Source organism: Nomascus leucogenys, chromosome 2 (assembly GCF_006542625.1).
Source record: "Nomascus leucogenys isolate Asia chromosome 2, Asia_NLE_v1, whole genome shotgun sequence".
NCBI lineage: Eukaryota > Metazoa > Chordata > Mammalia > Primates > Hylobatidae > Nomascus > Nomascus leucogenys.
In genome coordinates, this window is record NC_044382.1 from 95,868,005 (window position 1) to 96,156,362 (window position 288,358).

Consider the following 288,358-nt stretch of genomic DNA (forward strand, 5'->3'; position numbering starts at 1 on the left):
TGCTTAAACTGTCTGTCCCTAAAGACCTCCAGTTTCGTACCACTTCTATTATCGGTCTTGATATTAGAAAACTTGTCTCTCTGAGAAAGATGTTTGTTCTGTGTTCAGATAGCAAACTCACACATAAACTTTTGAACTGTAAACTGTGGTTAAATTGGGAGCTCATCATATTAATTTCTGCCAAACAAATTTTTTTCACTCAGGATAACGATAGACTATCAGGTGACGTCACAGTTTTAAAAAACTGACTTCCTATCCTGAAGGAGTTGACTACAATAGACTACCAATAAATCCAAATTCCAAGACAGTGCTGTGTAGATTAGAACAGTCCCACCATTTTCTAATGTAAACGATGAGAAATAGTGTCAGTGCCCATGACAGTTATTTTGTAGTTTGGGTAGTGTGGAGAAACATAACCCCCAACTTCTTATATGTGTGCATACATGATACACAGAAGACACACACACACACACACACAACCCTTGCCAAATTTGAAAAAAATAGATTTTTTTTTTCCTCCAGAGTAGTAGCTAATTTTTTTTTTTTTTTGACAGTCTGACTCTGTTGCCCAGACAGGAGTGCAGTGGTACAATCTTGGCCCACTGCAACCTCCACCTCCTGGGTTCAGGTGATTCTCCTCCATCAGCCTCCCAAGTAGCTGGGATTGCAGGCACCCGCTGTCACTCCTGGCTAATTTTTTTATTTTAGTAGAGATGAGTTTTCGTCATGTTGGCCAGGCTGGTTTCAAACCCTTGACCTCAGGTGATTCCCCGGCCTCAGCCTCCCAAAGTCCAGGGATTACAGGTGTGAGCCACCACATCTGGATTTTTTTAATTCTATGAAAGGGAGAGAGAGCAAGGTAAAGAGAACTGATTATAACATAATCTTCCTCTGTTTTCCATAATTTTTTACTCTTACTGTAGGTTTAAGAAAACTGCAATTCTCTCGCTTCAGCAGCTGACAATCTGAGCAATGCTACATTTAGAAAACAATTTCCTTAACCTAGAGTTACAAAGAACATTAAAAGCATAGTTTTATTTAGATCTAAAATGTATAACATTTAAAGTTGCAGGGCCCCATCCCAAAAAAGAAAAGATAATAATTAATTCTGTCATTTGCTTTAATCCAACTAGACACATTAAAAACAGCTTGAATGTCTTTACTTGCTCTACCTAAGCTTTCAAGGACTCTAGAATGTGATTGCTGTAACAAAATATTCAGATAAAAAGAACCTAAATTTCTTCCCTGGTGTTGGAATAAAATAATAGGAGTATTTTCACTCATAAGGTAGTGAAAATAAAAATAAATAATAAAACAATAAAATAAATAATAAAACTAAAAATAGAATGTATGAGCAATTAAATTCTGCTCTTAAGTTATATTCAGTGGTTTAAAATGAAGAGATTCTTACCGGCTTTTAAAATTAACACAGTTAATATGTTTTTTATTTACGCATTTTATCCTTAAAAATAAACTTATGAATTCACACTCTAGGTCCTAGAGGCTAAAAAAGTCTAGTGATTTAAACAATTTGGTTAATATAATGTATCCTGTGTTTCAGAATATTCAGTTTTACTTGTAAAATTATTTGATTTACTCTGTATTCCAAATACACTAAGAAATTCATATGTATTATAAATAGATGTATTAAGAACAGAATGCATACACACATATAGGAGAACATTTTATTAAGTCAGATACATTTAGTAAATAAATATTCATTAAGCACCTACCACATACCAGGCACAATGATAAATTACTTCAAATAAATGCGTATTTAGAGAGTATCTTCACACCATGAAGTAGCTGGCTAATATGCATAGCTATTTAATATGTATGTGTATATAAGAACAGATGTACATACATATATACATATCTATGTGTAGATACATATCATATATTGTATATTCTCCATATACACATTACACAAATACATACTACTTATACATGTATATTTTATATATATATATATATATATATATACATACAGAGAGAGAGAGAGAGCATATGCCAAAATAAATTTAAATTGAATACTTTAAAATTACTTATATTTTATTATTTCTTGGGAGAAAGTCTATGCTGCTATAATTAATTTCAGGTAGATAAAGTCATACTTTTAAAAAATGCTTTTTTATCACAATGGTTCACAATGGTGCATTTTTTTTTACTTTTTAATTTTCATTTCTTTTTTTTTTTTTTTGAGACGGAGTCTCGCTCTGTCGCCTAGGCTGGAGTGCAGTGGCACAATCTCGGCTCACTGTAAGCTCCGCCTCCTGGGTTCACGCCATTCTCCTGCCTCACCCTCTCCGAGTAGCTGGGACTACAGGCGCCCGCCACCACGCCCGGCTAATTTTTTTGTATTTTTAGTAGAGACGGGGTTTCACCGTGGTCTCGATCTCCTGACCTCGTGATCCGCCCGCCTCGGCCTCCCAAAGTGCTGGGATTACAAGCGTGAGCCACCGTGCCCGGCCTTATTTTCATTTCAATAGTTTTTGGGGTACAGGTGGTTTTTAGTTAGAAGGATAAATTCTACACTTGATCTCAGCTAAAAGGCTGTGAAGTGATGGGTGGATAAGCTCTTTAGTAGTGATTTCTGAGATTTTAGGGCACCTGTCACCTGAGCAGTATACAATGTACCCAGTAGGTAGACTTTTGTCCCTCACCCCCCTCTCAAGATCCACCCCTCCAAATCCCCAAAGCCTATTGTATCATTCCTATGCCTTTGCATCCTTATTGCTTAGCTCCCACTTATAAGTGACAATATATGATATTTGGGTTTCCATTCCTGAATTACTTCACTTAGAATAATGGCATCCAGCTCCATCCATCTTGCTGCAAAAGACATTATTTTATTCCTTCGTATGGCTGAAGTATTCCATGGTGTATATATACCACATTTTCTTTATCCACTCATTGGTTGATGAGCACTTACGTTGGTTTCATATCTTTGCAATTGCCTATTGTGCTGCTATAAATATGCAGGTGCATCTGTTTTTTTCATATAATTACTTCTTTTCCTTAGGTAGATACCCAGTAATGGGACTGCTGGATCCAACGGTAGTTCTACATTTAGTTCTTTAAGGAATCTCCATATTTTTTCCATAGCGGTTGTACTAATTTACATTCCTACCAGCAATGTAAAACTGTTCCCTTTTCACCACATCCATGCCAACATCTATTGCCTTTTGATTTTTAAATTATGACCATTCTTGCAGCAGTAAGGTAGTATCTCATTGTGTTTTAAGTTGCATTTCCCTACTATTGAACATTTTTCCATATACTTGTTGGCCATTTGTATATCTTCTTTTGAGTATCATCTATTCATATCCTCTGCTCACTTTTTGTTGGGATTATGTTTTCTTGCTGATTTGAGTTCCTTGTAGATTCTGGATATTAGTCCTTTGCCAGTTGCATAGTTTGTGAATATATACTCCCACTCTGTGGGTTGTCTTTTTACTCTGCTGATTATTTCTTTTGCTGTGCAGAAGTTTTTGAGTTTAATTAGGTTCCATTTATTTATTTTTGTTTTTGTTGTATTTTCTTTTGGGGTCTTAGTCATGAATTCTTTGCCTAAGCCAATGTCTAGAAGAGTTTTTTTGATGTCATCCTCTAGAATTTTTGTGGTTTCAGGACTTAGCTTTTAGTCTTTGATCCATTTTGAGTTGATTTTTGTATAAGGTGAGAGATGGGGATCCAGTTTCATTCTTCTATATGTGGCTTGCCGGTTTTCCAGCACCATTTATTGAATAGGATGTCCTTTCCCCAATTTATGTTTTTTATGCTTTGTTGAAGATCAGTTGGCTGTACATATATGGCTCTATTTCTGGGTTCGCTATTCTGTTCCATTGGTCTACATGCCTATTTTCATGCCAGTACCAGGCTGTTTTGGTAACTTGTAGTATAATTTGAAGTTGGGTAATGTGATGCCTCCAGATTTGTTCTTTTTGCTTGGTATTGCTTTGGTTATGCGGGCTCTTTTCGGGTTCCATATAAATTTTAGAATTGTTTTTCTGGTTCTGTGAAGAATGATGATGGTATTTTGATGGGAATTGCACTGAATGTATAGATTACTTTGGGGCAGCATGGTCATTTTCACAGTATTGATTCTTCCCGTCCATGAGCATGAGATGTGTTTCCATTTGTTTGGGTCATCTTTGATTTCTTTCAGCAGTGTTTTGTAGTTTTCCTTGTAGAGAGATATTTCACCTCCTTAGTTAAGTATATTCCTAGGTATTTTATTGTATGCTTTTGCAGCTGTTGTAAAAGGGATTGAGTTTTTGACTTGAATCTCAGCTTGGTCATTGTTGGTGTAAAGCAGTGCTACTGATTTGTGCACATTGATTTTCTATCCTGAGACTTTACCGAATTCATTCATCAGATCTAGGAGTTTTTTGAATTAGTCACAAAGGTGCATTTTTATTCAATGATTCTTTAAGTAATAACATCAAATTCATATATTATCTGGTGTGGCTTTCAGACACAAAACTTAAACATAAACTATTTATTTAAAGAAACCCTGCTTCTTGATATGATAAATAGTCTAGCTCAGTTATTCAACAAATATTTATTCAATGCTTATTCCATGCCAGTAATTGTTTTAAGCCCTGGGAGTACAGAAGTTAACAAAACAGAGATCCCTACCTTTGTGGAGCTTTCATGGTAGCATTATGCAATGCAGTGGAATCAGTCTTGCAGTTTCCTTTATTATCTTTATCATAAGATCTTAGGACTGTGATTATGACATCTTGCAATTAAACTATATATTGTACTCTATGGACTGTTAATAATTATGAATCAAGGAGACTAATACGTCCTAAGAAGAGAAAGCTTTCTCTTCTATTTATTAACTATTCCTGGTAATGCAAATCAAAAACTGTGAATCAAATGCATTATTAGAAGTTGTTAGCTGGTTTTCATAGAGCTGAAATTATATTAGGAGCCTTAAAAGTAATTAGGTCCCAGTGTAAGAAAATGGATAATGAAGGTATTCCTATGTGGTTGATTTATTTTATAAGTAGATTTGTAATCTTCACAAAGCCATTACTAATTGTTCCACCTGCATAACATATAATTAAAAGGAAGGTTTATGGTTCCGACACTATTACAGTAGCAGAGAAAAATGTCCTACCATAAGGCTAAGAACTAGGAATTGGCTTTGATTTGAACAATGATAATTATTACAGCCAACATCTACAAATAATACAGGCTAAACTTATAGCTTACTCTTACTTAATATGAATTATTACAACGAACATTTTTTAAACATTGACATTGCCAAGCATCATGCATTTCATATAAATCAACTTTAATCTTTACACTAAGCACCCCGTACAAGGAAGTATTATTTTCCTATTTTACTAACGAGAAAACTGAGACTAAGGGAGGTGAAGTGACCTGACCAAGACAGTATTTAGGATGTGAATTTTGAATCTCTGTATGATTTGTCCCCAAAAACGCCAAACTTACTAATCTCTATTCAGCCTCCCAGGCTCACAGAATCAAGCCCAGAAGTCAGAGTATAAGGTCTGTAGCACAGTATATAATTCAGCTAACTGGAGCAAATAAATGACTTGAATTTAAAAAAAATATATATTAGGATCTGAGCTAGATAGAGGTTAGCTCTTTTCTTGGCTTTCTACTTTAACTTTGCTTCACATTCATCTCAAAGAGGAATGAGACTGGAAGCACAGATAATCGTAACTAAGCCCTTAGTCATTGTTATTTTATTATTAATGTACTTAGAGGAAATTAACCTTCCTAACCTTCTCTTGAATTCTCTGAGTTAGCCAAACAATCCCAGATAATCCTTTTCTATGACCAATGGGCTAAAATTTAAAAAAAAGAAAATAATTATAATAACAACTATAAACCAGATTTAAACCCATTGTAACTGAGTATAACAACAGTCTCCCAAATTCCACTTTTCCTCATACCTACCTTAGCACACTTGCTTTGCTAGTCCAGCTATAATTGAAGAACAATTAACATTAGCATCACATAATATATAAAAGGGAAAGAGACTACTTTTTCCACAGCCAGTGCCTTTTGGAGGTGATCCTCATACAAACTGTGTATTTTGGGTGATTTATACTTGCAATATTTTTCTTAAATATAAATAAAAGCACTCATATAGACAAATAAGCAGAAATAGTTCTCATTGAATTTTTATATTCTAGATTTTTTTAATTAAATGGTGATGAAAGGCTGGCATTTAGATTTGGCAAAGGAAATTTTAAAATTTGGCAGCAGACTGCCATGGTATTCATTTATGATAGTAATTTTGAAATTGACAGGCCTTATTCTGTAAGCAGCCTTTGATAGAGCTGTTTCAAAATGAGTGAGATTTATTTAAATCATTTCCTCCACCTAAAGAATTTGAGCTTGACAGACATGGACTAAACTAATCTAACCTGTTTTTCAATATCTGGATCTACTGGGGAGCCAGCCAACCAAGAAGAAATAAAAACTCTCCAATGTGGTAGAAACAAAATCACATATAGCATAGCTAGATGAAAAAAAAATGTAGTTCTGGAAACCCACATTGATCTCAGTCGAAAGTGGACTGAATTTGTACAAATACCTGTACCAAAAATCAATCTTTGACTAAAAATGTAGAAGAGAAAAGTACAGTTAAATATGCGAATGGAAAATGGGCTTACTTTACACTGTATAGTGAGTCTTTCAGAGGCACAGCCTGACTGAATGCCAAAAGTATCGGGGAATTTCTGGCAAATATTTTGCCATCCCATACCTGGAGGCTGTGATGGGACTGCATCAGGGTTAGCCTTGGAACATAGAGGATTCCTTTGAAAACAAAACTAAACTAAACAAAAAAAACATGGAGGTATAGGGGCAGAAATAGTCCCAATAGTGCCAGTTGACCAATATAGGTGCACTCTGATTAGAAAGAACAGTAAGAAAGACAGAAGTTAGACCCACCCTAGAAACCTCAGATTGGGCTGACTGTTGGGGCCTCAGGGTTCTCTGGGTAGACTGGAGAATCAGGGAGAAATTGGCTACTTAGAAGAGACCAAGGAGAAGGAAAAGTCATAAAAAGAGAGAGGGAATACACAAATAATAAATTTAGCTGACTTGATCACTGTGCCTCTGGAGTGACTCACCCGAAAATCAAAGGCACAAAATCTAATTGGCCCGAAGACGTATTTCCAGCCAATAAAATTTATCTTAATCTTACCCTCACCTTCATCTTTATTAACATTATTATTATATTCTGGAGTTTATTCCTAAAAAAATCTTAGAGATTATCTAGCTCAAACTGTTCAATTAGAGGATATGAAAACTGAAACTAGAATCATTTAGTGATGGGCCCAAGGTTAGCTAATAAGTTAGTTGTCAGAATCTCCTTCAGACAACTAGGTCAAGTTTCTTATTATTCTATGCCAATGTTTGCCAATCCTCAGTCATTTCTGTTTCCTCTTCACTTTTTGCCTCGTCTTAGTATCACCAATACTATCATTTTTTTCTGAAATTGATTCAGTTTTTACTTAATACATTTACATAAAGAAAAATAATTTTTATTATACTTTAAGTTCTGGGATACATGTGCAGAACATGCAGGTTTGTTACATAGGTATACATGTGCCATGATGGTTTGCTGCACCTGTCAACCATCTACATTAGGTATTTCTCTGAATGCCATCCCTCCCTTTGCCCCCACCCAGCAACAGGCCCTGCTGTGTGATCTTCCCCTCCCTGTGTCCATGTGTTCTCATTGTTCAACTCCCACTTATGAGTGAGAACATGCAGCGTTTGGTTTTCTGTTCCTGTATTAGTTTGCTGAGAGTGATGGTTTCCAACTTCATCCATGTCCCTGCAAAGGACAAGAACTCATCCTTTTTTATGGCTGCATAGTAGTCCATGGTGTATATGTGCCACATTTTCTTTGGTTTCAAGTCTTTGTTACTGCAAATAGTGCTGCAAAAAACATACGTGTGCATGTGTCTTTATAGTAGAATTATTTATAATCCTTTGGGTATATACCCAGTAATGGGATTGCTGGATCAAATGGTATTTCTGGTTCTAGACCTTTGAGGAATCACCACACTGCCTTCCACAATGGTTGAACTAATTTATACTCCCACCAACAGAGTAAAAGCATTCCTGTTTCTCCACATCCTCTCCAGCATCTGTTGTTTCCTGACTTTTTAATGATCGCCATCTAACTGGCGTGAGATGGTATCTCATTGTGGTTTTTGATTTGCATTTCTCTAATAACCAGTGTTGATAAGGTGTTTTTTCATATATTTGTTGGCCACATAAATGTCTTCTTTTGAGAAGTGTCTGTTCATATCCTTCACTCACGTTTTGATGGGGTTGTTTTTCTTCTTATAAATGTGTTTAAGTTCCTTGTAGATTCTGGATATTAGCCCTTTGTCAGCTGGATAGAAAATTTTCTTCCATTCTGTAGGTTTCCTGTTCACTCTGATGGTAGTTTCTTTTGCTGTGCAGAAGCTCTTTAGTTTAATTAGATCCCATTTGTCAATACTGGCTTTTGTTGTCATTGCTTTTGGCATTTTAGTCATGAAGTCTTTGCCCATGCCTATGTCCTGAATGGCATTGCCTAGGTTTTCTTCTAGGGTTTTTATAGTTTTAGGTCTTAAATTTAAGTCTTTAATCCATCTTGAGTTAATTTTTGTATAAGTTGTAAGGAAGGGGTCCAGTTTCAGTTTTCTACATATGGCTAGCCAGTTTTCCCAATACCATTTATTAAATAGGGAATCCTTTCCCCATTTCTTGTTTTTGTCAGATTTATCAAGGATCAGATGGTTGTGGATGTGCAGCATTATTTCTGAGGCCTCTGTTCTGTTCCATTGGTCTATATATCTGTTTTGGTACCAGTACCATGCTGTTTTGGTTACTGTAGCCTTGTAGTATAGTTTGAAGTCAGGTAGTGTGATGCCTCCAGTTTTGTTCCTTTTGCTTAGGATTGTCTTGGCTATTTGGACTCCTTTTTGGTTCCATATGAAATTTAAAGTAGTTTTTTCTAATTCTGTGAGGAAAGTCAATCATGGCTTGATGGGGATAGCACTGAATCTATAAATAACTTTGGGCAGTATGGCCATTTTCATGATATTGATTTTTCCTATCCATGAGCATGGAATGTTTTTCCATTTGCATCCTCTCTCATTTCCTTGAGCAGTTGTTTGTAGTTCTCCTTCACATCCCTTGTGGGTTGTATTCCTGGGTCTTTTATTATCTTTGTAGCAATTGTGAATGGGAGTTCACTCGTGATTTGGCTCTCTGCTTGTCTATTCTTGGTGTATAGGAATGCTTGTGATTTTTGCACATTGACTTTGTATCCTGAGACTTTGCTGAAGTTGCTAATCAGCTTAAGGAGATTTTGGGCTGAGATGATGGGGTTTTCTAAATATACAATCATGTCATCTGCAAACAGGAACAATTTGACTTCCTCTCTTCCTATTTGAATACTCTTTCTTTCTTTCTCTTGCCTGATTGCCCTGGCCAGAACGTCCAATACTATGTTGAATAGGAGTGGTGACAGAGGGCATCCTTGTCTTGTGTCGGTTTTCAAAGGGAATGCTTCCAGTTTTTGCCCATTCCGTATGATATTGGCTGTGGGTTTGTCATAAATAGCTCTTATTATTTTGAGATACGTTCCATCAACACCTGGTTTATTGAGAGTTTTTAGCATGAAGGGGTGTTGAATTTTATCGAAGGCCTTTTCTGCATGTGGTTTTTGTCATTGGTTCTGTTTATGTGATGGATTATGTTTATTATTTTGCATATGTTGAACCAGCCTTGCATCCCAGGGAGGAAGTCAACTTGATCGTGGTGGATAAGCTTTTTGATGTGCTGCTGGATTCTGTTTGCCAGTATTTTAATGAAGATTTTTGCATCGATCTTCATCAGGGATATTGGCCTGAAATTTTATTTTTTTGTGCCTCAATTTCAGAACTTATTATTGGTATATTCAGGGATTCGACTTCTTCCTGGTTTAGCCTTGGAAGGGTGTATGTGTCCAGGAATTTATCCATTTCTTCTAGATTTTCTAGTTTATTTGCATAGAGGTGTTTATAGTATTCTCTGATGGTAGGTTATTTTTCTGTGGGATCAATGGTGATATCCTCTTTATCATTTTTTATTGTGTCTATTTGATTCTTCTCTCTTTTCTTTTTTATTATTCTGGCTAGTGATCTATCTATTTTGTTAATCTCTTCAAAAAGCCAGGTCCTGGATTCATTGATTTTTTTGAAGGGTTTTTCATGTCTCTATCTCCTTCATTTCTGCTCTGATCTTAGTTATTTCTTGTCTTCTGCTAGCTTTTGAATTTGTTTGCTCTTGCTTCTCTAGTTCTTTTAATTGTGATGTTAGGGTGTTGACTTTAGATCTTTCCTGCTTTCTCTTGTGGGCATTTAGTGCTATACATTTCTCTCCAAACATTGCTTTAGCTGTGTCCCAGAGATTCTGGTACATTGCATCTTTGTTCTCATTAGTTTCAAAGAACTTATTTATTTCTGCCTTAATTTCATTATTTACCCAGTTCAGGTTGTTCAGTTTCCATGTAGTTGTGCGGTTTTGAGTAAGTTTCTTAATCCTGAGTTCTAATTTGATTGCACTGTGGTCTGACAGACTGTTGTGATTTCCGTTCTTTTGCATTTGGTGTGGAGTGTTTTACTTCCAATTATGTGGTCAATTTTAGAATAAGTGTGATGTGGTGCTGCTAAGAATGTATATTCTGATTTGAGGTGGAGAGTTGTGTAGATGTCTGCTTGGTCCAGAGCTGAGTTCAAGTTCTGAGTTCTGTAGGTCTGCTTGGTCCAGAGCTGAGTTTAAGTCCTGAATATCCTTGTTAATTTTCTGTCTCATTGTTCCATCTAATATTGATAGTGGAGTGTCAAAGTCTCCCATCATTATTGTGTGAGAGTCTAAGTCTCTTTGTAGTCTCTAAGAACTGGCTTTATGAATCTGGGTGCTACTGTATTGGGTGCATATATATGTAGAATAGCTAGCTCTTCTTGTTGCATCAATCCCTTTACCATTATGTGATGCCCTTCTTTGTCTTTTTTTATCTTTATTGGTTTAAAGTCTGTTTTATAAGAGACTAGGATTGCAACCCAATTTGCCAGTCTGTGTCTTTTAATTGTGGCATTTAGCCCGTTTACATTTAAGGTTAATATTGTTATGTGTTAATCTGGTCCTGTCATTATGATGCTAGTTGGTTATTTTGCCTGTTAGTTGATGCAGTTTCTTCATAGTGTCGGTGGTCTTTACAGTTTGGTATGTTTTTGCAGTGGCTGGTACTGGTTTTTCCTTTATGTGTTTAGTGCTGCCTTCTGGAGCTCTTGTAAGGCAGGCCTGGTGGTGACAAAATCGCTCAGCATTTGCTTGTCTCTCAGGATTTTATTTCTCCTTTGCTTATGAAGCTTAGTTTGGCTGGATATGAAATTCTGGGCTGAAAATTCTTTTCTTTAAGAATGTTAAATATTGGCCCCCACTCTATTCTGGCTTGTAGGGTTTCAGCAGAGAAATCTGCTATTAGTTTGATGGGCTTCCCTTTGTGAGTAAGCCAACCCTTCTCTCTGGCTGCCCTTAACAATTTTTTCTTCATTTCATCCTTGGTGAATCTGATGATTATGTGTCTTGGGGTTGCTCTTCTCGAGGGGTGTCTTTGTGGTGTTCTCCGTATTTACTGATTTGAATATTGGCCTGTCTTGCTAGGTTGGGGAAGTTCTCCTGGGTAATATCCTAAGAGTGTTTTCAAACTTGGCTCCATTCTCCCCAGCACTTTCAGGTACACCAATTAAACATACGTTTGGTCTTTTCACATAGTCCCGTATTTCTTGGAGGCTTTGTTCATTCCTTTTCATTCTTTTTTTCTCTAATCTTGACTTCACACTTTATGACATTAAGTTGATCTTCAATCTCTGATATCCTTTCTTCTGCTTGATCGATTCAGCTATTGATACTTCTGTATGCTTCACAAAGTTCTTGTACTGTGTTTTTCAGCTCCATCAGATCATTTATGTTCTTCTCTAAAGTGGTTATTCTAGTTAGCAATTCCTCCAGCCTTTTTTCTTTTTTAGCTTCCTTGCATTGGGTTAGAACATGCTCCTTTAGCTCAGAGGAGTTTGTTATTACCCACCTTCTGAAGCCTACTTCTGTCAATTCGTCAAACTCATTCTCCATCCAGTTTTGTTCTCTTGCTGGCAAGGAGTTGTGATCCTTTGCAGGAGAAAAGGTGTTCTGATTTTTGGAATTTTCAGCCTTTTTGTGCTAGTTTTTCCTCATCTTCGTGGATTTATCTACCTTTGATCACCCACTGTCTAACCAGTCCCAATGAGATGAGCTGGGTACCTTAGTTGGAAATGCAGAGATTATCTCCTTCTGCGTTGATCTCACTGGGAGCTGCAGAGCAGAGCTACTCCTATTCAGCCATCTTTCCAGATACCTCAAGAAAAATTTTATATCACTACCACAAATAGAAAAACCAAATTATTTGCCATGAATGGAAAGTAACCGTAAATATAAACATGACAGAGTAAAAGTAATAAAACATGGTAATATATTCTAGCTAGTATATTACCTGATGATACTACTCTACCTTGGCAAAATGAAAAATTAGAGAACTTTAGAGACAATACCAAACTGAGACGTCCTCCTTGAGATAATCACAAAGATTAAATGTTGTTTAGGAGGAAATAACTTTGTCGTTATGTGATTCAATGCTAATTAATGCCATATCCATGAACATGAAATCATGTCTCATGCTTCCTAATGTTATCTCAGGTATTACCAGTGGTGATACATTTCTGGAAACACTGCTCAGTGGTATCATATGGAGTAGTAAACTGAGTCATACAACATTTTACTGGTAGTTATATTTAAATTTCTATTAAAAATGTTTTTGGCCAGGCACGGTGGCTCACGCCTTGTAATCCCAGCACTTTGGATGGCCCAGGCAGGCAGATCACGAGGTCAGGAGATCGAGACCACCCTGGCTAACACAGTGAAACCCCGTCTCTACTAAAAATACAAAAAAAAAAAAAAATTAGCCAGGCGTGGTGGTGAGCGCCTTGTACTCCCAGCTGCTTGGGAGGCTGAGGCAGAAGAATGGCGTGAACCCAGGAGGCGGAGCATGCAGTGAGCTGAGATCACGCCACTGCACTCCAACCTGGGTGACAGAGTGAGACTCTGCCTCAAAAAAAAATGTTTTTAATTTTAAATTTCATAGGAAATGCTGATTGAATTTCAAGTCTAAAAAACCAGATTACTTGATTTGAATAATTTAGTGCTAATTTAAAAGTCTTTTAATTACAACCCGAGATGAATTTAGGAATCAAAGCCAACTGACTTGTGATTATCCATATCTTTTGTTCGGAGTTAGATCTTATATTAATTGATTTTTGTCTTTCAAAGCATCTAGCATTGGTGGCCCATGTCCAGGGGCCTCATTGTGGTGAGGTGATGATTACTGACCAGGCTATGATCTGGTATAGAAAAATATTCACACTCTATGCTCTCAGGGTCTGGCCTCTGCTTGCCTCCATGTTGTACAGCTGAGAGTAGTGCAAGCTGTTCAATGATGAGATAGAATAAAAATATGTCTCAACAACTGAAATATCTGATTACCCAAAATGATTTCATATGGAAAAATAATTACTACATATAGAGGACATTTTAGTTCAGTGACTTGAAGGATACTGAATTATTTGAAATTATGGACTAGACGCCCTGCTATGGTCTGAATACGTCCCCCCTAAATTCATGTCCCCGCAATCTAGCAGTATTAGGAGGTAGGGCTTTGGGGGAAGTATTTATGTCATAAGGGTTTCACCGTTATGAATGGATGAATGCCATTTTAAAGGGGTTTGATGGAGGAAATTCATCCTTCTTATGCCCTTAAGCCTTCTACAATGTTAAGATACAGAAAGAAGACCCTCACCAGATGCCAGTGCCTTAATCATGAACTTCCTGGCCTCCAGAACAGTGAGAATTAAATCTCTATTCTTTGTAAATTATCGTTTCCAATATTATGTTATAGTAACACAAAACAAAGACACTCTAATACTGACTCTTGACTGATTACTAAATTCCAGAAATCAGCTCTTTGGTTCAACATGTAATCAAGCCAACCCTGGAAGACATCGCCTTCTACCTCCAGGGCCAACACTGGCCAACCTTTCCCCACCTCATGCCTGCCTTCTACCCTTGTGGGTTAGTGAGTGTTTCCCTACCAAAAAAAAATAATAATAATAAACCTAATGAGTTAAGCATATAGAAGCCTGATTATACTATGAAGAGCATTTACCTTGGAGTCAGAGACTCAAGTTTGAATAGTTACTTAACTTCACTGCTTAACAGCTATGAAGGCTGGGCGAAATCACTCAACATAGCCTGTTTCCTCTCTAAGAAATAAGGGATAATTATAGTTTACTCATGAATTGTAATGAGAGTTCAATTGAGTTAACATTTCAGGTTAGTTGGATTTGACTAAATATTGGTTTAATTCATTTGTTCATTGATTAAAATTTTAATCATTCTCTAAAGTTCTTCTCTATTCTCTCACAATAATACTGTAAATAGCTCTGCTAAACTTGAGCTCTAAAAAGTACTTTTAAAAAATAAAGCATATAATTAGGTTTAAATATTTTATGATTTAAAGAACAGGGGGAACTAAACTGATGAAACCCATTTTTCAATTTTTTTTTTTTTGAGGTGGAGTCTTACCCTGTCACCCAGGTTGGAGTGCAGTGGTGCAATTTCGGCTCACTGCAACCTCCACCTCCCGGGTTCAAGCGATTCTCCTGCCTCAGCCTCCCAAGTAGCTGGGATTACAGGTGCCCACCACAATGCCTGGCTAATTTGTGTTTTTTCTTTTTGTTTTTTTTGAGACAGAGTCTTGCTCTGTCGTTCAGGCTAGAATGCAGTGGTGTGATCTCGGCTCACTGCAACCTCTGCCTCCGGGGTTCAAGCGATTCTCCTTCCTCAGTCTCCCTGTAGGTGGGATTATAGGTGCCCACCATCGTGCCTGGATAATTTTTGTATGTTTAGTAGAGATGGGGTTTCACCTTCTTGGCCAGGCTGGTCTCAAACTCCTGACCTCATGATCCACCCACCTCGGCCTCCCAAAGTGCTGGGATTACAGGTGTGAGCCACCATTCCTGGCCTAATTGTTGTATTTTTAGTAGAGACGGAGTTTCACCATGTTGGCCAAGCTGGTCTCGAACTCCTGACCTCAAGTGATCCGCCAGCCTTGGCCTCCCAAAGTGCTGGGATTACAGGCATGAGCCACCATGCCCAGCATCCAGATTTTTTAAAGTAATTTTTCTTGAGCTTTGAGAGAATATGATTTATGAGCAATAAACCAATAAAAAGGCTATGCAGAGTAGATGATGTTTCAAAATACTATTAAGCTAGACTAAAGTACTTAATAAAATAGCTGAATTTATTCTTATATATAATATAAATCTCAGCAAACTGAATCTTTTCAATGAGATATGTAAAGGAACTATAGACCATTCCTAGCATAGTTCAGCTTAGTTGCTGGTTTGGAGAGATAGAAAAGAGTGCTTTAGGCCAGGTCGGGTGGCTCACGCCTGTAATCCCAGAACTTTGGGAGGCTGAGGCGGGTGGATCATGCAGTCAGGAGTTTGAGACCAGCCTGGCCAACATGGCGAAACCCCATCTCTACTAAAAATACAAAAATTAGCTGGGTGTGGTAGCAGGTACCTGTAATCCCAGCCACTCAGGAGGCTGAGGCAGGAGAATAGCTTGAACCCGGGAGGCGGAGGTTGCAGTGAACCGAGATCAAGCCACTGCACTACAGCCTGGGACAGGGCGAGACTCCATCTCAAAAAAAAAAAAAAAAAAAGGAAAAAGAAAGAAAAGAGTGCTTTAGGATTAGGATGTTGTTTGAATGTTATATATATATATATATTTATATATATATATAGTGTGTGTGTGTGTATTTTAATACAATAAAAATTAATATATTTTTTTTTTTTTTTTTGAGTGTTGTGTGGTGGTGTGGTGGTCTGTGTGTGGTTAAATGGCCCAGCCTATAAGAACATTTAGCCAAGTATACTCTTAAAAACCAGTAAAATTTAATGTCATAACTTAAGTTATATTATAGGTGTTGTTCCTAATATTTGGTTTTCAGGCTGTAAAATGTTTCTTTACATTGTAAAACTATGTTACCACTCTGCAACACCTCAGAATAAAACACGGAAAGATCAAGAAATCTGCCAATGTCTCTTCTTCCTGTGTAAACAGCCCTTTCTAGATAACTGCATTTATCAGAGTCTGATTTTACTTTTCTCTTTGTACTAAATCTTCTGTTTAAATTAAGTCTTAAACCACCTCTGTGTTTGAATTCCAAAGTTGAATAAATATAGCTGTTATGCATAAATAACCAAAGGAGTGTTTCTCAAATTGTGTCATCCTGATTGTTTTCATTAGAATCAGCTGGAATGATTGTTAAAAGGGTAATTTACTGGGCTCCACCACCCCAGTGCTACTGTAATAGAAGAATGACCCTCAAATATGTCCACATCCTAATCCCCAAAACCACAGCCTATGTTGTGTTACCTGGCAAAGGAGAATTAAAGTTGTGGATGGAATAAAGGTTGCTAATCAGCAGGCCTTAAAATAGGGAGATTAAAGCTGGGCACAGTGGCTCACACCTGTAATCCCAACACTTTGGGAGGCCAAGGCAGGAAGATCACTGGAGCCTAGGAGTTAGAGACCAGCATGGGCAACATTGTGAGACCCCTCTGCAAAAAATAACTAAATAAATTAAGGAGATTCACCTGGGTTATCCAGATGGCTCTAATGTAATCAGAAGGGTCCTTAAAGTAGAATAGGAGGCAGAAGAGGAGAAACAGTCAGAGGAAAGTGTGGCTACAGAAGAAAGGCACAGAGATGCCGTGAGGTGGCTTTCAAGGAGAACAAGACCCATAAGCCGAAGAATGTGGGTGCCTTCTGGAAGCAAGAAAAGCGGTCTCCTCTAGAGCCTTCAGAAAGGAACACAGCATTCCTGACATCGTGATTTTAACCCAGTGAGACCCGTTCGAACTTCTAACTACAGAAATGTAAGGTAATAAATTTGTGTTATTTAAGCCACTAAGTTTGTGGTAATTCATTAAAACGGCAATAAGAAACTAAAAATATGCACCAATCAAAGTCTCTGAATATAAGATCAAGGAATGTGCCTTCTTATCAATTTCCCAGGTGAATCTTTTGTACTCTAACGTTGGAAAACAACTGGTCTTGAGGGGTTTAAAAAACAAATTGAAGATATTTTAAAGGAAAGATAAATTTCTTACCTTTATAATTGTAGGCAAAAAAAAAAAGAAAGAGGGACAAGATAGTCAGGCTTCTGTTTGGAAGACCTACAAAGCTGGGAAAGTTAAGAAATAGTTAAATAAGTTAACTTGTTCGGTGATGTATACTGAACACTGAACACTCCTTACAATGATTATTAAATTTTTCAGTATAAGATATAGATTCTTTATTCAAGTACTATAGGATCTAAAAGAGAGAAAAATTAATGTTGGCTGGAATACATTAATGATAGTTGGAATAAGTGGATTTTCAATGGTAAGTGGAATTGAACACAAATGAAGTATTAATGAAGAAATATTTACAAAAGCAAAGATACCATGTAAAACCTAAAATGGTGCATTTGTGAAGGACCATGAAGCTAAACTGATTAACATGAGAAGCCATGAGGAGCTATGAGGAGTCAGTGGCTATCCTAGGAAATTCTGGAAAGTAAAGTTGGGTGGTTAGTATGGACACTGATTACAGAAAGCTTTATAAGGCAAAGATTTTTGCCTAAACTATGGACAAATTGTTATTGAATAGAATACTGTTGGGTGTTTTTAAACATGGTTACCTGATAAAAAAGCAGTCTTTAAGAAAAATTGATCTTGTGGTACTGTGTACAATAAATAAAAGAATGAACTAAGGTGACCACTTAGGATGCTTTAGGGTAACTTATGCTTACAGTGCCTAGGGCTAGATTTTTTTTTTTTTTTTTTTTTAGACGGAGTCTTGCTTGTCACCCTGGCTGGAGTGCAGTGGCATGAACTCAGCTCACTGCCACCTCTGCCATCCAGGCTCACATGATTGTCCTCTCTCAGCCTCCCAAGTAGCTGGGATTACAGGCGCATGCCACCACTCCTGGTTAATTTTTTGTATTTTTAGTAGAGACAGGGTTTCACCATGTTGGCCAGGCTGGTGTCGACTCCTGACCTCAGGTGATCCACCTGTCTCAGCCTCCCAAAGTCCTGGGATTACAGGCATGAGCCACTTCACCTGCCCTACATTTTTTTTTTTTAATGACAGACACTATATTAGAGGTGAAGATATCAATATGAACTCATATTTAGCTTAATATAAATACAAATGTATATATCTAGAAATAGGGATTTCTATATGTATCCATGGAATAGTGTACATATATATGTTTCCTTTTTCGGTTGAGAGGGCCTAAAAGAAACTATACCCCAATACCAATGGGCACACCCAGTGCCCAAATCTTGATTGCAGAGACATTTCTCCAATAAAAGGAAACAGCAATCCTTGTAGAAATAATTGAGTCAAAACTGTGGCAATATGGTAGAATAATGTCCTTCCTCATCAAGAGATCCACATTCTAATCCCCAGAAACTCTGAATATGTCATGTTAAATGGCAAAGAGAAATTAAGATAGCAGATAGATTATTATTTTTATTTATTTATTTAGAGAAAGGGTCTCACTTTGATGCTCAGGCTTGTCTCAAATTCCTGGCTTCATATAATCCTCCTGCCTTGGCCTCCCAAAGTGTTAGAATTACAGGTGTGAGCCAACACACCCAGCTCTAGAAGATGGATTGTAAGTTGCTAATCGGCTAGCTCTAACAGAGGGAAATTATTGTGGATTTTTTTTGATGGGTCAGTATAACCACAAGAATCCTTAAGTGTAGATGAGGGAGGCAGAAAAGGAGAACCAGAGAGATGGCAGCATGAGAAAGAATCAACTTGATATTGCTGGCTTTGAAACTGGAAGAATGGAGGCCAGGTTAGGTGGCTCACACCTGTAATCCCAGCACTTTGGGAAGTCAAAGTGGGAGGATTGCTTGAGCCCAGGAGTTCAAGATCAATCTAGGCAACATGGTGAGATCAAAAAAACAAAACAGAACAAAAAACTAGCTAGGCATAGTGGCATGCACCTGTATTCCCAGCTACTCGGGAGGCTGAGGTGGGAGGATAGTTTGAGCCCAGGAAGTCATGGCTGCAGTGAGCTGAGATTGCACCACTGCACTCCAGTCTGGGTGACAGAGCAAGACTCTGGAAAAAAAAAAAAAAAAGAAAGGAAAGGAAAGGAGAAAGAAAGGAAAATGGAGGAATGAGACTGTGATCCAAGGATGTTAGAAGCGTCTAGAAGATGGAAAAGGTAAAAAACAAAATTTCCCTTTCAGCATCCAGAAAGAATGCAGCCCTTCATATACCTCAATTTTAGCCCAATGAGACCCATTTTGGAATTCTTACCATCAGAATAACAAGATAATGAATTTGTGTTGTTTTAATCTACTAAGTTTATGGTAACTTGTTACAATAACAATAGGAAACCAATACAGACAAGAAATATAAAATTTGACCCTAGAGCATCTTATAGTGCCAGGATGTAAGGAAATGTTTAAAAGAAAAAAAAATGAGGTATGTCAAAGGAACATAGGAGCTGAGTGAAAGAGCTTCCAATGGCTAGAGCTGGAACAATTTGAGGAATGAAGTAAATAACAGCATTGTATTATAACTCAAAGTATGATATAAATATCCCTGAGTTCACACTGATATAAATAAATAATTGAATAAATAGGCAAGAATAGACCAATTTCTATGTAGAAATTCAAGTAATTCCTGAAGAAACTCTGTTCTCAAAGAGGGGAGCATAACTACCTACTTCTTAAGTGTGGGCTGCATATAATAGCTTCTTTCCAGAGAATACAGTACAGAAAGGGAGAAAGAGAATAACTTTACAATGGAGAAATCTAACAAACACCACCTCAGCCAGGTGATCAAGGTTAACATTAGCAACAATAATCATGTTGACAGCATGCACTCCTGATACATGATGAGAATGGCACTTTATCTCTGTAGTCTTTCTCCCAAAAACTTATAACCCCAGTATAGTTGTAAGAAAAACTACATACAAACCAACTGAGAGACATTCTAAAAAATACCTAACCAGTACTCCTTAAAACTCTAAAGGTCATCTATAACAAAGAAAATCTGGGAAACTATCACAGCCAAAAGAAGCTTAAGAAGACATTACAACTAAATGCAATGTAATATCCTGGGTAAGATTATGAAATAGAAAAGAAATTAGGTAAAAACCAAGGAGGTATGAATGAAGTATGAACTTTAGTTAATAATAATGCATCAGTGTTATTTGATTAGTTCTGCCAGATATACCATACTAATGTTAAGATGCTAATAATAGGAACAACTGCATGAAGGATAAAAGAGATTTCTCTATTCTCTTTGCAATTTTCTGTAAACATAAATCCCTTAAATAAAAAAGTTTATTTTTAAAATGACAGAAAGATTGTAGAGGAAGAAAGATTTTATGCAAGATTTTAAAGGAAATAATAACTGGGTTAGCGATTAATTAGATAAAGTAGATGAAAACTAATGAATGAGTCACAGATTATGCCAAAGTTTTAGGCCTCTATTGTCAGGAGAATGTAATGCAGTGACAAAGAGAAAGCTTGCTGGTGGTTGAGCAAATAAGTTTGGGACACAACAAATTTGAGACAAAAATGGATAATCCAAGTGTAAACATAATCAGCAGTTGGTGATAAAGAATTGGATGTTGGGTGAACGTTTGTAAATGGAAATGTGGATGTAGATTTAGTCAATCAGTAAATATATATGGAACCACTACTTAAAGAACTCTCTGTGGAGTAGGGAAAGGAAATGTATACTAAAATGCAAACCAAGGCATATGTCTATATAAAAATAATAAAAAAACGCGGATGTGCTTAAATAAGAACTAGCTAAGAGTTCAGTAGACAGAGGCTTCTCCATGCACACTTTGTCAGTGTGAATGAAATCAGTAATGAAAAGACGATGATGTGTTCCCCCGAAATTCATATGCTGAGGCCTTAATTCCCAATATGGCTGTATCTGGAGATGGGGCCTCTAAGGAATTAATTAAAGTTAGATGAGGTAAGGAGTATGGAGTCGTAATCTTCTAAGATTAGTGTCTTCATAAGAAGAGACACCAGAAACCCCCCTTCCCCTTCCCTCACTGCAAGGTGCACACACCAAGAAAAAAGGCCGTGAAGGTATATGGAGAATGTAGCCAGGAAGGGAGACCTCCCCAGAAAATGGGCCAGAACCTTAATCTTGGAATTTCCAGCCTCCAGACTGAGAGAAAATTAATTTATGTTGCTTAAGCCACCCAGCCTGTGGTATTTTGTTTTTGCATCCTGACTGCCTAATACAGATGGTTACCAGAGGGTAAACTGAAAAAAGTGAATAGTGAGAGCATAAAGTAAGACAAGGAAAAAGAAGCCTTCTTTTGTTTGTTCATAAATATTATTGAAAATTTATCTTGTGCCAGACATTGTACTAGATCCCAAGGTTAGGATAATGAACATGATACAATCTCTACCTGCATAGAACTTACATTTTTTGGCATGTCACAAACAAGAAATAATAGAAAAGCCAAATATAGATCATGAGAAGTGGTATGAAGGAAGATGAAAGAAGGAAGATGAAATAAAGAATAATTATATTCAGTGCAGGTGTGTCTTGAGCAGTCAACTAAGAACTCTGAGGAGATAGCATTTAGGCTAAGACCTGAAGGATGAAAATGAGCTAGTTATGCAAAAATGCTGAGGTAAGAGCTTTGCAGACAAAGAGAACAGGAAGTGCAAATGCCTTGGCATCAGAAAGCACCTTGGGAATTTGAAAAACAGAAGAGAGGCCAATTGGATTGCCATAAAATAATTAAGGGAGAATATAAAGGGTAGAAGGTAATATTGTATAGGTATACAGGAGCCACATCATCCAGACAGGCCACTGTAAGAAGAATGGACATATTCTAAGGACAATGAGAAACCACTGAATTAATCTAAGAAAAAAATGATTCCTGATTTGTGTTTCTAAGTGATTACTGATTGCTATGCGAAGACAAATTTTTTTTGGAGAAGGGCAAGAGAAGAAGCAAAGAAATCTATTTCACATAGTACAGAAAGAAATTGTGGTGACTTAATTTTGAATGGTGGTATGTAGATAGAGGCAAGTGGTAAAACCTGAGATATTATTTGATGGTAGAAAAAAATGAACTAGATGATGAATTGGATGTAGGGAATTGCAGAAAGAGAAAAATTAAAGCTGATACCTGAGTGTTATTTTAGAAAATGGATGAATAATGGTGCCATATACTGAGATGAGAGAGAGTTGCAAATAACTAGGTTTGTGAAGAAAGTCAAAAGCTCGGTTTGGGTCATTGGGCTAGAAATTAACTTTGAAAACCATGAGTGTATACAGTACAAGTTACTTAAATCCATGAGATTAAATAAGATCACTTAGGGAGAAAGCTCTGGTAGAATTGAAGAGACTAGCTCTGAGCCTTGGCAAAGAGAGAAGTAGTAACAGTGAGGTAAGAGGAAAACCAGGATGATGATGTCACAGAGCCAAGGAAAGAAACGCTTTAGGGAGAGTGTTTTGCTGAGTCTAATGCTGCCAAGGCATCAAATGAGGTAAGAAGAGAGGAGTTGGGTTTGGCAATGCAGAGACTGTGGGAGACCTTGACAAAGGCAGTTTCACTGCAGAGGTGGAAACAGAAGCTAGATTAGAATGGGGTGAATAATTAATTGGAAGAAAGAAAGTGGTGATAGTGAGCATTGATAACATGTTTAAGATGTTAAATAGAAGAATTAAAAGTAATAAGGCAGTATCCAGAAAATAAGATGGAATCAGAAGAAGCGTGTTTACTTTTTTTTTTTTTTTTAACATGGGGCATGTCAGATATGTTAATAGGTATGATCTACCAGAAAGGATGAGAGTGATGCTGCTAGATAGAGGAGCAGAGGAGCAAATACTCCTAGTCCATGACAAAGCAAGAGGGGATTAAATCTAGAGAAAAGTAGGAAGATTTGCATTTGATAATGGCAGGGATATTTCCTTCACTGTAACAAAGAGGGCAAAGTTTCCATTTGGTTAGATTTCGTGTGGGAAGATGAGGGAGTTTACCTTCAATGTTTTCTATTTTCTTTTCCCTTTTCTTTCTTTTTCTTCTTCTTCTTTTTTTTTTTTTTTTTTTTTTTTTTGAGACAAGATATCACTTTGCTGCACAGGCTGAAGTGCAGTGGTACAGTCATGGCTCACTGCAGCCTTCACAAACCTAGTCATTTGAACTCCCGGGTTCAGGCAATCCTCCTGCCTCAGCTTCCAGAGTAGCTGGGACTATAGGCATGCTTCACCATTCCTGGCTAATTTTTTTTTTAATAGGGACATGATCATGCTATGTTGACCAGGCAGGTCTGGAACTCCTAGGCTCAAGCAATCTTCCCACCTTAGCCTCCCAAAGTGCTGGGATCTCAGGCTTGAGCCACTGTGCCCAGCAGATACCTTCTATTTTCTCAGTTAAGCAGGGAAGGTGTGCGAAGAACCGGTGAAGTGCAGGTTTTCAACTGTCACCTGAGAAAGTCAAAAGCAAATTTGTCAGAAAAACATACAAGAATGGTAGGCAGTATTGAATGGCTAGCTGAAGTTTTTGTGATGAATTTCAAGTGGTATCAGCCACCCTAGTATTTTCTACCAATGTTCAGCTACTGAAGTTCAAACAAGGAAAACAGTAGTTTGGAGATTACAATAGGGCTGAAGAACTGCAGCAATGGAAGGCTCAGGTAAATGAATTAGAAGAACAGGAGGTGATGGTCATAAAGTAGGATGCTTCAAATAAAGAATTAGCAGGTGGTTTCATTAGTGGTGATAAGTTCCAGTGGTCTTGTGATAGGTGGCAAAGGTGGGGTAGAGGAAAACATTGAAAGAGGAGAGGTCAAGGAACAGAGAAGCTAAAGTTCAGAGTGTTTCTTCTACATGGTTCTTGGAATCACTAAGAACAATGACAGGAATGAAGATGTACAGGAAGGCAGTGAGTCAGTAGTTGAAGTATTAAGGGAATGAAGAGAAATGATTAGGAATGTAGATAGGAATTACCGCCAAGAAGTCATGGGTAGTAAAACTGGATAGGAAAACACAGAGTACTTGATCAGCTAAGATTGGAAGGATATTGTCCTAAAGACAATGTAGCATGGCTCTTTTATATATATATATTTTATATATATTTATTTATATTACATATATCTTGTATATATTCATAGTTACATATTTACATAGTTACATATATGTAACTATGAATAACTCTACAATAAGTGTTTTCATTTTTTAATCATATGCTCTTATCAAGGATTCTGAACATATAATATTTATAAATCACAAATATGCTACTCTGCAGATGCAGTTACTACAAAAGAAATTTTATAGGATTAAATATATACATCAAATAAGCTAAGCCTAATATTTCATTTTATTTATTAATAATACAAACATCTTTACTCTCACTAGAAAATTATTAATCATTTTATAATAGAAAATACTTTATTTTTAAAAACCTTGATTTAAACTTTGGAATCAAGTGATTTGAAAGTCTAATACTAAGTTTGGTTTATATCGGTACATGATTTTAATGATTCTCCTAACTGAAAAAGAAACCTCACAAAAACATTTGTGTCCAAATGAAATATATCTCTGGCTATATTTACCAAATTCTGATACTCATTTTTTAATCCTACGTAGCAACTATACAAAAGTTTTCATAACTTTAATATAATAAATATCAATTTATCCTGATGTCACTAAACTTTCCTATAAACTAATAAAAAGTTATAATATTCTTATGTAATAAATGAATTTAAAGCTCACTGAATTTTTTATGTGAAAGATGTAGAATAAATTAGAAAAATCTTTTTAGCCATGCTGATAAGGGGATTTTATAGAAGCTGTAATAATTTTTAGCTGTATCACTTAAAAATGGAACATTTTTCAGTTTATATTCAAAATGCCCTTTTCATAACACAAATTTCTTTCAAAAACAAGATACTTTTTAATAATTGCTAAAATACTATTTTTTTTTTATCTGTAAGAGATTAAATATAAGGACTGTTTTTGTTGTTTGAGACAGGATCTGGCTCTGTTGCCCAGGCAACAGTTGTACAGTGATACAATCTTGGCTCACTGAAACCTCTACCTCTTGGGCTCAGGCAATCCTCCCACCTCAGTTTCCTAAGTAGCTGGGACTACAGGCGTGCACCGCCACACCCGGCTAGTTTTTATATTTTTGGTAGAGATGAGGTTTCGCCACATTGCCCAGGCTGATCTCAAACTCCCAAGCTCAATGGATCCACCCGCCTGCATCTCCCAAAATGCTGGGATTACAGGTGTAAGCCACTGTGCCTGGCCAAGGTTTTTGTTTGTTTGTTTTTTGGTTTGTTTGTTTGTTTTTCTTTCTATAAAGCTGCTTGGTAAAATACATACTTAGAACAATTGGGGTTTTTTGTGTGTGATGGAAAATGACTCACACATCCTGGCCTCACTAGTCTTTGGGGACTGTGTGTGCTTATTCCAGCAGCCATTGCAGCAACATACAGGTATGTGTGACCTGTGTGACTTCACAAGGTACAAACTACCAGCACCTGTCCTCCCATCCTGGGATTCTCTTTTGATGCTAAGGCATAAGATGCCACCACATGATTCCTTGACAGTTACATATGTACGAGTCCAAAATGTGGGAGAATCAAAGCTCCATGGGGTGAAACTTTGTATTAGTTAGGGTTTTCCAGAGAAACAGGACTATTAGGTTGGTGCAAAAGTAATTGCGGTTTTTGCCATTACTTTTAGTGGTAAAACCACAATTACTTTTGCACCAGCCTATAATAGGGGTGTGTGTGTGTGTGTACACATAAAGAGAGATGTATTATAAGAAATCAGTAAGAAATTAGCTCATGAGATTATGCTAAGATGTCCTATGTTCTGCCATTTACCTGAAGACCCAGGAAAGCCATTGTGGTATTGTGAAATATATATCTGGTCTTCTTCCCTGTTTCTCGGCATACAGATACTAAAACCCTTAAAATTTCAGAAATGATGGATTATCTTTTGTATGTTAATGAGATAACCAGTAGGTGTTGAACCCTAGATAGCTTCAGGATGGGAGCTGGTTTCCAGAAAGACCAAGACATAATTAGAGGGTCGAGATTTTCAGCCCTAACCTATGGAGAAGGGAGAGGGGCTGAAGATTGAGTTGGCCATCAACAATGGCCAATGATATAATCAATCATGCCTATGCAATGAAGCCACCATAAAAACTCAAAAAGACAGAGTTTGGAACAGCTTCTGGATAGCTGAACATGTGAAAGTTTCTGGAAAGTAATGTGCCAGTGAGAGCACAAAAGCTCCATGTCCCTTCTTCCATACTTTAATCTATGCACTTTTCCATCTGGTTATTCATCTGTATTTTTTATAATGTCCTTCATAATAAGCGGGTAAATGTAAGTGTCTCACTGAGTTATGTGAGAACCTCTAGTAAATTAATAGAAACTGAGAAGGGGGGTCATGGGAACCCTGATTTATGGCTGCTCTGTCTGAAGCACAGGCCACAACCTGGGGCCTGCAGTTGGCATCTGAAGTGGAGGACACTCTTGGGGGACTGAGCACTCAACCTGTGGGGTCTGATGTTATCTCCAGGTAGACAGTGTCAGGATTGAGTTGAACTACGGGACACCCAGCTTGTGTCTGCTGGAGGAGTGCTTGCTTGGTGTGTGGAGAGATAACCTCACACATCTGGCCTCTGAAGTGTTGTATTGAGTATGTTAGTAGAGAGTCTGAAAAACATTTGGGTTTGTTTTTCCCATGTATTATAGCCAGAAATGTAGTTCTGGAAAGCTGATGGTGCTGATTTCAGTGTAGGTCTGAAGACCTGAGAACCAGGAGTACTCAGGGAAAAGATTGATGCCTCAGCTCAAGCAGTCACACAGAGAGCAAATTCAACCTTCCTCTACCTTTTTGTTCTATTCATGCCCTCAACAGACTGCATGATGCCCATCCACATTGAGGAGAACAATCTGCTTTACTTGATCTACTGATTTAAATGCTAATCTCTTCTAGAAATAACTTCACAGACACCTCTAATAATGTTTTACCATACATCTGGACATCCAGTATCCCAGTTAGGTTGACACATAAAATTAATAATCACAAGCTTTGGCCAAAAGAAGAAGGCCAGAAGATTATTACTTCCCCATTTCTCCTCCCAAGGGACTCTCTTGGGAAGATGAAGTCATTTATAAAGCCTCTAAGAAGATGGCCACATGAGACTGAGCCATGGCATTTGACACTAGTAGTGGCATGCTGGTTAATGCAGCTTTGTATTGGCTCTCTCTCTCATTTCTTGCCACATTCTTGTTTTGCTTCATCCTGGGCCTAAGGATTGCATTACAGATGAGGATATAATGTATAATCCTTCCCCTCAGTCTCTAAACCCAAGTTAATAGAAATACTTTTTCGTGAGGTAAAGAATGAACCCCTAATTGTATAAAATATGCTCATGGTAACACCTCCTCAAATTACAAAGTATTTCAGGTAACATAGGAGATATACAGCAGGTCCTCCTGGTATATGATTCAATGTCATTTTGTTACAATGTTGATGAGAAAAAAAATGTATTCCTGGCTGAGGTCACTAACTGTGTAGAGTCTGCCTGCGTGTTCTCTCCATGTCGGTGTGGGTTTTCTCTGGGTACTCTGGTTTCTTCCCACATCCCAGTGATGTGCACATTAGTTTAATTGGCACATCTAAATTGTCCTGGTCTGAGTGAGCATGGATGTGAATGTGCTCTGCGATGGGATGGTGTCCTCTCCAGGGCTGGTTCCTGCCTTGAGCCCTGAGCTGCCAGGAAATGCTCCAGCTACCGGCAACCATGAACTGGAATAAGCAGGTAAATAATTATCTTACTTGTTTTATTAATCGTTAAATGTATGTGTAGCTCACATTTATTTCAATGTTCATTATTAGAAGTGTTTTGGTCTTTATTTAGAAGTTTGATGGGTTTTGTGACCAGAAATATGCTATAGAAACTTAACTTTGGTTTATATTATTTATCCTATGGTAAAATTGGTTTTGTTGTACACTGTTTTGGTTCAAGTCAGTTTCCAAGAACCTACTGATGACGTTAGTGAGGACGTACTATAATCATCTGATCCATTTAACCAAGTACATTTAATTGCAATATGTGGTAACATAATTTTACATAAATGTGGTGCCAGTGTAAAACCTTCCGGTGTAAATCCTGTGTGGGATTCGTTTCTTAGGCATACCTTACATATTGTATATAAAATGGGACCATCAGACAAAAAAGCCTGATTTTGTCAGTATCAATTAATATATTAAACACAAGTAAAGCTTAATATCTCTGTCTTTCTACCTAGCTATATTTAGAATTGACTTGCATGCCTTCTTGGAAGTATACATCCCCATTTTGGAGACAAGTGTTCTAGAAGCTTCACAGTCAATGCCTATATGGCAACAATTCCCTCCGTAGTAGTGGTGAAGTCATGAGACATCAATGTCCTACATGAAGGAGATAGTTATAGCCCAATAGATGGGGAAAATAATATAAATTTAGAGAACTAATTTTAGTCACCTCCTAGGAAGATAGAGTGCAAAGCTTTTTGAAGCAAAGACCCCTCTCTCACAGTATGTGTTAATTTCTTATTCAGCATTTAGGTATAAATTGTTCATTTTGAAATAAATTGTTCTATCAAATGACCTGGGTGTCATCTACCACTGATTTTATCTTTTAAGTATAGATATTAATCATAAGCTTTAATTCAAAATATTTAGCACTATACGTGTTTTTATCAGAGATCTATTTAAATTACACTTACTCTATGCAAAGGTGTAAGAATGATACAACGGAATTTGGGGACTCAGGGGAAAGGGTGGGAGGGGAGTGAGGAGACTACACATTGGATACAGTGTACACTGCTCAGGTGATGGGTGCACCAAAATCTCAGAAATCACCACTAAAGAACTTGTTCATGTAACCAAACACCACCTGTTCCCCCAAAACCTATTGAGATAAAATTTAAAAATTATACTTCCTGCAACAGATATGAGTTATCTCCAGCCTAAATCATTTCCATTTTAGCATTTAAACTGAAGTTTTCTATTTTACAAAAAGTAGGACTGTTATTGCACAAATTTTAATTTCCTTAATTATGTATAAAATATATTTTTAAAACAGTAGAATTAATATGTCTTTAATTCATAATACTTTTCACAGATGTTTGGGGAAGTTTCTTTCAGGAAACAGCCAAAATTCTAACCGCTACATATTGGCTAATAGTCAAAAATCATAGTTTAAGTAAATACTGTTGTTGGAGGTTATAATTTAAATGCCAGTTATAAATAAGTGTATTAAAAACTTCAATGTCTAATTTGAAACAATTGTATATGAAAAGATCACATTTCAACCACAATCTCCAATTAGAAGATGTATTGTGTAGATCTTTTTTTATAATTCTACACAAAAATACAACAAATAAAGAAAACTACAGGCTAATATCCCTGATGAACATAGATGCAAAAAATCTCAACAATATAGTAGAAAGCTGAATCTACCAACATATCAAAAAGATTATACGTGATCAAGTTGGATTTTTATTGTCATTTTTTTTAGATGGGGTCTTAATATGTTCCCCAAGCTGGTCTCTTACTATGTTCCCTAAGTTGGTCTCAAACTCCTGGGCTCAAGCAATCCTCCCACCCCAGGAATGGGGGGATTGTTGCAACCACACATATTGAATCTACAGGCATGTGCCACTGAGCCTGGCTTCAAGTTCAAGTGGGATTTATCCCAAGGATGCAAGGATGGTTCAAAACATGCAAGTCAAAAATCGTGATATATCACATCAATAGAATGAAGAATAAAAAAAAAGATCATTTCAATAGATGCAGAAAAAGCATTTCATAATATTCAATATCACTTAATGATAAAAACTTTCAACAAATTAGGCACAGAAGGAAAGCACCTCAACACAATAAAAGCCATATATGACAAACCCACAGCTAACATACTGAATGGGGAAAAGATGGAAGCTTTTCCTCTAAAAACTGGAATGAGACAAGGATGCTCACTTTCACTACTCTTATTCAACACAGTATTGGAAGTCCTAATTAGATCAGTTAGGCAAGAGAAAGAAATAAAAGCCATTCAGATTGGAAAGGAAGAAGTCAAACTGTCCCTGTTTGCAGATGACATGATATGATATATAGATAATGCTAAAGATTACCAAAAAACTCTTAGAGCTGATAAACAAATTCGGTAAAGCTGCAAGATACAAAATCAGCATACAAAAATCAGTAGTATTTCCATTTATAATTATACCTACCCAAAGAAGTCTAGGAATAAATTTAATAAAGGGGGTGAAATATCTCTAAAATGAAAACTACAAAACACTGATGAAAAAAATTAAGAGGACACAAAAAAATGAAAAGTCATCCTATATTTATGGATTGCCAGAATTAATATTTTTAAAATTACCATGCCATCCAAGGTAATCTACATATTCAATCCAATCCCTATCAAAATACCAATAACATTCTTCACAAAAATAGAAAAGAAACCCTAAAATCCAAACAGCCAAAGCAATCCTAAGCAAAAACAAAAACAAAACAAAACAAAAACAAAAACAAAAACAAAACAAAACAAAAACAAAAACAAAGCTGGCAGCATCACACTACCTGACTTCAAAATATACAACAAAGCTATAGTAACTACATGGCATAATATTGCATAAAAATAGACGCATAGACATAGAGAACCTAGAAATCACATACTTATAAAATTGTGCTTCTGCTCTTTAGAAAGAAAGGTGGATAGATATGTTATGGGCAACCAATAGTGACTGCCACCGTGGCTGTATAAATTCCTGCTCATGTAGAAGTGTGTGTGTTTGTGTGTGTATGTGTTTTACTTGCTAATATAAGGTTTTTTTTTTCAGTCATTTTGGAAGTTTGTTGTATGTTATAGGTAAACTCTGGTTCACATTCACATTTTCATGATAAATGGTTAAGCATTTTTTCCATATATTTATGGCCATCTGAGTCTCCTCTTCTGTGAACTATGTTTATGTTTTTGTTCTCTTTTGATATTTCTTATCTACTTGGGGAGCTCTTTGTAGTCTAGATATGAATTATTTTGTATGATGTATGCATCAAGATATTTTCTCCCGGTCTGTGTGCTATGGACTGAATGTGTCCCCCAGAAACTCCTATGTTGAAATCCAACCCTCCCACCCCTGTCCTGCCTTCCAATGTGATAGTATTTGGATCTGAGGCCATTGGAAAGTGATTATATCATGAGGGTGAATCCCTCATAAATAGGCTCTTGTAAAAAGTACTCCAGAGAGCCATCTTGTTTTTCTGCCATGTGAAGACATAGTGAGAAGACGGTGGTCTATAAACTAGAAAGTGGGCTCACTTTGACTTGGACTGCTCAGCCTCCAGAAACTATGAGAAATAAATGTTGTTTAAGCCACTCAGTCTATGGTATTTTTTTGTACAGCCAGAATGGACTAAGACACTGTAGCTTATCTTTTAATTGTATTTTGGTGTCTTTTACGGAACACATGTTTTATTTAATGTTATTAAAAAAAAAGATCAATGGATTTTATAGTTTATGCCATTGCATCTAGCTTAAGAAAGATTTCCTTACTGGAAGTCATAAATTCTCCTATCTTTTTCTAAAAGTCTTAAAGTTTTGCTCTTTATATTTAAGTTTGTTTCATCTGAAGTATATTCCATGTAAATAGAGTGAGGCAGAGATCTTTCTGACTTTTTCCCATGTGACTAACCAATTTTCCTGGCATTATTTGTTATTTTTTTATTTTACTCCTGGATTTTAATGTCACACTTGTCATATACCAAGTTAACAAATATGTGAATCTGTTCTGAGTTTTGTTTTTTTGGTCTATTAATTTTATTTCTGACACAATACAGTCATATAATTACAACTTTAGAAAATCAATATCTGGTAGAGTAATATCAGTGAAACTGATTTATGAATTGCAAGTAAAAATTTTAAGGCCACCATGTCAATGTAATTAGCACTGGCCTACAGATAACCTATTGATTTGACTACTTTGCTCTTGTATGTAGAAACTTTGCTTAACTCTCCTATTCTAGTTATTCAGCTGTACAACTATTGGATTTTCTATAAAAAAGAATATTCAAATAATCAATATTTGATCTTCCCTAATCCATATAACTGGTTATTTCTTTCTTATTTCATTGGTTAGGAACTTCAGAGCAATGATGATTATTGGTGGAGATAATAAGTATTAATGCTTGTTCCTAATGTTAATGGGAATTTTATAACTCTCATACATTATTTCTAGGATAAATCATATTTGATCATTATTCATTTTTTAAAATGCTTGATTCAATTTGTCAACATCTTATGATACTTGCATGTACTCATAAGGAAGATTAACCTATAATTTTTCTTTCTCTTATTTTTCTAGTTCAGGTAACTAGAATATATTAACTTCATGAGAGAAACTACAGAATTTTCCTCTTTTTCTATATTTTGTAGCATTTTGTGAAAAAGAGATTTTTCTGTGCTTTGAATGTTTGTCGGTAATACCTGTGTAAAATTTTCTAGACTTACTGTTATTTATTTTGGGTAGGTTTTTGCTTACTAATTCAATTTTTCCGAAGGCTTTCTCCTCAGACATAGGTTTAATCTTGAGTCAATTTTGGTAATTTAAATTTTTAGTGATGCTCACCTGCAAAGGGCCAGGTCTGGCATACAGTTTGAAATTTGCTGCCAGAGTCCCATTTTGCAATCCCGAACTTCTGGTGGAGACTGGGGTGTCCATGGCCCACTACCCAGTGGCGAGTAGACTCTGCTCCCAGACTGTTGCAAGAAGCTTAAAGGATGGCCTCCAGATCTGGAACAATTATGTTCTCATATTAATAAAAAGATTAACAATATTTTAAAAAATCTGTCATTGAGAAACTGGCCAAGAACCTACCTTGAAGAATATCTTAGTAGGAGATGAGATCACTGTAAGAAATGAACTTCTAAATAAATTTGAATAGGAAATTCAGTATTAAGAACAAACCAACAATTCACTCAAGGAACTCTGTAAATCTCTTAAAGAATATTATAAAATATGGAATATCTCAAAGAAAACTTTCCTTCCCATGTGCCTCAAATAACAGGTCTCAAACTCCTAGCCTCAATCAATCCTCCCACCTCAGCCTCCCAAAGTGCTGGGATTACAGGTGTGAGCCACCGTCCCCAGCCATAATTTCTTTATATTTTGTTTCTTTAGCTTTTTCATCTTCTATCCTGTTTCATATAAAATTCAAACTCTTTTGGATAATTTTTTTAATCAAATGCTTCCATTTGAGTTAGTTTTAGAATTTGTTTTTATAAAATTTTAGCATGTAATTTTAAAATAATTTTTTATATTTTAAGATCATACCTGTCCATGTGACTCCAATTCAACTGTAAAAGATCTGAGAAATATTTGATCTGTTGTCCAGGAAGAAAAGGAAAGGAGGAACATTCTTCTATCATTTCACTCTTACCTGTATATGAAGAATATACTTATCTCCCCCTAAGGAGGGCAATCTGAAGTCCCTTCTAGTTAGTGCATTCAGCTCAAAGCCAAAGACATTCAAGAAATGTGTCATCTTCTCCAATACGTGAATGATCAAATTCTCCTGAAATAAAATCCCATGAACTGAAGAAATATCCTATCTGTCTTTACCACCACTCCCATATACACCTACATATGAGGGTGCATGCATGCACATGAACACACACACATCTAATATACAAAATGAATCAAGGACAGGAGTAGCTGTAATAGGAATCTGATTAGTAAGGGTAGGAATGGAAGGCAAGCGACAGTACCCAGTGCATATAGATCTTAAACAACAGATCGCCAAAGACACTGCAGAATGATAACAGAGTCTGAAATGTAATACATCAAGTGTTAATGTGCCAGACCTAGAAGTGGCAAATGTCACTTGGACATATTCCACTGGCTAAAACTCAATTACATAGGCCCAATAAAATTATAAAAAGCCTATGTAAGTTTTGGTTGTATGCCAAAAAAGAAGAGGACAAAATGGATATTGATGTGCACTAATAGTCTGTGTCATCATGGTGACATGATCCTTCTGTCATGAAGTAATCAACCTCTTTAGAGAAAAATCATTATTAGACTTAACGTTGTTTTCTAATATCAATATTACTGTCAGATCTATTTTGGTCAGATTTCTGGTGTACATTTTTTCAACCTATGACGGTAAGTTCTCAACGTTGTTGATAGAGTCTTGGAAACTTCAACTTCAAGTGAGATGCCATGTAACAAAACCAGTTTTACCATAGGCTAATTAATATAAACAAGAATTAGTTCCTATGGCATATTTGTATCACAAAAACATCACCAAATTTCTAAGTGAAGACTTGAAACACTTCTAACGTTAAATATTGATATAAATGTAAGCTATACATACATTTAAGAAAAATCAACAAAAATAAGTAAGCTATTTGTCCAATTTTTGGTGAATCAATGAGTGACAGTAGTCATCCTGGTGGTAGGTTAAATCAAGAAATAAATGTTTGCAAAGTGAAAATTGTCAGGAGTACCTCCTACCAACACACAGTTCAAAAACAAACAATATTCAATAAGGCAGACTCTCTAGGCACTTTCATACAACATTGCTTATTATTTTGCATTTGTATGATCATCAAATACTTTATATTTTATCTTATAATAATTTGTATTCATTTATTAATTCATTTTCTAACCCACTTATTCCAGTTTAGGTTACAGGAGGCCAAAGCCCATTCAGCAGCTCAGGATACAAAGTGGGAAGCAATCCTGGCCATGACACCATCCCATCACAGGGCACACTCATACATATACCCATACTCACCTTGACTGAGATCGCTGACACATGCCCACTCACCTAAAATACACATCTTCAGGATGTGGGAAGAAACTGGAGTACCTGAAGAAAATCCACACAGACATGGGGAAAAGGTGCAAATTTCACAAAGACATTAGCCTCAACCACGAATTAATTTTTTTTCCCATCAACATTATAACAAAGTAACATTATCTGAGCACCTGATATAATTTCAGTCTTTTGAGATTATTATTATTATGAGACAAAATCTCACTTTGTAGCCCTAGGTAGAATGCAGTGGTGCAACCTCAGCTCACGGCAACTTTCATCTCCAGGTTCAAGTGATTCTCATGCCTCAGCCTGCAGAGTAGCTGGGATTACAGGTGTGTGCCACCATGCTTGGCTAATTTTTGTATTTTTAGTAGAGATGAGGTTTCACCATGTTAGCCAGGCTGGTCTCGAACTATTGAGCTCAAGCTATTCACCCGCTTCAGCCTCCCAAACTGCTGCAATTACAGGCAAGAACCACTGCACCCGGCCTCTTGAGATTATTATATTTTGGGTGTGATTCTTTAAAAAAGCATATAGCCTAAACTTAGTTTTTTAAATCCAATCTGAGAATCTCTGTATTTTCAGGTGAATTTAATCCATTTTTAGTTCTACAAGTTCGATACTAGAAAACATATTTTCAAAGAGCAAAACTATCATTCAAGATGTATTGTGAAATAAACATTTCTCAGAATAAGACAGAATGTACCACTTGCAGACCCTCTTTAAAATAACTGCTGAAGTATGCAGAATGCAAAAAGCAATGTCTGTAAAAAATGATACTTGGTGAACATGTTGATAAATCTGATTAAATACTGTAAAAAGTGAATTTGGGGGTTCTTGACGACTTGAAATATGGTATGATTAAAGACAGGAGTGGGATGTTAAAATATTTCAGACTACTTGAGTTTGAAATGAACTGGATAGAAATATTGATGGGAGATGTGTGCTACAGAAACAGAGTTAGCAACTATCAATAAAGGAGAAGAAAATCACAGAAATGTTTTTGGATGAAGTGCTTTCCCCAGCAGGGAAGTGAATCTAACTAATCCTAAGTAATGTAATGAAGTAGGCAAATGACTCTTCTACAGGCTCTTGCCTGTAATCCCAGCACTTTGGGAAGCTGAAGCGGGTGAAAAGAACCAAAATGTACAATGTCTCAAACACAATAAAAGTTTATTTTTCTTATACATAAACAGACCAACATAACTGTAAGTTAGTGGGTGAAGCTGGAGGTGATTCTGCTCCACATAATCATTCAGGGACCCAATCTGAAGGAGATTTTATCTACCACAGGTAACTTCCAGGGTCACTCTAAACAAAAACATTCAGCCAATAAAAAGGAGAAGAGCATGTCTGAACATGTTGTGCCTTTTCTCAGTGAATAATATCAAGGGGCACATGATATCAATGTGTCTCAAGGGTAACATAATCAGTACTGAGATGTATCAATCATGTGTCTTCTACTATGACACACTGAGAAAGACAGAAAGACTGCTGTCCTAGTCTTGCAAAAAATGCCTAACCTGAATGTGATTATGAGGAAACATAAAACACATACTGAGGGACATTCTTCAAAATACCTGACCATCTGCTGTCGGTGAGTACAGGTAAAAACAAAAACAAACCTGACCAGTTAGCTTTAAAAGTATCAAAGTTATGGAAGACAGGGAACTGAAAGTCAAGGAAAGACTGAGGAACTCTCATAGATTGGAAGAGACGAAGGAGACATGACACCTAAATGCAATGTGTGGATCAGATAAAAACATTAGGGAAATAAATAATGAAATTTGAATAAGATCTATAAATTAGTTAATATTTTCTCAATATTTCCTGCTTGATACTTGCTATGTGGTAAGATGCTAACACTAGTTTGACGAAGTAAATATAGGAATTCTGTGTCATACTTAGTAACTTTTTTCTAATCTTGAACTTTTTTCAAAATGAAAAGTTTTTTAAAGAAATGAATAAGCAAATAAAGTCCCATCATGTTCCCATGTATATGAAAAGCTGTTACCAGAAATAAAAAAGATTGTGAAGTCCACTTAATAGGTGCCACTACCCTTCCTGTTCTTCATTCTGTACCTAAAGTATCATATTAGCCACATCTGAATGAATTTATTTATAACTAGGATGGCCCCTACCCATTTTGGAGTGTAATTAATACACTTCAGAGTGTAAGTGTTTAACCCACTTTCTGCTATGTCAGGCATCCAGATTACAAATCTAACTTCTTTCATAACAATTCCAGTTATGCTTCTAATATTCCCCTTAGATCCATTAGTGTCGGGAAAGACAGACAATTTCAGTCCAGCTTTGCTTTGACTACAGCAGAGTAACATTCACAGTGCTGGTGAGTCATAGCAAAACATGGAAGTTGGGTGATACCCTGGCCTCTCTGGTGCCTCAGGTTCAAATGTGGACCAACTGTGCCACTTAAGAATTATCAAATATTGACTGCTTCTCATCCAGGATTATATTGAATAAATGGAAATTTCAGCTGAACTGGCTAGGGTACTTCGACTTAACAGACATGAAACAGTTGAGATTAGGGCTAGAGTGGCTAGCACTTTTGAACACAAAATGATATGGTAACACATTGTTTTCTCCAGAAATGATACAACAAGCTCAGAGGTTAGGCAATAGTGAAGACTCTCAGGCAGAAAGACAAGGCCACAGGGAGGAAGTTGGCAACTGTTGTCAGTCACAAAGAAAGAAGGAAATCACAAGTGTATTCTCTCATGGGGCACTTTGTCTAGGGCATTTAACAAATTAGTTAAGGTAAGCTAACTGCCTAACAGCTATAAGAAGTTGACCCAAAATAATGATTCAAATATAATGAAAATTGATTTCTCTTATACATAAGCAGACCAAGGCAGCTGAAGGTTTTCATGTAGCATTGTTTGTTTGTTTTTTGGTCCACCACAGTCATCCAGGGACCAGGACTAAAGGAGACTGCTGACTTGCATACACATCTTCCAAGAACACACTGGGCATCAACATCCAACAAGTGAAAAAAGGAAGGAGCATGTAGGATGCCATGGACCTGGTCTCAAAATGACACACAGTACTTTCTCTAATATTCCACTGGCTGGATTTCATCTTACGGGTATGCCCAACTGCAAGGAATTCATACCTAACTGCAAGGTAATGTTTAGTGGTTCATCCAAGAATAAAAGGAAAAGGGTCTAGTAAACAGTGGTTAGCCTGTGCCAAAAACTTCCATTATATACATGCTTGTAAACAATAATATTTTTAGTGTTTCTGCCTATACTCAAGCAAAAATTTAAGAGTATATACAACAGTCTTTGCTCTCTAGAAGGCTACAGGTTACTATGGATTATAGATGTTGGGAGGAGGTGGAAGTAGTCTATTTACTCCTACTCTTCTTAAGGTATTATTTTTACTTTGTAATAGATAAGGGAGGGGAGCAGACTCATATAGAACAACTGTGTCTCTTAGGAGAGTGGTTCTCTTTTAAGAGAAGAGCAAATCACCAGAGAGTGTTTGTGCTTTCATCAGATTGCAGGCCCCTAAAAACCTGGTTCCTCTTCACTGCCTTTTTAAAATTCACCTTTCCTACCCTACTGCAATGAACTTGGATGTTTGTAGAAAGTATCTTTAGCACCATGAAATCAGTGTGAGGGATTCACCCCTGTCTGGCCCATCAGATTTTCCTTTGTGTGTGTGCGTGTGGTTGCTCTTTTTTATTTTTCTTTCTTTTTCTTTTTTTTTTTTTTTTTTTTTTTGAGACAGTCTTATTCTGTCACCCAGGCTGGAGTGCAGTGTTGCAATCTCGGCTCACTGCAACCTCTGCCTCCCAGGTTTAAGCGATCCTCTCACATTGGCCACCCGAGTAGCTGGGATTACAGGCATATGACACCATACCCAGCTAATTTTTTTGTATTTTTAGTAGAGATGGGGTCTCACCATGTTAACCAGGCTGGTCTTGAACTCCTGACCTCAAGTGATACACTCACCTCGGCCTCCCAAAGTGCTAGGATTACAGGCTTGAGCACTGCATCCAGCCACTCTCTTTGATTTCTTACAGTTCATATGAAGAGAAACAAATTTGTGCAATGAAACGTCCATGACACAATTCACACTCTTCACAAATTTAGAAAGAAACTAAGGAAAGGGATTTTTTTTATATAATGCTAACCCCAAAGCATTATCTTTATACACTAAATGCAGTATGCTATAGTAAGAATAAAGTCCAATATAGGCTATGTATATATTAAGACGCTAAGTGGAAAAAAGTTTGTTTCTTCAACTGATAGCCTCTCTGTCTCCTGATGATTCGATTCTTCAGTCCCAAGGTGCACTGAATTCAGAATTAGAAGACTCAGTTTTAGTTCTTGCTCTGCCACTCTGGCAACTATGAATTTTGGCAAACTAATTTTTCTATATGTATATCTTCATCTGTAAAATGGGAAAAAGAACTGCTTTGCCTCACCAGGGTTTTGTCAAGTAGAAATGAGAAGCAACATTCACCTGACAACTTTATAAGTCACTTTACACATTACATTTTTGCACAATCACTAATGATCTTAGGATCAGAGTGTCAAGGATCCAACCCAGGGTGTTTTCTTATTCCTGACATTACCTCATGCTCTTGGCCATGGTTGTTGACCTTCAGGGCATTGTGCCCGAGATACCTTTTTGTGTTTTTATTCCGTTCCTGGTTTCCTGCTAGGATGTTTTTTCACTTCTGTTTTTTACAAAAAAATGTTGTTCTTCGGCAAATGTATTTCAGTTTATTGTGATGTTTATATTTTGCACAAAATATAAATCTATTTTATTAAATTTAAAAATCAATTCATTTCAAAATGATTAAGAAATTTTAAAAGACCAATAGGTTTTAAAAAGTATTGCAAGAACTCAGAAGGTATAGCAAAAAAGGAAATCCATTACTGCATCTTAATTATGAAAAAGTTGTTTTTGACAAAATTTTGCTAATATGAAAACATTATAATGAAAGAAAAACTAAGTTTCATCATATAATCTGTGGTAATAGGTAAAAATGTGTATGTAAATCTAATGATTTTTATAAGGTAATGAAAAAATATGAAAAAAAAGATTTTTTTCATGCTCACTAATGTTCCTTTATTTTCAGATCCCTGTTGTAGAGCTATTGGTTTACTCAGACTTTCCCTATGAAATAGTCACCATCTGCCTGATTAGTCTGTTTCCTTGGTATCCTGCCCATTCTTGTTATTTGAGTTTCTGCTCTATTTCAAGAAATGCACTCATTAGGGACGGTCACATCTGTGATCATTTGAAAAGAAGTATACATATTCAAAAAACATCTAATAGCACCTTGGCATTTTATTAAATATAAACAAGAAAAGTCTCTTTTTGCCTGCCTTACTCTTAAATGCTAACAAAATACAGCATGATCGTTGAGGTCCCTTCCCCCATTTGGAAATTGCACGAGACTAAAATAAAAAAAAGCAGTGCTCAACACAACTCAGACATTTTCCTTATATACACATTTATAAGCACATACAGAGAAAAAATGCCATCTGTTAAAAATAGGTAACTGAATACTAGCTGAGGATAAAAAATGTAAAACAGGTATATTTGCTTATTCTGATGACTATTTATATCTGGCTATCTCCTAAAACTCCTGAAGTGATAAGACAATACAAATAAACAGTATAAACACTTTTCCCCTTAAACCCTCTTAGAATGTATGCTCCACGTGGACTAGAATTTTTATCTGTTTTTTCACTAATGGGTCCTAAGTAACAGGACACATAGTTAAATATCTGGCTGTTTTAGGTAGAATTCTAAGATGGCCCTCCAAGATTCCCAGCCTCTGATGTATTCTCCTACTTATTCAAACACTAATCTAAGAATTGCTGTGAAGACATTTTACGGGTATAATTAATGTTACAAATCATTGGCCTTAAGAAAGGGAGATCATCCTGGTGGGCCTGACCTAATCCCATGAGTCTTTAAAAACTCAGTTTTTCTCTGCTGATTTCAGAAGTCAGAGAGAAGCATATGACACGTTCAGAAGAAAGGAACTGCCATATTGTGGACAAGGTCACATGGCAGGGAATGGTGGGCAGCCTCTAGAAGCTAAGAGCAGCCCCCAGCTGACAGCCAGCAAGACATCAGAGACTTCAGTCCTACTATCCCAGAAACTGAATTCTGCCAACAACCTGGACGAGCCTGGACAGAAACCTGAGCCCAGAGTGAGAAGTGCAGCCCCAGCCAACACCTGGATTTCAGCCTGATGAGACCCTGAGAAGAGAATCCAGTCATGATGCATCTGGAATTCTGACCTAGAGAACTGTGAGTTTGTAAATTTGTGTTGTTTTAAGTTGCTAAGTTTGTGATAATTTGTGATGCAGCAATAGAAAACTGATATCCTGTGCCGGGCGCAGTAGGTCATGCCTGTAATCCCAGCACTTTGCGGGGCCGAGGCAGGCAGATCACAAGGTCAGACGTTCGAGACCAGCCTGGCCAATATGGTGAAACCCCACCTCTACTAAAAATACAAAAATCAGCCGGGCATGGTGGCACACACCTGTAATGCCAACTACTTGGGAGACTGAGGCAGGAGAATCAATTGAACCCAGGAGGCAGAGGTTGCAGTGAGCCGAGATTTCGCCACCATACTCCATCCTGGGTGACAGAGTGAGACTCCGTCTCAAAAAAAAACAAAAAAACTGATGTCCTGTCCTATAGTAGGCATTTAATAAATATATGTGGAATGAATGAATGAATGAATGAATGAAATTTTGATATGTTACATGGTAAAGGTAAGATAATTATAAGAAAGGCAAAATATGAAACTAGTGATTTTAGAACCAAGTTCTGGATAGTTTTAATAACCACGTATCTTGTATTATTTATATACATTCATGTGACATTAATATATCATCTTTAAATAAAAAATACTAAAATAAAAATAATAATACATGAAAACGGCATGTGTAATGTATATTATATATATTTGCATTAATATTTTACATTTAAATGAAAGAAGCTTAGAGTAAATTAGTCTACAAACCCACCTCAAATTTATTTTGAATGTAGGAAGAATATCATTTATACTTACATTTTTAGTTCATGAAACATAATTTACTTCACTTAGAATAGCTATACTATTAAATTTATGGTTGGACTTGCAATTAATACTTCGGAACTTTACCCTATCTTCCTTTTAAATATGGTGTATAAAATTGGAAAAGAGTCAAATAAATATACAATCAATGTTCTCAGAAATCAGTACATAAGTTTTCAGAAATTCACCAATTAAAGTCTGACTAAATGGTTAGGAAGAAAAATCAGCGTGATGTGTTTCTATGTAACATCTATGATGTTACATAGAAAGTAAGGTTATAGGATCCAGAAGGAACAGTAAAAAAAAAAATGTGTCATGCTTTTTAAATACTTTGGCTTCTGTAGTGTATAGAAGATGCTTGATGGTCTTAACAGTATTTATTTATACATCATTGCTTTTCAAAAAGGATTTGAGGTGACTTAACATAAATCATTCACAAAGTTGAATAAACACAAATAAAAAAATAAAATGATAAAAAGAAGAAGCCAAAATGTTAATTTTAATGTCTAAAATAGTTATTTAATTGAGCATTAAATTGGGCTTGGGCTACATATGCTGTCTGTAAGAAGATTACTATTTAAAGAATATTAAACAAAAATTATCAGTGGTCTTACAATTTCCGTTTGATCTGGCAACTCTCATGACCTCTTTTATTTTCAAAAAAAAAAAAAAAGGATTGCTTGAGCCCAGGAGTTTGAGACCAGCCTGAGCAACACAGCAAAACTCCAACTCTAAAAAAAAATTTAATAAAATAAATATAAGAGACAATGTCAAGTGCTGGAGAAGATGTGGAGAAACTGGAACTCATGTTTGTTGCTGAGCATGTAAATTGAAACAACACTTTAGAAAACTATTTGGCAATCTCTAGTAAAGCTGAATATGTATAACATAAATTCAAGCAATTTCTTAATTAAAAAAATTTTTTGAGACAGTCTCACTCTGTCACCCTGGGTGGAGTGCAGTACACAAACACAGCTCACTGCAGCCTTGACCTGCTGGGCTCAAGCAATTCTCCCACCTCAGCCTCCTGAGTAGCTGAGACCACAGGTGCATGCCACCACACCTGGCTAGATTCTTTTTTTTTTTTAGAGATGGGGTCTTGCCATGTTGCCCAGGCTGATCTCAAATTCTTGGGTTCAAGCAATCCTCCTGCCTTGGCTTCCCAAAGTGTTCAGATTACGAGTTTGAGCCACCGCACCCAGACCAAGAAATTTTAACCCTAACTAAATACCCAACAAAAATGTATATATATGTTCCACAAAGGCCATGGGTAAGAGTGTTTATAGCAGCAGTATTTGTAATAGCCAGAAACTGGAAACAAGCCAAACATCTATCTACAGCAGAAGAGACTATTGTTTATTTATATAATAAAGTACAATATAGCAATAAAATGAATGAGCTACAACAACAGAAATCAATTTCACAAACATAAACTGAGATAAAGAATACAGACACAAAAGTGAATATTTGGTATGAGTCCATTTATATGAAGTTCAGAAGTAAGCAAAGCTATTCTCTGGTGTTGGAAGTCAGGTTAGTGATTACCACTGGGGTAAGCAAGGTAGGAACTGCAAAGAAGTTTCTGAGATTCTGTCATTGTTTTATTTATTGACCTGGCGCCGATTTCTTGGGAGCACTTCTTTTATGAAAATCAATTGAGCAGTACATTATGATTTGTATACTTCTGTGCATATATCAACAAAATTGTATTCAAAAGTGAAACTAAAACACCATCCATCCCACAACCAAAAAAAACCACTTAATTAATTTGTCATTATCTTAATTTGTCATTATCTAAAATGTTGATTAACTGAAAATTAACATTTAAAAGGTTGTTAAACCTATTGCTAAAACTTCAGGAAAAAATAAGAGTATTAAATACCGATTTGAAATTTAAAAGCATGCAAATTATAACCTATAGATCTGTCTCACACATACATACACACACACACACACACACACGCCCACACACACCCATGGTTTCATACCTTTATGTGTAGTACCAAAGATGATTATTCATAATTAATATCCGAACATCAATTTGCATTTTCAGCATGTAACCAAAAGCATTCTCAACTGAATTATATGATTAGCTAAGATTGAGGAAAAGGTTATGGTCTGTCAGTGATAATTAATCTTCTAATAAGGTATTCTAAAAAATTAAAATGATAACCCAAATGCAATTTATCAACGAATCCATACCAGAGGCCATTAAACCTAAGACTTAGATAATTAAGGCCAAAAAACATATAAATTGAGGGTATCAGTGTCTAAAAATTCAAAAGTAGGATATGATACAAATATTTAATATATAAGATAAAGATTGCAGATTATAATAAAGTTATAGGTGCTGTGCTAATTTTCTTTTGCTACATAACAAACTGTCACAAATTTAACAAATTGAGGGCCTTCCTCAATTTGCTTTTCCCTCCTTTCCACTACTTCTTTTTACAAATTATCCCGTTTAGTTCAGCTTTTCTTTTATTATTATCATTATATTATATTATTTTTTTAAATTTTATTTTATTTTAGGTTCCGGGATATATGTGCAGCACATACAGGTTTGTTACATAGGTAAATGTGTGCCATGGCGGTTGGCTGCACCTATGAACCCATCACCTAGGTATTAAGCCCCATATGCATTAGTTATTTATCCTAATGGTCTCCTGCCACCCCCTCCCAACCCCCGCGTCACCCTCCGTCCCCCCACGCAGGCCCCAGTGTGGGTTCTTTCCCTTTTCAATACTTACTTTTACTACTTCTGTTACGGGAGCTTTGCGGTGTCACTTTTCTTGCCAGAAACCTCGGTGGTTGGTGGCACCTTTGCCTAAGTTCTTGTCCTGCCTCCAGGAAGAATGAGGTTCGCAGTCAGTGGGGTGAACAAGACCAAGAGGAGCTTTACTGAGTGTTAAAACAGCTCAGAGGAGGCCCTGGAGAGGGTAGTTCCCCTGCAGCTGGTCGTCTTTTCCTCTCTAAGGGCAGAGAGGGTAGGTCGTCTCTTTTTTTTTTTTTTTTTTTTCTCGAGACTGAGTCTCACTCTTTCACCCAGGCTGGAGTGCAGTGGCCCATCTCAGCTCACTGCAACCTCCACCTCCCGGGTTCAAGGGATTCTCAGTTCTCACACCTCAGCCTCCCGAGTAGCTAGGATTACAGGCGCCTGCCATCATGCCCAGCTAATTTTTGTATTTTTAGTAGAGGCAGGGTTTCCCCATATTAGCCAGGCTGGTCTCGAACTCCTGACGACCGTAGCTGCTCTCCACAGCTGGTCATCTGGTCCTCTGTCCTGCACTGACTGAGCCCAGGGCTTTTATAGGCCTCAGAGGGGGTAAGTGCATGCTGATTGGTCCATGGGCAGCCATGGGAGGGCCCAGGAAAAAGCACCATGAATCCCCCTCCCATCAGCAGGACTGGACTGGCCAACATGCCCCCAGGCTTGAGGCCTGTCCTGGCCTGAAGGTGGGGCTTCACGGGTCACCCACCCACTTCCGCCCAGGAGCATGTCTGCTTCCCCTGGCATCCACGGCTGGCACCAAGGGGAACCTGCAGTGCCCAGGTACCCTCAGCTCCTCCTCAGCTTCCCCTCCCACTTCTCCATGCCCAAAGTCTGGAGGGGGCTGAGTTAGCAGGGGGCTGACGTGTCACCGCTGACCCGTGCACACACCCGGAGGGGATATGACAGCACCCTAGCTCAGCCCCAACCCCGGTCGGAGATCTGATTGGCGCCGGGAGTGGGGAGAGGCCAGGCAGCTGGAGCAGGTACCTCTGAGCCTGCGAGGGCAAGCGGGGCCTTCCCAGACCTCCTAAGAGTTCAGGGATGCCCCGCCTCTTGGGCGGGGCTCCTGCCTACTCTGACTTCCCAAGAGCACCGGAGCCGGAATGCAGCTCGCTTGGGTGGCTGCAGTTGTACCTGGGGAGCTCCCGCCTGGCCAACTTGGAAAGAGCAGGGCTCCCAGTTGTCCCCAGCTCCTACTGGCGCAGTGGGCACCCAGCCGCACCTCCTGGCAGCCAGGGACAGGGGCTCCAGGTCATCCCTTGACCTGCACCGCCATCTGGTATGGGGGGGAGGTTGCTGTGAGCTACCCCTGTGTCCCAGCGCTCAGGGACGGGCTGGAGCGCCGCCCGTGAGCTCAGCGTAACCAGGTCGGGCCTTATCACTGCGGCCCCCAAGGTAGCGGGCTGCAGGGAGCGGGGAGGGTGGAAGGTGGGCTGTACACCTCCTCCCCTTGCCGTGCCCAGCGTGATGGCAGCAGCCACATCAGACGGCCAGCGGCTGCCATCACTTCCATGCCGGTGCCTTTTTTTTTTTTTTTTTTTAAATGGAATCTCGCTCTGTCGCCCAGGCCGTAGTGCGGTGGTGCGATCTCGGCTCACTGCAACCTCCGCCTCCCAGGTTCAAGCGATTTTCTTGTCTCAGCCTCCTGAGTAGCTGGGACTACATGCGCGTGCCACCACGCCCGGCTAATTTTTTCTATTTTTAGTAGAGACAGGGTTTCACCGTGTTAGCCAGGATGGTCTCGATTTCCTGACCTCGTGATCCGCCTGCCTCGGCCTCCCAAAGTGCTGGGATTACAGGTGTGAGCCACTGCGCCTGGCCTCTTTTTTTTTTTTTTTTTTTTTTTTGAGGTGGAGTCTTTCGCCCAGGCTGGAGTGCAGTGGCGCGATCTTGGCTCACTGCAACCTCCGCCTCTGGGGTTCAAGCAATTCTCCTGCCTCAGCCTCTTCAGTAGCTGGGATCACAGGCACGCACCACTACGCCCGGCTAATTTTTTTGTATTTTTAGTAGAGACGGGGTTCCACCATGTTGGCCAGGCTGATCTCGAACTCCTGACCTCGTGATCAGCTCGCCTCGACCTCCCAAAGTGCTGGGATTACAGGCGTGAGCCACCGTGTCCAGCCCTGTGCCTTTTTTACATCTCTTCTTCTGGCTACGTTTCTCCCCACTACCTAATTACTACTCAGCTACGGAGTAGTAATCTCCATCGGCTGTGAAGTCTTTCCTATTTCAACCCAAGATGCTTTTCCCATTTCTGACCTTTCACAGTACTTGTTATTTGTAACCTTTTTTTTTTTTTAAAAAAAGCAGATATTATCTGATAATATAGGCAGTTGATTTTTTTTGTAAGTACGTATGTGTCGAATAACATCTTGACCAGATCCCCAGCTCTTTTAGGAGCAGAAACTGTTTATTTTGTGTCTCAGTACCCACAACCCTGACTTTAACATACATGAATGAATTTTCTTTCTTTCAGAATCAATTTCCTGTCTAATAACTAATCCCTGTAGACAAGTCATTATCATATAGTTAAACCATTTTCTATACAAATTTTCTTTTGAAAAGTGAAAAGTAACTCGTAAAAAATTTACATTTGGTATTACTTAATACCCAAAGTAGCAAGTTCTTAAAAAAAAGATGTATTGATGAAAGTTCTACAGAAAGTCTACAAAAATAACCAGACCTCCATCCAGTGTATTTTTGTTTTCTCCAAAGTGCATTCTCTCCTGTTTTGTACCTCCAAAGCACTATGCCTTTGACACTGTAGTCACCCCATAATAACTATCCGTACTGAGCATTAACTTTGGCCCCGGCACTCTGCTCAGTGTTTTGTGAATATTATCTCCAAACCTTACCCTCATGTTACAGTAGCCACTTTTACTCCTACTTCACTTAGAGAAACACAGACTTCCATTACCAGCAAAGTGCAATCTATATCTGAAAAACTTCCAAAATGAAACAACAAAAAATTGCTGGATAAAAATAACAAACCTACTCTTAAATGCATAGCTGAGCTTGTAAGAGAGTAAGGAAATCCCCAGAGGTCAAACGTGAAGACAAAACTAAAAACTAGATCTCAAAATGTGAATTGGTGCTGGACTTGTCTTAGGGTAGGGCAAAGGATGTGTTTTATTCACATAGATATACAGGGAGGTGAAGCTCGGATGAGGCAAGGTAGAGGCTTAGAACTGAGGCCCTCTACAAAAAGATGGACTCACTGGAATCCAGTGAAAAAAAAAAAAAACGCATGACACCAGGGGGCAGGAAAGTTTGTCATCTTACTACATTCTGAGTCTGAAAACAGTCTCCTCTTAGAATTTACCTCAGAGCAGCATTCAGATTTGAGATTAGAATTTACACTCTCTATAGGGCCTGAAGACCTTTAAGCCAAGAAATTCCAGTCTCAGTGCCAAGTCTCTACCTCTTATTCTTAGGCTTACTCTCCTCTCTTTGTGTCCATGAATATGAAAGCTAATAATACCCACAGGGAGCCTTGTAGAAGCAAATACCAAATCATTCTAAGAAGTGACCCTCTTTTGCCCTGGTAATATTTTTGCTTTGAAACTCATTTTTCATCCTTATTTTGATTAGTATTGGCAGGGTATATCTTTTCCTATCCTTTTCTTTTTTAATTATGCCTTATTTAAAGTAGGTTTTTTATAGACAGAATAAAGTTGGATTTTGCTTTTTTGTCCAATCTGTTAATGTGTGCCTTGTCATTAGGGTGTTGACTTCAGGGGGACCTTCTAGAGATCTCTTGAATTCTCTTTTTACATAGTTTTCTCCTTCTTAATACTCTGATCTATAAACTCTGGTCTCCTTGGCCTTTACATATTTCCAGTTCCGTCTCCTCATCTCAGAAAACCTGGCAGTCTCTTTCTGTGCACCCTTTCCTTGGAAATCCTCATTTGTTTCCCATCTCTCCTTGGAGCTCTCTTTATGTTCCTATCTCTCAGGAATCATTGTCTTTTTTGCTCAATGTTGGCTGTCTTTAAAAACAGTTGTTTCATATATTCTGTCCAGATTTTTTGTTGTTTCAGGCAGAAGGGTAAATCCAGTCCCTGTTTTTTCATCTTGCTTAGATGTGGAAATACAAACTATTCTAGAAGGACACACCATGCAGGATTCAAACAGATTAACACTGTGGTTAAAATGTATTCACAATCCAAAGTTACAAAACATGTGAAATAGTCCGTTGTGAGGTAAAGTCAATAAATACAACAAACAACATGTTTAGACCCCCCCCCAAAAAGCTTTAGAAAATAGAATTATTAGATATTAACTACAAAGTGAGTATGTTTCAAATGATTCAAGATATGAAATAAAAAATGGAAAAAAGAACATTATATTTTCAAATGATACCAGGGAATATTGAAAAAATACCAAATAGAATTTCTATAACTAAAAAAAAGTCATTACAATTACATAGATAGAAATAAAAGTTCATTAAGTTTTATTTGCCTAAAATCACCCCACTGTGCATGCCAGATCTGAAACACAAGCTGTTCTAGGTAAAAACAATGTCTATGATCTTTTTATTACACTTTGTCTTGAATTTAGTGAAAAAAATAATGAGCAATGAGGGAATTTAATAATTTAATATATGTCTCCTGCCAATCATTCTATTTAACCTTAATATTTGAGTCATTAATAAAATAACATCTTTATAATGGTGACCTTAAGGAACAGCATTAATACCCATACTTTAGGTTAACTTATGTAAAGGTTATTTTATAGAACTAAAACTTGAATAAAACTGGGCTTACTTTATTTCAACCTCAGATCAGTATCAATTTAGAAACACATCCCAAATAAATACAAATATGACTGTAAAACCTAATCATATATATTCTAATTACCCTTCAGAACTTTGTAAAAATCATCTTTATAATCTTCTTTTTACCAGAGTTTGTTTTATGGTTTCTTTTCTTTACCAGAGTTGTCTTTTCTTTTCTCTCCTGCCTACCAAAATAAAACAACAATAAAAAGACACAACGCTGCTCTCCACCTTTAGCTTGTTTTTTCTTCTATTTCTTCCTTCGTTACCCTCTCTTTATTATATAAAGCAAGCCAGTCTTATTCAGTTTCTTTCATTTACATCTTTGCAAAGTGCTTGAAAACAATTTTTTTTGTAGAAGAATGGGATAAGAATAAACATGATTTAACTTTTGGCTTGAATTACCAACAAGAAGGATCTGGTTGGGAACAAAGCACATCACGTTCTCTGAAACCTTTCCTCTTGTTCATTTAATTATATTTTTTTAGAAGTGAATCCTGATGAAAATAAAGCTATATGACTGGAAAAATCTGAGTGAGAATTGAATACAAATACAGCTTTAATGAACATCAAGCTTTTTCAGTCTTAGCTCACTTCAAATAAGGAATATTTGAATCTTAGAGTTGAAATGGCAATCAGGTTTATTTATTTTGGTCCCTACTAATCTAAATGCCATACTGTTTTTAAAATCTAAATTTGCTTTAATAGCTCAAAACTATAGTGCAGAGAAAGATTCTTTGTTAACAAAAGAAAAATAGCTATGAAACTATGACATAATGTCCCAAAATTTGGGATGTAATATTGACTCAACAACTAGTCATCCACACTAATAGAGTGTTGTGATTCGACTTCTAACGGAAAGGCATTCTGTTTTCCCGAATATTTTGTAGATGTCTTCAGATCCATTTTGTACTATCCTTCATGCTTTTCCTTCTTTTCGGCTGGACATGAGCTATTTCCAAATACTTAAGAATTCGTAACTTTTTTTCACCAGTTGTTGGTTGATTTGAATGAATCTTTCTGAGGCGAGCCCTTTTCACCTCCCGCTGGAAACTTTGATTTGTCTAAGGATCTTTACACAAAGTCAGGTATAAATGACCAACAAAATTTTAAAGCATTTCTCTTTTTATTATGGGATTTTTTCAAACATACAGAAAGGGTAGAATGAATACCTTGTGTACCATCACCTAGCTTTAACAAGTATCAATATTTTGTCAGTTTTATAATAAATTATCTCTTCTCAAATGTATTTGATGAGGATACATATTATTTTAAGCAGATCTTCCTGTAACGCCATGTTCTTAACTTGGATCATACCTTTAAGTAGTTGTGTTCTATGTCTGTGGATAAAGAGAATCATCATCTACTCAGAGGAAAAGGAGATACATGAAGTATATCTCCTCCAGAGAAGTGATTCCTTCCTTCTTTAAATAATACAATGTTTAGGCTGGGCACGGCAGCTCACGCCTGTAATCCCAGCATCTTGGGAGGCCGAGGCGGGTGGCACCTGAGGTCAGGAGTTTGAGACCAGCCTGGCCAACATGACAAAAGCCTACCTCTACTACAAATACAAAAATTAGCCAGGCGTGGTGGTAGGCACCTATAATCCCAGCTACTCGGGAGGCTGAGGCAGGAGAATCGCTTGAACTCAGGAGGTGGAGGTTGTAGTGAGCTGAGATTGCACCACTGCACTCCAGTCTGGGAAACAGAGCAAGGCTCCGTCTCAAATATATATACATATAAAATATATAATTTATATAATATATATCATATATTTATATTATATATAATATATATTTACATATTATATATATTATATATTATATATTTATTAATATAAATATATATGAAGTTTATATATAATATATATGAAGTTTATATATATACATTTATATATATATTATATAAAGTTTAACTACAGAAGGCCTACGTTTAACTTTTCAAAAGTTGTGGAGCTAGAAATTACTTTGACGAGAAAAAAAGATTTTAATCAAATTTTGGATAGATCATTATATTTCTCATATATTTGTGGAGTTTTCTCTTTTCCACCTTGGTATTTTCACTCCAAAGTGGGTGTTTGTATGGGTTGGAGAAAGAGAGAGTAATTTCAAGCAGGTTGTTCTTGATCTGTCATTACCCAAACTTTTAAATATAACAAAAGCTTTTCCTGAATGCTAGAGATAATTAAAATATGAAAGTCCTAATGTTATTTCCTCCTTTTAATAATATCTCACTGCTGAAAGTGAAAAATTTGTTTAAAGTTGAATAACTGGGCAATGGGAGAAAAAGCAAAGACAATAACTAAGTGCATGAAAGGAGAAAGTTATATAAAGGGAGAAAAAGATAACTATACACCAAAATAAATTCCAGGTGAGTCAAATATTTAAGCAACATGAAAATTGAAAGTAAAAAAGCACCAGAAGATAACTTGAGAGAGTTTCTAAAAATAGTCTTGTAATGGAGATGTTTTTAACTATGACACAAGTCTAGAAGCAATGAAGGAACCCAACTGGATCACATGGCCCTGTTTAGTTGCAAGTGTAGCTGGGAAAAGTTCAGTTAGCAAGAAATGAGATAGGTCTCACTCTGTTGCTAGGCTGGAGTGCAGTGGCACCACCTCGGCTCACTGCAACCTCTGCATCCTGGATTCAAGCGATTCTCCTGCCTCAACCTCCTGAGTAGCTGGGACTACTCTTATAAGTGCATTGCCTGATTTTATCTTTCAATGTTTTAATTACTTCAGTAAAAATGAATGCTAATATATCAAAACAATCAGAAAATATGATATAAAATATTTGCTACTATAGAATATGACAGAAAAATTATATGTACTGTTGTTATGGAACGATGAATTCATATTAAACAGTTATAGAAAACATGTTTGTGTAGTCTATGTAAAATGAAAGAAAATGTTAATATATATTAACTTATTAAAAAAGAAAAATTCAATTTAAAAATAAAAATATTTGCCATAAGGGATAGAAAATTGTTTCAGATGAAAATGAATCACAGAGTTTTATTCCTTTAATAAAACTTTTACTTATATCTTTATTTATATCAAATGAATCAATGATATAATATAAAGACTTTATAGCTGCAAAATATAAAGAAATAATAAGTATAGGCTGGGTGCGGTGGGTCACACCTGTAATCCCACTACTTTGGGAGGCCGAGGCGGGCGGATCACCTGAGGTCAGGAGTTCAAGACCAGCCTGAGCAACATGGAGAAACCCCATCTCTACTAAAAATACAAAATTAGCCGGGCGTGGTTGTGCACGCCTGTTATCCCAGCTACTTGGGAAGCTGAGGCAGGAGAATCACTTGAACCTGGGAGGCGGAGTTTGCAGTAAGCCGAGATTGTGCCATTGCACTCCAGCCTGGGCAACGAGAGTGAAACTCCGTCTCAAAAGAAAAAAAAAAAAAAGGAAAGAAATAATAAGTATAACCACTTAATCGTTCAATAATTATTTAATTAGATGAATTTATTCCTGTGATGCTATGATGATTGGTTTTGTGGAACAAAACAGCTAAACAGGCTTATATTGTCTAAGAACCAAGATTATATAGGCAGCATATCATACATGACCTCTGTTGGAAGGCTCAGGAAATAAGAACACCAGTATATAATTCATTTAAGAAACTTCAGGCCAAAATAATCTCATGTTTTGATTCATACCAAGTCTTAAAAGACTGATTATTTTACTTGAGGAAAGTACAATTGTAAACCAGTCAGGCTATGTGCATAAGTCATACATTTTTAGGTGACTAGAAAAATAATATGTTGCTGTATTTTTTAACCTACTGTATTTGTTTTGATTTTCAAACCAAAAATTCTTAACATGCTTTTCTAGTTGATTCGAGCATCTCAATAAAGCATAGAAACTTAATGGATATCCTTTTTATTAACTAAGATATAAAAAATATACCAAATAAAGCACAAACTCAGAAACTCTCATCATCCTTAGGGTTTATCAATAAACACGGCAAATGGAGAAATGGTAAAAATGAAAATATAAAATCAATTCTAATATCTCGGTCCAAAAGAATAAAGAATCCTCATCCCCAAACAAAAACCTCATTCTCTATGCTATCACGTAGCTCAAAATCTGTAGATAAGTCAAAGATTTTTTACTTAACTGTGGCTATGTAAACGGTTATCTAAATAATGCAGATTCTAAAGCTGTCTTAGTTCAGGCTGCTGCAACAAATTACCACAGATTGGGTGGCTTACAAGCAATAAAAATGTATTTCTCACTTTTCTGGAGGTTGGATATCCATCAAGGTGCCAGCATGGTTAAGTTCTGGTGAGGGCCTTTTTCCAGGTAGCAGGCTGCCTACTTCTTATCATATCCTCACATAGTGGACAGCAAAGAAGGGAAGCAAGCTCTTATAAGGCTACTAAGCACATCCATGAGGCATCCATCCTCCTGAGCTCATCTAATCTCAGTTACCTCCCAAAGATGCTACCTCCTAGTACTGTCACATTGTAGGGTAATGTTTCAACACAGGAATTTTGGAGGGATACATACACTCAACCATAACAAAAGCTTTTACTTTCTTCAATAATTCTTCATATCTTATGGAAGATATTTTTGTTTATTTCCAAATGGTAGCAAAAGCTTTTTGATAATTCAGATTTTAGTCTATATTATCCAATCCATTAGCATAATCCTAAATTATCATATTTTTCAGTATATTTGATTCTATTTGTTATAGACCCATTGCCTTTATTAGTCAACTCTGCTTCAGCAACAAATGATCCTGGAATTCTGTTACCTAAAATAGCAATGGCTTATTCCTTTCTCATGTTACATGTTGGCTGCCAAGTTTGCCTGTGACTTGCTCCATGTATCTTCTGGGGCCCTAACTAAAGGAATAGTCTCTGTTTGGAATATGCTATTGTTATGGCAATGGATAAGAGCAAGATTGTTGGCAGAAATATCCATGAGAGCCAGGTGTGGTGGTCTATGCCTGTAATCTCAGCTACTCAGGAGGCTGAGATGGGAGGATTGTTTGAGCCCAGGAGTTTCAGGTTGCAGTGAACTATGATCCTGCCACTGTCCTCCAGCGTGGGCAAACAGAGAAGGAGAAAGAGAGAGAGGAGAGGGGGAGAGAGAGACAGAGAGATAGAGAAGAAAAGAAGGAAAGAGAAAGAAAGAAACATGAGGTTTGTTTCTCTAAATTGATTTCTAATCTGAAATTACTGGAAAACTCCTATTCCCATTTTTGCCAAATTCAATTTCTGGCTTTTGGTATATATACATTCTAGCTTAATGCCTCTAATTTTAATGCCAACAAAATTCATTGTAATCAAATTTTAAAATAATAATAATTTGTCCCCCCCACCTTAAAAAAAAGAAAGATGTGATGACATGTTACTTTCTGTATACATATCATTGAACAATGTGGTAGAAAAGTATACTCCACTGATGGGGTGGCACTGCAAGTTATATGGCAGTGGGTGGGGATATATAATACTCTTACAAATCAACGTGGAACAAGCTGATTGTGAATAAAGGATCTATTGGTTGTAACCTCATAGGCTTAGTATATTGGAGTCATTAAAAAAAAAAAAAGTGGGCGGATCACAAGGTCAGGAGTTTGAGACCAACTTGACCAACATAGTGAAACCCTGTCTCTACTAAAAAAGAAATACAAAAATTAGCCAGGCGTGGTGGTGGGTGCCTGTAATCCCAGCTACTCAGGAGGCTGAGGCAGGAGAATCACTTAAACCTGGGAGGCCAAGGTTGCAGTGAGCTGAGATCGCACCATTGCACTCCAGCCTGGATGACAGGGCGAGACTCCATCTCAAAAAAAAAGAAAATCTTTCTTTGCTTCTTACATCTAGTCAGTCACAATTTTCTACAATTTTTCCTCTGAGTATTGCTGGGTTGGAGATCAACCTAAAAAAGATCTGTGACTCAAAGTAGGTAAGAGAATCCTAAGAGGGAAGATGGCTGTGTTGAGTGGGCTACAAAAACTAGATTCATAAAAATTATATCTTAGGTTTAATTGAAACCGAAAGATTTACAGATGTAACAATGGATTTGCTGGTAAATTTTATGAGTGGTAATAATCACACGAGAAATCAAAAGATAGATATTGGACACATGTTCTGACTAGAAGAATACTGTTGTATAACATGACTTTGGCAAATATGTAGATTAAACTTGGGAGCATGTTTTCCCATTTACTGAATGAGAACATTACTATCTATTCCTTAAGGTCATTGATAGGATTAAATGAGATGACATATGACAATAGTAGAATTTTAAAATATTATTTCTTTCCTCTGTTAAAAATATTTCCCAAAATGTATAACATATGCCAATGTCTAACAAAACTTTAGAAAAGATTATTAGCCAATTTATTTTGAGGGTAGAATGGAAAAAAATAATTAGTTAGAAGTTGATACAAGACATACCAAGCACTGCTTAATTTTGTTTTGTTTTTTTGATAAGGATAATAAATTGATAAAAATGCTATAAACATTATTTTTGGAATTAGCAAGGTGCTTTTCAAAATCACTTATACATGGGAATAAAATAAAGGTAGGCTAACAGAATTATTGCTTATTGATCAAATATACCTAAGTAATATTGGATAATGGATAGTGGATGTACATCCACATGGACAGGTTGCTAACTTTGTATTTATTCTGTTTACTGTATTACTAAAGCCTTGTTTTTTTTTTTTTTTTTTAAGACAGAGTTTCACTCTGTCACCCAGACTGGAGTACAGTGGCACAATCACGACTCCCTGCAGCCTTGACCTCTTGGGCTCAAGTGAGCTTCCCACCTCAGCCTCCTGAGTAGCTGGGATCACAGTCATGTGCCACCACTCCTAGCTACCTTTTTAATTTTTTTGTAGAGACAGGGGTCTCCTTATGTTACCCAGGTTGGTCTCCAACTCTTGGGCTCAAGAGATCCTCCTATCTTGGCTCCCAAAGTGCTTAGATTATAGGAGTGAGTCACTGTGCTCAGCCTGAAGTCTTGAATTTAAGTGATAATATTGATGATTTGCTTTTCACATAATTGAGCACTGTATCAGTCAGAAATCTCCAGAGGAAACAGAACCAACAGGAGATTACACACACACGTGTATACATATATATCTCAAGCAAGATGTGTAGTATGAGCTCCAATAATCTGATTCATAAAAATGACACCTTGGGCTACTGAAAGAACTTACAGATGTGATGATCACTTTATGATTTTATATATATATATATATATATATATATATATATACACACTATATATTATATATAGTATTTAAATTTTACAAGCTTGAAATGTTAAATACGAACCAAAAGAATGCACCAAAATAAATATTACACACATATATATCCAAATATATATACAAAAGATATATATTTGGGTATATAATATATATTATATATAATATATAAATATATACATATAATATATTAATTATATAATATATAAATATATATACTATATAATATATATTATACATATCATATATCCATATATAAGTATATATCCATATATTTGGATATATAAGTAAATATATATAGTTATATATAAATATATACTTATATATTTATTTATATATTTATATATATAAATAAATATATAACTATATATTTATTTATATATATAAATATATAAATATAAGTATATATAAATATATAAGTAAATATATTTAGATATGTAAGAGTTTTTTTATTTTTAGGAATTCACTTACACAATTGTGTAGCTGGCAAATTCAAAATATGCAAGGCAGAATGGCAGGCTTAAACAGGCAGGAGTTGACACTGCTGTCGTGAGGCACAATTTCTTTCTCCAAGGATCATCAGTTTTTGTTCTTAAGGCAAACGGATTGGATGAGGCCCACCCACTTTATCAAGGGTAATGTTTACTTAAAGTTGATTGATTATAGATATTAACTGCATCGTGAATATACTTTCACAGAAACACCTAGATAGTATTTAAATCTTAGAAGCTTGAAATGTTAAATACAAACCAAAAGAATGCACCACATGAAATATTACGCATTACATAAATACAGCACTGGAAAAATGTGACTTGATGCACATTCACAGGGAAAATGTTTTAATAGTAATTGCTGTAAACTCAATGTTTTTCAACAGTGGGATATGAATTGCCAAGAATTCCAATTCCTTCCTTTCTTCCTTCTCTTCCTCATTCCCTCTTCCATCTTCCTTCCTTCCATAGAGATTTATAGGGCACTTACTCTATGGTGGGCATTGCCCTGGGCAAGAGGAATATAGTAGTTAATAATGAAGGCATAAATCCCTGCACTCATGAAACTTTCACACCGTTTGTTGAGGTAGATGATTGCTGTAGACTGAAAGTGTATGTTCTCCCCAAATTTATATATTGAAACCTAATCCCCAATGTGATGATATTTGGAAGTAAGGCCTTTGGGAGGTGATTAGGTCATAAGGATGGAGCCCTCACGAATGGGATTAGTGCCTTCACCCCTTCCACCATGTGAGGATACAGAAAACAGTCATCTATAAACCAGAATCGAGTTTCTCCAGATACCAAATATGCCAGTGTCTTGATCTTATTCTTCCCAGCCTCCCTAACAGTGAGAAATAAATGTTTATTGTTAAAAGCCACCCTATCTATTGTATTTTTGTTATAGCACTCTAATCAAATTAAGACAAATAAATATGTAAACAAATACATGGCATAACTTCAGGCACTGAAAAGCACTAAGAAGAAAAACCAAACAGTGTAGATGGAGGTCTTCTCGTGGTTTGAGTGGTCAGTGAAGAACTTAATGAGAATATAACATTGAATATAACATTTGAGAAGAAGTTAGCCAGGCAAAGCTCTGTTGAAGATTATGTTGCTTAGACGGTATAGCAAGTCTAAAGGCTATGAGGTAGTAGGATTCCTGGAACATTCAATAAATAGATATAAGTGTGACAGGAGGTGTCACACTCAGGAGGTATCAAAGGCAACTGAAAAGTGGAGATGTGTGGTAGAAGCTGAGGTTTAAGACAAAGACAGTAGCCATGTCATGGAGGGCCTTCTAGATCATAGGAAGAAGTTTGAATTTTATTATATGTCATGGGAGAATTCTTAAAAGGGATGGGAGGTGATTTGATTTACATTTTTAAAAGATTACTCGGGCTACTGTGTGTGGAATAGACAGTGGGAGTAAAAGTGGGAGCAGGAAGACTGCTAGAAGATTTTATTATAGAAGTTCAGGTAAGAGAGGATGGTGGCTTAGACGGAAGTGGCAGCAATCAAGATTGAAATGTGATCAAATACAGTGCTATGGTTTGAATGTTTGTCCTGGAATGCCCAAATTCATATGTTGAAATTCTAACCCCCAAGGTGATGGTATTAGGAGATGGGGCCATTGAGAGTTGATTAGATCATGAGAGTGAAGATCTAATGGGATTAGTATCCTTAAAAAAGAGGGCCCAGAGAGAGCTCATCCATTATACAATGTGAAGACTTAGGAGGCTTAGCTGGAAAGATCACTTAGCCCAAGAGTTGAAATCCAGCCTGGGCAACATAGTAAGACCCTGCTGAGACAGACAGAGAGAGAGAGAGAGAGAGAGTTGACAGAACATGTTGACAAATTAACTGTGTGTGAGAGAGAGAGAGAGAGAGTGTGTGTGTGTGAGTTGACAGAACATGCTGATAGAGAGAAAGAGTTGACAGAACATGCTGATAAATTAACTGTGGGAAGTGAGAGAGAGAATCAAAGGATGTCATCTAGATTTTTGGCTACTAAGTGAGTGGTGCTGTTTACTAAATAGGTAATACTGGGGATGCAGGTTTTATGTGTGGTAAATTCAAGTGTTATTTTGGACATGAAATATTTGAGTGGAGATTACAAGGGACAGTTTGAGCTAAGAGAAATGACTGGGGTTGGAGATATTAGTTTGTGAGTCATCTGCATATATATGATATTTAAATTCATGGATCTAGGTTAAATCATTTAGGAAGAACAGTTGATTCCAAAGAAAGTCCAGGATACTCTCAACATTAGAATTTTCAACATTTAGAAGAGGGAAAGCATCTGGCACAGGAATCTGAGGCCAGTGACTTAAAAGAATGTGATATTTTTGGAAGCCAAGTTAAAAAAGTTTCTGTTTAGAAGGGAGAAGGGATGAACTTTTAGATGCTGCTGAAGGTTATGACAAGGATATATGCAACCTTAGGCTTTATTAGTGAAAGCTCATGATGGGGGACATAATTTATATTCCTTACTAGGTTGGTCAAAATATATCTTTGCTGTTGTGTAGGGTATCATGACCAAATGACAGTGACAATAGGAGCATGTCAAGAGAATCAGGAGCAAGATGGTGAGGGGTCTATAGCTGGTCACTTGATATATGAGAAAAGGAACCAGAATTTTTCATGTGAGGAATTTTTTGGAGGTCTTACTAGTTAGCTTTGAGTATTTTAGGGGCTCTATATTTACTATAGATTTAGAAATATGCACTGGGACCAATGTGAGGAAGTCACCAAAACCACACTTCTAATCAATAAAGGAAACCACTTTCTAACATTCTGACATTTCTTATGAACACTGAATCACTGAAAATGTTCAAATTGTCACCAACTTACAGACTTTCTGGAAGAGTATTTTGTACGGGTAGGACTTATGCTAGGTCTCCTTTTCAAGATCTAAGACTTGATGCTGATCTTTAGATTTTCATTTTCATGACAGTCTTCCTTATTCAACAATCTTCAGCTGCTGCATATTTGCCTCAAGATAAAATCCTAATGCCTCTGACTAGCTTTAATAAACTTCCATAACCTTGTCCTAACTTACACGTCTGTATTTTTTTTCTGATTAAAGTTCTCTGTTCTAGTAAGGCTGGCTTCTTCACTCTCTACCACAAAAGAATGTTCATCTTGTCTCCTCACCTTTCTTTACGTCTTTGCCTGGGAGATCAGTCCTTCTTTCACTATTGAAGGAGTCAATAGTGAAAGTTAATAGAAGCCAAAGGAAAATGTTTGCCCTTTTACTCCAGGACACAAATTATCTGATTTTCTAAACTGCCACTTGCAGTAATCTATACTGCTCATGTTAACAATTATATATTGAATTTTACATTATAGTATATGATGTTACTATTTCATGAGTGCACAGTCCATTTCAATAAGACTTTTATCAATGGTTATATATAGATAGACAGATATAATAATAGATACAATTCATTTAGCTCTTACTTTGTTCCACTATTTCCTAATTTCAAATCCTCATAAAAATCTCCTAAAGGTAGGTATGATAGTTAATACTGAGTGTCAACTTCATTGGATTGAAGGATACAAAGTATTGATCCTGCGTGTGTACGTGAGGGTGTTGCCAAAAGAGATTAACATTTGAATCAGTGGGCTGGGGAAAGCAGGTCCACTCTTAATCTGGTGGCCACAGTCTAATCAGCTTCCAGCGAATATAAAGCAGGCAGAAAAACGTGAAAAGGCAAGACAGGCCTAGCCTCCCAGCCTACATCTTTCTCTTGTGCTGGATGCTTCCTGCCCTCAAACATCAGACTCCACGTTCTTCAGTTTTGGGACTCTGGCTCTCCTTGCTCCTCAGCTTGCAGACAACCTATTGTGGGACCTTGTGATCGTGTAAGTTGATACTTAATAAACTGCCCTTCATATAGATGTATATATGTTCTGTCTCTCTAAGAGAACCCTAATACAGTAGGTGTAGCAAGTATCAGTGCCCCACTCATATTCCTTTGTCACTCGCCATTCTAGTGCATGGCTACAGAATCTAACTGGTGACTACTCATCTTTCTCTCCACTGTGAGCATGAGACATCTTGGGAGTACAGGGAGTTAATGAATCACAAAGCAGCCTTCACCAAAGATGGAAGGGTGTTGGAGGTTAAATACCTCCAGCTACCTCACTCCTCAATGTGGGCTAACTCTGAGACATGTTTACATGGTCTCCCATAATTCCCCCATGGGACTGACCCCCTGCTCCCCTAACTTATTGCCCCAAGTGGTTGTTTGATGATACACCCTTCATTGGCTTCCTTCACTTTCCTATCTCACTTCTCCTCTCTGCAATGGAGCTTCTTGGAATCACTTCTCAAATACATAATTTACAACCCAATTCTAGTTTCAAATTCCTTCTGGGGGAACCCACCCTAAGCCAATAGGTGTTGCTTTCCATGCATATAACAAATGTGAAAACTGAGACTCAGAGAGGTTAATTAACTTGGCCAAGTTATGGAGTTAGTAGCAGCAGAGGTGCCAATCAAACATAATCTATCTCTGGCAGGATTCTAGGTTTGGGGCTAACTTACCATGTCTATATTAGGACACTGTAACACTCTGTGAACACCCAACAAAGACTGTCAAGTGACTACAAAATCCATAAAGATTTCAAGTTAGTTTAGTTTTTCTTTCCTTAACATAATCTGTCTTAGTGTTAAATGCTGCATTTATTTATGTGGTTACTTGATTTAATGTCTGCCTCTCTTCTCTCTAAACTGTATGCACCATGAGAGCAAAGACCGTACCTATTTTGGCATACTATTGTTTCCCTAGCACTTCAAAAATATTTGTAAGTGGAAGCAGAGAAGTAGTGGGAGCCACGAGTAAGCAAAAATCATGAGCTAGAGAGGTGTGGAAAGAGGGATAGCTGGTATTGGGGACAGATTCAGAATCAGTAGAAGCAGTGACTATGTTGGGGAAGCAGTGAGTGAAGCAGTGTCAGAGCACCTGAGTCATGGGAGTGGTGTAGCACCCGAAGGAGATAATAACATGGTCCTTATTCTTCAGACATAACACAGGCATGCCTATTCATTCTCTGCGGCAGCTTCTGAATCCTGAACAATAAATACTATTATGGTTCCCTATGACACTAGACATTTTGTTGTGGACCAGTTTTCTTGTCCTGCCTTACTCCCCCAAGAATCCTTATAATGAAACTTCGTCACTTGAGGTGAACTGGCCACACCTTTGGAACTTAAAAGCCTTTCAGATCTGTCAGTTGAAGATAATAATACTGTCATACTTTCTGGAGTTGTGAAAGAGTCAATGTACAAAGAAGCACTTTGAAAACTTTAAAATTTTCTACTAAGTCATGACCTTTGGACCATGCTTCTATTTTCTAGCTCAAAAAACACGTTAAATAAAAAGAGGAGACATGGAATATGTTTGGAAGCAAGCAATAATTCAATAGTCTTAGAAAACCACTTCTGGCAGGCCCTGATCTAGAGACAAAATGCATCACTGAGAAATTAGGAGCTCCTGTCTCAGTCACACCATTAACACTGATTTTTTTTTTTTTTTTAAGATATGGTCTTGCTCTGTCACCTAGGCTAGAAGTGCAGTGGCATGATCATGGCTCACTGCAACCTTGACCTTCCTGGCCTCAAGCTATTCTCTCACCTCAGCCTCCTGAGTAGCTGGGACTACAGGCAGAAGCCACTGTAACCTGGCTAATTTAAAAAAAATATTTGTAGGTTGGGTGTGGTGGCTCACACCTGTAATCCCAGCACTCTGGGAAGCTGAGGCGGGCAGATCACCTGAGGTCAGGAGTTCAAGACCAGCCTGGCCAACATGGTGAAACCCCATCTCTAAAAAAATACAAAAATTAGCCGGGGATGATGTCAGGTGCCTGTAATCCCAGCTACTTGGGAGGCTGAGGCAGGAGAATTGCTTGAACCCAGGAGGCAAAGGCTGCGGTGAGCCGCGATCATGCCACTACACTCCAGCCTGGGTGACAGAGTGAGACTGTCTCAAAAAATAGTAATATTTGTAGAGATGGGGTCTCCCTATGTTGCCTAGGTTTGTCTCAAACTCCTGGGCTCAAGGGATTCTCCTGCCTCAGCCTCCCAAAGTGCTGGGATTATAGGCATGAGCCACCACACCCAAGCTGAATAAGCTTCTTAACCATGTGTGCTAAATAGTCTTAGCACACTAAGGCTTTATAGAGTAAGATAAATATAAAATGGCTGAAATACAATGACATTCCAAAGTACCTAGACAGTTTCCAACTTACAATGGTTCCACTTAATGATTTTTGTACGTTATGATGGCATGAAAGTGATGGGCATTCAGTATGCTCCTCGATTTACAATGGGGTTTTGTCAGGACGTAACTCCATCTAAGTCAAGGAGCAACTGTACTTAACAGAAATAAGTTCTTCAATCCAGGGGTTCTGAAATCCTGGTACAGTAGTTACTGTCAGTGTCAAGTCCACACCCCCTTGGAGTCACATGTTCTGTGCATGCCAGTGGTGTCTTACTGCATGCACCAGTGGCTCTCTCCCTGAGGGCTTTCTCTAGCCATGAAGATGTTCAAATTGCACACAAGGCAGTCTGCAGAGGAGATGCTTCCAGGAGCAGCCCTCAACCAATGCCAAATGAGAACTGATAGATAAAACACAGTTTCTTTGTCCCTTAGGTGTAACAACTCTCAGGTGGATTCTGTGCTGTGTCCCAGAGTTTCACATGAATGGAGTGCCCTACTTATCCATAGCAGCAACCTGCTCATTTTAGCATTCCCTGTATTGGCCCCCTCCCCTTTCTTGCTCTTGAACTGAAGTATTCTGGAATCACTTCCTAAATAAAAAATTTAACACTCAAGTATTAGTCTCAAAATCTGCTTCTAGGGAAATCCAAACTAAGATATTTTGTCAAACTAATGCTATTTGTTTTTTGTTGTTGTTGTTGTTGTTTTGTTGTTGTTATTTTTGAGACAGGGTCTTGCTGTCACCCAGGCTGGTGTGCAGCGGCACAATCACAGCTCACTGCAGCCTCAACCTCTGGAGCTCAAGCTATCTGCCCACCTAAGCCTCCCAGTTAGCTGGGACTACAGGCATGTACCACCATGCCTGGCTAATTTTTTCTATTTCTCATAGAGACAGGGTCTCACTATGTTGCTCAGGCTGGTCTGGAACTCCTGGGCTCAAGTGATCCTCCTGCCTTGGCCTCCCAAAGTACTGGGATTATAGTCTTGAGCCACCATGCCTGGCCTTCAATGCCAATTTTTAATGTATCCAGCGAAAAAGACAAAATAAGAACATAATATATGATGAATATTTCATGAAGTTAAATTTATGTAATTCTAAGGACTTTTCCTTTTTTTTTCTAAAATTCTTTCCATCCTTTCTCTTTCCTCCTTCCCTTTTTCTCCCTGCCTTGAAATGTCCTTTCCTTTTATGAAATAAAGCAGCAGGAAATGGCAGTTTTGTTGTAACAACAAAATACTTCTCTCTTCACAACATTGGCAAACTCATAATTGGCAATTCTGTAGTCTCTCAATTTTTGTGGAAACTTTAGTAGTCCATAAAACCCAGAAGTCTGAAAATCACTGATGCATACCATTATATTTACATATCATATTTCACTGCTTTTTAAAAACAATTAGATAAACAATGAATAGGAAGTTGAAAAATAAGAGTTCTAGTAAGATAACAAGTGAAGTTGAAAAGTCTTCAAAAGAGCACGTGGATTGAGAAATAATTATAGTTAGAAACAGAAAGCTGTTTTTAGTTGAGTAAAGTTACACTACTTACAATGCATTTGCAGTAGTTAAAGCTCTCACCTTATTTATGATAATTATCTGACTCAAGGCTCCACTTAGCCCTTCCATTGTATAGTTACTTTAAAGAGCAGTGTGTATTGTCATACTAACTGAATTTGGAAGTGAAAGCGTTCCTGGAAGACTCTCAGGTAGACCAAGGAATGTAACTTGAATTAGAGACTATGCAGGATTCTTGAGGTGAAAAGACCAAAGCTTAGTTGGATTTCATGACTGTGCTTCAGGTGCTATTTAATTGTTGCTGGCATATTCAAAAAATATTATCTATGAAAAATGGGAGTGTAATAATGAGGGAAAGATGGCAAAGTCCTACCCACCCAACTCTCCCACATTCTTTGCCTTGAAACCATTCCATTCCCTTTTCTCCTTTACTTCTACCATGGGGTCCTATCATATATAGGAGCCAGGAAAAGAAAGGAAAATACATGGTCAGAGTAAAATAATAGGTAAAGAAAAAGAGACTAGAAATCATGAAGGAGGAAAGGTTCTGACAAAAAATAATGAAATACCTGCAATATAAAGACAAAATAGGAATAAAGTAAATAACAAAAAATAAATATATTTTTCTATTATTTTATATTTTAAGAGAAGAGATATTTAGATCTAACTGTTCTCATCTTCTTTACTCATATATTGGTTTGAATGTTTTGAGAGAGCTCTGGATAATTTACCTTGGAATTTATTTTACAGCCTCAGAGATCATCACACAGTTCTTCAATTTCTCTATGGTATTTATAATTTTCATAAATCTTAGTTATTGTGCCACATATTGTAATCTCTGCAGAGTTATTTACCTTTTCATCAAAGTATTTCCTTTAACCTGTTAACCTCAATGTTATTTTCTCAAAAGATCTTTCTAATAAAAAAATTTGTGCTCTGGAGGGTTTTAAGATAAAGTCAATAAATGCAGTGGGGACATTAGGGTTAGAAGTAAAGGCTTTCTTTCAAAATTATTGGGTCAATGAAACCTTTTGATACTATTTAGGTAAATTTGGAAGGCTATTCATGTAACTCAATATGTACTAGGGCATGGAACACAATTTGGCATTCTTCACACACAGCAGTAAGCTCTTTATTACTTCTTGGTTAGTCCTCCCATCAGAAACTATTCACACATATGCTCTAAGGTCCTCTAAAATTACAGTTATGTTACTGAGTAAGAATTACCTTTCCACATACTCAAGATATCAAAACTATAAAATATTTTAGAACATAGTACATTCATATTTCTTTTTTTTTTTTTTTTTTTTTTTTTGAGACAGAGTCTCTCTGTCACCCAGGCTGGAGTGTTAGCCAGGATTGTCTCAATCTCCTGACCTCATGATCCGCCCGCCTCGGCCTTCCAAAGTCCTAGGATTACGGGTGTGAGCCACCGCACTCGGCCACATTCATATTTCAGTTGCCAATGAAAACAGAATGAGCCAATTTCATTTCTTAAATTTTCAGTTTCTTTTCATACACAAGTTTTTGTCCAGCACTTTTTATTATTTAGTCTTCATTAAATACTATGTTTCAAAATCTCAAGTAACTTTTCTAAAATCACAGATATAATAGCTTATTTTACTAAAGGTAAAATGTATTTTGAATTTTCTTTCTTTTGTGTACTATTCTGTTTTTCAATACCTCCCTGTTTAATACCTGTGAATTTAATTAAGATAGTTTACTTCCCTTTGTTAACTGGGCAGAAAGTTAAGGTGGGTAGAAAAGAAAGGCAATGGACAAAAATAAAGGAAGTAGAAACATTAAATCCTTTTGGAAAAAATGAAATTAAAGATAGACAACGTATTTTCAGAAAGTACACAAGCAATAGTAAAGATTAGAGCCTGGATCTATCCAATAATAGGAATATATTAAATATCTGAAAATACCTCATAAAAATATGTGGCAATTTCTTTGGAGGAAAAGAACAGGGCTAATTCTGAGGCTAAACATAAACTAGGTAAGATATTGGTATAAGGCTGATTCACAAATAGACACAGCAGTTATTTCCTGATGGTTAAGAAATTGATTTCCAAAGATGGGAGCTGATCAAATTTGGTATTTGTTAAAAGGATGAAGATCTGTTCAAAGTAGCATACTGAGGTTGCCTAGGACTGGGCTAGGCAGTAGAACAGACCACAGGTTGTATTTGCAGTACAGTTTTGTAGGTACATACACCTAGAAGTCTAGAAAACATTTAATTGAGCATTTGATAGGTGTTAGACTGCATTAAATATTGACCTTTAAAAGTGCTAAAGAATTGTCAAATAAGGAGGAGGTGATTCTGCAGTAAGAGTAGTGAGCCTCACCTGGACTCCCAGGCAACATACAGAGGGTGTGTGAACATTTAGAGATCAGTGATAACCAAGAGCTGGTGATAACCTGCCAGTCCAATGTCCTGCATTCAAGGGCTGACGGTGATTGGGACAGGAATGTTGGAGGATTGGGATGCTAACACACTGGAGGTTTTCAAGCACAGGCTATATTAAGATTTGTTGGGAATGTTGCACTTGGCGTTCACACAGCAGACAGGAAGTAGAGTACGTATTTTGGTAGTCTTGTCTAACTGAGGGTATAAGTTTAAAAGAAAACTGTTCTCAGGCAGGCCACCATAAGTAGTACTGCATTAAGTATTACGGAACTACTTCATTCTCATTTCTAGAACAGCACAGATTTTAGCAACTCAAAAGCCACCTATTTTACCTACCCACCTAATGAATGACATCTATTATTTCTTTCAGAACCGTTTTTAGGTATTGCATACCTCCTTCTTGATTAGTACACTATACATTAATATAGTGGTTCTCAAGCTTAAGTGTGCAAACAATCACTGGGAGGGTTTGTTAAAACGGATTGCTGCACATTTTCTGATTCAGAAGGTCTGAGGTGGCATTTCTGAATTCCTAGGATGTTGCTGGCCTGAATTCACTCTGAGAACTCTAGCTCCTGTGACTGGTCCATCTTCCTTCTCCCAGGTAGCACATGGCCTAAGAGATAAGCATAATGGAGGCCCCAGGACTACTCCTAATCAAGTTGGACTGTTGTCATTGACTAGGTAAATAGGCCTATGCAAACTTACAAAGACAATGCATTGCCTGTATCTTGTCACCTCTTTTAGTGGTCTTTTCTCTTGTTCCTAGGTTTCTATCACAGCCACTTGCCATCCTGAGTGTTGGTTTGATCATCCTTAGCAGAGAAAATATTGATCTCAAAGATCAATATCCGAGGGTATTCAATGTGTGATCACTCCTGGGAGAATTTAACAATACTGTTAATTTCAAACCTTGGGAAGCTCCCTCTACATGAATGCATAGTTTGTATACATTTTAGTATAAAAGACAAAATAACACCCTTCTCCTTAATTGTATTAAAAATGAGTTTTTAGTTTATTGCTACTTTTGAAACGATATATAATTATAACTAGCATTCTGGGACATTCACGACATTTGACTTGTTGAAGGTGCTTGCATTTTGGATCACACCCTGCAGTCTTTTGCACACAAACGAGGACAAAAGTGCATTGATTAGTGTTTTCTGTAGCACCCCCTCCTCTTCATCAGTATCCAACAGACTTATAATGGCATAGGTAAGTATATGAGACAGTTGATAAAAACGTAAGCATATACTGGTAGAAATCTTACTTCATAACCACTATTTCTACCCAAATTCTCCACCCTTCTCAAATGGTGCCCTTTATTTCGTTTTGGAGTTTCAGAATCTATTTTATCTGTGTGTGTGTGTGAGATAGTCATAGTGATTTATAGCATGCAACGAAAAAGAAAACATTAATAGTACTGCCCCGATCTTCAAAGCTACCTGACCCGTGCCTGATTTCTGCGCTGCTGGTTAAGGCTGTTTTTTCCACCGGTCAGGAAGTACGGAACTAGTTTCTGGGCATTTTCCTTTCCCTTTCCCCCTCCTTCCTCTCCTTCGCCTCCTGGTCCCCCTCTGGTCTCTCCGGCTTTCACAGCGCCAAGCACCCGCGTACTCAGGTACCCTTCTCTCTTCTCCCGCCCATCAAACAAAGCCCCGGGAGACAGGCGCGCGCCGCCGGCCACGCCAACAGGAGATGCGGCCGCGCCGCCACACGCTTGGAACCCGAGGAGGACAGCCAGCGCGACCACGCACCGCGCGTCCCCGCCGCTTCCTTCCCTCTGGACTCTTCCTTTTCCTCCCGGCCCGGCCCCCCACCCCCGCTCCGGGAATGCGCCTGCGCACAAGCTGCCCTCTCCCTTCTCCGCCCTTCCTTCCCTCCGTCCCTCCTCCCCTGCCCCGCCTTCCTTTCTCTCTCTCCGGTTTCACTCACTGAGAGCTCCAGGTAGTGAGCAGTTCAGTGGATTTCCTCGTTACCCCGCCCCCCTTTCTCTTGCCCCCACCCCTCTCATCTGCCTGGTGGAGGATGAAGCGGCTGCAGTGGCCCCAGCCTCAGCAGCGGCACCGGCAGTGGCTGCGGTGTGGGTGGCCGGAACTGGGGTGGTGAAGAAGCGGTGGTGGCGGCTGAAGGAGCGGTAGCAGCCTCAGCCTCTTTCCCTGTGCTTCCTTTCCTCTATAGTGCAGCCAGGAAGTTTTCGCTTCTGTACATGTGTTTGTGTGCGTGAGTGTGGGTGTGTGCGGTGAGGTTTGGGTGGCGTTTGTGCAGGCGTTGGGTTTTTTGCCCACTTGGCTTCCCGTAACCCAGGCAGCTCCGGAGCCTGGGCTGTGGCCCTAGGAGGGGGCGCGGCGGCGGGCTCTCCTTTTGTTGTTGTTTCCTCAGCCTGGGGAGCTGAAGGGGAGACGCGTCTGGGTGGGGCGGCTCGGAGCCCGGGCCTGGTGGCCCCTGGGGCTCCCGGGCGGGCAGGGTAGGGCAGAGTAGAGCGGGCTTCAACATGATGGCGGCCGAGGCCGGCAGTGAGGAGGGCGGCCCGGTAACAGCCGGAGCTGGAGGAGGCGGCGCGGCAGCGGGCTCCAGTGCCTATCCCGCAGTGTGTCGGGTGAAGATACCCGCAGCCCTGCCTGTGGCAGCCGCCCCTTATCCTGGGCTGGTGGAGACCGGAGGGGCTGGAACTCTGGGTGGCGGAGCCGCTTTGGGGTCAGGGTTTCTAGGAGCCGGGTCTGTGGCAGGGGCACTGGGGGGAGCCGGACTGACAGGGGGAGGTACTGCTGCTGGCGTAGCTGGTGCTGCTGCTGGCGTGGCCGGTGCTGCTGTCGCTGGACCTAGTGGAGACATGGCTCTCACCAAACTGCCCACTTCGTTGCCTGCTGAGACTCTCGGGCCAGGCGGCGGTTTTCCCCCTCTGCCCCCTCCCCCTTACCTGCCCCCTTTGGGGGCGGGCCTGGGGACAGTGGACGAAGGTGACTCTCTGGATGGACCAGAATACGAGGAGGAAGAGGTGGCCATACCGTTGACCGCTCCTCCAACTAACCAGTAAGTTAAGACTGCTGTTCAGGAATTTGGGAAGCTGGCTCCAGAAAAGAAGTGGAAATGAAGGGGTAAATCATACTTTGTCCTTTTCATCTGTGGTTTGTTAGGAAAAGTTTTTGAAGTTTCAGGTTTCTTGCGTAGGAATTTAATTTGATCACTTATCTTCCTTACAGGCATACTACCTGGCGTCTTCCTACATTTATTGCTCCTCTGGGAAAGTGTAAAGTCTTTAAGATGGAAAGCATGAGAAAATGTGTATCTAATGAGAACCGGATATGGTCTGTCCCTTCCAAGTTGAGGTGGTGTCCCAGGATTTAGTCAAACTGCGGCTACCAAGGCAGTCATAGTGTATATTAACCTGTGTGTGTTACTTGATAAAGCTAGATGATTAGTGAGAAGCTTTGAATGCAAGTATTTAAACGAGTACTATATTAATAATTTGAAAAATGTATTGGTTAGAATGTTTTTATTTCAGTGCACATCCCAGCTTCTGATTAGAGAAAGCATAGTGATGCAGAAGAGTCTTTGGGTTACTTAATGAGAACTTGGGTCAGAGAGAAAGGAAAGGAATACTGTGAATTATAGGTGTGATTAAGAGGCTATATTCCAACAATGTGTCTTCTTCCATTGGCTTGCCCCTTAACGCACTGCTTTTATAGTCGAGACATTGGAAGTACAACAGGCAAAACAAAATTAATAGAGCTTCCCTTAAACATTTTTTGTTGGTGGCCAGTATAGTATTCTATTTGAAAATTAAGTTTTACAGTCTGTGGAATATACAGGACAATGACTTTTTTAAATGTTAAGTTAATACCTCCTCCTCACTTGTCTTAATTGAACTTAAGTGTTTATTCATAAAGGTGGACCTTGATGAAAATGTTGAGATGGGAAGTGGTATTAGGCAAAACTTGTTATAGATTTCTCATATAACTCTTAATTGACCCTTAGAATTTTAACAACCGGCCGGGCGCAGTGGCTCACGCCTGTAATCCCAGCACTTTGAGAGGCTGAGGTGGGCGGATCACCTGAGGTCAGGAGTTCGAGACCAGCCTGGCCAACCTGGTGAACCCCTGTCCCTACTAAAAATACAAAAATTAGCCGGACGCGGTGGCACGTGCCTATAATCCTAGCTACTCGGGAGGCTGAGGCAGAAGAATCGCTTGAACCCGGGAGGCGGAGGTTGCAGTGAGCCGAGATCGTGCCACTGCACTCCATCCAGCCTGGGTGACAGAGCGAGACTCTGTCTCAAAAAAAAAGAAAAAGAATTTTAACAACTTTGTTGAATATCAAGAAAAAAAGATTTGGTTCATATGTTGACAGTCACTCTGGACAATTCAGAGGTTTTTTTTTTTTTTTTTTTTTTCCTCCCCCGCACCCTAGAGACGGAGTCTCGCCCAGTTGCCCAGGCTGGAGTGCTGTGGCGTGACCTCGGCTCACTGCAACCTCCGCCTCACGGGTTCAAGAGATTCTCCTGCTTCAGCCTCCCTAGTAGCTGGGATTACAGGCGCATGCCACCATGCCTGGCTAATTTTTGTATTTTTAATAGAGACGAAATTTCACCATATGGCCAAACTGGTGTCGAACTCCTGACCTCAGGTAATCCACCAGCCTCAGCCTCCCAAAGTGCTGGGATTACAGGCGTGAGCCACCGTGCCCAGCCTTTTTTTGTTGGTTTGTTTTGGATAAGCTTCTTTGGAGCATTTAGAAAGTTCTGAAACTAATTAGGAAAAGATTCTGTTACCCTAATCCATTTTTGACTTAAGGCTACATCGTTTGATACTTAAGGTGGAAAAGTAAAGTTAGTCATATTTATGCCAGCCAACGGGATGTAGTATTCCACTTTTTATATGCCTCAGTAAAGGGTTCAAGTCTTTCGTCAGAGTTTTGTTGTTCAAATTTTAATGTCTTTGTAATGCAGAGTCCCTGGGAGTGTTCTGGGAGTGTTAATTCCAATTTTGCCAGGCGTGGTGGTTCACGCCTGTAATCCCAGCACTTCGGCAGGCTGAGGCGGGTGGATCACCTGAAGTCCGGAGTTTGAGACCAGCCTGACCAAGATGGAGAAACCTCGTTTCTACTAAAAATACGAAATTAGCCTGGCGTGGTCGCGGGCGCCTGTAATCCCAGCTTCTCAGGAGGCTGAGGCAGGAGAATCGCTTGAACCCGGGAGGCGGAGGTCGCAGTGAGCCGAGATGGCGCCATTGCACTCCAGCCTGGGCAGTAAGAGCTTAACTCCGTCTCAAAACAAACAAACAAAGAGAAACAATATTACAGTACTGCTTTTGAAAAAAATAGTTCAATTTTTATTAAATGCTAACAGCATGCTTGGTACAATGGTTATGAAAAACAATACAACTTTTCATACTGAAAGAATCTAGTCTTATGCTAGTTTATAACTAAATTAGGTATATTTAGGATATTGTAGTTGAAAAAAACTTATTTTAATAGACTTATTATTATTATTTTTTTTGAGATGGAGTTTCGCTGTTTTGCCCAGGCTGGAGTGAACTGGCGTGATTTCGGCTCACTGCAACCTCCGCCCCGCCCCTCCCCGCCTTCAGGTTCAAGCGATTCTCCTGCATCAGCCTCCTGAGTACCTAGGATTACAGGTGCCCGCCACCAGGCCTGGCTAATTTTTATATTTTTAGTAGAGACGGGGTTTTGCCATGTTGGCCAGGCTGGTCTCGAACTCTCACCTCAGATGATCCACCTGCCTCCCGAAGTGCTGGGATTATGGGTGTGAGCCACAACGCCTGGCCCAATAGACTGTTTTTTAGAGTAGTTTTAGGTTCACAGCAAAATTGAGGGGAAAATACAGGGTGTTCCCATTAAATTTTTAATAATAAACACGATTGGGCTGGGGGTGGTGCCTCACACCTGTAATTCCAGCAATTTGGGAGGCCAAGGCGAGTGGATCACCTGAGGTCAGAGTTTGAGACCAGCTTGGCCAACGCGGTGAAACCCCGTCTCTACTAAAAAAAAAAAAAAAAATTAGCCGGGCGTGTTGGCGGGCGCCTGTAATCCCAGCAACTTCTGGAGGTTGAGGCAGAATTGCTTGAACCAGGGAGGTGGCGGTTGCAGTGAGCCAAGATCTGCCGTTGCACTCTAGCCTGGGCAGCAAGAGTGAAACCCTGTTTAAAACAAAAAAAACACCATGATTGAGTACTTAATGAAAAATTGTGAGAAATTCGTTGTGTGGGATTTTCATCATTACTACATGTATTTGGAAATAAAAATTGTGTGACTATGTATATGAAACTTGTTCATGTTCTAAAAAATACCCTCCATTTCTAGTATGTTTTTAAAATTTGCCACCGAGAAGTACAAATTTCCATCTTATTTCATCTTAGATATCAACCCAGAGTCACTGGAGGCAATACAGTGTAGTGGTTAAGCGTGCAGATTCTGAAGTTAGACAAGATTTGGGTTGGAATCCCGACTCTGCCACTTACTAGCTGGGTATTCTTGGAAAGGTCAGTTTCCCCATCTGTAAAATGGGGATAGAAATGGTACCTTCCTCACATGATTTTTTTTTTTTTTTTTTAAGATTTAATGAATACCTTGATGTATTCAGCACAGTACTTGGGCATAGTAAGTGTTCGATAAATACATAATCCCCTGTGCCCTTAACCGTAATATTTTACTATCACTAAATTGTCTACTAATTCTTTTGGTTAGAGAGTCTCCCTTATTAAATGACTATTTTAGAGAATGTTTTGAACTCCAAATCAAGCCTACCATGATTAATTATATTAAAGAATTTTATTTTAACTTTATAAGGGCTTCTAGCAGTAGGTTAAGCAATTTTAGAGGTAAAATTCAAGTGTTCTCTATAAATTCCTATTCCTGAATGTAGATATTCATATTTTTAAGTGGGAGGAAAAACCTTAAAGACATTTTCAAATAATATTTATCTTTTGTAAAAGTATTGAAGAAATGTTGTTGGACTAAATACTGACTATGAGTAACTAGTCTCCTTAGTTATGGATAGCATGGTATTAAGGGGGTTTAGGTCACAGGATTGAGTCCACAAGTGGCTTGTTACTCGAGTGTTCCATGGTCAGGAAGTTATTTCAACTTTGTTCCCAGTTAGTTTTGTGCTATTGATCACAAAAGAGTCAAATGACAATATGTAGGTAGACCAGTGCAAATAAATTAACACTATTAATTAGTATTTTGTACGTTGTTTTTCTGCGTACGTGGTGAATCGTTAGTCTCATTTTTATTACTGAGCATTTTCATTAGTTTGGTTGAGGCTGGAAATGTTTATGTAATTTGTACTGTTTATTTGAATATTTTCTTTTTCAAAAGTTTTAAGAAAAAAATTATAAAAATAAAAAAAACTTCCTCTCTTTTTCTACTATAAAAGTTTCTATATCTAAAACTGTTAACAGAATTCTTTTTCGAGAGAGAAAAGGTTAAATTAAAGCAGTTTGTCACTAGTGCTCCATAATTTTTTGGAGTTTCTTTTCATGGTTCTCATTTTTTTTCTTCTGCGGGGTGAGGGGCAGTGGTGGTAAAGGCATATTGTTTGTGTAGTGCACCATCAGTTATATGTAGAGATTTTTAACTGTGAGTGTGCAGATATATACTGCTTGCTCTTAGGGTATTTGGAATATTTGGTAATTATCACCATTTAAGAATAGAGATTCCTTTTTTTCTCTCTTTTTTTTTTTTTTTTTTTTGAGATGGAGTCTTGCTCCGTTGCCCAGGGTGGTATGCAATGGTGTGATCTTGGCTCACTGCAACCTCTGCCTCCCAGATTTAGGCGATTCTCCTGCCTCTGCCTTCCCAGTAGCTGGGGTTACAGGTACACACCACCATGCCCGGCTAATTTTTGTATTTTTAGTAGAGATGGGATTTCACTCTGTTGGCCAGGCTGGTCTAGAACTCCTAACCTCAGGTGATCCGCCTGCCTTGGCCTTCCAAAGTGCTGGGATTACAGGTGTGAGCCACCTCGCGGCCGATAGGAAGATTTCATATTTAAGAAGTCTCAACTTCTAGCATCTCTAGATAACCCATAGGACTTGGCTATACCTGGTGGCCATTCCTGCTTGAGACTAGACTGCCAGAGCTGAGTAGCGGTTGACCCTTTTAGGTGGGTACTGAGGTCTCCATTTGCAGTCTCCACCAGGTCTGCTTTGCCTTTGCTGTTGCAGTATTTGCCTGGCATCTGGCCTGGATCTTACCCTGAACCTAATATTCAGACATCTCAAGCCTGAAACTTTAAGGAAAATGGGTGAGCCATTGTTTCTTAATAAAAATGGGGGTGAGACTTGCTAAGATTAGTTACGGACAATGATTGATGACCAGAACTCATATTTTTTACTGTATTTGTATAAGTAGTAGAGAAATACAGTAGGTGCTTCAAGGGTTACAAGAGTAAAATGCCCCTTTTCTCAGTGGGAGAAAAGGGAGTATTAGATCTAGTAGGAAATTAAGTAAACCAATTACTGTGATTCAGGCTAGGTTAAGATAAATATCACGAGTGAAGTATGAGCAAAGGTCACGAGGGTTAAAGGAAAAAGAAATTTATGTAATTAGGACCAGTAAATTCTTTGGGGAAAAACAGCAGGTATGTTTTTCCTGCTACTTAATTTATTTTCTGAGCAAGAGGTTATTGGTTCTGATGCGCTTCGCTTAATGATTCTATCAAGAAAACATAATTATGAATTAGATGAGTTTAAACTTTTCACCCTTAGCGAAGAGTCTGGTCTACAGAACTTTTAGTTACCTGTGGTCTGGAGGGAAGTTGGCGGTGATGTCTGTAGTGACCGAGGTACCGAGCACAGTTGAATGCTAGAATCGGTATGGATCATTGATTAGCCACTCTGGGGAAAACAGGCAACCATTATTGGCAAAGCTAAAAAAGACAGCCATAAGTTTGGAAGGGAAAAGGAAAAGTGAAGAGTAGACTTTCTGGTTGCTTTACTTCTCTCTCTTTACTGACCATTGGTGAAATGAACAGAGTTGCTTTAAGAACACTTAAATACCCAAAAAAGTACCTTTTGGGGAGAAGATTTTTTATAGTAATTATTAACTATAACAGTGGTTACCACTGACATTTTTTGTTGTTGTTGTTGTTGCTTACTGCCAAACAGGAACAGTTCTAATTGGCTTATTTGTATTGTTTTGGTTATCTATTGCTGCATAATAAAGCACTCCAAAACATAGTGGCTAAAACAATTGTGTATTTGCCCTTGATTCTAAAATTTGTGTATGGCTTTATGGTGACTTCTCCACATGTGATCTGTTGGCCATAATGTCCACTGTGGCTTCTTAACTCATAAATCTAGTGCCTCAACTGGGATGGCTGGAGCAGCTGGTAGATAGCTGGGCATTTCCCTCTCTCTTCCTACCCATGTCGCCTCTCCACTTGAAGAAGGTTGGCCTTCTTTTTTTTTTTTTTTTTCCCTGAGATGGAGTCTTGCCCTGTTGTCCAGGCTGGAGTGCAGTGGTACGGCTCACTGCAACCTCTGCCTTCCGAGTTCAAGCGTTTCTCCTGTCTCAGCCTCCCAAGTAGCTGGCATTACAGGTGTGTGCCACCATGTCCAGCTAATTTTTGTATTTTTCATGGAGATGGGGTTTCACCATGTTGGCCAGACTGGTCTGGAACTCCTGACCTCGTGATCTGCCACCTTGGCCTCCCAAAGTGCTATGATTACAGGCATGAGCCACTGTGCCCAGCCAGCTTGGCCTTCTTCATAGCATGGCAGCTATGGCAGTTCCATGAAAGACCTTTCCAAGCCCTAGTGTGCAGGTATTTATCAAGCTTCTGTGTTCCTCATGCTTGCTAATGTTCCAATGGCGAGTGCTGGTCACATAACCCAGTGTGCATTAAATATGGGAGGGGACTATAAAATGGCATGAATACAGCAAGTTGAACTTTCCTCAGGGCACCAAAGTAACAGTATACCATGTGTATATTACTTATTTTCATGTAATACCAGATAATAGAATACTAGTAGTGAGGGACAGGGTGGGAGACAGGGCAAATACTTATGAGTTCTTCAGGCCCAGCAAGCTAAGTTGTCTTTCATTAAATGAGTCAAATTTCTCCACAATAGATGTTGCCTTTTGGCTACCATTACCTTAATTTTAAACCAAAAATACTGAATATGGATGTTGGTTATTGTTTGAATATGCAGGTATTTCTGTGTTACCTTGAAATTACTGGCAGTACATATCAGTTTTGTGCTACGTTAAAAATTGTCGTTATTAGATACAACTTATTGATAACTATGTATGTCTTGTCACATCTCTACAGGATTTAGGGTATGATGATTTTAGGTGTTTTACTGGTTATGTGATTTAGTCAGTAAAATAATGAACAGCATGGAGGACAAAAAGAAATACACAATTCTACAGTCTAGTTGGAAGATGAGGCATTACTGATAGGGAAATAAGATGGTAAGAGTAGTCTACACATATGTTGTACAGGTAAATTTTTCAAATTCAGAGGATAGTTGCCAAAGAGTGAAAGAATGAAAGTAAGTGAAAGAATGATACTGAAATTTCATACCATAATTCTCTTGGAGGAAATTTCAGTACCATTCTTTCATTTAGGATTATTACAGTGAGAAAGTGTGATTAACTTTTGTAGCATTTGTGTTTCAAATTGTAGTCAAGTTGTTATGTGTAACATAAAGTTTTAGTTATAGAGGGAAGCTTCTCTGCTTAGATACAGAAGTAGCCTTAGGTAGAGTGACTTGCTTCACTCTACCCTACACCCTAGCTAAGTTCATATAACTAGGTAGTGGTAGAACTGGGACAGAATCCAATTCTCATAATATTTCACATATATTTAGATTTGGGTAATATTTATAATTCTTTTTTTTTAATTTTAGAGGGGACTAGAAGCAAAGGCCCAGTATTTGCTAATCATTTGCTGTATGTCATGTACTTTATATAGATTATTTTATTTAATTCTTAGAATGGGCATCATCCTCATTGTTGAGAAAACTGAGTGATAGAGTTGGAATTTTAATGTAAATACTATGCTTTTAATTTTATCTTGCCCCCTTCCATTACATAGAATGTACACACATATATGCACCCACATAAAACTTAACGTACTTCAGGGCTGGCAGTAACTGGCATTTTGGACTTAATAGTTCCCCCCTGTCCCCCAGAGTCATAGGTTGAAGCCTTAACCACCAGTGTAACCGTATTTGGAGATACAGCCTTTAAAAGAGGTAATTAAGGTTAAATGAGGTCATAAGGATGGCTGGTGAATCCGATAGGACGGGTACCTTTATAAGAAGAGGTACCAGGAGTATGAGTGCATCGAGAAAAGGTCATGTGAGGACATGGTGAGGAGGCCTTCATTTGTCAGCTGAGAGAGGCCTGACCAGAAACGAAGCTTGCCAGCACTTTGATAGTTCAATTTCCAGCATGCAGAACTGTGAAAAAATAATTTCTGTTGTTTAAGCCACCCAGACTGTGGTATTTCGTTATAGCAGCCCAAACTGACTAATACATGGGTAACTCTACATCTTTAAAAATGGATTTGGATTATTTTGGAGCAGATGAAATGCATATCTGCTGCTTGAGAAATAAGGTCCTCATTCTTTTAATTTCTTTCACTGTGGGAGGGAAAATCTTGCCTTTACCTCTTTCTTTGTTAGTCAGTGACCTTTATCTTTTTTGGCTGTACCTCTGTTGAAAGATGGAAAGCATATTTAAATGCCTGTCTGATTATTATAGTGTGGAAAGATCCTACACATGGCCATGGTAGCCATGGAATATCCTATGGATAAGCTGTTACTCCAGCAAATTTTCTGTATTCAATGTGTGTTCATTGTTGTAACATTTTACTTTAAAAATTTCCTTTCTCTAGTACATCTGTCTCAAGCTAAGGGAAAGACTTACTGATCTCCCTCACCTCTTTTAAGTGTTTTTTTGTAGGAATAACTCGCTAAACTGGGTTCATATTGGACACTTGTGTAACGATAGAACCATATCTCACCTATATTCTTTTCTATCTAAATATTGATTCATTTCTCTAATTTTTAAATCTTTTTACTTTGAGATAATTGTAGATTCATATGCAGTTTTAAGAAATAAGACAGATGGGCCGGGCGCAGTGGCTCACGCCTGTAATCCCAGCACTTTGGGAGGCCGAGGCGGGCGGATCACAGTGTCTCGAGATCGAGACCATCCTGGCTAACACGATGAAACCCCGTCTCTACTAAAAAAAAAAAAAAATTAGCCGGGCGTGGTAGTGGGCGCCTGCTACTCGGGAGGCTGAGGCAGGAGGATGGCGTGAACCCGGGAGGCGGAGCTTGCAGTGAGCCGAGATCATGCCACTGCACTCCAGCCTGGGCGACAGAGCGAGACTCTGTCTCAAAAAAAAAAAAAAAAAACAAAAGGAAAATAAGTTAGAGATGTACCCGTTCATCTGTTTTACCTCAGTGGTAACATCTTGCATAACTATAGTGCAGTATCAAAACCAGGACATTGACATTGCTGTAATCCACCTATTTTGTTCACATTTCACCAGTTTTACATATACTCATTTGTGTGTGTGCATGCATGGGTGTGTGATATATTTAGTGTTTAGTTCTATGCAGTATTATAACATGTAAATTTGTATAATCATTACCATACTAGAGATACAGAAGAGTTTCTTCACCACTAGGATCTCTTGTGCTGTGTTTTTATAACCAGAGTCTCCTTCGCCTTTCCTTATCCCCTGGTAACTGCTAATTTGTTCTTATATATATTTTTTTTTTTGATCATTTAAAGAAGATTATGCAGGCTGGGTGCAATGGCTCACTCCTGTAATCTCAGCACTTTGCGAGGCTGAGTTGGTTGGATTGCTTGAGCCCAGGAGTTCAAGACCAGCCTGGGCAACATGGTGAAACCTTGTCTCTACAAAAAAACAAAAATTAGCTGTTCGTGGTGTTGCACACCTGTAGTCCCAGCTACTCAGGAGGCTGGGGTGGGAGGATCACCTGAGCCTATGAGGTTGAGGCTGCAGTGAATTATGATTGTGTCACTGCACTCCAGCCTGGCTGACAGAATGAGACCCTGCCTCAAAATGGAATCAAATAGTATGTAACCTTTTGGGATTGGCATTTGTCACTCAGCATAATTTGTCAAGTTCATGTAAGTTGAAGTATCAATATTTTGCCTTTTTTTCATTGCTGAGTAGTAGTCCATGGTATAGATGTGCCACAGTTTGTTTAACCATTCAGCCATTGGGGAACATTTGGGTCATTTCCAGTTTTGGGTATTACAAAAAAAGCTGCTATAAACATTTGTATATATGTTTTTGTGTGAACATAAGTTTTCATTTCTGTCAGTTAAGTCCCCGAGAGTACAATTACTGGATTGTATCGTAGTTGCATGTTCACTTTTATAAGAAATTGCCAGTATTTTCTGTAATGGCTATATATTTTTACATTCTCACCAGCAATGTATGAGAGATCCAGTTTCTCTGTGTCTTAACCAGCATTTGATGATGTCATCATTTTTTATTTTAGCCTTTCTGTCTTTACTGATATCTCATTGTGGTTTTGATTAACATTTTTCTAATGTCTAATTATATTAGTCAGGGTTCTCCAGAGAGAATCAATAAGATATATGCATATATAAAAGGGAGTTTATTAGCGAGGATTGGCTCATGCCATTACAAAGTCAAAATCCCACAACAGGCCATCTGCAAGCTAGCAAATGAGAAAAGCTGGTACCACGTCCAAGTTGGAAAGCCTCAAAACCAGGAAAGCTGACAGTCTGAGGCCAAAGGCCTGAGACCCCCAGGGAGGCTGCCAGCCTGAGTCCTGGAGTCCAGAGACCAAAGAACCTGGAGTTTGATGCCTGAGGGCAAAAGCAAAGTATCCCTCACTAGAAGGGGGTGGGGAACTCAGCAAGTTGGCTCTTTTTCTCTTTCTGCCTACTTTGTTCTGGCAGCCGATTGGATTGGATGGTGCCCACCCAGAGTGGGTCTTACTCTCCTCATTCACTGACTCACATGCCAGTCTCTTCTGTAAACACCCTCACAGACTCACCCGGAAACTATGCTTCACCAGCCATCAGGGCATCCCTCAGTCCAGTCAAGCTGACACCTAATATTAACCATCACAGTAATGATGTTGGAAAATCTTTTTCTTTCTTTCTTTCTTTTTTTTTTTTTTTGACGTGTCTTGCTCTGTTGCCCAGGCTGGAATGCAGTGGCACGATAATGGCTCATTACAACTTCCACCTTCCAGGTTCAAGCGATTTTCCTGCCTCAGCCTCCCGAGTAACTAGAATTACAGGCACCTGCCACCATGCCTGGCTAATTCTTGTATTTTTAGTAGAGACAGGGTTTCACCATGTTGGCCAGGCTGGTCCTGAACTCCTGACCTCAGGTGATCCACCTGCCTTAGCCTCCCAAAATGCTGGGATTACAAGCGTGAGCCACCTCACCCAGCTTGAAAAATCTTTTCATGTGCTTTTTCCATCTGTATACCTTCTTTGATGAAATGTCTGTGTCTTTGGCCGATTTTCAAATTGGATTTTTAAAAATTGTTGAGTTTCAAGAGGTTCAACTCATATTGTAACATGTGTCAGAATTTTCTTTCTTTCTTTTTTTTTGAGACAAAGTCTCGCTCTGTCACCCAGGCTGGAGTGCGGTGGTACGATCTTGGCTCACTGCAAACTGCACCTCCCCGGTTCATGCCATTCTCCTGCCTCAGCCTCCCGAGTAGCTGGACTACAGGCGCCCGTTACCACGCCTGGCTAATTTCTCTTTTTTTTTTTTTTTGAGGCTGAATAATATTCCATTGCATGTATATATCACCTTTTGTTTACCCAGTTATCCATTGAACACTTGGGTTGCTTGCACCTTTTGGCTATGGTTCCCAGTGTGCACATGGTATATAAATATCTGTTCCAGTACCTGCTTTCATTTTGGGTGTATACCCAGGCGTGGAATTGCTGAATCATATGGTAATTCTGTTTTTAATTTTTTAAGGAATCATCATACTGTTTTCCATAGTGACCACACCATTTTATAGTCCCAGCAGCAATGCACAAGGGTTAGAATTTCTCTGCATCCTTGCCAACACTTTTTTTTTTATTTTCGAGAGGGAGTTTTGCTCTTGTTGCCCAGGCTGAAGTGCAATGGTGCGATCTCGGCTCACTGCAATCTCCGCCTCCTGAGTTCAAGTGATTCTCCTGCCTCAGCCTCCCCAGTGCCAACCTTTTTATTTTCTATTTTCTTAATAATAGCTATCCTAGGGGTGTGAAGTAGTAACTGGTTTTGATTTGCATTTTCCTAAGATGAGTGCTGTTGAGCATCTTTTCATGTGCTTATTGGCCATTTGTATATATATCTTTTTTTTGGAGAAATGCCTATTGCCCGTTTTTGTTTTTGTTTTTGTTTTTTTGAGATGGAGGCTTGCTCTTTTGCCCAGGCTGGAGTGCAGTCACACGATCTCGGCTCACTGTAACCTCCGCCTCCTGGGTTTAAGCGATTCTCCTGTTTCAACCTCCCAGCTAGCTGGGATTACAGGCGCATGCCACCACGCCCAGCTAATTTTTGTGTTTTTAGTAGAGATGGAGTTTCACCATGTTGGCCAGGATGGTCTCGAACTCCTGACCTCAAGTGATCCACCAGTCTCAGCCTCCCAAGGTGCTGGGATTACAGGTGTGAGCCACCGCCCCCAGCCTATTGCCTATTTTTGAGTTGAATTTTTTTGTTTTGGTAAGAGTTCTTTATATGTTCTTGATATTAATCCCCCATCAGCTATATGATTAGCAAATATTTTTGCCCATTCCACAGGCTACTTTTTAATTTTGTTGATAGTGTCTTTTGATGCATTTAATTTAATTTTGATGAATTCCAGCTTACTTGTTTTTTTCTTTTGTTGCCTATAATTTTTATTTCAGTCATCCACTATGATTTGAAAACCTCTGGAGTAGAAGGATAGTCTGTTGTTTTTATCTAAATTTCTGCTTTTCTCATTGTTTTTTCTTCTTTCTTGGTGTTTCAAGATTCCTTCTTTTATTGAAGAATTTCCTTATTCTTTAAAGGTATGTCTGCTAGTAACAATTTATTTGTTTTCCTTTTGCCTGTGAATGTCATTATTTCACCATTATTCCTGAAAGTTAGTTTCACCACAAATAAAATTTATGGTTGACAATTCTTTTCTTTCAGAAGTTGAAAAATTTTGTGCCACTTTTCTTCTGTCCTTTGTAGTTTCAGATGATAAATCTCTTGCCACTTGAATTGGTGTTCCCCTATAAGGTAATGTGTCTTTTCTCTGTAATTGCTTTCAAAATCTTTATCTTTGTTTTCAGAAGTTTAGTGATATGTCAGGGTTTCTGTGGGTTTACATTTGAGATTTGATCACTTCCTGGATCTGTAGGTTTATGTTTTTCTCCAAATATGGATGTTTTCAGCCATTATTTTTGAATACCCTTTCAATTCCATCCTCTTTTCTTTGGGACTCCAGTGATACGGAGTTAGATCTTACGTTACTGTCGTACAGGTCCTCAAGACTTTTAACTTCTTTTTAGTCATTTTTCTTCCTGTTGTTCAGATTGTGTAAATTCTATTGATCTGTTGGTCCTCAAGTTCACAGATTCTGTCTTCTGTCATCTGCTATTGAGCCCATTAAGTTGAAAAAAATAATTTTTAAATTGACAAAAATTGTGTACGTATGTTGTGTACAACAGATATTTTGATATATGTATACATTATGGAATGGCTAAACTGAGCTAATTAACCTGCGTTACCTTACTGAGCATTTTCTGTGTGTGCCGACAACACAATCATAGCAATTTAAAGTATGCAGTAAATTATTATTATAAACTATGGACACCATGTTTGTATCATAGATCTCTTGAACTTATTCCTCTTAACTGAAATTTATCTCCTTTGATCAGCATTTCCTCACCTATCCAGTAAGTTTTGTTTTTTGTGTGTGTGTTTTTTTTTTTTTTTGGTTGTTATTGTAGCTTGTTTTATCATCATTTGGTTGGTTTTACAACTTTTTTCTTTGCTGAAATTTTCTGTTTTTTAAATCTGTTTTAAAAGAATTTGTAATTGATTGTTGAAGTGTTTTTAATGATAGCTGATTGAAAATTAAAAACCTTTCCAACATCTAATACACATCAACATTAACATGTTTATTTTCTTTTTCTCATCCAAGTTGTGATTTTCTTGGTTCTTGGTATGATGGGTGAGTTTTGATTGTATGTTGGACATTTTGGCTTCTAGATAATTTTTAAATAATCACTGTTCCCCTAAATATGATTAATGTATGTTTACTATAGAAAATTTGGAGACTATTAGAAAATATGGGGAAAAACCAATCCTTACTTTTACTACCAAAGGTAATAATCACTAAGTTTTTGTATATTATATATAAAATACATCTGTATATATCCCTATCCCCCTAAATATAATTATAGCTAACATTTTCACATATGAGGACATTGAGATGTGGAGGGTTTTAGGTAACTTTCCCGAGTCACAGAGCCTACCAAGTGATACAAACCCAAGCTTTTGACCCCTAAGTCTATTTAACTACTATGCTACATTCCCGCTTCTGTTTTTCTTCCTTAATGCTTCAGAAAAATTGTTTCAGTAGGAGAATGAAGTTCTTTGAGGAGGAATTAGGGTGTTATAGCCATCTTAAGGGACTTAATACAGTGTTTATTTTGGGTAGTTCAGCATTTATGGATATTCATGTACTTGCATGCATTCTGGAGGTTATCTCAGGCAATAGAGAAATGAACTTTGATACTTCTGTGTATGCATTTATTTAGAAATATTTGTATCAACAAATACCTCCTTAAGGTTGAAGGCCTTTTTTTTTTTTGACAGATTTTTAAATCTTTCAAGACAAATGCAGAAATATGAAACAACATATAACGAAACCCAATTTTTTTCTTATCAGTGTTACAATGAAATGATATTATTTGAGGACCTATTGTATGTTGTTTTCTTAAGGCTGCAGTTTCTAAGAACCTATCAGTGATGAAGTGAGGATGTAATTATAGTGTTTTAATTAAACCATCGTTAGCTTTCTTATTTATTGAACAGCCACTGTATAGGAATTCTATCATACATTATGTCACTTAAGTGACTATAGGTTGCTTTCTCTCTATATACAGACAGCCAGGTAGGTAGGCAGATGATAAGCTTAGTTGTTCACTCACATCAGTTGGGTTTTAGGGTGGCTGCCAAAGCATGGATTTAGAAGAAATTATTAATCACTGCATTAAGTAGTGACCATATGAAAACTTAGGAATATTTTACTGTCTTTTAGTTCCTCCTTGATGAAGAAAGCTAATCCAGGTATCTGGAGTGGAACTGTTCTCTACTTAGACTTAGGGGACACTGCAATGCTTTATTGCTGGTGGTAGAAGAAATAAAGTTTCAGTTAGATTTAGTAGTTCTTTGGAATCATGTAGTAATTCTCCACATTTGTCATCGTTGGTAATTAAAAAGAATATTGTTTGTTTGTATTTGTTTGTGTTTGGTTAGCACATAAATCTGATTAATTTCTCATGAATTTGGAAAAAAAAGAACCCAAACCTCACACTAACAGGAGATCATATCCTCTAGTTAATATTAGGATTCCTGAATATCTTCCTTTTGTATGATCATTGGGATCAAAATCTTTTTATCATGAAGCCGTTTTTGAAATTATAACAGAAGTGAACAGGAAATAACCTAGTATTTTTGTTTTGACATTGTTTTTTAAGAACCTTATCTATGTGATAAAATAACATTTAACATTAAAGTTAGTGTCAGAAGTCATACAACTTTTAAAGTGCTGCGGAGATAATGGTACCATTTATTTATTTATTTATTTATTTTGAGATGGAGTCTTGTTCTGTCGCCAGGCTGTAGTGCAGTGGTGTGATCTCAGCTCACTGCAACCTCTGCTTCCCAGGTTCAAGCGATTCTTCTGCCTCAGCTTCCTGAGTAGCTGGGACTACAGGCGAGTGCCACCATGCCCAGCTAATTTTTATATTTTTTAGTAGAGATGCGGTTTCACTGTGTTGGCCAGGATGGTCTTGATTTCTTGACCTCGTGATCCTTCCTCCTCGGCCTCCCAAAATGCTGGGATTACAGGTGTGAGCCACCGCATCTGGCAATGGTACCTTTTAATTTTTGTGGAAATAGTATTATCTTCCTAGTGCACAGGGCCCTTGAGAGAGTACAGTGGAATAAAAGTTTAAATATAATAGGAGACAAATTGTGTTATGCTTTGAATGCTATGGTAATGGCTTGTGCATAGCATTGTAGTGTAGATATGTGGAATCGTAATGCAATTCTCTTCTCAACTTTTAAAAACAATTTTTTTAAGATTTCAGTCAGTCTCCCTTTTTTTTTTTTGAGACAAAGTCTCCCTCTGTCGCCTAGGCTGGAGTGCAGTGGCGCAATCTTGGCTCACTGTAACCTCCACCTCCCAGGTTCAAGTGATTCTTCTGTCTCAGCCTCCTGAGTAGCTAGGATCATAGGCGCACACCACCACGCCCAGCTAATTTTTGTATTTTTAGTAGAGATGGGAATTCGCCATGTTGGCCAGGCTGGTCTGGAACTCTTGACCCTAGGTAATCTGCCTGCTTCAGCCTCCCAGAGTGCTGGGATTACAGGTCTGAGCCACCACGCCCGGCCCGTCGGTCTCTTTTTCTCCTTTCCCACTATAACCAGTTATCTAGATTATTCTATTCTGCCTCCGAAATAGATCTAACATCTTTCTTTTACTATTATTATTTTTGTGTGTGATGGAGTTTTGCTCTGTAGCCCAGGCTGGAGTGCAGTGGCACGATCTTGGCTCACTGAACCTCCGCTTCCCGCTTCAAGCAGTTCTCGTGCTTCAGCCTCCGGAGTAGCTGGGATTACAGGTGCGTGCCACCACCCCTGGCTAATTTTTGTATTTTTAGTAGAGTCAAGGTCTCACCATGTTGGCAAGGCTGGTCTCGAGTGCCTGATCTCAAGTGATCCACTCGCATTTGGCCTCCCAAAAGGATCTAACATTTCTTTTTTATTTCCTTTACTTTGATTCACACCCTCATTTTCTCTTTCTTCTCCTATTAGAGTGGTCTGTTACTTTTTTCCCTTTTACTGATCTCTTCCTCAGCCAATTGATAACTCTTTATTATTGGCTTTCAAAATGTTTAACTTCAACCCAAGTAAAAATTAAGAAATTCCTGGTACATTATGATACAGAGCTTATGTGTATATTTAAATTAAAGAAAAAACTGCAAAGGTTTAATGAAAAATAACCTTTTAAATTACTACTTGTGATACAATTCTATTTTCATTTTAATTCTGTTATACTCTACTTAAAAATTACTGGTAGAAAGCAACTAAATTGAATTTGAAACTCCCAGCAGTTTGAAAAATTGCTTTATTTTACTTTCAGTGTAATCTTGTAAAGACAAATTTTATACTTTCTTAAAACCTTTTTGTGGATCTATTGTTTACAGAGTAGTGGCCTTCAGATATAATTTTGACCATGACTTACTAAAAGAAATAGATTTTACACCTGTGACCCAGCATACGCATATGCATAAATGTATACACACACACACACACACACACACACACACACACACACACACACATATATATATATATATATATATATATATATATATACCAGAAGCAATTTTATGCCTTTCCATTTACTATTTCTTCTGTTGGGACACGTTTCTCCCTACCTTGATTACATGACAGACTTTCATTTATTCTTCTGAATACAGCTGGGACATTCTTGAAGTCGATGTAATATGACAAAAAATAAAGATTTCTTCTTAAACGGTGGCAGCAACAATGTCATCAAACCAACTTGGAAAGAATTGTTTTCTCAGAGAATTAAACCACACGAAATCAATTAAATCAACGTGCAATGAATTACACAAGTTTTCTGGTTAGAAAGACCTGACTACCTGCTTGGTAATACTGGCTTATTTAAATAATAGGGATTGTAGCAAATGATGTGGTCATAATGGACTCATGTAAAATGGAGCCTTATTAAGGGTTAGCTTGTCAGGTGTCATCTAAGTTCAAGTGAGTGGGCTGTTTTTAGCCCAAGGATGGAATGTGTTTCTGGTGGAGTTATTCTTGTTATTATGTAAATGTTTTTATTAGATATATGCTTTTTCTTTTTGGTCCAGATTGCGTGCTCAACTTTACCCCAAGTATTTGCGTTGGAAAATTTGAAATTTGCAGAAAAGTTGCAGAAATACTGAGTAACTTTACATTTTGTCACATTTTAGTTTGTCCCTTTCTCTTTATACACACATGTATATATTATTTTTGCTGAACTGTTTAAAAGTTAGTTGCAGAGATCTTGTTCTTTTCCACTGAAATACTTTATCATGTATTTCCCAAGAATAAGGACAGTAGCCTACAAAGCCAAGTATAATGAATTTAACATTAATATATTATTCATATATCGTCAGTTGTTCCTATAGTATCGTTTATATTTGTCTGTTTTAATGAACTGCATTTGTTATGTCTTTTTTGTCTCCTTTAATCTAGAACAGTCCTTTTTGCTTTTTATTTCTTTTGTAACATTAACATTTTTGAAGAGTTTAGGATAGTTCTGCAGAATGTGTCTCAATTTGTATTTGATTGTTTTCTCATAGTTAGATTTAGATTAACCATTACTGGCAGAGATATGCCATAGGTCATGAGTTCTCAGTACATAGGGGCACATGATGTCAATTATCCTATTGATGATGTACCTAAGTTTGAACTTGGTTAAGGTGCGTTCCACCAGATTTTGCTATTATGAAAGATACCCTTCCCTTTATAATTAATAAATAATAAGTACCCATTGGTTTTAATAGCCATTGATTATTTTTACCTGAATCATTTATTTTCTTGTAATGATATTGTAAAATGGTGGGTTTTCCCTCTATTTGTAATTTTGTTGAAATTTATTAGTTGGCAGTCTTCATTAGAGAATCTTAGGATTACAGTTTGGCTTCCCACTTAGTAGGCTTGTAGGGGAGATTAGGCTGGACAGAGATACATACAGGCATGCATGTATTTTATTTTATTATTATTATTTTTTGAGACAAGGTCTTGCTTTGTTGCTCAGGTTGGAGTGCAGTGGTATAATCACTGTTCACTGCAGCCTCAACCTCCCAGGTTCAAGCGGTCTTCCCACCTCAGTCTTCCTATTAACTAGGACTACAGGTGCATGCCACCATGCCCAGCTAATGCTTTATTTTTTGTGTAGACAGGGTCTCACCAGTTTCCCAGGCTCGTCTTGAACTCTTGGACTTGAATGATCCTCCCTCCTTGGCCTCCCAAAGTGCTGGGATTACAGGCATGAACCACCGTGCCTGGCTTAATTTTGTTGTTGTTAATAGATAAATTGTCCTTGTGGTTTCTATATTAGTCACTTTTGAGCTTTGTTAGAATGGATCAACAACCTTATATCCCATCAACTCTTAATAGTTGACTCACTTGAGTTTAAGTTGTATATCCTGGAGCAGGCATCTTGACTTTTGGTATTTAATGATGTTTCTTGACAGTTAGCAAGTTATATAGCTTGTTCTGGGTGAAACCCTTCTGCCTTGCATCTTTACCCATTTGTATTCCATTTTTACAGTGATTTATTTCAAGGCAATGAGGACAAAGAGGATGCAAAATCAACAAAGGCATTGGATTTAATGGTTAAAGGTGGTATATAAGGGACAGGAATGCAGTTTGAATAAAATGGTGAATACTTCTAGGTAGGCACAAAAATTTTGTTTCCCCTAGTTCACTTTTTAAAAATTAATAAACTTTATTTTTTAGAGCAGTTTTAGCTTTATAGCAAAATTGAGGGGAAAGTAGAGTTCCCATATTCCACCCCTTCTTTTTCCCACTATTGACATCCAGCACACTGGCACATTTGTTTCCAGTGATGAACTTACATTAGCATATTATTGTCACCCAGTGTTCATAGTTTACTTTAGGGTTTATTCTTGGCATTGTACATTCTATAGGTTTTCACAAATGTTTAATGACGTGTCCCACATTGTAGTGTCATACAAAATAGTTTCATTCCCCAAAAATCCTGTATATTTTGTCTGTTCATTCTTCCTTCCCCCTTAGCCCCTGTCAGTCACTAATCTTTTTACTGTCTCCATAGTTTTACCTTCTCCAGGATGTTATATAGATGGAATTGTACAGTATGTAGCCTTTTCACATTGGCTGCTTTCACTTAATAACATGCATTTAGGATTCATTCTTTCTTTCCGTGGTTTGATAGCTAATTTCTTTTTTTGTCTGAATGTACCATAATTTATCCAGTCAGCTAGTGGGTGGTTGTGGATTTTGGCAATTATGAATAAAGGTGCTTATAAACATTTGTGTGCAGGTTTTTTTGTGGCCAGAAGTTTTCAATTTATTGGGATACATATCAAGAAGCCTGATTGCTGGATAGTATAGTAAAAGTATGTTTTGGAAGAAACTGCCAAACTGTCTTCCATAGTGGCTGCATCATTTTACATTCCCACCTGTAGTGAGTGACAGTTCCTGTTGCGCTATATTCTTGCCAGCATTTGAGATTGCCAGATTTTTGGATTTCGGCCATTGTAAAAGGTGTATAGTGATATCTTGTTTGAATATGCCATTTTCTAATCACATGTGATGATACATAATGGTTTGGATATGTGACTCCTCTAGATCTCTTGTTATGGCCAGGGTGGTGGCTCATACCTATAATCCTAGCACTTTGGGAGGCTAAGGTGGGAGGATTGCTTGAGGCCAGGAGTTTGAGACCAGCTTGGCCAACATGATGAGACTGAGACTCTGTCTCTACAAAAAAGAAAAAATTAGCCAGGTAGTGGTCAGCACACCTGTGGTCCCAGCTACTCAGGAGACCGAGTGAGGAGGATCACTTAAGCCTGAGAGGTCAAGGCTGCAGTGAGCTAAGATTGTGCCACGGCACTCCAACCTGGGCAACAGGGTGAGACCCTGTCTCCTAAATAAATAAATAAATAAATAAATCTCATGTTGAAATGTAATTCCTAATATTGGAGGTGGGACCTGGTGAGAGGGGTTTGGGTCATGGGGGAGGATCCCTCATGGCTTGCTGCCATCCTCCTGATAGTGAGTTTGTTTTCACGGGGTCTGGTTGTTGTAAAGTGTGGCACCTTGCCCGCTACTCACTCTTGCTCTGCTTTCACGAAACGTCATGTAATATGTTTGTTCCCGCTTTGCCTTCCACCATGAGTAAAAGCTTCCTGAGCCTACCCAGAAGCTGAGCAGATGCTGACACCATGCTTCCTACACAGCCTGCAGAACCATGAGCCAGTTAAACCACTTATAAATTACCCAGGCTCAGGTATTTCTTTATAGCCATGCAAGAATGGTCTACTACATATTATATTGAACATCTTTTCATGTGTTTATTTGCCATCTTTATATCTTCTTTGGTGACATGTCAGTTCAGGTCTTTTGCCCATTTTAAAATCAGATTTGTTTTCTTATTGTTGTGAAGAGTTCTTTGTATATTTTTGGGTAACAGTCCTTTAGCAGATGTGGCTTTTGAAAATGTTTTTCTCCCAGTCTGTGGTTTGTCTTTTCATTTTCTTGACAGTTGCTTTTTGTAGAGCAGAAGTTTTTAATTTTAATGAAATCCAGCTTATTCGTTTTTTTTTTTTCATGGATTGTGACTTTTGTGTCTGAGAAGTCATCACCATAGCCAAGGTCATTATATTTTCTTTTTTGTTATCATCTAGGAGTTTTATAGTTTTGCATTTTAATTTAGGTCTGTGATCCATTTTGAGTTAAATTTTGTGAAGGGTGTAAGGTGAGTGTTTACATTCTTTTGTCTTTTTTTTTTGTCATGTGGATGTCCAGTTATGCCAGCACTGTTTGTTAAAAAGTCTGTCTTTGCTCCATTATCTTACCTTTGCTCTTTTTTTCAAAGATCAATTGGTTATATTTATTTGGGTCTGTTTCTGGGTTTCCTGTTCTGTTCCATTGATTTATTTGTCCTTTTCCGAAATACCACACTATCTTGGTTACTATAGCATTATAATAAGTCTAGTAGTGTCAATCCCTCCGACTTTTTCTTTCAATGTTATGTTGGCTATTCTAGGTCTTTTACCTCTCCATAAAAACTTTAGAATCAGTTTGTTGATATCCACAAAATAATCGCTGGGATTTTGATTGGAATTGTGCCAAATCTGTACATCAAGTTGGGAAGAACAGACATGTTGATACTAAGTCTTATTCATGAACTTGGAGTATCTCTCCATTTATTTAGTTCTTTGTTATCTTCCATCATAGTTTTGTAGTTTTTCTCTTATAGACCCTGTACATATTTTGTTAGAATTATACCTAAGTATTTCATTTTTTGGTTGCTAATGTAAATGGTAATGTGTTTTAAATTTCTTTTGTACATACAGGAAAGCCACTGGCTTTCCTTGTATTCTGCAGCCTTGCTTCTTAGTTCCATGAGGTTTTTTGTCAGTTCTTTAGAATTTTCTACCTAGACAATCCTGTCATCTGAGAACAAAGACAGTATTATTTCTTCTTTTCCAATCAGTATACCTTTTTCCCTTTCCTGTTTTACTGCATTAGCTAGGACTTTGAGTATGATTTTGAAAAACAGTGGTAAGAGGAGGCATCCTTGCATTTTTCCTCATCTTGGTGGGAAAGCTTTGACATTCTCACCATTAAGTATGGTGTTAGCTGTAGATTTTTTTGGTAGGTTTTTTTTTTTTTTTTAATCAAGTTGAGGAAGTTCCCTTCTATTCCTAATTTGCTCAGCGTTTTAATCATGATTGGGTATTGGATACCATCAAATGGATTTTCTGCATCTATTAATATGATCATGTGATTTTTCTTCAGCCTGATGTGATTGATTACATTGATTTTTAAAAATGTTGAGCCAGTCTTGGTAAATACTGCTTGATCATGGTATGTAATTCTTTTTGTACGTTGTTGGATTTAATTTGCTAATATTTTGTTGAGGATGTTCGTATCTATGTTCATTAGAGATTGGTCTGTAGTTTTCTTGTAATGTCTTTGTCTGGTTTTGGTATTAGGTTAGTATTGTCCTCACAGAATGACTTAAGAAGTAACTGCTATGTCTCTGAAAGAGATTGTAGAGAATTGTTATTATTTCTTCTTTATATGTTTATTAGAATTCACCAGTGAACCCATCTGGATTTGGTTCCCTCTGTTTTTGAAAGTTATTGATACAATTTCTTTAATAGATATAGGTCTATTCAAGATTGTTTTTTTCTTCTTGTGTGAGTTTTGGCAGATTATGTTTTTTAAGGAATTGCTCCATTTCATTTAGCTTTGCAAATTTGTGGGCATAGATTTATTTACAATATTAGTTTATTATCTTTTTAATGATTTTGGGGTCAGTAGCAATTAGTAAAGATCTTCTCTTTCATTTCTGATATTAGTAATTTGTCTTCTGTCTTTTTTTGTAAGTCTGGCTAGAGGCTTATCAGTTTTATTGATCTTTTCAGAAAAGTTACTTTTGGGTTTGTTAATTTACTCTATTGATTTCCTGTTTTCAATTTCATTGATTTTTGCTGTAATTTTTATATTTCTCTTTATCTGCTTACTTTGAGTTAATTTGCTTTTCTTTCTTGCTTTCTATGATGAAGTTTAGATTATTATATACAAATTTTATTTAAGAGACAGGGTCTCGCTACGTGGCTCAAGCTGGAGTGCAGTGGCTGTTCCCAGGTGCAATCCCACTACTGATCTGTGTTTTGACCTGCTGTTTCCAACCTGGGCTGGTTCACCCCTCCTTAGGCAACCTGGTGGTATCCTGTTTCCAGGGGTGTTGATGCCAAACTAATCGTGGAGTTTTACTGGGCATAGTGTACTACAGTCCAGAACTTCTGGATTCTATCCATTTTTCTGCCTTCACCTCCCAGGTAACTGGGACTACAAGTGTGTGCCAGTGCTCCCAGCTGAAGCTCTGATTACTGATTTTTTATCTTTCTTACATGTGCATTCAAACTATAAGTTTTCCTCCAAGCACTGCTTTTGCTGCATCCCAGCAGTGTTAAATTGTATTTTCATTTTAATTTAAAGTATTTTAAAATTGCTCTTCACATTTCCTCTTTGATTAATGTGTTTATTTAGAAGTACTTTGGAATTTTCCTATGTTTTGTTCTTTATTTCTAGTTTAATTCTGTGGTCTGAGAATAGACATTATATGATTTCTATACTTATAAATTTGTTAAGGCATGTTATTACCCAGAATGTGGTCTATGTTGGTAAATATTTCATTCGAGCCTGGAGAGAATGCAGTCTGCTGTTGTTGGATAAAGTAGTCTGTAGATGTCAGTTATATCCAGTTGATTGAAAGTGTTGCTGAGTTGAACTATATCTTTACTGATTTATTGCTAGCTGGATCTGCCCATTCCTGATAGAGCTATGTTGAAATCTCAACTCTAATGGTGCATTTATGTATTTCCTCTTGAAGTTCTGTTTTTTTTTTTTTTCCATTTATTTTTACTCTCCATTGTTAGGCATATATATATATATATATATATATATATATATATATAAAGGATCATTGGGTTTTCTTGAGATATTGATCCCTTTATCATTACTTAATGCCTCTCTTTATCCCTGGTAACTTTCTGTGCTCTGAAGTTGGCTCTGTCTGAAATTAATATAGCTGCTCCCACTTTCTTCTGATTAGTGTTAGCATGGTGTATCTTTCTCCATCCCTTTGCTTTTAATCTGTATGTGTTTTTATATTTAAAATGAGTTTCTTGTTCATATAGTAGGATCTTGTTTTTTGGTCTACTCTGACAGTGTCTTTTAATTGGTATATTAGACTTGATGTTTAAAGTAGTTATTGATATAGTTAAATTAATATTTACCATATTTCTTACAATTTTCTATTTGTTGCCCTGTTTCTTTGTAACTTTTTGTTACACACTTTTTCTGCCTTTTGTGATTTGAGTATTTTATATGATTTCATTTTTCATTTTTGAGCACATCAGTTAGATATATATGTTTTATTTTATTTTATTTTATTTATTTATTTATTTATTTTTTTTGAGACACTGTGTCACCCAGGCTGGAGTACAGTGGTGTGATGTTGTCTCACTGCTCCACCTCCCCGGCTCAAGTGATCCTCCCACCTCAGCCTCTTGAGTAGCTGGGACGATAGATGCACGCCACCATGCCTGGCTAGTTACTGTTTGTGCTTTTTTTTGTAGAGATAGGGTTTTGCCATGTTGCCCAGGCCGGTCTCAAACTCCTGGGCTAAAGCAATCCACTCATCTTGGCCTCCCAAAGTGCTGGGATTATAGGCATGAGCCACCACGCCTGTCCTCTACTTTTTTTTTTGAGATGGAGTCTTGCTCTGTCATCCAGGCTGGAATGCACTGTCGCCATCTCGGCTCACAGCAACCTCCGTCTTCCATATTCAAGCGGTTCTCCTGCCTCAGCCTCCCAGGTAGCTGGGATTACAGGCGTGTGCCACCACGCCCAGCTAATTTTTGTGTTTTTAGTAGAGACGGGGTTTTGCCATGTTGGCCAGGCTGGTGTTGAATTCCTGACCTCAAGTGATCTGCCTGCCTTGGCCTCCCAAAATGTTGGGATTACAGGTGTGAGCCACTGCGCCTGGCCTTTTTTTTTATTTTTCTTTTTTTTTCCTAACTTAAGTGTTTGCCCTGGAGCTTGCAATATACATTTACAGTTTTTCCAAGCACATTGTCAAATAATACTGTATTGCTTCATGGGTTGTATAAGTACTTTATAATAACAAAATATTCCTGTTTCCTTGCTTCTGTCCTTTTCTATCTTGTCATTCATTTCACTTATACATAGGCATACGCAAGCAAATACATCATTGCTATTTTGAACTGTTACCTTTTAGCTGAATTAAAAATAAGAAAAATAAAAGTTTTTATTTTACCTTCACTTGTTCTCTCATGTTCTTCCTGAGTTTCTGACCTATATCATTATCTTTCTCTTTCATGAAATTATTTTAATATGTCTTGCAAGGCAGGTCTACTGGCAACACATCTCTTCAATTTTTGTTTGTCTGAGAATGTCTATGTTTCTTTCACTCTAGAAGGATATTTTCACATGGTATAAATTTTTAGGTTCATGTTTTTTTTTCTCTCAACACTTTAGTATTTCATTCTGCTCTCCTGTTTGCATTGTTTCTAAGGAGAAGCTGGTCTTCTGTAGGCAAGGTGTTTTTTGCCTTTGGTTTCTTTCAAGATTTTTTTCTTTGCTTTTGATTTTCTGAAGCTTGAATATTATATGCTTAGATTTTTAAAAATTATTTTTAGATTTTTAGGGGCCTCAGTCTTAATGTTATCTGAGTTTTATGGATCTGTGGTTTGGTGTCTGATATGAACTTGGAAATTCTTAGTCATTGTTGTTTCCTTGTGTTACCAGTGTAAGTTACACCTTTTTTAGTTTCCTACAGTTCTTGAATGTTCTACTCTTTCTTTTTCCTCTCTTTTTTTTCTTTGCTTTTCAGTTTTGGAAGTAGTTTCTGTTCTTAGACCCTTAAGCTCAGAGATGCTTTTCTTAGCTATGTTCAGTCTACTAATGAAGCCATTAAAGACATTCTTCATTTCTGTCACATTGCTTTTGATTTCTAACATTTCTTTTTATCCTTTCTTAGAATTTCCATTTCTCTGCTTACATTGTCTATGTATTTGCATATTGTCTACCTTTTTCATAAAGCACCTAGCATATTAATCATAGTTTTAAAAAATTCCCAGTCTGGTTACTCCAGAATTCCTGTCATGTCTGTTTTTGATGCTTGCTCTGTCTCTTCAAGCTGTTTTTTGCCTTTTATTATGTCTTGTAATTTTTTATTGAAAGGTATACATGATGTACTAGGTAAAAGGAACTGCTGCAGATAGGTCTTTAGTGATGTAGTTATAAGGGAGGCATTGTGTAGTCCTAGTATTAGGTCCCAGTTTTTTGGTGAACCTGTGCTCCTGGACTGTGAACATAACCATTGTTTCTCAGTCCCCCACCCTTATCCCTGTCACCTTTAGGTGGGACAGAATGGCTAGAAAGGGCTGGAATTTGGTATTTCCCTTCCCTCTTGTGAAAGGCTGAAGTGAACTGGAGTTGTTCACAGTACTTCTTTACCCACAGGTAGGTTAGGCTCTCGTAAATTAGTTTCTGTTCAAGGCAGGCCTTGTTAAGAACTGATTGCTCTGACGTATTTCAAAATTGTTCTTTTTTCCTTCCTCCTACGAGAAGCACAAAGGGATTTTTCTCTGATATTTACTGTAAGGGCCTAGTAGAGCTCCTGGAGGTAAAATTCACAAGAGTGTCAGGGCCTCACATGACTGGATCCTCCTGGAGTTTTTAATTGTTATTTGTTTGCACTGAGTCTCCAGCAATTTGTCATTATAGTTGAAGCTTTCTTACCCTGGCACTGGTTCCCAAGGAAGTTTCTGCTTGTGGGTTTCTGCTCTGATGACTTGAGATTTTTCTCTGTCTGCCTCCCTGTCTCTCAATTTTGGGGAACAGTGGTTTGCCCTGTGACCTCACTTCTCTGAAGGATCTAACTAGAGCTATTGGTTTTTCACTTTGCTCAGCTTTTTACTTGTTAGAATGGAGTGGTGACTTTTAATCTTCTTACATGTAAAGAAGGAACAGGAGGCTGGGAAAGTTGGCTCACCCCTGTAATCCCAGCACTTTGGGAGGCCGAGGCCGGGGGATCATGAGGTCAGGAGATCGAGACCATCCTGGCTAACATGGTGAAACCCCGTCTCTACTAAAAATACAAAAAATTAGCCGGGCATGGTGGCGGGCGCCTGTAGTCCCAGCTACTCGGGAGGCTGAGGCAGGAGAATGGTGTGAGCCCGGGAGACGGAGCTTGCAGTGAGCCTAGATCGTACGTGCCACTGCACTCCAGCCTGGGTGACAGAGCCAGACTCTGTCTCAAAAAAAAAAAAAAAAAAAAAAAAGGAACAGGAAGGAACAGGAAACTGACAGGGGCTTAAAGCCTGCTTAAAGGTTACAAGTTTTAAAGGGGTTAAAAAGAGATTGGTTTGTGGGAGTTTGGAGGCTACATCCTTTAAGAGAATGAGTAGTTTGAGGGAATAGCAAATTAAGGGGAGTAGTTTTTTCAGAATAGCAAAAGATAATATTTGATGATGTTTTTTATTCTTAATAGTAAATATTTAGCTATTTTATAAATCAATCATTGAGGTTGGATTTTTTGTTTTTACCCTAGTGTATTTGAAAGTAAATGATGCTTTATTTTCAATATTTGCTGATGTATTTAATCAAAACCAAGAGAATTGAGGTAGACATTGTGTCAGAAGAAAGCAGTTTTGAACAAAGAGAGCGAATTACTAGCCAGTTAACAAGTGTCAGCTGTTTTATAAGCATGGCATAACATTTCCTAAATTGTGTACTGCATTGTTCAGTTAAAGGAATTGGCGTTCTGTGACTTTTTGACAGTTAAATAATTTGAGAACTTCTGCATTTTGGGCCTGTGCTCTTGGAAATCCAGAATGTACATTAACTTATTTATGCCTAGTGTTCATTAATGGGATGCTAAGCATCTGGGAGTTCTTTATATCCTACTGCTCAAGGTCATCGCCAAGGTCTGATTTTTCACACTCAAAAAATTGCAACCTTAGACATAAATACAGGAGTCCTATGAGTCATTAATATACTAAACAAACTTTCTTGTTTAACTCTGCTTTTTCTAAACTTACGTGCTTAGTGATCATTCTTTGCAGGGCGTGTTTTGAGAAACATAGTAATAGCAAGTAGTTAAGTTTCTATCTACCTGGTGCTTACAGTGGGAGTAGTATAGAGGAAGAACCCAACCTTAGCCTTTGGAAAACCTGAGTTTGTGGTTTTTAATGCTTTTAGTGAATCACTGTGTTGGAAAAGTTAATTTAAGTTCCTCATGATTGTTTCCTTTTGTAAAATATAGTAACATTTCTTCATTTCTAATTCACAGTGATGCTGATGTTTTATAGTTACCAAAAAGGCTATAATAAAGTACTTACATATAAGGTTTGTATATGGTTCTTTTTTCTTTTTTATTGTCTATATGTAAGGTACACAACATAATGTTTTGATATGCATGTATGTAGTGAAGTAATTACTACAGTCAAGTAAATTAACATATCCCGCATCTCCCATAGTTAACCGTGTGTGTGTGTGTGTGTGTGTGTGTGTGTGTGTGTGTGTGTGGTAAGAGTGCCTAAAAAATATGGAATGCTTCACAAATTTGCATGTCATCCTTGAGCAGGGGTCATGTTGATCTTTTCTCTATTATCATTCCAATTTTTAGTATATGTGCTGCAGAAGTGAGTACTGTATATGGTTCTTACAAAGAAGGGGAACATTTGACACCTGCTTTCTGGTAGTAGGTGTGATGTTGATGTGAATTGTTTCAGGAGTCAGAAACCTATATAGATGTTGAAAGAATAAATCAGTATGCAAGGGAATGGTGTGTTAACATTATGTAGAGGCAACAGTGCTAAGGAGTTATACTGTTACAATTTTTTTCCTTTGGACACCATAATATGTGGCGAAGAGATGACCAATAAAGCAAGAATAATAGATACTTAGTGTTGCTTATTAAGAGTTAAGCAGGGGGCTGGGTGCAGTTGGCTCATGTCTGTAATCCCAGCACTTTGAGGGGCCAAAGGAGAGAGGATTGCATGAGCCCAGGGGTTAGAGACCAGACCGAGCAACATAGGGAGACCCTGTGTCTACAAAAAATAAAAATAAAAAGTTTAGCAGGGCATGGTGGTGGCACACCTGTGGTCCCAGCTACTTGGGAGGCTGGGGTACAAGTTCACTTGAGCCCAAGCGGTTGAGGTTGCAGTGAGTTCTGATCTTGCCACCGTACTCTCACCTGGGTAACAAAGTGAGAGCTGTCTTATAAGCTGGGCAGGATGGCCTCTGCGTGTAATCCCAGCTACTTGGGAGGCTGAGGTGGGAGGACTGCTTGAGGCCAGGAGTTTGAGACCACCCTTAACAACCTAGCAAGACCCTGTCTCAAAAAAATATTAAAATAAAAAGTTAGATGGATTATAAGAAAGCTTCCCTAGCTGGTAAGTTTATCCTACTTACTAATGACAGAAATATAGTTGAAACATGATAGAATAAAGTTTTGGATGAAATCTTTTGCAATTATTTGTAAGGTAATATCTACAATTCTAATTATTTTGTTGTAAGGATGTTAAAATGAGTTTTAGAATAATGCATACAATAGTTGGGGATAGAAGAGCTTTTTATATGAAAAGAAAATATTCAGTTTTTTTGTTATTGAAAAAGTTTAAAAGATGATTATATGATTAAAATTTATGTAGTTAATGAACAGACAAAATGAAAAATGGTGACAAAATCCTGAGAGGTATAAAACTACATATGCCAAAGAGGCAGATGCATGAATTTCTGTCCTGTTTCTGACCTTAGTGGGCATGAGACATTAGTCACGGAAAGGCAGAAAAGATGAGGCAGTGCTCAGTCCTGGCTCTGAGTCACCCATTGACTCAGCTGTTAGTACCAACCACTTAGTCTTAGGGTGCTGAACAGGACATAAGTGAATTTTCAAGTTACCACTGTTGTAGCCTCTACAAACATTTGGCAGTACTGGGGGTTAAGGGAGATTAAGTCCAAGATAATATAACAGATGAGGGAGAGGGTAACAGATGAGGGAGAGGGTAACAGATGGACAACGCATTGTTATAAGGTGTTTAGTGTAGATATGATTTTGACTGTCTAATGTTTTATTTATGTATCTGCGTAATTACATATAATATGTATGCACATACTAATTTTAAAGCATGCTCCCTTTAGTATTGAAATGAAAGTTTTAGTATAGAGTTTTTCTGTATTTAGAATTACTTTTTTTTCCTTGGGTATACTTTTTCTTGAAGTATAACACATATAAAGCATAGTATCTTAAGTGTTCAGCACAATGAATTTTAACAAGTGAATGTACCTGTGTAATCCATACTTAAAGAATCCCAGAATATTATCAGCATCTTAGATGTCTTTTTGTGCCTGCTTTCTGCCTAATACACACACCACCTCTTCCTGAAAAACAAAATTCTAACTTCTTGTATCCTAGATTATTTCTGACTTTTTGAGTTTTATATTATAAAATTGAATTATATACAGGTTGAGTTTCCTTTAATGCTTAGGACCAGAAGTGTTTCAGATTTCGTATTTTTGGGGGGCTTTATTTGCATTATACCAATTGAGCATCCCTAATCTGAAATCCAAATACTCCAATGAGCATTTCCTTTGTGTGTCATGGTGGTCCTCAAAGTTTCAGATTTTGGAGCATTTTGGATTTCAATTTTCAGATTAGGGATACTCAACCTTGAATATCTATTCTTTTGTGTGTTACTTTGTTAAGTTTATGAGATTTATTCATGTTGTTGCATGTGGCACTATTTCACTCATCTCCATTGCTTGTGTTACATTGTTACTATACCAACAGTATATTATCCTTTTCTACTAGTAATGGACATGACATTTAGGGTGTGTCTAGTTTGACTATTACAGATAGCATTGCTATGAATTTTCTGATAATGACTTTTGATGAACATGTATAGACATTTATGTCATACATCTAGGATTAGAATTGCTGGGTCATAGGATGTTCATATAATAAGCTTGGTAGGTATTGCTGAATAGTTGTGCAAAGTGTTTGTACCCATTCAAATTCTGAGTAGCAACGTGTGAGAATTTCAGTTGTTCTACATTCTTGTGAACACTTAGTATTGTTTACCCTTTTCATTGTAGTGATTTAGGTGGGTTGGTGGTGTAATAGCTCTTGTGGTTTTAATTTGTATTTTCTTGATGTGATGACTAATGGAAGTGCGTATCTTTTCATATGTTTATTGGTCATTTCTATAACCTCTTCTTTGAAGAGGTTATAGTTCAGGTCTTCAAGTCTTTTGTCCAGTTTTCTATTGGTTTGTCTTTTTTTGTATTTATTTCTAGTTATTCTCTGTCTTGGCTGTGAGTCTTTTGATGAGCATATATCTTATAGAAATCTTCAATTTTGAACTACTGTTTTTTTAACAGAAGTTAATTTTATCAGTTTTTTTTCTCTTTGTGGTCGAAGTGTAACACACATACAGCATAGTATTCTATACTATAATATACTACAGTATATACTATATTTAGTATACTATACTAAAGCATAGTATTCTAAGTGTTCAGCGCAATGAGTTTTAACAAGTGGATGTACCTATGTAATCCATACTTAAAGAACCCCAGAATATCATCAGCATCCTAGATATCTTTTTGGGCCTGCTTTCTGCCTAATACGCACACTACCTCTTCCTGAATAAACAGAATTCTAACTTCTCACATCCCAGATTATTTCTGACTTTTTCAGCTTTATATAATAAAATTGAATCATAAACAGGTTGAGGTTTTTTGAGTCATGTTTAAGAAATCTTTGCATGCTCCAAGGAGATGAACATATTTGCCTGTATTTTTTTCTAGATGCTTTATTATCTTTTTCTTTTAGACATACATATGGAATTGATTTTTGTGAATGGAGCAAGGAAGAGGTCAAGATTCATTTAAAAACAATGTCGATATCTAGTTGACCCATTTCCATCAAGTAAAAAGCTCATATTTTTCAGACTCATCATTGTCATGAATCAGTGGCAATACATGTGTGAGTTTGTTACATCTCACTTCTGTCCCATTAGTCTACTTGTCTGTCTTTACATTAATTCTTAATGTATAATAGCATGACTGATTGTTCTTCAGTAGGACCTGTCTCTTTTTCACTAGTGAAACTGATGCTTTGTGACCTTTTTCATTTGTTCAGTCTTCCTCCAGTCTACCAATTTTGTTAATCTTTCCAAGAACTAATTTTTCATTTTTTTTCCTGAAGTCTTATGTTGTACCTTTGCTTTTGATTTCATTAATTGTGTCCTATTTTTTTTTTCTGTCTTTTCAGGTTTAACTTTTTGTCTTTTCTAATTTCTTGAGGTAGATACTTAAATAATTCTTCTCAGTCTTCTTTTTTAATATAATCATTTAAGGTTACAGATTTCCCTCCAAGCATAACTTCAGCTACATGTCACAAATTGTTATATGACCTATCTACATTTGATTTCTTCACTAGCATATTGTGAAGACATATTTCCAAATAGTTGTCAACTTTTACAGTTTTTTAGGGGTTAGTAATTTTTTGATTAGTTCCCTTGAGAGAACATACTCTGAATGAATTCAGTCATTTGAAATGAGGCTTGCTTTTTGATTCAGCATATGGTTTTGGATGAATGTTCTATGTTCACTTGAAAGGTGTATATATATATATACACCTATTCTATATATATATATAATATATATAAATAATATATATAAAATTCATAATTCTAGATATGCATACACCAATTCCTAATGAATTGATTACTGTATTATTATGAAATGTCTCTTATCTTTGATACTTCTTGTCTTTTTTTTTTTTTTTTTTTTTTTTGAGGCAGAGTTTTGCTCTTGTCGCCCAGGCTGGAGGTACGATCTTGGCTCACTGCAAACCGCACCTCCTGGGTTCGAGCGATTCTCCTGCCTCAGCCTCCCAAGTAGCTGGGACCACAGGCGCCCGCCACCACACCTGGCTAATTTTGGTATTTTTAGTAGAGACAGAGTTTCACCATGTTGACCATAGCTGGTGTCAAACTCCTGACCTCAGGTGATCCTCCTGCCTCAGTCTCCCAAAGTGTTGGGATTACAGGTGTGAGCCACTGTGCCCAGCTGATACTTCTTGTCTTAAAATCTAGTTTGTCTGACATCAGTTTTCTTTTGATTAGTGCTAGTATGGTAAAGCATTTTGTATTCTTCTACTTTCAACATTTCTGTATTCTTATATTTAAGATACATCTCTTATAAGTGGGTTTTATTGTTTTATATAGCCTGACATCTTAGTCTTTTAGTGGTTGTCCTAAAGATTACAACATGTATCATTGACTTGTTACAGTCTACTGAAAATATTTACTTTTATCATTTCCCTAACAATGCTAGGAACTTAGAACATCTGAACTTCACTTATCCTTCTGCTTTTTACATTATTGCTCTGCATGTTTATGATACACTTTCTTTTTTTTTTTGACATGGAGTCTCACTCTGTTGCCCACGCTGGAGTACAGTGCCACAATCTCGGCTCACTGCAACCTCTGACTCCTGGGTTCATGCAGTTCTCCTGCCTCAGCCTCCCAAGTGGCTGGAATTACAGATGTGTGCCCCCATACCCAGCTAATTTTTGTGTTTTTAGTAGGATGGGGTTTTACCATGTTGGGGAGGCTGGTCTTGAACTCCTGACCTCAAGTGATCCACCCGCATCTGCCTCCCAAAGTGCTGGGATTGCAGGCATTAGCCATCGTGCCGGCCTATTATACACGTTTTAATATTCATTAGATATTACTGCTTTGTACAGTCAGTGTTTGTTTACACATATATTTACTCTTTATGATGCTCTTCACTCATTTCCATTCTTTCCTGTAGGTTAGGAACTTCTTAACTTTTTTTTTTTTTTGGCCTATGGAACTTCTTTTAGTACTTTTTTTTTTTTTTTGGGTTAACGTCAGTTGTCAAATATACTTTTTATTTATCTGAAAATGTACTTGTTTTTGTTTTTGAAGGATATTGTTTCTGTGCATTAGATTCTAGATTCACAGTTACTTTCTTTCAGAAATTTGAAGATATTCCATTCTCTCTGCTTTCCAGTATTTTTGTTGCAAAATTAGCAAAAATTTTTTATCTGTTTCTTTGAATATAATGTCTTTCTGTTTTGACTACTTTTAAGATTTAGTCTTGCCAAAGAACGAAACTGGAGGCATCACGCTACCCAACTTCAAGCTGTACCACAGAGCTCCTGTAACCAAAATAACATGGTACTGGTACAAGAACAGAGACATACACCGATGGAACAGAATAGAGAACCTAGAAATAAGACCTCACACCTACAACTATCTGATTTTTGACAAACTTGACAATAACAAGCAATGGGGAAAGGACCATTCAATAAATGGTGCTGGGATAACTGGCTAGCTATATGCAGAAGATTGAAACTGGACCCTTTCCTTAGACACCATATGCAAATATTAAGATGAAATAAAACTAAAATGTAACACCCCATACTGTAAAAACCCTGGAAGACAACGTAGGCAGTACCATTCAGGACATAGGCCTGGGCAAATTTTCATGAGGAAGATGCCAAAAGCAATTGCAACAAAAGCAAAAATTGGCAAATGGGATCCAATTAAATGAAAGAGCTTCTGCACAGCAAAAGTAACTATCAACAGAGTAAACAGACAACCCACAGAATGGGAGAAAATTTTTGCAGACTATGTATCTGACAGAGGTCTAATATTCCAGCATCTAGAAGAACTTAAACACATTTACGAGGAAAAGATCCATTAAAATGTGGGCAAAGGACATGAAGAGACATGTTTCAAAAGAAGACATACATGCGGGCAAGAATCAGATGAAATAAAGCTCAACATCACTGATCATTAGAGAAATGTAAATCAAAGCCACAATGACACTTAATAACATGGGTGTTATTAAGAAGTCAGAAAATCACAGATGCTGGCGAGGTTGTGGAGAAAAAGGAATGCTTATACGTGGTTGGTGGGAGTGTAAATTAGTTCAGCTGTTGTGGAAGACTGTGTGGAAATTCCTCAAAGACCTAAAGATAGAAATACCATTCAACCCATAAATCTCATTAGTGGGTATATAACCAAAGGAATATAAATCACTCTATTATAAAGACACATGCACATGTATGTTCATTGCTGCACTGTTCACGGTAGCAAAGACATGGAATCAGCCTAAATGCCTGTTAATAATAGACTGGATAAACAAAATGTGGTACATATATACCATGGAATACTATGCAGCCATTAAAAAGAACAAGATTATGTCCTTTGCAGGGACATGGATGAAGCTGGAAGCCATTATCCTCAGCAAACTAATGCAGGAAGAGAAAAGTCAAATACTGCATGCTCTCACTTACAAGTGGGAGCTGAATGATGAGAACACATGAACACATAGAGGGGAACAACACACACCGGGGCCTAACTGAGGGTGGAGGGTGGGAGGAGGGAGAGGATCAGGAAAAATAACTAATAGGTACCTGGGGGACGAAATGATCTATACAACAGACTCCCATGACACACATTTACTTACGTAACAATCCTGCACGTGTACCCCTGAACTTAAAAGTTGAAAAAAAATTCAGTCTTGCCTTTGGTTTTTAGCATCTTTACTATGATATGCCTAGATGTGGCCTTTTTTTTTTAAGAAAAAAAGAAAAAAACTTGCAGGGGTATATAGAATGCTTGAATCTTTGCCTTAATATTTTTCATTGAGTTTGGAAGATTCTTGACCATTTTTTCTTCATACTTTGCTTTTGTTCTATTCTCTATTGCCTCCTTTCTGGTACTGTCCATGTATGTCTACGTCCCCCCCGCCACCTGCCCTTTTTTTGAGACAGGGTCTCACTCTGTCACCCAGGCTGGAGTGCAATGGTACGATCATAGCTTACTGCATCTTTGAACTCCTGGGCTCAAGCAGTCCTCTTGCCTCAGCCTCCTGAGTAGCTGGGGACTATAGGTGTGCGCCACTGTGTGCAGCATATTTGTTTTAGAAAACCTTTTTTGTAGAATTGGGAGTCTTGCTTTGTTGTCCAGGCTGGTCTGGAACTCCTGGCTTCAAGGATCCTCCCTCGTCAGCCTCCTGAAGTGTTGGGATAACAGGTTTGAGCCACTTTGCCCAGCCTGTTAGCCACTTTTTAAAAAACGATGTCCCATTCATCTTTTGTTTTATTCTCTGTATTTTCTTTTTTTCTGCATTACCGTTTGACAGGTATAACTTTTCTGTATTTTCTGTCCTTGTTTTCTTTTTATGCTCTAGTAAGTGTATTTTCTATGAAACTTTTCAAATTATTAGCTTCTTAAAAATATGCCTAATCTGAGGCAGGAGAATGGCACGAACCCGGGAGGTGGAGCTTGCCGTGAGCCGAGATCGTGCCACTGCACTCCAGCCTGGGCAACAGAGCAAAACTCCGTCTCAAAAAAAAAGCAACAAAAAACTGCCTAATCTGCTGTTAATATTATATTTAGCTCTTATTTTTACAAATGTGATTACTTTTTAAATATTCAAATTTTATCATTAAATTCCATCTTTGTCTTTTCCTATATTTTCTTGAATAACTGTTAGAGCCTTCTGTCTGTAATTTTAAAATTTATTCCCCATTGCGTCTGAAATTGATAATTTGTGACTTTTTCTTCTTTGATCAGTCTTAACAAAATGTTGACTTTAATAGTCTCTCCAAGAACCAACTTTTGTTTTTTCCCTGAAGTTTTATATCTTTGTTTCACGTATTTACTTGTTTGTCTTCTTGTATACTCTCTCGGCATGTGTTACATTTTAATTAAATGCCAGACATTGTGTTTGACAATTTTATAGGTTATCTGAATGATCATTTGCTATAAAGGATGCATAGCTTAGCCACTGCTTTGTTAGGCAAATAGAATGAAGTTAGATCACCTTAATCACAAAACTTTTGAATGCTGCAGTTTGCTGTGCAGTCTTTACTTAGCTTCTTATCTGTGTAGCGTCACAATTCAGTAGATACCGCTGGAGGGAAATAGTTAAGCCTGTGGTTCAGTTCTCTGTGTCTTTTTCATGACCAGAATCCTGGCTCTTCAAGTTTCTTAATATTTGTCTCACCAGTTTTGTGAGACCGTTGAAAGTTCTGCTGGATTGTTTTCCTCCTGAGAATTCATGCAAAAGACCCAGACAGAAGACCTGGGTCTTTTGCATGAATTCTCAGCCTCTTGCTTTGTGGCCACAATATGCAAATAAATAGTTAGAGGGAAAAAGTGGCAGAGTGGCTGCTGAATGGCACCTTCTTTAGGATTCTACTTTTTTTGAAATGTTGGTTTCTTAAGTTCTGATTGCCTCCATATTGAGCTCTTGGATGATTTAAACAGACTGATCTTTTTATTTTTTACTTTTTGTATTTTATTTGTCTTTTCTAGCAGTTCTTGATTGGAGATTATTCTGCTGCAAGTAATGTGACAAGTATTACAACTATCATTAAAAAACAAAATAATGAACAATATAGGAAAAAGTCTTTACTCCCTCATACCTCCCTAATCTCACTGTTCTTGGTAGTAACCATTGCTGTTGTGTATGTATATGTATAACGTACATGCATTTGTATAACACATAAGTATACGTTTACCTATGTGTAACATACAGTAATGTTAGCATAATGACATTTTGGTCAGTCCTATAGGATTATAATGCCATATTTTTATTGTATCTTTTCTATATTTGGATATGTTTAGATACACAAATACCACTGTGTGAAAATTGCCTATAGTATTCAGTATAGCAATATGCTGTGCAGTTTGGTAGCCTAGAAACAATATGCTATACCATGTGTAGTTGGCCATGGCAGTTAGATTTGTGTATGTATACTTTATGATGTCTGCACAATGATGAAATTGCCTGAAGATAAATTTCTTAGAATGTACCCCTGTCATTAAGCAGTGCATAAGATTAAGTTTTCTAATAGGCAATGTATATTTTCACAGAGGGAAAAAATACAATGTATTACAAAAGGTACTCTTTAATTAAAAAGATCCCTTTCTGCGACTGGCTCTCAGTTTCCCAGTTAGACTTTCTAGGGTCAATACCAATTCTGTGTATATTGGTTTATTTAAGGGATGAAATTTTCAGAACCTGTCTTATCCCATGTGTTATTAGATGGTTAGGATACACGAATAAGCAGATTTAGATGACTGTTGCTCTGTAGGTTATATTTTGCAGAAAGGAGACATACAATAAATATGATACGTACATAAATAGTATAGAATTCTAGAAGGTAGTAAGTGCTATGGCAAAAAGAAAAAGGCAATCAGACAGGATAGTAGGGCACTGGCAATGCCAGAGAAGTTGCCATTTTAAATAGGGTTGTCAGTATAGGACTCATTGAGTGACATTTTTGTGCAAAGACTTGAAGATAAGTATATGGTAATACACAGAGTGTGTTTGTGTACTTCTGAATGTTTAAACTGCCTTACTCTTTTAAGTAACCACATAGTTTTCTATTGGATATGCATAATTTATTTACTGCTTATCTCTAGTGATTAAGTTTTATCTAGTCTTATGATACTGTAAACAGCCACAGTGATGATCCTTTCTTGTGTTGTGTGAGCACATGCACATCTTGTATTTTGCCTGCTTTCATACATTTTATACTGTCAAAGCTCAGTCTTTGTATATTTCTTTGGTTTTTGGTTTTTGTTTTGGCTTTTAAGCAAAGATTATCATATATCAGTATTTTATATATAAACCTATAGTTTTTATAGTATTTAAAAAAGTACTTCAACTTGTTTAACATTTAATTTGGCATGGTTTGGGATTCTAAGTTGATAACTTTCCAAGCATCTAACTGAATGTTGTATCAATATTTGTTGAATATTTTTTGTGATATGCTTTCTATTATACATTAAATTTTTATATGTGATAAGGTCCTTTTTTAGGATTTATGTGTATGTGCTAGTTGAAAGCTCTTCTACTTGTTGGGTGACTTGGAGGCAGGGCTTTACCACGAAAAAGAAGAAAGAGAGGTAATGTAATGTTTTGACTACAGGAAAGACTTCTGTTGTTGGTTGGGGCAAGTAATGTCAAGCAGTTTGTTGCTTTTGAAGATCAATTGACTGCTTTGAGGTTGATTTCTTTGAATAACTTTAAGTTATATGTAAGACATTCCTAAATTTCTGAAATTGTGTTAAAGATGAGGATCATAGCAAACTATCAAGAAGAAAAAAAGGAATTTAAAAAAAGAATTCCATAGATGTGTGATTCATCTAAAGAAAAATTACTAATCAAAAGAGACTGGAATTTATCGTCAAAATATTTGTAAGCAAAGGAAAGATGCAAAGCTAGTAAGTTAAATCTGAAATATGTCAATAGAATATGAGAGTTGAATTAAGAAATTATTTAGAAATAACTTATTTCCAGAGTTATTTTTTGTGATAGAGTTGATCTTATTTAAAAACAATGGCCACCAAAAATTTATAACTAATGGAGTCTGAGTAGGCTTTGCATAAAGAAGTAGGAAGGAATTAAAATTTTGGTTACAATATTCGTGATAGTCTTGTTTTTCATGTAAGCGCTGACAGACTTAGTTAAGATTGTTCAAGAAAGTGGTTGGAATGGCTTTCCTGGTATTGATAGTCTCTTCTAGTCTGCTTTCACTAGAGTTCCAAACCATGGGGTTCCCTGAGGCCCTTTCAAGAAGTATGTAAAGTCAAATAATTTTCATAATACTAATGCATTATTTGCCATTTTCAGTTTCTTGACATTTGCACCATGGTACAAAGCAAAAACTTCTGATGCCTTAGTATAAATTAATGTAGTAATTGCATTAATGTACCAAATAATTCATTATCAAGTAATTTATGCATCAAACTATACTAGTAATTATTGTATTCTTTGCTGCCACATAGCTGCAGAAAAAAAGCCAGTTCCAGTTAAGAATGTCTTTGATAGAACAGTAAAAATTATTAATTTTATTAAATTGCAGTCCTCGAGTATATGTCCTTTTAGTATTTTGTGGGCTGAAATGGAACGAACACATGATACTATATTCTGACGTGCAATGTATTGAGAAAAAATAGTTATGCAATTATTGAGTCGATACCTGAACTAGCCACTTCTTTTATGACACATTAGTTTTACTTTGAAAAATAACTGACAAACTGTGGGTATTCAGATTTCAGTATATGGCAGACATTTTCTTGAAAAAGAACTAAGTGAGCCTGTCACTTTGAGGAAAAAAAATGGCAGTATCTGGTGCTTTCAGGCGATATTTAAATTTTCAAGCAAAAATTAGAATTTTGGAGGCTTTGTATCTACAACTGTGACTTTGAGGCTTTCCCAAATACTTAATGACTTTTCTGATGAGATTGATGGTTGTCAGAAGTCTCTGAGACCACCGTCAGGTTCAGTGATTTGCTAGAAGGACTAACAGAACATGGCAAAACTGTTATACTCACAGTAATAATAGTTTATTAAAGCAAAAGGCTACAGGTTAAAATCAGCAATTGAGAGAGGTGCATAGGGCAGAGTCCAGCAGAGATTACATGCAAGCTTCCAGTTGCCCTCTCCCAGGGGAGTCATAGGGACAGTGCTTAATTACTGCTCACAGCAGTAGTATGTGACAACACGTGTCAAGTATTGCCAACCAGGAGAACACACCTGAGTCTTGGTGTCCAGGGATTTTTTGGGTATCTTTCATGAAGGTCTAAAGTGCCCACGTTGCTGACTTCAGTAATTCCATCTGTTTGACTCCAGAGGTCAGACTGATACTGCATGGACCAAGGCCCAAGGCCCCTACCATAAATTACATTGTTAGCATAATCTGTATGGTGTGGCTGAAGGCTTTCAGTAAACAAAGGCACTCTTATTAAGCAGGATATTTCAAGGGCCTTGGGTGGGCAAGGGCCAAACCTTCCTTTGGAATATCCAAGGTGTGGACAACCTAGCCCTACTGAGTTATTAATCCTTTACTGCATACTGGTGATATATAAGGAATGTAATGTTTTGATAATGTAAATGAAATGTGTTAATATCTGGAAGATCTGCATAGCTCAGTGAAGCAGTATTTTTCAGATGACCACTGCATGATGCAACTCATGATATGCATGAGTAAATGATAGACCAGTGGATTTTAATGGAATAGAATACAAATGTTATACATGTGGTCAGATTCTACATTTCATCTAACTTGTATGTAACTTTAGTAAGTAATAGTCTTCATATACTATGAACCAAGCAATATAGAGCAACATATTGAATGCAGAAACAGATAAGGAAATCTGTCTTCTGTTAAGTTAGATACTAAACATTTGTACAAAAATGTAAATTGGTGCTGCTCTTCTCATAAAATTTTTTTGGAGAACGTATTTTACGTGAATATGTTATCTGTATTAACAGTTACTCCATTATGTTATTTTTAAATTAATTTCTAAACATTTAAAATTTTCTCAGTTCTAATTTCTAATACAGTAAATATTGACAGCTATAACCTACAAAAACAGAAGTTCTTTAGGGGCCAGCAATTTTTTAAACATCTGAAGCGGCCCAGAGACCTTTTCGCTGGGTCTCTTCTTTCTGGGCTAGAGGTTATCAAAGGATGAGATGAACAACTAAACTAAGGGAAAGACTGTTTGCAACTGGAATCTCAGGGACATCTGGAACCGGAGATGTGAATGCTACCATGAATCTTCATTTCCATCTCTTCATCTGTTTGGCCCTCTCAGCTTCATTCTTATTATATGCAGGCTCCTCAGAATACTGGAAAATCTAGCAGACAAATAAACAAGAACTCTTTCTTTGATCTTGCATCGTAAATCTTTTGCTATCAGAGAAAAAAACAGATTTGTCAGTATGAGTGTGAAAAAAATACTTGAATACTTGGTTCAGATGTTTATCATGGAATGATCAACTATGAGTAGGCCAGATTATTGAAGGAAAATGATACTTTCCCTGTTGGAATTGAGGGAGAAAGAGTTCCCACAGAGAAACTGTGAGTGTTTTCCCTGAGTTGGATGGGTGCTGAACAGGCATCTTACAAATCATCTTTGAGTGTCAACAAGTTGTATAGACTGCAGATATTATGGGAGTTCAGAGTAGGGGAGGTTAGGGTGTTTAAGTGAGGAAACTCACATTTCTATCTCAGTTTTGATGTGATCAAATGGCATTTTATACTGGGTGAGTTTAGGTTTAAAATATCACTTTGGGCACAGGTGGTCTTTAGCTAATATCTTTGAGGTGGCTGAATTTTGGCTCTCCCTGGAGGTATAGGTATTCCTTGAAGGGAAGAGTGATAGATAACTACCACAGGGTGGGAGGACAATGCAAATAGTTTGGAGGCAGGACTTTACCAGGAAAAAGAGGAAGGAGAGGTGAGAAATAGCTTGAATGGGAGAGTGAAAGTCATTCTCCAGTTTGGCTAGATATGTGGATTTCAGTAAGGGATTATGACTTTGGAATTTCTGCATAGGCAGGACTTTTTGACAGATTTGTTTTCCTCATCTCCCACCTGCCAGTGCCTAGTGTGTTCAAGGCATTGTGCCATGTGCTACACTAGAGAATTGTGAAGATGACTTAAATGTCCCCCAGTATCCACAAGTAACTTTTTACTTTAATGGAGAAAACAGATATGAAAATGATTGATTATATTACAGATAAGATAAAATGCCAAAAAAAGTGTAAGAAATCAGCAGACATCATGGTAGACGATTAATTATGACCAAGGGATCAAGGAGATGACACTTAAGCTAGACACTAAAGAATGAGACAGATTTCTATAGACAAAGGGATGGCAATAAGGACATTGGAAATTAAAGGAGTAGTATGATCAAAGGGGTAGAGGTCTGAAAATGCATGTTTGGGCCAGGCGTGGTGGCTCATGCGTGCAATCCCAGCACTTTGGGAGGCAGAGGTGGGCGGATCACCTGAGGTCAGGAGTTTGAGACTACCCTGACCAACATGGAGAAACCCTGTCTCTACTAAAAATACAAAAAATGAGCCAGGCATGGTGGCACATGCCTGTAATCCCAGCTATTTGGGAGGCTGAGGCAGGCAGGAGAATCGCTTGAACCCGGGAGGTGGAGGTTGCAGTGAGTTGAGATCATGCCGTTGCACTCCAGCCTGGGCAACAAGAGCGAAACTCTGTCTCAAAAAAATAAAAAATAAAAAGAAAGAAAGTGCATGTTTGGTTTGTTTAAGAAACGACAGGTAGTCCAGTGGAGACTGGCCAAGTCATAAAGATTACTGAATGCTGTACCAGTTGTTTAGATTTAATTCTGTAAGCAATGGGACTTTTTCAGTTTTGATTTGTGTTTTGGGCATAGTTGTTTCTGGAGATAATATTATAGATGTATAAGAAGATGGAAGACCAGTAAAACTGAAAAATCTGTTGTAGGAATAGAGAACATAATGGGTGGGAAAGGAAATGACAGGATGGAAGAAGAGAGCATAGGAAGGTGGAATTGTTAAGGCTTTTTGACTGATTGGATATGAGGGAAACAGGTAGAGAAATAGGTCAGAGATACTGATGAGAAGTTTCCATCAAGTTGAATTGTATTTAATTTTTTGGTCTTAAAAAAACCAGCAATAGATGGTTCAGCTCATAGCTTGGGTATCTGGATTGATGTTAATGGCAAGTAAAGATGAGAAACAGGAGAGAGAGGAGAGGTAAAGAGAAAGGCTGTGGGAAGAATGATGATGGTCATTTAAAAAAAAAAGTGTTGAGTTTTAGTTGTTAGTTGAGATATCCAGATTGAAAGATCCAGTAGCTGGTGGAAATGCAATTCTGTCTTTAAGGTTGATGGGAGAGTTAGGAATTATTTACATTGTTAAATGCTCTTTATTGTGATACTGGATGAGTATGACAGATATGTGACCTAGATTATTATATAAGTGACACTCCCATCTTTAAGTTTGTTTCAAAGATCGTAAATAAAACATTTTTGAATATTACACCTTTTTGAGGGTATTATATTTGGGAGCTAGGCAGAATGTGGTTTCCAAATTACGTAAAGTATAAAGAGTTTTATATTAAAATGGACATATTATTCTTATTGTCATATTCCCTATGTTCGTAAAGAAGTACAGAATTACATCACAGCTTATATTAATGGCTAACAGGAAAAAACTTCAGTCTTAGTCCATTTTCTATTACTGCAGCAGAATACCTGAAACTGGTAATTTATTTTAAAAAACTATTTCTTACAATTTTGGATGCTGGGAAGTCCAAGACTGAGGAGGGGGGTTGACATCTAGCGAGGGCCATCTAGCTACATAATAACAAAGTGCAAGTAGTCACATGGTAAGAGGGCAGGAGGATGCCAGCTCAGGTCTCTCCTTCTCTTATAAAAACCACCAATCCCATCATGGGGGCCTGCCCCACCCTGATGACCTTATCTAATCCTAATTACCTCACAAAGGCCCTACCACCAAATACCATCAATTTATGAATTTGGGGATTAAGTTTCTAACACCGGAAATTGGGGGCACATTCAAATCATAGCAGCTTCCTTTTAAAAAATCTTGTGTTTTTAAAGAAGTGTGCTATCTTTTGGGTTTTTCAGGGGCCCTCTCAACCTAGAGTAAATATAGAATACTATTTAATAATCTCATATTAGAATGTTTAATATGGGAGAAGGTTGAACAACTGTCAAGATTATTTTATGTGCTATTAAATAAGTAGCACCTTGCGAATAATAGTCTGCTTCCATTATTTTTGTATATTAGTAATCAAGCAGATTAAATACTTCCCAGGAATTATGGTTATTTGTTTTACTTCAAAAACAATGTTGATTTAAAGTACACTGCAGGTTAAAAAAGTTTAATTTCAAAAAATAGATATATAGGCTGATTCTTTTTTTAATTATTTAAAGTCGTTTGGAATTGCAATAAAAAGTTTTCTGTGGTTTCTTCAGTAATTTGTAATTCAATTTATTAGTAATTTCATTAAAATTAAAAAATTATGGACACTATGTTAAAATAGTCTGTATACCAAGTAATACATTTTAAACTGACATTTTTGGATAATTTTCAGAACTATTAATGTTTAACTTTTTTGTGCTAGAATGCTCTGAGACCAGATCTGTTTGTTTGAAAAGGCAAATCACGAGTATAAATTTAAAGCAAATATGACGAATGATTAGCTTGTGCCTTGGCTTCTGTTGCCTGTAATAGATGTGCCCTCTAAGATGTTCTCGCTGTGGTACCTGGAAGATAATTCCTTCTTTGCCTGGTTACTATAGTTAGCTTATTGAGGGCCGGTTGGTTTCAGAATGCATTTTAAAAAATGGGAAAAATAGCTGTGGAAAAAATAATTAGCTTTTCAAAAGACAGTAATGGATGGCTTATTCCGATTCCCACGTTATCAGTAGATAAATGGTTAAATGGACAATCACAAAAATGCTTCAAAACCAAAGGTTCTTCTTCATTTTTCTCATCCTTAAATTTTCTACCTCTCTCCCTCAAATTTCATGGCATTTTATTTCATGTGTCAGGATTGCCACTATCTAAATATCTTTCTTCTCTGAAATTTCTAGACCTGTCCCACAGGGACTTGAGAATTGAAAACATGGAGAGTGGGAGTAAGGAAGTTGCATGGTCCTTCCTGTATCTGTTTTTAATACTCTGTGCCTCAGCATCCCTGTTTTGGGGAACTTCCTGCACATAAACTGTCAAAGCCTCTCACAATTATAGATACAAAGCTGTTTTCTGGTAACTTGTGGACTCACTGATTTCTTCTTCCATGTGAGAAAAAGAGCTTTGGAAATTAAAGTGGCTCTGAAGTGCCAAGAATCTGAGTTTATAGGAAAAGTCACCTGACTCTGCTACTTGGATACCACATTTTTTTTTTTTTTTTTGGAAAAAGAGTGTCGCTCTGTTGCCCAGGCCAGAGTGCAGTGGCAAAATCTCGGCTTACTGCAACCTCTACCTCCTGGATTCAAGCAGTTCTTATGCCTCAGACTCCCGAGTTGCTGGGATTACAGGCATGTGCTACCACACCCAGCTAATTTTTGTATTTTTAGTAGAGTTGGGGTTTCACCTTGTTGGCCAGGCTGTTCTTGAGCTCCCGGCCTCATATGATCTGCCTTCCTTAACCTCCCAAAGTGCTGGGATTACAGGTGTGAGCCACTGCGCCTGGTGGATACCACAAATTTGTGCTAACTTCATCTGTGCTTTTATTACATGGTGCTCTTATTGCAGTCCTTTTGTTCGTGCCTTCCAGACTTTTAATATATTCCCCTTAGCTGCTCTGCTTTGCCATTTTACCACACTGCTTAAGGCCTATCTTCTTCCTCATTAGATGGCCTCAGTTACTACTTTATAGGGAGAATCAAAATTACATATTTTCAAGTTCACTCATCACTTTGCTTATTTGTGACCTTAAGGAATTAGACTAGATATCTGAAAGCTTTTTCCATCCCAGATATTTCATCTTAAAATAATTTTCTCTACTTTTTACTGTGAGGCAACTGTATATTTGTTCTTTTGCCATTTCATGATTGTAGACATTGTGTTTCCACCTATCTTTTGTCTCTTCTGTTTTTAAGGAAAATATGACCTTCTTCCCTAATAAGACTGTTCTTCTCATGCTCTTTTTTTTTTTTTTTCTTTTGAGACAGAATCTTGCTCTGTTGCCCAGGCTGGAGTGCAGTGGCACGATCTCAGCTCAGTGCAGCCTCTGCCACCTGGGTTCAATTAATTCTCATGCCTCAGCCTCCTGAGTAGCTGTGATTACAGGCGCATACCACCACACTCAACTAATTTTTGTACATTTTGTAGAGACAGGGTTTCGCCATGTTGCCCAGGCTGGTCTTGAACTCATGAGCTCAAGCAATCCGACCACTTCAGCCTCCCAAATTTCTATAATTACAGGCTTGAGCCACTGCTCCCGGCTGTTTTTCTCACTCTTAAGCTCATTTTTTTTCCCATTTCTTTTAGAGCTTTGCTTTTTCAGATATCCCCCTTTTATAATAGATAGTTGTAATGAAACAGTTTTCTAAAGGATATTTAGAGTAATGGTACTACCATTAGGTTGAGATTCATTGCTGGGCTAATATGTTCTTGGCATTTTGAAGGGTGCTTTCATATATCATATAGAAATCCAGAGAACAGTTCTACCCGAGCTTTTATTATAACCCCTACAAATATTTGTGGATTCCCTACTGTATGCAAAGCACTGTATTGAGAATGCTATAGGGGATATAAAAATCAGCAAAATTTGGCCTGTTAGAGGAGGAGTTTATGGCCAATATAGGGGAACATGTAAAAAAGTACAATGAGATAGAGGAAGATTGCTATCTAAATGCAGAGGATTTTAAAGGAGCGTGTATTAGTTTGTCTTCACACTGCTATAAATAACTACCTGAGACTGGGTAGTTTATAAAGAAGCAATGTTTAATTGACTCACAATTCTGCAGGCTGTACGGGAAGCATGGCTGGGGAGGCCTCAGGAATCTTACAGTCATGGTAGAAGGCAAAGGGGAAGCAAGCACATCTTCACATGGTGACAGGAGAGACAGCATGTGAAGGGGAATGTGCCACACACTTTTAAACCATCAGGTCTTGTGAGAACTCACTATCACGAGAGCAGCAAGGGGAAATTTGCTCCCGTGATCCAGTCACCTCTTACCAGGTCCCCTCCCCAACACTGGGAATTACAATTCAACATGAGATTTGGGTGGGGGCACAGAGCCAAACCGTATCATTTTCCCCAGCCTCTCCCAAATCTCATATTATTCTCACATGTCAAGACACAATCATGCCTTCTCAACAGTCCCCCAAAGTCTTAACTCATTCCAGCATTAACTGAAAAGACCAAAGTCTTATCTGAGACAAGGCAAGTCCCTTCCACCTATGAGCCTGTAAAATAAAAAACAAGTTAGTTTCTTCCAAGGTACAATGAGAATTGGGTAAATGTTCCTGTTGCAAATGGAGAAACAGCCAAAACAAATGGGCTACAGGCCCCATGCAAGTCTGAAACCCAGCAGGGAAGTCATGAAATCTTCAAGCTCCCATATCCTTTGATTCCATGTCTCACATCCAGGGCACGCTGATGCAAGGGGTGGCCTCCTAAGGCCTTTGGTAGCTCTGCCCCATGGCTCTGCAGGATACAGCTCCCACAGCTGCTTTAATGGGCTGGCATTGAGTGCCTGCGACTTTTGTAGGCACACAGTGCAAGCTGTCAGTGGATCTACCCTTGTGGGGTCTGGATGATGATGGCCCTCTTCCCACAGCTCCATTAGGCAGTGCTCTAGTGGGGACTCTCTGTGAGGGTTCCAATCCCACATTTCCCCCTCTGCACTGCCTTAGTAGAGGTTCTCCATGAGGGCTCTGCCCCTGTAGCAGAGTCCTGCCTGTACATCCAGGCATTTCCATACATCCTCTGAAATCAAGGTGGAGGCTCCCAAACCTCTTCTCTTGCCTTTTGTGCATCCACAGACCCAACACCATGTGGAATCCACCAAGGCTTGTGGCTTGCACCCTCTGAAGCCATGGCCCGAGTTGTACATTGGCCCCTTTTAGCCACAGCCACAGCTGGAGTGGCTGGGACGCAGGGCACCAAGTCCCAAGGATGTACTTAGCAGCAGGGCTCTGGGACTGGCCCATGAAACCATTTTTCCCTCTTAGACCTCCAGGCCTGTACTGGTGGGGCAGCCATGAAGATCTCTGACATGCCCTGGGAGACATTTTCCCCATTGTCTTGGCTATTAGCATTTGGCTTTTTGTTATTTATGTAAATTTCTGCCACTAGCTTGAATTTCTCCCCCAAAAATGGGTTTATCTTTTCTATAGCATGGTGAGGCTGCAAAATTTCCAAACTTTTATGTTCTGCTTCCCTTTTAAACATAAGTTCCAATTTCACACCATCTCTTTCTTCAGACATATGAGCATATACTTTTAGAAAAAAACCAGGTCACATCTTGAATGCTTTGCTGCTTAGAAATTTCTTCTGCCAGATACCCTAAATCATCTCTCAAGTTCAAAGTTCCACACATCTCTAGGGCAGGGGCACAATGCTGCCAGTCTCTGCTAAATCATAGCAAGAATGACCGTTACTCTGGTTCCCAATAAGTTCCTCATCTCCATCTGAGATCACATCAGCCTGGATTTCACTGTCTATATCACTATCAGCATTTTGGTTACAATTATTGAGCAAGTCTCTAGGAAGTCTGAAACTTTCTCACATCTTCCTGTCTTTTTCTGATCCCTGCAAACTGTTTCAGCCTCTGCCTATTACCCAGTTCCAAAGTTGCTTCCACATTTTGAGGTATCTTTATAGCAGTGCCACACTTCTCTGGTACCAGTTTTCTGTATTATCTTGTTCTCATACTGCTATAAAGAACTACCTGAGACTGGGTAATTTATGAAGAAAAGGTTTAATTGACTCACAGTTCTGTAGGCTGTACAGGAGTCATGGCTGGAGAGGCCTTAGAAGACTTACAATCATGGCAGAAGGCAAAGGGGAAGCAAGAACGTCTTCAAATGGTGACAGGAGAGAGAGAGAGAGTAAAGGGGGGAAGTGCCACACACTTTTAAACCATCAGATCTTGTGGGAATTTACTATCACGAGAACAGTAAGGGGAAATTTGCCTTCATGATTCAATCACCTACCACCAGGTCCCTCCCCCAACACTGGGAGTAACAGTTCAACATGAGATTTGGGTAGGGATACAGAGCAGCCATATCAGAGGGAGGTAATGTATTCAGTGAAAGGGGATTAAAAATGGCTTTATGCAAGTATACTTTGCCCTGTAACTCAACATAGAATAGTGTTTTGACAAGCAAAAATCGAATGATGACTGTATTGTGAAAAGACATGGTGAAACAAGGTAGTAATTTGTAGAGTTACACATAGTCTGATTTGGCTAGAAGGGAGGCTGGAGCCTTTCATGGTGGCTTTTGAATGCCATGGTGAATAGTTTGTGCTTTATTTGTTATTGAATAGCCATTTGTACACTTCTGAGCTATTAGAGTGAAATGATTAAGCCTGTGGTTTATGAAGAAAGAGCCTATTAGGGAGATAAATCTTTCCCTAGTTGTAGGAAGGGTTGGAACAGTATAATATGGAGAGGGTAGTAATGAATGAAGGAATGGAAAACTGGAGAATAATTTGAATGATACTGGAGGTGCAGTATATGAGTTGGCAGTAGTTTTATGGCTAGGAAGATAAGAAGTGTTTAGGAAAAACTCTCAAATTGTTTTTCTTCTGCCCTTACACCACAGCAATCAACACAGAAGACTTCTGTGTCCAAATGCACGGTATTTCTCCCTGCCAAATAAGCAATCAGTTCTACAGTGAACACCAGCTAATTGGCCTTCAATTCATTTCTCGCACTACCAAGAGATAGTGTCAGATCCCAATGGCTAAGGGCTCAGTCTTGGGGTCTGGGCCCTCCTTCCCACTGGTTGTAAGTCTGGATCTCTGGAACTTCTACCAGATGGCTTCGAGTTGGGGTTTCCACAACCCCCTCTTTGGGTTGGATTAATTTGCTAGAGCTACTCACAGAACTCAAGGAAACACGTTTACTGGTTTATTATGAAGGATATGTTAAAGGATACCAGTAAACAGCCATATGGCAAGGTCTGGATGCCATAGGGCAAGGTCTGGAAGGGTCCCAAAGGTAGGAGCCTCTGTTTCTGTGGAGTTAGGGTATGCCACTCTCCCAGCAAGTGGATGAGTTCTTGCTCACCTTCTTGCCCACCTTCACATGTTCAGCTGTGAAGCCAGTCCTTTTGGTTTTTTCTGGAATTTTCATGACATCAGCACTTTCCCCAATAGGAAGGCCCCCCACAGGACCCTCTCTGAAATGAGGGCATTAATGACCTACAGTCAGAAAAGTGGAGGAAAATTAGAGTCCTGCCTTGGTGCAGATGAAAGGAGGGCAGAAGAAGGTCAGGGATATTGTTTCCTGAGGCCTAACACACCAAACATTGTAATAAAAGACTGTAACAAGGGTGATATAGCTTGAATGTGTGTCCCCTCCAAATCTCGTATTTAATGAGACCTCCATTGTTGGAAGTGGGGTCTGGTGGGTGTTTGGATAGTAAAGGTGGATCCCTCATGAGTGGTTTGCTGCCCTCCCCTGTGGTAATGAGTTCAGGCGAGTGCTGGTTGTTTAAAGCAGGGGTCCTCAACCCCTGCTCCATGGACCGGTACCTGTCTATGGCCTGTCAGGAGCTGGGCCACACAGCAGGAGGTGTGAGCCACAGGCAAGTGAGCATTACTGCCTGAGCTCCACCTTCTGATCAGCAGAACTTAGATCAGCAGCAGCATTAGATTTTCACAGGAGCGCAAACCCTATTGTGAGCTCCTCAAGTGAGGGATATAGGTTGTGCGCTCCTTATGAGAATCTAATGGTTGATGATCTGAGCTGAAACAGTTTCATCCTGAAATCATCTCCCCTGACCCCTCGTCTGTGGAAAAATTGTCTTCCACTAAATCAGTCAGTCCCTGGTGCCAGAGGTTGGGGACTACTTGTTTAAAGGAGCCTGGCTCCTCCCCCCTTCTCTTGCTCTCTCTGGTCATGTGATATGCTAGCTCTCCCTTTGCCTTCTGCCATGAGTAAAAGCTTCCTGAGGCCTCACTGAAAGCAGATTCCAGCACCATGCTTCCTCTGTAGTCCTGCAGAACCATGAGCCAAAATAAACCACTTTTCTTTACAAATTACCCAGTCTCAAGACAAACACAAAGGGCTATGGGAGTTATAAGCCAGGAACTGTGGATGAAAACCTATTTTTAAAAATATCGTATATAAACACAACCACATACGTAAATAAAAAACACCACAAGAAGGAATCAAAGTTGCCTTTGAAATTTCAGGTCTGGACACTAGGAAGGATGCTGGTGTTATTAACAGTAAAGAGGAAGAGAAGTGTGAGTGTGCGTGTGTGTCTGTGTTTGTGGAGATACTTGCTAATTTTTTAAGATTTTGATATATTCACCTTAAGGTGAAGATTCTTGGGAGGGCTTTGTTAATTTAAGCCTGGCGTTTAGGAAGGAAGTTAGATTTAGAGAGGGAAATTTGGGGATCGCTCTCATAGAGGTTATAATTTGAGCTGATGGATAACTGATATTTCCATGAGTGTGAATAAATACAGAAATGGAAAATTCCGAGGAAAAGGCATGTAGAAAATGCCTTAGTTTTAGGGTGACTTTTGAGTAAATTGTGTAATATTTCACCCTTATTGTTTTAAAAAAGTTATAGGAGAAACACTTTGAGAAAGCACAGAGGGAGAAAGTTAATGCCTTAAAACATTGCCTAATGCATAATAGGAGCTTAAAAAAATCTTTGTTGAATGAATAATTGTAACTTGTTTGGGATATAAGCCTATGTACAGTGGAAAAATGGGCATATTATGGAGAACTTTTGAGGGATGGAGTGGATAATGCCCATTCCCCTGCCCTGTGCTCATAGGGTTATTGCTGATACCAGATGAAAGGACAGATCTGAGAATATTTGAACTTTTAAAATGTTCTTTGAGGCATATTTCAGTTTGAGGAACTGAAAGACATTCCATAAGTAAGGTAGTATGTCTATATTCAGCAAGTAAGGTCACATGTCTGCATATAAGCTTATATTCTTTCCATTTTATTTGGTGGGAATTAGATTTGTAAAGTATATCCATAAAGAATGTTTAGGCTATTGTTATGGCTATATATCTTTTGATAAGTCGATTCTTTTTTTTTTTTTTTTTTTTTTTTTTGCCTGTCCTTTTTCCCATTGCCTGTTACATTTTTCTCACTTTCCTTCTCAGTCCCTCACTTTTTCCAAATCAGTTGCCATTCATCTTTTAGGTCTCAGTTTAGCCATCCATTCTTTCAGGAAATGTATGCTAAAATTCTAAGACTGAGACAGGTATTTTTTTGTATCCTTGTGTATCCTCCTACTTACTATACCAGATTACAGTTGCTTAATTTGTCTGTCTTCTCCACTAGATCCTAAACTTTCATGTCATGGTGTTCTGTCGTATTTACTGTTATATTCTACCATGTAGCACAATGCTTGGCACATAGTTTGCTGGAGATGAACTAAATCAAGAGACAGTGTTAGACTAAAGTTTACTTTTAACCTTCAGAGGTAGTGATTTCTTATCTTCATGTGCTGAATGGTGTGATACTGTAATTGTTGAAGTTCTAAGAAAAACTCAACTATAAGAATTGATACTGTTTTGAGGATTTAAAGAACACAGATACAAGAGATTGAAAATGTGCTGTAGGAACTGATACTAGCCTCCTGCTAGTAGGTATTGTGCTAGCCTTCCCTCCCTTTTCCTCCTCTGTTTCAACATTTTATTAGTGCATAACATTTCTTGGAGAGGTGTGGTTTTTTTTCTTCCCTTCGTTATCTGTTTACTAGGGTGATGGGAGTTAAAGGTAGTAAAAACTTCACAATCATAGTTGAGTGCATTTCAGTGTAAACTTTTGTATTCTCACCTTTTGTATGTTAGTCTTTTAGTGAATTTTGGGTAGACAGAATGTATGATAGTGCTGTTTCTTTAGAAATGCTCTCTCAAAACTAAAACCTCTTGGATTCTGTAAATATGTTACCTGTTGAAAAAGGAAACAGCATTTCTGCCCTTACTTTGAACTAACTTGATCTGAGATAAATACATACACACATGCACGCATGTGCACACACACATACATATGCACTCTAGTTATCTGGATGTATACAAATATACCCAAGAATAGCTAACATAAACACGCTCTCTTCTCCCCTTCCCCAAGTTTAAGTGATGTGTAGTTGGTCTAAGGGGTACTACACCTGTTTTGCTTAGCCTAGTGGTTGTTCAAGTGAATTTACCAGTGACCCAATTTTAGTCTCTATCATGGTGATTTGAAAAAAAGGCCAAGTAAAGTCACTTAGTATGAGATAAATTTTCTTTACTTTCCTCTTCACTTTAAGAATAATCAGTTGCTTTTTAAGTTTTTTTATTTTTTTTAACCTTTAGCAGACTGTATTAGTCCATTCTTATGATGCTAATGAAGACAAACCCGAGATGGGGTCATTTATAAAGGAAAGAGGCTTAATTGACTCATAGTTCCGCAGGGCTGGGGAGGCCTCAGGAAACTTACAATCATGGCGGAAGGGGAAGCAAACATGTCCTTCTTCACGTGGTGTCATCAAGGAGAAGTACTGAGCAAAAGGGAGAAAAGCCCTTTATAAAACCATTAGATCTCATGAGAACTCACTCACTATCACAATAACAGCAGCATGGGGGTAACTGCCCCCATAATTCAGTTACTTCCCACTGGGTCCCACCCACAACATGTGGGGATTATGGAAACTACAATTCAAGATGAGATTTGGGTGGAGACACAGCCAAACCATATCACAGACAGTAAGAATGTATTTGTTACAAATAAATATGGGAGCTTGAGAAGATTTTTATGTTTTATCAAATGTATACCAACTTGAAATCACCAATTTAGTTTTAGAAGACACAAGCATGTGTAACAAAGTCTGATCAGCATTTTGAGACTTGTAGAATAACTTCAGAAGTTTGTAGTATGATCAGGCACACAGAGTCCCAAGTGATTCAGATGCAAAAGATTTCTTGGTAATTGGATTTCTGCATGTATGTTTCTCTGTAACTACTTTGGTGCCTATCAGTAATATAACCAGAAGGAAAAACAAAGTGGAAAGTAAAAGTGATCTGCTGGTAACTTCAATTTAGTTTTCTTTTTATAAAAGGAAGTCTATTGATGTTAGCACTGTTTTAATGGTTTTCTGTTGTGTAGTAGACAGTTTTCATTTGGGATTGTCAAGTTAGTTGTAAATAATTGTATAGTTTCAATGAAATGCCTGTCTGTATTCACACTAGGATATTTTCTCATTGCATAAATTTCCGTATTTTTCTCTGATCAAGTGAGACAGATTATAAAACACAAAGGCCCCTCTAAGGCCCTTCAAATGTGTTCCAGCAATATGCAGCAGCCCCCACCCCCCTTTTTATTTCCCCCGTGACAGGGTCTCTCTCTGTTGCCCAGTCTGGAGTGCAGTGGCATGATCTTGTCTCACTGCAGCCTTGACTTCCCGGGCTCAAGCTATCCTCCCATCTCAGCCTCTCGAGTAGCTGGGATCATAGGCATGTGCCACCATGCCTGGCTAATTTTTGTATTTTTTGTAGAGGTGGGGTTTTGCCATATTGCCCAGGTTGGTCATGAACTCCTAGGTTCAAGCAGTCCCCTCCTCAGCCTCCCAAATTGCTGGTCTATAAAGGTGTGAGCCACTGCACCTGGCCACAGCACACATTTATAAAAAATGTTCATGTGATTCCAAATTTAAAATAGAGTGATTTCTCTGACTTTTTTTTAATTGTTCACTTTTTTAACATGCAGTTTCATCTTAGATGTATGATATTGTATATAAATTGATTTGTATTTCCAAAAAAATGAAATTAAGGGACTCCATATCTACCTGTAAGATTTCTCAACAAAAATTTACAAAGCTAGCTGGGAAGACATGTATGTACTTCTTGAATTTCCTCCTGCTGTTCCTTTTCCCCATCTTCCTTAGAGAGGCAAAGAAGAAGAGAGAGGGAAATTTACTTTTAAAATAGGAGAACATTATAAATGCTTTATTATTAATGTGTTATATTAAGCAGTTTTAAGTCATAGTATCTCAAGTACATACTATCCTTTATATTGCCCCCCAACACCCAAAATATACACACATTGGGAAAAGAATGGGGGCTCTTTGGGGGTGTCCTTCTAGAGTTGACAGGTGAAATAGAATTTCTAGTTTATTAATAGTATGGCACTTGCAGCCCCAATTAATTCGAATGCTCTGTAATGTTCAAAAAGAGTTTTGAGAAAATTTCCTCCTAAAATTAATGCCTTAGTAGAAAAAAAGATTGGTTTCTCCTGTTCTCTTCCCCAAATTAGATGGAAATTAAACAAGACTAGAAAATAGGTAATTGAGACTAAGATGATTCACAGATTGATCACCCATTATGCAACAGTCATAAAATTCGTTAGTTTTTTTGAAGAAGTTTATTAATCAGTCCCATATCCTTTGAGTATCCTCTACTCCCCTGTGATATTGGTTTGATATTAATTAAGCTAATATTTACTGGGTTCTTGGTATCCATTAGGTATTCTTCTAAGCAACTTTATATGTGTTAGCTCATTTAATAATAATATTAAGCCAACGTTCTCTGAGGTAGACACTATTATATTCCTTTTATAGATGAGGAAACTGAGGCTCGGAGATAAAGTAATCTGCCTACATTTGCGCAGCTAGGTGGCAGAGCTGGGATTCAAAGACAGTGACTCTAGAGTCTTTTAACCGTTCTACTATAAAGCCTATGTAGTATTTTTCATTTTTGTATTTTTCTTTAAAGGAATTTAGGACAAGTCATTAATTTTATTCCGAGGTTGAGATAGAAATTAATTTCCCTAATTTACAAGTGATGGTAATGACATAAAAAATGTAAAGACTTGGCCATAACTGTGGAGACAGTTTCTGACATGATTTGGTATGTTTAGGGTGGCATCTCCATAGATTGGAGGTTTCTTGGGTTTCTGTTAAGTCTTGGTCTTCTGTTAGTATGCATTGTCTCTTTTGAACAAGCTCAGGGAGTGTCAGCATAATCATCCTTCTTTGAGTTCTGTCAGCCTAAACTGTTTTCACATTCTTTTCACATGTCAGAATTTTTGGCTGGGTGCAGTGGCTCACACCTGTAATCTCAGCACCTTGGGAGGCCGAGGCAGGCAGATCACCTGAGGTCAGGAGCTTGGGACCAGCCTGGCCAACATGGTGAAACCCCGTCTCTACTAAAAATACAAAAATTAGCCGCATGTGGTGGCACGCACCTGTAATTCCAGCTACTTGGGAGGCAGAGACAGGAGAATCACTTGAACCCAGGAGGCGGAGGTTGCAGTGAGCTATAAGAGCATGGCACTGCACCCCAACCTGGGTAACAGAGCAAGACTCTGTTTCCAAAGAAAAAAAAAAAAAAGAGAACTTCCTATGTGGATGTTAAAAAAGAGGTTTTTGTTTTGTTTTTTACATTGGCAAGGTGGTTCAACTAGATGACTGATAAAGCATTTTTCAACATTGTTTTATGAGTCAACACTTCTTCTTTCATTGGGCAAATACTTTAAAACTTATTATTGCTGTGTGCCAGGTATACTCTGTTATAATTGCCACAAATGTGAGCAGATTTATAAACTTTAACTTAGGTGATGAGCTATTATTTAGTTATCTCATGTTATACTCAGAGTATTCTCATACCACCAGTATGACTCTTATGCTTATATTTCTTTGAGGTATTCTAGATTCCAGTTGAATTTTTTTTAAAACTTATTTGAAAACGGTCACCAGCAAATCTACGTTTAAAGAGATATAATAAGGCTTTGACTGTGAAGACTTAAGAGTAATAGTGGGGTTGATTAAATATGTTTTCATGTATTTCTTTGTAATTCTTTGCTGTGGCTATTTGTAGAGGCAGAAAGTTCAGCACTTTTAAAAACTGAGTATTTTAGACAACCGCTCGCAAAGTATTCACTCTTGGGAAATGTTATGTCTTTGTTACTGAGAGTATGTTTTGTAAAGCCATATCCCACCTGAAATAAAAAGAATTAGAGACTTCAGAAAGTTAAGGTAGACAGCATTTTCTTGGCTACTGGGGCTAATTAGAATATATGATTCTCTATTCAGGACAGCCACCTTAGGGACTCTGAATCTGTCAGTAGGGTAAAATTTTTATATTTATAAAAAAGATTGTGGGTTAAAAAAAGGTTGAGAAATACTGTTTTTGAGTAAACCCAAGGACTGGTGTTTAAAGGTTATATAGTATTTTACTTAGGTTCTAGAAATCTGTAAGGTGTCTGAATCAAATCTTATAACATTGGATTTATTGTGATTTATTTATAAAACATTTAAGAATCAAATCAACTACATAAATGTTTACAAGCTGATGGCTGGATAATTTAATTGCAGTTTATAGTCATAATCAAGAATTGACATGTTTTGCTTTATGTGTTTGAAGCTTATGACCTTTTGACATGAAAGGAAATTGCTAACATGTAGGAAATACTTATTTAGATTAATGTCTTTCTCCTGAACTGACTTATCCATTTTAATGCTCAGATCTTAGAAAGTACATAGATGTAAAAAATCAACTCGGTGTGGTGGCCCACACCTGTAATCCTAGCACTTTGGAAGGCTGAGGTGAGCAGATCACTTGAGTCCAGGAATTTGAGACCAGCCTGGGTGACATGGCAAAACTCTGTCTCTACAAAAAAACAAACAAACAAACAAACAAAAAAACCGCTGGATGTGGTAGCATGTGTCTGCAGTCTCAGCTACTTGGGAGGCTATGGTAGGAAGATGGGTTGAGCCCGGGAGGTGGGGGTTGCAGTGAGCTGAGATCGTACCAGTGCATTCCAGCCTGGGCGACAGAGTGAGACTCCTGTCTTGAAACAAACAAAACAAAACAAAAACAACTAAAAACCACAAACATAAATATCGCTTAAAATCGTAAGTTGGATATTTCTTGTAAAGTAGTTTGTGTAATGCCTCATGTATCTCTGTGTATCATTTCATGGTAAGTTCAAAAGATGAAGGAGATTAAATAAAAACCTTTTTCATCTTGACACTACCTAAGACATAACAGAAATTTGACAAATAACAAGTATACAAAAATAGAGATTTGCTTAAAATTGTCCTTAATTTTATCTTTGTTGGGTATATAAATCTGCTCTCTGGGATAGTTCTGCTTTAAGTAATGAGGAATGCACTGGTTTCATATTCTAAGGATAACCTAAGGATATCCCATATATTTTCACAACTAAATAAACTCATAGCCTGAAATTTCAAAATTTTATTCTCTTATGTCTTTAAATTATAGTTCCTCAGGGTTCGTTCATGATCTCTGGTGTAAACTTTCCATTTCAGATTTAAAAAGTCCCGGAGCTCTTGCAAATTAAACTTACTTGTCATTTGTCTCAAAGATAACGGCTGAACTAAGATTAGGATTTTAGAGGAATGCAGTATTGATTATTCTTTCCCTTCTTCCTCTAATACTAACAGGTTACAATTATATTTTGTTTGTTAAGTTGTAATGGAACGCTGTAAATAAGTTCATTATTTTCAGCCTTATGCATAGGGCTCTAAATAAATGGGTTGGTTTTAGAAGAAAACTAAAAGTAATTCTTTCCATAAGTTTTAAGTTTCTGTGTTTTTTTTTTTTTTTTTTTTTTTTTTTGAGACGGAGTCTCGCACTGTCGCCTGGCTGGAGTGCAGTGGCACAATCTCGGCTCACTGCAGCGCCACCTCCCGGGTTCCTGCCATTCTCCTGCCTCAGCCTCCGGAGTAGCTGGGATTACAGGCGCCTGCCACCGCACCCGGCTAATTTTTTGTATTTTTAGTAGAGACGGGGTTTCACCGTGTTCTCGATCTCGTGATCCGCCCGCCTCGGCCTCCCAAAGTGCTGGGATTACAGGCGTGAGCCACCGCGCCCGGCTGAGTTTCTGTGTTTTTGTTTTATTTTTAAAAATTAAGGAGTCAAAAATGATGAGCTTTTATTACAACAAGCTTACAAAAATAGTCATAGTAACATAATGCTTTTATCATTGGCTTATTATGTATTATATAAAATACATATATTATTACAAATACAAGATTACAAATAAACTTTGGTAAAGCTGAAGTACTATATTATGCTACATAATTGCATATATCAATGTAATATGAATGTTTATTGTTTTTCTCTGTTTCAAATTAGGCTGTAAGTATCTAAGGATGAGTTTGGCTAAACTATCAAATGTAAAAATATTTTATAGCAGTTACTTTGGAGATTTGTTACCATGCCTGTTTGATACTTCTAGTATATTTCTAAGCATGTTTCTGTTTATATCAGTTCATGAGGCTTTTATAGGCATACTTGGTATGCTAGAGTTACAGCCAGTTTCTTAAGTAAATCATTTGATAGTATATAGGTAGAATACAGTTAAACTGAGAGCAAGAAGGGTGAAGGGACAAAGGTGCTATTTATTCCCCCACGTGTTTGTTAAATAAATTTGGAAAGTTGAGTGCAAATGTAAAATGTATAGTCATGGAGTAGATTATCTTAGAGCCAAAGGGATTAATCAGCTTCACGTTCAAACAGGAAATTAAAATAGCATCCTTTAGACAGTGTAATTCTGTTTTCCTGTCGCAGGGCACAAACACTAAAATGGAATAGAACATTTTATATTCTCATAGGTTCCATGTGCCTTGTGAAGTCATGGTTCCTCAGTATAAGATTGAGGTAGTAAATTAATATTTCCATTTGTCTATCTTTTATTTTTCTAAGTAAGGATTTGGTTGCAGTAGTGTTTATATTTTGAATAGCAGGCAATCCTGGAAGTAGGGAGATGGGTAGAAATGGAAGAGATTTATATATGAGATGACTAGGACTGAGCTTTTAGAGCAAATTAAAGACCAAGTAAGTGAGTATTTTTTGAGAGACTGAGGTTAAATTGAGTTAAAATTGGATTAACTGGTTCAGAGTAAAATGTAAATGTTTAAGTTACATGTAGGCATTTAAAACCTCTAGTAGTTACGTTTTTCAAGTATCAATAGAAATTTTACACTTGCTATTTATATTGTAATATCTTCTCTCTTTTTCCCCTAGGTGGTATCACGGAAAACTTGACAGAACGATAGCAGAAGAACGCCTCAGGCAGGCAGGGAAGTCTGGCAGTTATCTTATAAGAGAGAGTGATCGGAGGCCAGGGTCCTTTGTACTTTCATTTCTTAGCCAGATGAATGTTGTCAACCATTTTAGGTAAGTATTCCTATTATGAAGCCAAATGGTGTAGCTATTTTGATATAATATTCATAAATATACCTGTATAATAAAGGTGAATGACTCAGTAACAAATAATAGAGAAGGAAGCTTGTTTTCAGTCAAATGATTTAATCAGTGATTTATAGAGATTCTTTTGAATGTTTACATTTTTTGTTTAAAAACAATATTGTTGGGCATTACTCTGCTGATCCTCAAATATATTTATAGCTTTTAAAGTATAAAGAATTACAAATAAACTTTGAGTGGTAAGGCTAAAATAAAGGAATTGTATACTTTTAGAATGCAGAATAACAAAAAGTGTAGGAAACCCTGTTTAAAACTCAAATTTTGTGTCCTTTATTTTAGCTTCACTATTCTAAAACTCTTTGCAGACATGCACTTCAGTGAAACAGGCATATACATTTTCAAGTACAAATATTCTGTATATATAAACATATTTACCCATATTGTATTCTATTTCATTTTTATAGAAGAAATTGAAAAATATCATCTAATGCATATAGTGTTAAATGATAAAATGTTTGTGTACCCTTGGTTTTTAGATTTTAAAATAAGGTTCAGTAGTACCATGATACCATATGTAGTATGTGAAATTATTACTGTACTTTGTGTAAATATTTCAAGAGGTCTGTGTGCTCCTTTTAGCCAGAGAAAACTTACTAAAATTGTTAATTCAGCCTTAAATATGGAAAGTGAGAAGAGGTATCTGAGGGTGAGTTTTCAAATATTTGATGGAATTCTGTAATTGAGGTTTATAAGCCTGATACATATTTCACATCAAATGCATGTATATATATGTAAGAGAAATAGCCCCAAGTAATTTGCTGTGATGAAGATACTAATAAGTGGTATTTTAGTATAAGGATATAGTTACAAGGAAAAGAGTATGGAAATTATGGATTTACAATTTCTTTATGAAACTTCATCTTTAAAATTGGCTGTAAAGATTTTTTTATACTGTATTTTTTCCTGTTCAAATAGGATTATTGCTATGTGTGGAGATTACTACATTGGTGGAAGACGTTTTTCTTCACTGTCAGACCTAATAGGTTATTACAGTCATGTTTCTTGTTTGCTTAAAGGAGAAAAATTACTTTACCCAGTTGCACCACCAGAGGCAAGTAAAATGAATAAAATCTTTCAAAACTTTATTTTTTCAGTACAATAATGGTTTTAGCTATTGCTCAGTTTCTTATGTTTATTATAATTCAAGAAATATTTGTTGTATTAAATTTTAATTCGGGTTATAATGTCAGAACAAAGTGGACAACTTCTTTGAAAAAAAGAAAATATTTTTCAATAATTTTGTATTTATATAATCAGATTAAAAAAATGCTGTATGGTGATAGCCTAACAAATATTTCTGAATGTATGAGAACAAATTACTGATTTCATAGTACTAACCCTGACTTTGCTGCAAGATTCTGAAATGCCTTGTGTATCATCAATGAAAGGTTAATGTATATGTTTCATGTAGTATATTTAAAATGAAATGATCTTTCATATTACATTATAAAAGCATACTGCTTATATTTAAAATATAATTTTCATAAAAACAAGAACAACAAAAAAGCCTTTCTAGGCACTGGGTATTTATAGTCCAAGTAAAAATTTATTTGAATGATCCCATGGAGTTTCTAATGTGAATTTTTATTGGCTTTATGTGGATATACCTCTTTTGACTTTAAGATAAAAAGACTATCTTTTTAAATCTTTTTTTTTTTTTATGGTTTCTAGCCAGTAGAAGATAGAAGGCGTGTACGAGCTATTCTACCTTACACAAAAGTACCAGACACTGATGAAATAAGGTATTTTATAATCTATTCCCATGTGTAGGCATTTGAAAGAGAGCTAGACTTCGAAGATTTATTACTCTTGGACTAGGAAGCTTTTGAAATTTGAAGAAATGGCATACAGCAAGGTGAAAGAGCTTTTGATACTGGGTCTGTTGGTCCTGTACCTCTCGGTTGGCTTATTTGTTCAGACTGTGGTTTTGGATCAGAGTGGCCTCAGTGAATATGATAGGAGAAATAATTAGGTTTTATTCCACTGTCTCTCACAAAGTAAGGAGAGTTCTGTTTCAATCTATATCCTATTTAAATTTTTGTTACCACGTGACATTTATGCCGCCGCTATAAAGGATAAGCTTCTACTTTATGTAATGGGTGAATAATTTTAAACCTTAGGAATGTTATAGAACTATGCAACATGTTAGTTTGTGGTTTTATTTCTATATAATATAATTCAATAATCAAATTATCTGTGTCTTTCTGTAAACTATTTAATTTTCTAGTGGAAACTGTTTCTTACCATTAATTCTCTCATTTGATTCTTATTGACACATTTTTATTTGTAAACTGGAAAGGCCTATAAATGACAAAGGAAAAAATGCATATATTAAAGAAGAACAGTGATGAATTACAAATTTATGAATTTAGGTAATTTTTAAAAATTTTTAGTGGGATCATTTAGGACAGCAGTTCTCAAAGTGTGTTTCATGTAACTGTGGGGATCTTTGAGATCGATTTAGAAGGTTCATGTATTAGTCGGTGTTCTCTAGAGGAGATTTTTTATGGAGAATTGGTTTACACAATGATAGATGGAGACAGTAAAGACCCACAATCGGCTGTCTGCAATCTGAAAACCCAAGAAAGCCAGTGGTATAATTCAGTCTACATCTGAAGACCTGAGAACCAGGGGAGCCTATGGTGTAAATCGTAGTCTGAGGGCAGGAGAAGACGAGATGAGATGTCCCAGCTCAACCAGTAAGGCAGCAAAAAGGGATGAATTTCTTCCTCCTCAATTTTTTGTTCTGTTCAGACCCTCAGTGAATTGGATGATGCCCACTCACATTGGGGATGGCAGGATACTGTCCTCTGATTCAAATTTTAATCTCATCCAGAAACACCCTCACAGAGAAACCCAGAAATATAATGTTTAATCTGGGAACCCTACAGCCCAGCCAAGTTGACACATAAAATTAGCCATCACAGTCCATGAGATCAGGTTATTTTCATAACATACTAAGACATAATTTGCCTTTTTCACTGTAAATTTTACAATGATGGTACAAAAGCAATGGATGGTAAAACTGCTGGTGCCTTAATAGAAATAAAGGCTGTAGCACAAAAGTGTACCGTATTCTTCACTGTTACACACTTGGAGTTAAAGACAGTTTCATTTAAGAGTGTTGATGAGGGAGTAAAAAATATTTATTAAATTTCAACCTGTGACCACACAACTTTAATCTGTATGATGAAATGGGAAGTATGTATAAAACACTTCTGCTGTGTACCAGAGATCAGTGTCATGAGGAAAAGCAGTGAGTTGAGAGCTGAACTAGTTTGTTCCTTTTTTTTTTATTTTTTGAAACAGTCTTTCTCTGTTACCCAGGCTGGAGTGCAGTGGCACGATCTTGCCTCACTGCAGTCTCCACCTCCTGGGTTCAAGGGATTCTATGCCTCGGTCTTCCGAGCAGCTGGAATTACAGGCGTGTGTCACCAAGTCCAGCTAATTTTTGTAATTTAGTAGAGATGGGGTTTTGCCATGTTGGCCAGGCCAGTCTCGAACTCCTGACCTCAAGTGATCTGCCCGCCTTGGCCTCCCAAAGTGATGGGATTGTAGGCCTGAGCCACTGCACCTGGCTTAGCAGTTACTTTTGTGCACACCATTTTCACTTGAGAGAATGTTTGACATTTTTTGAAGAAGAACAAAGTGAGTCTGTTATTTCAAGGAAAAAAACTGTTAGTGTTTGTTGCCAATGACAAAATTTGAGTTTTGAGTAAAAATTTGAATTTTAGACATTCTGTATTGGCCATCAAGAGTTTGACACTTTCTGAAATAATGACTTTTCTGATGAGATAGGTGGTGATAATAAAGAATGAGTTTTGTGTGTGTGTGTGTGTGTGTGTGTGTGACAGTTTCGCTCTTACCACCCAGGCTGGAGTGCAATGGTGCCATCTTGGGTCACTGCAACCTCCGCCACCTGGGTTCAAGCGATTCTCCTGCCTCAGCCTCCTGAGTAGCTGGAACTATGGGCGTCTGCCACCATACCTGGCTAATTTTGATATTTTTAGTAGAGATGGGGTTTCACCATGTTGGCCAGGGTAGTCTTGAACTACTGACCTCGAGTGATCTGCCTGCCTTGGCCTCCCAAAGTGCTGGGATTGCAGGCATGAGCCATCGTGGCTGGCCAAGAATGAGAGGTTTTGATAGTGTATAATGTGTTAACAACTAGAAGATATAGATAGCTTAGTGAACTAATATTTTCTAAAAGGTCAATGCAGGTTGTTAACAAAATTATGCATGGGTAAAAGATTCATTTAAAGTGCAAGATAGACCAATAGATGTTACTGGAATGCATACAGAAAGTTCACTGATAAATAGTTTTGGATTCCGTATTACAACTAACCTTCAAGAAAGTACCACTCGTTGAGTTTTTGGTGTACTTTCATAGAATATCTATAATTATCTGAAAAGGCTATTAAAATACTTATCCCTTTCACAACTACATTCTTAGGTGAAGCCAGATTTTCTTCATATACTTTAAGCAAAAAAATCATGTAGCAGCAAATTTAATGCAGAAACAGATATGGGACTCCAGCAGTTTTCAGTTAAGCCAGGCATTAAGAGATTCGCAAAATTATAAAACAGTGATATTCTCACTAAATTTGTAAAAGTATCTTTTTCATATTTTTAATGAGCTATTTTTAAAGGAATTAGTGAATATTTTAAAACATTTGTTTTAAATTTGAATATGGTAAATATCAGTAGATATCCATATAAATAAAAGCCATTTAGGATGTCATTTTTAAGAGTGTAAAGAGGTCCTGGGAGACCAGAAAGAAAAAAAAAATAGCTGATCTAGGAAGATGGAAATTTAAATAATATTTTGATGATATAAATTTGGATTTATGAGTCTCTTAAAAAGTTTATGCATACCTGTGAATTTTAAAATAAAAATACCTTAAAAATTAATGATTTAATAAAGCACTTTAGCCTGTTTTAGGGGGGATAACACAAAATAATACAGAATGAGTTATGATTAGATTGTGTAACTACTAACAAGCTTATTTAAAACATTTTTTTGGTTTTTGCACCATGAAAAGTTGGTATAGCAACAGCAATGAAACTTGAAATTAGAAATATCTCTTATGACTACTTTTAACTAAGAAATGAAATTTACCAGTTCATGTGCACCCTCCTTTTACTCATAATGATTTTCTTTAATGTGCTTATTTAGGTGGTTCTAGAAAGGAATAGTTTAATTGGTTAAGTGGTAATGTCTGCTGCCATTCAGCTAGTGAAATATTGGCCATCATTAAGAAGGATTGTAGAATCAAGATAGAATACAATATTCTATGATTATTCAAATATTGAGTTACATGTTGTATAATACAAGTTCTGTTGTCTGAAACATTGTCCAAGATACAATGAAGCTTGAGATAGCATAGAGAAAGCAGTTAAAGCTTTCAAGGATAGGAGAAGAGATTTACTTAAATTTACTTAATAGATTTTGGTTGTGAATATTAAGGTTGAAAGGAAAATTGCTGGAAAAAAAGACAAATACAGTTATAGATACAGGGTTAATGGTACCATCCGACAAATCCGGAAACTTTGTGTTCAGACGCATTCTTTTAAGCCTGAAAGGACAAATTCAAGAATTACTAATGGTTTTATGTTGATGAAATACATCAGCAACTTGTTTCCATAATTGTGTGGAGGTTGAAAACATCTAGGTTTCAGTAAAAGGAAACTAAGTTGTATATGCATCTCTGTACTCTTAAATTGGTAACAGAAAAAAAACATACATTCCTTTCTCATAATATATCCCTTGGTACCTACCACTTTCAGAGAAAAAATGCTGTACCCATTGGATGATGGGTATCTGGGTGAATTAAACAAGCCCTAGTTTTTTTATAAGAAAAATGTTAACTGACATAAGCATCTACATCATGCTTATCTAAAATAAACATTTTCTGAAGTAACTCTATATCTTATATTTATTTTGTGTTTTGATTTTATATCTACGCTACATCTGAAAGAGTAATAACATTGAAACATAAGTTTTTCAATGCAGTTTTCTTGTAGTTACACCCCAAAACCTTCAATATATGTATAATCAGTTTCTGTTAACAGAAGTTGTAATTTGAATCTAACAATAATTCAGTGATATAGTTAGTGCAGATACTATTATCAAACCCATTTTACTCATGAGGAAATTAAAATTCAGATTATTTATTATTTTCAGGAATTGACATGTAGATAATGCCAGAAATAGGATACAAATTTAGGGTGTTTGACTCTAATTCCTTGCATTTTTCAATATAATACTATCCCTATCCTATTTTGTGGTATGTGACTATTCTAATTTCTGTATTTAAAATTTTTAAATTTAATAACTTTAAAATTGCTATTTTCAGTTTCTTAAAAGGAGATATGTTCATTGTTCATAATGAATTAGAAGATGGATGGATGTGGGTTACAAATTTAAGAACAGATGAACAAGGCCTTATTGTTGAAGACCTAGTAGAAGAGGTGGTAAGTTTTGTTCTTCTCAATTCTAGATTCTAAATATTTTATAAATTTGGATCTTGTCCATAATTAGAGAAAGTAGCTATGAATACATTTCTTTTATAAAAGAACTTAATTGATAAGTACAAGAATTATAAGTGCTGTTTGTTAGTATGGAACATAATCAAGCTAGCATATTATAATACATAGCTGCCCAATATTCAGAAAGCTTGTATGAGTTTCTATGAATTAGAAATATATTAACATTTGTGCTTTCTTTTGGGACAGAGCCTTGGTCCGTTACCCAGGCTAGAGTGCAGTGGCGCGATCTCAGCTCACTGCAACCTCCACCTCCCAGGTTCAAGCATTTCTCGTGCCTCAGCCACCCAGGTAGCTGGGATTACAGACATGTGCCACCATGCCCAGCTAATTTATATATATATATATTTTTTTTTTTAAGTAGAGAAGGGGTTTTACCATGTGCTTATTTTTATTCTTTTTTTGCTGTCTTTTTCTTCCTCATAAGTGAAGTTATATCAGTCTGATCATGGAATCTCAACTGGTTTCAGTTGGTTTTAGATTCTTTGTCTTTCAAATATATGTATAATTTTCCAGTAAACTTGGAAGAATTCATTTATATTATACATATATTATCACATGGTACTACATTTTGAATCTCGTCCTTGTTTTTGTTTCCATCATATAATACGTTATCATATGGTATCAATTACCAGGTGCATTTTTAATAACAGGTCAGCATTTGAACGGCTTTTATATTTCAGAGACAATACTCAGTATCAAATATATTATACATTATAACTTTGGAATTCTCCCTTTCCTTTCGGATTTTTCTAGTGAGATGGAGTGGCTTTCTGTTGTCTTTTACAGCCTTCAAAGCTACTGTTTTTAAATTATGCCACAGACCTGATAATATTCTGAAGATTATTGCTCCTGGAAGACTGCAGTGGAGAATATTTTTTTTTTCCTATTAATTCTCTTACCTGCCTATTCTGGCAACCGAATCTTGATCCATAGAAGTAAAAGATACTGAGTAGAGGCGGAAAAAGTTGAGGAAATGGTGTGATACAGTCCATACTCATAGTCATATAGTTATTTAGTGAAAGAGCTAGGATTAGGACTCCTAATTCCTAGATTAGTATTCTGTATTCTACAGTAAAAGAGATATTTATTCCATATAGGCAAACAGTATTTGTACTGAAGCATCTTATTATCTATGATAGTTTTCCTATACAATTTGTTAGTTACAACTTTTAGTTTGGGTTTCCCTCTCCCTGCTGTACCACCATCTTCCCCATCCTGATTACTTAAAGGAATTGCACTATAGTTGAACTTTTCTTGAGCTCTTGGAATTCTGGATCATATATAACAAGATAAACTTTAAAGAAAAGTGAAAATTACTGAATGTATACAGAAAAAAAAAATAATAACAACCCAAACCAGAATAAGGGGACATGACCTCACATCAATACAAGGGATCAAGGAAAAAGTTAGCAACTCAGTATGAGTTAATAATGTGATGTGGTTGCTAAAAATGAATATAGTAACATTATAAATTAATAGTGGAATAATTCCACGTCAATTATAAACAATTTCCACTCCAATCAATATGTAGAATAACTTTCATGATGGGCTTTATTAGAGGGTAGTGAATTCCTTGTAGATTGAAAAACCATTTGGACATTGTCTAGTCTGTGAAGATGTTTCAGGCATTCAGTTAGTGGTTAGATTTAAGGAATTTCTCCTTCTAAAATTCCAATTACTGTTCCCCAAACACATTTATACTTTACGTATTAACTCTAGAATGTATGCTCTCTGAGGGGAGGGATTTTTGTCTCTGATTCACTGATGTATTACCATTGCCGAGAATAGTGTCTGGCATTAGTAGGCATTCAGTAAATATTTGTTGAGTAAATGAATATTTCTATGCTTATAGTTTTCCCTCTTCCTTGACATTCCTGCCCTGATAGATTGCCTTGTAAAATTTGATTCATCTTTATCAGCTCAGTTCATATGTCACCCCTGTTTCATAGAGGATTTATGCCTTTCTGGAGTCTCTTAGGCAAAATTGTTTCCTTCTGTATTTCCATAGCACTTTGTTAATTCTGCATTCTGTTACACTGTCTAAAATTAATTTATTGTGTAAACCTCTTCTACAAGAGATTAACTCCTTTTGGGCAGTGACACAATGATAATGCTATTCATTTTTATAGTTTTTTTTTTTTTTTTTTTTAGCCTACTCCGCTGGATATAGTAGCATTCAGTGAGTGTTTGATTTTAGTTTGATTAGGTATTTAATGAGTGAGGACCAAATTGTGAGAAGTAAATCCACATGTAGTTAGACCATTTTTCTCCATAATAGTGGAATGAGTAACACTATTGTATCTTAAATCAGAGGAATATAGAATAAAATAAAGTTCAAAACATGGTAAAAGGGGGATGTCTTTTATATTCAAAGAAGTTGATGTTCACTTTTTACGGGCTCAGAATGTCTTACTGAAGAGGTAGCATTTGAGATAGCTCCTTCCTAGATTGGTTAGGTATTTATCTAACAAGTAGAAAGCAAAAAGTGGAAAGTACATTCTAAGAACAAAAAGAACAAGCTACAGTGGTGAGAGATTGGCAAATAGGAAGTTATGTGTGACCATGGTATAGGAACCAAAAAACAGTTGGTAGTATGAGACAGGAAATGTAGACTTGAAGTCCTGTGGTAAAGGACTTCAGCTGCAGAACGAGAAATTTGTAGGCAGTAGAGAGGTGTTTTTTTGTCTGTTTGTTTTTTCTTAATGTAGGGCAAAGCTGCTGTTGAAACTGATTTATCCAGATTAGAGTGGTAGAGTAGGACATAATTATATTAGTTGGGCTGTTGTACTAGTTTAAGAAAAGTCGGTAAGAGGGCCTCAGTTAGGGTAATGCCAACAAGAAAAGATTAAGAGAGGTATGGAAAGATATTTACTGAACAGAAACATCTTTTTTTATATACACATAAATAAGGATAGTGTGGGGATATGTTTGAAGATATGATTTTCATGAATTTTAATAAAAGTAGATTAATAGTTAATTATATAAAATACTGTCTTAATGTCTTCCCTTTAGGGCCGGGAAGAAGATCCACATGAAGGAAAAATGTGAGTTTGTGTTAATTATTAAAATGAAAAAAAAATCTATATTGTAAATTTACTAATTGGAAAACTTTGGCCAAAAAAAATTTTTTTTTAATTTTTGGACTGACTTTTAAATTTGGCTTAGGGAACTGATTTCTAAATATTTTCTTAAGTATCTAGTGATAAAGTCTTATTTTTAAATAAAAGGTAGCTGATAACTAAATACAACTCTTTATCACCACACTGAAGACTTTCAATAAACACTACATTTATAACATTATGAATGTCACAATTTGGCACATTTTAAAGTTATTCATAATATTTCTTGGTTATTCATAGTATTTCTTGTTTTATAGCGACATCTTTTATCCCCCCAAAATAACGGTTCTTCACAATTTTAATAAGATTCGGCAAGTTCTTTTTTTTTTCATAATCTTCAGACTGATTTTATGTATGTGTAAGTTTTCTTTCGAAGATTTGAACCATTAATCCCAATTCTCTCTTACTCACATTTTAATAGACTATTCATCTCCTAATATCTTTTCAGTACAACATTTTTTTCTTATCTTTCAGCATGTAGGGATGGAACTTGAGGCTTGCCTCAAGTGTTTGCTTTTTCTGTTTTCTAACCATTAGAATATAAAAACATTCAACTGACTACTCCATTTGCAGTCACCTTGTTTAATGCTTCACCCTTCTGTAAGTGGAATATGTAAGATATATTCTGAGTTCATTTTTTATTGTTTCTTGTAGCTACAAAATAGACTCCATTAGTGAGACTGTACCCTGCTGTTTGTATTAGTTTGAAGTCTCCTCTCTACCTATATCAGGAGTTTCAAATTCTTTTTTGTTATTTTTTCTTTTCTTTTTTTTTTTTTTTGAGACAGAGTCTTGCTCTGTCGCCCAGGCTGGAGTGCAATGGCACGATCTCTGCTCACTGCAACCCCTGCCTCCTGGATTCAAACGATTCTCTGCCTCAGCCTCCTGAGTAGCTGGGACCATGGGTGCACACCACCACGCTAGGCTGATCATTGTACCTTTAGTAGAGATGGGGTTTTGCCATGTTGGCCAGGCTTGTCTTGAACTCCTGACCTCAAGTAATCTACCAGCCTCAGCCTCCCAAAGTGCTGGAATTACAGGCATGAGCCACTGTGCCCGGCTAGGAGTTGCAAATTCTAATTAATGCTTGGAAGAATCAGACAGACAATGTAAGCAAGTGAAGCGGGTCAAGTATATATATTCCCAGTTTTCTTTAGACACAATAATCTTGATCTTTCTCATTTTCCCTCTTTGCTAGAGATCAGGGTACATGGAACTATGCCCTACTATCCAAAAACAACACTGTACGTGTGGTAATAAATGGCAACTAATATTCACTCATGGTGTTAGGGAAAACTGTGGGAAGTAGAAAACTAGAAAGTGTTTGCCTGTTGTAAGGTAATCACTCTGTCTAGTTGTCTAGTTGATATGTGTAGGAATGTGAGTCTAGTGTTGTTAGATCCTTCTGATTTTCAAAAAAAGACCATAAATCTAGGTTTTTTTATTTTAGATAATAGCAATGGAATTTTAAATTTAAAAATGTAGGTTAAATGCCAGTAAACATTTAAAGCTACATCAATTTTCTTGTAGTATAAAATATAAATCCCACTTTCACTCGGAAGTCTTTTTTTATCTGATAGCATTGTCATTCTTCCATTTTTCTTAACTTTATGTAGTTTCTTAATTGGTATTTAGCATAACTTAAATTTGCACTGTTGGTTTATTTTATGTGTATGTTTGTTCCCTTTAATTTCCTAATATAGAGACTGTGGCAGTACTTTAAATTCTTTAAAGTGTCCTCAGTAACATCCACAAGTAACCTTTGAGATTAAATAGATGGTATAACTTTGGTTGAATTTCTTTCCAGCTCCCTATTTAGATGATATAGGCACCAAGTCCTGATGATTTTATTTCCTAAAGTATTTCTTAAATGTTTATCGCCTTCTCAAATCTTAAATAACTACATTCTAGTTCAGGCCTTTTTAAATCTCCTGCCAGGATTTGATATAGCAGTAGCCTCCAAGTTGATCTCCCTTGACTCTTTAGCCTCATCAAATCCTTTTATCCAGTAGCTGGAATAATCTACCTAGATTGAATCACATTTTCACTTAAAATCCTTAATTGCCAGCAGGTATATGAAAAAATGCTCACCATTCATTACTAATCATCAGATAAATGCAAATCAAAACTACAATGAGATTTCATTTCACCCCAGTTATAATGGCTTTTGTCCAAAAGATAGGCTATAATGAATGCTGGTGAGGATGTGGAGAAAAGGGAACCCTTGTACCCTGTTGGTGGGAATGTAAATGAGTGCAGTTACTATAGAGCATAGCATGGAAGTTCTTCAAAAAATTAAAAATAAAGCTGCCATATGATCTGGCAATCCCATTGCTGGGTATATATCCAAAAGAAAGGAAATCAGTATATCAAAGAGACAGCTGCACTCCTGTGTTTCAGCACCATTCACAATAGCTGAGATGTTTAATCAACCTAAGTGTTCATCAGTGGATGAATGCATAAAGAAAATATAGTACATACACACAATGGAATACTATTCAGCCAAAAACAAGAATGAAATCCTGTCATTCACAGCAACGTGAATGGAACTGGAAAATACTATGTTAAGTGAAATAAGCCAGGCACAGAAAGACAAATACCATGTGTTCTCACTCATATGGGTGCAAAATATTAGAAAATTGAACTCAGGGAGATAGATAGTAGAATGATGGTTACCAAAAGGTGGGAAGGGTAGCAGGGAAGGGGGGATACAATATGGCTGATTAATAGGTACAAAAATACACTAGATAGAATGAATAAGATCTAATTTACTGGATATTTAAAAATAACTAAAAGAGTGGAATTTGAATATGCCTAATACAAAGAAATGATTATATGTGCTTGAGGTGATGGATACCCCAGTTATCCTGACTTGATCATTAAACATTATATGCTCGTATCAAAACATCACTGGTACCCCATAAAAATATACAAAATAGTTGTATACATTACCCATAAAAACAGAAAAAATAAAAATTAAAAAATTGAATCTTATACGGATTCTCCACCTTTACCTTAGCAGAGCCTAAAAAAGAATCTGTTATCTGGTTATTTTGTCCCTTACTACTCCTAGCACTTATCATCTCTAGTTTCCTAATCTCCAGCATGTAGGTCTTCAAATGCATAATACTTTTTTCTTTATTGTTTTAGAGATAGGTTCTTGCCATTGCCCAAGCCGGAGTGCAGTAGTGCTATCATAGTTCACCTCAAACTCCTGGGCTCAAGTGATCCTCCTGCCTGGGCCTGCCGAGTAGCTGAGACTACAGGTGTGTACCACCACACCTGGCAAATGTAATTTTTTTTTTTTTTTTTTGTAAAGATGAGGTCTTACTATGCTGCCCAGACTGGTCTCAAACTCATGGCTTCAAGTGATCCTCCCACCCTGGCCTTCCAAAGTGTTGCGATTACAGGTGTGAGCCATTGCTACTAGCTATTTTTCTTTATACCTTTGCTCAAGCTGCTTCCTAGGCCAGAATTCTTCCATTCATACTTATCTCATTCATCACTTCCGCCTAGAAAATCTTCCTTTATTTTCTTCTCTACACACTCAACAGTATTGGTTGGTACCCTTCTCTGTTATTCCCAAAATGCCTTCAGCACTACCTATCACTGCGCTTATTATAGTTTCTATATTGTTTCTATAGTTAGATAGGGTCTCACTATGTTGCCCAGGCTGGTCTTGGACTCTTGGGCTCAAGAGATCCTCCTGCCTTGGCCTCCGAAAGTACTGGGATTACAGGTGTGAGCCACCATGCCTGGCCTAGGAGTGGGAACTTCATAAGAGCAGGGACTCATTTTTTTATCACTGTTGCAAACCATGTGGTTGAAATATATAAATTTTATATGGGAATAAATGTCTGAAAAATGAAACGCAAACCTTTAGAAAGAGATATTGCCACTTTGGCTTCAGACTGTGTGATTATGCTAAATAATCTTGTTCATCTGTAAACCCTATCATTTTTTTACCCTTCTTTTTTTGAATTTTTTTCAAACTGTAGAAGTAGAGGATTAGCCTTGGACGTCAGGTCATGTAGTTGACTCCTCCAGAATATAACAATCCTGCTCTAGCATTTGTAGTAAGTGGTCATTTAGCCTATACTTGAATGCAGTATAGAACCTCACTACTTGTAGTCTGAACTGTTTTAGTTGTTGTATTCTTGCTTTATATTATTCAAAATTTACACAGGGAGTACCAGGAGATCTGAATTAGTGAGTTAATGCTTGGAATGATGTTAAAGAAAAGTTTACCTTTTCATTCTTGTGAAAATTTAAAAATTCAGGTATATTTTCATACTTCACCAGTAATAATTGTATGGATCATTTAAAACAATGTGAATGACCTCTAAACCTGTCACACTGGACTTTCGAGCACTTAGACATTTTAGTCGTATGTTTACTTTCCAGCTTGCTCTTTATTATTAAAAATACTTGTAGACCCTAAGAAGATCCAACAAAGTAGTAGATAGGTGATCGGGAATTGTCAGCCTGGCATTAAGATGTGTTAATCAGCAAGATAGATAATAGGCCTTTAGGTAAATAAGAGGTGATTTTATGTACTTTGATGACTAGTAATTACTTTTTCAATCAGATATATCATTTTATTTGAAAGTAAAATTTACTTAGGTTATTGTATGCTCTATGTCTTGACTATGATGCCATTTATAATAATTTCTAAAGGCTTAATTTAAGAATACAGAATGTAAAATACATAGCAACCTAGTTTTGATAGGCTGTTAGCTCAAATAGAGTTGGGAACACTAAGTCCTTCTTTTCTTTCAGTTCTTGATGGTGGTATCCACTCATTCTTAAAACCCAATCTTATATTCTGACTTTCAGCAAAGTAAGAGTCAATATCTTGATTTTATTTGAAGAAAGAATTTATCAGATGTTATAGGAAAATTCAGAAATGAATTCATTAATTTTTTCAGGGAAGTTCTGGAGTAGGCTCTATCTGTACTACTCCTCCTTCCCCTTACCCCACAAAAAGAAAAAAAAGACCTATAACAGTCCATTATTATCAGGATTAAAAATTGTTGCCATTTTTGTATTGATAATGAAAATTGTAGTTTATATTTGATAGTTTCTAGTTTTACTACATTTTGTTGAAATTAAATATAATATGTATATAAAATTTATTAAAATGTAATAAGAATGAGATGATTTGATTAATTACATTTATTTTATCACTTTGAATTAAACTTACTATATTGGTTGTTTAATTTTGATCATATGATAACAGCAAAAAGGACTTTATTTATATATCTAATTTATTCTCTTTTCAAGATGGTTCCATGGGAAGATTTCCAAACAGGAAGCTTATAATTTACTAATGACAGGTACTTACTTATTTACTTGCTTTTCTAATTTCTATTTAAGGAGAATAAAAAAGTGAACAAACCATTTATCATGTGTTTTGCCTTTAGCATTCAGTTAGTGTTTATGCATGTTATAATTTTGTGTCCAGTGCTAAGAAGCTGGTGTTTTTATTTATATTTTAAACATACATGTGTTATAAAATTTAGTCAAGTGTGTTTTTCTTTTACCCCAGGCCCCTGTCCACTTCCTCAGAAGTAACACTAGGTGACAGTTTTTTTTTCCATATGTTTCTAGAAGTTTTCTGTGTCTCTGTGAATCTTTCTCATCCCTACACATACACAGACAGGAACATGCAACACACTTTTTTCATGTTAGATATATATTGGGAGATGATTCTGTATCTGCAGATAAAAATTTTCATTACTCTCTTTTATGGATTTAAACTTTTCATTATATAAATACCAGAATTAACTAGTCTTCAGTAGAAGGATATTGTATTGTTTTTATTCTTTTGCAGTTCAGCCATAGCAGACATTCTAGTATTTATCTTTGTATACTTATGGAATTATATGATTGAGCTTTATTTAATATGTATTAATTTTAACATTTCCCAAAACTCTTGTGCTTATAAATACAAAGTAAAAATTGACTTGTATTGTGGTTTTAACCATCCTGTCATTGTTTGTTCTTACTAAATATTTAAGGCTGAATTAATTTAAATACCAAGCATTTCTTCGGCAAACCACATCTTATAAAGATTTCAGACAAGTTTAAGCTTTAGTATTTAATTTAAAAGTTTCAGTTCTTCAAAAATGTTGACTATTCAATAGTTTCTGTATTTAGTGAAATAGATTCTTGTGGTGATGACCACTAGTTATTAAAGAGGTAATCTGAATTGTTTTAATCCATAAAGCATTGCATTTTAAATTAATACTTTATTCTTTTGAAAGATTTGAGATAGTTTTTGAAGTACTCAATTTTATTGTGAAGATGCAGGTTAAGTAGGTTCAAAAAATAAGTTAAAAAAGATTATGATAATGCTATATGATAGTAATAGAGAAGAAATTTTAAACCAAAATGACATTCTGTCAGCTATTTCAGTATGGAACCAAAAATATGTAGTTTAGTGAATTTATTGAATTTTGGATATGTTTCTTTTTTGGAACTTGTACCACCAAGTACTTGAGGTACTTTTGTTTTAAGGCATACAAGGTTGAAAAGGAGCTAAAGTTTATTTCCTTACATTAGTTTGCATTTTCTTTGTGTCATGTGTTCTTTTGAGGATCTGGTGGGATTTTCTCTCCTGAGAAGTACAAATATAAGCACTTGCATGCACAGGTTTGCATGAAATTCCTATCATATTCTAGAAGAAATTTAGAGAGTATCTTGGATTCTTGTCACTAAGATTTGTTGTATCAACTTAGAAACACTTTCATTTTGGCCCATATTATACAATCAATTTCTGTAATTATTATGTTTACTTATGTATTAAGCCTTGAAGATTCAGTTTAAGGAGATTTATTTTTTTCTTTTTACTGAACGTGAAGTTACTTGATAAGTGCCTTGATTGGATGATTGGAACTATTAGTAATTTACCCCCCAAATTATATCTTATAATCTAAGCATTCATTGTGCTTTCCTCAAAACAATCAAGTCTTGATCTTTTCTGGATCATTTGGACTTACATGGAGAAAAGGCAGAGCATCTAAGTATTATGAGTCACTGCCAATCAAAGATACCAGAAATACTTCTCTAAAATTAATATGACATATTTAATATATGATAATTTGCTTCTATAATTCCTTTCAGGAGCATACCTATTGAATAAAACATAGTGTATGTGTATTGATTTTGATAATGTATACACATATTTCAGTTGTTTTGAATCTACCTTTATAAAAAGCTTTTGGTACTATTTTATTACAGTCATTACTTTTTAATTTTTTTTTTAAGATGCAGGATCTTGCTGTGTTGTCCAGGCTGGTATCAAACTCCTGGGCTCAAGTGATCCTCCTGAATAGCTGGGATTATATGCATGTACCACTGTGCCTGGCACAGTCATTACTGTTTAATGATTAATAGAAAACATTGATCAAGCACAGAGTATTCTTAAGCAAACTGGTCTTCACTTTTTAGAATCTTCTTATTACGAAGATTTACATACAGAATTTAGCATTTTTAGCCAGTATTCCCTAACTGTGCTTAGGTTCCTTCCAAATTATGACAGGTGTAGATATTACTGACCAGAAGTTACTGCTGCAAAATTTCTGCTCTCTATTTTTATGTACTCCAGCTGGTAAGATACACCAGAGAGATAGCAGACAAGCAATGTGGATGGTTGTGAATCATAAACCAGAAAATTTGAAAGAAATTATCTTAAAAAAAACAAGTTCCTGGTGAAAATTTCCATATGTTTATGACTTTGAATGCACTTTGTAATAATACTACTTAACATCTTTTCTTTTTTATTTGATAATTAGGGAAAAACTAACAGCTTAATTTTTACAGTTGGTCAAGTCTGCAGTTTTCTTGTGAGGCCCTCAGATAATACTCCTGGTGATTATTCACTTTATTTCCGGACCAATGAAAATATTCAGCGATTTAAAATATGTCCAACGCCAAACAATCAGTTTATGATGGGAGGCCGGTATTATAACAGGTAAGTCATAATTTTTTAGCTATCTTTTACTTTTGGCAAAAATAGTTGAAATGTTGATAATACAGTATTCAGAGTCAAAATTATATAAAAATTTCTAACTTCTAAAAATTATAAGACCTTCAATATAATTTCATAATAGTCATGCCCAAGAATTCTTTAGACAGTGTCAAATATGAATACAAATTAGTAACTTACACTTTGTTTCCTTCCAAAACAATTTTTGTGATTTTAAAAATTAGACATAAGCTATTTGCAACAAATTTACTAAATCCATGTATTATCTGTAGGAGGAGCAAAATATCTAAGGAAAAGAAAATATATCAACATTATTTTATCAGTGAGATACTTTAGTAGGAAAAAAAAAGTTTCTAAAGATACCTGAGACTTACTATACAGATGCTATCATGTAACTGAGTTGTTCTCAAGTTGATATTTCTTATATGTGATTGTTGGTTTTTACTTCTCACCTTCAAGGTAAACTCATTGTTTGTCCCAAAACTCAGAATGAATTACAGTTACTTGATTAGGAAAGTAAGTTAATAGAAGAAACCATATGATAGAATGTCAGCAATTTTTCTGTCAAGTAGAAAATAATCTTCATTTGTGAATGTAAAGGTTTTCCTATACCTAATAACTTTATTTCCTATTTCAGAGGCAGGCATAATCTTGTTCTAAAATGCTTATATTTGCCTAGTTTAACCCCTCAGTACCACAGCAGCATTCTCTATCCGAATTAGAATTTGTCAAACTAGACATTTGAGTGAATAGAGATTCTGTAGCTTGTTTATCTGAAAAAAAGAAAAAACAAAAACAAGTTCTTCTAGTTGCTTGCTGGAAGCTCAGTTGACTGTTAAAAGACATCAAATGTAAGATGTGAGTCTAGGCAGCTGTACCCTTTTGCCTACCTCATACACAGGTTGCTTGAGTACTTTCTACATGACAATCTGAGTTCTAGATGTCCTCACTGAAAATACAGCTAGCTGCAATTTGAGCTCTTTAAGAATGTAATTTTTCCCAATTCCAGTTTTCTGGAGATTTAGAACATACAAAATAATGCATTGAAAACATACCATCTTCTTAACTAAATAAATGTCCATATTGAGATCCTTTTTAAAGATAAAATAATTTACATGAATTTATTTTTTTGAAGTTCGTTTTGTTACTAACTTAAACTTCCTTATGATACATCACACAAAACTGGAAATTCTTCCTACATACTGGAGGCAGTCGGTGAAACATGTAAAGGTAGTCGCTTTTTGTTGCTAAACACCATGATGGAACATGAAAAAAGAAGTATTTTAAGTAGATTTCTGTCCAAATTATTGCAATATTATGTTTTCAAAATGAGGATTTAAAAAAAAAAGTTAAATGTATGTTAATTTAGTGGCCTTGGCCCCCAGAACTTTGATTTTTATAATTTTTCTTCCCTGTGAATTTGTTTATAAATTCATCTTATTGTTTCTAGTTTTAACATTAAACTTTTTTAAAAAGCCCCAAATTATGTGAATCAGGTGCCATGAAAATGAAGGATTTTGTAATTGTTTTGGGAATATATACTTCATTTCAGCATTAATATTAGTAATGTCAGAAATAATTCCTAGGAAGATAAATCTTTGTGCTTATTGTTTATTGTTAGATATAAATGTATAAAGATTTTTCAATAAATCTAACAGCCATACTCTGCTGTCGCATCTCCCCATTAACTAAACACGAGACCTTGATAAAGAAGGATAGTAGTTATGTCTTTCATTTAGAAACTGTTAAGACATAACTTTAATGTTCCTATATTCAGAGTTTTTTTTTTAAAAAGAGGCATTTAATAGCAAATTTAATTCAGCCATTTATCGACTTATCTACTTTGTGAAATATACTGTACAAATCCTGTGTAAATACATTAAAGAAAAAGATACAGTTTCTTCATTATTAGTGCTCAGGTTTATTAGAAAAGAAAGTATGGTATGCAGACTGTGATAAATTCAGGGGATATATAAATGCATGGGAATCAGTAGATGAGAGCTCAGTGGGGGGTGAGAAGGAAGGCAATGGATTTTGGCTAGACCTTGAGGAGACAATATTAACATTTATCTAGACTTCAAGAAGAGTGCACATGGTTTTATGTGCTAAGTGCATTACAAAAATTAAAGTACAGAACACAGTGTCTCTAGAAACTCACATTTATTTCAAAAGTAAGTTTACATTGAATATGTTTTAGTTTTCTGAGATGTAAATCTATCTGATTTCATGGCTGGAACTTATATGAATGTCTAGAAAATGCTGGTTTATCTCCCCTGACTGTTTATTTTGGTGTTTCTGGGTAGAGTATAAATGGAAGAGTAATTGTTAAAAAAACTCTTAAGTCTAGCTTATTGGTAAAAACCTATCTGATTGGTTGCCACACACTTTTAAATTTGCTCCTGGACAATCTGAACTGTACTTCCCAATGGTTTCCTGTTCTCTTAGTTTATGGAAAGCAATTATATTGTAACATTGAGGTGCTACAGTGGATTGATTGTATTTTACAGTTACTGAGCCCGAAAACCTTTGATGTTTACTGATTTTCATAGATTTGGTGCTTTTTGCTTTAAAACACAGTCATGTCTTTAGTGGAATCTGTATCTTCAAATATATTTCCTGATTTTCATTTTTAACAATTTTGGATTTATATGGTATTAGATTTTTTATTAAAAACATAAAACTTTGCTTGTTCTTTTAATAATGCTTTTTTTAAATCTCATTTTCACCACACCCCTCTGTGGCTTGTGTTAAATGCTGCTTCTGGTATTAAGTTCATTCATACTACTAGTTAACTTTTCTGGTCTTTTTGTTTTGGTTTTTAAACATTACTTATATTTGGTTTAAATTAACTTTGTAGTATAGGGAAGATAACATACTTGAAGATACATACACACACATATTCTAATTATATATATATAGTAGGTTAAACAAAACCTGTCTGGAGAAGTGTTTCCTAGGTGGCTCAAAAGTTCCCATTTGTCCAGTATATTAAAGGAAGGTTTAAAATTCCAAGATTTCCATATTCAGGACAATAGAATGCTCTTACTGATTATAGAGAAACAACTTTATATTTAAAAAAATATGTGGTTCACTAAAATGTATATTAAAATACAGTATGTCATTTTATTTTTTTTGTAATATTTTCCCAATATTTCCCAATTTGTAGCACTTTTAATCAAAATAATAAGCTTTTCTCCCTATAGTGATAATCCTACATGTAAGATTAGCTGGGGTTTTTTTTTTCTTCTTTTTGCCTGCTTTTCATGTGTTTTATGACCTGTTTCTGATATAAAACCAGTATGTGTAAATGTGATAATAAAAAATTCTTAATTTACCTGAACTCTGCTTCCTAAATAAATGCCATGTTTCTGTAAATTCTTCATTCTTAGTATCTCATATATACTCTTGAGGGTGAAAAAAAGGTAGACTTTTAATCATTCCCTCATTTATGGTGACTCTTTGAATATGGTATTGTTGACCTGGCTGCCCACTTGATGGGTATGGAAAATCAGAATCTGGGCCATGTATTCTGGCCTATAAATCTATATTGAGAACATTCTGGTTTTTCTAAAATAATATGAATGTTATGATCATTTATTCTATTAATGTATTTGTGTTATGTGCTTTGAAAAAAATTTGCTAATAATCCTTGGTAAGAAAGTTTACACATATTTTTAAAGATTTTGCATTTTTATGAGACAGATTAATATTAGAAATTTTTATTTTAACAGCATTGGGGACATCATAGATCACTATAGAAAAGAACAGATTGTTGAAGGATATTATCTTAAGGAACCTGTACCAATGCAGGTCAGTGTTGCATTTCTTATTGAATAATTAGCATTTTATTTTAAAATGCATTTTGGTGGTATGTTTTTGCACACATTTGTACAATTCAAATTGGATACAACTTAAAACTACAGATTATTTAGATTTTTTAGAAAGTAAACTGTAAGAATCTTTTAGTTTTTATCTATGTTGATTTTAGGTAATCAGGAACAACCTAGTGGCTTTTTGAGATTAGAAGCAGTCGTGGAGGAAGGTAAGTTGCAGTAGATCCAGGAGTGAGTTTTTTGGAGGCAAAAGTAGAGGCAGCAGGGATAAACCACAGCCAGGCTTATTAAAGCCTGGGGAGTAAAAGGAAATAAAAAATACTGATAGAAGAGGATTAGGGCAAAAAATGGTGTACACATTTTCTTTGTTTATTTGCCTGTAGTTTTATGGTGAAAGAATTTGAGAATGTCTGTATACTCTGAGTGAAAACTGTATAGTAGTAAAGAGGAGAGTGATGTTGTATGGGGAGATGGGTGGTGGCAGTGTCTTACAGATAGGGTCCTAGACAAAAATGAATAGAATCTAGAACATAAAAGGAAAGATTGGCCTTTAGCAAGAGAGCCTGTTAAATGTTAGTTGCTTAACACTTAGGGTGATTAGCTTCTGTTTCTTCCTCATTGCACTTTCTGAAGTGTATGGTAGGGAAATGGTATAACAGGGGTTAGAAAAAGGTGCTTCAAAAGATGGATTAATAATTTTCCTAAGTAGAAAATGGAGGTACTGTTATTCTAGGGACATAAAGGATTATTAAGGGTTTTGGGTACCCAGCTGCAATGGTACAGTGATTTGTAGTGTGCCTAGTTTCTTGATGTTTCCTCCTAACAAGTTCATTTCACATGGCTATAGCTACTACTTATTGCAGTTAATTGGTGGGGGGTGAGGAATCATTAATCTGAAGCTAAATATAAATTCAAGAATCATCATAATCTTGTCACATTTTAATATACAGGCACACCTCATTTTATTACCCATTGCCTTATTATGTTTCAAAGATAGGTTTTTTTACAAATTGAAGGTTTGTGGCAACAAGGACGTCTATTGCTACTGTTTTTCCAAAGCATGTGCTCATTTGTGTCTTAATGTCACATTTTGGTAATTCTTAAAATGTCTCAAACTTTTTCACTATTATATGTTATGTTTATCTGTGATCAGTGATCTTTAATGTTACTATTGCAATTGTTTTGGGGTGCCATGAACTGCACCTGAAGAAGACTGCAAGCTTAATCGATAAATGTAGTGTATGTTCTGACTGCTTCATTGACTGGCTGGTTCTGTTTCTCTTCCTCTCCTTGGGCCTTCCTATTTCTGCAGACACAACACTATTGAAATTGGGCCAATTAATAACCCTACAGTGGCCTCTAAATGGTCAAGTGAAAGGAAAAGTCACATGTCTCTCACATTAAGTCAAAAGCTAGAAATGATTAAGCTTAGGGAGGCATGGTGAAAGCCAAAATAGGCTGAAAGCTAGGTCTCTTGGCACCAAACAGCAAAGTTGTGAACACAAAGGAAGAGTTGTTGAAGGAAATTAAAAGTGCTACTCCATTGAACACATGAATGATTAATAAAGTGAAACACCCTTATTGCCGATACAGAGAAAATTTGAGTGGTCTGGATTGAAGATTAAACCAGGGATAACATTCCCTTAAGCCAAAGCCTATCCAAAGCAAGACCCTAACTCCCTTCTATTCTGTGAAGGCTGATAGAGGTGAGGAAGCTCCAGAAGAAAAGTTGGAAGCTAGCAGAGGTTGATTCATAAGATTTGAGGAAAGATGCTATCTCCATAACATAAAAGCGTAAGGTGAAGCAAAGAAACTGTAGTAAGTTATCCAGAACATCTAGCTAGTTTTCCAGAAGATAACTAGCAAGTTATCCAGAAGATAAGTGTCGAAGGTGCTAAACAACAGATTTCAGTGTAAAGAAAACATCCTTCTATCTGAAAATATTATCTAGGACTTTCATGGCAAGAGTTAATGCTTGGCTTCGAAGCTTCAAAGGTCAGGCTGACTGACTCTCTTTTCAGGGGCTAATGCAGCTGGTGACTTTACGTTGAAACCAATTATCATTGACAATTCTGAAAATCCTAGGAGCATCAGAATTATGCCAAATCTACTGTGCCTGTGCTCTGTCAATGGAACTACAAAGCCTGCATGATAGCCCATCTGTTTACAGCTTGGTTTACTGAATATTTTAAGGCCACTGTTGAAACCTACTGCTCAGAACAAACAATTCCTTTCAAAATGTTACTGATCACTGACAATGTAACTCTACAATCAAGAGCTGAGATAGAGATGTACAAGGAGATTGTTGTTTTCATGCTGGCTAACACAGCTTATATTCTGCAGCACATGGATCAGAGTAATTTTGACTTTCAAATCCTTAGTTAAGAAATAATTTCATAATGTTATATTTGCAAAAATAGTGACTCTTCTTATGGATCTGGGCAAGGTACATTGAAAACCCTTTGGAAAGGATTCATCATTCTAGATGCCATTAAGGACATTTGTGATTCATGGGCAGAGGCCAAAACAACAGCATTAACAGAAGTTTGGAAGAAGCTGATTCCAACTCTTGTGGGTAACTTTGAGGGGCTCAAGACTACAAGATGACTTTGAGGAGGAGGTAGCTGCAGATGTGGTACAAATAGCAGGATAACTAAATTTGGAAGTGGAGCTTGAAGATGTGACTGAATTACTCCACTTTTGTGATGAAACTGGAGTGAAAGAGGAGTTGCTTGTTATGGATGAGAAAAGAAAGTGGTCTCTTGAGATAGAATCTACTCCTGTGAAGATCCTGTGATCACTATTGAGATGAAAACAAAGAATTTAGAATATTCTATAAACTTAACTTGATAAAGCAGCAAGAGGGTTTGAGAGGAATGCCTCTAGTTTTGAAAGAAGTTCAACTGTGGGTAAAATGGTATCAAACAGCATTTTAGGGAATTTCTTTTGTGAAAGAAGAGTCAATTGATGCAGCAGACTTCATTTTTAAGAAATTGCCACAACCACCCCAACCTTTGGCAACCATTGCCCTAATCACTTAGCAGACATCAGTATCAAGGCAAGACCCTTCACCAGCATAAAGATGATGACTCACTGAAGTCCTAGATGATTGTTAGTTTTTTTTTTCCCCCTCCAGAGTCAGGGTCTTGCCCTGTGGCTGAGGCTGGAGTACAGTGGTTCAACTGTAGCTCACTGCAACCTTGAGCTCCTGGGCTCAAGCAAGCCTGCCTCAGGCTCCCCAGTAGCTAGTACTACAGGTGTACACCACCGTGCCTAGCTAATATTTTTTGTAGAGATAGAGTCTTGCTCTGTTGCCCAGGCTAGTCTTGAATTCCAAGGCAGAAGCCTTGGTCTCCCAAAATGCTGGGATTACAGTTGTGAGCCACCTTGGTTGCCCCAACAGTTTTTAGTAATAAAATATTTTTAAATTAACACGTGTACATTGTTAGACATAATGCAATTGCACACTTAGTAACTACGGTATAGTTGTAAACATAACTTATACATGCACTGCGAAAACAAAAAATTCATATGGCTGGCTTTATTGTGGTGGTCTGGAGCCAAATCTGAAATACCTCCAAGGTATGCCTATATTTTCCTTCATTCCTGCATGCTTTCCTAGTAGAATTTAAGGTCTGTGAGAACAGAGATTTTTGTTTGCATTGTTTTTTCCCAGTGCTTAGAACAGTACCTGACATTAGATATTCAATAAATATTGATTGAATGAATGATTCTCTGCTTTCCAGCAAGAAGTACCTACTTTACCCTTGCCTGTATTGTTACTAATGTCTTACACTTTAATGTGCTCCTTCCTATCACCATATCAGTCTTCCTCTCTGCCTATCTAAATACTGCTATTTTAACATCCATCCTGTTTCACTTTTTTTTTTTTTTTTTTTTGAGACGGAGTCTTTCTGTGTCTCCCAGGCTGGAGTGCAGTGGCACAATCTCGGCTCACCGCAACCTCCACCTCCTGGGTTCACGCCATTCTCCTGCCTCAGCCTCCCGAGTAGCTGGGACTACAGGCGCCTGCCAACACGCCCGGCTAATTTTTTATATTTTTAGTAGACACGGGGTTTCACTGTGTTAGCCAGGATGGTCTTGATCTCCTGACCTTCTGATCCGCCCACCTCGGCCTCCCAAAGTGCTGGGATTACAGGCTTGAGCCACCACGCCCGGCCATTTTTGTTTCACTTTTTGAGTAATTTTTTTTTATTACCGCAGAGTAATTGGAAGAGAAGGTAGCCAGAACATACAACATACACACACATATAAAAATATATATATGTTTTATATATGTGTATTTTTTAAATAACATGGGTGAGTGCTTTTTAGACCACGGCTAGGGTCTTTTTTCAGGATCAGAGGTACCTTTGCCTCCAGATGACAGATCCTGCCATATAGTTCCATTGCTGTATCCTCAATTCTAATTCCCCTTTGCCTCTTTGAGTTAGTGATTTTAATTTTATTTGACCCCAAATTAAATCATACATTTCCCCATACTGAATTTGTACTTAGAATTTTCTAATTAAGTTTTGATCAAGACCATCCTGGCTAACATGGTGAAACCCCGTCTCTACTAAAAATACAAAAAAATTAGCCTCTGGAGGCTGAGGCAGGAGAATCGCTTGAACCCAGGAGATGGAGGTTGCAATGAGCCGAGATTGCACCACTACACTCCAGACTGGGCAACAGAACGAGACTCCATCTCAAAAAAAAGAAAAAGAAATAGTATGTGGCATCTAATAAACTTGCAGTATGTTTTATAAGACTGCTTTAAGAATTACTTGAGATATATAATGTGCCTCACTCTTGTGTTAGTTTTGTAACTGAACAAACCTCCAGTTGGTTTTGCAAAAGTGCCTATAATGCTTTGAATACTTCAGAAATAATTGATGCTGATTATAAAGCAATTTGATTGATTGCTACACAGAAACTATTAAGTGCTATTTGTAGTCTATTATTTTGGAGCATGGGGTGATGAAAAGTAGGTTTTAGTAGAAGTTTGGGGAATAATAAAACTTACTCATTCTTCAAGCAGGATTTTAACTATTAGTACAAAGGCAAGTATTATCTTTTTACTAATTGCCAAATTGATTAGCTAGCAAATCACCTCATCTTCCAATGAGGTACCCAGACTCAGGCTAAGATGCTGGCAAAGGCTAAGAAACAGCAGAGTCCTAGCTAGGTTTGCTTACTTCCTGGAACTATTAACACTTTTTGAGACAAGCATTAGACGAAAAGGGGCCTTTTGAGACGATATACCCCATAATAAAAATGCCTTACATTTTTGAGCACTATATTTTAAGCACTGTTTTTTATACATATTCATTCAATTTTCTCAACAACTTTACCAAGGTGACACTATAATGATGTCTATTTCAAAGATAAGGCAGTTGAGAGCTGAGAGGTTAATAACTTAAGTCATCCTCAATTCTTCTCTTTTTTCTTCCTGTACTTTATACCTAACCTGTCAGAAAGATCATACTGACTCTGCCTTCAAAGTATGTCTAGAATATGACCACCACCAGAATCTGCCTTCATCTGCTAGTTTCTAGCTTTGTCCCCTTATGCTGCATGCTGCGCAGCAGTCACTGGGATCCATTTAAAATGTCCGATCGTGTTACTCCTCTGTTTTAATACTTGAAAATGTTCTCCATTTCTTTCAGAATAAAAGCCAAAGTCCTTAGAATGGCATACAAGACCCAACAGTGGCAGTCCATTAATTTTCTGAACTCGTCTCTTTCTGCTATCCTCCTGCCACTCTTTTTCACTCATACTTGCTTCTGTACTATTATTTGTAAATAAGCCAGACTCTTTCCTTCCCTAGGATCTTTGCTGTAGCTGTTCACTGTGTCCAAAATTATTTTCCCTTGGATATCCACTAGCCTCACTCTTACATCTTTCAAGTTTTTGCTCAAAATTTAGCAAATTAGCAAATGACACTTACCTAGACACCTTAATTAACACTGCAACTTGCTCAACCCTGCAGAGCACTTACCTTCTAACATATAGTACAATGTATTTACTTATGTTTATTTTTAATCTTTCCCTGGTTAGAATATAAGTTCCACGAGGATAGGGGTCTTTGATTTGTTCACTGATGTATCTCAAGAACTACAACAGTGCCTGAGACTCAACAAACATTTATTGAATTAATATATTAAATGGTGTTTTCCTACATTAAGTGACAAAGCTAGGATGTGCAAGTTAAGTCTGCCTTCAGGAGCTTACATATGTAACTTCTAGGGAAAAGCTTGGTTCAATGGCTGTTAGACTCTCACCAATCAGATTACTGAATTTCCCTTGGGAGGAATGTAAAAAATCTAAGAACTATCTCTCAGGCCGAGAAAAGGAACACGCAGAGAAGCCTTTCTCCTCTCATTGACTAGGACTTGAAAAGTGAAATTGTGTTTTTGCCCATAGCATCCTCTAGTGTACTGGAATCCTTTAGGATTTGTGGGCTAGTCCCCACTTTAATAGGATTTTTAAAAGACCTATATAGAGCATCTTGGAATCAAGTATTTAAATCCAAATATTAGTGTGGTTACATATCTAAAATGACAGACTCCAAGAATGTTCCATTCTGCAGCTAATACTAAGTGCCATCACCATTGACCTAAAGATTTGATAAATACAAATCTGTATTACCAGGAAAGTAAAGTCATCACTATTTGTAACATCATGGTCTAGTGTACCCTTTTAATTTTTTTATATTCCTAAGTCGTTTTACAAATAATTCACATCACCAAGATTAAGGGTATAATCCAAAAACAACTTCATTGGAAAATGTAATAAGAATTTAAATTTAGTGTACCCAAATTTTTGTTCCATGTTTTCATGTCTAGAAAGGCTTACGTGCCTGAAATGGACAGTCTTTTCAATGCAACTAACAGTTCTTCAGCCTTCGTGCACAGACCTGGAACACAGCCATCTTGTAAATTCTGATTCCAGATTTGAAATCAGATACTTGTCTAATAAGTTCTATTTGTAATTACTTTGGTTCTTCTTGCATTGTATCTATCATATCAATTCCAGATTTTAAGTACATCACTACTGGAATCTAGCTTATTCTATCTTGTTTTTCTATTATCAAAATGCAGTAGTGTTTTTTTTTTTTTTTTTTTTGAGATGGAATTTTGCTCTTCTTTGCTCAGGCTTGGAGTGGAATGGCGTGATCTCAGCTCACTGCAACCTCTGCCTCCTGGGTTCAAGCTGTTCTCCTGCCTCAGCCTCCCATGTAGCTGGAATTACAGGCATGTGCCACCACACCCAGCTAATTTTGTATTTTTAATAGAGATGGGGTTTCACCATGTCGGCCAGGCTGGTCTCGAACTCTTGACTTCAGATGATCTGCCCGCCTTGGCCTCCCAAAGTGCTGGGATTAAAGGCGCGAGCAAAATGCATTACTTTTGAAAACTTTGATGGCTCATAATTTTGTTGGAGAGTACAGTGTCCATTGCTCCATAATTGTAAAATATTTTTGTTTAGATTTTAAAACACCAATTAACATTGATGTTTATAAGAGTGATCAATCCAGTGAATTTTAAAATTTCTATGTTATATGTTTACTTTCAGTAATTTTTTATACAAAGGCCCTTTAATATTTGCCCATTCACAAATCATATTAAGTAAATTTTGATGTACATACAAAAATTTAAAGTCTCATTTCTTTTTAGCAAAACAGGATAATAGAAGTAATATGGTTCAATCAGTGAGTGATTCTTGAGTTTGAGAAAATTCAAGTATATCATCATCTGAAAAATCATAGTCTGAGATTTATCAAAATCAATTCTGCCATCATGATAGAGTCTAGAGTGCTGCTATTTCTTTGCATTCATTTTTTGATTTTTCTAATTATCAAACATCTTCCTGGATCAGTTTTTTCTCTTTATCATTTATGAGCAGAAAATAAAGAGTTCTGAATATTTTAAGTATGTTCAATCAAAGCTAAAAAGACAGCAAAGATAGCCTTTTATGTTTTTACAAAAGACGCTGCAATACTTTGCAACACAGTTACACACACACACACACACACACACACACACACACCCACACCCAGAGTGATGCAATAGAGATTATTTCAGTTATATCATCTTCTAGGCCAGGGGTTGGCAAAAGTTTTCTGTAAAGGGTTTTGCAGTTCATTTAGTGTGTCCACTAAAGTCTGTCTTTTTATCTGGAAGCAACTACAGACAGCATGTTAGGGAATGAGCATGGCTGTGTTCCAGTAAAACTTTATGTATAAAAAACAGGTGGTGGACTAGATTTAGCATGCATGCCATAGTTTGTCAACCCTGCTGTAAGCAATTCATTCTTCTATTTTATTATTATTTTAGTAATTTTGTAGCATTAACTTGGGAATAATTCTGAGTAGTGATGAAATAGTTCCTAGGATGATGAAACAGCATAATGTTTCAAGATATAGGAGAGAGAGGATTATGAAAATCCCACAGCATAACTTAGATTTGTAAGAGGATTGAATGGACCCATGAAGTTTGTAAGATGGACTAAAATCCTTGCAAAATAGTAAGAACTACTCAAAAAGGAAACCAAAAAACTAAAACTGAGTCCAATTGACCTTAATAGTAAAATTGAAGATTCATTTATTCTGGAAAGATCATGATAAAGGCATCCTGATATAATTCTTTTTCTCAGGGGATTTAGCACTTAATGTAAGTTCTGCTATAATGTAACATATACATTCCTAAAAATCATAGCATTATGCAAAATCAGGCAATCAAAACCACAGGGCTTTTGGGAAAAGTGAGGTTAGGGGTGTAACACTTAGAAATTTCATCAGGGATACATTAAGAAAGAAAGAACCTAATAAAAATATGTTGCTTAGTTTTATACATTTTCTTTTAAAGAAATATGTACATCCTACAATAAATATGGCAATTTACCTTGAAAAAAGACCTGAAGTTTACATGAGGAAATGGCCATTGGTAGAACTGAAGCATGGGAATGTTGCAGAGTGGCAGAGGATTATCTGAAATCACGGTTATAACACCAGCTATGGATGGATGGGTGTGGCATGTGACACACTTAGTGGATTGAGGGAACTGTTAGGTATTTGAAGTGTGTATGTTTTGTTCATTCTCATGTCTTAGTTCACCTGGTACTGTTGTCTGTATTCACCTAGCATTTCTCACAGACACAATTGTGCATAAGCAAACATGAATTTGCTTTATGCTTATATTGGGTCCTAATTTACCAGTTATGCTGGGACAAGTTTATGTTTTTAAAACATTATTTGCTGTAAAATATAACTGACTATATTTGAAAATAGCTTATTAGGTATCCATGGAAACAGACAACTTATTAGTTGTTCTTGGGATTGGCAAGGAAACCTTTCTGTGAACATTGTTGTCCGTGTTCTTCGAAATTATGAGGAAACATTTCTGAGAATTTCTTTGGAAAGCAAAAGATCATTTATGTGTTATGTACATCTAGATTTTAGTATTTTAAGCACTTTGGCTTTTAATTGGTAATTTTATAGATTTTTACTTCATTTCCATCAAGAATGTATGAAACAATTTTAATGTTTTTTAAAATTCAGGATCAAGAACAAGTACTCAATGACACAGTGGATGGCAAGGAAATCTATAATACCATCCGTCGTAAAACAAAGGATGCCTTTTATAAAAACATTGTTAAGAAAGGTTATCTTCTGAAAAAGGGTAAGTTCAGACTTTTATCATTAACCCATTTGATAGAGACGTTGTAAATATGGAGCTCCAAACTTATTGTGATATATATTTAATAAGTTTTGACATGAGTTATTAGTAATTGACACTTGTTTAGAGCCCATGTATAAGCATTCTTCAAAATTTAGAGTGTAGGTATATTAAAAGTCTACATTTTCATCCAGAATGTTTCTTCCACCCGTGGTTTATTTTTTTCTTTTTTTTTTTGAGGAACTCTTTATGCCACATGGCACATTCATAGTATTGATATTTTACAGATTTACCTCAATTTGACATAAAGACATTTTGGGGAATTGTGGGGGGGGGGGGCGTGTGCTTTAGTGGAAGAATTTTTTCCTTAAGACTGTTAAAGAATTACTCCAAAACAAGAATGCTGATGATTTCATCATGATGAAATCTCTGAAGATATAGTTAAGGTATTCTCAGCATTTACTCTGATTGAAACAAGTAATATAACAAAAGGCATTTTTGTACAGATTTGTTATAGGCATTTTCTCATTATGTAAGAATTGGCATATTACATAAGCTTTGGAATAAAAATTGATACATATTTTTAGAAATACTAATTTTAATAATACGTAGCATTTCACAATTGTTTGGCTAAGAGAAAACAATTTTTTTTTTAAACAGGCAAAGGAAAACGTTGGAAAAATTTATATTTTATCTTAGAGGGTAGTGATGCCCAACTTATTTATTTTGAAAGCGAAAAACGAGCTACCAAACCAAAAGGATTAATAGATCTCAGTGTATGTTCTGTCTATGTCGTTCATGATAGTCTCTTTGGCAGGTAAGAGACTGGTTTCCTATTTTTCTTTTGGAATTGTCTTAATAATAAAATAGTGGGTATAAACAAAGCAAACCAATTTTGAGAGCCCTAAAATCATCTTCTAAAAGTAGCAGATGCACTTCCTAGGTAATGTTTGCCTTCCTTGCTTAATTTTAGACTAACATATACATAAAGTCTACTCCATTGTGTTGCACAGAAATCTTTGGCATGACATTTCCTGTAGTATAAAGCATGTTTTCTCCCTGCCCCAACCAGCAATCTTTTGAGTGACTTACTTTGAGTCTTTGCCACCTTTCCTCTGATTTTTTCACATGCTTTAACTCGGTGTACCCAAGAGTACTAGGTGCACTCAATTCTGCTATTAACTCTATATGCAAGTTCTTAAGAAAGTTAACGTTAAAAAATAATCTTAAAATTGTCTTGATAGGAAAAATGTATTTGAAATTAAAAAAAAATTCTTCTTATGTTTTCTTGGTTTTAAAAAAATGTACTCTGCACCCTTCTTGTGGGTTGAATCCTTCCTCAAACCAGTTCCCTACATGGTAGCAAGGTAGCAAACAGCACCAGAGAAAGGGCTGTAAGCATTCACTCCCATAATTATTAAAAAATCTTGAAAATATTCTACTGAGCCACCTCTCAACCAATTTTTAGTTTTGGGTTACCTGAGGTAGTGAAAGGAATGGGATTATCCTGATAGAATGAGGAGGCCCTTTTGTGCCCAGCTCTGTTGCTGGAAATGATCTCACCCAAATAGTGAGGCTGCTCTACTTACCATATGTATGGGTGAAATGGATATTGGAGAGACAACACTATTCCCTACTAAATGTAGTTTATTATCGTGAAAACAGTTAAAACAGTAAAAGTAGAATATTTTGGGAACAACTTTATTGAGATCAGTAATATGAAATAGGTGGCTCTTGATTCTTGGAGGATGGGTATGAATTCATTTGGATAGTTGAGCAGAGCTTCCTAACCAGTGTTCCATTAATCAGTATAGGTGTCCCTTGAGATACTAGTGGTTGTAAAATCCTATTGTAGTACAGATATTTAACAAATGTTTTATATTTCAAAAATTATAACACTCGAAATCATATGATCCCTGTATAAACTGTTCTAATTCATTATTTTATTGGGGCAAAAGAATTGGTGCATAACACTTGGAGACAGAGAGCTTTTTATAGTGGCTATACTTCAGTACTTCCTACTGTCTTGTTCAATCATCCAGGTACTCTGAATGTTACTTTATTCACAGCTTCATTATGAAGCTACTTTTTATATTCAAGCAGAAATGTCTCATTTTGTTTCTTACTTTTTTCGATTAACAGAGAAGTTAAAATTGTTTTAATTATCATAAAATATATAAGGAGGTTCTTGAAAAGAACATAATGAATTTGATATATTTTTCATTTTTACTACTTTAGCCTTAATGTACAGATATTAATTTTCCCACCACAAGGGCAATTTAGTGACTAACATTGGAAAGTAATTAGACTCATAAGATAAAAAATAATTTTAAAAAAATGTAACTCACTAGGCCCTGAAATATATTTAATTGCTAAATAGTTCTTTAATACTTTGAAACAAAGAAGGTCCTATGGAAATGCTAGTTAAGTTTATGACTGATGATAAGGCTTCATGATAGGAACATTTAAAGATTTTATGTCAAGATTATATATATGTTTGTCTGTAGACCTGAATTCCATATTAAATAATATAATGAAATGGAGGCTGTAATAAAATCTAAGCTGCTTCAGTTGCATGTGTTTTAAGTTTTATGTGAGAAATGGAATCAAAATACCTACTGTTGGATGCTGAAGTATGTTACCTGTCCAAAAGAAAAGTTTTGATGAAAGTTTATGATTACAGGAGAAAAACTTTTGGTGAATGCTTCTCATTTTGCAGATTTACTGAAGAATGAGTAAACTTCGTCAAATTATATGTACAATACAAAAAGATACGTGTTTTGACAGTTTATGGATTTAAGGCAGAAATTCAACCTTGGAAAAATGAGGTTAAAAATGATTCACTAATGATACTTACAACTGGAATTAGATGAATCTTAAGGAAGTATTAAGATGAATATTACAATATCTGTAAGATTGAAGAAAAGCTTTAGCATTATTTTGATATAGTTTATATGAACAGACGCAGTTAGATTGGAAGTCTGTTGGTACAATCAAAAGAAAGGTCCACGTTACACTTGACGGTAAAAGAGATATAATTGCTAGAGTAAAAAGAAGGATCAGATCCTGGAAGCACAAGTTGAAGATTCTGAATGATTCCTGTTCTGGTTAGTAACAAGAAAGGAGTTTCTGTCTGGTAGGGGGAAAAGCAATAAATATACATTTACCACTTGCTATAAGATTGTAGCTTGCTTCTTGTGCAGTTTCTTGTTGAAGGTGACTTAAAAGAATTTGAAGACATTAAAAAAAGTCTTTGTCATGAATTATATGTAATGATACCAAGTCTGAAACCTAGTATGAAAAAGTTATGTTCATGAGAACTAAACTCAAGTCTCTCATTTAGAAAACAGATTTTTCTTTTAAGGCTGGGCGCAGTGGCTCACGCCTGTAATCCCAGCACTTCGGGAGCCCAAGGTGGGCCAATTGCTTGAGCCCAGGGGTCGGAGACCAGGCTGGGGCTACATGGCAAACCCCCGTCTCTTTAAAAAATTAAAAAATTAGCCAGGTGTGGTGGCGCACACCTGTGGTCCTAGCTACTCAGGAGAGTGAGGTATGAGGATTGTCTGAGCCCAGGCTCACAACTGCCAGGATGTTGCAGTGAGCTGACTGTACCACTACACCCATGGCAGAGTGAGGCCCTGTCTCAAACAAAACTAAACCAAAAACAACAATAAAATTTTTTTTTTCTAAGTATGCTAGTTTACCATCAACTATTTTTTTTAAAGTGCCTTCCTGTGAAATAGAGAAGCACTTAGTGAGAAAGACTGAATGCCAGGCAAATAGCATTAACAAAGTACATTTCAAGGAAATGAGACGACCATATAATAGGACAAGTAGAAAAATAGGTTGATACAATAGGACAAGTAGAAAAATAGGTTGGTAAATTATGTATTACCATAGGATGCAAATACCAGAGGACAAAAAGTGAAATTATAGATGAATGTTAATATCTTATTACCAGATTAATGCCAGGCATTGAACATTTCCTGCATTGTGTACACATAGAACCTGATATGCCGACCTTTAGCATTTAGATGAAGACTAATGTGACAGTTAACAGCCACCTTCTGCAGTAGGTGATTAGTGTGCATGCTCAGCCTGATGCTGAACGAATGTTGGATGGCAGTGCTGTTTTCTTGCATGGCTTTAGTTGCACAGCTGTGCAATTTTTCCAGATTATTTTCAATATTAAGAGATCTCCAAGCACTCCATTTCCTTGTATTAAACTTCTAACTTTTAATACTGCATTACTTAGAAAGATGTCTTAGTGATACAAAGTTATTCTTGTGAATATCCATGTGGTAATTAATTTTTACACCATCTTTTCATAGCTGGATCTCACTGTGGTATTTATTGCTTTACATTTATTTATGAAAATGTTTTGCTAGATATTAAATTTAAGATTGGCAGTTATTTTGCCATTTTAAAGATGGTTTTCTGCCTTCCAACATTTTCGTTGTCATTCAAATTGTTTCTGTTTTAGAGGTAATGTATCTCACACAACTTTCTCTGGATGCTTTGAGCTTTTTCCTTATATTTTTAGCAGTAAAACTAAAATGTACCTACTATAAATTAAAAAAAAATTATCCTTAGGTTTGTAGTGCTTCATCAATCTGAGACCTGATGTTTTTTGTCAGTATTAGAAAACTCTTGGTTAGTATCTATTTAAATGGTTAGTATCTAATTTAAACAGTTGTTCTGCCACATTCTTTTTTCTTCTTGGAGTCCTGTTAAAAAAAAGTTGCACTATTTCCCATGCTGTTTTCTATGTTTTTCATCCTTTTTTCCTCTGTGCCAACCTATATATTTTCTTCTGATCTTTCAGTTCACTAATCTTCCATTCTGCAGTTAAATCCACTTTTTCAAGACTTCATTTTATTACATTTTTTTCAATTTAGAATTTTCATTTTTTAAAAGATCCAGTTTCTGGCAAAATTCTTGTTACCTATTTTCTTAAACATTTTAATTATAATTACTTGAAAGTCTTGTCTGTCTTCAGTATCTGGATTATATGTATGTCTTTCTGGTTTTTCATCTTAACTTTTAGCCATTTAATCCTGATGCCTGTAGTGTCTGCTTACTTTGACTGAGTGGTAGACATCGTACATGAAAAACTATGGAAACTATGGATAATAATGTTATTGCGTCCAGAAAGAATTGTTCTTACGGATGGTGTAGGGATAGTACATCTTGTAAAGGCTGTTCTATTTCTGGTTTGCCGTTATCATGAAGGCACAGCCCTTCAGGGGTCTCAATGGAAAGCCTGAAATTCATTTTTTTTTCTCCTAGCACTATCAAACTACTGGATTTGTAGTTAGTTTTTTAGCCTTTTAGCAACTATTTTCTGCTTAGCGTCTCAGCTACACAGCTTACGAATTGGCAACTGCCTTGAATGGAAAAGCTGTGGAGAATGTCGGGTTAATTATAGTATGATCTTGGCTCCTCAAACCTTAGCTGCTTTGATTGTTCTCCAGTGCTTTCAAACAGTTGTTTTTCTGTTTTGTATTACTATTTTAAGTTTTATCCAACTAGGGTGGTTAGTGTGATAGAGGCAACATTTAGAATTGGAAGTTTCCAATTCCTATTTTCCATGATTACTTTTAAGACATTCTCAAAGCATGAAAAGATAGTCTTTATCTTTAATAAGTGTTAAGCTTGTCCTCTGTGTATTTTTGCTATGGCTTCCTAACATTAGCATGATATAAAATCTTTGTTTAAAGCAGGAAACAGAAGTAACATTTATTGAGTTCCAAAAACATGCAGGCCCTTAATAAAGATTTTATCAATAATTTTCAAGTCTATTTGGAAAGATAGCGCATTTCCAAAAGTGATATAAATTATTACCTAATATTGTACTTACATATCAAATTATTTAAAATAATACTAAAGGAAGACAAGAACATTTTTTGTACACAACTGTTCACTTAAACTCTAGAACAAGCATATGTATGAGGAGATGATGTTTCCATTTTAACAGGTGAAGAAAAATGATCAGTTTAGAAAAATTTGAATATACAGAATCACCTACAATCTCCTTAGAGATAATTACTTAGAACATTTTTGGTCTAAGAACATTTCTAGTCTTTTTCATGTGCGTATAAAGCTTTTCAGATTAGCTGTGTGCAGTTCTAGCAGTTCAGCTTCAATTTGTTTGTAACTTTATTTCTAACGTCTTTTACAATTAATTGAAATTTCTTTACACTTTGAAATACTGACAAAATTTTAATAGTGCTGACATAAAGTTTTCTAAAATATATACAGCTGACTTTTTTTAGTAGTGATCTGGTACAGTGGAGTATTATTTAAGAATTATAATTTCATGTTAATAATTTTGAGTGTTTCGGAAGCTGGTATAAATATTTTGCTACTTTTTATTAAGCTTCCTAATAATTTTTGTTTTTATTTTAAAGGCCAAACTGTTTTCAGATAGTAGTTCAGCACTTTAGTGAAGAACATTACATCTTTTACTTTGCAGGAGAAACTCCAGAACAAGCAGAGGTAAGATTACTGTTTCTCAAACTACCGTAAACTTTTATGTTAGCCCATGTTTTCTTATTAACTGGAATAGAAAATGATTGCATTCAAGATAAAGTGATAGAAGGCCTGAAATCTAATCATCTCTTATTTTAAGGAATGAGATTTCATATGTAAAAAGTTTTCTGAAAGAAATGCAGAAACAAACACAGGGAAGGGTTATTAGGAATGAAAACTCCATTTTAAATTGACCTTTAAATACTCTATGATGTTGAGACCAACTGAGAATGCTCATTTAAAATCCTCTCTGCATAAAGGTTATAGATAATCTCAGTATAATCCAAAGGTAAGCCAGTTAGTTTTGCTAACAAGCATTAATTATTATTCTTCACTGGTTGAACTCCATGTCTGAAAATAAGTCAGTCAACACAAGGAAAGATATTTTAGGAATCTATTCTCCAAGCCAAGTCAAGATATAATGTCTACTTTAGATTAGCTATTGATCCATGTGCAGTGTCCTTCTTATAGCTTCTATTAAGTAATTGTGTGAAGAAATAATATTTTTAAAAAAACACTCTTTAAAAAATATTTTGCAACAAAGGGAGACCCCACCTCTATAACAAAAGTGAAAAATTAGCTGGGTGTTCTGGCTTACGCCTGTAGTCCCAGCCGCTGGATAGAATGAGGCAGGAAGATTGCATTAGCACAGGAGTTTGAGTTATAGTGAGTAAGATCGAGACACTGTACCCCATCCTAGGCAACAAACTGAGACACTGTGTCTTAAAAATTTTTTTTGCTTTCTTTGAACTGTAGTATTTCTGGAGTATATGGTTGTATTTTATACAAATATGGCTAATTTTCTGCTTATACTCTAACGAAGGAACTTAAAGGTGGTTAAGAAGTGAAAGTGGCTTTGTTGGAAATATAATTTGCCAACCCTAGATATGAGGAAGATGCTCTTAAAAGTAGATCCTAGCATGAGACTCACAGAATAAACCTGAATGAGCTTATAACTGAATGTCATATTTCACATCTTTATAAAATATCTCACTTAAATGCTCATTTCACATGTAATGCACATAAAATATTATGGCTATGTATCCCTAATTTTTAGATGAGAAAGGTAGTGCTCAAAACATTTTGGTAACTTACATGATTTTTTTAAATGTTAGAAATTGAGTTAGAAATTTAAACTTCAGTATCCTATTTTCTAATTATTTTACCATGGTCCCTCTTTCTGAATAAAAATGTGTCACATACCATAATGACATTTCAGCATGTTTTGCAAGCCTGACATAGAACATGTTTTAATGTATTTATAAATAATATTTCTATATTTCCATAAATGGTATTTCCAGTTTTTGTTGATTTGTTGGGCTGTGGGGGTCTCTGGTTATTCTCTTCTATTTCAAAAAGCTATGGTAACTGATTTGGTTTTAATTTGCTGTAATATAAAGACAGTCTCTAAATATTAATAAAGTTCAGCTTCATTGAAATAGCCAACAAACTAAAGACAATTGAATAAAGCAATAGTACACAGCTTTCCAGAAACATGTAAAAACCAAAGTGAATATTTAGATTTATTTTTAATAAACCTTAGTTCTCTCCTTTTCCCCAAAGCACTAGATAAACATTTTAAAAATATGGCTGCAATTTGATTTGAATATTAGGCTAAAATGATTTTTAAAATCTAATGTTATATTTGAAAAGCTTAAAAATAACCCAAATCCCCTTACACATTTCTACCTGTATCATGGTCTAAAGTATAGATTAGTATGCTTGTCATGGGATCAGTCATCACATTATCAGTTGGTTTTACAATCAGCCCTCTCCCTCTCTCACAAAATGTATCAAGTTAAATGCCACCTAAGCTTGCCTCAAGTGTAACAGCTTAATTATACATTGACAGTTAATTTCCCCAAGGTAGTATCTGTTTGGGAGAAATAGTTTCTTTAATGTAAATTTGATTTTTTGGCTAATTAATGGCCACTTGTTGATGTGTTTAATACATAAATTCAAACAAAGATTTATACAGAATTACAATTGTTTTGGTTGTTTTATTATTATTGTTATTTTATTATTTGTTATTTTTGTTATTTTATTATTGGTTATTGTTATAAAGTACAGTATAGTCTGAGAATAGAAATGGCAGTGTAGAGAAGGAAAGAATTGTTGAATTTGAAAAAAAAAAAAAAACCCAACTGATGATTTGGAAACCAAATAAGCTAGTGTATATTTCTTTGAAATGTTTTTCTTTGCAGGATTGGATGAAAGGTCTGCAGGCATTTTGCAATTTACGGAAAAGTAGTCCAGGGACATCCAATAAACGCCTTCGTCAGGTGAAGCTTAATTTTCTTGGATTTTTAATTGTCACATTTTGCTCTAACACTTTGCTCTTTTTATTTTATTTTTATCTGAACTGTTTTGGACATCATATCTTATGAGGGGTTAAGCCATGCCGCCACTTGCTTCAGTAGCAGGAAAACGTTACTTCTTTATGAAAGAGAATGTTCTTTCTTAGTCCAAAATGCCAACTGTTAAAAACATAAGAAAGATTATTCTTCCACTTTAAATAACAACACTAAACCAACACAGCAGAAACTGTTCTGTTGGGCACTTAATTTTCCTTCAAAAAATTATTTTGGCCTCTTTCAAAAAAGTAGAACGTTGAAAAGATCATCAGATTTATAGCACTAATCCCAATAAACTTTTTTGGGATTTTCATTTTGAAGAACAGCTTTTAAAACCTACTGCTTAACTCTTAGGAAATATTTAATCTTATTTGAAACTGTAACAATCACTTCTGGGCCTTTTGGCTAAGATCAAGTGTAGAAACTGTAACATGCCCCATACTTTGATTTGTGGAGAGTTAAGCTAGGCTTTCTCTTTTTTTGCCTTTACAAGGGTAACTTTATAACCTCCATTTCTTGGCTTTTTTCTTTTTAGTAATCCTTGTATAATTGGAAGAAGTTAGGCAAATTTTGACATTCTCGAGGTTTTAAAGAAAGTTTAGTACAATATTTATTTACTGACCAAAGTGTCTCCTGTTCTCTTTGTGTGAATATCTGATAAGCTGAGTGATTAACATAGTGTTCTACTGGGAGTGGATAATGGTTGATATTTAGGTGACTAAATAGTCCCTGTAACCCAAAGTCTGGCTCTTCCCCAGGGAAATTTAAGTATACACACAATCGCCATGTCTTCATAACATTGTAACATTTTGTAAGCTATCAAAAATCAGATCGGATTTTTGCTAATAAGAGCAAGTTGTATTTTGTATGAAACTTGAGCCATTAAACTGACATTTGCAGGTTTAATATAATCATAGCTAACATCTCTCAAGCACTTTTTATATATATCAATGGGCAGTGCGATTCTGTGATTTACATATACTGTCGGCCCTTTCTATTCATGGGTTCTGCATCAGTGGACTCTACCAACCGTGGGTCAAAAATATTCAGAAAAAAATACAATAAAAAGATACAGTATAACAACTATGTACATAGCACTCACATTGTATTAGGTATTACAAGTAATCTAGAGATGATTTACCGCATACAAGAGGGCATGCATAGATTTTATGCAGATACTAGGTCGTTTTCTATACAGGACTTGAGCATCTTGGGCTTTGTTATTTGCCAGGACAGAGAGGTGGAGGGTCTTGGAATCAGTCCCCCACAGATACTGAGGGATAACTAGTTTGTAATCCTTATTACAACCTGTATCGTAGACTTTATACTTACATATTAGAAAGATGAGGTTTAGAGGGACGGATTTGTCCAAGGCCACACAAGTAGTATATGGCAACAGAGAAAGAGGACCTGATACTAGAAGGTGGATGATCTGAGTTTTGGCATCCAAACTAACAAATAACTTAGTTTCTTTAGGTTTGTATCCTTTCCTATAAAATAAGAGGGTAAAGTCAGTGTTTTAAAAATTTTTAGCTGTGGAACTCTTTTATAGAATCTTCCAGATAAGTATTATATAACATACGGGATTTTGATTTGAGTAGTGACAGTTGTTTACTTATATTGATAAAGAATTTTCTTAACTTCATTTTCTCTTTATTGTTTTATGGTAGAAAAGGTGTATTTCATTATTTCTCCAAGAATATACTGGGAGAAATAACTTGTAAAATAAAATTGCATTGTTTTATCTTTTAGGTGGGAAGAATTATTTTAAAGGTTTGAATGTTTTAAGTATGTCATATACAAATATATAACCAAAGCTCACATTTTTTGAAAAAAGGGGAAAATAAGTCATTATTTTTGGCTTTGTATCTTAGAGTAATTGCTTTTGAAATGTAGTGCAATTCTAGAAATCTGGGGTAATAATTTTTTTTTTTTTTTTTAGGTCAGCAGCCTTGTTTTACATATTGAAGAAGCCCATAAACTCCCAGTAAAACATTTTACTAATCCATATTGTAACATCTACCTGAATAGTGTCCAAGTAGCAAAAACTCATGCAAGGGAAGGGCAAAACCCAGTATGGTCAGAAGAGTTTGTCTTTGAGTAAGTTTTATTTTATCATTACATTAATCATTTTCTTTTACCATATTGCATTTCTTTCTATTTTTTTAGTCTCTGTATCTAAACCATCAGAACAAGGTACCATATCCAGGTGTTCTAATAGCATTATATATATATATATAAAATGTATTTTGTTTTCTGTTCTATTTGTTCACCTTTATTTGTGAGGTGCTATGCGCTTGGTTTTTCCACATGTTTATTAACATGAATTAGCAAGTCAAAAAACATTTACTAACCCACACATACAAAACATTTACTAGGGTTTCCAGTACTTATTTGAATGAATTATTAGTTTAGGAGGTTAAAGATGGTAGGAAAAGTGTGTAATTTGCGTGTCTTCTGTATACCAAATAATAAAATATGTTGTGAATCTGGTTTTAGGTCTAGCACACTCACTGTTTTTTTTTTAAAGCAGAAATAAGGAGTTTATTTGATACTAGAACTAAAGAAATAAGGTAGTTTGATGCCAAAACATTTTGTTAATTCTTTTTCTCCTTGCTTCTTTAGTGATCTTCCTCCTGACATCAATAGATTTGAAATAACTCTTAGTAATAAAACAAAGAAAAGCAAAGATCCTGATATCTGTAAGTTGATACAGAAACTTTCTAAAATAGAAAAAGCATGTTTTATATATTTTTAAAATTCACAATGAAAGTCTTAAAATAGAAATTAAAAAAACAGAAATGCAAGTAGTATAATTTGAGATAGTTTCTTTCTGTACTTCTTGAAGTATTGATTATCAAGAAAGAATATACGTAAGATAGAAAAAGACCAACACGGTTCAACTGTACATACTGTTAAGCAATTAAGATTAAAATATCTAGCCACCCTTCTTTCTCCAATGAATAGGAAGAATAAGGAAGTGAGTAGAGTGGTCTTTTTGTAGGGCTTGCCCTCATCCCTTCTTTCTACTTTTTAGGTTTTTCCTGTTTTTTTTTTTTTTTTTTCTTTTTTTCTTTTGAGATGGAGTCTTGCTTTTGTTGCTCAGACTGGAGTACAGTGGTGTGATCTTGGCTCACTGCAACCTCCGCCTCCCAGGTTCAAGCAATTCTCCTGCCTCAGTCTCCTGAGTATCTGGGACTACAGGCGCCTGCCACCATGCCTGGCTAAGTTTTGTATTTTTAGTAGAGACGGGGTTTCACCATGTTGGCCAGGCTGGTCTCGAACTCCTGACCTCAGGTGATCTGCCTGCCTCGGCCTCCCAAAGTGCTGGGATTACATTAGCATACAAGTAAAAAAGTATTCTATTTAAAAATTTCCCTTAAACTTGAATATGTCACTTATTCACTTCTGGTAGTCAAAGGCTCCCAGTTCCTGTCCTCAGCAGCACAACTCCTTCCATCCTGCTGCTAAAACAGTTGACAGTGGGATTTACCGATTCACATCAGGGTGAATTAGGTTAATAGCTTCTTAAAACTCAGGCTTAGGGAAGGAAGTGATATGTATTAACAGACAGAACAAAGCCTGAATATTTCTCTATAAAATGTTTATTCTGTAATTTTTTGTAGTAATTTTAGTTTTCCATTACTTTTACGATAAAATCCAAACCCCATAGTAGTAACACAGAAGGAAGGCCATACCTTATATTTGAAGTGCTCTTTTTTCTTTTTTCACTACTTTTCTTCTTAGCTACACCTCCAGATCTTGTCAGCTCAAGGGTTACCTGTTTAAAGTGGAGTTTTCACCTCCACAGGCTGAATTAGATATTATTTCTCTGTACTCGAATAGCATTCACCACTGTTAACAGCACTTATCAATGCTGAAACATAATTGATTTCTTGCCTTCTTGACTAAACTGACCTCTATGCAACTCAAAGACCACATCTCAATCATCTCTATACTCTCTACCTATCAGAGTTTAGTGCATAGTAGACATTCAGTAAGTGAATGAAACAATTAAATATTGAATTTGTGATGTTACTGAAAACTCCTTTAATGAAAAGCATTTAACACCATAGGGAAGACCGAACACCAGGAAAATTTACTTGGATGACTAATTATCGTGTTATCTTTTTAGACAATAATTGCTTGTTTTTCTTCCCAAGTATTTATGCGCTGCCAGTTGAGCCGATTACAGAAAGGGCATGCCACAGATGAATGGTTTCTGCTCAGCTCCCATATACCATTAAAAGGTATTGAACCAGGGTCCCTGCGTGTTCGAGCACGATACTCTATGGAAAAAATCATGCCAGAAGAAGAGTACAGTGAATTTAAAGAGGTATTAAATTATTTATCAGTCTTGTTCTTGTTGGAATTAACAGAAACATTTAACATTTAATAAAAGATCCATGAAGCTAAACATAGTAATTCATAGCTTAGTAGCACACTGACGCCAGAGAAGATTTAAAACCTTGTTTTATAGTGTAATTTTGGTAGAAATAGATAGACTACGAATTCATTCTATTTTAAATAAATTTATTCAATGGTACATCATTTTAAATATAAGAATTTGTGAAAGAACATATTTCTTGTTAGTCTCATGGAGCATGCTTATAATGCTGTGTACTTTAAACAGTCTTTTAAAATGTCATTTTAGCTTATACTGCAAAAGGAACTTCATGTAGTCTATGCTTTATCACATGTATGTGGACAAGACCGAACACTACTGGCCAGCATCCTACTGAGGATTTTTCTTCACGAAAAGCTTGAATCGTTGTTGTTATGCACACTAAATGACAGAGAAATAAGCATGGAAGGTATAGTATGGCTATGTTAGTGTGATACTTTAAGAAACTGGGTTTAGATTTTATATCAAGGATATAGGGACTCTATCTCTGAATATACTAAATTGTTAAATTATATTGCAAAATAAGTTATTCTGTTTTCCCTCCTTAAAAATTGCAGTTGGATGTCAGTTCTGATTATGTTGGTTACTATGGGGAGCTGGTATTTCTAATGTAGGTTTTGGCAGATAAGTACTAGAAGCCACAAGAAAGTGGTACCTGTGTCTACATCAGTGGCTTGAGTGGCATATTTAACTGTATTCTCTTGTTCATTTTTTATTTTTTTTTGAGATGGTGTCTCAGTCGCCCAGGCTGCAGTGCAGTGACGCAATCTCAGCTCACTGCAACCTCCACCTCTCGGGTTCAAGTGATTCTCCTGCCTCAGCCTCCTGAGTAGCTGGGTGCCACCACACCCGGCTAATTTTTTATTTTTATTTTTTAGTAGAGACGCGGTTTCACCATGTTGGCCAGGCTGGTCTTGAACTCCTGACTTCAGGTGATCGCCTGCCTCAAGCCTCCCAAAGTGCCGGGGTTACAGGTCTTGTTTAATTTTTACTTCTTCATTACACAGAAGCTGGGTGTCAGCTGCATTTTATTTCTAACTTTTATAGATAGGTAGTTCCCAAGCTGCTGGACACAGTGCTTTTAATGGCTTACAAAATAATCCACCCTCCCCGCCCCACACAGACCAAAGCACTTTGATTCAGTAACAGTTCTTGCTTCTAGGTTCCCCAAATAAATAGTAAAGTTTAGAACTATTTCCTCCTCATCACAAAATATAGATTTGTCAAGGAATAGATAAAATGGTGGTCCTTATTTTACACTGAGTTTATCTTTTCTGACAGCATTTGTATTTCATTAAAATTTTACTGAAACTCAGTAGGCACGTTTTAAGCTAATAAATTAATCTATACTGGGATTTTGTGTTATATCCTTAATTGTAAATAAACCCCAAAATTTCAAAGCATGGGATCAATGGGCAGCAAAGCTGATTTATGGTCCTAATTTTGTCATTAGCTGTCTAATTGATCTTAAGTCATATAACAATTCTGAGTCTTCATTTTTCCATATGAACATGGCAGTGTTAATCCCTTCTCCTGTTTATGCTCTAATGAGATAATACATATGAAAGTCTTAACAGAGTTAAGTCTGTAGAAGTATAGGATGTCATTGTAATTAGTACTTCAGTGCTGCATGCAAAAAGTACATTTAAGTGGCTATTCCTGTTGAGGTAAAATGAATTCACTTAATTTCCAATTTGGTCACATTAGGTCAGTCCTTTACAAATAATCTTCTAATGTAAATATTTGTGTAGATGAAGCCACTACCCTATTTCGAGCCACAACACTTGCAAGCACCTTGATGGAGCAGTATATGAAAGCCACTGCTACACAGTTTGTTCATCATGCTTTGAAAGACTCTATTTTAAAGATAATGGAAAGCAAGCAGTCTTGTGAGGTAAGAATTTAATGTTTTAAGAAGTATTTTTGCAAAGAATATATTTTAATAGGTAATAATTTGTAGCCAATTACATTTTAAGGAAAATATATTAAATTTCTAAAATTATTCCTCATAGCAGTTACACCTGTCTGTAATACATTTATAAAAATGTTCTGCAAAATGGACTTTTTAAAAAAGATGTACTTTATTTTGGGATTAAAAACCATCAAGTTGCACCAGAAATTCATGAAAATACTTTGTCATTTCCTCTACTGTACTAATAATCTATATACTACTTACAGAAAGCGTGCATAAGATAAATGGAAGGTTTTGTTAGTGACTCATTATATAACCCACGTAGCACTTCATTACATCTTGGTTTGTCCTTGAAGGTTTTTTTGCAAGAGGAGAATTATGAGATAACCTCAACTAAAACAAAAAACATCTTTTTAGGATTATTAAAGCTTCAGTATAAATTCATAATAAACTATTAAGACAGTAAGTGGAATCTCACACACATATTCTCTCATTTTAATGGTAAAGCAACTACAGAGAAATAATATATTTTAGATCTGATACAAAAATCAGTTTAACGAATTGTTTTTGACAGTGGACACTGGGACCTAGCAAATGTTAATCCTGCACGAAGGTGTCAATTCGTACTGATAACTTGAAGGGAAGAAATTAGTGATTTAATGCTGGAAATGTGGGGTAATGCCATAGTTGGCCTAACATAAGGATGACACAGAAGTGCAGCAGGTAGGTAGTGAGTCTCTGGACTTTAGAGATAGGCTACGGAATTCCGACTTCCATAGATAAATGTACTCTGCTGACACTAGATCAGAAGGGTTACAGGAAAAGTTATGAGAAAGGTTTGTGATTCTGCCTGAGACATTTGATATTTTTATTAGCCATTAAATAAGCCTCATTCAGAAAAGCTTTTAATCAGCTTTTTTTCCCCTCAAATAAATAGAATTGACTAACCACTGTTTGCTTTTCAGTTGGCTAATTGGGAATAAATGGTAACAAACCTACCAGAAGGAGTTCCATAGAGAAAACTACTTAAAAACTGCCATTTATACAAAGAAAAAAGATCAATACACACAGAGATACTGAAAAATAGACAACCTTGAAAACTACAACTGCTTGTTTTCCTCTATTCATTTGCATTTGTCATTGCCAACATGCATTTATATTGATTTATTCCTTCTTTTAGTTAAGTCCATCAAAGTTAGAAAAAAATGAAGATGTGAACACTAATTTAGCACACCTATTGAACATACTTTCAGAGCTTGTGGAGAAAATATTCATGGCTTCAGAAATACTTCCACCGTAAGTGGTGAAATTTTCATTTGACAAGAAATCGTGTATCTATGTCTTGAGAAATTTCTATTTCTAAAACGTGAAAGTTTTTCTGTTGTCCTAATATTATTATACTCTGAAAAAGTCATGGTTAATCTTTATAAGATGAATTGTATTTAAAGAAAATAACTGTCTTAATAAAACCACCCATTATTTTTGTACAAGCCAATATGTCTAGTTTGTATTATAGTAGCTTGGGGAGTGAATAGAGGTTTATAGTTTCAGATTTGAGATTGTAAAAGATATCTTGTCTATCCATTTAGTCTATACTCGATAGACTAATCACTCTGTTAATATGCTTGTAGGCCTCCAGTATTAGTGAACTCACTTGTTCAGGTAGAAGTTAACAAGTCTAAATCTTTCCCCCCAGAATTTGCATCTGGTTAGTTCTCTATATCTGAAAGTAAATGTCAGGAAGTTGACTGAATAAATTGATGATGATAAACTTAGTGGATAAAGTTTTCCTTACCGCTTGCTGAATGTCTCATTACCTGTGGCAAAATACTTTTTTGGGGGGAAGAGGCCAGTTTTATTAAACTGTGATATATTTGGGTAAATTAAGCTTTTGGCTGCTAGGAGATCAGTATTTTCACTTGCTTTCTGTGTTGAGATGATTGTGTTATTTTGGCAGGACATTGAGATATATTTATGGGTGTTTACAGAAATCTGTTCAGCATAAGTGGCCTACAAATACCACCATGAGAACAAGAGTTGTGAGGTAAGGCTCATCAATTCATTTGTTAAATCACATACTGATAGGTGGATAATTGTGAAAAATTGAAGAATAACAATATACAATTCAATGCTTTTTTCTTTGGCTTTTATGTCAAAGCCCTGTTGCATATTTTCTAAGTCCAGATGGCTCCTAAACTTAAAGTAACTATGAGATTTAGCTACCCTTTGCGTTTTCTAAAAACATGAACATTCATTTATAGTCAAGTATTGGGGATTTTTAAACCCTTACAAGATGGGGCTAAAGGTTATATGACTAACAAAATCTGTAGCTAACTTCATATAGTATTCTTCATACATACACACACACCTTGATTGCTAGTGAGAGAGATGAGCAGTAATTGACCAATTTAGATATTAATTGGTTTGTTACAATCTGTGACTCTGAGCTAATCTGTAACCAGAACATGTAGTTCTGAAGCTGTGTTTCATTCTGCTCATTGTACCATAATTAGGAAGAACTGTTTTGGCAAACCATGGAATTTGGGAGCTTATGTAAGTTTATTTCATTATCATTATTCTAACTTATTTTTCCAATGAAGAAGCAGATCTGTCTGGAGAGGTTAAGTTGAACTAAGGTTATATAGAAAGCTGGTGGCTAAGGCAGAACTAAAGGTAACTTTCTAAGACCCAATCTGATATCCTTAAGTCTTATTGTAGGCTTTTGCTTTTGTTAAGCATACTCCAACCAATACCCCAACTAATTCCAGGCAAATGGAAGTTTAATGCAAAAGCGTCATGGAATACAGCAGTTTTCTAATAATATAATTTGTTATTTAGAATATATAATGTCATGTCATGCTATATTTAAAATAATTAGGCAACCATTAACACCATTATTACAGTTTGTTTTGAAAATGTGTGTTAATCCTGCCTCCAACCTAAATTTTGTCAAGGGGCTTCTATTTCTTTTTTTGGGGGGCAGGTAAAATTTCTCTTGGTTATGATATGACATAATATTTAAGAACTACAGATTCTGTTTTTCTTGGCATTAGTGGTGATTGGAAGGAACAGAAAAGAATTACAAGCATAATATTCCAGCACAGTTATGTGTGAGATGTAAATTAAAACTGTTCTATAAATTTGTAAGTTTCAAACAACTTAACTGTTAAGCAAACACAGCAGGAAATTGTAAACTGTTTCATGCAAGAGGGTGTTTTAGGGCATTTTTGCCAAAGTTGCTCATAGACCTACTATGTATAATTATCACAATATTTTCAAGTAAAGTTTACAAGATTCTTTAAATTTGGGAAGTCCAAATTAAAGACTTAATTGTTATTTTTTTGAGACAGGGTCTCGCTCTGTTGCCCAGGCTGGAGTGCAGTGGTGTGATTTCGGCTTACTGCAACCCCCGCCTCCCAGGTTCAAGTGATTCTCGTGCTTCAGCCACCCAAGTAGCTGGGATTACAGGCATGCACCACCACACCTGGCTATTTTTGTATTTTTAGTAGAGATGGGGTTAGACCATGTTGGCCAGGCTGGTCTTGAACTCCTGGCCTCAGGTGATACACCCACCTTGGCCTCCCAAAGTGCTGGATTACAGGCATGAGCCACCATGCCCAGCCAATATATTAAAATTTCTATAAACGCTGTTTGAGAAGTAACATCTTTACTTTCTAAGAGTCCAAAAATTAGCAAACAGGTACATGTTCAAAGGTAAATGCTAAGAAATAGAGTAATCCACTCTAACAGAGAACAGAGATTGTGTCTATTAATCTCTAGAAGGAATTGTGTAACTCATTATTTTGGGAATAATGCTTGTCTTTACATGGATTATGTCTATCAATCTGTACAAGGAATTGTGTAATTCATTATTTTAGGAATAATGCTTGTCTTTACATGGGGCAAGTAAGAGGTTATTAGTGTGGATTCTTCTTAAAAAGAAATTAGAGAGAAATTATCTACATGACAACATATCCTCCCTACCAGTGACTAAAGGAGGCAGAATAGGAGTATCTATGCAAGCTTCATTTTAACACTGACATTGTCCCAAAGTAAAATTAGCAGATAAAATCATATATGACAGCTGCTAGTATAATTTTTGCTTTTGCTATTATTGTTTTGTAATTTGACAACTTTTTAAAACTTTAGAATTCCTAATGTCTTGCCTTAAAAGTTTTTCAGGCTGGGCACGGTGGCTCAAGCCTGTAATCTCAACACGTTTAGACCAAGACAGGAGGATTGCTTGAGGCCAGGAATTTGAAATTGTCCTGGGCACCGTAGCGAGACTCTGCTTTCTACAAAAATAATTTAAAAAAAAGAAAATCAGCCAGGTATGGTGATGTGCACCTATAGTCCTAACTGCTCTGAGCCTGAGGCAAGAGAATTGTTTGATCCCAGGGGTTCAAGGTTGCAGTGAGCTGTGATTGCGGGCCACTGCACTCCAGCCTGGGTGACAGAACAAAACCCTATCTCAAAGAAAAGAAAAAGGAAAAAAAAAACCTTTCCAGTGTTCTATTATAGACGTTTTCATTTATCAATAAGTCACTTTTTCTCTAGTGCAATGGATTCTTATTTTTATGTGAATCATCAACAAAATCAATGCAACCAACTTAGGCTGTTCTGTTTAAATAAAGTAAGAAATGAAGGTATCTGAAGTTCTAAAACTGTACAGAACTATGCTTATATAAAAAGTTTATTTCTACTCCTGTGGTATTTCAGAAATTCTTAGGGTTCCTGAGGATACTACTTTCTCTAAGTATCAAATGACCACTAGCCTGGAATAATAAATAGTAAGCAAGACAGTAAATACTACAGATAAACAACATTTTCCCAAAGTTAATCCAAATTCTAAATTGGGAAAAGTGAGTAATACATTCAAGAAGCAGACATATATATTCTTAAAATATGATGCTTTGGCTTACTGTTTTCTTAAAGCTTTCTGTGTCTCGGCTTTCTTTTATTGGTTTAGAGTGAATTTTATGGTTCTATGAGTACTAAAAATTCTGTTTATACGTACTGTTTTAATGTAACACATTATATAGGTGTCTTCTAAAAAAAAAAAAAAAAAATTTCCCTCCCATTCAGTGGTTTTGTTTTTCTTCGACTCATCTGTCCTGCCATCCTGAATCCACGGATGTTCAATATCATCTCAGGTAATCAGCTTTTGATAAATTTTGAAATACAAAATATTAGAATTAAGTTTCATACTATTTAGTAAGAATACTCTTAAAAGAAATTAAATATATATATATTTTTGATTATCCAATTCTAGTCATGGCATATATAAAGTATTCCAAAGCACCCTTTCTTCCTTCCTTGTGCTTGTGCTTCTTGGGCTTTTTTCTTTTTGTTTCTTTTCTTCCATCTCATATCTGGTCTGAGATGATATGATTACACACATTCTACCTTTTTTCTACCCCTATTGTGTCTCAAACCTTTATAATAAATGACTTCTTGTAGTCTGCAACTTGGCTTTTTTAAGTTGGGAAGAGCTTTGCTTAGCCCATTGCTAGACTGCTGCCAGCTGGATCTTCAAGATCAAATTAAATGATATCTACAGTTGGAATAGTGTTCTGTGAGTACTTACGAAGAAAGCAGTCCTGGTTCCTCCCGTTAGAGATTTTTAAAGTCACCAGTTATATAGTGTAAACTGGCCATTTTAAACTTCGGTAAACCTGATCCAGTTTTATTACCCATATATCCATTTTGAGATGACTTTCAGGTGTTACAAGCTTCTTTCAAAGAAAGGATAACAGGGATATTTGTGACTTTGAATGTAATAATGAACCATTATAAACAGTAGGAACCAGAACCATTTTTACCTTAATAATCTGAAGCTCAAAATTGTACTAAAAATGTTTTGGAATGTCTTTTTACTTCTGTATAGCCATCACATCTCTGTAATTATCTTTTATTGCTACTAACGTGGTTAAATCTACAAATCTATTAAGATTAAGGGTTTGAAATTCTTTTGGAGAGATTTATCTGGACGTTCGCCTCAGACAACACTATCTAAAACTAGGCAGTCAGGTAGATTATCTATGGGATTTTACTGTTAAATAATTAAGTTCCAGAGCTTACATTTAATAGTCAACAATACTTTTCATTTACATCCTACTATCTGTGTTCCACAGGGAAATGCTTCCTGACTTACCTTTAAAATATTTTAAAAGTTTATTAAATTTCATGCTTTTCTCCTCAAAATAAAGCAGAGGTCCTAGACTTTATCTTGCTGCTTGAGCTTTAAGCGAATTATTTGGACTGCAAATAATGTTGGGAGCAGGGAATTGCTCAGATTGCTAACCTGAGTAGGTTGAAATTAGCTTTGTGAACTGTCACAAAAGATGTGAGGAGTGACAGTCTTTTTTAGTGATAAAGGTAAAGCTTTGAGGTTCTTTGAAATAATATCAACCATTGGAAATTGCTGAGTTTTGTAGTACCCTTTTCGCAAGCCTAGAAGCACTGATAAGCATATTCAGTTTTTCTCTTTTAACTCAAGTTCTTTTGAATTCTATAGATTATAAATTTTTCAAAAAAACATTCTGAGTTCTGAATGGAAGAATGGGTAGTAGTTTAACAGTAAAGAAATATTAAAGTGCTAAATTTATAATGGTTTAGCTGGAAGTGCTGTTGGACTTGGTGTCATTAGCTGTGCCCAATTCTATTACAGACTCTCCATCTCCTATAGCTGCAAGAACACTGATATTAGTGGCTAAATCTGTGCAGAACTTAGCAAATCTTGTGGAATTTGGAGCTAAGGTAAAAATATTTTAATACATTAAAATGTAATTTATGAATGCAAGTTTGACATGATAAAACCGTAAATTATGGCTTAAGTAAATTTTTAGCAGTGAAATTTTTAGCAATGAAAGATTATTTTTGTTGGTAAGTTTGTTTTTAAAGCATCTTGTTTAAATTTTACATTTTAATAGTGGAACTTTAAAAAACACCACTTTAGCCATCATAGAAAACAAATTTTTCAAGGTCCAGTATACTCAAATTCTCCCACTTTTAAACATAAAAATAATCAATGAGTACATTTTAATACAAAAATTCATTGAAAAATTTCACAAACATTCACTGTAAATGTTAAAACTCAAGATTTTATTTTTTTAAACACCTACACATAATTGTACTAAGGATAATGACTAATATTCAGTTGGGATTATATCATGCCTCCTGCTTTTGTTACCTAATACATGACAGACTTCTTGCCATATGTGGAAATAGATAACTATTTCATTATTCTTAATAATGGATATTTAGATGGCTTCCATTTGTCCCTGTTACTGTTGTAACATACATTCTTGCATACATTTCCTTTCATACTTGTTCAATTATTAGCTGAACTTTGGAGTAAAATTACTAAGTAAATACATGTTTTAGGCTTTTGCTATGTTACAAAATTTCCTGTCAGCAATTTAAGATACTTTTGTTGCTCCTCACAGCCTTGCCAAAACTCATTGGATACTGTACTTTTTTTCTTTTTTGCCAATTTGAGAGGCATAATATTTTGTGTTTCATTATTTTATTACTGTTAGAGAGACTTTCATGTCTTTATCTTTGGAATTGCCTATTGAGGTCCTTATCTCATTGAGTTTCTTACTGATTTTGAAAGTGTGTGTTAATCTTAACCTTTTCCCTATTTATAGCATGGTTTTAAGTAGTCAGGATTTTAGTATGATGAGCAGTTAACTACGTGTATGGCCTAGGTTTTGAATTCATCTGAATCTTGAGGCAGGTTACAAATAAGATATTTTCCTATTGCAGTCTTTATTATATTGTATTTTAATTCCCTGTAATCTCTGCTGGATTCGAACCTATGATTTGGGGCCATGGTTGAGTGAATTTATATGTAAGCAATTTGTGTCTGCCAGGCTATGTGTTGTGATTTGTGCTTGGGTCCAGAATTTTCTTTCATTAAAAATACCCATACTCCTCTGTATAGCCATTTGCTTATATACTAGAAGGAAAATACTGTCATTATATGATTTAATTAATTCTTGTGAATGTGTTGCTGCTGCTACACCTAATTTATAAGAAGTATTGCTACATGTGTAGGTTTTGCTATATTAATTTGGTGCGATAGTAATTGCAATTTTTGCTGTTAACTGTAATTACTTTTGCACCAATCTAATAGGTCAAACAGTGGTTTGTTTCTGGTGCATATAATAGAAGCATTTTATTTTTCAGGAGCCCTACATGGAAGGTGTCAATCCATTCATCAAAAGCAACAAACATCGTATGATCATGTTTTTAGATGAACTTGGGGTATGTATATAGTTTTTAGGTACTTTTTTAAGACTTATAGTTGGTATAGCTGAGTTAACCCATTTAAGCAGCAATCTTTAGAAAGATTTTCTATCCAAAACTAAAAAGACAAAAAGCCTGCAAATTTTTGTCTGCCTTCCTAAACAAAAAACAGCATTTTTGTTTGTAATTAAAACCATTTATTCTTACACTAAATAGTTTACACCAAAGCATACATTATTGTTGCTTTTAGACTACTTCCATCATTTTTTAGGGTCTATCTTGCTTTTCATATCCTTTTAAAGCTATCACATCTGACTGCCATGACGTTCTGTTGCCTCCTTAGCTTTTTTACTTTGCTGCTACTATGTGGGGCTTGAAGCAAGACGATGACACAGTTCTGACCAGGTTAAATAAGTAAATAGACTGAAAAGTCTTCTTTTCTAGGAGTAAAAGACATGGATTTGGTGTTACACTTGATTCAGTGGGAACACCTGATTCAGTGGGAATATCTGTGCCTCATTTGGGCCTTGTTAATAAAATGTGATTACAAAATTATGAATGAGGGTATTTTGTAATTTCTAGGACCCTGCCTTTCTTAAGTTAAATTTTCATGATTGAACAGATTTTCAGGTACTGAGTCAGTTTTAAACTAAACTTATTAGTAATTCAGTTCATATATAGAGAAACCAGGAAGGTGCATGTACATGTGAATAGAGCCAGGTATAATGCATGGCATTAGGGAGTGCTAGGTAGGATTGGAGACTGAGGTGTTCATGTTCTGTCTTAATGTATTCAGATTCAGTTAAAAAAACCACCACAATTTGTGGCAAACAAACAAATCAGGAATGCCGTGAGTCACTAGTTTGCAACCTCAGGTATAAAAACTAGTGTATGAAAAATTATGGCATAGCTCTATATTTATAGTGAAATTTATAGTGAAATTGACAAAAATGCTAAAAGTCCATCATGCTTCTATATGTGAACTGGGATATAGCTGGTCAATCACTGGAAAACAAACAAACATTTTTACTATAATGTTTAAGGAACTGTGTGAGAAGTTATGACACACAATCTAGGATTTCATACTGCTTAGAATCCAAATACAATACTACTATATTTCTTCACCACCTGTATAAGCCAAATTTATTTTTGAAGAGCCACCTCAATTATTATCTCCTTCAGGAAGCTTTTGCTGAACCCCAAACATGAATAAAATAACTTGTTTTACCTCCTAAGCATCCCCTGCGTATCTGTGATATGTAACTCTGTGTTGCTATGATTACTTTTCTAAAGTCCTTTCTACTAGAGTCAGTTCTCTGAAGGCAAATATGGTGTCTTTCATCGCTATAATCCTTTAATCACTGAATGTATTCTGAGTATCTGTGTTTCTCTATCCCATAGAAAACATTGTTTTGCAGTTTTTAGCAATGTAAAGCAAATACTGTCACCATTTTACTGGTAATCCAAGCCCTTGTTAAATGTTACTCCAAGGCTTAAAATAACACTGGCATTTAGTGTTGATAAAGTACGGGTTGAGTATCCCTAATCTGAAATCTGAAATGCTAAAAGATCCAAAACTTGTTGAGCACCAACAGGAAATGCTATTTGGAAAATTTCCAATTTTGGATTTTTGGATTAGGGATGCTCAACTGGCAAGTATACTGCAAGTATTCCAAAATCCGAAACAAACACTTCTAGTCCCAAGCATTTTGGGTGATACTCAACCTATACTATAAACTTTAATTACAGTGACTAAGTTACTTTATGAACCTTATCTGAAAGTACCATAATTAATACTGATTATTCCCACACATTAGCAAGTATTCTGAGCATAGTCCACAGATAATTGCAAACCTGACAGGTTCTCATTGCATTTTTATATGCGTTATCAACTTAGACAAACTACAGGAGCTTAATAATGAAATTTCATGTAGGAATTTTAAGTTTAGGCTGCATTTAATCCAGATTAGCAGTTAACCTACACTATTTGGCATATGTTCTAGATTTCAGATATAAAGCTAATTGTTAGGAAGCCACACCCCCTGACCCTTATTTTTAGAATAGCAATAATAATGTACCACATCTGTCATGCTATGGAAAAAAATGGAATCTGGCTTTCGTGAATACAAAGGTTACAAAGTCTGTATTTTTACCATCATTAATACTAAATATTATATTTCAATAAGAATCTTTAGAATTTTAAGAGAAATTTGAGAATTAAAAAAAAAATTATCTAATATACCCAATTAGAATCTAAAGAAAGATTTGTATTTGTAACAAAAAATTAGCCGGGCATGGTGGCAGAAGCCTGTAATCCCAGCTACTTGGGAGGCTTAGGCAGGAGAATCGCTGGAACCTGGGAGGCGGAGGTTGCAGTGAGCCAAGATCATGCCAATGCATTTCAGCCTAGGCAACAAGAGCGAAACTCTGTCTCAAAAAAAAAAAAAAAAAAAAAAAGATTTGTATTTCTAAATGCAATTTTACGATTTCCTTAAAGAATGTACCTGAACTTCCGGACACTACAGAGCATTCTAGAACGGACCTGTCCCGTGATTTAGCAGCATTGCATGAGATTTGCGTGGCTCATTCAGATGAACTTCGAACACTCAGTAATGAGCGTGGTGCACAGCAGGTAGGCTTTCGCCAGCCTTCATTAACAATGATATTTCAAGGATGTAACACTTTGAGAGGTAATAAATAGCTGAATTCTGGTTAACATTTTTATCTTGTTACATTAAACTTTTGAGACTCTGCATCATATTACAAAATATCTCAGCAGACAGAAATAACCGGCCCAGACTAAAATGATGTACATTTAATACTGAAAAACATCAGGTTTTGCTCTTGAGTCCGAATGTTAATTCTACTGGAAAACAGTGTAACAATACTTTGGTGGCATATGTGAAAATGGCTAGTTAGTCAATATTGATTTTTTCTTTCAGTTTCTGTCTTTTCTCTGTCACATACAGATACAGTGCATGGCCAAAGTGATTCTCAAATTGTGAAACAAATGATTATTATTTGGGATGTTTGTCAAATTTCACATCCAGAGATTCTGAAGTGTGGCCTTGAAAGCTGCACGTCTAACAAACTCTTAACAGGAATTTATAGGTATTCTGATGCAAGTGAACCATGGCCTACACTTTGAGAACAGTAGACTACATTGATAAGACTTCTATCTGCCGTCTGCACCAAACAGATACAGATTAGGATGTATTCAAAGACCAGACCAGAATTTGAAGGGACTTAACACCAGGTCAATTAAGATATTGGAGATATAGAACAAAATGAGTTACATTTGAATGTCCTCAGCTGACATAAGGGCCACTGAGAGGAAGTGACCACAGGGACAGTTTTGACTAGTTTCTAATGTAGTTTCAGGAGATGGTGAATGCTGTCACTGCACTGGCTAACCATTGGCAGGGATTTTGTAGAAGGGATTTTAAAGCATTGAGTTTGGTGACTGAGTTCTCTACAATCTAAGATTCTAGAATCCTCAAGTCCTGTTCCTCCCCGCCCCTCCCCCACCAGCTTTCAAAACTAATAATATGACTTGGACTTGCCTTAGATATTAAATAAAAAATAAAAGCCTTTTTTTTTTTTTTTTTTTTTTAAAGAGAGGTAAACTGCTTCTGGCAGCATGTGATAGTGTGATAGTTCTGGCCTAAAAAATAGGAGCATGCCAAACACAAACGAGTTTCTGTTCACTTTAGGGTATAAAAATTCTCTTAATTATCACCAGAAATACTCAGCCAATGACTGAATAATAGAAACTTATGTTTTGAGTGGAATTGTAATATTTTATGCATCCTTTTGCTTTGATATGGTTTTTTTAAAATCCAGGTTCCCATCCTGAAATTGCTGACCGAGCTTTCATTTATTTTCATACCATTTTTCCTCTGTCTAGCATGTATTGAAAAAGCTTCTGGCTATAACAGAACTGCTTCAACAAAAACAAAACCAGTATACAAAAACCAATGATGTCAGGTAGCAGCCTTCGCCCCAGCGTTCTGCATGGATTCAGCATGCCCAACATGGTAATTCACTTCAGTTTAATGTCTCCTTTGCTCTTGCCAAAAAATAGCACACTTTTCCACATTCCAGTGATGTGTGAGCTATGCAAACAAAACCCAAGATTCTGCTGGTGAATAACTATGCCAGCAACCTTGTAAGCTGTCTGTGCAGGATATTTGCACTATTTCCACATGGAATCAATTCTTTAACAACCTCTGAGCCTTGGTGTACAGATCACCTTTCACAAAATGAAATGCTATGACTATATCTTGATATCTTGAACTTTCAAAATATATTTTCAGTACACCCAGTTGCCAAAGTTTTGCTGTCTCTTAGAGAAAGAACTATGTAATCAACTGACAAGAAACACATTCTCTTATTGACAATTGTGTATAACTGGATTGCAGACTGTTCTTACTGTAACTACTTCCTGATTAGGAATATGACCATTTGACTGTTCAATGATTATTTGTATTTACAGTTTCCAGAGTTTATCATTATAATAGGAACAATCTTTGCTGTATACTTTAAAAAAATACTCTGCTATTTCTCTTGCTGGAACTGTTGAAAGAAAATATATAGAATGATCTATTGCTCATCAGCTTTATTTTTTAAACATACTACTTATTTTGTTGAAATTGTCAAAGACTGTATTTAGAGCTCATAATGCTTTGTTAAATGTTTACAACAGTAAATAGTTTGAATTCAGTAAATATTATTGGTTGTTGTATTGATCAATGCATGTTACCCATTCAACCATTTTATAGACTACCAATTTCTTTTATGTTAACTAGAATGCTTTTGTTAAAAGTTATTTGTTCATTATTTGTGCTACCCCTTTGATTATGCAGACAACCTCATCAGCTGCCTAACTTATCCATCTTTGAACTTCTGACTACTTGTTGTATCTGCTGGATATTTAGTTCAACTGTATAGTTTTATTTACTTCTGTATGTGTATTTTTGTGAAGTATTCACAAAGGTTAAGTTAAAATAAAACCAAGGGATATCTTGCATAATTGATTACTTCTGTCTAATAATCAGTCTAAATAGGGCTAAGCATTTAATTTGTTTATTTTCTTCCTCCTTCGGAGGCAATTTAAACCTTAGCACCAGAGCAAGGCCCAGGGAGAAGCTGAAGCTTTAGATTAGTATTTTTGCCAATGGCCTCTTTTGAAAAGGATTCTATATATGCAACAATCCCTTCCCTCTCATAATTGTGCAGGGCAGATAGATAGGAGACATGGAATATATGTGGCAGAATGATACTGGTAATCAAAGTGAGTCAGACAGGAACCCAAGGAGGTGTTCTCACAGTAAGGAAAGGCCTAGATTCCAAGAGCAACACTTTTTGCTATTCCTCTAATGTATAAAATACAGGAAAAAAAATGCTAAGGGCTTAAAAGATGTCTGCTTAATAGTTCCAAGCTACAAAAGGCAATTATTTCTATGGGGGCTGCTAATCTATGTGGCTTCAATCACAGTTTAACACTGATACCAAAAATCTCAACATGTCCCATGCTCCTTTTCCTTGAAATCAACTCAATTCATTCCATTCTCTCCCTTCTTGGCTCTTTTATCAAATTACTCTCCTTTCCATCCCTTCTGTTTTTAGCTGGATTTGGACCAACATAGTATCCCAGGTGGTCTCCTTCCTGGGATAGAAAACAGGGAGGATATGGACTAGTCAAGATATTTTTGTTGTGCACTTTGGCTCCCGCTAATCATGCCTCAATCTTTAGCCATACTAACCTGTCATTCCTCCGTCTGAAATCCTTCTCCCTTTTATTTAAAATCACAAACCTGACTTACCCTGCTTCTTATATTTTAACATCATTTGTCTCTCAAGTTGAAATGGAAACTTGTTACTTACCTTTGTAGGCCCTGTAGTAACTAGCTTGTCAGTGTTGAAATAAAATCTCTCACACTTTAACTTTTTTAATGGGGCTGGGTGGGAAAATTTTCAGTGATAAGTGTGGACCTTGCTCTGATGCCAAAGTTTGGCGATCTGAAAGGGAAAATGAGACAAATTGTGAACATCTTGTAATTCTGTCTAGAGCCTAGCAGCAATGTACTTAACTAGGACCATGATGGAGGAGTTATAACTTTTGGCTTCTTCCACTCTGCTTTTGTAAAAATCTCACATCACGAAGTTTATTCCTTTCACTCTAGAATGAGAAAAAAACAACAACAACAACAAAAAAAACACAGAACTCAAGCCTACAGTGTAAAGAATTGTTAGAGAGGTGAATATGCATATAGTAAGTATTGCCTTAAAATAGATGTAACTATAATGGTACCTCCCTTTCTGCAAAGTACAGCCTGGGATGTATTGAGACTGAGGAGGTGTGTGTATTTGTGCAATTTAATTAGATTCAGGACACTTGAATTACTCGGAATTCCTTCAAGCCAGTTTTCCTGAAGAAAATCTGGCTTGATAAACAGATGTCCACAGTTTGGTTCCAATTATAATAGTTAACACTTACTGAATACTAGTGTATGCAGGTACTATTCTAATTAATCCTATGAAGAGTAGGCATTTTTATCTTCCCCATTTTCAGTGTGGGAAACTGGCACTTAGAGGTTTAATAACTTACCAAGGTCACATAGTGAAATACAGGTAGCCATGATTCATATCTAAGTAATTTGCTGTAATAGTCTGTGCTTTTATATTTTTATATTGACTCATTTCAATTTGAATTACATTTCTCGAACATATTTAATCTGCAAAATTCCTAGTAACTGTTATAATCTACTTACACGGATTCACTTATAGGTGATCTAATAGGTTAATTATAAGGCTGTGGTGACGTGTGCCTGTAGTCCCAATTACTCAGGAAACTGAGGCAGAGGATCACTAGAGCCTAGGAGTTTGAGACAGCCTGGGCAACACAGCAAGACCCTACATCAAAACAAAATTAAAAAACCACAACTGAATATACAATTTGCTGCTACCTACTTATCTATACTAGCGCAAGAGTTTGATGTAGACAGCTATTCAAAATCATATATTTGGTTTTTTTAAAAAACCCATTTGGAAATGTTTTCAGGTTAAGTAAAGAAAAATAATATTCATTACCCAGATGACTGGATTTCAGTACCATGTAACAGTTGAAATACCTTCTGCAGTTTAATAGTAATAGACAAATAGCTAAATATATTAGGATGGCATTCAAAAAGCCATTTATAAAGGTTTCTAGAGGGCAAAACACATTCCTTAACACTTTTAAAGCTGGCTACTAAGTTTTGGTTTTTGTGGTGCCTTTTTTTAAAACAGCATAGGTTTGCCTATCATATTTTGCTTAAAAAAATTAGGCAAATGAGTTGCAGCTTTAATTTGATATTAGTCATGATGGAATAAGAATATTCAAAACAGGTGCTATTCTAGCTCTTTTGAAGATGGTTTATTTTACATAAAGTTACTGTGAAAGGGAAAGAAAACAATAGAAAAGTTTTAATATATTTTATGTTTTCACATTATACTTTTAAAATAAAGTTAAACATTTGATATGCTTCCTACTTCTCTTGATTAGTTAGCATTGAGAAATCAACTTCAAATGGTTAGAGAGATTCTACCAGGTCATCGTCAGTCCATTCTTCCTAAGAAGGAAAAAAAGTGTGGTAAGGATAAACTGAAGCATAACCAGTATTGTTTACCTCTTACCTCCCCTTAAGGAAAATGTTCTCCTTTTAACCATGTGGATTACAAAAGATAAACCAGGAAGTTTTATAATACTTCACTGTTAGTAATGTTGGCATGGTCTCACCAGACCCCTCCAATGAGGAATAAAGGTTACAGCTGTGACCTTTTTAATCTGATTATTCACTTATCTGACTTGACAGATACAAAAAATTTTTTTAAAAGGGGGTAAGGGAAAAATCCTTGGAGAATAAGAAATAAAGCAAAAATGTAGTATGTATGTGTATTGCTTCTGCTTTCTATGAACACAGGAAAGATTCTTCATCAAGTAAAGACAGAAGAGAGAAAAATCCCTTTAATAATGGACAACAGTACTGTACGTAAGGAAGTATGCAAAAAATGAAAAAACGCACAACTCTATAATGCTTGTACTCTTGGAGAATAAATCTTAACAGTATAGTCACACCAGAATGTATAACAAAAATGACTTAGAGTTCAATTTTTGGAGTAAAACATACCTCCTCATGTTTGGATTTCTTTGAGACGTAATCATCATCTTCATAGCCTTTCCTCTTCTTCCTATAATTAAGCAACTATCAATAAGCAATCCAATACCAGCCACAGAAACTATAAAATGTAAAATAAACTAGCAAGGCTATAGGCAATATCATGTATCTACTGAAAAACAAGGCCTGGATAAATGGAAAAAGATAAAGAGCTATGGGTAGGGAAAATGATACTTTTAAAATCAATCTTTAAATTAAATGCAATTCTAATTAAAACCCCAATAAAATAATTCATGGAATTTGTCAAGTCTAACACTGAACCTAGGAAAGAGAGTGAAAAAATAGGAGAGAATATAAAAAAGAACAGTGCTGGAGGACCTTGTCCCAGTTATCTTCAAAGCACACTACAAAAGCTACAGTAACTAAAAGTGAGATATTAAACAGATCAATGATCAGACTAGATAAGCAAAGTAATGACTATGCAGAAGTACGAATTTAATGTATGATAAGAAGTGTTTCAAGTAACTAGGAAAACATGAAATAAAAAATGAGCTGGGACCTGCTGGGCACAGGAGCTCACAATTGTAATCTCAGCTCTTTAGGAGGCTGAGGCGTCAGATCGCCTGAGCCCAAGAGTTTGAGACCAGCCTGAGCAATGTGGCGAAACCTCATCTCTACAAAAAAATTAAGAAATTAACCAACGTGGTTGAGCATCTGTAGTCCCAGCTGCTCGAAAGGCTCAGGTGGGAAGAATACTTGAGCCCAGAAGGCGGAGGGTGCAGTGAGCCAAGATCGAGCCACTGCACTCCACCTGGATGACAGAGAGAGACTTTTTCTCAAAAAAGTGGGGTATGGGAGCAGCTGGGGCAAAAATTAGTATTTGGAAAAAAGTTGTGAAAAACAATGGAATATATCATATATAAATAAGTACAATCAGCCTTCTGTATCCTGTGGGTTCCACATCTGGAATAAACCAATTGCAGATTGAAAATAAGGAAAAAAATTCTATCTGTACTGAATACATGTACAGAATTTTTTTCTTGTCATTATTATTCCCTCAAGAATACAGTATAACTATTTACATAATGTTTACATTGTATTTAGGTATTATAAGTAATCTAGAGATGATTTAAAGTATATGGGAGGATGTGTATAGGTTATATGCAAATACACCATTTTGTATTAGGGCATCTGTGGATTTTGGTTATCAACAGAAAGTCCTGAAACCAATCCCCCATGGATACTGAAGGATGACCGTATATAGAGTCTATAAAGCACTACAAACCACAAAAATGTGGCCAGGCATGGTGGCTCATGCCTGTAATCCCAGCACTTTGGGAGGCTGAGGCGGGCAGATCATGTCAGGAGCTTGAGACCATCCTTGGCTAACACGGTGAAATCCCGTCTCTACTAAAAATACAAAAAAAAATTAGCCGGGCGTGTTGGCATGTGCCTGTCGTCCCAGCTACTTGGAAGGCTGAGGCAGGAGAATTGCTTGAACCCGGGAGGCAGAGGTTGCAGTGAGATCACGCCACTGCACTCAAGCCTGGGTGACACAGCAAGACTCCAACTCAAAAAAAAAAAAAAAACAAAATTGGGCAAAGGGGATAAATAAGCAATACAGAAGAAATATAAGTGACCATTAAATATGGAAAGTTCAATGTCCCATAATCAAGAAAATGCAAATTAAAATACCAATGTGATACTTTTTCACCCAGACTAGCAAAAGCTAAGCATTGATAATTACCTGTTGTACAATATGTATGAAAAATGCAAAGAAAAAAACGTGACTTATTTCATAAATATACACATATGGATATACATGCAGAGAAAAGGCTGGCAAAGGTAAACAACTGCTAAGTAACTTCTGAGGTCATGACAGATTTGGGTTTTGATCAAAGGGAACTTTGGTTTCACTTGTTGACTGACAATGACGAAACAGTTTTTGTGTCATGAAAAATAAAGGTAAAATAATTTTGAAGATCAAGGAAAACAAGTATTTAGTCCTAAAGTAGCACTACTCATGGTAGCGAGTACCAGAGCTGGTCCATGAACAGTTTCCAGTTGGCAGTGAGTTAAGTATAGGAATTGTGTTTGGAAATTGGTTTTTTTTTTTTTTTTTGAGACAGAGTCTTGCTCTGTTGCCCAGGCTGGAGTGCAATGGCGTGATCTCGGCTCACTGCGACCCCTCTGGGGTTCAAGCAGTTCTCCCTGCCTCAGTCTTCCAAGTAGCTGGGATTGCAGGCACCTACCACCACGTCCGGCTAATTATTGTATTTTTAGTAGAGATGGGGTTTCGCCATGCTGGCCAAGCTGGTCTCGAACTCCCAACCTCAGGTGATCCGCCCGCCTCAGCTTCCCAAAATGTTGAGATTACAGGCATGAGCCACTGTGCCCGGCTCTAGAAATTTTTAATAGCAATTTGATAAAATAATTTTATGACTGCTGAATCTAATAAAACTTGAGCTTATGTTTTTGTCTTCACTTTTCTAGTAATTCATTTTTTATTGAATTTTACCACAGTATACATCAAGTGATTTTTTTTAAAAAGTCCTTCACAGTTTGAGAAGCACCCCTCAAGTACTCACAGATATTCAGAATTTGGCCCAGTACAAGGCAGATGGCAATCTGGAATAAAATGTAAGCTATGGCAGTTAAGAATTTTGGATTATGGTCCATTCAGTTACTTAGCTAGAAAGGGTAGGATTAGTAGTTCAGTGGTCTAATCCAGGGGTGGATCAACTTTTTCTTTAAAGAGACAGTAAATATTTTAGGCCTTGCAGGCCCTATAACCAGTTTGTTTCAACTACCTAACTTTTCTGCTGTATCATGAAAATAGCCATAGGTGATATATAAACGAATAGGTGTGCTACATTCCAAGAAACTTGTGTTCTAAAAACAGCTAGTGGGCTGGATATGCCTGGTAGGTCACAGTTTGCCAACCCCTGGTCTAATCCCATTTCAAAATCAATGCAAAAAGAACATAACCAGTGCTGCAATACTTTCATTCATTAAAGCCAACATTACTTCTCTGTAACCACTCTGAAAAATTCCTGTTACCACTGAAACCCGGGATTGAATGAAATCCACCAATTTCAAGTTCTATGCTAAACCATGCTTTGTCGTTATAGCTATAACTATAATAAAACAACCTCATATTCTGCACGCTTCCTAAGTCCGTAGATATTCCCCGACTACAACAGTATAGGTAAGGAATTTGAGTCATGTGTATTTGACATAAGGGCCTTGGAATGCTGTTCTGGCTTTTCATATGTATCCAGCAGCACATATTCACCAACTGCAGAAATAATACCTCAAATACATCTTAAATATAAGATGCCACAGATAACTCCCATTAAATTTTAACAAATAAGGTATAACTTTAACAAAATGCATCCCACAGGAAACAGAAAATGGCAGTTTCATTAATCCTAGTACCTGTCCAAATTCCCAACTGCTTAAACACCTAAAAAAGTTTCAGTGGATCTTTCAATTTGCAAAGCATAAATTGCCAATTTTATGGTGATTTTCACATTCAGCTTACAAATCAAGAGACATTAAAGGTGTTCTTATGGCTAGCCACAAGAAGAAATTAAACGGCCTATTTTCCTATTGGCTTTATCATCACTATAAAGTTTGTCACTGAAAGAAGTATGCCGGGAGGCCGAGGTGGGCAGATCACGAGGTGGGCAGATCACGAGGTCAGGAGATCGAGACCATCCTGGCTAACACAATGAAACCCCGTCTCTACTAAAAATACAAAAAATTAGCCGGGCGTGGTGGCAGGCGCCTGTAGTCCCAGCTACGCGGGAGGCTGAGGCAGGAGAATGACCTGAACCCGGGAGTCAGAGCTTGCAGTGAGCTGAGATTGCGCCACTGCACTCCAGCCTGGGCAACACAGCGAGACTCCATCTCAAAAAAAAAAAAAGTAGTATGCCAACTTCCTCTACTCTAGCTAACAGAAGAGTCTGGAACAGCATATTTGTTCCTCAGACCAGATATCACAACTTCAAAGAGATGAAAGATTAAAAGGACAGGAAAAGGTAAAAGGATTCCTTAGGAAGACCCTGACCCCTGAAATCCCATGAGAAGTAACAGAACAGGACAGGGCCTGCAAGCCAAAGAACATATGAGTCACAGCAGGATCAGAACTGCACAGTGAATGCCGAACTATTACCTTAATCTCATTAGAAATGTCCATTCAATAAAGAAAATCTGATTTAATGGATCAGTCAGCTTTCCTCAAATGAGCAAACACCAATAAAATGATTTACGAACCACTTGGACTGGAAAACAATTATGTCTATTGATTAACACTGTCACATTAACTTACGTGATTACGTTAAGTGCAAGCTCAGCAGAATGGCATCGCTCCAACTTCTGTTTCAGAACAGCAACTTCTTCAGATCTGGGTGGTTCATACTTTTTTACTAAGTTTCTCATGCCTATGTGGATACCAAAAAGAATTTAAACTGAATAAGCAAACCTCCTTCTCATAGAAAGGGAGCTGGTTACTTTTCCATTTTGTCACAGGAAACAACACTCTTCAAATGACATGGTTATTCTCAGGATCTGCATTATTCTGCATTTCATTCTACATTAAAATCCAATAAGCACTGTATGTTTAGTTCAAGTAATTATGGCTCTCTGCTGTTTCGCCCATATCATATACAGCATAAAGCACACTGTATAATCTAGTATTAATTTTTGGCAAATCCTACTGGGGTCACTTCTTGTTCAGTTTTAAGACTTAAAAAATCCCTAAATGATTTAGTGAACATGTTTTGTTCTCTGTCACCAACCATCTTCGTAGTATTCTATCCCATAGTGGGCCAAGAGTATACTTCCTGTTTTCAAAGGAAACTGTTATTACACAACATGCAATAAAGGGAGGATGCTTAGTAAAAATTTGTTAATAATCCTTTGCTTTAACAAAACGCAGACCCTATACAAAAATGTCCACTTTAGGTTAAAAGCAAACACTATATCAGTAACTTTATAATTGCAAAAGCATCCTCTAGCTGATCTTGTTATTCAACTATAATAAACCAAAGGATACAAATTTCAAGATTAGGGGAATGATGAGAGATCCAATGGGCTTATTATTACTATTAGCCAGCCATGTGATCCAAATGACTACACTACTGACCTATTTCATAATGCAAACAAAGCCGTATTTTTAACTGAATTAATACTTGTAACTCAACACCCTTAGGACAGTATCTATGTTCCAAAAATTACAAATATCTTAGTAGCATTAAAACTTGAGTGTTTTATGAAGAGCTGTTTTTATTTCATTTTAAAATAAGTGGAGCAAAATAAAGGTATTGAGAAGAAATCAGTAATAAAACTAAGCTATGAAATGAGTACAGTGGAATAAGACCTTTTACCTGCTAAATTCTATGATCCTAATAATAGCTACAGTCAAATCACAATTAGCTTTTAAAGTGAACCCCCTAGTGGTGTAACTAAAGACCTACAGTTTATAATTCATAAATCACAGCCGCCATTCTCAAAGAAGGAAGCCCTCAGGATCACTTCAAGCAGAGAATCAAGAAATGATACATAGATGCCCTGAAGCATCTTAAATTTTAAAACACAAAATATATAAAATGTATACCCACTTACTGTCATCGAAGATCAAGATTTCAATCTTATATTCTACTGGTTTAATATTTAATTATAATACACATTTAATTAACAAGAACAATTTACACAAGAAGGTTTGGAAACAAACATGATTGACTTTTAACCCCAAAGAGTAGCTTAGCAGGCATGACCAAGTGTGCCACGGGCAAGAATGGAGAATGCTGGCTAATCCAGCCAATAAGTTAAGTAGAGATTTACTCAACTCTTAGGACAGGGTTTCTCAACACCAGCACTAATGACTTTTTGGGCTGGATAAGTCTTGGTTACACAGGGCTATATTAGTTTCCCGACATTGCTATTAAAATTATCACAAAAGTGGTGGCTTGGAGCAACGGAAGTGTATTCTCTCATAGTTCTGGAGCCCAGAAGTCTGAAATGTTTCACTGTGCCAAAATTAAGGTGCTAGAAGGGCCATAATCTCTCTGGAGGCTCCAGGGATGAATCCACTCCTTGCCTGTTCCAGCTTCCAGTGGCTGCCAGCTTCCTTTGGCTTGTAGCCACATCACTCCAATTTTCACGGCAAGCATCTTTAAATCTTTCTCTGCTGTCTTAACAGTGCCTTCTCTGAGTTTGTCAAATCTCCGTCTACCTTTCTCTTAAAAAAATAATTTATCTACAAAATAGAAGTTCCAAATTTAAACATTATCCTTATTTCCCATTACTTTTTCAGTGCCTTGTATGTTTCTTTATTCTTTAAAAGGATCCTGTTGTCAATCTCTAAATCCTTTCTAAATCTGACTCTATTTTCACTCTTTGCATAAGTTCTATGTATATGAACACTACTTCCTTCTATGTACTTTCTATTTGTTTTAGACCAATGTGTCTTTCATGCTTCCATAATACAGTAATTCAATGAAAAGAAATCTAAACAAAAATGTATGTTATATTTCTAGTTAAACACCAAGATATTTATTTAGAAAGGAGCTTTGTATTAGAAGAACATTTTGTAAAGTGTTCTCTTTTACTTACTTTTCATTATATCTAGTAACTGTGACAGGCAAGTTCTGTTCTCTCTCAGCATCAGACTCTCTGATAAATAACTAGCAAAGAAAAGAAAAAAAATCTGTTGAGAACATACAGCACATTGAGAAAACATGACATCATAAATTATTTTCCTCCATCCTCATCAAAGGCAATTAAAAAACTTTTAAATTTATGAATGTATAATCTGTAACTCCTATGTTTTAAGGATTTATTACCACTTACATTAAAAGATGTTTATTGTTCCTTTAAGTTTAGTGACATTCAGGTACAACCTTTCGGAGGGAAAATAGTATGAAAGCAACAGTAATAGCCAGTACTTATAACATTTATATCTTTTAATATAGAAGCCCAATGAGTCTAACCTTATTTTACAGATGAGGAATCTGAGTTACAGGGATGAACAAGTCATGATCCTGTAACTTGCCCAAAGTAATAAACTAGGAAGCAGCAAAACTGGAATCTGGCACTAGTAAGGATTCTCTATTCCCTTAATATGAAAGCCATTTTATCTATAGTTGCACTTTTGTGGAGTAACAGACATTCAAACCAACAAGACTATCACCTAATGCTTTATAAATCTATTACATCTTATTTGCATCAAGTCCAAATCAAAGGTGTTAAACTTCTTTATCAATGTGATATAAACCCAAATTACCTGTTTTTCTCAGAGCCACTGACAGTATGAAAATACAATTTCTATATTAAAATTTTAGTTACTCTGAAGTTTTACATACCTGAACTTGACCTATAATTGATAAAAGCCCAAATGAACAGATTCTCAAAGTGTTAGTTTTTCAAACACAAATGCAAAAATATTATTTTTCTCTTGGGGGTAATAGAAAAATAGAAAGCAATGCTTTAAGAACTCTTGTTGCTGTCTTTATAAAGATTTATTTAAATTTTATAAAGTTTTGATAACTGTTTGATATTACATCATCATCTACTGTGGGAATAAATTTTGGATCTGAAAATCAGGAGATCTCCTGACAACTAATCCATTTCCAGTTACTAGTAATTCAAAATAACTAGTTTTTTCCTTTCCTACCTAAAATTTCTCCCATTTTTGTCATCTTCCTTTATTTTTACTCTTCATTTCCTTTTGATTTCTTAAGCATAAGGGTCATAGGTTTGGTGCTAAGAGTTGGCTGACTAGACTCATTATCTCTGTGAAGTTAGCAACTCTTAACCTCATTTTTGAATTTGAATTTTAATATTGTGGTGTTTTAATAAAATCCACAGGCAAATAAGAATACCTAAAGTAGCAGATGAAAAATAAAGCTCTAAATCTACAAGAAAGAGAAGAAAACCCAGAAATAACGGTAATAATCCTATGATTAATAATCTGAGGCATTATCCAGAGTATGACAACAGCGCAGGGGCTTTCCCTTTTGAAATCAGCAATAAATGTAAACCTCATTTCCACATATCCCAAAAATTTGCCTGTAAATCAGCTGTAAGTTAAAAATGTTTGGAAAGCATTTCCCTAAAGGAAAAAAAAAAAAAAAGGCCCAATGTCTAGTCTCTGGGAATGTTACAAAAGCCTATTAAATTTGCAAGGAGCCAAAGGTATCGCAATTTCAATTTTGCCTTCCTGGAATTATAATGAACTAAACTTCTAAGATGAAATAAACTCATTTGGACCTTAGGATGCTTCATCCCACTCTATGTAATTAAAATCTCATCACTGAAGAATTTATAGATGCACTATATACAATGCTTCAAGATTAATCAAACTTTTGGTTATTTGAATTGTGGAAAAGAGGACTTTTGTTCCCTTACAGAATGAAGTCCGCAGGCCAGGTATGGTGGTGTGCACCTGTCACCCCAGCACTTTGGGAGGCCTAGGCAGGAGATAAGTTGAGTCTAGGAGTGACTGAGATGAGCCTAGGCAACATAGGGAAACCCCAACGCTACGAAAAAAACAAAAAGATTAGCCAAGGTGTGGTGGTGTGTGCCTGTGGTCCCAGCTACTCAGCAAGCTGAAGTAGGAGGATCACTTGAGGCTGGGAGGTTGAGGCTGCAATGAGCTATGACTGTGCCACTGCATTCCAGCCTGGGTGAGAGTGAGATGCTGTCTCAAAAAAAAATAACCAACCAACCCCACAAAATTAATGGAAGTCCACATCTTAACTCCATATACATCAATAATTTACATGACTATCTTTCCTAATGCAGAGATTCATCTTATTCATATTCCTAAAGTGTAGTACAGTGCACAGTAGTACATAGAAGGTATCTAATAAATGTTTGCTTAGTAAATAAGTGGAGATATAAATCACTTTGGGATTAAATGTATACATTGATATACAGTTAGTGAGCTGCGTTTGCAGAGAAGAGGCGTATCATAAAATATAAACCTACAATCCCTTATCCTAGATGCAGATGTGTTGTGAAATTCTTATTAATAAGTATTCATGTCTTAGAAAAGTTATCTGGTGTATATATTATGAAATGTGAAATACCCAAGTGATGTCTGTAATCAGGAATATTAAGATTTCTGCAAGGGAACACAAATATTCCTATTAAGTGAAATAAAAACTAAATACAATCTGCTCTATTTGCTGCCACCTTATCAATGGATTCTGAAATTATAGATAAGGGATTATAATCATGTAAAATAGTTTTAATTAACTTTAGGAAGTTTTATCTTTCTTCCTCAGCTATTTCTAGGAATGAAATCAAGCAGAACCTCAAAGGTCATAAATTGAGAAACTTAATATAGAAACTAAAAATGTCTAATTGGCTGCTAGCTTGTGCTTCAGTTAGTTAACAATATTTAACTTCCACGTGTCATACATGCTCTACAGAAGGGGAATAAAGACAAAACAAGGCAGACATTTGCTGCACTCAAGTTGCTCACCAGTTCACAGGAACTTCTAAATTTGTCATATACTGATAGCTTTATCAGTCTTTCAAGGATCACCTGGTTTACTTCTACTTTAATCCTAAATGTATCCTCTTAGTTCAACAATATTTTTCGTGATGTTTAAAGATTTCCTCAAAAGGCAATTTCATTTCTTCTCTTCACCAACAATCCCAGCCACAAGGAATATTAAAGATTATAGTCAGAAATGATTCTATGAATAAATAAACCCAGTGACTGAATTTGACCTAAGTTAAAAAACTAATTAATACCTTTCCATAGTAATTCCAGCCCTGGAGGCACTAGATAAAATGGCAGTCAGGGCAATTTGGGAAGGTGTGTATAAAAGGTAAGCATCCGTCAATGCAATTCTATTAAGAAAGTCATCAGCTGTTTTCCTCAAAATCTCTGGATTCTCCAATATGGGATAGCGGGTCTAGAAAGAAAGTTTGCAAATGTTACCATTTCTGAGGGTTAAATGGAGTATAACAACAGTTTAAAATTACACAACTCCTATTAAGAAATATGTGCTATAACACATCTAAAGTTGCTAGCACAGTACTTGACACTGTCCTCAATTTACATTAATCCCTTCTCTTGGTCCTTTTCCACCTGAGTAGGAGGGGAGGGGAGGGAAGGGAAGCTCTTAGAGATTCCATTGAGTCTAAAGGCCAAGAAATACATATTCCCAGGTGAATGCTTCTCTCAGGCAACCCAGGTGATTCAAATGTAAGGCCACATTTAGGAATACACCTTACTTTTATATGAAATTCCTTCTACTTAAAATTTGCTTTCAGGAAGAAGTAAATAAAAATGAATCTCGATTTGATTAGAACACACTAGACTTCAAATTCCCACAGAAAAAGTTTTAGAGTATGCCCAAGAGATGTGGAAGACCTCCTATTTCCTGACAGTTCTTCATACCTTATAAAATAAACCATAAATCCTAAGTCCTCAGATATCCATATTCAACACCTAAAGCAGTAAGAGAGCTTTTCTACACTCTGAAACAAAATATTCAGTCAATTGTGCAAAAATGCCTCACCTGTGATGAGGGAAATTCAGACCCACTACTCTGACCACAATGCCTCCCTAATATATTTACTCATTTACTTCACAGCTGTTCTCCCTCCTCTGAACCTTTGCTCACTTATCCCTCTACTTGCTCCAACTCACCAGTGTCCTCTGGTCTTCATTTCTCTCCTGAATTCCCTGCCCAAATATGCTGCCAACAAATTTCTGGCAAAACCAGAAATTGAACAGTGGTTGAATCCAACAAACTTTCGCTTTGCAACTATACCGAGATTTCTGAGGGCTGCCAGAGAAAACTGTACGAGCAGAAATCTGGTAATGTTACTATAAACTCATGTTCATTGACCTCAGCAAGGCTCTTGAACACTGCCAAGCAACCATAGTATTTCCACAATTTACTCTCCCATTTTTCAGTGACTGCATAAATATTTTCCATCTGTTTTAATGTCTTTGATAATTCCCAGAAACTCCATCACTCTCAGAAAACTATCTCTTACCAAAGAAAGGCGCTATTTCCTGTCAACACCAAATCCTGAGGCGTAACAGTATCCTAACCCATAATTCCCCCTTTTCCACTGTTAAGAGAAAGAGCTATTATTCCCTCTAAGGCCAGTTCTTATACCTTGCTTCCAAATCCCATGCCAACCCCTTCCATCTTACTCCAAAGAGACTATTTTGTATTTCATCTTTCTCTCACTACTAGCTCTTTGCATCAGTATTTAAATGTGCATCAGTCTCTTCCATAAAACAAAACACAACAAAAAAACTCTCACCCAGTCAGAAACCTGGGGATTCTTCCTCTGTCCTCATCTCTATATGCAATCAATCCTCATGTTCTATTGATTCTACCTAACTACAGGCTGAGCATCACAAATCCAAAAAATTCAAAATCCAAAATGCTCCAAAATCTGAAACTTTCTGAGCACTGACATGACACTCAGGAAATTCTCACTGGAGCATTTCAGATTTTGGATTTGGGATGCTCAACCAGTAAGCACAATGCAAATATTGGAAAATCAAAAAAAAAAGTGAAATCCCAAGTACTTTTAGTCCCAAATTTTTTAGATAAGAGATACTCATCCTGTATCTCTGAAGCCCAGGAAGCTCTTTCTGTATCCACAACCTTCATACGAGTGAAGCCCAGCACTATCTTTTGCTTGGACTCCTTTAACGGTACCCCGTTGTTCACTTAATCTATTCTAATCCATTCTCCACGTTATGCCTGACACATACAGATGCGCAATAAATACCTGATCCATAAGGTTGCCAACATGATCTTTTAAAGCTGCAAATCTAATCATGCCACTCTCTAAATTTAAACCTTTCACTAGCTTCTCTTTGCTCTATTCAAAATCTGTAACATTGTCTTCAGTCTAGACTCTGCCTTCCACTCCGGCAGCAGCTGTCTGTGATCTCTTCCCCCTGCATTACTAGGCTCTGTTCAGGCTCTTTAGCACGGAATGGTTTCTTGAATTTGAGCTTTTTACCAGGGAAGTCTCTGATTGGAATGTTCTCTCTCCTATTCCTACTCTGAATTTTATTTTAAATGATATGTTCTCAGAATGTTTTCCTTACCCCTTAATTTGTTATCTCCCTCTAAAATATATTTTCTCCTCTGTATCACTGAGCACACTGGATATATGATTGTCTAAAACCTTTAGATTGTAAGGTTTACAAAAGTTGAGACTGTTCCTGTCCTATTTCTGGTTACATCCTCAAGCACAAAGTTTGGCACATAGAAGGTACCCAAATTGAGCCACTAATCTAATATGAATGAACCAGTTCCTGATTTCTGTTTGATTCGACTCAGACTATCCAACTTCTCTTTTAGAGCCAAACAAAACAACTTAGAAGTTGCTTTTGTCAATGTTTGTTTACGTATATTATTGATGCCTACATAGTGACTCAAGTTCACAAACCTCTAAAAATTTAAGTCACTTAGCAATCTTCTCGTTTAAGAATTTTTTATGGTTTAAATCAGGCCCAGATCCATGACAATATAATTCAAAGTTAGAAGAGTTATCTTAAGCCTTTATAATAAGCACCGTTCTAAACTCTCAATGGTCATCATTACATCCCTGGACATAATGGAGATCACTTAAATCAGATTGCAGATCACTTAAATCAGAAACTCTGTAAGTCCCACCCAACAATCTCAGTTAACAATTTCTCCAGATGACTGATGATGCCCACTGAAGTTTGAAAACAACTGCCCTAGATGACCAGGCCAGACCCACAGGTCGTATCCATGCTATAACAACGAGGATGATTGTGAGTTTTAAAATTTTGGATTCTTTCTGTTAAAGAATAGGAAAGGAGAATGTAGTATTAGTTTATTTTACATCAAGTTTACCTTTAAGTCAATGAGGAAGCCCTCAAATGGTCTGTAAGGATTGTGGACAATAAGGTGGAAATTAAGTTGCTGTATAAGAAGTAGTTCATATTCCAGTATCTGTTCAAGTGCCTTCTCCTGTCCAAGAGGACTCTCCCGAAGGTTTCCAACAAACTGAGGACTAGATACATTGAATTCATCTACTTTGCAGGCCAAAAATGCACAAGTGAGCCTAGAGGAAAAAATAAGGAGGTGGGAGGCAGGGGGCGGGGGGCGGGTGGGGTGGAAGAACATGCATATACTTTGAGAAGTATCTAAATAATTTATTTTAAAAGTATATTCTATAATTGCCTAATATTGAAAAGTGACTGCTAGACATTGCAAGAATTTTTTTTAAAAAGACAGTTCCTGTTCACACTTCATTAGGAGACATAAGACAAACTATAAAATTAGGTCAAACCAATATTGCCATGGCATTCAAACATCACTGACTCAATGACAGTGTTATGCAGTACAACCTAAGTATCTGGAAAAACAAATTAACTGAGGAATAAGAGTCCTTTGTATAATGTAGATGGAAGAGTTAAAAATAAAGCAGTACCCACATATGTACCATATAAGTATGGGAAGAAAAGTAGGTTAAAGGAACATTGTGGAAGGCCATTGGTGGAAGTCTCTAAGGGCATCTGAATAAGGAACTATTATTTAAGGGACAAACATGTGAAATTCACCTGGCCATTTCATGCTGTTCAGTATGAGAAAACAGTAAGAAAGCTACTGCAAAAAAACAGTTGGCAGTGAGATCAAGGGCCTAATCTTGACTGGTGGAAATGGGAATCAAAAAGAGAAAACAGGTACAATGTCATTGAGAGCAAACTCTTTGATGAGTTTCATACTAATTTCATCTTTAATGATAGACACAGCGCTCAGCAGAGAGCAGCAACAACAGACCTTTGTTCAACTGAAATTAGCATGAAGCTATAGGATCCGTAAACTGGATGTGGGAGAGGCCACTACAAATGATTCTCAGTCTGAACAACTGGAAGAACAAAGGTGTCTAATAGAGAAGTAGCTAATTTGAGAAAAACAAAATTTGAATCTGGACAAGTTGAAGTTCAGATGCCATCAGAATTACTGAAGTACAGGTAAATAGATATCTCAAGTTCTGAATTTAAAAAAAAAAATAGAATTCAAGTCTAAATTACCCTGTATTAGGAAGTCAGTTCTCTCTCTCTCTCACAATTCCTCACAATTCTCTCCTCCCAAAAAATACTCAGGAGTATAAAGGTCTTCTTAAATGAAAACAATATATTAGACAGACATACTCACATTATTATCCTGGGGTGATATTCCATTACTGAGTTATTAAGATAAAAACGTTTGAAATACATACAAGCCGTACCCTAAGGGTTAAAAAAATATATCATCAGTATCTATTCACAAATGTTAAATGTTGTGAAACAGAACTTATTTATGGAAAGGTTTCTTTGTAGAGATTACCCAGAAAAATACTAATACTCATTAATTCTTCTTTAATCAAAATAAATTTTGATGAATTACTAAAGAAATGCCATAGCCAAAAGATTCTTTCCCATCCTTTGCTTGTCTATCCCCAGCCTACTCTGGCTAATCCTTCCTATGGTCACTGGATTTAAAAATACGTGTGTGTGTGTGTGTGTGTGTGTGTGTGTGTGTGTGTGTGTTTTAGAATTCAGAGTATCAAAAATGTCGTGAATTAAATTCAGGAAGAAAATACAAACGTTCACAGATTGACCAATCTTATAAAAATACTGGCAAAAAAACATGGGCAAGGCAATAAGTGTTCTCTGTAAAGCCACTCCGTATTTGTGATATAACCATGTATCCATTCCATGATTTGTCATCACTGCTGCCAACTGAATGGCAGAAGCAGCACTACCATTTACTGAATGCATACCATGTGCCAGACTCTGTGCTAAGCACAAAACTATCATCATGTTTTAATCCTTACAACAGCTTGGTGAAGTACTACTACCTCTACAGAGAAGGAAACTGAGTATCAGTGAGGTCAACTGACTTATCTAGGTCACACAGCTAATAAGGAACAGGAATGAATTCAAGTAAGACCTGCCTGTACTTTTAACCGTTATATCATTTGGCTGGAACCAATGAAATAACCATTTATCTATTTTATGATAGAAAAAAGAATATTTCCTTTTAAGTATTTTAAAAGTTTAGTTTTGTCGTTATGTAAAACAAAAAATTATTCACCAATGATAAACATGTTATTTAAAAATAAATTCCATAAAGAAGTTCATTAAAGGATTTTTTTCTTCATTTTATAAGATCACTTAAATTTACTGCCTCATTTTACAGTTCTTTTGTAAGAATAAGCCAAATCTGAAGATATAAACTAATTGAGCATACCTAAAACTCTCTCTGAATCTTTGATATCTCAGATGAAAAAAAAATTATAAATTCTATGGACTTAATATTTTCAACATACTTCAATTGGAAATAATTTCCTAGAAAATTATTCTCTACTGGGTCATAAGCTAGTCACACTGTATAACTTTAAAACTTAAAAGACTTTTACTTAAGATATACTTTTATATTTGGTCTTTACAACAAACCTGTGAGAGAATAATGTAAAAACACTTTGAACACCCTCCCACTCTAGCTTTTTTATCTTTCTACTTTTTAATCTCAGCTACCCGTTTCCCCTCACGGTTGCCCACCCCAGCAAAAAACAAATAGGTCCTCAGAACTATATATCTGAAACAATAAGACAATCTTTTTAACCAAAGATAAAACTCCAGCTTCTACTAATCAAGGCTTAAAAAATCTTATGGTATCAGTTTCAGCTGGGGCATATGATTACCAATGATGAATGAATGCATTATTTCAAACATTTATTGGGTGTCAGAGTTGGAAAAGCAGTAGTCTATGTTCTAGTCCCGGCTCACTAGTTGAGAACTTAGAGGAAAGTCATTTATTTTTTTTCTTTCTTTATGATATTACCTGACCTCGAATTTTTTTCTGACCACAAAATGAGACTTGAAATACTTTTGAAGATATGATACAGCAACTCATGATTTAAGGCCTGTATTGAAAAATATATAATGTGCCAAAAACTAATTAATTGTAACTAAGGTGAATTTTTAAGACTAGAGTGGACAGGGAATTTAGAAGAGGTCAAATTTCACAAGCCAACTAAAGCACATTATATTTCATCACTACTGTAACTTACCACAACAGACCTTGGCATTGCTGGCTTAAACACCGAACAGAATTCCAATAACCTTTTCTCATAGTATTTGCAGAGTGTCATTTCTTCATGAGGCTCAAGAAAGACTGGATCATTTGGAAGAACCTTTAGATCAACAATTACAACAGAAGTTCAATGAATTCAATGAATTAAACAATTGTAAAACATTTTTCTCTATCCAGATTAAATTTAGTTTATATATCCAACGAAGGGGAATATATCACGCCTCGTTTTATTTATAGATTAGCTAATCATTACACAAAATAGCTGTAGGGAAATATTTAATAAACTAAAACTGTACCATCATTTCACGACTTTTCGGAATATCAGCTAGACCTTTGCTTCATTAAAGTATAAACAATCATGACAGGCTGTGTGCACATGCTCACAGTTGTGATATCATTATTTATAAATGAAAAGGTAGATAGACTTTTTAAAATATGATTGGAAAGCTTCCAACATCCGTTTCTCGGTCAGTCATTACGTCACAAATTGTAAAAAACGGCAAATGTTTCAATAAATTTCTGTTATTTTAAGCTACCCAGTTTGTGGTGATTTTTTTAAGGCAGCCCTTAGGAAACTAATTCAGGTGCTAAAATCAGTGATATGAAATAGATGTGAATTAAAGGTAGAAAGTAAAGTAACTCAGTATCAGTAATTTGGAGGCACTGAACGCTTGCTGGAGTGGAGCTTGTAGGAAAGATTAAACCAGTCCGAGAGCTGTAACAGAAGGGACTTGGCTAGCGGGCCATAGTCCAAACCATCTTCAGTCACTTGGTTTGTACTTGGTCTCTGGTCTCCCTCCCTCATCCAACCCATTCACCACGAGGTTGCTAGAGCGCTGTTTCCAGAACGGAAATCTGGTAAGGTTAGCTTCCCATTTGAAATATTTCAAAGGTTCCTCATCCTTTCAGTGGAAATGTTAAACGCCTCACTTCCACTTAACAAGTTCCCTTCCTACCCTCCCCAGCCATTCCTGCACAGGTACTCAACTTCGGCCACATACAACCACAAACACGTCCACGCACCAGCCCTGTAACTTCTGACCTCCCTCCCACTCTGCACGGTAGTTCTGACTGCATGGAACGTCCTTTCCCTACTTTCTCCGCATTGGCTACTGGGAAAAACCTTCCCCAACATCACCGCTTTACAAGTGAACGGCTCTTGCCACGCACTACCTTAGCACACTACTTAGTCTCTTCTTCACTACGTTACAAAGACTGGTTACTTGTCTGCCATTCGACGACAGGAATGACGTTGTTCGTCTTTGTACCCACTGAACCTGGGAAGGTGCTCGCTTATTTTGATAGATAAACGCACTCCGCGCCGCTGAGGTAGAGAAATGAGGGAGTGAGATTGTCCTGGGAGCCAGAAGAGCTCCCGCAGCTGCTCAGAATGTGGTGACCGGGCAACTGGGCAACCGTCGGGAAAACCTCACCTTCCCGTTGGCCACTGCTTTGCATCTGAATTTGCGGTTGGCGTCGGCCCGCAGTCTTGCCAGCTGCTCCTCACTGGAGAAAGTCCAGTGCCGCTTCTGGCTACTGTTGTGGTACATTGTGGAATCGTGACCAGGTCCACAGAGTCTGCAGAAGAGAACCCAAACGCAGCAGCGCGGTGGCGTAAAGCACCCGTACCCCCACCGAAGATCTCGCGGAAGACTAGGGCGTCCAGCCAGCCGGCGCGGGCGCGCTGACGTCACGATTACGTGACGAGCCCGTACGCAGTTGCATTTCCGGAGCGGACTGGGAAGAGACCGTATCCCAGGTTCGCCGGGACGCCCGCTGAGACGTAGGTGGGCGGAGCCTAGGGAACGCTCCTCTCAGTGAGCCTGGGACATAGCTCCGCCCCTTCCAAGCAAGATTTAAAGGAGAAGCGCCCGGCAAGCGTGTTCAAGGGGCATAAACTGAGGGTATGGAGTAGGCTGGTGTAAATTCACAGGGGATAATCAGAAATGAGGAAAGGATTTCGTAGGGTGTTCATTTTTAAATAGAGGCCTCACTGAAGTTGACATTTGTGAAAAGGCTTGAAAGAGTTGAAATAGTAGGTTGATCAATCATGTAGGGAGATCATGGGGCCCAGAAGGAATAGGTAAGATCTTCAGGCAGAAGCATTCCTAGCACTTTTCAGGAAGAGTTTGGAGACCAGTATTCTTGAGGCACTACCAGAAATCTCGGAGAATGGAACATGGCTGAAGAACTTGAAGCAGTGGATGTGTATTGGCCCTTACAGTTCTGCCACTTCTGTTGCCTTGTCTATTCTTTCTCTGTGCTTTTTTTCCTTACCCTTCTGTTGATAACTAGCCAATCCTCTCCCTCTGTTTTCATCTCTGAAGCCAGGATGTATGGTAGTTTTCATTTTATTGAGATTCCCATTTTCATTGCCTCTACGGAGCCTTACAGTAAGCTATCATGAATATTAAGGTATTTACTATTTTTTAAATTAATAGGACTTTCAAAATTGCAGATGAGATTCAAAATTTACATTGATTCTGGTTTGTCCCATTTAGGCATACCTTATTCTCTCATGTATTGATTATATATCCAATCCGAAAAATGGATTTCCCTATGGCAAATAGCTTTTCTAAAAAATAAATAAATAAAAAGAAAGAGAAAGATGATGAGACCTAGAGAATTTAGGTCTTGAAAAGCCCACACAGGTAAAAAGAAGTGGCAGGATGACTTTAACTCTGCTTTCTATGAAAATGTTTTTAGAGGCTTAAGAAAGGGAAAGTCTTTTCTTTTTCATTTTTGTTGGGTACAGTTGAGGTTAGAATTTGCCACAGTTATCTGAATTCCTCAAACTTATGCCATTTGTGGTTTATAATTTTGGAGATCCAGACACTCAACATATGTGGCTAATCTGGTCTCGTAAATTGGCTAAGAGAGAAAAAGAGAGAAGATTGAAGGGCATGGCAAATTGATTACAATGAATTGTGAACAACCTAAAATGTCGCATATTGGGAAAAGAATAATTTAAAAGAGAAAAACATAATGGTACAAAAGATAGGAAAATAAGTGATCTAGATAATTAAATGTATATATAAAGTCTTAGACTCATGACAGTTATATATATCATATAAATTCTTTTCATTTTGTTTTTCTGAAAGATATTTGACAACTCCTTAGTTTTATGTAAAGGAAAATAAAAATAGTCATTTAAAAGAGTTGGCAGACTGTGATTTCCACAGAGATATGAGTAAAATTTCTGAATATCATTTAGGAAAAATATATGAAAAACCTGGCATTGCTGGTGTAACATTTTTTAAACCTTGAACAAATTTTAGTCCATGTAAATTGACATTGATCTTATTTTTCAGATGTAGTCGGAATTGGGCTCTGTCTAAATTAACTGTCTGTGGAATACAATTGTTGCTGATGCCCTAACATTAAGGCTCATGTATGGTTTTTCTTATTAAAGTAAGCAGACTGGATGCTGTGACAGTCTCCTACTCAGCCTGTTGTGCAACAGTGTTTCTTTGCTATTGCTACCACAGGAGGCACACTGGAATGCAGAACTTGTGCCTTTACCTATTTCCATTTCTAGTTTCAACTAAAAAGTAGCAAGTGTTTCTCTTCACTTCTATTATTTTTACTTACTTTATTTATGGAAAATTTCAAATATAAAGAATACAGAGAAACAATACATGGCCAATTCCCTTCTACCCTGCACCCACACCTCCATTAGGTTTTTTTTTTCTTCTTCTTCTTCTTTTTTGAGACAAAGTCTTGCTCTGTTGCCCAGGCTGGAGTGCAGTGGCACAATCTTTGCTCACTGCAACCTCCACCTCCTAGGTTCAAGCCATTCTCCAGCCTCAGCCTCCTGAGTAGCTGGGACTACAGACTCGTGCCACCATGCCCAGCTAATTTTTGTATTTTTAGTAGAGATGGGGTTTCACCATGTTGGCCAGGCTGGTCCAGAACTCGTGGCCTCAAGTGATCCGCCTGCCTGGGCCTCCCAACTCCATTAGTTTTAAATCACAATGTCCCTGCTACTAAATGAAGATATTTCAAACAAGAACAAACCAACTAACCAGACAGAACCTATTCTTCCTAGAAGACTAATAGGGAAATTCACAGCTTGTTGAATTTCATTAGACACTACTCAGAAGTGAAATGTTAAGAAATATTTCAATGACTTTTAAAAGTAAATACAATCTCTTTTATTGTGCTGCAGTTGTTAAATCGTGCTATGGTATGTACTTGTAGACAAATTCCAAATATTTTGACTTGCAGCCATTACCTGTAAACTAAGGGTTACCAATCAGAGATTAGGTGATGCCGAGCAGGTGTCATCTGTTTGGCCACCACAGAAATGTCCTGTACTTATCCACATGCTGTTCCAAAATTTCCCGTAAGTGTATTATTAGGATTTCCTTTCTCTTGCTTCAGGACAGTCTTCCTTCTTCGCGCTCTACCTAGTGATCTTAATGTTTAGGGGAAAATAAAAGTAAAAAGGTCGTATTGCCTGATATGAGGAGAAAAGGAAGAAAAGGGGAATTAAAAGGTTGTGGGAGTGGCCAGTAAATATGTTTGCAACTGAAATAATTTTGCAATCTAATATAAAACATCTTATAAAGTGACCAGATTAATTTATAGTCCTCGTTTCCCAAACACATCAGCTTACTCAACGTTCACACCATTTCTGATTGCAGGGTCACACAAACACACACACATACACGCAAAAGGGATAGAAGAGACTAAACCACATCTATGCTCACAAAAACACACGATATCTTTCTTACTTTAAAATCTAACATAAAACTATATGCCTTCAGCTACTGACATGGATTTCTGACATTTAAAATACAGCTTTACAATGATTATTTAATAACCCTTTGCAATTGTATTTGGTTAATGCACAATTAACAAATTTGTATTTGCAGCACTGGCTGCAAAATCCTTTCTTAGTTTTATTCTCAGATGTCAAGTTACAACTAAGAGAAGAAAAGGAATCGCCTGAAGCAAGTACCTAGTTTCTAGAAAACAGAATACTACTAAAGGAAAAGAAAGAAGAAGAAGAAATAGCATTTAAAAAATATCGTTGATCTATATGTGACCCCCCTCAAAATTGAAATGCTTTTTATTTTGCTTTAAGACTATTTCAAATTAAGGCATAAAGAAGACATGACAACATACTAAAGAGAAAATCCTATAAAGCCATCTTCAATTCAGCAAAAATTAGTAAATCACTATACACAAGGCCTAGTACTAATTGTTAGGTGGTAGTGATACGGTGATGGGATCACAAAAATGACTATCTCATAGTTCTTGTCCCAGGATCCTTGGACTGTAGTAGAATTATGGCACGTACGAATACAATCCCCTCTCAATGACAGTAACCTTGGATAGGGCTGACACACACTCTTTCCTTTGACCAAAACTTTAATCAGGCTTTTCTCTGAGTCCTCTGCTTGACTAAGTCTGATCTTGGGCTTTCCTCTCTGTTCTAGTACAGATGCTCCTCGACCTAGGATGAAGTTACGATGCAAAAAAAACCCATCATAAGTTGAAAATATTCCAAGTGGAAAGTGCTCTTAATATACCTAACCTATTGAACACCATGGCTTGGCCTAGCTTACCTTAAACGTGCTCAAGCCTAGCCTACCTTAAACATGCTCATTGTGACTGCATGGTCAACTGAGAGCTGAGGCTCACTGCCACTGCCCAGCATCAGGAGCAGGTATTGTATTGTAAGTCACTCGCCAGGAAAAGATCAAAATTCAAAACTGGTAGTGTTTCCACTGAATACATATGGCTTTCGCACCATCATAAAATCAAATCATTGTAAGTTGGAGACCACCTGTAGAGTCCAGTTGGAGCAAGAATCCTGACATGTCACTTTAATGAATATCTCCCACCCTTGGTATCAGACCACCCTCAATATCTTATCACTCTGACCTGCCTTCAGCAATAATCCTATCAGGTCAGTTTAGCCAGAAATCCTTTATCCTTGGTGTTTCCTCTTAGTAATTTTCCATCCATTGCTCCCCACCCTGCTTCTTGGTTATAAATTCCCACTTGTCCTTATTGGAGTTAGAATTGAGTCCAATCTCACTCCCCCATTGCAAGACCTTACTGCAATGGTCCCAAAACCTGTCTCCATAGCTGACTTTGAAAAGGTCTATCTCACCATTCTTCACAAGTGTCATTCATAAAGCATTTTTGAGAAGTCACTTCAACCTATCTTACCCTAAGTTTCATCTCTTGCATAGTGAAGAAAATAGTTGTAGCTACCTCATAAGGTGGTTGTGAGGATTAAATTAGTTAATACATGTGAAGATATAGCAGACTGGCTGGCTTCTATAAAATGTTTTAAATTGTTAGTTACTACTTCATTGACACATGGCATAGGCCAATTGTAAGATATAACATTTTTGTGAATTTGTATTGATACTGAGGGAGAGGGCACTGTTGGTGGATAGGATTTGCTTGAGTAAAGGCAAAAGGGCACAATGTGCAGGGTGTGTCTAAAGACTAGGAAGTAGAAAAGCTTGATTGATTGGAAAATAACAGGGCTTTGAATGTCAAAATTTTTCAATTGGAGAATGAAATGATCAGAGTTGCATTACTTTAATCTGGAAATTATTTGTGACTTTTTTGATAGCGAGAACTTTATAAAGCCGTCATTAAAATAATTGAAATAGAACAGGGGATTAAGTCTATAAGTGATACCCAAATGCCTGTGTTCTTGAACTAGCTACATGAGATTCAGGATTATAAAGGGGAATTCCTCACTATGTCTCCAGATAGAGAGATAGGTAGTATATCATGTATATCATACAACATATGCTCTATGAGATGTAACCAATCCATATAATATATTTTTGTGTGAAATTATGAAGTAGGGCCTAGGAATTTTGGTTTATAAAAATCATGTTTGAAAGTTTTTGCAAATGTAAAATTTACAGGACTTGGTAAATAGGATGGATAAGGTGGTGGGATGAAAGAGGAACAGCAACTCTAAAAAGTAGTGACTTTCAGATATGAATCAACGTATCAATCATCTGGATCATGTTAAAATACAAATCAGTGTTTCCAATTCAGTAGGTCTGGAATGAAGCCCCAAGAATCTGGATCCTTAAGTGTTACCTTGAGTTTGGTGATTTTTAAGCTTTAGTGTTCATCGTACTCATATGGAAAGCTTGTTGAAATACAGATTGCTGAATTTCTCATTCAGCCAGTCCTGGGCGGACCCAATCATTTGCGCTTCTAACTAATTTCCACATCATACTTGGAACGTGGACCACCACAGTTTGAGAACCACTACTCCAGTTGATTTTTATAGCCTGGGTAATGGGGAGAATGATGGTGTCCTTATTGTTAAGAATCTTCACCTTTTCTATTAGGTTGAACAAAACCATACTTTTATTCTTTGTTACCTAAGATAAAAAAATGGAGGATACTTAGTCATTTGTTGGCCTTATCCAGACAACGTGACCATGGTGAAATTTAATATCCATTTGAAAAAAAAAAGACTAATAACATTCTCACTGGATAAATAAAAGGTGAAGAAAAAGTGTATTCTGTCACAGTTGGATTGAAATATACTTTTGTTGTAGAGTAACAAAAATTATCAACCACTTTAGTTATTCTTCTGTTGTTTTAAAGTCTAGAATTCAGATGATAAAGGTAATTGAAAGGATACTTTTTTTGTTTGTTTGTTTCTGTATTGACAGGGGTCAGTAAAATGTAAATTGAGCTCACAGACCAAATTCAGTCAATGCCTATTTTTGTATGGTCCACAAGCCAAGAATGGCCTTTACATTTTTAAGTGGTTGAAAAAAATCAAAAGAAGAGTATTATTTCATGACTCATGAAAATTATACAAAATCCAAATTTTGATGTCTATAAATGTATTAGAGTTCTCCAGAGAAACAGAACCAATAGGTCAATAGGAGTTGTGTGTCTGTGTGTGTGTGTGTGTGTGTGCATGTACATATACATATGTATATATAATACATAATATTTTGGATATTGGAATGGGCTCACACAACTATGGAGGCTGAGAAGTTCCATGATCTGCTGACTGCAAGCTGGAGACTCAGGAGAGCTGACTGTGTAAGTTCCAGTCCAAGTACAGGAGAAGATCAATGCACCATCACAAAAAAAGTCAGGTACCAAGAGAAAATTCTTCCTTATACTATCTTTTGCTTCATTTAGACTTCCAATACATTGGATAAGGCCCACCAACACTGGGGAGCTCAAACTGCTTCACTCGCCCTACTGATTCAAATGTTAATTTCATCTATAAACCCTTCACAGACACCCGCAAAACAATGTTCAACCAAATGTCTGGGCACCCCATTGTCCTAGTCAACAAAATATATCCCTTCTCAGCTTGGCATTCATTCACATCTCTTTAAATCATATTTAATCTCCAAATAAACACAATAACAAGGTCATAACTCCACTTTACATCATACATCTATCCCACATACAACTGAATATGTATTACCCAATCCCCAGAAAAGGAGGTAAAGTTCTTGATGTTTACTCTTCTCCTTGACATCCTGTAACTTAACAAATACTATGATGTAAATTGAACAATACTTAAATATTATGTTAATAAATCAATACATTATATAATACATAATAAAGGAATAAGAGGGGGAGAAAAAGGTATTTACTATACACACACAAACATTTCTTAACAAAATAAGGGGGAATACTCCTAACAGTCCTCATTTATGTAACTGATTACATGGTTGTAGTTGATATTTATAACTACCTTCTTTCACTAACTATCCTGTTTTTTTTGTTTGTTTGTTTGCCTTTAGCAAGCCCCTCAGCTGGTTCTTTACCTGGTCAAGTGACCCAAGCCTTCATTCCTGAAGGATCTGGGGCATTAGGAGTTTTGCCTGGATTGGGTTGTTGTAATTTTACATTGACTTTAATTACTGGGCATGTAGTACAGAGGGGCATCCTACAGGTTCTACTGCATTTCAGACATACTCAACCTTACTTCCATTGTGCAGTAGCAGTCCAATTTCCCCCTGCTAGTTCTGATCAGTCACCACAACTCTCTTCTTTGCCTGTTGATTCAGAGGCATGAGGAATTCAAAGTGGCTGGGCAGCAGTTTTTATTAATTAATTTATTTTTCAGTGGAACACTTCATGAATTTTCATGTCATCCTTGCACAGGGGCCATGCTAATCTTCTCTGTATCGTTCCAATTTCAGTATATGTGCTGCTGAAGTGAGCACAGTTTTCATTGTTGTGTCTCCTAGTGGAAGCATTTCTCCCTCAGGAACTAGGACTTTTAGGCCAGTAGAGCATAAGGTCATGGCAACAGGAAGCAAACGTTTTATTAGGGGGTCACGAGGAGTAATAGTGAATAAACTCATTCCCATTTCTGCCCCTTATTCCTGGACCCATGAGTCCTTGCTATGGAAGAAACAGCTCTATCTATATATTAGATGTTGATTCAGAGAATGTGCAGCCTTCTGGAGAAGCTTGCCTCAGCAATGCAAAATATTACCATCTAGCTCATGCTGTAATGAAGTTATCCAAAGGCTATTCTACTGTTCTATCAAACAAATTGTTTCAGGATGGTGGGCAACATGATAAGGCCTATACATTCCATGAGCATGGACCCATTATGATACTTCTTTTGCTGTGAAGTGAGTTCCTTAATCAGAAGCAATGCTGTGTGGAATCTGTGGAATCCCGTGCCTGTGGATAAGGCATTCTGTAAGTCCAGGGTCACAGTTTTGGTAGAAGCATTGCATGCAAATCCATACTTAAGATGGTATTGCTTACAGAGAAGAGGCATCAAAGAGCTCTTCAAGGATGCCAGGGCCCCCCTCACACATTTATTTCTCTCAGTACTGGTGAAAGTTTGTTTTATGGATCCTTCCAGTATGGGTGGATAGGTCTTGCATGACAAATCCACTCTAACATTTCAATCTCCCTAAGCGTTTGAATTTCTTCCTCTACATTATACCAAGGCAAGTCTGACATTTTCAGTTCACTTACTGTGGACCACTTTTTAGAACATGTTTCAGCCAACCAGCTGAACAAATTCATGGTGCCCTTTCCAACTCTCTGAGCTGTAACACTAAATGCCGGCTACGCTTAGTGAGCCCGTATCAATAAATTCAGCCTGACCTAACTTTATCTTCCTTTATTTCACACTTTTAGTGTTCATTCCCACACATGTTTCCTGGACTTCTGTCTGTACAAATTAGAAAGCTCAAGCAGTTCCATTGTCATGTAGTGAACTCTCTCATGAGTCACACTTTTTACCTCACCTTTAAGGGCCTGCTGGGACTTGAGTCTAGTTATAGGTCCAGAAACAAAGAGAGGTGGGTCTTAGGACAGTCAGCATTGTCTTGCATGGCAACTGTCTCATGGGAGGCCATTAAACTTTCCTCAGGCAATGCAGGGTTAATCTCAGACTGGATTAAAAAGGCTGATGCCACTGGTAGTAGGGAGGCCACTAACACTGGGGCATGGGGAGGCTGTTTCCACTGGGGATGGGGAGGCATACTTTCTGGGAGTGGAGAGGCCTCTTCCACTGGTAAAGAGACATCAGAATTTAGAGACAAAATATCCTCAGCTTTGTCAAGGTCTTCCCACACATCCTCATCCTAAATCTTATTCTTTCCCAATCAATGCCCACACTTTAACAGTAGACATTCGACAAGGCTGGGGATTTATAAGAAATTAAATTGTAATTTAGTCTCGGGATGGTATCCTGCATTCAATTTTCAACCTAGCCCTTTGGCTATAGGAGATAAGGGTCTCCTTTAGGACACAGATAGAAACTCAGGTCATTTATGTGGTGCTCGAGCTGTGAATTTGAATCCCTGAGCTCATTCTTTTCCTTCACCACTTTGTCCAGCAACAGTGGAACAACCAGTCAATCTTATTGTATTGATTAGTTTTCCAAAAAAGCTTGGAAGTACCATATACACAGCCACCCAACTTATTGCTTCTTGTAAGTGGGTGATTAGGAGTGTTCAGTGCAGGTATTTTGTGTATCTTTGCTACCAGTTCATGCCATGAACTATCAGTGCCCCTATGTATATATTTATTATAAGGAATTGGCTCACATAATTATGAAGGCTGAGAAGTCTCATGATTTGGATGTGCATTCTACAAGGTGGAGACCCAGGAGAGTTAGTGTTATAGTTCCAGTGCAAGAAGGCTAAGGACCAGGAGAACCAATGGTAGAGGTTTCAGCTGAAGTGCAGGAGAAGAAAACAGTCTGACAGACAGTGAATTCTCCCTTACTTCACCTTTTGTGGTATTCAGTCCTCCAATGGATTGACGGAGGCCCACTCACATTGCGGAGGGCAATCTGCTTCACTTAGTCTACTGATTCAAATGTTAATCTCATCTATAAACGTCCTTACTGACACATCCAGAACAATTTCCAACCAAATACCTTGCACCATGTGTTCCAGTCAAGTGAACATATAAAATTAACCACCACTTTAGTGAGTTTTATTGAAACAAAGCCACACTTGTTCATTTCCATCTTGTCATCTTTGGCTGTTTTCAAGCTACAACAGCAGAGCTGAGGAGCTGAAACAGACCATTTGGCCTGCAAAACCCAAAATATTTACTATCTGATCCTTTACAATAAAAAATTTTGCTCACCAATGTTCTAAGAGAGTGCTTTTAACATTTTAATATATGTACAAATCAACTGGGGATCTTGTTAAATTGTTGATTCAGATTCAGTAGGTCATAGCCAAAATTTTCCATCACTATCATGCTCCTGGGTGAGGCCAGTGCTGCTAGACTGAAAACTGTACATTCTATTTCTCAATTTTTGCTCTTCTCATAGTCCCTAACTATAATGACTTAAACTCCTGCCTATGCAGGTTCTCTTTAGGTTCATCGAACTTAAATCCTGTTACTTCTATTTATTCTCCAAACTATTTCATCTTATTGTGAACTCTTCTTCCTCATTGTACTTACTTTGTTTCACATTCTTAGACTTTAAATGTATTCTGTGTTCCCTAGTTGTTGCACTTTTTTTTTTTTTTTTGAGACAAAGTCTCACTCTTGTCCCTCAGGCTGGAGTGCGATGGCGCAATCTTGGCTCACTGCAACCTCCGCATCCAGGGTTCAAGTGATTCTCCTGCCTCGGCCTCCCAAGTAGCTAGGATTTCAGGCGCCACCATACCTGGCTAATTTTTGTATTTTTATTAGAGACAGGGTTTCACCATGTTGGCCAGGCTGGTCTCGAACTCCTGGCCTCAGGCGACCCACCTGCCTCGGCCTCCCGCAGTGCTGGGATTACAGGCTTGAGCCACCGTGCCCGGCCTGACTTTTTAATGTGTGACTATCTTAACTCCTTCAAAAGATTTAAAGTTTAGATATTCTGTTTTGAGACATCTATTACCTATTAGGCTTGCATAGTACCTTACATATAGAAGATATTCTCAAGATAGTTATTAAATTAATTACTGTTCCACACCTAGAGAGGATATAGTTAAATCAACAGTACATCATCACAGTACATGAAGTGATATGCTTAGTCATTGATACATTTTTAGAACTAATTCATTTTTTCTCTTTAATAATATTGATAAATTTCAGTGATAAGAATTATTCTTCTTCCTGAACAAAAGACAGTATTGAAGTAAAATGCAAGTCTTTGGATTAATACATTAAATCAGGCTATAGAATTGAAATTTAAACGTCTCAAGCCTTGAGATGAAAAGTACACCTTAATTATGAACAGAAAAACTGCTTATTGTGCAAATTGCCTGGAGGCTGGAGAATTAGAAATGCAATGTTAATTTCACTAGTTTAATAATTTCATTTTCAGAATTTGCTTGAAGAGGTATTGATAAATTGCCATAGCCAATCATGTATGAAAGTTTACAGACTATGAAAATGTTTTATTTTGCCATTAAGAATCACACATTCCAGCTTTTGAAGAGAATTATGTGAGTAATTAAATGAGAAACTTCTGCTGTCATAAAAATTAGCCAATTTACTTTGCTCTTCTTCTAATCAATTTAAAATTTCTACCTGAACTATTTTAGCATATTCCAAGAATAAAAGTAGTATGAATATGAAGCTGCTTTCAAGGAATCTAACAGATAGATATAAAAAGCAGTTATAAATATTTGACATTTTATGAACTTTTGAGTTCCTTTTTTTTTTTTTTTTGAGATGGAGTCTCACTCTGTCACCCAGGCTGGAAGGCAATGGCGCAATCTGGGCTCACTGTAACCTCCACCTCCCGGGTTCAAGCAATTCTCCTGCCTCAGCCTCCTGAGTAGCTGGGATTATAGGCACCCACCAACACGCCTGGCTAATTTTTGTCTTTTTTTTTTTTTTTTTTTTTTTTTTCAGTAGGGACGGGGTTTCACCATGTTGGCCAAGCTGGTCTTAAACTCCTGACCTCAGGTGATCAATCCATCTGCCTTGGCCTCCCAAAAGTGCTGGGATTACAGGCAGGAGCCACTGCGCCTGGCCAACTTTTGAGTTCTTAAAGCAATATTCTTTATATCCTTTACCTCAAAATAAATATAATAATTTCAGTATTTAATACATTTGGGACTTAATAAATGCAAATAAATACATTTTTAAAAATAAATGTAGTACCCAAGGAAACATTATAAAGGAATTTCACATGTAAGTACTATATCAGGTTTGAATAAAGTATTGGAATTCTAAATATTTTCAGGTATGAATACATATTTTTCTGCTAATCAGCACATTACTTTTGTTTTTTAAAATTTATTTCTAAACTAATATTGTCATGTTAACAGCAACCAGGATCAGAAGGAAAAAAAGCAATGAGCCAACTTGGCACATCACAGTTTATCCACATGGTGGAGCCATGTGGCTAGATCCTGGAGACACCAATTTTATTATCCTCATCGTTTTGTGATAACTCATGATAAATCCAACCAACCAAATTTCTTCTTCCTGCGTGCAGTTTTCTCTGGTTCTCTTAGTTTAGTTCCCTATTATATCGCACTGTAGCAGAGTGCAATCTTATTCTATTCCAGTCTGTCTTCTATAGCAGTGATTTGCTAATCTTGGCTGCATATTGGTAACTCCTGGGCAATTTTTACAAACCCTCATGCTGAGGGCGCTACCTCAGGCTAATTGAGCAGCAGTCTGCAGGGTGGAGTCTGGACATTGGCACATGTTTAAAGTCTCCATGTGTGATTCTATCCTGAAAGCAAAGTTGCAAACCAGTGCATACTACCACTGTAGACACCTTTTTCAATTATAAATCTAATCACACCAGTCTTCCAGTTAAAATTGTTCATTGGCTCCTCATCAACTTTAGGATAAAATCAACCTCATTAACAAGGCAAACAATCCCCTTCAACATCTGACGATTGCTTTTCTAGAATCACTACCATCTTCCACCCTGCAGCACATGCAGAGTTCCAGTCTAAAGAATTGCTTGCAGGCTTCTAAACTTACTAGGCATTTTCACACTTCCAGAATTGCCTCATAACTCTAGCAACTAATACAGTAGGCACTAATCAATATTTATTGAATGACTAGATGAATACTCTAAAATGGCTTCCTCTTATTTAGGACAGGGATGTTTATTTTTGTCAAACAACTCTCAAGTGTTTGCTTGCCTTTCGGTAGCTTAGAGTACAGAACGTGGCACTAGATCAACCAACAGATGTTAACTATATTCTAAAGAAGACACTGTTTTCTGCCAACTTATTGAATTCAAAGGTAACATCAGAAACTTCCTTAGAAACAGCTGCTTTTACATTGTACTTCTTTTCAGTCTAAAATTCTCAACTCTAACATTTCTGTTTCAGTCAACAGAAAATGGACTGCCTGCATGTGGATGATGGTGCAGATATTCTTTTTAAATTAGTGGATGCTCATATGCACTAGCTAGTCATTTAGAATCTTTGACTTTATAATAGTTCTCATCCTAAAACTGCCAAGACCCTAATTGAACTGGATTTTCAAGAGTGGATACTATGGAAGAGTAAGTGGTGTGATTTTAGTCAGGGCTGCCTTCTCCTTTAGGCACAGTAGGTGCAGTGCCCAAGGACCACAGTGCTTTTAGGGGCCCACGATCATGTTTTAATGTCCTTTAAGTTAGAAGAATAAAACAAACCCTTTTGCATCAAAGAAAATGTTTTAACATAAAATAGTAATATAGTCATCTTTATGTCAACACAGTGATAAAATACAATTTTTAATTCTGTTTTATTTTGGCCATGAGGCAAAAGCAGCTAGGGCCCAGGAAAGTCATGTGGCCCTCATTTCAGAAAAACTAGCGAGGAGCCCTTCAGCCCTAAAATGTCTCCTCAGATGTGCCTGCCAGATGATGTAATACTGATAGCAGGTAGTAAGTTATCTTGGTCTTTATTTTCAGACCATCAGCATCTATCTCAATACAGTTTCCCACCCCCTTCCCAGGAGAAGCAGAGTTAGTTGCTTGTACTCACATATCAAACAACTTTAGAATGTTCCTGTAATCATACTTCCAACCTGATTTTTCACTTGGCATGTACCTTTCTTATATCCAAGTAAGTCACTTAGCATGTCAAAGCTACTCCTTTTGAACAGACATATCTTTTTTTAAAATCTTTTTGTTTTTATTATACTTTAGGTTCTGGGATACATGTGCAGAACGTGCAGGTTTGTTACATAGGTATACACATGCCATGGTGGTTTGCTGCACCCATCAACCTGTCATCTACATTAGGTATTTCTCCTAATGCTATCCCTCCCCTAGGCCCTCAGCCCCCAATAGGCCCCAGTGTGTGACGTTCCCCTCCCTGTGTCCATGTGTTCTCATTGCTCAACTCCTACTTATAAGTGAAAACATGCAGTGTTTGGTTTTCTGTTCCTGCGTTAGTTTGCTGAGAATGATGGTTTCCAGCTTCATCCATGTCCCTGCAAAGGACATGAACTCATCCTTTTTATGTATGCATAGTATTCCATGGTGTATACATGCCACATTTTCTTTATCCACTCTACCATTGATGGGCATTTGGGTTGGTTCCAAGTCTTTGCTGTTGTGAACAGTGCTGCAATAAACATACGTGTGCATGTGTCTTTGTAGTAGAATGATTTATAATCTTTTGGGTATATACCCAGCTGGGCTAAATGGTATTTCTGGTTCTAGATCCTTGAGGAATCGCCACAGTGTCTTCCAAATTGGTTGAACTAATTTACACTCCCATCAACAGTGTAAAAACATTCCTATTTCTCCACATCCTCTCCAGCATCTGTTGTTTCCTGACTTTTTAATGATCACCATTCTAACTGGTGTGAAATGGTAGCTCATTGTGGTTTTGATTTGCATTTCTCTAATGACCAGTGATGATGAGCTTTTTCTCATATGTTTGTTGGCTGCATAAATGTCTTCCTTTGAGAAGTGTCTGTTTATATACTTTGCCCACTTTTTGATGGGACTTTTTTTTTTTTTTTTTTTGTAAATTTGTTTAAGTTCCTTGTAGATTCTGGATATTAGCCCTTTGTCAGATGGATATATGGCAAAAATTTTCTCCCATTCTGTAGGTTGCCTGTTCACTCTGATGATAGTTTCCTTTGCTTTGCAGAAGCTCTTTAGTTTAATTAGATCCCATTGGTCAATACTGGCTTTTGTTGCCATTGCTTTTGGTGTTTTAGTCATGAAGTCTTTGCCCATGCCTCTATGTCCTGAACGGTATTGCCTAGGTTTTCTTCTAGAGTTTTTATGGTTTTAGGTCTTAGGTTTAAGTCTTTAATCCATCTTGAGTTAATTTTTGTATAAGGTGTAAAGAAGGGGTCCATTTTCAGTTTTCTGCATATGGCTAGCCAGTTTTCCCAGCATTATTTATTAAATAGGGAATCCTTTCCCCATTGCTTGTTCTTGTCAGGTTTGTCAAAGATCAGATAGTTATAGATGTGTGGTGTTATTTCTGAGGGCTCTATTCTGTTCCATTGGTCTATATATCGAACAGATACATCTTGATGTTGCCTTAATGGAAAGATGCCAATAGTGGAAATGGGTATAGTGATAAAAATCATAGTGACCTATCATTTATACTCAGATTTTCTTAGAATCAGTCTTATCAAATGCCCTCTAGTGAAAGAGGTTGCCAAAGTTTTCAAGTTTATAAAAATAAATGATTTTGAAAATGTTACTCGTTGCAAAGTGCTCACATTAACTGAGCACTTTTGATGTCAAAATTCATGATTAGAATATGAATGACATTTATGTACAATGCTTGCATGTGGATGATGGTGCAGATATTCAAAAACAAGTGGTTTTGCTTTTCTAATGTAAATTCAAACATGCTGTTGAATTAATCAACTAGTATTTCCATGACACTGAATAGGTTTAGTATAATTCTTTATTAAAGATAAATAGTAAGCCCTACTGCCTGTATTGGCCATATCAGGGAATCCCTTTTCTGTGATAGTAATATTTTAAGGTTGATGATCCTTGATAACTACAATGTGTTTAGAATACTTTTCTTGGCTACACAGAGCATCTTTTTTTTTTTAAAAAAAAAAAACTTTAGTGTCATGTTCTTAAATAGCAGGAATCTCTTAGTTGTGTGGGTTCTGGCATAGATGGCATTCAATTTGTGGACTTGAATAAGAATTCTTCTTTCTATCAAAAAATAAGTGAATGATATTGATGTGGTTCATTCATAATTTTAAAGTAAAGATAAACTCATAATTGTTTAAACGATTATTTTGGATATTACTTTGCTTGGTTTTCCCAGCATCTTTTCCTCCTTCTGGGATTAATAGACTACCTTTAGTAAAGATTGCTAATCATAGTACATTGTGCCCACAGTGATTAGTCCAAGGAGTGGGCACCAGACATATGTCATGCCAGTCAGACTCTTCCTTATGAATTTAAGCTTGAGTTAGAGGAATGAGCCCTTCTATCTCAGATGGTAAAGATATAAGGATATTAATCCAGCATTCACTAGTGGTAGTGATTCAGCCTTGGAATGAGAGTTTTAAGCAGACAGAGGAATAAAAGACAAGATGGAACCAAAGAAAAGAAGACAAGAAACATTGTTGAAAAGGTTTTTCATGTCTCTAGTTCTAATTCCTGAGGTCCTCAAGAACTCTAATTTTTGTTATTCCTGGTCTTGGTCATTCATGTTCAATCTATGAGCTGATCCAGTGTCCTTTAAAAATATCTGCAAATACACCCGCCTTCTTTTTTAAGACCCTCCTTATCTTAAGTTTACATTTATCCATTCCTTTAAGTAGAATGCTTTGATATATTAACTAAGGATGAAACTTTATACACGTTGTTAATTGGTAGAAAAATTTGAGGATAATGGAATTGTAGGATTAAATGAGATAATATATATCAAACATTCACACTTGATCTTAGCCAAAAGATCAAGAAGTGATTTTTTTTTTTTTTTAATGAGACATCACACCAGGCTGGACTCAAACTCCTGGTCTCAAGAGCTCCTCCCCTGAGTAGCTAGGACTACAGGTGCACGCCATTGTGCTCAGCTTTTTTTTTCTTTTTCTTAAAGATGGAAAGACAGACTTTATTCAAGGGAGGCTCACAGTAATAGGTATAGGAACCACTACAATGGGGTCTTGCAGTTGGGGAGAGAGATTAGATTCCTCAAATATTTGATCACTGTCTGGCATATATTAATTTAATAAAAAGTTATTTTAAAATTATTATCTTTCTTAATTACTTGTACAAACATGCTTTGATTATTAAATTATTTCTGGACCCTCAGTTTCACAAAACAAAAAGCAAACTTGGGTACATTTTCTACTTTATGACATAAGTGGCCATTCAAATAATGGGAACCTATCTAGGGCCATCCATAGGGTGTGCAGAGTACAGGGCAAAACTTTTTTGTCAGGCTCCTGTCTATGTGGTTAATTTGATTTTAAGATGTGTTATGAAATTCACAGGCCCATGTGAGTTATAGTGATATGTTGATGGTAATTTAGAATAATGAGTTGAGAAGAGATTCTTTGTAGTGTCTGCCAAAAACTGTGAAGGTTCTGAGAGTTTACCCTAATGCAATCTAACAAGTTAGTTTGTTACTATTTCAAGGATACTGGCAAAAAAACAGGGGACTCCTGGGTCAGAGACAAAGGATTTAATTGCTCACAGTACAGCAAAAAGCATGAGCATCAGCATATTTGCATTGGTTCTCCTTGCCAAGTATCAAGGCTTGATGAAATGGGCTTAGATGACACCTGTACATGCAGTGAGTTGCATTAAAGTAGGGGTCCCAGGGGTCCAGGACTCTCTGAGCAAGCTACAAAATGTTGTAGCAGGTAGCAAATCATTCTGACCCCTCCTGCTACAAACCTGGAGTCTTATTGTGGTCACTTTGACCTCCTTAGTGCCTATGTGCCCCTGATCAGTAACAGCGGATGGATAAGGCTGGTAATCTGGCACACAGAGCAAGAATGTGCAAGCCTGATCAGGCCCATGGCAGATGACATTTTCTACTAGTATCCAGGCATCATCTTTTCCTGTTCAGGTACAGGAGCCCTCTCTTCTTTATTGTAAAATGTACCATTCCTGGCTAATTTTATATCTCTTACTCAAAGAAAAAGGCATTAACATTGTTATTACTCATAAGGTCATGGCTTGCTGGAACCTGCTTATATTGAGAAATATAGATCTTGCCTCTGCAGTTCCCTAATACCATTTATTTAATTCTGGTTACATGATTGCTCATGACTTTGCATCATCCATAGTGCCTTCCATGATTACTGGCCCCCAAAGACTCTCTTAAATGCTGTTACTATGTTTTGTTGATGATGAACAGAAATATAAACTTACCCAGACTATGCAGAAACATGTGAACCACAATTCATTCTCCATTCATGTTAAATTTCTCGTTTTGAATTTTAATGCATAAGCATAGAACAACATGACTTCCAACTATGTTTCTTTTGAACTCCTTAGGCTATAATCAGTGCATACCTAAAACATGATCTTCTTAAGAGTTGACTCTCTCTTCCTTCTATACACTGCCATCAGAGGAGAGAATAGATGAGGAGTTTGAGGGGAAGGGGAATGGGATAGGGAAAGAATGGTCCAATTTATGTGAGGAAGTCCATCTTACAAAAGCATGGCATTACCACAGTGATCAATAGCCAGAGTAGATATAGATCCAAAGACCTTAGAGTAGATAATATGACCAGATCCCAGAGAACTGCCAGACATGGGGCATGGAACCTAAAGAAGGGGTAGGTATCTGCCACAGGGATGGCCAAGGGTACATAGGGTAAAGAATACTCTTCAGTGCTGGATCAAAGGTGGTACCGTGGTCAGAACAGAGATGAGTGTGAGCCCATGTTCTAGACCACACAATCAGATCAAGCTCAAGTTTTAGCAGTAGATTCTTTGTAGCCCTGAGTCCTGAATTTGTCTTACATCAATAAGAGAGTCAGCCAACATCTGCTGCTTGTTGGTTCCATTCTGAAAAATCAGTCTTGTGTGGTCCCACAAAAAGAAATGCTGTGCTGACATTGGGAGTTACCACTCTTTGGTCTGCCCTCTTGGATTAGAGGCCAGGCAGGGGTCTCAGGACAATCCCATCTGCATGAGCCCTAGGGCTCCATGGGCATTTGGTAGAACCCATGTCCTGGAAAGAGGGTTGGAGAAATACCTTAGTGGAGAAATGGAGAATGAAGACCTTGTGTTTTACGATCTGAGCTTGGAGAACCCTGATTGGATGGCACTGCTGGTCTAGCCACTACCAGGCATAGAGGAGGCTATAGAAAATGCAAAGAAAAACACTCCAAAGTGTGAGATCCTTCTAGAACTGGAAATATGCAGGCCTATGTACTATAGTCTGAATGCTTTTGTCCTCTGAAAATTCAAAGATGGAAACCTAATCTCCAACGTGATGGTATCAGGAGGTGGGGCCCTTTGGGAGGCAATTAGGTCATGAGGGCTCCTCAGCATCCAGATAAAAGGTTACTGTCCTTATAAAAGAGACACTATGAGGCTTGTTCCTTCCCTCTTCCACCACATGAAGACACAGCTAGAAGATGTCATCTATGAGGGAAGGGGCCCTCACCAGACACTGAATCTGCTGATGCCTTGATCTTGAACTGTTCACCTTACAGAACTGTTAGTAAAAAGTTTCTGTGTTTGTAACATACCCTGTATACGGTATTTTGTTATAGCAGTTTAAGTGGACAAAGACACTGTGCCTATCCAACATCTGACACCACCATTTTAATGTTTTAATTCCTACTTTTTATGTTTTTAAACTTTTAGACTTGAAAATCAATTTCATTTGTTTATTCTTTGCTCTCTTTCCTCTTTCACAATATTGCACCACTCAGAATTTAATATTAATTGAAAATGTTTTTTTAAAATGTCAATAATTCCCAAAGATACTATATTTAATCTGGGAAAACAAAAGACATTCTATGTCTTTGGGATGAGAATTGAATCACACGAGAAACTACACTCAATAAATAGTGCTTCAATGTTTCCCACACTCCTGTTTAAATATGTATACTTAATAGCTCTATTTTCTAATTTTAGATGGATGACTCAACAAATCTGTAGTTGCTAATTAAAATAATTCTGTAGTTAAGTAAAATTTGCATATAATAGATGTACTATCCTATCAAAGTATTAGACAAACTTTTGTTTTTATAGAAGTTTGTTGTGATCATTCCCATTATTTTATTTACTCCTCACAATAAGCTAATAGGTAGATAGATACAGGCCATGTAAATAGCTGGCTTTAATAGATGAGGAAACTAAGGTGAGGGACTTAAGGTTGTCAAAGCTTATATATTTAATGTCACAGTCATGAACAGAACTGGGCTTGCTGGACTCATATGATGCTCTTGTGCTTCCAGCAACTACCCTGTTCTTTCCCCAGGCATACCTATCATGATTAAGATAATATTTATTCTGAGTCTTTTTGACGTTTATCATGTCAAAAAAGATAACATGTCATTTTTCTTTCTTGAAGACTCTGTTGCTTCGAGGGAATATAGTTTTAATATTCAATACTGAATATTAAATACATCTCTTACACATGATATATGACAAGAAATCTATATTCTGCATTCAGAGTTGTACTATTACCCAACATTATGATGTATGTGTCAATGCAGAAAACACAACGGATTGGATCCTCCTGCCAGTCACCTTTTAACTACCTGAATTTCACAGCTTCTCAGGGATGCAGGCAGAAGAATCTTGCTGCACGTCAGATTTGGTGCCCCCATGTCCCTTTCTTAATTCCGAATAAAGAACAAAAAGACTAGTGTCCTTATGTGGTTGGTAACTGATAAGCAGAACAGTTTTCCCCATTTTCAAAAGAAGTGATGCTGTCATAACTTGCTCCTAGGGTTCCAACAGGGCTTCCTGTCATTCTACAAGATCCCAGGGAACTGATAGGTTCATAATGATTGCTTAGGTGTGCAGGCTGACATGATAAAGCTAGGGGATAGTGCAGCGTAGTGGGGAACAGCAAGAGTTCTGGAGTTAGACGAAACTAGGCAGACTCTTATTTTGCTGTTTACTGCTTGTGTGATGTGGTCAAGTCTTGTACCTACATTGAGTTCATTTGGACCCACATCAACATGTTTTTTTTTAACCAGAATTTCCCAAATGAAAATCATTTAATATTCTTCTTGAAATGACTTGAAACTGGTTTCTCTGACAGTAGACTTTTATCATCAAAATCTCTAAGGTTCTAACTATGATTTTATGATAGCCCATGTTCATCTACAGATGGTTGAGGGAGAGGTAAGTTCAATGAGTTCTGGGAACAGAAATCCAACATTTTACACAAGTCCTTTCTAGTTCTTTGTTTTCTTTCTTTTTTGATGATATAAGTTCGGTTTCAAAAATACTTTTTCACAATATCTAATGTAATACACAGGAAAAAGAGATGTAGCAGGCAATAGAGTATGGTACAAAAAAGTAGATGTAAAACCCTTTTATAAAAAACTAAAAAAAAAAATAAATCATGTTCATGAGCTTCAAGGCCTCTCAGAGATATGGTGCTGCTTGCCAAAGTCCTCCGCAGAAGCGTGTGTGGTAAAAGTGTTACAGGTCCAATCTGGCTTTATGGCCCTGTTCCTTCCTTCTATGTCACAAATACCACAAACAGTTATTAAATTATATCTGAATTTATTAAAAGATTGAAGAAAACAAAAATCAATGGAGAAATAATTGTAAATGAGAGTGACATGGCTTTCTCATGGTCCAAAGGGAAAATGTCCCAAAATTTCTACCTTTCCTGCAAGGCCTCTTAGGAAGGTGTCCCAATTTCTAACCTCATTCTATCATCAGGTTTGTAAGAGTTTCTCCTTGTCAGTTTCTTTATCTATGGTTAGCAACTTTATTTCTTATCCACAAATTAGTCTTAATCTAGAATTTATTTCCCTCCCTCCCGGAAGTATATTCTCCCAAGTATGAGTTGGAATAATTTCATGGGGGCTCAAGAAGGACAGTGCAGATTTGGCATTCACACTCCAAGTCTTAGAGAAAGGTCTAGAATGGGTGTGGCCTTGACAAGCCTCATCTCTAAAAATCTCTCCAATGGTGTGAGTTGCAGATGGGCATCCTTAATCTTAGTGTTTGGTGGGTAGCTGTTGGATTACACACACACACACACACACACACACACTCTCTCTCTCTCTCACACACACACACTCCCTCTCTCTCTCACACACACTGTCTCACACACACACACCACACAAATGCATACACATCTCTCTTCTGGGCAAATAATGTTCAGGGACAGGAAAGACTAAATCCATAAGGAAGAAGAGAAACAAGTTTCTTCCCTATAATTTTCAACGCCACTGTTATCCAAAGTTTGTTCTGGTGGTGTTAACATTTTTTCATTTACTTCCTCATTTCTAAATTGCATCTCATAAGGCTACTGGGTATAAAGTAAATAACCAGTTCAGGTGTCTCATTATACCTGCTTTCTTAGCTGTATATGACCAAACAAAAGTGTATACATTATTGCTCTTAAATAATGCACCATTCTCTTCTGATCTTGGTGGCAGATGTTAGTGAAGAGTCAAGGAGGGGGGGAATAGATTTTATTTTTTTAGTAAACAATTATAGAACTGAATTTCTTTGCTTAATGTACATATGGAAGTAATGTTTGAAGTAATGGTCAAATAAAATTTGTTTTTTAGGATTAGAAGATAAAGACACTGTATGCTTAAGAGTATAAAGTAACTGCTAAGCTTGATATGGAATTTTGGCTGTGCAACTAGACCTCACCTAACACACATATAGCAAAGAGATAGACCAATTATATGCACTTTCTTAAAGGATAAACTTTTGTTTAATGATAGATTTAATTATTGATAAAGAAGTAATGGGTTGTTTGAGACTATCAAAGCCTAGAGATTGTCTATGAATCTGTTATATTGAAGAGTATTTATTTTTCATTCTTCTTGTAACTTTCCCTTTTATAGAAATATTACTGTTTAATTTGTTTACTTTTTTTACATGCAAAAACATGGAAAGAGCAAGGACATTGGCTGGCAAATGTCAGGGCAAAAGTTAGATATAATTATAGCTTCAGATGATGTCTAATTTTCCTATAGCAAGCAGCACAAATCCCTGAAATCAGGACCAAATGAAATCTAAATTTTATACTTGGCCATAGAGATATCAGGTTCCTTTGATAGTATATCATCCATTAAATCTTTTTAAAAATGTGACATAAAATATAACTAAATTTGAGATTTTCACCTTTAGTCTTTTTTTCTGGATGAAGGTCAGATGTAAAGTTGAATTTTAATTTTTTACTCAGCTATTGATTTTTAGAAATTTATATTTCTGGTCATTCAGTGTGGGAAAGATGCATACATATTTTATCACATCTTTTCTTGCATTAATATATTTTTATGTGTGTGGAAAACTCTTGCCCTTCAGTGATATATATCCTGACTGAATATAATTTTGAGTGTTTTTCACATAACATTCTCAAATTTTAACTCTCTGGTCTAGTAGTTTACATATTCAAGGCAGATGTTATTTTAAATGGTCTGGCCTTATTTATGGGTTGAAATGGGTGGGTTTCTGGTACAAAGTAAATCACTCACAGATATATCTTGTAAAAATGAATAAAAGACTAAAATCAAGTATCCAAGCCTATACCCTATGCTATTCAAATGTAGCCAGTTAATATATGTTAAGCACCTATAAAGATGTTGTCCTAAAGTCAAAGCTCAAGAATTGCTATGCTGAAGGAGCTGTGATTCCTCTACACCCCAGAGAGTTGTAAAATACAATTTTGAACTATTGCAGTGGTTTTCAACCTAAGCAAAATCTACGGAGCTTAAAAAAAAATCCCCATGCTTAGGCTACTCCTCCAACTAATTAAATCAGAATTTTTAGGGGCGGGACTCAGGAATCAATTATTTTCTAACATTTTATTTTGTAAAAATATCAAGCCTACAGAACGTCTATAGGAATAATATATCAACATTCACATTCCTTGCTCTACCTCACTGTTTATATACGTATTAATATTTTTTTATTCTGAAACATTGGAGAATAACTTACTCTCAACTTATACAATTTTATACTCAAATATTTCTGCGTGTAACTCCTAAGAACAAAGGCATTTTTCCATATGAATACAAAACAAGCTGGGCGCAGTGGCTCACTTGGAGAGGCCGAGGCGAGCGGATTAATTGAGGTCAGGAGTCCAAGACCGGTCTGGCCAACATGGTGAAACCCCGTCTCTACTTTAAAAATACAAAAATTAGCCGGGCGTGGTGATGCATGCCTGTAATCCCAGCTACTCAGGAGGCAGAGGCACCAGAATCCCTTAAATCCAGAAAGTGGAGGTTACAGGGAGCCTCAGTGAGCGCAGTGAGCAAGATTGTGCCACTGCACTCCAGACTGGGAGATAGAGCCAGACTCCATCTCAAAAGAAAAAAAAAAATCAAACTAAGGAAATTTAACAATAACACCATAATTAAATAATGCACAGATAATATATATCTTTTTTCAAAATTCTCCACTCACTCCAGTTACATCCTTCATAGCTGCTTTTTTAAAATCAGGATCCAGTCAAAGATTCACACTTACATTTATTTGCCTTGTCTCTTTTTTCTTTTCCTTTTTTTTTAAATTTTCTTTAATTTGATTTCAATGGAATGCCATAATTCATATCATGTGATGTAAGTATACTCATAATTGGAAATATCATTTATAAAGTACTTTTGTTTTTATTGATTTTGTTCACTCTATTAATTTTTAATAGGCAAAAATTGTACATATTTATTATATACAACATGATATTTTGAAATATGTATATATTGTGGAATAGCTCAGTAGAGCTAATTAACATAAGCATTACCTCACATATGTATAATTTTTTATAATGAGAACATTTAAAATCTATTCTCTTAGCAATTTTCAAGAATATAATAGTTACTAACCACAGTCACTGTGTTTTACAATAAATTGCTTGAACATACTCCTTCTACCTAACTGAAATTTTGTCCTTTGACCAACATTTCCCCAACTCCACCCTTCCCCTTCACCCTCAGCCCCTAATAAACACCATTTTCTTCTTTATTTCTATGAATTTGACATTTTTAGATCCTGCATGTAAGTGAGATTGTGTGGTATTTGTCTTTCTGTGCCTAGCTTATTTCACATCACATAATGTCCTCCAAGTTCATCAATGTTGTCCCAAATGGCAAGATTTCCTTTTTGTTTTTTAAGGCTGCATAGTAGTCTACTGTGCTATATATACCACATTTTCTTATCCATTCATCTGTTCATGGACACTTGGGTGGCTTCCATATCTTGGCTACTGTAAATAATGCTGCAATAAACATGTGACTGCAGATATCTCTTCAAAATATTGATTTCATATCCTGTGGGTATATACCCAGTAGTGGCATTGCTGGATCATATGGTGGTTCTATTTTTAATTTTTGGAGGAAACTCCACACTGCTTTCCATAATAGCTCTACTAATTTGCATTTCCATCAACACTGTGGAAGGGTTCCCACTTCACATCCTCACCTTCCGTATTATCTTTCATCTTTTTGATGATAGCCATTCTAACAAGTGTGAGGTGGTATCTCATTGGGTTTGAATATCCATTTCTCTGATGATTAGTAATGTTGAACATCTTTTCATATATCTCCTGGACACTTGTATATCTTTTTTCTAGAAATATCTATTCAGGACCTTTGACCATTTAAAAAAATCAGGTTATTTATTTATTTTGCTATGAGTTGTAGTAGTTCCTCATATAGTTTGGATATTAATCCCTTATTGACGTATGGTTTGCAAATATTTTCCCCCATTTTGTAGATTTGTCTCTTCCCTTGGTTGATTATTTCCTTTGCTGTGCAGAAGCTTTTTACTTTGATGTAATCCCATTTGTCTTTTTTGCATTTGTTCCCTGTGCTTTGGGGCTATCTCCAAAAAAATCATTGCCCAAAACAATGTCCTGAAGAGTTTTCTCCCAGTAGTTTTACAGTTTCAGGTCTTATGTTTAAGCCTTTAATCCATAATGAGTGGATCCTTGTATGTGAGTTAGGGGTCTAATTTCAGTTTTTCATGTGGATATACAGTATTCCTAACACCATATATTGAAAAGACTGTTCTTTCCCCATTGTGTGTTTTTGGCACCTTTGTTGAAAGTCAATTGTTTGCAAATGTGTTGATATGTTTCTGGGCTCTGCTCTGTACTATTGGTCCATGTGTCTACTTTTTTTTTTTTTTTTTTTTTTTGAGACAGAGTCTCACTCTGTCACCCAGGCTGGAGTGCAGTGGCAAGATCTCAGCTCACTGCAAGCTCCGCCTCCTGGGTTCACGCCATTCTCCTGCCTCAGCCTCCTGATTACCTGGGACTACAGGTGCCTGCCACCACGCCTGGCTAATTTTTTTGTATTTTCAGTAGAGATGGGGTTTCACCATGTTAGCCAGGATGGTCTCCATCTCCTGACCTTGTGATCTGCCCGCCTTGGCCTCCCAAAGTGCTGGGATTACAGGCGTGAGCCACCACGCCCGGCCCCATGTGTCTACTTTTACTACCAATGTCATGCTGTTCTGACTACAATAGCTTTGTAGTATATTTTGAAGTCATATAGTGTGATGCCTCCAGCTCTGTTATTTTTGCTCAGGATTGCTTTGGCTATTCAGGGTCTTTTGTGGTTCCATACACATTTTTAGGATTTTTCTATTTCTGTGAAAAATGTTATCAAAAGTTTGATGGAACTTGCATTGAATCTGTAGATTGCTCTGGCCAATTTGGACATTTAAACAATATTAATTGTTTCCTTCCATGAATATGGGATATCTTTCCATTTATTTGTGCCTTCAATTTCTTTCATCATTGTTTTATAGTTTTTATTATATAGGCCTTTCATCTCCTACCTTAATTTCATTAGTATCTTTAACTTTTTTTTTTTTTTGCTATTGTGAATAGGATTGTTTTCTTGATTTCTTTTTCTGATAGTTCATCATTAGTGTGTAGAAATACTACTGATTTTTATATGTTGATTTTGTATCCTGCAACTTTACTGAATTTAAAAAATTAGTTTTAACAGTATTCTGGTAGCATCTTTAAGATTTTCTATGGTTAAGATTAGGTTGTCTGAAAATAGGGACAATTTAACGTCTTCCTTCCACTTTGGATGGCTTTCATTTCTTTCTCTTGCCTCATTGCTTTGGCTAGGACTTCCACTACTATGTTGAATAGAAGTGGCAAAAGTGGGCATGTTTGATTTATTCTTGAGCTTAGAAAGCTTTCATGGTTTATTAAGTCTGTTCACCTCACCTAAGTTTGTGTGTCTTCTCCAAATCTCACTTTTGGAAATTTTGGAAAACATTTATTCCTAAAATTATCTTTGTAGAAAAAGCACTTTTCACGCTTCTTGCCTTGAAATTCATAAGGAACAAAATTCCTGTGACACTATTCATTTTAAAATAGAAGCCTGATCATATCACCTTGGCATGGCATAGAAGGCCTCTACTTGCTTTGCCTCAGTTTCCAGTCCCCGCTATGCTGCATCCCATGCTCCAGACATTTGGGATTACTTGCTGTCATAGCAGCCTCTGTGGATTGACAAAGACTGTTGCCTTCACCTGAAATTATGTGACCACACTTGTTTTACTCAGCATCCCAAATGCAGCCCTTGTATTGACCCCTTTTGTTGACACCACCTTCAGCAAGCACAGCTGATCAGTCTTACTTTTTTTTTTTCCTCCATAAGTAACCTTTCAATAGATGTGCCTCTGCTGGGGAATTTCTGCTGGGTTTATTTATTTATTCCACAGTGCCTTCCCCTTGGTGTCATGAGTTCCTCGAGGGAAGAAACTTTCTTAATTATTTTATTTCTGTAGTTCTAAACCTAGTGCTTTACACATAGGCAGTACACTATAAATATCTGACAGCTGAATGAAAGCTAGCAGACACAATTATTAAACAGTGATAAGAACCTAGTTTTCAATAAAGAGCTAGAATAATATTTCAGTCCTTAAAAACAATGCTTCTCACTGGGCGTGGTGGCTCACGCCTGTAATCTCAGCATGTTGGGAGGCCGAGGCGGGTGGATCACGAGGTCAGGAGTTCAAGACCAGCCTGGCCAAGATGATGGAACCACGTCTCTACTAAAAACACAAAATTTAGGCAGGCGTGGTGGTGGGTGCCTGTAATCCTAGCTACTTGGGAGCCTGAGGCAGAGAATTGCTTAAACCAGGGAGGCAGAGGTTGCAGTGAGTTGAGATCGCACCTCTGCACTCCAGCCTGGGCGACAGAGTGAGACTCCATCTCAAAAAAACAAAAAACAAACAAAAAAATGCTTCTTAGACTTCAGTCATTGGTTTGGCCATATCTGATATCACATATTACAGGTATACCTCAGATATATTGTGGGTTTGTTTCCAGATTACCACAATAAAGCAAGTCACATGAATTTTGTGGTTTCCCAGCACATACAAGTTTTGTTTATAACTATACTGTAGTTATATTAAGTGTGCAGTAGCATTGTGTCTAAAAAAGTACATAACAATTAAAACACTTTATTGCTGAAAAATGCTAATGATTATCATGAGTCAAAATCTTTTTGCTAGCAGAAGGTCTTGCCTCAGTGTTGACAGCTGACCGATCACAGTGGTGGTTGCTGAAAGTTGGGGTAGCTGTGGCAATTTCTGAAAATAAGGCAACAATAAATTTTGCTATATCGATGGATTCTTTTTTTCACAAAAGTTTTCTCTGTAGTATAAGATGTGATTTAATATCATTTTACTCACAATAGGATGTTTTTTGAAAATTGGAGTCAATCATCTTAAACTCTGCTGCTGTTTTATCAACTAAGTTTATGCAATATTCTAAGTTCTTTGTTGTCATTGCAACAATGTTCACGGCCTCTTCACGAAGAACAGATTATTTCACACGAAACCACTTTCTTTTTTCATGCATAAGAACCAACTTCTCATTGTTCAAGTTTATCATGAAATTGCAGCAATTCTGTATCTTCCGGCTCCATTTCTAATTCTAGTTCTTTTGTTACTTTTACCACACGTGCAGTTACTTCCTTCCCTCAAGTCTTGAACCTCTCAAAGTCATTCATGAGGGTTGGAATGAACTTCTTCCAAATTCCTGTTAATGTTGATATTTTGGCCTCTGGCCATGAATCATAAATGTTCTTGATGGCATCTAGAATGGTGAATCTTTTCCAGAAGGTTTTCAACTCACTCTGCCCATATCCATCAAAAGAATCACTGTCTATGACAGATATAGCCTGTCAAAGTGTATTTCCTAAATAATAAGACTTAAAAGTTGAAATTGCTACTTGATCCATGGGCTGCAAAATTGACGTTGTGTTAGCAGACACAAAGACAGCACTCATCTTCTGGTATATCTCCATCAGAGCTGTTGAGCACATTGTCAAAGAGCAGTAATATTTTGAAAGAAATATTTTTTTTCTGAACAGCGTGTCTCAACAGGAGGCTTAAAGTGTTCAGTAAACCATGCTGTAAACAGATGTGCTGTCATCCAGGCTTTCTTGTTCCATTTATAGGGCACAGGCAGAATAGATTTAGCATAATTCTTAAGGGCCTCGGATTTTCAGAATATCAAATGAGCACTTGACTTCAACTTAACGTCACCAGCTGCACTTACCCCTAACAAGAGAGTTTGCCTGTCCTTTGACGCCAAGCATTGACTTCATCTCTCTAACTAGGCAAGTCCTAGAGGCCATCTTCTTCCAATAGAAAGGTGTTTCATCTATATTGAAACGCTGTTGTTTAGTGTAGCCACCTTCATGAATGATCTTAGCTAGATCATCTGATTAACTTGCTGCAGCTTCTCCGTCAGCACTTGCTGCTTCATCTTGCACTTTTATGTTATGGAGAGAGCATCTTTCCTTAAATCTTATGAAACAACCTTTGCTAGTTTCCAACTTTCCTCCTGCAGCTTCCTCACCTCTCTAAGCCTTCATAGAAGTGAAGATGGTTAGGGCCTTGCTCCGGATTAAGATTTGGCATAGGGGCTGTTGTGGCTGGTTTTATTTATTCAGACCACTCAAACTTTCTCCATATTGGCAATAAGTTTGTTTCACTTTTTTTTTTTAATCATTTGTGTATTCACTAGAGAAGCACTTTTAGTTTCCTTCAAGATCTCTTCCTTTGCATTCACAACTTGACTAACTGTTTGGCACAAGAGGACTCTACCCATTTCAGCTTTTGACATATCTTCCTCACTAAGTGTAATTATTTCTAGCTTTTGATGTAAAGTGAGAGACCTTTGACTCTTCCTTTCACTTGACCACTTAGATGCTATTGTGTGGTTATTAGCTGACCTAACTTCAATATTGGTGTGTCTCAGGGAATAGGGAGGCCTGAGAAGAGGGAGAGAGATAGGGAATAGCTGGTTAGTGGAGCAGTCAGAACACACACATTCACCGATTAAGTTTGCTGTCTTCCGTGGGTGTGGTTTGTGGTGCCCCAAAACAATTACAATAGGACATCAAAGATCACTGATAACAGATCACCATAACAGATATTATAATAATAAAATGTTTGAAATGTTGTGAGAAATATCACAATGTGGTAGTGCACTTTATTTTTTAATATACATTAAAATATTCATAATAAAAATTTTAAAGACAGTTTGTCTCTAAAAATCAACTGTCTTAAACATACTTTCCTGTCCCAATAGTACACATATTAATATTTTGAAAAATTTTTCTAATATAAAGCTTTGGCAATTCTTAAATGCCTACAGCCACTGCACATTTTGTAGCTACAAAGCAGATTTTATAATATCTGAGTTTAGAAAACCAACAAAAATTTATAGGCCAAATGAGTCTCCTATTGTTGATACATAAAGTTAGGTTCAAGAGATAAATTGCCTTACCAACATTTTTACTGGGCCATCACATTTTTATTAGCCACATCTACTCTTTGTAATATCACAACAGTGTTGCTGTAGTGGCAGGCAAAATCATCCAGATGTTGCCAGATCAGTCAATCAAATCATTCAATCAACTAAAGCACACACAGTTATACACATATGTGTATGTTAGGTCACGGGCAGAATACATAAAACAGTAAGCTCAACATTTGCCCTCAAGGAATGTAGCGTTTAATTGCATATATTAGTTATATTAAATCTTAAAGCTCTTAATCAGATGATTAAATATTAAGTATCATACATAATAAGAATATAGAAGTTTATAATAGGGTAGCATAACTATTATCAGCTAGATAAGTCAAGCAAGCCCTCTTGGTTGAAGTGACATTTGAGCTGAGAATTATCGAATAGAAATTTAGGTAGGCAACTCTGAAATAAAGAGCTACAATAGAAAATTGTGTGTGCTTAGTGGTTTGTGAATAGATTCATTCGATCAATTAACTTACCCAGTCATTTCATTGTGTATTAAACAACTATATACTGAGCACCTGGCACATGGCAGGTACTCAAGCAGTCAGTGGAGATAAAAAAGATCAATGAAATAGGCACAGTCCTTGCCACCATGGAATTACAATATGGAGGGGTCAGGGGAATGGGAAATGAGTCTGTAACTTGACTACAGGGACTTGTAGGCTGTGTGAAAGAGTTTTATCTTTATTGTAAGAGCAATGGGAAACAACAGAAGGTATTTTAAGCCAAGTGGTGACATGATTAGATCTGTCTTTTGAAAATAATTCTGGAGGTAATATGGACAAAATGTATTGGATGGTGGTTACAGTGGATATGGATCTTCGAAGGCCAGTAGAGAATAAAATCAAAGGATGATGCTATTCTAGACAAAAACTATTGCGGTGGACCTGGAGAGATAATAGAAGGAGGAATATATTTAGTAGGTAAGAACAATATGAATCGGTGATAAATTGGATCTGTGGGATGAGCAAGAAGAAATGTCAAGGATAACTCTTGGGTTTTTGACTTGCACAATCAAATGGAAACTAGAACTATCAACTGATAGGGAACAGCAGAACAGAAAAAAATTAGATCATGAGTTCTCTTTGGCTAGGTCCCAGCTAAGGTATCTTTGAGACACCCAGGAGATTAATTTAAATATATTTATATACTTATAGGCCTAGAACAAGGAATTATACATTTGTGTATTATCTGTTATGTCATTTATTCATTGTGTCAAACCAGAATAACATGCTGATTTGGAGTTAGGAGTGCAAGAAGTTTACTGGTCAGGGATGTAGAAGGTTGATAATACCCATGAGAAAGATAAAGGAGAAAACATGATTGGGCATAGGAAGCTGTCAGACCACGGTGCTGATCTGACATCAAACAGGAAAGGAGCAGAATTGGGCAGCAAGAGCCTTAAACTGTGATGTAAATATGACAGAGTCCTGGCCAACTCAGTTGTGATCCCCAGACCAAAGACTGGCCATTTAATAAGTCTGTCATTGGACAGACTGGGTAGGCCCTGGTACATCCACTGTGCTCAGTCATTGGCGGGTGTTTGCCAAGAAAGAATGGTCTTAGCTGAAACACTGTGATGAATCCAGAAAGAACTGCAGTGGAGATGTCACCTAACAGTCCTCCTTACTGCTGAATGACAAGTCCTTTCTTGAAGGGAGATGTGAATGGCACACCTTCCTGGTTGTCACATCTAGTACAGATGCAAACTGAAGACATGCATGTGGATGAGATACCCTAGCAGAAAATTCAGTGTGAGATATTTGAAGTAGGATTTATTAAAGAATGGTTGTATTTAGGTGAACAGTGGAAAAGTTAGATGAAAACTATGTTTTAAGTGTTCCAATGACAAATAAGAGGTTTGACTGGTACATCTATAAAGTTATCTATTTTTCAAATTGTTCTAAGTTATAATTGAATCAGTCTCTACAACTGTGTCCTGTATAATAATAACATACATTTAAAACAAATGATGAAGCAATCTGGAAAAAAGAATGAATGTAGGGGGAAAATGATATAGCAGGAGCAAGCTGTTTCCAAAATCATGTCACAAAATTCTATACACTGAATTAGAAGTAGGTGCAAACATGGCTCTAAACTAACTGCCAATGCAAAGATGAAAATATGATTTGCAGTGTCTGTAAGATAAAAATTCATTAATTCTTTAAGAGAAACTCGTTTTTCTGATACTGAGATTAAGAAAGACTTATAGGTCTTAATGAAGAGCATACCACATAATGTAAGGGTTAACACAATCATCTTTACAATAAACACTGGAAAGAGATATATAATCCTATTCTTAAATTTTCTGCCAGGTTGACTAATGCAATTCTATGTGGGGCCCTAATGACTAAGTTTAATAATAGATTTAAGAGAATTAAGAGGGGACAAATAAATTGAATGTCCTACAGACACTCCAAAATGGATTAGGATTTAAATCATCTCATGAAACCTGAGGACCCTGTTACAGAGACATGACTCAGAGTGTAAGAACCACTACTTCCCCATATAATTGGCCTGAGGGGCTATCAGTGAACCAAATTAATAATGTAATTAGGGAGTAGATTTTGTATCTTTGTATATATTATACAAATAAGAGCTCCTTGCCTTAAGTAGTCCAGGTCTTTGACTGGGGCTTCAGAAATTTCAGCATTGGAAAAATGTAAAGCAGATAGTGAACCAAATATTTATCTCTGTTTTTTAAAAAATATTTAAAAAGAAAACCCTTAATCTCAATGAAGTGTTCATAGGACATCCAACCTATTATATTTCTAAACTTAACCTTATGAAATCCTTACAGAAAATCTATATTTGAGATTTTCTCTTGATTACAATTTTCTCATATAGTGATTTAAAATTATGTCAACAAATTATTTGATTCTTCCTTCAAAAGGTGGAGGTTAATTCTGCTCCTTCTTGGATTTGGTGACTTCTTTCTAGTGAACAGAATAAATCCTAAGTGATGGTATGTTTTAGTGGATATTCTTAAATACATTTAGTAAATGTGAATATGTTCTCCTTAAATTTTATCCATTTATCTAATGTATATATTCTTCTTAGTATTTTAAAAAATAGTCAAACATTTGAAAGCTGAGTAATAACAAGGTTTGATCTCCTTATTTTCTGATATATTTGTTATATTCCTAAATATCTTAGTTAATATAATTTCGATGAGTGTTATTTTATGAAGCAGCATGATACAGTAGCCCACACTCTGTAGCTTATTGGTTGTGTAAACTTGGACAAGTTATTCAGCATGACTGCTTCAGTTTCCTTCTTTGTAAATGGGGGTAATAATAAAATACACCTCACAGGATTGTGTGAAGAGTAAATAACTAACATAAAGCACATAAAATAGTGCTTAACATATTTTAAGTCCCCAATAAATGCTGGGAAATAAAATATTCGATTAAGTAGATATATTTAAAATATTTATTTTTATTAAATATATTCTATTTCTCTTGACTTTTTAATAACAGCCATTCTGACTGATGTGAGATAGTATCTCATTATGGTTTTGATTTGCATTTGTCTGATGATTAGTGATGCTGGGCATTTTTTCATATGTTTTTTGGCCACTTGTATGTCTCTCTTTGAGGAGTGCCTGTTCACGGCCTTTGCTCACTTTTTGTAACGGGGTTATTTTTTTCTTGCTTGTTGATTTATTTAAGTTCCCTATAGATTCTGGATATTATGTCTTTATTGGATGCATAGTCTGCAAATATCTTCCATTTTGTAGGTTGCCTGTTTACTTTGTTGATAGTTTCTTTTGCTGTGCAGAAGCTCTTTAGTTTATAATTAGGTCCCACTTGTCTATTTGTTGTTGTTGTTGTTGTTGTTGTTGCAATTGCTTTTAGGGACTTAGCAGAAAAAGAGAAAAGGGAATTCTTACACACTGTTGGTGGAATGTAAATTAGTTTAGCCACTATGGAAAGCAGTCTGGAGATTTCTCAAAGAACTTAAAACAGAGCTACCATTTGATCTAGCAATCCTATTACTATTGGGTATATACCCAAAGGAAAATAAATCATTCTACCAAAAAGACACATGTGTTCATTGCTGCGCCATTCACAATAGCAAGACATCAAAGGTAGATTGGATGAAGGAAATGTGGCATATATACACCATGGAATGCTATGCACCCAGAAAAAAGAATGAAATCATGTCCTTTGCAGCAACATGAATGCAGTTGGAGGCCATAATCCTAAGTAAATTAATGAAGGAACAGAAAACCAAATATTGCATGTTCTCACTTATAAGTGGGAGCTAAACATTGAGCACACATGGACATAAATATGGGAAAAAAATAGACACTGCAGACTACTAGAGAGGGGAGAGAAGGAGGGGGCATGGGTTAAAAAACAACCTATTGGGTACTATGCTCACTACCTAGGTGACAGGAAACACACCTGAAGCCTCAACATCACACAATAGTCCCATGTAGCAAACCTGTACATATACCCCCAGTATCTAAAATAAAAGTTGAAATGTAAAATATATGTATTCTAAAAGAATATTTTAAGAATGTATTTTAGAATATCCTTTAGAATTTTTTTTGGTAAAGTTTGTCAAACATTCAGGAATTTGTTGTCAAATTAATTGATTTTAGTAGATTGATTTTCTATGAATTTCTACACTTTTGTTGATTATTATTTTCTATTTATGTATTTATTATTTGTGATGGTGATTTAAAATTTAATTTCTCCAAAAATCATGCCCCAGATGCTATACATGATTAAGTATGCAATTACTATTTTGAAAGGCAGTAATTACTATAAAAACTCATTGAAAAACATCAAAAAAGTACTTAGTGAAAATCTGATTAGAAATCTGATCTATTCACCAACCAGAGAAAATGTCTGTGATATTTTACATCTTTAACTGAAAAATTAGATATTAAGAACATATTGTTATATTATTTTCAAACTTGCTTATAACATTACACAAATAGATGTGGAGGGTATGAGTTTTAAGTCAAGTACAGGAGTTTCTTGAAGGAAAAATACAAGCCCTGAGTGTGCTAAGTGACAATCTAGAGTCATAGAAAATATCTGTGACTTTGCAATACTGTGCAATATTTTCTAATTGCATTTAATGAAAAATGTTTATAGAATCATTCTTTATGCTGGGGAAATAAAGCTTTCTGCCTCATTTGGTTTTGTTGCTATCCCAGTGAATACTGGACATTAACTAGTAGTTAATCGCTGAACAATTCAAGCTGCCTGGTTTGGATCCAAAAGTGCTCTTAAAGATGGGAAAGCCATATTAACAGCACTAAGCTGTAATATCCAGCTAGTTCTGCTGGATCTCGAATCATAAGATTTTTGCCTTGCAAGAAGATCTGTAAATCGTCTATCCCAAACCTTCAGCTGAGGCTATTTAAGGGAAGTTTTTAGAGACTTCAAAGGCTTTGTAAGTCCATTTATTTGCTAGGACTACTTATTACAGCTAAATCCTCCAAAGCTTTTGAATGTACCCATGTGCTGAAGAAATTAATCTGCTTGTTGAAGGTCACTTTTAAAATGTGGCTTTGGGCTACTTGAAGAGAAAGAAAAGTGTAAAAGGCAAGGGAAGGTTGGAGGAAGCTCTCATGTTAGTTAACCTTGGCTGCTACCCAAGTTGTGGCTTGAGTGTGCAAGGATGATCTTATGCACACTGAATGGGTGCCATCCTACCAGGAGATAAGGTACACTTGACTGTGGCACATAAACATAATCTTACTACAGAGTCTTCCAAGTTATAAGATTTTTTGTGATTTTCTTTAGACTTTTTGTTTTAGAGGAAACATTAGGTTTAAGGAATTTTATCTAAAGAAATTCATAACCTGAACACCATATATTTCATATTTACCTGATAGTTACTATTTGTGTAATGCTTATAAAATGAATACCCAAAGGATGTGGTATTGCATTAGAATGGCATTTCAAGAAGAACACTACAAATGGAGATTCCAGTCTTTTCTCACATATGCTTCCTCTTCTCTAGCCTCTTATGTTTTCGAAATCCACTCTCCACCATGCTGCACTTTCCTGCATGGAGCTTGCCAGACACTTCACCACTTCCCCACCACACTCAGCCTCCTGTGAAGAGGAGTTCATCTTTGGCTTTCAGTGGCTCCCTCAAGACTTGCCTGAGTGAGTTTAGACACCTGCGCTGCCCGCTGTCTCTCTCTCAGAGAGCAGGGAACAAGAGATGTTAAATGGGACATTCCCAAATTCGGTCTCATTGGGGGATGGGGAAGGGGCATAAGGATGGTGCAGGAAAGGGTATACATTCCACACATTGGATATTCTGATCCCATTTGATATGTAAACATATCAAATATTACTCCACTATATATGAAGTCTTCTCAAATAGTACTATTGTCTGTGGATCAGTGACTGACATTTGAACCCATCAAACAAACTGCAAGTTAATTCAAGCCCTTGGAACGCATAAATGCCTTGATTGGTCAGAGTTGATATTTCATGATGGTTATCAGAACTAAGTTACTAAATTGTATCTATGTTTCATGCCTAATAATAAAATGAAACCTCATACTCATGTTAGGAATATTATGAGTATAAGGGAGACAACACCACAAAGGGCTGTGCCATTACATGAGATTGCAGAGTAAAAAAAAAGCAGACAACTTTGGAAAAAGCAACTTGTCTTTTTGACTCTGTCTTTGGTGCTAAAGTGCCAAAACTGCATTTTGGGAGTGCATCCACGAGTAACAATGAGACAGTTTTGAATATTACCTCCCTCATATTCTTTCTTTCTATTGGCATAACCTACTAAGTAGCTCCTACATTGCCTGGAGATTAGAGATTCATTGTATTTGCAACTAACTTCTCAAATTTTGAGGAAGGAAATCCTGTATTCAGTCTTGGATGACGGGGAAGATAGTGCCTATCTAGAAAAAAAGGAAATTAAAATTAATATGAGCAAAGCAATTTACCCTTTTTTTCTACATAATCCTTTAAAAATGAATTTGGATTTCTTTTAGAGATCTTAGGTATATCTAAAAGTCTCAAAACAGATGATGTAAATATGTAAAAAGGGAGTTTCAGGTGACAGTTTGGATATGTTTGCAAGAGGAGAGCAGGCATATTCCTATTTTGTGACACTGCCTATAAAAGCGGTCAAGAAACTAATGGGTGAATTTGGTTCTCAGTGATACAGAACTTGAGGCAACTTGCTTCTGTTTTCATTTAGTCTATAGATAAATTGCTGTTTAATTTTGAGGCAGCATTATGGTGATTGTATTATACGATTGCACAGAATGACACTCTTGAGACTCTGAGAAAAACAACTTTTAAAATTTGTATTGTTATCCGAGGAAGCACTTTTTATAGTGGCAATGTTCAGAGACCATCCTCTATTATAATTCAAGAAGAAGACACAAATATACATACATTATAAAGGAGTTAAGTCTCATGTGGTCCGGTTTATTAAAGAATAAAGGAAACTGACTGTCCCTGAATAGAGTTTTTGAATATGGCCTTATACCAAGCCATACCCATTAGTACTTCTGATTCATAGTAAGCACCTTTTGAGTTATGGTTCTTTCATATCAGTGTAATATTTTATTTTTTACAGTCTTATAGCAGAGTTAGTTGCATAATTATCTGCTATGACTGCAGCTTTTTTATATCGCCAACTGACTTCAGAATTTGGTAGACATTGTCTACCCTTTGCCATACTAAATCTTGTATATTCAACTCAATTTAACAAACGTTTACAGTACACACATGTAATAAATGCTAGAAAAGCAGAGTAAAACAAAAAACAGTAGAGGAACTGACTATTTGGTGTCTTATATACAGATGAGATTAGAACTGTGATTTTAATTGCATTAACTCAAATTAGCTACTGTGTATTATAGCTTTCCAAAGTTTCATTTATTTGTTTTGTAGAGCCAGTTTGGGTCTGTGAGTAGGTTGCTAAGATAGCCAGGGGGAAGCCAATATTTGATTTATGAGAACAGTTGCCTTTGTAGGCTATGGTTTTTTCTTTCTTCTTCTTCTTGTTCTTTTTTTTTTTTTTTTTTTAACCAGAACCTGTCGGCTTTCTTTTTATTCAGTCATAATGATGCTTGTATTTGGCTAGTTGGACTGTTTTACACCTCATACTGTCCCCAGGACCTACGGGGTCTCAGTTCTCCTTGGACTGGTTCTCAGAAGCTACAAAGTCACTTCACTGATCATGCTGCCAGCCAGTAACTTTTCCTCTTAGAAAGATCACAGGGCTCCATTACTGACCCAGCATGCTCCAGGATGCTGATCTGCCAAGCCCTGTCCTGTCCAGGCCTGACACATTATATTCTCTTCTGCAATCATAAGTGTGACTTGGAAATTGGTGTTTTTGCATACTTGTATGTGTGAATGCAGTACCTTGTAGCCACTAGCACATGTGCATATAGCAGTTTTAGGGACTGGCTCTGCTTTTTCATTTCCCAGAAGTCACTGCCATGCAGATTTTCTGAGAAATGTTGTGTGCAGCAGGATAATGTACTGGTTTTTGTCTTTTTTGTTTCCTGTTCTTATGCCATGCTGTGATGTTGCCCTTCTTGAGGGGCAATGATGCCAGATAGTGGGATGGACAAGCTGAACGTAAGGATTAGAAGGAAGTGGTTTCCCTAGCAACAATAGCCATGCAGGGGGAGACACACTACTTATCTACTGCTCATGGCTCTTTTCCTCTGGTTTAAGTAACACAGATAGAGGGTCTGAATGCTAAGTATCTGATTCTGAATCATTTCTAGTGGATGAAATTACAGCAAACAAGCACTGTCTAAAAACGAATTTAGAAATTTGATGAAGGTGCAGCATACTTTTGTATGTTGATAGGCACCTCCAAAACTATCTGTTTCCTATTGGTGTGCCATTGCTTTTGCACTTTTTATTAGATGACACTGGGAAATAGTTACTTCTCACAAAGACAAAGCAGGTAAAGGACTTGCAAAAGCCTGGTTTTAAAAACTTATTTAAAAATTCCCATTATATTTTTAACGTTTAAAAATTATCCTTCTACATCAGTCACTAAAAAACAATTTGTAGATTATGTTATATGATAAGAAGGTAAGAATATCACTCTAATTTAGTAACTTCATTCTAGTTCTTTATAGTGATCTTATTTTAAAGACTTTATTCTTTTCTGAATTCTTCACTTATTTTTGTGTTATCTTGATGTTAGAGTATTAATACTTTGATGTGATTATTAGTCATTATTTGTGAAATGAGAAATGGCACGCTAAATATGGCTCTCCATAGTTGCTGATCAGCATTTCATAACATTTATGTGTATTTCATATTACACAACCAGGCATAATTTTGGTATCTGAGTACTGAATGCAGGTTAAGTAAAAAATTTCCATACTATCTGAAAGCAACTATGATAAAAGAAAAGATGACTTTCCAAACTAGTACCTCTCAAACACTGGCCCATCTTTGAATACTCAGTCATTGTTTATTGTTTTTTAAATTTCCTGACTTACCCATGGTTAGTGAAGTCCTGAGCACTAAAAATAGTTGTATATTCCTGAAAAAAAATTTCTAATTTGAGCAAAACTAGGTAAAAGTATAGAGCAATGCTATCCGATAAAAATATGTGAGTCACAAACACAAGTCACATATTTAATTTTAAATTTTTGAATATCTTTTATAAAAAGAAAAAAGAAAAACAAATATGGCTAAAATATTATTTTCATTTTTATTTCAATTAATATGAAAATTATTAATGAGATGTTTTACTCTTTTTCATACCCAGTCTTTTAACATCTGACTGTGTTTTATATTGAAGCATACCTCAATTTAGATCAGCCATATTTTAAGTGTTCAATAGCCACGTGTGGCTTGTGGCTAACATATTGGTCTAGAACATAAAATATCACCGAGGGCATTTGAGAGTCAGTTCCATAGGTTAAGATACAGATACTATAGAAATACTGTTTTTCTTAGACAAAAATCTATCATTTGAAATGTCTGGAAAAGTTTATAGCTTGGCAGTGTTTTCTAGATTCAATATTAGGTCCTCCTGAAAAAATGCTTAAATGTTCATAAAAACCTTTCCAAAATTTGTCTTATAGACCATAATTGATAATAATATGATTATAGAGACTAGAAAACAGTGGGTAACTTAGCTAATTCTGTTCATACCTTTTTATATATTCTTGGAAAAACCTCTTTGCAGATTTAGCATTCCAGGTTGTTGTATTAGCATAATAGAATAAAGAATATCTTACCGAAACCAGCTCTTTGCAGACTTTCTTTATAACCATTATTTTTAGAATGTAAACATATGCTGTGTGGATTCAGAGTGACTAAACTGAGAGAACCATACATTTTTCAAAAAGAGGTTTCATTCCAATCTCCTTGATTACAGAGTGATACTTGCCTTCTCTGAATGCCATTACAGAGAAGAAATAGAGAAAGAAGAATATGAGTGTTTTATTTCTGCCAACTGGCTGAATCAAGCAAATTTCTTTCTCTCCCAATTCCCTGTACTATTTAGAAATCACTTTCAGAAAGATTGACTAGCAAGAATCACAATAAAATTTTCAATAATTTCTATGGATGAAGATATCATAATTACAAACATATCTAGGATAAATAAGGAACTATTATGTGTGCTCACAAACTCATTTATAAACTTTCTATTTTCAAAAAAATTGAGATAAGTGTTTCATTTGAAAATTCTGTCCCTTATCATTTATTAATCCTATCATTGGCCCAACTAGAAGTTTCTGAGAATCTATTCTCATTAGATAAACTTGAACAAGTTCAAATTGCCTATGATTAACAATAAGTAATTTGTGAATTAATGTGAAAAATATCTGTTATTAAATGGATCAGACTAATGAAAGAACTAAATTTCTGTATGTGTAGAGATTCAAGTGGCTTGTAAGAGATAGAAGCAAACAGTAACAAATAATTTATAGTTTATTTAACTTACTGAGCCAATAAATATTTTTAGAACTCACACTTCATGCAAATTACTCTTCTTAGATGCAGTAGGAATTCAAAGATGAATTGGATATAAATTCTGCACTTAAGATTTCATAATTTAGTGGGGGTGAAGGAGATCATAAATAGCTATAATGGAAGCTCCAGAATTTTGAGAGACCTGAGGCAAGGGAGATTTGTTTCCCAGGATTGGGGGTGATGGAATCAGGAAAGGAGACAAAGCAGCTTCCCCGAGAAAACAGATTTGAGCTGTTTCTTAATGAATGGGAAGTATTTAGCTAAAAAAAAAAAAAAAAAAACAGGGGAAGACATTTAGGTAGAAAAAGTACTAACAAAAATAAGGCTCTTGAGGGATTATAGAAATTTTCCTTTTTCTTTCCTTTTTTTTTTTTTTCGAGACAGAGTTTCACTCTGTCATGCCAGGCTGGAGTGCAGTGGTGAAATCAGAGCTCATTGCAGTGTCAACCTCCTGGGCTCAAGCGATCCTCCCACCTCAGCCTGGGAATACCAACGTGCACACCACGCCTGGCTAATTACTGTATTTTTTGTAGAAATGGAGTTTCACCACGTTGCCCAGGCTGGTCTTGAACTCCTGAGCTCAAGCAATCTGCCCACTTCGACCTCCAGAAGTGCTGGGATTACAGTCATGAGCCACGGCACATGGCCTTACAGGAAAGAATTGAATGGGAAGTGGTGATATATGGCTTTGCATTTTGTTCGCTGATTATATTCTGAATAGAAAGAAGTTTTACAGCATAGTTTAAGGTGATTCTGTGTAGTTTCTCAGCAACAGTTCAGGGTCTATTAAACTAAGGAGTCTCTTTTGATCATAGCTCCCAGTAAAATCATTCTATTTGCAAATTACAAGCATGTACTTGTTTCTCAAGTTTTATACTATGACAGGGAGTCAGATTCATTAATTCATTTATTATTTTTGTCAATATTGACATTAGTGTCATTGTTTTAGCCAGAAAAACAAAATTTATTTAAATCAAATGGAAAAGAGAAGTTAAAATAATATGATCATAATTTGTTATTAATTAAACACATAAATTTTGGCTCTATATTTTATATTTAATGTTTTACTACATTTTATCTATTTCAGATGTACAGATACTTTTATTTGCGATTTCTTATACTACTTATAAGTTTAGCTTAAACTTCCTCCACCCCTTCCCCCCAATTTGATAAGTATTCAATTAGTTTTATTCTCATTAGTCCATGGCTTGACTACATGTGATTCATAACATTTAACCTTTTGGCACTTTTATTGCATCAAGCCTGGACAGCAGCCAGGTAGGTGTTGATTTCTTTTTAATTTGTCTTCCTTGGTGATATCATTAGTCCTAATATTTGGGATTCTTTTTTGGTTTTGCTTTCCCAATAAAGTCATTTTCCCTGCAATAGGCTGATAGGCAATAGGCTAAGACAATTCTTGTCACTGTGAAGAGCACAGACACTGTTTTCAGATGGGTGAAATACACCTTGGTAACAGATACCTTTTGTACCCCATTTTACTTCCCCTCAGCCTGCCTCTGACTTGTGCTACAAGCTGTGGTGGAGAGTTTTTATGCATAGTACCACAGCCCCACTTCAAGTGCCTATCAGGTCTTTCTGCTTATATATCTATATCTATTTTATAGATATACTTGTATCTATCTATATCTATATCAATCTATATCTATATCTATATCTATATCTATATCTATATCTATATCTATCTATATATTTTTTGCAAGCCAAGGACCATTCAGCCAGAAGCAAGGTAATATGGAATCATGGGGGCAGTTAATGCTTCTGGGAGACATTCTTAACTAGTGGAGGAAAGAAGTTGATGGATGCTTACAAGGCTTCCCAGCTCTGTGGAACCCCAGTTATCTGCAACACAAAGTAGCTCCATTGGCTTTCTCTTTTATTGGCTTTCTCGTTTTCCCTGTTTCACTCTTCACTCCCTCACTCCTGCTTCTGGGAGTCACCTCTCAAATAAACCACCTGAACCCAAGTCCTTATCCCTGGCTCTGCTTTGTGAAGGAAATGCATTTCACCATTCTTAAAAAGGATTATGTACTTTTTTTAGAAATCAAGGTTGAGTACTGGAGTGACTAAAGAGTTTATATCAGGCCCCTCAATAGAACGTTGAGATGAGAATGTCTGAACCTTGTGTATGTGAATGAATTATAATCAAAATGTTAATTTATAAGTCAAGTTTTAAAAACCTAGTGTTGTATTTCCTGGATGGATGATGAAATAACATCATAAATGATGTAAATGATGTCTTTAGTAGTTAGCTTCCTAGTTAACAAAAATGAATTAAGTTTGTGAATAACTAAAAAAATTAAGTAAAACGTATAATTTATCCTGTTTTATAGAATCACATTGTATTAATTTGTTAGGGCTTCCGTAACAAAATATCACAGATTAGGTGGCTTAAAGATAAATTTATTTTCTCACAGTTCTGGAGGCCAGAAGTCTGAGATCAAAGTGTCAACAGGGTTAATTTTTTCTGAGGCCCTTCTTGGCTTGTAGATGGCAGTCTCTTCCCTCTGTCTTCCCATGGTCTTTCCTCTGTGTATGTCTGTGTTTTAATTTCCTCTCCTTACAAGGACATCAGTCGTCTTGGATTAGGTCCCACCCTAGTAAGCTCATTTTGACTTAATTATCTCTTTAACAACACTTTCTCCAAATACATTCATAGAACTTCAATATATAAATTTGGGGAGGACACACAGTTCAGCCCATAACACACATGTAACTTTAAATGTTTAGTTACAAAGTGTTTGATACATATAAACAAATATTAATGATGAAAACACCATCCAGTGTGGAAATAGAGCCTTATAAATGCCTTTGCAACTAGTTGTATTCTCCTTTCCTCTTCCATCCTCTTCCTTCGCTTCAAGAAAGTAAACACTATTCTGATTTTCGTTTATCAATTACTTTTTAATGGATTAATGACATGAATATATACTTAAGCAATGCATTACTTTTTTGAGCTTTATAAAATAGCAGTTTTTTGTATAGTTTTATGCACTTGCTTTTTCTCTCAACATTATGTGTTTAAGAGTCATTCATACTGAAGCAGCTAGGTATAATTCATTCATTTCACTATTGTATAATATTCCACTAGGTGAGTATACATATACATGACTGTTCATTTACTGTTGATAGAATTTAGCTTGTTTCCAGGTTTTTTTGTTGTTGTCATTAACTATGCTGCTCTTCTTGCACATATCTCTTTCACATATGTATGAGAGATGCTCTATACCCAGGTCTGGAATTGCTGGATTGTAGGGAATGTGATTATTTACAGATTCACTATACACAGATTGCTTTCCAAAGTGGTAATGCCAGTTTATGTTGCCATCAATAGTGTCTCAGACTCCTGAATAATTTGTATTGTGGCCAATACTTGGTATTGTAAATTACAATACAGGCTTGTAAATTTATGCCAATGTAGTAGGTGCCAAATGATATCAAATTGTGTTTCTAATTTACATTTTCCTGACAACTAATAATTGCTAATGAGCCTCTTTTCTTATGTTTATGAGCCATTCATAATTCTCATCCACAAAATGCTTTCCTTTCTTTTAATTTTTTAGCCTACTTTTCTGAGTCTTTTGTCTTCTTTTTTATGTGAGAGCTTTTTCTGTACTGAGATAAAATTTAATTTTTGCCTGTATTTCTTGCAGATATCTTCTCACAGTTTGTAGTACCATTTTACTTTCTTTGTCTTTTAATGAATAGAAATTATTAATTTTAATATAGTTGAACTTAGCAGTGTTTTCTTTTATGATTATTTTTCATAGATTGTTTAAAAAATCTTTCTCTATCCTAAGGGCATATATATATATATTTTCTCTAAAAACTTTATGGTTTATCCTTTACATTTACATTTTTAGTCCTTCAGTAATGGACTTTTAGGTATGGTATAAGGTAGGGACTTAGCTCCATTTTTCTTCCACATTGATTATCAATTGTCCTATCAGTTAGAATAAAATCACCACTATGCTTTTGTGTGTCTTGCTAAATATTCCATTTGGAACTGAAATTTTATTAAATTGTATTTTCTTTTTAATTGATATATAATAATTTATATATTTATTGCATATATGTGAGTGTTTGTTACGTGCAGAGAAGGTGTAGTGATCAAGTCAGGGTATTTAGTATATTCACCACCTTGAGTTTTTTATCATTTTTTTTACCTTTTTAAATTTCTATAGGTTTTTGGAGAATAGGTGTTATTTGGTTACATGAGTAAGTTCTTTAGTGGTGATTTATGAGATTTTGGTGCACCCATCACCCAGGCAGTATACACTGAACCCAATTTGTAGTCTTTTATCCCTAACCTTCTTTCCACACCTTCCCCCTTAGTTCCTTAAGTCTATTGTGTTATTTCTTTATCTACTTGTTGATTGATGGTCATTTGGGTTGGTTCCACATTTTTGCAACTGTGAATTATGCTGCTATAAACATGTGTGTTCAAGTATCTTTTTCATATAATGACTTCTTTTCCTCTGGGTAGATACCCAGTAGTGGGATTGCTGGATCAAATGTTAGTTCTACTTTTAGTTCTTTAAGGAATCTCCACACTATTTTCCATAGTGGTTGTACTAGTTTACATTCCCACCAGCAGTATAGAAGTGTTCCCTGTTCACTGCATCCACGCCAACATCTATTTTTTTTTTTTAATAATGGCCATTGTTGTAGGAGTGAGGTGCTATCACATTGTGGTTTTGATGTGCATTTCCCTGATCATTAGTGATATTGAGCATTTTTTCATATGTTTGCTGGCCATTTGTATATCTTCTTTTGAGAATTGTCTATTCATGTTCTTAGCCCACTTTTTGATGGGTTTGCTTGTTTGTTTTCTTGGTAATTTGTTTGAGTTCATTGTAGATTCTGAGTATTAGTCCTTTATCAGATGTAGAGATTGTGAAGATTTTCTCCCACTCTGTGGGCTGTCTGTTTACTCTGATGACTGTTCCTTTTGCCATGCAAAAGATATTTAATTTAATTAAGTCCCAGCAATTTGTCTTCATTTTTATTGCATTTGCTTTTGGTTCTTGGTCATGAAATCCTTGTGTATGCCAATGTCTAGAAGGGGTTTTCTAATGTTATCTTCTAAAATTTTTATAGTTTTGGGTCTTAGATTTAAGTCCTTAATCCATTTTGAGTTGATTTTTATAGAAAGTGAGAGATAAGAATCCAGTTTCATTCTCCTACATGGGGCTTGCCAGTTATCCAGGCACCATTTGTTGAATAGGTTGTCCTTTCCCCACTTTATGTTTTGACACTATTCCACAAGCTAGAGAAAGAGAGAATCTTCCCTAAATCATTCTATGAAGCCAGTATCACCCTAATACCCAAACCAGGAAAGAACATAATCAAAAAAGAAAACTACAGACCAATATCTCTGATGAATATAGATGTAAAAATCCTTAACAAAATACTAGCTAACCAAATCCAACAACATTTCTAAAAGATAATCCACCATGATCAAGTGGGTTTCATACTAGGGATTCAGGGATGGTTTAACATACACACGTCAATAAATGTGATGCACCACATAAACAGAATTAGAAACCAAAATTGCATGATCATCTCAGTAGATGCAGAAAAAAATCCAGCATCCCTTTATGATTAAAACTCTCAGTGAAATCAGCATACAAGGGACATACCTCAATGTAATAAAAGTCATCTATGACAAACCCACAACCAACATAATACTGAATGGGGAAAAGTTGAAAGCATTCCCTGAGGACTGGAACAAGACATGGGTGCCCACTCTCACTCCTTATCTTCAACATAGTACTGGAAATCCTAGCCAGAGCAATCAGACAAGAGAAAGAAATAGAGGGCATACCAATTGGTAAAGAGAAAGTCAAACTGTCTCTGTTTGCTGATGATGTGATTGTATACCTATAAAACCCTAAAGATTCCTCCAAAAAGCTCCTAGAACTGATAAAAGAATTCAGTAAAGTTTCTGGATACAAAATTAATGTATACAAATCAGTAGGTCTTCTATACACCAACAGCGACCAAGCTGAGAATCAAATCAATATCTCAACCCCTTTTACAATAGCTGCAAAAAAAAAATACTTAGGAATATACCTAACCAAGGAGGTGAAAGTCCTTTACAAGGAAAACTACAAAACACTGCTGAAAGAAATCAGAGATGAGACAAACAAATGGAAACACATCCCATGCTCATGGATGGGTAGAATCAATATTGTGAAAATGACCATACTGCCAAAAGTAATCTACAAATTCAATGCAATTCCATCAAAATACCACCACATTCTTCACAGAACTAGAAAAAAAAAACCCTAAAATTTGTATCACCCAAAAACAAGCCTGCATGGCCAAAGCAAGACTGAGCAGAAAGAACAAATCTGGAGGCATGACATTACCTGATTTCAAACTATACTATAGGGCCATAGTCACCAAAACAGCATGGTACCGGTATAAAAACAGGCACATGGACCAATGGAACAGAACAGCGAACCCAGAAATAAACCCAAGTACTTACAACCAACTGATCTTTGACAAGGAGTTTTTATCATTTTTATGTGTTGGTATCATTTCAAGTCCTCTCTTCTAGTTACTAAAATATATATAATATGGATGCTAAGTATAGTCAACCTAGCCTGCTTTCAAACATAAGAACTTATTTTTTCTATCTAACTGTATGTTTGTACCCATCATCAATCTCTTTATCACCCCCACACTCGCCCACTTCACAGTCTCTGGTATCTATTGCTTTATTCTCTGTGCCCATTAGGTCAAGGTTTTTAGGTCCCACATATGAGTGAGAACATGTGGTATTTGTCTTTCTGTGCCTGGCATATTTCACTAAATATAATGACCTCCATTTCCACTCATTTTGCTGCTCATGACAGGATTTCAGTCTTTTTTATGGCCAAATAGTATTCCACTGTGTGTATATATCACATTATTTTTTTACCATATCTTTGCTATCATGAATGGTGCTATGATAAACATGCAAATGAAGCTATCCCTTTGATTACTGATTTCTTTTCATTTGGATAGATACCCAGTAGTGAGGCTGCTACCCAGTAGTGGGATTGTATGGTAGTACTATTTTTAATTTTTGAGAAATCTCTATACAATTTTTTTTATAGTGGTTGTACTAATTTACATTCCTACCAACAGTGGATAAGAGCTCCTTTTCCTCTGCATCCTTGCCAGATCTGTTATTTTTTTCTTTTTAATAATAACCATTCAAACTGGGGTGAGATAATATCTCATTGTGGTTTTTGATTTGCATTTCCCTGATGATTAATGATGCTGAGAATTTTTTCATACACCTATTGGCCATTTGTATATCTTCTCTTGAAAAATGTCTATTCATGTCCTTTGCCCATGTTTACATGGAATTATTTGTTCATTTTTTACTTTTGAGTTGTCTGAGTTCCTTTTATATCCTGAATATTAGTCCCCTGTCAGATGAGTAATTTGCAAAAATTTTCTTCCATTTAAAAGGTTGTTTCTTCACTCTGTTGATTTTTTTCTTTTGCTGTGCAGAAGCTTTTGAGTTTAATATAGTCCCATATGTTTATTTTTGTTTTTATTGCCCATGTTTTTGAGGCCTTAGCTGTAAAATCTTTGCTTAGGCCAATGTCCTGAACAATTTTCTGTATGTTTTCTCCTGGTATTTTATAGTTTGGAGTCTTATGTGTAAGAAGTTTTTAATTCATCTTGAGTTAATTTTTGTATACAACAAGAGATAGGGATCCAGTTTCATTCTTCTGCACATGGTTATCCACTTCTACCAGCACCATTTATTGAATAGAGTATCCTTTTCCCAGTGTATGCTCTTGGCAACTTTGACAATGATCAGTTGACTGTAAATATGTGGATTTATTTCTGGGTTCTGTATTCTGTTCCATTGGTCTATGTGTCTGTTTTTATACCAATATTGTGCTGTTTTTGTTACCATAGCCTTGTAATATATTTTGAAGTCAGATAGTGTCATGCCTTTAGCCTTGTTCTTTTTGCTCACAGTTATTTTGACTATTCAACCTCTTTTTTGGTTCCATACACATTTTAAGATTTTTTGTTCTATTTCAGTAAAAAATGACATTGGTATTTTGATAGGAATTGCATTTAATCTGTAGATTTCTTTGGGCAGCATTGCCATTTTAAGGATATAAAATCTTCCAATCCATGAGCCTGAGAAGTCTTTTCATTTTTGTGTCTTCTTAAATTTCTATCACCAGTGTTTTCGTTTTCCTTGTATAGATCCTTTGTCTCCTTAAATTTATTCCTAGTTATTTTATTTTTTGGTAGCTATTCTAAATGGGATTACCTTCTTGATTTATTTTTTGGCAATTTCATTTTTGGTTTATAGATATACTAATGGTTTTTGGAGTTGATTTTGTACACTGCAAATTTATTGAATTTGTTGATCAGCTCTAAGAGTTTTTTGGTGGAGTTTTAAAATTTTTCTAAATATAAGATTATGTCATCTGCAAAGAGGAACAATTTGACCTCCTTTTTTTTTTTTTCCCAATTTGTGTGCCTTTTCTTTTTTCTTGCCTGATTGCTCTGGTTAGGATTTCTAGTATTATGTTAAATAGAAAAAGTGAAAGTAGGCATTCTATTCTTGTTCTAGTTCTTTCCCCATTCAGTATGATGTTAGCTGTGGGTTTGTCATATATGGCCTTTATTATTTTGAGCAATGGTCCTTCTATGCCTAGTATGTTGAGTGTTTTTCTCATGAAGGTGTGTTGAATTTTGTCAAATGCTTGTTTCTATTGATATGATTATATAAATTTTGCCCTTCATTCTGTTGATGTGACATATCACATTTATTGATTTGGGTATGTTGAATCATCCTTGCACCCCTAGGATAAATCCCACTTGATCATGGTGTATTATCTTTTTGATATGTTGTTGGATTCTGTTTGCTGTTATTTTTTTTTTAACCTATGATTCTTAGGAAATTTGGCCTGTAGTTTTATTTTTTGTTGTTATGTTTTCATCTGTATTTGGTATTAAGGGCAATGCTGATTTTGTTGAATGAGTTAGAGAAATTCTCTCCTCTTCACAGTTTTGGAATAGTTTCAGGAAAATTGGTATGAGTTCTTGAGACACTTGGTAAAATGTAGTGGTAAATCCATTCAGTACTGGTGTTCCCTTTGTTGGGAGACTTTTTATTACTGATTCAATATAGCTACTCATTATTGGTCTGTTCGGGTTTTCTACTTTTTCCTTGATTCAATCTTGGTAGGTTGTAAATTTCCAGAAATTTATCCATTTTCTCTAGGTTTTCCAGTTAGTTAGTTCATAGTTGTTCATAATAGTCTCTGATAATCTTTAATATTTCTGTGGTATCAGTTGCAATATCTCATTTTTATTTCTGATTTTATTTGGGTTTTCTTTTTATTTTGGCTGGTCTAGTTAGTGATTTATCGATTTTCTTTATCTTTTTGAAGAAACAACCTTTCATTTCATTAATTGTTTGAATTTTTTTTTTAGTCTCTATTTCATTTAGGTCTGTTCTGATCTTTATTTTTTTCTCTGCTAATTTGGAGTTTGGTTTGTTCTTGCTTTTCGAGTTCCTTGTGATGCATCATTAGATTCTTATGTGAAATATTTCTCTTTTTTTGGATTGAGATTTTTTTTTTTTTTTTATACTTTAAGCTCTGGGGTGCATGTGCAGAACGTCCAGTTTGTTACATAAACACGTGCCATGGTGGTTTGCTGCACCCATCAACCCGTCATCTACATTAGGTATTTCTCCTCATGCTCTCCCTTCCCTGGGATCCCACCCCCCGACAGGCCCTAGTGTGTGATTTTCCCCTCCCTGTTCCATGTGCTCTCATTGTTCTATTCCCACTTATGAGTGAGAACATGCAGTGTTTGGTTTTCTGTTTTTGTGTTAGTTTGCTGAGAATGATGGTTTCCAGCTTCATCCATGCCACTGCAAAGGACATGAATTCATCATTTTTTATGGCTGCATGGTATTCCATGGTGTATATGTGCCACATTTTCTTTATCCAGCCTATCATTGATGGGTATTTGGGTTGGTTCCAAGTCCTTGGTATTGTGAATAGTGCCGCAATAAACATATGTGTGCATGTGTCTTTATAGTAGCATAATTTATAATCCTTTAGGTATATACCTAGTAATGGGATTGCAGGTCAAATGGTATTTCTGGTTTTAGATACTTGAGGAATCACCACACTGTCTTCCACAATGATTGAACTAATTTACACTCCTACCAACAGTGTAAAAGTGTTCCTATTTCTCCACATCCTCTCCAGCATCTGTTGTTTCCAGACTTTTTAATGATTGCCATTCTAACTGGTGTGAGATGGTATCTCATTGTGGTTTTGATTTGCATGTCTCTAATGATCAGTGATGATGAGATTTTTTTCATGTTTGTTGGCCACATAAATGTCTTCTTTTGAGAAGTGTCTGTTCATATCATTTGCCCACATTTTGATGATGTTGTTTGTTTTTTTCTTGTAAATTTGTTTAAGTTCTTTGGAGATTCTGTATATTTTAGCCCTTTGTCAGATGGATACAATGCAAAAATTGTCTCCCATTCTGTAGGTTGCCTGTTCACTCTGATGATAGTTTCTTTTACTTTGCAGAAGCTCTTTAGTTTAATTAAATCCCATTTGTCAATTTTGGCTTTTGTTACCATTGCTTTTGATGTTTTAGTCATGAAGTCTTTACCCATGCCCATGTCCTGAATGGTATTGCCTAGGTTTTCTTCTAGAGTTTTTATGGTTTTAGGTCTTATGTTTAAGTGTTTAATCCATCTCGAGTTAATTTTTGTATAAGGTGTAAGGAAGGGGTCCATTTTCAGTTTTCTGCATATGGCTAGCCAGTTTTCCCAACACCATTTATTAAATAGGGAATCCTTCCCCCATTGTTTGCTTTTGTTAGGCTTGTCAAAGATGGTTGTAGATGTGTAGCATTATTTCAGAGGCCTCTGTTCTGTTCCATTGGTCTATGTATTTGTTTTGGTACCAGTACCATGCTGTTTTGGCTACTGTAGACTTGTAGTATAGTTTGAAGTCAGGTAGCATGATACATCCAGCTTTGTCCTTTTTGCTTAGGATTTTCTTGCCTATGTGGGCTCTTTTTTGATTCCATATGAAATTTAAAGTATTTTTTTCCAATTCTGTGAAGAAAGTCAATGGTAGCTTGATGGGGATAACATTGAATCTATAAATTACTTTGAAGAGTGTGGTCATTTTCATGATATTTATTCTTCCTATCCATGAGCATGAAATGTTTTTCCATTTGTTTGTGTCCTCTCTTATTTCCTTGAGCAGTGGTTTGTAGTTCTCTGTGAACAGGTCCTTCACATCCCTTGTAAGTTGGATTCCTAGGTATTTTATTCTCTTTGTAGGAATTGTGAATGGGAGTTCACTCATGATTTGGCTCTCTGTTTGTCTGTTATTGGTCTATAGGAATGCTTGTGATTTTTGCACATTGATTTTGTATCCTGAGACTATGCCAAAGTTGCTTATCTGCTTAAGGAAATTTTGGGCTGAGAGGATGGGGTTTTCTAAATATACAAACATGTCATCTGCAAACAGAGACGATTTGACTTCCTCTTTTTCTATTTGAATACCCTTTTATTTCTTTCTCTTTCTTGATTGCCCTGGCCAGAATTTACAATACTGTGTTGAATAGGAGTGGTGAGAGAGGATATCCTTGTCTTGTGCCGGTTTTCAAAGGGAATGCTTCTGTGCTAGCGTCAGGGTTCCTGTGGGTAGAGGAGCCCTCCTGTGGTTTGGATTGTAGCAGTCTGTGGTGGGGATGTGAATCTCCGACGTTCTCTTATTTACCCTTTCCTCACAATATCAAGTTCACTGTGGCTCCCAGCCAATTTCAGCCAAGCTGGCCACTCATTTCCTTCTTCTTCTCTGCTTCAGGCACTTCCCATGATTTCTCTGTTGGACTCCAGTGTTAGTCCTAGATGTTCTATTTGAAGTTTGATTATGTGTTCATAATTTTGGTTTTTCTTCCTGGAGAGGGCAGGTATCTTATGTTGTTAGTCGGCTATCTTGAACAGGAATCAGAACTAAAACATTAGAAATAGAGAGAAGTTTGTGAACAGCCTCATGAATGACATATAACCCCCTCAGGAAGGTTTCTTTTATTTTCTTTTGAGTAAAACAGTGTATTGGCATTCTCATCAAAGAACAGGGAGAGGGAAGAGCGGTTTCCACTGCAGAGATGAAAACCTGTCAATATTATATCAATAGGTAGATGGCAGAAGAAAAAAATAATAAAAGGGTATTTAGTTATGGTGAACACAATGAGATTTATCCTAAACTGGAATAATTGATAATGTACAGAACATTCACAAGCTGAATATGGAACTGGAAAGCATTTGACCTTTATTATCTATATGTTTTTTTATTTGAATCACTTTATTTTCTATTTATATTTATATTCTTTTAAATTTTTATTTATTTTTTAATTATTTAAATTATACTTTAAGTTCTGGGATACATGTGCAGAACGTGCAGGTTTGTTACATAGGTGTACACGTGCCATGGTGGTTTGCTGCACCCATCAACCCGTCATCTACATTAGGTGTTTCTCCTAATGCTATTCCTCCCCTACCCACCCCCTCCCCCAGACAGTGTGTGATGTTCCCCTCCCTGTGTCCACGTGTTTTCATTGTTCAACTCCCACTTATGAGTGAGAACATGCAGTGTTTGGTTTTCTGTTCCTGTGTTAGTTTGCTAAGAATAATGGTTTCCAGCTTCATCCATGTCCCTGCAAAGGACATGAAGTCATCCTTATCTATATGTTTTTAAGAAGACCTTTAGCTATTGTCTACTTCAATTCCTTTATCTTATCATACATACATGTAAGACACAGAGAAATGAAGGAACTCTCCCAAAGACACATTGTGATTTGGGGCAAAACTATGGTTACAGTTCAAACTGGACTTTTGAAGGTTGTAGACCTATAAGCAAAAAAAATGACAAGAACACACATGTTTTTTATTTTGTTTTTGTATTTATCTATTAGCACAGTTTGAAGATTTTGGACTATTCTTTATTTGCTAAATGTATTAAAATGTGAACTGCTAGCATGCAAAGCAAAATAATGCATTTTGAAAATTTCTTTATGCCTATGTCAAGAAGGAAGGTTAATCCTAAGGATAATTCCTTCTATCATATTCCTAGCATGAGTGAGTTTCCTCTTTTAAGCCATATCGGTTTGCTTCAAGGTGGAAAACATAAGCAATAAAATATTTCTCTCTTGGTAAACAAGTTGAACTTTCTCACCTCCCGTTAGCATGAATAGTTTTGTTTGGCTACTGACAAATAATAGTTTGAGGATAGCATAAAAGAGTAACCAAAAATGCACATTTTTACCTTCACCAGACTTCTTTTATAGTTGATAAAATGTTACAAAACTCACAAGCTGTGATTCATGTATTTATGACTTGAGGTTCTATAACTTTATTTTCTCTTATGGAAAAAAAGACAATCACTATAATAATTTGTCTTGGAGATATACTTTTCACTTTTTTCATAAAGATCTTCCATCTAGTATGTAGGCTACAGCACTTGGCAGGCAGGAAATTATTTATCACAGTATCTTATAAAAGCAACTTTTCAGGCTGGATGCTGGGCTCACACGCGTAATCCCAGCACTTTGGGAGGCTGAGATGGGCAGATCACCTGAGATTAGGAGTTCAAGACCAGCTGGGCAACACGGCAAAACCCCGTTTCTACTAAAAATACAAAAATTAGCCAGGTGTGGTGGCCGGCACCTGTAATCCCAGCTACTTGGGAGGCTGAGGCAGAAGAATCTGAACCCGGAAGGCAGAGGTTTCAATGAGCTGATATCGCGCCAGTGCACTCCAGATTAGGTAACAGAGAGAGACTCCGTCTCAAACAAACAAACAAACAAAAACAAAACAAACAAAAAAAGCAACTATTCCATTATAGATATCTATCAACAATTTGGAACTCTGAAGGAAATTTTTTTCTTTCTTCTTTATAGCAAAATTATTCTACAATGGTTAATGAGTATAAACTTCTGAGGTTTATGCCGTTGTGTTCAAATTGTTTCCTAATTTTTTGGATCTCCAAAACTTGACTATTTTAATATTGTTCCTATATTGGGAGATGAACTAAAATCTCAAAGTGAGAGAAAATATTTTCATGGGAAAGTTAAGAACAAGATGGAGGAAAAGGGACCTCCATCAGTGATTGATGAATTAGGCTTTCCTGAAGAAAGTAGAGAATAAGGAGCCGAATGCAGAAATAAGGAACAAAAAGCAGATTGGTTATTTCGAAATTGCTTTCGTTATTGGATTAAAACAGAGATTCCCTTAGTTAGGTAAACCAGGCCCTTTCTGATTGGTTGCTGTGAATCTCCTGGTTTCTTTACGTGGCACCTAACAGGAGCGACTCCATTGTGGTTTTGTCTGGTCTTTTGGGGCCTAGTGCACAGCCTCAGCCCTAAACAATGGCTTCTCTTCCACGTTGTTTAACAATTCTCTTAACTCTTTCAAATTAACCTTTCTGTATGGCATGAGACAAAGGTAATGGTTCATTTGTTCTCCATGTGGCTATCTAGTTGTTGTAACACTATTTATTGAAAAGTGTATCTTTTCTTTATTGAATTACTATCATATCTTGTTAAAAATTGAGGATATGTGTGTGGGTCAGTTTCTGGATTCTGCGTTCTGTTCCATTGATCTCTTTGCCATATACCACACTGTCTTGATTACTGTAACATTATAATAAATCTTTAAATAAGGGATTATAAGTCCTTTAACATTGTTCTTTTTAAAAATTCTTTTGGCTATTTTTGGTTCTTACCATTTTCACATAAATTTTATAGTTTGTCAAGATTTAGCAAAAGGCCTGTGGCAGTTTTGATTGGAATTGCATTAAACTTATAGATAAATGATGACTAACGGGAATGTAATGCATATCAAAATATGTAAGCACATGTAATTTAAATATTTCTGGTAGACACATTAAAAAGAAAAAAGCTATGAAATTAATGTTAATAATTATTTTATTTACCCAATATATGAAAACATCAACCTGTAATCAATATAAAAACATTGATATGATATTTTACATTTTTTTGTACTAAGTCATTGAAATGTGGTGTGTTTTTACACTTACAGCACATCTTAATTCAGACTAGCCACATATCAGGTGTTTAGTAGCCTCATGTGGCTCATGGATAACATACTGGACAAAGTAACTATAGATCAATTTGGAGATACTTGTCAAATTAATAGTATTTAGTATTCTTATTAACAAAAAAATGAATTTAAAAGTGTATTATTAAGTGTCTTATTTATCTAAACAGGTTTTAGTGTACAGTTCTTGCACGTACTTTGTTAAATTTATTCCTAAGTACTTCAGGTTTTTGCATGCTGTTATTAATGGTATTGTTTTTCATGTTTTAGTTTTTAATTGTTCATTGCAACTTATATAAATAATTGAATTTTGTGTATTGGCCTAGTATATTCTGCAACTTATTAAAAGTGTTTACTATATTGATTCTTCCAACCCATGAGCATGGAATGTTCTTCCATTTGTTTGTATCCTCTTTTATTTCATTGAGCAGTGGTTTGTAGTTCTCCTTGAAGAGGTCCTTCACATCCCTTGTAAGTTGGATTCCTAGGTATTTTATTCTCTTTGAAGCAATTGTGAATGGGAGTTCACTCATTATTTGGCTCTCTGTTTGTCTGTGATTGGTGTACAAGAATGCTTGTGATTTTTGTACATTGATTTTGTATCCTGAGACTTTGCTGAAGTTGCTAATCAGCTTAAGGAGATTTTGGGCTGAGACAGTGGGGTTTTCTAGATATACAATCATGTCATACAATCATGTCAGGGACAATTTGACTTCCTCTTTTCCTAATTGAACACCCTTTATTTCCTTCTGCTGCCTGATTGCCCTGGCCAGAACTTCCAGCACTATGTTGAATAGGAGTGGTGAGAGAGGGCATCCCTGTCTTGTGCCAGTTTTCAAAGGGAATGCTTCCAGTTTTTGCCCATTCAGTATGATATTGGCTGTGGGTTTGTCATAGATAGCTCTTATTATTTTGAGATACGTCCCATCAATACCTAATTTATTGAGTTTTTAGCATGAAGGGTTGTTGAATTTTGTCAAAGGCCTTTTCTGCATCTATTGAGATAATCATGTGGTTTTTGTCTTTGGTTCTGTTTATATGCTTGATTACATTTATTGATTTTCGTATGTTGAACCAGCCTTGCATCCCAGGGATGAAGCCCACTTGATCATGGTGGATAAGCTTTTTGATGTGCTGCTGGATTCGGTTTGCCAGTATTTTATTGAGGATTTTTGCATCAATGTTCATCAAGGATATTGGTCTGAAATTCTCTTTTTTGGTTATGTCTCTGCCAGGCTTTGGTATCAGGACGATGCTGGCTTCATAAAATGTGTTAGGGAGGATTCCCTCCTTTTCTATCAATTTGAATAGTTTCAGAAGGAATGGTACCAGTTCCTCCTTGTACCTCTGGTAGAATTCGGCTGTGAATCCATCTGGTCCTGGACTCTTTTTGGTTGGTAAGCTATTGATTATTGCCACAATTTCAGAGCCTGTTATTGGTCTATTCAGAGATTCAACTTCTTCCTGATTTAGTCTTGGGAGGGTGTATTTGTCGAGGAATTTATCCATTTCTTCTAGATTTTCTAATTTATTTGCATAGAGGTGTTTGTAGTATTCTCTGATGGTAGATTGTATTTCTGTGGGATCGGTGGTGATATCCCCTTTATTGTGAAAATGGCCATACTGCTCAAGGTAATTTATAGATTCAATGCCATCCCCATCAAGCTACCAATAACTTTCTTCACAGAATTGGAAAAAACTACATTAAAGTTCATATGGAACAAAAAAAGAGCCCGCATCACCAAGTCAATCCTAAGCCAAAAGAGCAAAGCTGGAGGCATCATGCTACCTGACTTCAAACTATACTACAAGGCTACAGTAACCAAAACAGCATGGTACTGGTACCACAACAGAGACATAGATCAATGGAACAGAACAGAGCCCTCAGAAATAATGCCGCATATCTACAACTATCTGATCTTTGACAAACCTGACAAAAACAAGCAATGGGGAAAGGATTCCCTATTCAATAAATGGTGCTGGGAAAACTGGCTAGCCATATGTAGAAAGCTGAAACTGGATCCCTTCCTTACACCTTATACAAAAATTAATTCAAGATGGATTAAAGACTTACATGTTAGACCTAAAACCATAGAAACCCTAGAAGAAAGCCTAGGCAATACCGTTCAGGACATAGGTGTGGGCAAGGACTTCATGTCTAAAACACCAAAAGCAATGGCAACAAAAGCCAAAATTGACAAATGGGATCTAATTAAACTAAAGAGCTTCTGCACAGCAAAAGAAACTACCATCAGAGTGAACAGGCAACCTACTCTTCTGACAAAGAATGGGAGAAAATTTTTGCAACCTACTCATCTGACAAAGGGCTAATATCCAGAATCTACAATGAACTCAAACAAATTTACAAGAAAAAAACAAACAACCCCATCAAAAAGTGAGCGAAGGACATGAGCAGACACTTCTCAAAAGAAGACTTTTATGCCGCCAAAAAACACATGAAAAAATGCTCATCATCACTGGCCATCAGAGAAATGCAAATCAAAACCACAATGAGATACCATCTCACACCAGTTAGAATGGCCATCATTAAAAAGTCAGGAAACAACAGGTGCTGGAGAGGCTGTGGAGAAATAGGAACACATTTACACTGTTGGTGGGACTGTAAACTAGTTCAACCATTGTGGAAGTCCGTGTGGCAATTCCTCAGGGATCTAGAGCTAGAAATACCATTTGACCCAGCCATCCCATTACTGGGTATATACCCAAAGGACTATAAATCATGCTGCTATAAAGACACGTGCACATGTATGTTTATTGCGGCACTATTCACAATAGCAAAGACTTGGAACCAACCCAAATGTCCAACAACGATAGACTGGATTAAGAAAATGTGGCATATATACACCATGGAATACTATGCAGCCATAAAAAATGATGAGTTCATGTCCTTTGTAGGGACATGGATGAAACTGGAAAACATCATTCTCAGTAAACTATCGCAAGGACAGAAAACCAAACACCGCATGTTCTAACTTATAGGTGGGAATTGAACAATGAGAACTCATGGACACAGGAAGGGGAACATCACACTCCGGGGACTGTTGTGGGGTGGGGGAACGGGGGAGGGATAGCATTAGGAGATATACCTAATGCTAAATGACGAGTTAATGGGTGCAGCAAACCAACATGGCACATGGATACATATGTAACAAACCTGCACATTGTGCACATGTACCCTAAAACCTAAAGTATAATAATAATAAAAAAAAAGTGTTTACTAGCTCTGGTATGTTATTTTGTTGACTCTTTAGAACTTCCTACCTAAAAAAAATATGTCTGCAACTAAAAGCAGTTTTCACTTATAATCCGTATGTCTTTTATTTCTTTTCCTTGTATTAGGTAGAACCTGCAGTACAACATTAAAAAGGAAGAGGACTCTCTTGTCTTGCTCCTGTTAAGGGAACAACCTTCAGTCTTTCACTGTTAAGGATAAAGTTATTGATATGTGCTTTGTAGGTGTTCCTTATCAGGTTGAGGATTCTTTTTTTATTCCTAATTTTCTGAGAGTTTTTTAAAACCATGAATTGGTGTTGAATTTTGTCAAATGCTTTTTTTCCATTTATTGAGATGATCATATGATCTATTTTATTCTTTCTTTCTTTTTTTTTTTTTTTGAGACGGAGTCTTGCTCTGTCACCCAGGCTGGAGTGCAGTGGCATGATCTCCGCTCACTGCAAGCTCCGCCTCCTGGGTTCACGCCATTCTCCTGCCTCAGCCTCCCGAGTAGCTGGGAGTACAGGTGGCCACCACCACACTCGGCTAATATTTTGTATTTTTTTTAGTAGAGATGGGGTTTCACCGTGTTAGCCGGGATGGTCACAATCTCCTGACCTTGTGATCCACCCGCCTTGGCTCCCAAAGTGTTGGGATTACAGGCGTGAGCCACTGAGCCTGGCCTATTTTATTATTTCAATATGAACTATATTGATTGTTTTTCTAATGTTAACTAACCTTGTGTTCCTAGGATAAAACCCATTTGGTCATGACATGCAATTATTTTTATATATTTTCTGTATTATTTTAGTTACTATTCTATTCATGGTTTTTGGGGAATTATTTTCATGGGAGATATTTGTGTGCCATTTACCTTTTCCTGGAATGTCTGTATCTGATTTTGGTTTCAGTTAATGATGGCTTACTATATTGGTTAGAAAGTATTCCTTCCTTTTCTGTTTTCTTAAAGAGTTTGTGTAGGATTGGCATTATTTTTTCCCCAAATGTTTGATGGAATTCACCAATTAAGCAATATAGGCTTGGAGCTTATTTTGTTTTTATGGAAAGTTTTAAAGTAGAGACTCAGATTCTCTAATAAAGAACTGTTAGAGGATGGTCAAGATGACTGAATAGGAACAGCTCCGGTCTGCAGCTCCCAGAGAGACCAACACAGAAGGTGGTTGATTTCTGCATTTCCAATTGAGGTACCCAGTTCGTCTCATTGGGACTGGTTAGGCAGTGGGTGCAGCCCACGGAGGGTGAGCAGAAGCAGGGCGGGGTGTCCCCTCACCTGGGAAGTACAAGGAGCGGGGGACCACCCTTCCCCAGCCAAGGGATGCCATGACGGACTGTGCTATCTGGTCCAGATACCACACTTTTCCCGCGGTTTTTGCAATCTGCAGACCAGGAGATTCCCTCGTGTGCCTACACCACCAGGGCCCTGGGTTTCAAGCAAAAACTGGGCAGCTGTTTGGGCAGATGCCGAGCTAGCTGCAGGAATTTTTTTTGTACCCCAGTGGTGCCTGGAACCTCAGGGAGACAGAACTGTTCACTCCCCTGGAAAGGGGGCTGAAGCCAGGGAGCCAAGTGGTCTCACTCAGCGGGTCCCACTCCCACAGGGCCAGCAAGCTAACAACCACTGGCTTGAAATTCTCACTGACAGCACAGCAGTCTGAATGGGATGGAGCTTGGTGGTGGGACGGGTGCCCGCCACTACTGAGGCTTGAGTAGGGACTTAACCCTGACAGAGCTAAGGAGGCTGGGAAGTTTGGACTAGGCAGTATTCACCACAGCTCGGCAAAGCAGCTGTGGCCAGACTGCCTCTCTAGATTCCTCCTCACTGGGCAGGGAATCTCTGAAAGAGAGGGAGCAGCCCTTCCCATCTCCCTGGGACAGAGCGCCTGGGGGAAGGGGCGGCTGTGGGCGCAGGTTCAGCAGACTTAAACACTGATGCTTACCAACTCTGAAGAGGGCAATGGATCCTGACAGGAGGATTCTCAAATTCTGCTAAGGGACATACTGCCTCCTCAAGTGGGTCTCTGACCCCTGTGCCTCCTGACTGGGACAGAATTCCCAGCAGGGGTCAACAGACACCTCATACGGGAGAGCTCTGGCTAGCAACAGGCTGGTGCCCCTCTGGGATGAAGCTTCCAGAGGAAGGAGCAGGCAGCAACCATTGATGTTCTGCAGCTTCCGCTGGTGATACCCAGGCAAATAGGGTCCGGAGTGGACCTCCAGAAAACTGCAGCAGACCTGCAGAAGAGGGGCCTGACTGTTAGAAGAAAAACTAACAAACAGATAGCAAAAACATTCATCAACAAAAAGAACCCACACACAAAAACTCCATCCAAAGGTCATCAGCCTCAAAGATCAAAGGTAGATAAATCCATGAAGATAAGGAAAAACCAGCACAAAAATGTTAGAAATTCCAAAAACTAGAATGCCACTTCTTCTCCAAATGACCGCAACTCCTCTACATCAAGGGCACAAAACTGGACAGAGAATAAGTTTGACAAATTGACAGAAGTAGGCTTCAGGAGGTGGGTAATAACAAACTCCTCTGAGCTAAAGGAGCATGTTCTAACTCAATGCAAGGAAGGTAAGAACCTTGATAAAAGGTACAGGAACTGCTAACCAGAATAATCAGTTTGGAGAAGAAAATAAATAACCTGATGGAGCTGAAAAACACAGCACAAGAACTTCATGAAGCATACACAAATATCATTAGCTAAATTGATCAAGTGGAAGAAAAGATATCAGAGACTGAAGTTCAACTTAGTGAAATAAGGCATGAAGACAATATCAGAGAAAAAAGAATGAAAAGGAATGAGCAGAGCCTCCAAGAAATATGGGAATATGTGAAAAGACCAAACATATAATTCATTGGTGTACTTGAAAGTGACAGGGAGAATGGAACCAAGATGGAAAACACACTTCAAGATATTATCCAGGGGAACTTCCCCAACCTAGCAAGACAGACCAACTTTCAAATTCAAGAAATACACAGAACATCACTAAGATACTCCTTGAGAAGTAAAACCCCAACACACACAATCGTCAGATTCTCTAAGGTTGAAACAGGAAAAAATGTTAAGACAGCCAGTGAGAAAGGTCAGGTTACCTACAAAGGGAAGCCCATTAGACTAACAGTGGATCTCTCTGCAGAAACCCTACAAGACAGAAGAGAGTGGGGTCAATATTCAACATTCTTAAAGACAAGAATTTTCAACTCAGAATTTCATATCCAGCCAAACTATGTTTCATAAGTGAAGGAGAAATAAAATCCTTTCCTGATAAGCAAATGCTGAGGAATTTTGTCACCACCAGGCCTGACTTACAAGAGCTCCTGAAGGCAGCACTAAATATGGAAAGGAAAAACCAGTACCAGCCACTGCAAAAACATACCAAATTGTAAAGATCATCAACACTATAAAGAAGCTGCATCAACTAATGGGCAAAATAACCAGCTAGCATCATAATGACAGGATCAAATTCACACATAACAATATTAACCTTAAATGTAAATTGGCTAAATGCCCCAATTAAAAAACACAGGCTTGCAAATTGGACAAAGAGACAAAACCCATCAGTGTGCTGTATTCAGGAGACCCATCTCACGTACAAAGACACATATAGGCTCAAAATAAAGGGATGGAGGAATATTTACCAAGCAAATGGAAAGCAAAAAAGAAGAAGGTTGCAATCCTAGTTTCTGATAAAATAGACTTTAAACTAACAAAGATAAAAAAAAGACAAAGAAGAACATTACATAATGGTAAAGGGATCAATGCAACAAGAAGAGCTGACTATCCTAAATATATATGCACCCAATACAGGAACACCCAGATTCATAAAACAAGTTCTTAGAGAACCACAAAGAGGCTTAGACTCCCACAAAATAACAGTGGATTAACCAGACAGAAAATTTACAAAGATATTCAGTACTTGAACTCAGCTGTGGACGAAGTGGACCTAATAGACAGCTACAGAACTCTCTGCCACAAATCAACAAAATATACATTCTTCTCAGAACCACATGCACTTATTCTAAAAATCAAACACGTAATTGGAAGTAAAACACTCCTCAAGCAAATGCAAAAGAGTGGAAATCATAACAAACAGTCTCTCAGACCACAGTGCAATCAAATTAGAATTCAGGATTAAGAAACTCACTCAAAACCACACAACTACATGGAAAGTGAACAATCTGCTCCTGAATGACTACTGGGTAAATAGCAAAATTAAGGCAGAAATAAATAACTTCTTTGAAACCAGTAAGAACAAAAACACAATGTACCAGAATCTCTGGGACACAGCTAAAGAAGTGTTAAGAGGGAAATTTATAGCAGTACATGTCCACAAGAGAAAGCAGGAAAGATCTGAAATTGACACCTGGACATCACAATTAAAAAAACTAGAGAAGCAAGATAAAACAAATTCAAAAGCTATCAGAAGACCAGAAATAACTAAGATCAGAGCAGAACTGAAGGAAATGAAGACACGAAAATCCCTTCCAAAAATCAATGAGTCCAGGAGCTGGTTTTTTGAAAAGATTAACAAAATACATAGACTGCTAGCCAGACTAATAAAGAAGAAAGTGAGAAGAATCAAATAGGCACAATAAAAAATGATAAAGGGGATATCACCATGGATTCCACAGAAATAAAAACAACCATCAGAGAATACTATAAACACCTCTACACAAATAAACTAGAAAATCTAAAAGAAATGGATACATTCCTGGAAACATACACTCTCCCAAGACTAAACCAGGGAGAAGTTTAATCCCTGAATAAACCAATAACAATTTCTGAAATTGAGGCAGTAATTAATAGCCTACCAAGCAAATGAAAGCCCAGGGCCAGATGGATTCACAGCCGAATTGTACCAGAGGTAAAAAGAGGAGGTGGTACCATTCCTTCTTAAACTATTCAAAAAATAGAAAAAGACGGAATCCTCCCTAATGCATTTTATGAGGCCAGCATCATCCTGATACCAAAACCTGGCAGAGACACAACAAAAAAAAAAAAAGAAGAAGAAAATTTCAGGCCAATATCCCTGAAGAACACCAATGCAAAAATCCTCAGTAAAATACTGGCAAAATGAATCTAGCAGCACATCAAAAACCTTATCCGCCACGATCAATTTGGCTTCATCCCTGGGATGCAAGGCTGGTTCAACATACATGAATCAATATATGTAATCCATCACATAAACAGAACCAATGACAAAACCACATGGTTATCTCAATAGATGCAGAAAAGGTCTTCAATAAAACTCGACAGCCCTTCATGCTAAATAAAAACTTTCAATAAACCAGGTATTGATGGAACATATCTCAGAATAATAAGAGCTTTTTATGACAAACCCATAGGCTATATAATACTGAATGGACAGAAGCTGGAAGCATTCCTTTTGAAAACTGGCACATGACAGGGATGCCCTCTCTTACCACTCCTATTAAACATAGTATTGGAAGTTCTGGCCAGGGCAATCAGGAAAGAGAAAGAAATAAAGGGTTTTCAAATAGGAAGAGAAGAAGTCAAATTGCCTCTGTTTGCAGATGACATGATTCTATATTTAGAAAACTCCATCGTTTTAGCTCAAAAACTCCTTAAGCTGATAAGCAACTTCAGCAAAGTCTCAGGATAAAAAAATCAATGTGCAAAAATCACAAGCATTCCTATACACCAATAATAGACAAGCAGAGAGCCAAATCACGAGTGAACTCACATTCACAATTGCTACAAAGAGAATAAAATACCTAGGATTACAACTTACAAGAGATGTGAAGGACCTTTTCCAGGAGAACTAAAACCACTGCTCAAGGAAATAAGAGAGGACACAAACAAATGGAAAAACATTTCATGCTCATGGATAGGAAGAATCAGTATCACGAAAATGGTCAACCTGCTCAAAGTAATTTATAGATTCAATGCTATTTCCCTCAAGCTACCATTGACTTCCTTCACAGAATTAGAAAATACTACTTTAAATTTTATATGGTACCAAAAAGAACCTGTATAGCCAAGACAATCCGAGCAAATAGAACAAAGCTGGAGGCATCACGCTACCTGACTTCAAACTATACTAGAAGTCTACAGTAACAAATACAGCATGGTACTTGTACCAAAACAGATATATAGACCAGTGGAACAGAACAGAGGCCTCAGAAATAACACCACACATCTACAACCATTTGATCTTCCACAAACAAGCAATGGGGAAAGGATTCCCTATTTAATAAATGGTGATGGGAAAACTGGCTAATCATATGCAGAAAACAGAAACTGGACCCCTTCCTTACACGTTTTACAAAAATTAACTCAAGATGGATTAAAGACTTAAACGTAAGACCTAAAACCATAAAAACCCTAGAAGAAAACCTAGGCAATACCATTCAGGACATAGGCGTGGGCAAGGACTTCATGTCTAAAACACCAAAAGCAATGGCAACAAAAGCCAAAATAGACAAATGGGATCTAATTAAACTAAAGAGCTTCTGCAAAGTGAAAGAAACTATAATCAGAGTGAACAGGCAACCTACAGAATGGGAGACAATTTTTGCCATCTACCCATGTGACGAAGGGCTAATATCCAGAATCTGCAAGGAACTTAAACAAATTTACAAGAAAAATCAAACAACCCCATCAAAAAGTGGGCAAAGGATATGAAGAGAAACTTCTCAAAAGAAGACATTTATGTGGTCAACAAACATGAAAAAAAGTTCATCATCACTGGTCATTGGTCATTAGAGAAATGCAAATCAAAACCACAATGAGATACCACCTCACGCCAGTTAGAATGGCAATCATTAAAAAGTCTGGAAACAACAGATGCTGGAGAGGATGTGGAGAAATAGGAATGCTTTTGCACTGTTGGTGGGAGTGTAAATTAGTTCAACTATCGTGGAAGACCATATGGCGATTCCTCAAGGATCTAGAACCAGAAATACCATTTGACCCAGCGATCCTATTACTGGGAATATACCAAAAGGATTATAAATCATTTTACTATAAAGACACATGCACACATATGTTTACTGCGGCACTATTCACAATAGCAAAGACTTGGAACCAACCCAAATGCCCATCAATGATAGACTGGATAAAGAAAATGTGGCACATGTACACCATGGAATACTATGCAGCCGTAAGGAAGAGTGAGTTTATGTCCTTTGCAGGGTCACAGATGAAGCATTCTTAGTAAATTAACACAGGAACAAAAAACCAAATACCATATGTTCTCACTCATAAGTGGAAGTTTAACAGTGAGAACACATGGACACAGGGAGGGGAAAATCACACACTGGGGCCTGTTGGGGGTGGGAGGAAAGGGGAGGGATAGCATTAGGAAAAATACCTAATGCATGTGGGGCTGAAAACCTAGATGATGGGTTGATGGGTGAAGCAAATCACGATGGCACATGTATACCTATGTAACAAACCTGCATGTTCTGAACATGTATTCCAGAACTTAAAGTAAAATAATAAAAAAAAATCTCAAAAAAAGAAAAAAAACAATTGTTATACAAACCAAAAAAATTAAAAAATCAAAAAAGAACTACTAGGGTTATCTATTTCTTCTTGAGTAAACTTTGGAAAAATGTGTCTTTTAAGAAACCTATTTCATCTTGGTTGTTGAATTTATTTCTAATATTCTATTATTGTCACTTTAATGTTTATATGATCTTTAGTAATCCTCCCTTTCTCTCTTAATATTGAAAAATTATGTCTTTTCTTTTTTTCTTGATCATTTTAGCTAGAGGTTTAGTAATTTTATTGGTGATTTTCAAAGAATCGGCTCTTGGTTTTACCGATTTTCTCTATTATTTGCTGTTTTCTATTTTATCTTATTTGCATTCTTTATTGTTTTCCTCTTTCTAGTTACTTTGGTTTTAATTTGCTCTTTCTTTTCTTCCTTCTTTAGACTGAAACTGGAATAACTGATTTTATATTTCTCTTTTTTTTCTAATATTGGAATTCCAATCTGTAGATTTAACTTTGTATACTGCTTCAGCTATATACATTCTTTAATATATTAAGTTTTTATTTTCATTAAGTTCAAATATTTTATAATTTGTCTCATTTCTTTTTGAGTCCATGGGTTATATAGAACTATGTTGTTAATTTCCAAATATTTGGGAATTTTCCAGATATCTTTCTGGTTTTCATTTTTAATTTAACGCCATTATAGTAACAGAAAAAGTTTGTGAGATTTCAATCCTTTTAAACTAATCCACCATATGACTTATCTTGACAAATGTTCCATGTGCATCTAACAAGAATGTGTGTTCTACAACTGCTGGGTATAGAGTTATATTTATTTCAGTTAAACGAAGTTGGTTAATGGTGCTATTTAAATCATGTATATTCTGACTAATATTCTGTCTCCTTGTTTTATCAGCTACTAAGAGGAATGGTAAAATAACTAGGTACAATTGTGGACTTGTCTGTTTCTCTTTCAGATTTATCAGTTTTTGTTTTCTATATTTTGCAGTTCTGTTATTAGGTGTGTACACATTTCGGATTACTATGTCATCCTGGTTAACAAACTACTTGATTATTGTGAAATTTCCCTTTTATCAGTGGTAAAATTTCTTGTTCTGAAATCTCCTTTGTCTGATATTAACACAGTCACTCCAGCTTTCTTATGCTTAGTTAGTACTTTCATGTATATTTTCCAAATTTAACTTTGACTTTTATCTTTATACATAGTTGTGAAGGAGAAGGTAGTAACCATTGAGGAGAAAGGAAGATGGAAGAGGCTGGTATCCAGCTGATAGTTCTCACAGGTGGGTATATGTGGACTTGTGGAAAAGAATGATGGCTGATTACCAAAGAGGCTGCCATATCCCCTCTTCCCTGGAAGTTCCAGTGTATAGTAATGAAAATAACTACACTTAGTTTTATCACATGTCAGTTATGAGCTGAAGAAAAACGCAAACGTGCTCATGAGAAACCCAAATTTTACCTTTAATTCTGTAGGAAAAATTTGTTTATACTTCCTGGGTAGGAAAAATTAACAAAGAGATCTCTCCAATGACTTGTGACATTTATCTCATTTTCCTTCCTATTTCTGACTTTTCTTCCATCTTCCTCTGTTAGTTTCAAATGTTCTGTTGTTTTATTTTTTATAAATTGAATTTTAGTTTCATTTTATCCATTTAATTATGCCTAACTTTTAATCTTGTACTGATTAAAATATTTATTAGTATTCTTGGAAGAGATTTTAATAGTTTGTTGAATAAAATGTACCCTTAAAATAATAAATAGATGCTATTTCTGAGTAGCTAAAACATGGGTTTTGAAGTAACACCAACTTTTATTCATACCCTATTTCTGATACTTGCTTTAAGTCCTGGCTCTTGTCACTAATTAGCTATGTGGCCTTAGCAAGTTACTGAAACTCTCTGTGCCTTTCTCTAACATGGTGATAATAAAAATAATTTCATGAGCACTTACAATGTAAAACTCCTAGAACAATACCTGGCATACAGTAAATTGCTACAAAATGTTTGTTTTTGTTACTGTTAACATTTATGTGACTTTATGCAAGTTACTCAAACTTCCTAAGATCCCATCTTCACTGGAAAATTGAAATAAAAGTACCTGCTTCATAGTTGTGCTATAATTCCTAGCTGATATAATCTATGTAAATTCAAGTTTTGGCAATCATGGCCATCTAAACACTACACACAGTAAGTGATGCATTCCTCTTGCAAACTCCAAATCTTAATTTCCTCATCTTCAAGGGCCTTTGCTTTCACCTCATCTCATCAGCTTTCCTTCACACTTTCCCCTGGACCTTGTCAACATCTGGAAGAGAGAGATATCTAAAGTTTTAGATTCTAACATCCCTGCTTTCTGACCACAGTTTTCTCTGCCCTGTCATTGCTCTGCTTGGTAAAACACTGACCTTGGATCTTGTTGTCAGCTTTCCTTCCTCAACATCTAGGCAGCCAAGTACTTATGGAGACGACTGTACAATAGCAAAGACTAGTGTCACTAAAAACTCATATGCATGGCAATCTTTCTAATTTGTCTTTCTGTTTTCCTAGTCTCTTATGCCTGTCTCTCGTGTCTTTTGGTGATTCTTCAAATCATCTTTATCTGCCTTATGCCTTCCTATTTGCCCTTAGAACATAACCTAGTTAATAAAGACAGTGGAAGTTTCCAAGCAAGAACTTCACAAGTATAAGCACTGATAAGTGGACAGGTACTCAAGTAACATCCTGGGGAAGGTAACATATCTATCTTCTCCTATACTTGCCTTGAGTCTGCAGGCTGGTCTCTTGCTAGTTCTTAGTGGTTTTGTATGAGAACTAGAATTAAAAGTGGAGCCTGAAGATGTTACTGAATTTCCCCAATTTCATCATAAAACTTAGAGATGAGGAGTTGCTTCTTACAGATAAGCAAAGAAATTGCTTTCTTGAGATGGAATTGATTCCTGGTGAAGATGCTGTGAACATTGTTGAAAGGACAACAAAGGATTTAGAATATTGTAAAAACTTAGTTGATAAAGCAGCAGCAGGGTTTGAGAGGACTGACTCAAATGTTGAATGTTCTGTTGTGGTAAAATGCTATCAAACAGCATCACATGCTACAGAGAAATCTTTCATGAAAGAAAGAGTCAGTAAATGCAGCAAACTCCCATTGCTCTTTTACTTTAAGAAATTGCCACAGTCACTCCAATCTTCAGCAACTACCACCTTGACCAGCTATAACATCTAGGCAACTCTCTCCCAGCAAAAAGATTACAAGTGGCTGGAATGCTCAGAGGATAATTAGCATTTTTTTAGCAATGAGGTATTTTAAAGTAAGATATGTACATTGTCTGAGACATAATACAATTGCACACTATATATAATATAGACTTAATATAACATATAATTGTATAAAATAGATTTAATATAATTGCATGCTATATATACTATAATAGACTATAGTACAGTGTAAATATGACCTTTTCTTAAAGACTTAGAGTCTCACTCTATTACCAAGGCTAAAGTGCTGTAGCATGATCATGGCTCACTTCACCTTGAACTTCTGGGTTCCAGCAATCCTTCTACCTCAGCCCCCCAAGTACCTGGGTCTATAGGCACACTACCAAGCGTTGGTGTTTTTAAAATGCTTTTTAGAGACAGGGTCCACTATGTTGCCCAGGCTGATCTTAAACTCTTGGCTTCAAGTAATCCTCCTGCCTCAAGTCTCTGTGATTACTGGTGTGAACACAAATATAACTTTTACATAAACTGGGAAACCAAAAAAATTATGTGACTCACTTTATTGTGATATTAACTTTATTGTGGTGGTCTGGAACCAAACCCACGATATTTTCAAAGTATACCTGTATTTAAAATCATTTTCTTAAAGATTGTATACAGTTGGATCTTGACTTTTTGTTCAGTATAATAATCCTGCCTTTAATTAGTGTGTTTAAACCATTTATACCATATGTATACACTGGTATGCTTGAGTTTAAATCTACTACCTTGTTATCTGTTGACTGTCCCACTTGTTCTTGGTTCATTTTCCCTATTTTTCTGTCTTTTTCAATTAATTTGGTACTTCTTAGTATTTTATTTTGTCTGTTACTGACTTGTTAGCTTCATTTTGTTTCTTAGTGTTGTACTAGGGTTTATGATATCTTTCACTTATGGCAATCTACCCTAAAATCATATGATACTGCTTTATTTGTAACATATGAGTCTTAAAGCAGTATACTTTATACTTTTCCTCTCCTTCTTTTTGGGGTATTTTTGTTAAATTTTAGACTTTTAAACATATCAAAACCCCAATAATGTACTTCAAATAATCAACCATCCTTTAAAAAAACAAAATAAGGAAGTCTTTTACATTTATCACATGTTTAATATTTTTAGTGCTCTCTATTTTTTTTTTTTTTAAGACGGAGTCTCACTCTGTTTCCCAGGCTGGAGTGCAGTGGTGATCTTGGCTCACTTCAACCTCCGCCTCCCGGGTTCAAGCAGTTCTCCTGCCTCAGCCTCCTGAGTAGCTGGGACTACAGTCACACACCGCCACACCCTGCTAATTTTTTGTATTTTAGTAGAGATGGAGTTTCACCATGTTGTCCAGGCTGGTCACGAACTCCTGAGCTCAGGCAATCCAGCTGTCTCAGCCACCCAAAGTGTTGGGATTACAGGCATGAGCCACCGTGCCCAGCCAATGCTCTCTATTCTTATGTGTAAGTTCATGTTTTGCATTTGGTGCCATTTTCCTTCTGCCTGAAGAAATTAATATATCATTACATATTAGTCTTCTAATGACAAATTTCTCAGATTTTATTTCTTAGAACAGACTTCACGTCACCTCAAATTCTTTTTTAAAGTAACACTTTATCAAGGTGTGATTGTCATACAAAAAGTCTATACATATGTAATGCATACAACTTGATGAGTTTAGACCAGTATACACCTATAAAACCATCACCAAAATCAATACCATAAACATATCTATCACCTCCAAAGTTTCCTTTTACCATTTTTATTATTATTATTTTGTGATAAGAATGCTTAACATAAAATCTACTTTCTTAGCAAATTTCAAAGTATATAATACAGTATTGTTAACTATGGGCACTGTACTGTGCAATAGATCTAGATAATTTACTCATCTTGCAAAACTAAAACTTTGTATCCTTTGACCAAAATCTCTTCATTTCCCTCTCCTCCAGCCCTTGAAAGCCTCAATTTTCACTCTGCTTCTATGAGTTTTACTCTTTTAGATTCCCTGTATCAGTGAGATTGTGTAGTATTTGTCCTTTTGTGTCTGATTTATTTCACTTAGTATAATGCCCTTGAGGCTCATCTGTATTGTTGCAAATGGCAGAATTTTCTTCTTTTTAAAAACTGAATAATATTTCATTGATGGACATTTATTTTACATCTGTGTCTTAGCTGTTGTGAACAATGCTACAATGAACACTGAAGTGCTGATGTCTCTTCAAGATCCTGATTTCAATTCCTTTCTTTTTTCTTTTATTATACTTTAAGTTCTGGGATACATGTGCAGAACGTTCAGGTTTGTTACATAGGTATACACGTGCCACAGTGGTTTGCTGCATCCATCAACCCATCATCTACATTAGGTATTTCTCCTAATGCTATCCCTCCCCTAGCCCCCACCTCCCAACAAGCCCCAGTGTGTGATGTTCCCCTCCCTGTGTCCATGTGTTCTCATTGTTCAACTCCCACTTACGAGTGAGAACATGCAGTGTGTGGTTTTCTGTTCTTGTGTTAGTTTGCTGAGAATGATGGTTTCCAGCTTCATCCACGTCCCTGCAAAGGACATGAACTTATCCTTTTTTATGGCTGCATTGTATTCCATGGTATATATGTGCCACATTTTCTTTATCCAGTATAATTAAACTCTTTAGTTTATTTAGATCCCATTTGTCGATTTTGGCTTTTGTTGCCATCGCTTTTAGTGTTTTAGTCATGAAGTCTTTGCCAATGCTGATGTCGTGAATGGTATTGCCTAGGTTTTCTTCTAGGGTTTTTATGGTTTTAGGTCTTGTGTTGAAATCTTTAGTCCATCTTGGTTAATTTTTATATAACATGTAAGGAAGGGGTCTAATTTCAGTTTTCTGCATATGACTAGCCAGTTTTCCTAACACCATTTATTAAATAGGGCATGGTTTCCTCATTGCTTGCTTTTGTTAGGTTTGTCAAACATCAGATGGTTGTAGATGTGTGGCATTATTTCTGAGGCCTCTGTTCTGTTCCACTGGTCTATATATCTGTTTTGGTACCAGTACCATGCTGTTTTGGTTGCTGTAGCGTTGTAGTATAGTTTGAAGTCAGTGTGATGCTTCCAGCTTTGTTCTTTTTGCTTAGGATTGTCTTGTCTATATGGGCTCTGTTTTGGTTCCATATGAAATTTAAAGCAGTTTTTTTCTAATTCTGTGAAGGAAGTCAATGGTAGCTTGATGGGGATAGCATTGAATCTATAAATTACTTGGGCAGTATGGCCATTTTCACAATATTCATTCTTCCTATCCATGAGCATGGAAAGTTTTTCCATTTGTTTGTGGCCTCTCTTATTTCCTTGAGCAGTGGTTTGTAGTTCTCCTGGAAGAGGTCCTTCACATCCCTTGTAAGTTGTATTCCCAGGTTTTTTATTCTCTTTGTAGCAATTGTGAATGGGATTTCACTCATGATTTGGCTCTCTGTCTGTTATTGGTACATAGGGGTGCTTGTGATTTTTGCACATTGATTTTGCATCTTGAGACTTTTCTAAAGTTGTTTATCAGCTTAAGGAGATTTTGGGCTGAGAGGATGGGGTTTTCTAAATATACAATCATGTCATCTGCAAACAGGGACAATTTGACTTCCTCTCTTTCTATTAGAATACCCTTTCTTTCTTTCTCTTTCCTGATTGCCCTGGCCAGAACTTCCAATACTATGTTGAATAGGAGTGGTGAGAGAGGGCATCCTTGTCTTGTGCTGGTTTCAAAGGGAATGCTTCCAGCTTTTGCCCATTCAGTATGATATTGGCTGTGGGTTTGTCACAAATAGCTCTTATTATTTTGAGATACATTCCATCAATACCTAGTTTATTGAGAGACGTGTTGAATTTTATCAAAGGCCTTTTCTGCATCTATTGAGATAATCATGTGGTTTTTGTCATTGGTTCTGTTTATGTGATGGATCACATTTATTGATTTGCGTATGTTGAACCAGCCTTGCATCCCAGGGACGAAGCCAAATTGATCGTGGTGGATAAGCTTTTTGATGTGCTGCTAGATTCATTTTGCCAGTATTTTACTGAGGATTTTTGCATTGGTATTCATCAGCGATATTGGCCTGAAATTTTCTCCTTTATTTTTTTTGTTGTGTCTCTGCCAGGTTTTGGTATCAGGATGATGGTGGCCTCATAAAACGAGTTAGGGAGGAGTCCCTCTTTTTCTATTATTCTGAATAGTTTCAGAAAGAATGGTACCAGCTCCTCTTTTTACCTCTGGTGGAATTCGGCTGTGAATCTGTCTGGTCCTGAGCTTTTTTTGGTTGGTAGGCTATTAATTACTGCTTCAACTTCAGAACTTGTTATTGGTCTATTCAGGGATTTGAATTCTTCCTGGCTTAGTCTTGAGAGGGTGTATGTGTCCAGGAATTCATCAGTTTCTTCTAGATTTTCTAGTTTATTTGCATAGAGGTGTTTATGGTATTATCTGATGGTAGTTTGTATTTCTGTGGGATCAGTGGTGATATCCACTTTATCATTTTTTATTGTTTTTATTTGCTGCTTCTCTCTTTTCTTCTTTATTAGTCTGGCTATCAGTCTATCTATTTTGTTAATCTTTTCAAGAAAGCAGCTCCCGGATTCATTGATTTTTTGAAGGGTTTTTCGTGTCTATATCTCCTTCAGTTCTGTTCTGATCTTAGTTATTTCTTGTCTTCTGCTAGCTTTTGAATATGTTTTCTCATGCTTCTCTAGTTCTTCTAATTGTGATGTTAGGGTGTCGATTTTAGATCTTTCCTGCTTTCTCCAGTGGGCATTTAGTGCTATGAATTTCTCTCTAAACACTGCTTTAGCTGTGTCCCAGAGATTCTGGTACACTGTGTGTTTGTTCTCATTGGTTTCAAAGAACTTATTTACTTCTGCCTTAATTTTGTTATTTACCCAGTAGTATTCAGGAGCAAGTTGGTCAGTTTCCATGTAGTTGTGCCATTTTGAATGAGTTTCTAAATCCTGAGTTCTAATTAGATTGCCCTGTGGTCTGAGGGACTGTTTGTTATGATTTCCGTT

General features: G+C 36.5%; 2 protein-coding genes, 1 long non-coding RNA gene, 2 other non-coding genes and 1 pseudogene across 10 annotated transcripts; 2 read left to right on the forward strand and 4 right to left on the reverse strand.

Moving 5' to 3' along the window:
* Positions 1–548: 548 nt before the first annotated feature.
* Positions 549–34,218, reverse strand: LOC100581343. The gene is made up of 2 exons (XR_177927.3): positions 32,886–34,218; positions 549–836 (listed from the first exon to the last, which is right to left on the reverse strand). It is a non-coding gene; the product is annotated as an uncharacterized LOC100581343 (long non-coding RNA).
* Positions 34,219–69,512: 35,294 nt separating this feature from the next.
* Positions 69,513–191,676, forward strand: RASA1 (RAS p21 protein activator 1). 2 transcript variants are annotated; one of them, XM_003261578.4, is made up of 25 exons: positions 69,513–70,616; positions 131,776–131,928; positions 132,934–133,069; positions 133,690–133,760; positions 138,375–138,492; positions 141,580–141,611; positions 146,970–147,022; positions 149,511–149,661; positions 153,408–153,486; positions 163,072–163,192; positions 163,850–164,006; positions 169,600–169,687; positions 171,925–172,002; positions 174,017–174,174; positions 174,700–174,776; positions 176,238–176,410; positions 176,729–176,888; positions 178,231–178,373; positions 179,572–179,687; positions 180,349–180,435; positions 183,477–183,544; positions 185,062–185,150; positions 186,585–186,662; positions 189,142–189,276; positions 190,552–191,676. In XM_003261578.4, the coding sequence occupies exons 1-25, from the start codon at positions 70,078–70,080 to the stop codon at positions 190,633–190,635; spliced, it is 3,144 nt and encodes a 1,047-aa protein (XP_003261626.1). In that variant the 5' UTR covers positions 69,513–70,077; the 3' UTR covers positions 190,636–191,676. The 2 variants fall into 2 exon arrangements, with proteins under 2 accessions (XP_003261626.1, XP_030672361.1); XM_030816501.1 differs by lacking the exon at positions 69,513–70,616 and adding an exon at positions 99,524–99,567.
* LOC115831812 lies at positions 99,761–99,871 on the reverse strand. The gene has a single exon (XR_004027304.1). It is a non-coding gene; the product is annotated as a U6 spliceosomal RNA (small nuclear RNA).
* Positions 111,611–212,698, reverse strand: CCNH (cyclin H). 5 transcript variants are annotated; one of them, XR_004031244.1, is made up of 10 exons: positions 212,349–212,698; positions 210,893–211,015; positions 208,993–209,066; positions 207,685–207,895; positions 204,572–204,735; positions 201,422–201,492; positions 199,137–199,248; positions 194,816–194,876; positions 192,531–192,665; positions 111,611–112,923 (listed from the first exon to the last, which is right to left on the reverse strand). XR_004031244.1 is itself a non-coding variant. In XM_030816507.1 (10 exons), the coding sequence occupies exons 1-9, from the start codon at positions 212,463–212,465 to the stop codon at positions 194,219–194,221; spliced, it is 972 nt and encodes a 323-aa protein (XP_030672367.1). In that variant the 5' UTR covers positions 212,466–212,698; the 3' UTR covers positions 111,611–112,923; positions 194,178–194,218. The 5 variants fall into 5 exon arrangements, 3 of the variants coding, with proteins under 3 accessions (XP_030672367.1, XP_012360887.1, XP_003261630.1); XM_030816507.1 differs by lacking the exon at positions 192,531–192,665 and adding an exon at positions 194,178–194,257; XR_004031243.1 differs by lacking the exon at positions 111,611–112,923 and adding an exon at positions 176,105–176,363.
* On the forward strand, positions 172,460–172,577 carry LOC115832056 (annotated as a pseudogene).
* A 7,307-nt stretch (positions 212,699–220,005) lies between the features above and the next one.
* LOC115831766 lies at positions 220,006–220,112 on the reverse strand. Its single transcript, XR_004027262.1, has one exon. It is a non-coding gene; the product is annotated as a U6 spliceosomal RNA (small nuclear RNA).
* Positions 220,113–288,358: the final 68,246 nt, after the last annotated feature.

Coding starts and splice junctions, on each gene's coding strand:
- CCNH (XM_012505433.2), bottom strand. CDS start 212,465: ATGTACCACAACAGTAGCCAGAAGCGGCACTGGACTTTCTCCAGTGAG. Junction 204,736..207,684: donor GCTTCCTCATTGACTTAAAG/GTAAACTTGATG, acceptor CTTTCTTTCTAG/ACCCGCTATCCCATATTGGA. Junction 192,666..194,815: donor AGAAATCCAAACATGAGGAG/GTATGTTTTACT, acceptor TTTCCCTTTCAG/ATCGCCAAACTTTGGCATCA.
- RASA1 (XM_003261578.4), top strand. CDS start 70,078: ATGATGGCGGCCGAGGCCGGCAGTGAGGAGGGCGGCCCGGTAACAGCC. Junction 133,070..133,689: donor ACCCAGTTGCACCACCAGAG/GCAAGTAAAATG, acceptor TATGGTTTCTAG/CCAGTAGAAGATAGAAGGCG. Junction 180,436..183,476: donor ATGAGAACAAGAGTTGTGAG/GTAAGGCTCATC, acceptor CCTCCCATTCAG/TGGTTTTGTTTTTCTTCGAC.